Genomic DNA, 287043 nt, shown 5'->3' on the forward strand with positions numbered 1-287043 from the left:
TGATCTCCTGCATGCAGCTCCAAGTACCCCGGAGAAATGCACCAGCTCGAACTGATGGCTTGCTTGAGTCGGAACCCTTGTACAGAGAGTATTGCTTGGTGTGCTAGGTAATAGTACTTTTGGAGAGAGAAAAGAAAGAGAGAGAGAGGTCGAGAGAGAGAATAAGGACAAGAATTATTGTATTTATAGTTTACATTTACATGAAGTTGGTTTTGGTTTGCTTATATGCATTTAACTCGTCAAATGTTCAAAGTGAAGCTAGCGAATAATGTTTCCACCACCCACAGTTTCGGCGAGAATAGACAATGTCATGGTATCGCCACATATAGATAATATGAAAATAATAAGCACCCCAACCAACCAAAATCAAATTTGAGATGTGACTCGATTGGAATAATTTAATTTGACATCAACATTATTATTTTGAAAAAAGTTACCCTAAAGCTCGAAAGAGACACTGTAGCAAATATTCTTACCAGAAAAAACAAGAAGATAATCACCCTGGTATCTAATTAAATACCCTGACCTACCTCTAAGGTGATGTATGGTCTTCAAAACTAAATTCTCATTTGAAGGTTCCTGTAGAGTTTATGATACAAGAGGACCACAATGTGCTGGGGCTCCACCAAGCACTGTTCCCAGCATGTCCATATCCAGGATTTGAATGATTCTGGCCCACATATTTTATTCTGATCCAGCTAATTTGAGATTGACATGTCTCATACCAACCCGACCTGATTATCTATAGAGAAAACAATGCACAGTGCATTTACCAATTGGTAGGGTCCATTTGGTTTATGGATAATTGCATTCTTGTCCCAAAGATGGGGGTCCAATTCTCATCTTAGTGAACCACTTTGGATCCAACCACACTGCATAAACTTTTATTCTCTAAATTGAAAGGGATGGCAGTGGGCAATGACAAGAGGCATTATAGATCAGTTGGACCAAAACGGCCCCATCTCGATTTTCAGTGTCTAGTGTTTAGGCCAGTAGGGGGCATTGTCCCTTTGGACAATGGAACAGTTTGTGAGTGTTCAATGAATCTACCCTAAAAATTGGAGAGTATTCAATGAATCTACCCTAAACATTGAAGCACATTTATGAAACAATAGAACCCAGTATTACATGAATCTGTTCCAATTTTTTGGATAAATTCATTATATACTCATAAACTGTTCTTTTGTCCAACCACCCCCTTAGGAGTCCTTTAGCAAGAATGATAGTATGTAAGTGTTTCATATATCTAACCCAAATATTAGGATAAATGCATTACACTATTCTATAAATCTACATAATATTTAGGGCAGATACAAGGAACAATACCATATTGTTACCGTTGCCAAACAACCTCTTAACATCTTTTTTTTCTTTAAATTAGAGTTAGTTGGTAGGGCTCTGTTATAGCAACTGGGCCGTTGCAATTACGGGTTGAATGTCTAATTGTTCAGACACAAAAAGCAGTATATATCTAATTTAATTGAAGATAACTAGATGATGGCAAAGGAGGTTAGAACCTTGATCAAGAAAACCAATCTCAATCACTGCCCTCATCCTTGACCTTGAAAATAGATTGGGGGAATTAATTCAAAGGCTATTTTATTCCTTTTAGCCATTAGAGAAGGAACATTAGTAAGGAGAACCACAAACTCTACCCTCACAACCACAGACCATGCAAATAATTGCGGACCCGTAGCCCATTTTGAACTTCCAGCTTTCAGAATCATTGGTCCCACCAACTTTACACCATCCAATCTCAGAGGATCCTTTCTACTACAATATTCCCACATAATCCTTCCAATAAGGAGCTATGTAGTGGGTAAATGTAGGCAGGAATATTCCCAGATTGACATAAAGTAGTGCCACTCAACAATATAAAATGAATGTTGGTGATAGAAATACCATCCAAGAACCACTTACGCTTAATAGCAGCGTTGTAAAAATTTAAAAAAAAAAAATGAAATCAGATCGAATTTCTTGAGCTATTGATTCACCAAATCGGCCAACTCGACCATTTAGCTGAATCAGTTACGAATCGAATGTCGAACAGGGAATGAAAGCATTGGAGTGCAGCGTGATAAATGAATGTCAAATGTTCATTCAATTTGACAAAATCACTTATAAAGAGGCAACAGATATACCAACTTCGTTCTTTGGTAACAACTCACTTTGTTTTTCATACTTTTGCTAGGGAAGATTGCCTCTGTAGACTGATGCAATCAAGAGTGGAAATTGCTCCAAAAAAAAAAAAAAAAAAAACAATTACGATGATTTTTCTGAATAATGATACCAAAAAACTGATTTTGAATCGATTTAACCAAGCTGTTGTAAATTCAATGTATGTGTCCATAATGGCTCGATGATTAGAAATCGGATTACTGTCATGCAATTCTTCTTCTGCCTCCTCCCCTCAAAAAGAACTTCGTATTGCTATGACCCTACAATCATTTTGTGCTGCGCTTTTATTTAATTCCACATGCTCTCCCTTGTTCTCCAAAGCCTGTCTATATTCAGACCTGAGTTCTTGATCTTCCCAGGTCACAGACGTCTGAAGACAAAGCAAATTGGTTCAAATGGAGTCTTCCCAACTCCGATAACATACCATCGATTCTGTACATTTTCTTGATTCTACCACCCTATTGGTTACTCCAATTTTCTGAGATCAAATCTGAACTATTCGAGCTTACTCAAAATTTTAATTATTGAATGATCAACAACGCTCTTATTTTTAGTGATTTAACCCACCCTCTTGTTCCATACTGAAAGAGGCTTGAAAGCACAGCTTCCAATGTTAAATGATGGGATATCGTGATTCAACAGAAATTGAGTAATTTTATGATCTTGCAACCAAAGATGCACATGAGATCTCCCTTAGAGCTCATTGCTTGCAGGAAAACTTTAGGTCAACCAGAACAGACCAAACACCTAGCTGATTTGCCCAGAGAACTTTGTAGAAGGTTCTTAGATTAGTCAAGAGACAGAAATCGTCTTTGATCTCCACCAATTGCAGCTCGAAATGAAACCCCTAAAGAACGTATGAACAACCAGTCTCTTCTTCTTAAAGGAACTCATCGCTTTACTTTTGAGTGACCTTTGCTGCTTTCATCGTCAACATCTTTGCATTCGATTCGTTTGAAAATGTGAACATAATCATGTATGGAGGCAATTGGTGTTTCCTTCTACAATAGCATTAATGCCGGGAGGCACCAACAGGGGACCCACTTTACTTGACAAAAACCCCCCACAAAAGAAAAGGAAATCATGGTCAATGAGGACTTCTGCCCACCCAAAGATGGTTCTCCCCCAATCAGCCGCATAGAGAAGACAATTTGTTCTTTGTAATTCCCTGCAACCCAAATACTTGGCAGCTAATAAAAATCAGTTATTTATCATCAAAATCCTTGAGTTGTCTTCAATCCAAAATGCTTCCACTTGTAAGATTTTCAGAACTTCCTTGGATTGGCTCAAGTTCAGCCAATTTTAACATGAGACTGGTTTTTTTGTGGGCACCTTTTTTTCCCTCTGTTTCTCACCAAAGTTTTCTTCCACTTTTTACCTTTCTTCTCATAGTTTTCTTTTCGCAACTATCGTTTCCAACTAAATGGATCTTAGAGAAGGAAAAGAAATGCACACACACACACACACACACACAAAAGCTCAAAATCTGGAAAAACATAAACTTGAAGAAAAGCTAAAAATATGAAGTGTAAATAAAATTTTATGCACTTGTAATTTTAAGACCATTAAATAAACTAATTTTTATAGATTTCAATTTATAAACCAAATTTTTTTTTATGTTTTTCTATTCTATATTACTGGGGAAATTTCAAGTACATTCATATGATTCGATTTAGTAAAGACGACTTTGGATAGGTAGGAAAGTTGGACTATATACAACCTAGACGGCATGTTATGTGTGTTTATTTTTGTATGATAAGCATATATATATATATATATATATATATATATATATATAGCTGAGCTGCATCTACCGTTGGTCAATGGACATGCCAACAAATACTGATATAGATGCCAAAAAAATAATCTTTCTGGGAAAAAAGTCATAAATTGACTTATCCACATCTACCAATTGATTAAGTTTATGGCTGCAATCAATTTGACGTTATTTTTAATCACAATATATAACCAGCAAAAGTTCATATGTATCTCGAGGTTACAATGGTGGCACAATAGTTACGTAAGGGAAGCAAGTGCAACAATGAGATAATGCAATTGAAGGAGGTTCTATTTAAATCTCAAACACGAAAAGAGTTTCAAACTTCATGGAAAGGAGCAAGTTTTTGGTTAAGTTTGAGGAAGGGTGTGCTCTTTTTCATGAGGGTGAGCATCAACTATGCTTGAGGAGAAAATACACCAAGAGAAAACTCTCCTAGCAGAATGACAATTTCTAAACCTAATCTAAGTTTTCAACACCTTTGTTTCTTACTTGAGGAAACCCAACATGATTTGGGAAACTTTGTCACTTGCCTAACTACATAAAACCATGACGACATTATCTCTGCTTTCAATAGTCATAGCACATCTCTGCTTTCAATAGTCATAGCACACATTAGTAAGAACAAGAGTTGGTGTTTCTGAGGAGAGTTGGTGAATTGATGGGCAAGGCTAATAAGGCCACTTTCTGTTTCAAAGCCTTAGACTCCCCGTGTGGAAAACAAGACATATAGTTTAGGAGAGGAGAAAAAGGATTGGCTAAGTACTTTGGTTTCAGCCAGCCTGCTCATTATGCTGATGGTTGAAAGTGTAACAACCCGACCACTTTTATGCTCAAGCCCTTGGTTTGACGGATCTCAACTTGCCCCCTGAAAGTTTCGGCTCCACCTCCAAAAAGGCTAGGAACCAGAATAATCATTTATTTAATAACCTCCTTTATAAACTCTTAGATCTCTCACAATCTTCAACGTGAGACTAAATTTTTGAGGTGTTAAAAAAAGTATGTTTTCCTCTAAAGCCAAATAACACTCTTGACATTGGTGAAGAGTGCATTGGGTTCAAATAAGGCTTTGTATAGGTTATGCCTTAGATGTTCTGTTGGTTTTGAAAAGACTAAATTAAACGTAGTAACACTGTAACAGGGAAAATTAAAGCTTCACTATTACTTTCACGTAACGTTTAAGGTTAGGACAACTATTGAGCTCCTACGAGCTGCGCGTTCTTCAAATATGGTGATTTTAAAAAGCGATTATTGACTGAAATTGCATGAACTTACTTGTTTGAGTCTATCCGATCAATGTTAAATTGCACCCAGAAGTGCCAAATATCATTTGTTCTTAAAGTATTTTATAAATTTTTTATGGATTTCATTTATTTTTTTCTCAAAATGATATTTTAATAATTTTTTGCATGTTCACAACCGATTACTCCAAATGATTGAGCCAATGATTTGATTGAGTTGCTCCAGCATTTCCGAGCCATGTGGCTCTAGGAGAACGGTTGACACCGATTGCGGGGCCGTAAAAGGGTTTTATAAAGGGGTTGGAATGTGGTGATCTCCTCCCCAGTTGGTCGGAAATGGCTGGCTGACACTGTCAAGAAGTTACCGGAAAACTGAGACTACACCTTGAAGCTGATGGAAACAGAGCTGACTCTAGGCTTGCCTGGTGGCAACAGAACCGCTGGTGATGCAGGGAAAGCCGGCACGAAACGTGCATACCGGGAAACCATCAATCTTAGCACAGGCGCGGGATCTTCCAGTGAGCCGGCCATTGTCGCCAAAGAGGAGCTCAACCATGCCGGAAAAATGCTAGAAGCCAAGTAAGTTTTACACATCCATCCGTCTTTAATTTTTTCGTTTAATTTTGAGGATCCTTGGGATAATATATGGTTTAATTTTGAGAATCCTTGAGAGAAGATATGGGTCGATGGAGTCCGCGGCTTACCATGGGCACGTAGTCCACATAATCGAGGGATTTTCAACGCCTATTAGAGGAAATGGTTTAAAATCACATATATCCTTAGGAAGACTATTAAAATATCATTAGTAAATATATAACCTTCCATCATAAAAATCTTTGATGCATTTGAAACATAGACTTTGTTCATTACACAAACAAGGTTTAAATCATAATCATGCATATGTGTAGAAGAAAATTAAGTTAAGAGCAAATCGAATCGACCACTTGATGATGCATATTTGAGAACTTCAGGGCATGATTTCTAACAAATAAATTACTCCAAATCTATCTGGACATGAAATTGAAATACTTGCGTACTAGTACTCTGTGGCACAACTAGTCACACCACTCTCTCTCTCGACAATATATATGTTTAGGATGCATAAAATTGCAGCTTAAACCTCACACTAGATCTTAACTATATATATCTATGAGGATCCTTTTGTTTAATCTAAGCGGTCAGCTGCTTTAGAAGCAACTGATTTTTACAGCTTTTAAAAGCCACATTGACATTCAGAACATCTAACATGAAATATACTCAGGGCTCAGTTGGTAGGATGGCCTCCAGTGAGATCCTTCAGGATGAATGCATTGAAGAGCTGTAGGTACGTGAAGGTGGCACTGGATGGTGCACCCTATCTGCGCAAGGTGGGCTTGGAAACACACGGCGGCTACCATCAATTGTTGGATGCTCTTGACAATATGTTTGGTTGCTCCAAGTTGCGTAAGTGTTCAGTTAATTTCATGTACATGTCTGTCATAGATAGTTACTTGGCTTCCGTTTCCTAGTTTCATCTCTGGCCTTACATATGGTTGTGGAGACAAGCAAATAGGTTTAGATGATACTGCCTGGAAAAAGGGTTTCTGGGTGGGCAAGATCGAGCGAGAGCCAAAGTCTCCCCCTCTTCCCCCACTTGTTCCTTAGATCTAGATTTGTCTCGGTATCAAGCGGTGAGATCCTTATGTGTGTTAGAGTTGTGCTGATATCAAGCAGTGAGATCGTTATTTGCTTCAACTTGTACGTAGAGGCTCACTCCCCTTTTACAGTACTCCTCCTCCTTCCCCAACTGTCTGCTCTGTACAGATCCATTTCCCTTTTACAATACAGAAGCATGGCCTTTCATAGGTTACATGACATTTTTACCAAGTCATTCTTACCCGTCACTTTTACCTTGTTCTTAAGAGAGAATAAGTTTACATCATACTGTTTGAAAAAAAATAGTTTTGTGACATTTGTACTAAGTCGTTCGTATCTTTCCCTTTTGCCACGTTCTTAGAAGAGACAATTATTGATTCATTTGACATCTTGAACTATTTCTAAATAAAAGTTTAAGAAGCAAGCATGGTCATCATATATGTTCCGGAAAGAAGTTGTTCTTGTAAATCACAACCTTTTTTTCCAATTAACGGCCATAAGAGAATGTAAATTTTACTTTCCTAAGAAAACGAAGACATATATATATATATATATCCTTTTTTTCATTTACACTCTTCAACCATTCATCACAAAAAGGGAAGATCGTTTGATTGCTTTCTTGCTTATGGATAGGTATGAGAAGGAGAACAATGGAAAAAAAAAAAAAAAAAAAGGTGTGGGACAGGTGTGCATCATTATAAGGACAATAATACACTGCAATAATTGGTAGAAGTAAAGTATCGGGCCTACCTTTGATTTACAGAGGCAAGATCTGGACCGTTGGATCGATCTGAAGAAAGCAATGGCTTAGGGGGCCGCGGGGTCACACGGGCCGAGATCGTGTGGACAAGAAAGTTTTTGTCACGTTATGTGGTTTAAGTGGGCGTACCCGTAAAACATCTCAATCAATGCCCATATCTTATGTCCCTTGTTTGTGAGACCACGAGAACCACAGTCCATTAAGATGGGTAACCATGTCCTAACTGTCTTTCTTTTAATTTTCTCCAGCCTTCATGCATGCCACCATATTTCCAGCTTCTAGATTCGACGTTCCCAATTAAAGCTTGGGCCTTGGAGCTTACGTTCTACCAACATCAGGTTAAGCCAACACAAAAGTATGGTTAAAACTGTTGGTGCAATCAGGGGAGGGGAGGAGCCAGAAATTTTCCATGAGAAAGACCAAATTAAAGTTTCCAAATTTTGACGAGGGTCAAAATATCATTTTTCAAAATTTTTATATAGAACAAGTAAATATTAAAAAAAAAGAATTTGAAGTGGGGTCAGGGCGCACACAGGCCCTACCTTGGCTCCGTCCCCTGAGTGCGATTATATGAATGTAAAATTTTGGAAATCACAGTCATATTAACATCTCTCCGGAATACATTTTTTAAAACTGATTTTGAAATTAACCATCTTTTTTACGGAGTCTTGTCCACGTGAACTAGTGTATGCTTGTGTAAGGTGGGAGTACAGAGTGCAGGTTTGTGTACAATCTCATGAATGTAATTATATATCATGGTATATGTATATTAAATAATGATCAGAGCTAGGCGAACTAAAGTATATCTTGTCTGACCTACTCATTGATGGTTTACTGGTTTATTATAGTACTTATAATTAGTTCACATGGGTTTCATATTTACTTATTCCACACATTCTCTTTCTCTCTCTCTCTCTCTCTCTCTGTGAAACTATTTTCAATCTTATGGCTTGTTCATATATTATTGTGCACCGAACATGTAGAAGCCGGCCAAGCTTTGATTGGGATATCTAATTCCCATATATCACAAATGAACAAATCTTAAAGTGATCGTATTGGTTGGGACTGGTTTCAGGCAAGTACCCTGATGAGAGCAAGCCGGTGGAGCAGGCAAGTGACAGTGAGTATGTTGCTGCCTACGAGGACAGAGATGGCGACTGGATGCTGGTTGGCGATGTTCCATGGGAGTGAGTTATCTCATCTCTTCCACGCGCAGATCATTAGCTGCAACGATTTAATCAGTTTGGAAAAGCACTTTAGTCTGTAATTGGGATGTTGCCATGCAATTTCCTTTGCCATGCAATACTGAGCTATGGATGCACGTTTGCACAAGATTTCACTGAAAACAAATTGAATAAAACTTGGGGAAGCATTCAGCGGTTTAAGTACTTTGCTAAGTGTTTGATCTGATCATGACTGGAGCTGCACCTACTCATTAATACTTATGGGATGACCGTCTTTGCAAATATCAAGTAAATAAATGATGACATGAACAATAATAATGGCCAATGCTGCAAATTAAAGATGCAACACTTTGATTTGGTATCAGACTTATGCAAATAGTTATGTCATGTTATTTAATGTATAACTTCGTTCTTTTGTTAGGATGTTTGTGGAATCCTGCAAGCGTATGCGCCTGATGAAGAATTCAGATGCTATTGGCTTGGGTAAGAAATGAACTACACCATTCATTTTTGTTGTCTATGCTTGTAGGCTGCCCATGATTAAAGCTTTCACAGACATACGTATAAAAGAAAGAGAGAGAGAGAAAGAGAGAAAGAAAGAGCGAGTGATGATAAAATGGAAAATTCATTGACAAAATTGGTGACAAGATGTCACCACCATACAAACAACAAGGGCAAACCATACAAAACGAAAAAACAAACAGAAAGAAAAATAAATAAAATTAACAATAGAAAAGGGGAGAAAGAGAAAGAGAAAGGAGAGAGAGCTAGTCAATGGCGAGCTTGAGTTGCGTGTGCCGGTCGGTGCAAAAAATTTCTTTTTCTATCAAGCAGGGGCATTTTTATCATTAATTGTGTTGACATGAAAATTTTTGTGCACCAATATGGGGTATATAACTAAGTTCGATCAACAGCTGGGCCCTTCCTCCACCCAATACACAAAGTGAGATGAACATCCGCTTTGGCCACGTAATCTATAGAATCAACGGTAGCAGTTATGTCTATCAACACCTTGTTGTTGCACTCATCCCAAATCAGCCATCAGCAGTTGCTGATAAACCAAGTCTGCCCAATACACAAAGTGAGATGAACATACAAAATCAACGGTAGCAGCTATGTCTATCAACACCCTGTTATTATAGCAGCTGTGTCCATCAACACCCTGTTGTTGCGTTCATCCCAAACCGGTCACCAGCAGCCGCTGCTAAACCAAGTCCACCAAGTGAGAAAGAGAGAGAGCATGTCATCATAAATATTGGAAAACAGATTAATTTCTAGGAGATAAACTATAGGATGTTCATGAGACTCGATTGAGTGTGATGGATGTTCTAGACAGGGAAGAACACAAAGCCCGCACACTTGTACAAGGGCTTGGGAAACAGATATCTGAACCTGGGTTTTCCTTGAACTGCACCAAGATAATTAATTAAGTAGCTGCATTACGCCATCTATATAGATGTTTGTTGCTAAAGAATGGGATTGTTTGACGCAGCGCCAAGGACTCCAGACAAACGCACCAATTGATCATGAAGACGATGATGAGGAGGCGTTGGATCAGGGTGGTTCATGTACAGTGGTCGTCGTGTTTCCTTACAGAAACATGCAGCTTGTGTTTATCCTACTTTTTTCTCTTCTTTTCCATCTCATAAAGGTCGATGTTACGAATCATCAGTGAAGTTGGTTCTGGTGTAATCAAGTGAAATTTGCTTACTGCATTTTAATTGTTCCAATCAGATGATTTTCTTTGTGCACAACAAATGGTTGCATGATAACTAAGTAAGGTTCAAGTAGTAATCATCGCCTTTGTTGGATTGCTGTTGTGGATCATATCGGACTGACCTTGCTAAAAAAATATAGTTGCTGACAAAAATTTTGAAGTTTTGCTCTTTTTTTTTTTAGTTATTTTAACTTGATAAATATTTGAATTTTGTTTAATAGCAGATAATAGGAAATTAATAGCCGATACAGACCGATGCATATCTGCTGAGCTGGGCCGTTTCGCCTGATATTGACAGCATTTACCACATTAGTGGGAGGGAAATACAACCAAAACAAAGAACAGAAAGAAAAGATATTTACATTATCTGAACTTGTTCTGTTCGGTTGAGATTAGTGATGGGTCATATGGGTTTTATGTTTCCCAATTGTCAAAAATTATGCTTGAGCCTACTTCTATTAAGAATTCCACTCTTTTTAGGCTAAAAAGGTTGTACTCTGTTCCACCACGGAAAAACATCATTCTCTGGTTTTTATCAGCAAGGTTTTATTTCCAGGTATTTTTCAGCAAAGTTGTTTTTTTCAAAAAAAAATCTCGGGAAAATCTTGAAGATTCTTAGAAAAAAATTAAAAAAATCAAAATATTAGGTTGAAATACAATAATAAAGAAAACTTTTGCAATAATAAGAAACTAATAAGAAGACATAAAAAAAACATCTACTTAAAATGATAAAAATGAAACAATGAGAACAATGAAAACAATGAAATAAAACAAGAAGAAATAAAACAATGAAACAAAAGTTGAAAATTGAACAAGAAAATGAAATTAAAAATGAATGAAAAATCGCTAAAAAATAGCAACAAGTTTATTATTTTAACTTTTCTTTAAAAACTCATTATTTTTTTCTTTTTTTCAATATTGCGGTATTTTTTAAAATATTGCAATATTTGTGGCTATACTTTTAACAGGATCTCAATCCATATTTTCCTTTCAAATTCATTTGCAGAAACTTATACATATCCATCAAGAGATCTAGAAAAATGACTTTGAGTAAGCAAAAAGTTGGCTTTTTATTGAAACTTTCAATTTTGTCAACTGCGTTAAGTGTTCAACCGCCGCTGATCAATCAGAAAGATTGAAGTGTCCCTTTAGGGGAAGGTAACTGAATGTGATCCGAGCCATAGCCCCATAAAAGGGGAGACAACATGGAAGGTGAAGATATTATTGATGCCTACCAAGATGCCAAACATTGAACTTTGCTACGACTTTGAATAAGTAAGAAGCCAAAACTCTTAAAGAAGGAGCAATCAATTTGTTGGTTCTCTGTTTGAAGACCAATTTTTCATTCACATGGGGCCATTGAATTTGGTAACTTGTATGTGCTACCCTTTGCAGCCGTATTTTGCATCTTAAAGTGTAGTAAGATATAAAGTGTAAGTAGAAATTAATATATAAAGTGATGATTTCTCTTCTTTTTTTGGCTACCCTCTGCTCCGCGCACTATTCGGTGAAACAATTATTACTGACGTCCAGGAAGGAAAAACTCGTTGATGAATGAACTTGTACAACACATAAACCAAATGTCGATAATGTATAGCCGGAAAATACTTACACCGACGACATGCTTAGCAAGTGTCCGTGAAAATTTATTTTTGTGGACGTACTTTTCCGGATGTTGGTAATGTGTCGCTTACTTACATCGACGCAAGGCTTTTGTAGGTGAAAAGTATATTTTTACTGACGTCCAACTTCCGGCTGTAGGTAAAAATTGGAATTTCAACGACATGTATGCTGCACGGGTTGGCAAAGGTCGATGTTCATTGACGTCTGGAGGTGGACATCGGTGAAAGTCAATCTTCAGCGACACCACCTCCTGGACGTCAGTAAAAATGGAGTTGCACTGACAGCTACTTTTCCACGCGTTCATGAATCTTTTTTTTTTAGTGGATCAAAAGCGTATACGTGATTCATCTTTGAAATTTTTGCTCCCATTACCCTGTAATTTTTCAATTTGATATATTTTCCTAATTAAACTTCCGGTTTATGTTGGTGATAGGCGGTCCTTTCCTTTAGTTCAATTCATGATACACATCCAACTCAATAAGTTGTGGTAAAGATCTTCATGAGAAACGAATAAAACTATAATATTTGCATGAAACCAATTGTCAAAAGGCAACTTTATCTCGTTTAAATCTCCAATCATGCTTTGATATATAGTGCATATTGGTGTCAAATTTTTTTTCCTACTTATATTGAACAGTTGGTATCTGAGGATCTGGCTGGCTAAGATAAACTTTAGACTGCCCTTTGAATAAATCTTTCATTTCAAACCAAAAAAGAGAGAAAATCCTAATATCTAATGTTGATATGTAGCTATAATTTTGTGTTCTTAGATGTCTTCATTTGCTCTTCGAACTGAGAAATTGCTTGTTGACTCATGGGGTCAGGATCACTTTTTATGTACCCAAATCATTTATATACCCTCTTTAGTTTTTAGATGTTTAATCAATAATCGAAAGAAATTAAACATCCCTATATATGTATGTTAGCTGATGGGCGAGAGCATGCAGTACTGGTAAGTGCATGTATAAATGGTATCTCACTCTCTGAAATATACACCAAGTCATTTCCTCAAGATCAATATATTAAGAAGAAAGAAAACAGAAAAGTTTTCTTGGCCTGGTCAGAAAAAATAAAATACAAACCAGTCAAGTTAATTACAACTCTGCAATATTACTTTGTCTTGCATTTCTCCTATGATAAATCAAACTCCTGTATACATAATTGAACACGGTATATATGTTTCGGAGCAGTTCTGCTCTTGCTCCACCTGTTATTCGACACTGTGTGTGTATCTATATGTAATATAGGGAGAGGGAGAGATCAGTTTGAGGACAATTTTCTCTTCTTTCTGGGCTCCTCAAAGCCTGTGCTCATATTGATCGCCTCGGTTCTTCTCATAATCCTGAGCCTTTTGCATGACTCCACAAACATCCTGCAAAGATTAATATTTTATCATTAGAATTGATCATTTAATCAACTGATAAACTATACGTGGGAAAGTTATTATTATACAGGAATGAAACTATTTCTAACATGTGATGTAACTCTGTTCTAGACGATCAGACGGTCCCTGGTATTTGGATCTTAAGGCCTTCCTACAATGAATAGATCTGGATATGTGCAGCCAATAGATCTGGTACTGCAAGTACCCAGATCAAAGTGGATATCCCCAGAAACAATCTCCCCGTCCAGATCTATAGTTTTATATGCAAAACATACCAAATTTTCCAAATCCAGATCCATTTTTCTGATCCCTGGTTCTATCAAAGCACATATACTAGAGAAAGGACCCCAGTTTTCTTTATTTGTTTGAATAATTTTGAAAAATTGAGGAACAAAAGTGGGGTATATTTCGATACTTACTCAAAGGGAACGTCTCCAACCAGCATCCAATCTCCGTCTTTATCTTCATATGCGGTGATGTACTCTGAGTTACTGCAACCTTCCCCTGCAATTATCCATGGAGCAAACCCATATGTCAGTGCCCAGTTGCTATTTAAGACCATCAAAGATTGCAGAGAAGAAGACCGGAAGTTTCGCCGTGCCGGCGACCGGCCGGGGCCGCTTACCGAGAGCAAGGTTGGAAAACATGGTGGCAAACACGCGGGAGAGGTCGGAGTATCCCTTGTAGGCCTTGAGGTGCATCTTCCTTAGGAACGGAACACCGTCCATGCTCACCTTGACGTACACCTCCGACCTCTCCTCCTCGCTCCTGCCCTTGAAGCTGACCATCCTGTAAGAGCAGACGGGCGGCCACCCTACCACCTTCTGATCGTCACCGCCCTTGATCTCCTCCGTCCTCGCGCTGACTTCCTCTTCCTCCCCTTCTCCGGCGGCCGTGAAACCGACTCTCTTCCTCTTAGGGGACGACTGTGGCGTGGGATCGGAACCCGGCAGGCCCAGCCTCAGCTCGGTGATCATCTCCAACTCTGCGCCTTGGCCTTCCATCTCAATCTCTTCTGACGGAAACTCTTTCAACTTCTTGGCTCTGAATTTTCTGTGCTATTGTCTTGGGAACAGATGAAACTTGAGTTGGGGCCTTCCTTTCCAACGCCTGGTTTTAATACCCCCTGTGTGGAAGGTGAGGACCCACGAGGAGGGAACAAAGCGGTAGGCCGAACCAGGGAGACGGTCGGTCACATGAGGGACAACCGGGTAGGCGTGTGGGTCCGCGGGGTTTAAGTAATAGCAGACATCTGTGGTACCGGAGTTTTTAGGGTTTTTCCATCCCAAGCCACTGGCCATGGCAGGAGACACAGCCCATGTGCCTTGATTCTGATTTTTCTTTCCTTTTTATTTTCCTTTTTCTCTCTTTTTCATTAACTTTTTTTTTTATTGCATGGCCGGCCATGGGGAACCATGCACGTATCATGTCATGCATTACATGCACCATCTTCACATGTATATGTATTTTTGTCTGTGCCTGGCTAAGTAAATTCTACATAATCGAATGCCAAGTGTGTCTTATGTTGCGAGAACACAACTATCGCACTACCACCCAGATGAAAGCCGAAGCTTTTCTCTTTTTTAATCTACCAAAAGAATGTCAAAATAACTTCATTTCAATACAAGATTCTACCACCACCATAATAGTGCCCGTGGACGGTGGCAGAGCTAAAAATTTCAAATTAGATGAGAGGCACTAGTAATGCATCAAAAACTTTTAAAAAACATCTCATATGTAAATAATGAAATACTATGAGGTACCAATGTAAAAACAAGCAAATTCATGTGGGCTAGTGCCCACATCAACCCATACATGTCTCCCCCAGAATCGAACTAGCGAACCTGCCTTTACTTGCCACCAGCTATACAATGCTCCTTCCTTTTTGAGGCAATGTCATTCAGTTGGTAGTTGACGAGAGAGATTCACACGTTATATAGGCACTCCAACTGCTCCTTTTAATACATAAAGCCTCACTTAAACATGTTAACGTGACGAAATACGACAGTGACCAAACATGGTTTAGGTTGAATATTAAAATTTAATCTTGTGGCACGCCAAATTTTTCAAGCAACATACGTGCACGGGTCCTAGTCTTACTTTTACTTAGTTTGTATACATACTGTTTGCATTCATTAAATCGTGATTGCATAGAGAAGTTGCAGGCTCTAATTAAAAGGTGAATCCGTCTAGTGATCTAAGGTTTAAAATGTTGATGATTTGCCTAACTAATGTTTAATGTTCTGGTTCTAGAAATATTTGATAAAAATCTATATGATTATAAAGTGCTTAATATATAAGCTTTTGGCAGTCAAAATCACACGTTAAAATGCCAAATAAATGCTTCCCGAGATCTTGTCGATAAACAGTGGGGTTCGTATTGATGATGTGATGGAGAAAGTGGTACAGATGCTTGTAGCCGAGTGGCCCCGTGTGCTGTGGAGTCAAAAACATCTTTTTTTCGCCTAGTTTGACCCAGAGCTGCCCTTCATGGACCATAAATTTAGACCCTTCATCGAAGTCATCATTCTAGAATCGCAACATCATGATATTAAGAAAAATCCTTGTTCCTTTTGAAACTCTTTAGGGTTCCCTTAGACTTCAACCTAGTTTTAGCTTATAACTCCAAGTAAAGTTTTCTTCTCGACGCTAAGTAAAGTTATTTTTTTAATTAACTTTAATTTAACTATTAAATTTGTTTATCTGTTGGTCGTTTGATAGCAGAGACACTGTGAGAGTGTTTAATATATTAGTGGGATACCCTCGTAATGTCTTTGATGTTAAACTACCTCATAGTGTTCTATATAACATATATATACGAGTAATTCTTTGACATGTTTGCCTGCTAGTGTACCCACAATTCAAGTAATGATCTACGTCGCTATGGTACAACATTAGGTGCTCTTTCAACATTAATGATGATATTAATTTGTATGCCATGGATTACTACTCCGTGTCATAAAATACATGCACCGATTAACATGCAAAACCAATTAAATTTTAGGTCGACGGCGAGGTGACCGTCAATGTGTGAAACATGCATAAGATGTAGGCGGTTGTTATGTAGTCATGCTTATGTTTCATCTTAAGAGGTCGTTTGGAAAGAGTGACATCTTGTTATTGTTTCATAGATCTATCCCCCCAAAATTGGTTAGATTCATTTCACACTTTGGAAAGTGTTTCATGAATCTGCCTTACTTTTTAACACAAATGCATGGAACCGTAACACACTGTTACGATTCTCAAACAACTCCTAATGACCTATTTGACAACCAGAACAAGCTATTATTGTTTCATAAATCTGTCTCAAATGTTAGGATGGATTTATAAAACACTATGTTATCTTGATCCGTAAATCTATCTAAATTTTTTAGGGTAGATTTATGCAATAGTAATAACTTGTTACTGTTATGAAACATGCTCTAAAGGGTGGTTTGGCAGCAGTAGGAACACTTTATGTATATTTCATGAACTTGATCTAAAATGGAGACATATTCATATAACACATATTCTATTGTGTTCTAATCTTTGAAACACATTCATGAAATATTTACATAATGTTTGTTCTTACTGTCAAACGACTTCTAAGGAGCGGGCAACCAATCTTTGTATCTCATCTTCATTTCTGATGCATGCAACACCGCTTTCAATCCCAACTGGATAGTCTTTTGGGCCTCCTTTTCTCAATTAATATCGGTCCAACGTCCGGCTAATGGTGTTGGGTTATTTGTGGCAAGTAACCTACACACGAGCTGGCCGCCATTAATGAATTGCCGAGAGTTTCACATGCGTGGTCTGGTATACATCCATGCATGCATCATGTTCGTCATGTCCTCATCTGGCATGTTCGTGGAAGGGATGATAAAGTTCATATCAAGCAATTCTCTATGGGTACAAGCTTTTATATCATGCATAAGCTTGATCTCCGTTTTTATGGTAAACATCCATCACTCCATGTGCGTCAAAGCTGAACTGTAATTTTGATACAGTTAGACATAATTAAGAGAGGTTAACATATTATAAAATTTATTAAAAGATCTTGAAAATTTGATGTACATAGGTTAGATTTTATGAGCCGAGAAATCTAAAACCTTACAAAAAATTTAAACTTCATACATTTAATTTGCATCTTTTTCTCCCCTAATGAATCTATGATTGCCGGTTCAACCGTTCTTAGTCGCTTCTCCACCAAAAAAGAAAACAAATCTTGTTTCATAATTGTTTCATCAAGATAGCTCAGGTTGCGGTGACAGAGACCGTCGATCAATTAAACAAAAAAGAAAGCCCACCAGCGCAAGAGACATATGCACGAGACAGATTCCTTCAGCAAGACTCCGCCGTCGGATGCTTCTCTCTCAGATCCCTTCCTCTCTCCCATGGTTCCCCAAACAGGAAACAATTGTAAGGATGAAGTCTCCACTTGTTCATGGGCATGTTATAACCAGTCTCCAATTGTTCGAATTTATATAAAAACTTCAAAAATATATATGTGTGTGTTGGGTAGAGTTCTTTGTTTAGGTTTAAATACATATGCTCAATACAATATAGTTGTGATTAGACGAAGCTCTAAATAAATCTTATAAGTCACATGCCAGACATTATTGGATGACAATAATAAAAAACTTGTCGTTAAAGAATAAGTCGGTACAAGAGCTTAATGACGATTTATAGTGGAATGCCTTTAACAATGGTTTGTGATACTTCTTGTAATGGATTTGTAGTTTTTAGTTATCCATCAACATCGAGAATCTAAGATACATGATTCTTTTATATACAAGATTATTGAATCATGTCGGATGTTAGATGCTGTTAGATGGCTAACATTTAAACTTTTTTAACCAAAACTGACATTATATTAGTATTACGTAGTAACGGATGCCACGACGATTTCTGGTGGCTTTAGTAATAATTATTTTTAGTTATGCATTTTTAGAGTTTAATAAGGATGTCAATATATCTAATTTGGATCAGATATCCGGAGTTGTTTTGAAAATATCGGATATGCAAAAGAATAATATTCAGTTAAGAAATTGGATTGGATTTGAATTTAAGAAACGATATCTGATCGGATTTGAATGTGTATAAATATCCACTCAGATTCGGATCGAATTTATATTTACATAAATATCTTAATTTAATCCTTCTACATTTTGAAAATCAGCCAAATTCGGTTCAAAATTCGGATTTGAATTTAAAAATATAAATATCAGATTTTTGAACTGGGATATAACTTTTCTTTTTTCATAATCCAATTTGAACATATGAATATCTGGAAAAACAGATACAATTAAGCTATACTCGATTTAAATACAGTCTATTAACATCTCTAGATTTTAACTATCTAACACTAACAGCAATCTGCCAGCATAGTTCTCTCTCTCTCTCTCTCTCTCTCTCTCTATATATATATATATATATATATATATATATATATATATATATATATATATATATATATATATATATATATATATATATATATATATATATATATATATATACTGATCAGGCACGCTCCTGCGCCAGCAGCAATGGATTTGATGTGTTCCACCTCGATTTCCTCCCACTACAACTCCAATACAGCCCACCACGCGGTGGGCACTGCATTGGCTGTCATCAACCGCGTAACAGCAAGCAATTAAGCACTTTTAAAACTGGGAAGGACCAGTAAAGAATAACTCCATGGTAGTCCGGACCGCCATTGTTGATTTCGAGAGGTTGAAAGGATGTTGGTGGATCCGATGCGGCCACGAAGCGAATGCCCCACAAGCAAGCAATGCATTCGAATTCGAGTCCTTGCTTGGACAGGGTACTGTGCCTCGGGTCGTCTGTCCCCCCACCATGCCTTCCTGTCCCTGAAACTTGAGTCATCAGCAAAGATTTTGTGCTGTCAAAGGGGCTTTCATGGTGGGGGAGGCGACAGCTCTTGAAGATCATGATCATAATACGCGTGCTGTCCATTTGCAAGGAACTTTCTTCTTTTATCATCTTTTATTTTTCACTTTGTTTTTGCTTTAAGGATCCGTTTTTCTCTTTTTTGCTTTTATTTTGTTTTGAATGTCATCTTTCAAGTTTTTCAACTCCAATGTCATCTTTCAAGTTGAATCTCGTCTTTCAAGTTGGTCACCATCTTCCAAATGGAGTGGACAGGGAGCTTTCCCTTTTAACAAGTTGCATCCATCGCATCTGCTTTTAAAATTCATTTTTAAGTGATTTAAATGATAAAACAAAAGCATATAAAAAAGGAAAAGTTTTTGCTATATATATATATTAATGCTCAAATAGTGGAAACCATAGTTGGCGTAAAACCTTTTATGCCCTATTTTTATGTTTTTAAAGTTTTGACTGTACAACAAATCAATGCACTCAAGCTGGATTCAAACTCACTTTCAAAACTAGTGTTGAATTAGATTCGTTTATAAAGGAGTCGAGCTTGAGCTCAAATGTATGCTCAAAATGTTAAACGAGTTCAGTTCCAATTGTAAGACTCGATTCATTTAAACTCGACTCGACTACATATGAATACTAAAATATAATGAGAGAATAGTTAAACAAATAGCAACTAAGCGAGTTAAAGGAAACAAGATATGCTTAATATAAACGAGTTAAACTAGTCAAACTCAATACTATATTGTCGATTGGAGCTCGGGCATGTTCTATAGAACTTGAATCGAGCTTGACCCGAGTTCAGGCCAGAGTTTTTCTAGTTGAGTCAAGTTCGAGCTGGCCCATCTCCACTCGCTTGTGTGCAGCCTTATTCGGGAGCATGGGTGAACCTACATATGATACATCTTTCCATGCAAATGTTATCCTTACCACCATGCCCAAATGAGTAACACACCAAAGTGATAGCAACTACAAGATTCAAACCTTGAGTGTGAGCTGCCTTGTTGCTTAATTACACTACACCAAAAATTTTTCTTTTATTAACCCTAGTTTCATGTAGTTTAAGAGTTTTGTCGAACACTTTTCAAATTTTTTCTTGTAAAGCAAGAAACTATCAATATTGCTTGGTATATCGATCAACTTATCAATGCTTTACGGACTTACTAATATTTAATAAATTTGCACAACTTAGACAAGTATATATCCGGAAAAGAACCGCCATCATTGACTATAATATGCAGCCTTGAGTCAATTATAGATTAAAATTTTCAGCCTACGAGACAGATCTCTTCTGTTATTTTCTCCTTCCATAAGCAAAGTCACCTTCGTCTCTTCTCTTTTGTTCTTGGAATATATGCTCTCACTGCGAAGGCATTACTCATTCATTGCAAACACCTAAAAAATAAAACCCACCATCCTTAGCTAGCTATATATAATACATAAATAATGTATAATTGACGGTATACAATAACAACTTTGGCTTAACAAAACGTTACTCCATTATCAGCATTAAACAAAGCCTCACCGTCTCTTTGCTTATGTGATTAGGAGATATATTGACCTTTTTTTTTTTTAATTTGATTCGTTAGATCGCGGCCCATCCATGAACATCATTAAAGAAGAGCCCATCTATTTGAGATAGACGATTTTAATAATTAAATATGCACTTGGTCAATTAAGCATTGTTTGCGGCACTTAATCGAGCCTAACAACAAATTAGAACTGACTACTATAAGATTTCAATATTTAATGAGCACCTATATGTAAATGAAGAAAAAGTTTCAATATGAAAATAGACACTTTCTATGGGTTTGTGTGGGCAGTTGCCCACACCTACCTCCACCCCTAATGCTATGATACAAATATTTCAGTGATTCAGTAAATCATATATGGATCTGATCTAATTCCTAATTGATGGATTGTTGTAATATGGTAAGAGTATTTAGGGTTTTGTTTAAACAACACCGAATCAAGTTTTAAATTTAAAATTTAGTAACTGGGATGTGATTATAGATTTCAAAACAACGAATTGAAAATCCTCATTAGGTTATGAGTCTCAAGTTAAAGCAAGGGGATGGGCACCTTGAGGATCAGGGGGTTCCTACTCTATGTTTATGAATTTTAAACTGCAAATATTACACATTTGTTATGTAATGGATTGGCCTTTCAAATCAAAAGGTTTCATATCTTTATTAGAAGCTAAAATCTACTTTAAAATCTTAAATTATAATACCTTGAATCGTCGGATCTTAAGAAACGAGATAATCAAGCATACCCTAATCTATAGGCTACACATACTGTTTCAACTAAATTGAACTCCCAAGCGATGAATCATATATAGTTTTGGTTCTTTCAACCAACCACTGATTATATGGTGAAAAAGATAAAAGATACATTCAAACCACTACATCGGCCCATTTTTCGTGTTTGTTTAGAGGCCTTTTGTCCTTCAACGAAAAGTTTTTTTTTTCTTTATTCCCAATTGGTATAATCAAGGAAAGGGAGCTGGTACAGTATTTATTTCGAATTTTCATAGCATCAACTTGTTATGTTTATTTCGAATTTTCATAGCATCAACTTGTTATGTTTATTTCGAATTTTTGTAGCATCAACTTGTTATGCTGCAAATGCAGTGAAGGAACCCCATATGAGCTGCCAAATTCTTTAAAATTTCTTCATTTTTACATTAACAATTTTAATATTTATGTTTATACATATATAGTTGCCCCTTCAAATATGAGTATGTATAAAATGAGTGCTCTTCCATCTAATTTTTTTAGCTCTATTATTGTACTAATGATGAGCTACTGACAAGTTAAAACATCACAAAAATGAGACTCTCAAAAGAAAATGAGGTAAGAGTTTGGGTGGGAAATTGAGCTCTGTTATTAACATAAATGAAATACTCCTCAAAGGAGTCTGTTCAATTGAACACTTAAAAATTTAACATCCGGTTGAGTTAATCAACTCCTTCCTCCGTGGACGTCAAAACCTAAAATCGTAAAAATAAGTAAAACTTGACCGCCCGATCGACCTTCAGCCCTGCGCCCTTGCCAGTTACCACTCCATGGCTGCTTCCTCTTGAACTAAGAACTGCACAGGTGGCCAGAGCAACAAAGTTTGTCAAAGCAACACTACGGGAGCGAGGTTAGTCGGAGCGTCAAAGGCCTCCCTACCTCTCTCTCTTTCTCATTTTCTTTATGAGAACGGGGCGGTGTTAATCTCTCTCATTCTCCCTCTGCCGGCAAAGAACTGGTTTGTTGTTTCTAGCTCATTCTGTGTCTACTGTCTAGCAATGAACTAACGATTGATGCTTAATTGTGTTTGTGGCTTTTCAAGGAATAAATTTGATGGGTTTACTCGTCTCTGCGATTGTGTTTCTAGCTCTTTGTGTTTCTAGCTGTGAACTCGTTCTTGTAGTTTAGTTGTGCTTGTGGGATTTCCGAGGAAAATTGATGGGTTTCTTCTTGTCCCCAAATTGTTATTCGAAGAAAAGGGTTCACTTGGTTTGGTTTTCTTAGAAGTCAATTCGACCTCAAGCTCTCTCTTAATCTTTGGCGTCGTGTTTGTGCTTCCTTGAGAGCCTGATAGGGAAAAGGTTGCTCAGTTGGCTCATTTACATGGCTGGTGATATTTCATGAGGTTCTTAATTGAGTTTCTGTTACCCTCACGATCCTGGTCTTCTTCCATCCTTTTGTATGTCTATGACTCTATGTGATTGTTTATATGACAATAAAGCGCAACAATCTAAATTTTCAACTGTTTTTACTTTTTTCTTTTCAAAGTTCATGATCTTCTTTTCTGCTGTTCCTGAGTAGTGAGGGGTTAGGTCCTTTTTTCTTACAGAGCCCCTTTAGAGAAGTTCACCTGTATTTGACTGCATTAAGCGCATCACTATAATTTTTTTCCCGTGGTAGACAGAAGTTTTCAAGTTTTTGCCTTCAAGAACAGTGCAAGAGGTCGAATGGCATTGAGAGGGGTTTGGCAGCTGAAAAAGCTTGTTGTGAGCTACTGTGACTGGGGTGGAAGCAGTCGAGGAATAAGGTGATCCATTTTGATGCAATGCTGTTTTTTTAATTTGTAGCCTGCATAAGTCACTCTATTTTTTATCACTTGCTTTCTGATTGGAATCTGGACCTTAGGTTTTTGGTCATAGAGTTTAGCTACATGATCTTGAATCAACCAATCTAAGGTGAAGAATATCAAAGAAACAAACAATAGTTAATGGCACTCTCACCTATCTCATACACTGGTATGTTCTTGCTCATGAAGTGTCCTGCAGTGTCGGTTTCATATCATGCCAACGGGAAACTAGTGAGCCTGAGGAAAGTGGCTGTGAAACAAGTTTTCTTGCTTCTTTCTTCCCATGGACCTGGCGAAATAATTGTTCTTACTACTCAGTTATATTTAAGTCAAAGGGCTTCTATTGGTAGATTGACTGGCCTAAATTTGTATCTTATCAGTGAAGTATGATTTTAAAATATGGAAACTCAGAGAATATGCATCATTGTTGTATAATTTGAGTGTATGAGTTATTCATTCTCAAAATATTTTATGAGGCAACATTTTTTCGTTCGTTGATGTCCGTTTAATTAAGGTTATAAGGAACAATTTATCCATTAAATTGTTAATCATCATTACAGCCGTCCCAGTGAGATGGCAATATTTGCCGTATTATGGGAGTAGTTAGAGGAACTTATCCTCAGTGGAGGATATAATACATGACGTTTTCTCTTGTATGGCTCTGCTATTTTGGATTAATACAATAAAATTTCTAAAATTATCCTTTAGTTGTTTTGCATGTGCATTTCAAACTTGGTGAATTTACATTGTATATCACAAGTTATATGTCATATATCATAAGCTTCATACTACTTGAAGGTTTGAAATGACTATATGGTAGCGTTTGGATAACACCCTTAAAAAACATCTTTTTGTGAAAACTAGGTTTTGTTGAAACTTGGTTTTTTAATCAGTATTTGATGTCCGGTTTCTGTGTTTGGATGACACATCTAAAAGGACCCTTTTCTGAAAAAGCTGTTTTTCAGAAATTCAGTTTTGACTGTCGCCCTCATAACTACAACCAGGTCACCAAAGAAGAATGTGAAACTGATCTTCCACAATCTCATGGTTGTCATGGCAATTATAAAACCAATTGAACAGGTGGAGATTTCAGGAGAAAAATTTAGATAACTTGCAGGATGGAACTTTTGGCAGGGCTTATTTTCTTCAATACCTGGGTGGTTTATACAGATTTGGCTTGACCAACATCAATTACGTTTGTCCTGAATGGGAGGCAAAAACGTATTTGACAAATACAATTTTCTTATGTACGTCAGTTCTAGATAAGCCACTGTCTGCAAGCCAGCTTAATCAATCATTCCTGCTGTATCCCATGAATCTTGGGTTTCCTTATATGGGATCTCTTAGCCTTTTTCCCAAAATATCAACTTGGTTATCATTTTACTTGTTATAGTATTAGAAATTGGCTATTTTCCTTTGTGGTGAAGTGGTTGAGTTTTCTGTAATTCGTTAGACAATGTTAAGCAACCCTTGTGAAAGTATGGGTGCAATGAGGTTGCAGGGCATGCATGGAATCCCATTTGCCAGCATTCAAAGAAAGTAACCCTCAGCTAGAAGTAGTTACTGAGCTGATTCGTGGTCAGCATCCACACCTGAAGGGCTTCTTCAGTAAGACTTTTGAACCTCCCCTTATTTGAGTGCAAGTTGTATTTCCTTAGGTTTTTTTCTTTTCCAAGAAACAAAGCAGAATTGGTGCAGTTGCTACTTTTTGTTTGAATTTACGTGAATGCAAAGCATTTGGCAACTGCATTTTAATGAACAATATGTTTTAACGTATGACATTTGAATTTTAATTTCTTGCAGAAAACAAAAACGAACGAGTTATATGTGTTAAGAATATGACTCCTGAAGATATACTGCAGCATGCAACCAGTCTAAGAAATGCATTAGGAAGGAAAGTGGTCAAGTTGAAGACCAGGCATCTCACAAAACATCCTACTGTGCAGGGCACATGGACTACCGATCTAAAATTTTGAAACATTATTTTTATGTTGGCACTGCTTGTCAAATGTGATAAATACCTCAAACATGTTTGCTGGATCCTTTCTGCGTATAGTAAGGGGTATTTCCTTGATTGTGGATATACCACCATCATACCATGTTTTATGTACGTGATGAAGCTGACACAAGCGGTGAATTGACAATGTCTTGTTTCTGGTTTCCCAGTTTTCAAAAGTTGTGACGTGATTGGGTTTTATTTACTGTTTATGATGTTTTGAAAAAAACTTGGGAGCTCATACTTCACGGCTGATTAGTGCGGATGTTTCTGATTTGGTGATTAGTGAGCCAGAATATAACCCCAATAACACTTGGCATATTTGCTTTGTTATTGGCACCCTAGCATCTTCGAACTATCAGACTCTTCTGGTTTTCATAAAGTTTGACATAATACAGAAAGGAACATTATTTAGTATACCATCTGCCTGTTTGTTGCACAAACCCTTCGAAAACTGACGGACTACCAGCCACCATTGCATTTTGAAGACTGACCACTGCCACCTGTGAGCGAAGAGGAGACGTCAAATCCCTTTGAAAATGTGATCAGCATATGAAAATATCTACCCTCGACGACTTGTGTAGACATTACAGCATACCCCTACGGAAAAAGGTGGCATCCTGGACTTTGCACATATTTGACAGAAATCATTTGCTAATACCTGTCAAATTTCCACCAAAAAATCTTGAATAGAAAAAAGAACCCCTTTCCGTATTTGGGTTCCTTCGGGGAGATTTTGAGGATCAACGTAGACTTCATCCGATAGAATGAGGAAAATTATGTGATCCGGTTGTGGAAGGAGGCATTGACCTGAAAATCTGTCAGTCTTAAATATGGCCAATGTGATCTTCAATGCTTTAAAAAACATGAAATCAGATTCTAATATTCTATGCGCTAGGTTATTGAGGAAAAAATATATGAACTTTGATAGCTTGTGGACCTACAAAAGGAAGGGATCTGATTCATGGGGCTGGAAGAACATTTTATGGGGTTGGGATGAGTGGGACATCTTCTGTGCTGGGAATTGAAGAATGGACAGCACATCCGACCATGGGTGGACAACTGGGGTTGGGGAATAGTGGCATATCTAGTGGACAGAAGACACTTTCGGCATGTCAAGCCCTTCTTCAACACTTGCGCCTACCTTTTAGACGCTAACCTTCCATTGCGATTGAGGGATAAATTGAAAAATTCCTTGGATTAATCACGTGTTTGAGAACATGAGATAAAATGATGTGGGGATCTGTGGATGCACATAAGTTGTCTAGAAATGAGATTTATAACCAAGTGTGAGTAAAGAAGCCTGAGGATCTACGATGTATTCGAGTATGGAAGAATCAAGAACCACTGAGAGCCAAATGGGTTCTTTATTTGGCTCTTGACAGTCGATTATGCACTCAGGATCGACTTAAAAGAGCTGGCATCTCTCTGGCCAACAAATGTTTTCTGCGCAAGAAGAGTTCAGAATTTAATTTCCATATTATGTGGGAGTGTCAGGAAGTGGCAAAAGCATCAAAAGCTTTAATGCACAGATTTAGTGTGCCAATAGCTCATATCAGTTTAACTAAAAAACTGATCTTATGGTGGTGACAATGGAAATTTAAAGAAAAATGAGCCAAAGAAGCGTGGAGTTCACTGCTTCCATTGATAGTCTGGAATATTTGGAAAACTAGATATATTTGTGCTTATGTTGAAGAAAGCATTCAGAAGGAAAGATTCTTGCAGAGGTTTGGAATGATCTGAAAAGCAGTAGATGTGCTCAACAGGGACCGTCAAATGATGTAAAAATGCTGAGTTTGTGGTTTAAAACTTACATTCGGCCTGACCTCATTACGCACCAAACAAAGACCAACGTGATAAGAATTATTATTTCATTTTCCTTGTGTTCTTTGTCACCACCTAGAGATCACTGATTTGAGAATCAATGTATAAGGGTACATAAATTGGACCTACCCACACCCACAGTCGGTAACCATAGTGGAAATGATCGGCAGTGGATTAATATCTGCTCTACTTGTAGCCGCTTTGCATTTGCTGGCATGTAACCAAGCTAGTCACATTGTCAAACAACGGATATTCATTTGCATGTCCTCCAAAGGCCTATTTACCCACTTCACATATAAACATGCTCTCTCAAAATTCACAGAAACTAGCTGTTTATTTTATATTTTCACAAAACCAACTGTGACCATGTCAGGATATTTCCACGAACGAAAGACTAGTCGCTAACTACTTAATTCAAGTTTTTTCCATTAAAGATCTGAGATGTAAATTTTAGATAATTGACGTTTAAATACTTAAGCCTATCCACACATCAAAGAACTTTATTTGATGATGAAATATACATGAACATGACTTAGAGCACCCTAAATTAATCAGAAAAGTTGCAATAGCATTAGTGGGAGCATAATCAAATAAAAGTTAACCATGACTAAGGCAGAGAGTATACAATTCAAATAACAGTCACCAATTAGGATGTGCTGAGAATAGAAAAAACCTTTGAATGACTTTTCATGCAACAGCAATACACTGAACAAAAACAGCAGATCAACCTTTCTATGTACTAGTCTGATCCTAAATGCTGCAGTCCACCAAGAAGGGATCCAAACAGTTGCAAAACACTTCTGCCTATACAACTCATGGCAAATCAAGCCAATGCCATTAAATTCTTCACACCCACATGCTGCAATGCACTTCAATAAAAGGACAGATCACATAGTAAAAGAGGTCCAACATACAACCTCTTCCTGGGTCCTGTTGTACCTTTCTTTACTCCTATGCTCATAGTTGGCTTCCTTCACCTTGTTTTTCTGTGATACACTACTCTTTCTTCTTTTCTTCTTCCAACCTTTTGAATTTATTGTCCATAAAAAAAAAAAATGGAAGAAGACCACGCAGGTCAAGCTCAAAATCATGCATGATCGGTTGAATTTAGTCCAAGACTCCAAGATCAAAGGTCTCATCAGGATTAAGTATACCATGCTCTTCAAAGCAAACCTATAGCAAATCCAGAACAATGACAAAACAAACCAAAAGCACATTATTATGCAAGTTTACAAATCAAACGCAGAACAGTAATTGCACCATCATGAACCATAAATCCTTCCACGCACAACAAAAATCCTAGCAATATCTTACCTGCATAGCGCATCTTACCAATTACTATCCACAAAAATTCTCTCCCCAGATTGGAGGAGAAAAGTTACAAGTTACAACACATAGAGGGAACACTAAGTACTCCCAACCACAAACCTATTGTTTGTCTCAACACCAGCAACTAGGATAACCCACCAATGATATTGTTCTAGTTCAGTAGGGATCGCCAGAATAGTGATAAGAAACCATCCAAAAATATCTTTGACCTACTACTTGCAGACTACAATCACGACAGCATGTTTGGGTATACACTGAAATGCATGAACATTTAAAGCACAACGCTCACAACCAAACAAAAAATTAAACATATTTTAGGATGTAAAATAAGTGACTCGCTTTCCCATGAGGAATTAATATTGGAATATCTGGAACCAAGAAATAACAAATCTAGTGAAATTTGCATCCATTAACAATTAGTAGAAATTTATTGAAGGCAGCCAAGAAACTTTGTTTCAAAATATAAGCATCAGCAAGCCAACATGTTCATATAAAGACCGTAATTCATAAAATTGATGCACTTAGACATTTTCCAATAATCTGTCAATAGGATAATGATCAAGACTTGCAAATTCTACAAATGCACAGAAGGAAATGTTGCTTTAGGAGTGTCGATTACATCAGAACAAAGAAAACTGGACCACCGGGAGCTGGCTGAGAGTTGATTAACAAAAAAAAAAAACATTTTCCTCGTAGACAATGAAAGATGAATTTTTATTAGAACACTTCAAGGAGGAGGAGCCGCAGTCAAACTGAAAGGCAAGTGAGCAACTGTCCAAGGAAAGCACCAGACGAGACTGAATTTTCATTCCTACAGAAGCGACGAAGTAGTCACGAATGAGAGCAGTCGAAACCCAAAATCAATGCCTAAATAAAACACCCATAAAAAGCCTAAATCCGCAATCTAAACCGTTAAATGAAAATGCCGAAATAAAAAACCCCCATAGGGAAGGGGCAAATCGAAATCCCCAAATCGAGAGAGAGAGGGAGAGAGAGAGAGAGACTCACGCAGGGAGCAGCGATGGGGAGTGGACGCCCGAGGGAAACAGTTGGTCGGGCGATGCCGCGAAGGGCGACGGAGGCGAACAGACAACAGAGTCGGCACGTCACCAGAGCCGGAAGACGGCAGAGGTGAAATTTTTCGTCGGATCAGTGAACGCTGCTAGATTGCGGGTCTGCGGAGCAGTGACCCGGGTCCAGTGGCGCAGGTACTCTTTCGCTTCTTGTTCTTTATGTTTCGCGCGATCTCACGCACCAGCCGCCTCTACGCCTGTCATCGCTGCAGCTGTTGAGGACCTGAGGTCCACCACCACATTCCGTCCGTGAAAAGAACCACCACCGAATCTCCAGGAACCACCATCGCAAGGTAGTCTCTCTGCTTTCTCTCTCTCTCTCTCTCTCTCTCTCTCTCTCTCTCTCTCTCTCTCTCTCTCTCTCTGGTTTTTGGGGAAACCGAACAGTCGCCGCCCCTTCTCTTTCCCAACGGCGGGCGCTCCCATTTCCTTCCCCATCCCTTCCTTCCTCTTCCTCCCACCGGTTTTAGGTTTCAACTTCATCGTGCGGCGATGGCATCTTTGCTCCCTTGTTTTAGCGTGAGGAAGGAGGAGTTCAGTGTAGGATTAACACACGCAAGTAAACGCACGACAGCAGCCTGAAAGGGTTGGAGCCAAATATCTCCACATTGGTTCTTGTTTTTCTAGCTTGTTTCATGTTGGGAGCTATCCAAGAGCGCAAACAAGTTCAGGGGTGTCAATCCACAATGGGTACTCATCTGCTTTGTCCATCAAGAATTCACTGTTGAACTTTTATGCAAAATGTGGCAGTATCGGAGATGCAATTAATTGGGCATTATTGGAGATGCAATTAATTTGTTCGATCAAATGCTTGAGAGAGATGTCATCACTTGGAGCACGATAATTATCAGTTGCATAGTGAATGGGAAAACTCAATTCGGATTGCAGATGTTCAAGGAAATGTGGGATTGAATATGATATTAATCCAACTGGTCTCACAATGGTCGGTGCAATTTGAGTTTGTTCAAGCTTAGGTGATGTAAGTGAACTAAACATGGTGCACAGCTGCGTTGTCAACTTGGATTTTGAATATGACGTGTTTGTGGTAATTCTCTAGTAGATGTTTACTCAACTTAAGGTGGCATTGATGAAGCACGTTAGGTATTTTTCAATATGAAATGTAGAAACAAGGTTTTGTGGAATTCCATAATTTCTGGCTTATTTTATACTGAGCGCTATATTTGAGCATTTCAACAGGAAATCGTTTTTATTCTTTTTCTTTGTGTTTATACTGTATTGCAAGTCAAATGCAGTGAGATTCCCTTGTTGTGAATTTGTGTCTCTGCAAGAAATAGCATCTATATTGTAAGGAATGAAGCTAGGAATTTCAACGGTCAAATTTCTTGTCTGCACAATTTTTGTCCATGCTGCATTTAAATAGAGTGAGACATTGCCATGGACAAATATCTGTGCAATTCACACACAGATGATTTTTACTTGTCCATGGATACAAGCATGCATGGATGGAAATCCATGGATCTTTGTAAGTGAACTAAAAATGGTGCACAGCTGCGTTGTCTGGGGACAAGCATGCATGGATGGAAATCCATGGATCTTTGTAAGTGAACTAAAAATGGTGCACAGCTGCGTTGTCAACTTGGATTTTGAATCTGACGTGTTTGTGGTAATTCTCTAGTAGATGTTTACTCAACTTAAGGTGGCATTGATGAAGCACGTTAGGTATTTTTCAATATGAAATATAGGAACAAGGTTTTGTGGAATTCCATAATTTCTGGCTTATTTTATACTGAGCGCTATATTTGAGCATTTCAACAGGAAATCGTTTTTATTCTTTTTCTTTGTGTTTATACTGTATTGCAAGTCAAATGCAGTGAGATTCCCTTGTTGTGAATTTGTGTCTCTGCAAGAAACAGCATCTATATTGTAAGGAATGAAGCTAGGAATTGCAACGGTCAAATTTCTTGTCTGCACAATTTTTGTCCATGCTGCATTCAAATAGAGTGAGACATTGCCATGGACAAATATCTGTATGATTTTTACTTGTCCATGGGGACAAGCATGCATGGATGGAAATCTATGGATCTTTGTCTGCACCAAACACCCCGTTAGTGCAGATAGCACGGTAGATGACGGACTCATCTCCACGCCGTACAGAAATAGTCTTCGCGCAATCACACACGGAACATGAATCCACGCTATTCAAAGCGATATCGTGGACATGAGTCCACAAAATTTCGCCCGACCTAAACAAGTCGGACCAACATCAATAGACCGAAAATCTGCCCGTTAGGGCTTCATTTCAATCCTCGCAGCATTCTGCCACTTCACTGCTTGCAAGACTCTCCCTCTTCACGCCTTTGTTGTGTCGTCGTCTCCCTCGCAACATCTGCTGTTCCTTCATCTCGGGCCCCAGTCTCTCTCTGCCAGCACCATGTAGGTAACTTTCTCTCTAGATTGAAGGGCGGTGATTGGCAACAGCCAGCCAGCAGCCCTCGCCCCCTCTCTCTGTCTCTCTCTTTCTGTCTATATCCCCTCCATCGAAGGACTGCCGGCTCTCTCCCTCGCTTTCTATGGTTGAGGGGCAGCGGTGGCCCTCCGTCAATCCTTCTCACACTCAAATCTATCTGAAAGGGTGCTGCTGATCAGGGCCATTTCACTTGGATTTTGGTGTCCGCTTTTTGCAAGTGACATGGTAATATCTTTTGGTTGATATTGTTGTCTCTTTAGTTGTTCTAGTTTTGTTTGTTCATTTCTGAATGCTGGTACTGATGCAACAGCAGAAGACTTGGTTTGTCTTATACTCATTATGCGTTGAACTGTGTTAAGACAATATATTATTCTGCGTGTAGAAAGAATTTGGTTGTTCATGTTGATATTACTGTTTAAAAGGTTTTGTCAGGGTCAGTCAATTTGGGGAGGATCCCAAATTTGTTTGGGTTGTTTTTTATGAGTTCATAATTGGGCTCATCTTCTGTATCTTGAGCAGGACTCCATACGTGAAGAGGACTTCTTGAGGTTGAGTAGTTATAATCGGTGAGAGCTAAACCCATTTGATGTACATAGTTAATTAGGTATCATGACTGAAACAATATTGTGTATTATGTTCAATTTTTGGTAGTTGTAGTGTAATAGCTTACATGCAAATGTGGATTTATGTTTTTGACATCATGTTGTATTTTGTTATACTAGAAAGTTTCCTTCGATCTAGTTCAAATATGGGAGATTCAGGGTCATGCAGAGGCGACGCTTTGTCGTGAACCGATACACAGATGGACTACTTAGTCCAAGTTTTAGTTGAGCAGTCTAGATTATCTAGTATGGAATCATGTGGTGGCCTAAAGTCGAAGGTCTACATTGCCATAGAGAGAAAAATGATTGAGAAATTCAGGCCAGAGTTCACAAAAGATCAGACAAAAAAATAAATTAAAGTATACGAAGCTAACAATGAATGATTGTAAAGAAATTCTAAAGACTATTGGGTTTGGATGGGGTCCTATCAACAAGACTATTGATGTGGATCTTATCGTTTGGGCAGATTATATCAAGGGTAGTAGAGCAATGATCCTATTTATAGGGTATGAATCTTTTCAACACAAAAATTACAGTTATTGTTAAGCGATTGACGGAAATGGCTGAACCTAAGCATTTTAATGCATAGTAGCATCAGTTTTCTGGGCACATGACAGATCCTAGCTCTCTCTGTTCTGGTTTCTCCTCCTTTATTCTCTACTGCTGTGACAGATCATTCTACTATGTATTGGTTGGGAGGACTTTATTCATCTTTTGATTAGGGCTTTCGATCGTTGCTTAAGCGGCACTTTGAGAGTCCATTAAGTTTATGAATATGTTATTCTGTTTGTGATTTTTTGATATATATATATATATATATATATATATATATATATATGTGTGTGTGTGTGTGTGTGTGTGTGTGTGTGTGTGTGTATGGCCGTACCCCCGCACCCAAGTTTTTTAAAAATGATCCATACCCGTACCTACACCAGCACCCGTACCCGTACCTATGTGACATAGTAATTACAATTCATTTGCTTTTCTAATGCTGCTCGTTTTTATCTAGACACAGCAGTTGCAGGCTATGATACAATCATATAAGGTACTTTTCTTGCAATATATGTTACTGTCCTTGGATGAGAAAAATAATGTCACAGACTTTAAAACCATATGAAAGACCATAGTCTCCCCAGTTTCTCCAGGCACAGTTTTCCAGATGAGCACAATGAATACTTGAAGTATATTTTTTGCCTCTTTTTATTAAACTGCACAGTTTGAGGTGATATGTCTATTTATATGATGCATAAACAAATGAAATGTTTGTCCATGATGAATAAATTGAACTCAACAATCTTGGGATCAATTTTTCAGTTTTATTTCTTTTACTTGAAGCATGGATGCTTTATCAACAACTATCTAAGTCACACGGGTGCGGGTGCGATACGGGTGCGGATACGGGGATACGGGTACGGACATAGCAATTTTCACAATTCTCAGATACGTGGATACGGCAAATATAATATTATCAAAAATTATAAATTGAAAAAAAAACATTAAATTAATCGTTCACTATTAAAGTCACAAACAAAACATTGTTTATCACAAAACATTGTTTATCAATATCATCATTCTAGTCATTTATCAGAAAAACAGGAAAAAGAAAAACCCAAAGAGAAAGGGGGAAGAGCTCAACTTAACTTAAAATCTGTTTTTTTTTTTTCGGATCGGGTCTAATGCAGACCCGATCCAAAACGTATCCATGCTGTATCCGCACCCATATCCCCGTATTGACATGGATACGTGGGCCAAATAGGCATATCCGTGTGACTTAGACAACTATGCTTGTTGGATGAGATTCTGCAATGTTGTTGTATGGCAACCTTATGGCAATTGATGTTGCTTTTTTTCTCTCAAGAGTATGTAAACCTTGCATTGGAGAAAATTAGCGAATATGAAAAAGTTCGCTTGAAGGTATCTTCCAAGCTGGTAATTGCTACATCATTGTGTATAAGTATGAATGGTTTTTTGTACATAGCACATTTAACTGATACCAAAATTTGTGGTTTAGCCGTTTAGGTTCTAATTATATTGTCTGCTATTCTTGGCTAGCAATACATGAGTATCATAGACATTAGGTAGTTTTTTCTACAAATTATTTCAGCACTAGAATCAAGCATCACTTGTGGAAGGACTTATCTTTGTTGCTATCCCCTTTCCGGGCCCGTTTGATGGGCAGGAAATTTAGTAGCAGAGGGAATTTATTTCAAATTTTTAAAAATTTTTCCAATCCATCAAACATGGAAAAAAATTTTGGACCGTTGGAGGTGATTATGGAACTATATTTCCGGAAAAAATTTTCCAGCTAGAGGGGTGGAAAAATGTTTCCAGAAATATTTTTTTGACCGTTGGAGGAAGGAGGAGGAATGGATGGGTTGGAGGAAGGAGGATGAATGGACGGGGAGGAAGAAGAAGGGAAGGAGGGAGGAAGAAGAAGGGAAGAAGGGAGGAAGAAGAAGGGAAGAAGGGAAGGAGGGAGGAGGAAGAAGGGAAGGAAGGAGGAGGAGGGAGGAAAGAAGAAGGGAAGGAGGGAGGAGGAAGAAGGGAATGAAGGAGGAGGAGGGAGGAAAGAAGAAGGGAAGGAGGGAGGGCATCATCCGTCGCCCAGCACCTCACGCCCAGCACAGTCGTCATCTTCCTCTCCTCACGCCCAGCACCGTCATCGTCTTCCTCTCCTCACGCACAACACCTCACGCCCAGCACAGCATCTAGCAGTGGAAGAAGGGAAGAAGGGGAGAAGAGGAAGAAAGGGGAAAGAGGAAGAGGGGAAGAAAGGGGAAAGAGGAAGAACGAAGGGAAAGCGGAAAGAGGAAGAAGGGAAGAAGAAAGGGGAAAGAGGAAGAAGGAAAGAAGAAAGGGGAAAGAAGAAGGGAAGAAGGAAAGAAGAAAGGGGAAAGAGGAAGAAGGGAAGAAAGGGGAAAGAGGAAGATTCCACCGATTCCATTTTTTTTTTCATCTCCATTCCAATTTCACGCACAGCACCTCTTTTCCCTTCCTTCTTCCTCTTTTCCCTTTGTTTCCATCGATTCCAATTTTTTTTCATCAAACAAAGAAATTTTTTTCCAGAAAAATAATTCTTCTATAACAAACACAAGGTGGTTTTGGAAATATGGAATTTTATTTCCTATTCATCAATTCCAGAAATTTTTTTCTGGAAATTTTTTTCCATTTCCATGTTTCCAGCCATCAAACGGCCCCTGAATTATTAGAACAAGAACAAGTATACATGTTAATAGAATTAGGTGGGAACAAGATCGCAATTAGATATAAATGGATTAATTGCTCATCTAAGAGATATTTAACACAAAAAACATAGAACCTTGGGGGAAATTGAAGGTGAAAGGATGAGAAAAATAGAAAAGATGAAAAGGACAACTCTTAAACGTTGAGCTTCCCATTACCAATAAAAGAAGCCTCTCATTAGTCACTAATGAGAAATTGGTTCCCTTAAATTGCTTTCTCTCGGAAGAAGGTCGGAGTCTCCAGAGCACTTTGCATGTAAAATACAGACATGCATGCATGCACACACATTTGGAAAATAGATGTCCTTTACTTCACAGGTTAGATAATTGACCTTTTTGGGCATATGTCATGATGACAATTCTAGATAGAGATCTGTCACATGGATGCTCCTAAATGGCTGCCGCTTCTGTGTCGCACCCGTGTTGGTGCTAGTGCTTCTTCTGCACACCATGTCTGGTTCGGTCAGCCAAACCGAGACAAAATTGATTATTTTAAATGCACACATGACTAAGTTAGCTCTAATGCGAAAAGTTTATATGTAAATATACATAAATATGACTACTAAACAGTTGATTAATTATGTAACAAATGATATATATTTACACACACACACATAAACATCCTCGCCCTACGTGCATTTAAATGTTTTTGAAAAATTACTGCATTGACACTCACATCAGTACCTGCACCCCGTACCCATGTGATATAGATAGAGATAATTCCTACTTGAAGAAGCCATCAGTCAAACCTGTTGCTCCTAGATTCGGGTTTGAGCCTGTCATGCTATAACAAGATCTAGACAAAGGCCCAAATGCACCTTGATTCAACTGACTACCTGCTGGACCCCTGGTCCTCCATGGACGAGTATAACTTGGTACATTGATTTGAAGATTTGTTGCACCAAATATGGATGAGCTCATCTAAGATTGTCCATCTGAAATTTTAGTTTTCTAATTTTAGGTTATTTTCAAAGTGAATATAGATTTTCCCAGTTATAGTGTGTTGCAAGCTTTTGGGTTTAGGTCTGGCTAGCATTAATTTTCTATTTTTTTTTCTTTTTGCTTCTTGTGAGTTTTCTTGGAGTTATTGAATTCCATGGGTTCAGTCAGTCGGGCCTGTGACTGGCTCAACCTATGGCCAAATATCTTTTTGGTTAACCTAAAGTTGAAAATTTTGTTTGTTGGATTATATCTGGATTTATAAGGAATCATGTAAAGTGCCAGGCCTTGTGTTTTGATCCTCTTATGGTTCTTTTCATATGTATTTTTTGTGTTACAGCATGGCTGAAAAGGGTGGTACAGATAGGGAACTGACAAATGAGCAGGCCATTGCTAATGCATATGGTGTCATGAGGTCAGAGATTAACCAACTGTACTCAAAGATCACAGAGCTGGAGATGGAAGTTAGTGAGCACTCGCTTGTGATTAATGCGATTCAGCCACTTGACCCATCAAGAAAGTGCTACCGGATGATTGGTGGTGTGCTGGTTGAAAGAACAATCAAGGAGGTCTTGCCTGCCGTTCAGCGCAACATGGAGGGATTAAAAGAGGTAATTTCTCAGCTTAACGAAGCCTTGGAGAAAAAGAAGCAGAAATTACTTGAGTTTGAAACCAAATACAAGATCAGGATAAAGAAAGGTGACAACGAATCACAAGATGAAGGTGCACGCAAGGAAGGCTCTGCACAGGGTGTGTTGGTCGGCCCTGCCAGCACTGAAAAAGAGTGACATCTTGGAAGTCTCTGCACAAGGTGTATTTGTGGACCCCTGCTGACAATGAAATGGAAGTACGATAAATATTCTCTGAAGGAAAATATTCTACCTCCTTCCCATCGAATTAGTTGCGTGAAATATGCAGGTTTTGGTTGTTATTTTTGTTTCTTGACAGTCAAATTTTGCAACGGATTGTTCGGCACGTCAGTGATGTCAAAAGAAGCTTATCTTCTGGTTTCCTACTAATTGTAAAATTGAACTTCCAGGGTTTGGTTCACCTAAGGTTTGCCATAGGCAAAAATTTGGCTCCAAGAAAAATGTTGTCACGTATGATTGCTGTAGAGGTTTACCTCTAACAAAGAAAAGGATCCTAGCAGCAACGACGAAGGTAGCATTAGAATGGAGACAAAACTTTTTAGTGACAATTTTGTGATAATTGCTGTCTTCATTCAACATCAACAATGGGGCTGTCACTGTTACCGCCAAATCAATCCTGTTGTTACTGTTAGAAGGACAATTACATATTAGAGGGTGATTAGCTTTCCGTTAATAAATTGTACTCCGGTGTTCATATATTTTTAAGTAGCTTCCAGTTGATGCCATGTGGTTGACGCGTATAACTACCCAAATGCTCTTATACAGTATCACAAGCCATAAGAAGTTCACCATCTAATTTTTTGTAAAGCTACAAAAGCATTACTAGTGAGATAATGAAGCGCCCCTAATCAAGCTTTTATCAGCGTTAGTCAAAATTATGAATGAAAGTTTTTTCCTTATTCCATTTTCACACAAAGAAATCACACTTACGACGTCAGACTTAGTCGCACTCCAAACAACATAAAATTTCGTGGATGTAAGTCCACTTCCATATCCTATACTGCTTAAGCTTGCACAAAAGGTTCCTCAGATCTTATACCTGCTTAGGCTTGTGCAGAAGGTGATGCAATGAGATTTAGATATGTTTTAGATAAAGACTGAGAATGGGACTTAATAATCATCTCAGATATTGACCTTGCCCTTGTATTTTTCATGAAAGCATGAAGAATTTGCAGCGTGGGGTGATTTGATCATCGTCCTTCCCTAAACAAACCATGCCAATACCGTCTGTGACAATGATCAATGAGATGTAAATGGATCAGATTCATATCGAATATCAAATTGCTTTAAAAAGTTGGATATAGAAATAAATTTAAAATCAAATTAAGTAATAGGATTGGATTCAGATTTAAGAAATGGCATCCTATCATATTCAGATTTGGGTTCAGTTTTAAATAAATATCTCATCGAATTCGTATTGGATTCAGTTTTAAATAAGTGTCATATATCTAATATCTAATGCGTTTTGACAATATGTTCTTAACATGTCATAATGCAGTTCAGATTGGGTTTTTTGTATTTCTGATCCAATTCTGCCAGGAGATGGCTCTCATCCTTTTATTACCAGTCCAAACAAAGAATTACAGATCCACTTGCGTATTTAATAGTTAGATTCGGATCCAGATGTGAATCTACAATCAGATTTGGATCGGACTTCAAATTATGGATTTAAAAATCAGATTAGGTTATGGTATAAAACTTTTCTTCATTCAAATTTGAATCAGATTTTAATCCGAACATGTAAACATCAGATAAATCGGATTTGATCAAGGGAATTTCATATTCCAATCGATTGACATCCCTACTGATCAGTCCATTTCAATTGAAGCAACATCCAACTTGTTTAAGGGATTCATATTTATAAGAAATTAGACAAGAGAGAGAGAGAGAGAGAGATTTTCTTGCGAACCATCCTTTTAGGCATCAATAGCTATTTTTCAGTTGAGATAATTTGGATACGGATTTAAGGTCTACTTCGTCACCAATACATGGAATTTTGTGCCCAGAAAAAGGGAATCTCTTATTACCAAACTTGAACGCAATCTCCGGCTAGATTTTTGACAACTTGGAAAGGATATTAAAATTCAAAATACTTAGGCTATTGCGTTTCAACAAATAATCAATGATCTATAACCTTAATTTACGTCCTTTACAATAGTTTAGTAAGGGGCCTAATGTCATGCATCCTAAGAGAGTGTTTGGTAATAGGAATACTGATACCATATTGCATGAATATGTCTCATCCTAAGAGAGTACTTTGTGTACCTAATGTCATGCATCCTAAGAGAGTGTTTTCCACCTCCGTTTTCATCAGATGCCTAGAGTTCTACATGCTTAAGCGAAAAAACAGGCGTCACCCAGAAGTGAAGAATGTCCCTTCTATCAAGCACATGCAACAAGACAAAGACTTATTAGAAGTCGCCCAATGGGCTTCCACTTGGATGTTCAGAGTCCTAATCTGAACGTCTCTATTAATATTTATTGACCTTATCTATCGACCATAGGTACATTCTATGGGCGATGCACCGATAACATGCACGTCAACTAGACAAATGAGGATTCTTTTACTTTACTGAATATGTTTAAATATTAGTTAATTTTTTAGTTCAATTGCGTATCAAAGATATATTATCCTTAAGGTTCTGTTGCGAGATGTTCACAACATGAACAACGCATATATCTTAAATTCATAGCAATATATATATATTTATATATATGAATGCTAGGTGAGCCACCAGACGGTACACAAAGCACAAAGTAGTTTTGACTAATTTCCATCGGCGACTGTATAGTCACATGCCTTTCATAGTCGCCTATTCATAGACAAATGTAGCAAAAAAGCAAGTCAAACATTTGTTGTCCAAACTTAGCAAACAGGTTTGGTTAGATACCTGCCCAAGCCAATCCCCGTCTTCTCTGCAAATCCCACTTGTGTTTTAAATTTTACAAGGAATGTTTAAAAATACCATGAACTTAAGTAATCTTTTCCATGACATTTGTGCTAAAATCAGCGTGATTATCAAAATCACCACTTGCCCATCACTCCCAAAAGAAAAAGAGGTTCCTCGAAAGCCTACAGGTATTGTTCTCCTGTACTCCACTCTGCAGATCAGGAACCAACAGCAGCAACACAGTTGTCACCCATCGTAGATCTTCTCGCCGCAAATTGTTAGAACTCTCCTTACGCACGCCAACAGGAAGCTGACCAGTAACATGAACTCAGAGGATTTCAATCAGCTGGTCTGTTTCACTTTCATCATACATGAAAAGGACCCTCCCACTTGTCCGCCATTGCCATCAGAAAACGTACATAAGCCAATCTGGTTTTCTGATTGGTTGCCCAAGCACCAAATCTACGTCGCTTCCTTCAACTTGAAGATCTTAAGCTGCCACACCAAACAGGTGGACCGTAATAACCAAAGAATTATCAACATCCAATTTGATGTGCAAATAGGCTTTGCCATTTCCATGAGACACCTGATAATAGTTATCATTAGTATCGACATCTGTCTCAATTGGTAGTTACCATGGTACATCTGAAAAAGTAGCTTTTTTTTTTTTGAGCCTGAATTGTAAGTATTGTAAGTAGCAAAGCGACTACTGCATCTTGAAACACCGGACAATCCATGTCCTCTGTTCGATGTTTGCAGTCACTGCAAAATAAGAGCGCATAGAACATACAGAGCTGAAGAAAGATCATGTATTTGCCGTGACGTGAGAATCGATGGAGGTTTTACGTACATATAACGCATATGGTTACGGCGCAGGGCTTGAAATACATAAAGCATGTTAAGAGACAGCACCCGACCTTTGATCACGTCCAAAGGAATCCATGAATCTTCAAACACTGTTGATAGCTAAGGAATCTATAAGCTTCTCTCTAAATTCAGCAAGAAATAATACTAATATAAAATGCAGTAACTGCAAAATACACAGATTTCCAAAATTAAAAAAAAAAACATAGGAAAATATATATATTATATAACAAGGTCAAATATTCTACAGAGCAATGGAAATTACAGTAACACGTGCCAAGGTGCAAGTCCTGGCAAGCAAAACCTGTATCATGCCAACAAATAGAACAACTTCAGGCTTCAATGCGGGCCTTTGTGCTTAGGCCTCCATTGAGTTCGTCCTCGTACAAGCTCAGCCCCATCTTCCAGCCGAAGCAAGTGGGTGCACTCCAAACCAGAACTGGGTGTTTCCTTATCAGATAAGCTTGTCAGCGACTGCACAATGCTATTACGTACACATTCCCGCCTATACTCGAGGGTCATACTCGCCAACTCATAGCTTTCAAGAATGGATATTGGTGCACTCTACAAAGGCCAAACAGAAGATGTATTATTATACATACAAGCAACAGACACACGGAGAGAAAGAGAGAGAGAGAGACCATAAAGCTTCAAAGAACAAGTCCAAACATTTTCAAGTTTCAACCTCTAAAATCCTATTTACACAACAGAGAAGGATTTCTGCATAGACGTGGAAGCTTCATCCGCATGACTAGTATTATGAGTTTTTACTCGAGGATTCCAAACTGTTAACATATACACCAACATGCAACAATCCTAAGTACAGTTAAGGTCCATAAGCAGCAATAACTGCATGAATGGGACCTTCATGATTAAAAAACCAAAATCAACTCAAACATCAATCTAATTTCACGCACAAAGCTGATTTCATGAAGACTTAAAGTAAAGGATCTGGTTTTCCTACCGACAAAATCTGATCCGTGCAACCAAAAAAAACAAGATTTTTTAATCATGAAACATAAAGTTCGCATGCTTATGGTTGGTTTAATTAAAATAAATTTGTGCTTGTAAATTACAGCTACTGCTCGTCACCCTCAGATGTACAGAATCAGTTTGACCAACAGTCCACATCGGATACCAAACTACACAAAAGCAGGGTTGAGGTCTTGGTGGACATGCAGGCCAGAATTAACCTTTCGGAGACCACAAATTTCATGTGATTTGATAGTGCAGATGCACACCACACACACATACATCCCAACAAGGAAAAGTCCAAAGAAGTGATGTCCAATTGAAAAGCATTATGAAGTCCAAAATGCAATTAGAACTAGAAAAGGAAGAACACAAGTTTGGAATTAAGACAGATAAAGCCAGAAACTACGTCAAGAATCCAGTGCCTGCACCTACAACTGAGAGAGTTACCTCAAGTATCCAGTTTATGTATTTGACATTGTTAACATGTTGGTTGACATCCAGATCGTACCAACGAGGCTGCAATTAGAGATGACAAAGTTATATCATAACTAAATTTAGGCACACCAATAGGTTACATGGGTACCTCAAGGAGGAAGTACAAAATTGGAGGGAAAACATGGTCGCCGCCAATCCAAGCTTACCATTAGGCCAGTTCGAACGCCATCTGCAGTTGTGTCATCAAGTTTAGGCAATTTCCCACCATCCTCATCAATGATAGGTGCAGCCTCAAAGAAATAAGGCCCTATTTCTCCTCTCACTTCATCTGGCATTTTTGACAATTTCCTTGTTCCTTTATTCATCATCACCCAGACACTGAACCAAAAAAAGATCAGAAGATGATAAGCTTGTCTCAATATGAGAAAACCTATGTATGGTCTGTGAGTTAAAAACATGCTTCACAATTCAGTTCTGTATTATCCATATCATCCTTGACAGCTTTCAGCCAACATTAGAATAGCATTGCTGATGCATTACAGTCAATGAAGCAACATAATATAGTTGTCAGCAAGAATGCCTGAGAAATCAAACAAGCAGGATAGTCTTCAAAGTTTCTTAGTCACAACTCCAACATCTAGCCATTGACTATTCTAAGGTGGTAGTAGAAATGACGGAAGCACATGAAGGCTGCTGCATCTTGAAGGAAATGGAGATTATTATGACAACAAGAAGGCAAACAGGCTGATGAATTTTCAGTTATCCAAAGAACAGAGTCCAAAGTACCAAGCTTCTAATATTTAAGTGGTGAGGACTCTGCAGGATGGTTTAGAATGGAATGATAGCAGATGTGTTGTACCCTTCTATACTGGTAGGAATCTGCCCAGCCCCAGCTTGACCATTAATAGGAAGGACCAACACATCCATCCATTGAGTAACAAAATACAAGGGCGAAAGATATTAGACCTGGTAGCTCTTGCCACAGTTTCTCTTGTGTTACAATCACGTACACACCAATCACGACGCATGCCATTCTTTCCTGATGAGCCAACCCATGTATCCACCTCAACAATATCACCCCTGAAAGATATCAAGAGCACTCAAATACCCTCTTTAAAAGAGAATTGATTCATTAAAAATTTAAAGTACAGAACCAACTTAACTTCAGCCAAAGAAAGGGAAAAAGAACATACATGTTTTGCAGATGAGATGATCGCTTCACTTTGTCTACTATGTGCTTCATTTAATATAATGCAATAATTTTATTCATGCTTTCATATTCTAAGCAGCAACCAACAGATTCAGATCTATTGGACTTTTTCATTAGTCATTTCAGTATAGATCAGCAGACAGCAGATGCAACTAGGCAATCATTGAGAAAGCTAATTATACAAGTCTAACTGTATCTAACTGTAACCTAACCAAATTACACTTTTTCAATTAAAAAAAATTTCACCTCCACAATGCCAATCAGAGCCACAAATATTGTGATATTTCCAAAAATATAGCAATATTAACGAAAAATTAAAAAAAAAACATGAGAAAAATATGCGATATTTTAAATAACATTAAAAATGAATTTATTTGTGATTTTATCGCGAATTTATCGTGATTTTTTCAAGATTTTTTCATTTTTTGTTTTTGTATTTGTCAACTTTTGTTTCATTGTTTTATTTATTACTTTATCATTTTAGCAAGATATTTTATGTCTTCTTATTAGTTTCTCGTTTATTTTATTTTCACCTAATACTTTGAATTTTTTATTTAAAAAAAAAATCTAATATTTGCTCATAAAAGATAGCTTTGTCGAAGAATACGTTAGAAAAACCTTGCTCATAAAAACCTGAGAACGATATTTGTAATAATGATGTATACAATTAAAAGAACAAAGAGTTCATATGTAATAGCAATGAAAAAGGAAAGGCACGCATGCATATGTCCAACTTCGAACTTTATCAAATTCTATGTCATCCAAGGGATTTGTGGCCAACCTAGAAAAATAGGATGGTATATCTAAGTACAAATATAAGAACAAAAATAAGAAGGCATTAAATGGTTTGACTAAAAGCTCAATTCTGAGCAGGGAAAGAAACATAACTAAAGTTGTAACAACGATCAATATCACAATCATGTTCACGAATCAACCCATATTAAATGATAACCATATATATAATTATATATGTGTTAATTTTTAAGGAATATAAATAATATTCCTGTAAACAAACATAACTCCACCACTCCCAGCTTTCCCCAAATCATGCAAATTCATACGCGGACAATGGAAGACATTAGCAATCAAATGGCCTGAAGACTATCACAGGTGAACAACACAGTTAGACATTAAACCAACTACTTTCTAACTAACTATACTGATCGATTATATAGGACCCATTAAACTCTAAGCATCAGAGTTCCTCACTCACAACATCAAAGTGCAATTGAAACAGAGGTTACATCAGCGGAGCAACTTTAACTTGTTGAGAAAAGGAGGAACACAGTTGCATTAATATAACTCGCCAAACATTAGAATTATTCAACGAATTCCACAACATGGGAATTGAACTGCTTCAGTGATTGTACCCAACCACCATAGTATGCATGCATAAGTTCATAGCATGTTATTGCAATTTCGGTCAAGATCAAGAATGAGAGGCGGACAAATATAAAATTTTGATTAATGTTCTCAACATGGAAAAGACCCTATGCTTATTGGCCATCATGCAGAAGGGAGGCAAGCATCTACAGCACAACATGTCTAGTTTTATTTGTCTGGAAATAGAGTCGCCAAATTCAGAAGATAGATAACAAAAGAAACATACCATGATGGGTATCGGTCAACAACAATCTGCATGCGAGTGACAACCCATATTAAACCTCTCTTAGACATCTCAGGTGTTGAACCAAAACCATCTCCCAAGAGTCCGGCGCGCTTGACATGGTTGAGAGATGTTTCCTAGTTCGTCAAGATAATAATTCAATAGGCAGTACAGAGGTGAGAAATATCATTCCAAATTCAAGCCTATGACGGAGCCGTTACCACTTACTTGTAGATGATTCATCAATGTCTCTATGGAAGCCGTCCTGTCTGCTCCAATTTCATAAGACCTAATAGGAAAATTCTGCCTAAACACAAATCCGTCATGAACTATTCTCCCAAACCCGAATGTTTCCATCAGCATGTCCGGCCTCTTCGGCTTCCAGTCAAAATTAATTAATTGCTTCTCCGCAGCTAAAACCATCGCTGTTATCGCAGCAAGCAACACACTCCAATCTGGCAATTGATTGATAATCGTTTTCCCTTGCTGTGAAGAAGATGAATAAGAAGGAAACTCATCCTCATCCATCAGACCTGCAGCCTTGCCATTGTCAGTTGTCGTGAACACCACCTTGCTACCGTTGATTTTTGGAGCTGCATGGGCATTTGTCTTAACCTGAATCCCACCAGCATTTGGTTTTAGTTTGATCCCGTTTGCACTCAAGTTGTTAGGGCCAGATGCAAGCGCCGCCTTGGGCTTAAACCGGTAGACATCTGGTGAAATCAAGGCCGTGGCAGCTGCAAAAATGGCAGCAGCAGCAGCTACAACCATGGTTTTGGTTTTCAATTTACTATCAGAGAGAACAAATGGAATCACGGCAGAAGGAAACCGGATAAACCTTGATGAATGTGGACAAGAAGGCCACTATCTGCAGAAGAACACAGCAAAAAAGCTAGAGATCATACCGGAGAAAGAGGAGAGAAAAAAACATGGACGACCACGAAGAAGTAAACGATATAGGATAATAATGGAAATATCTTCCCAGACATGAAACAACTACACGAAAATGAACTATTTTGCTGGACAAAACGCCGCTTTTTGTTCAACGAGAAAGGAGGAGACTTCGGAATGTGGAGAACACAAAACAATAGCATCATTTTCACAAAAATGCTGACTGAAAAACTCGTGCATCTCTTGAGAAAGAAGGAAAAACTGGAAAAACCTTCTCGACAATTTTTCCATTAGCACTTAAAAGAAAATAATTAAACAACCGATTCTTTCGTACTAAAAAAAGGGTTACCTTTTAGACCTAAGAAACAGAAAGGTTCAACCAAATGATGATTTTCTCCTCTTTCTGGATCTTTGCAACGGAAGCTCCTCTCGAAGGAGAAAGAAAGAACGTGGCTTAAGAAAGAATTTTACATAGAGAAATATATCCTTTCTCCCACATTTTTTGGTTACATCCTCTAAAACACGAACGTATAAAAGCTCGGGAGCTAAGATACACCCGAACCACGATGAGAAGAAATCTAGAAATTTATGGAAATTAAAACAGAGGAAGATCAAAAAAGAAAAAAAATAGCCAAAAAAAAGAAATATAAAACGCACTATATTTTCAAATCTGATAAGGAAAAGCAAGATCTTCAATATTTTTGAAAATTCAAAAAGATAAGCAGAAAAAAAATGGAGGAAACAAATCAAGACAGCCTAAAGATCAAAAACCCAACAGAAAAAGCAAAACATTATGGATTTTTTTTTGCTTTTGCCTTTGAAAGACGCATTGGGGAAGGGAAACATAAAGAAAATCGTCCGAGTAGATCAAAAAAAACAAACGAAGATTTTGACACAGAGGAAAAAGGCAAACCAAAGTGACAGAGAAGCGGCTACCTAATTCTTCCTGCTAAGGATCCTCCTTTTCCTAAAAAACCGAGAGAAACAATGGGAAGAAATATCTAGCTCTTCTTCTTCTTCTCCTTCTTCTTCTTCTTCTTCTTTCTTTTCCACTTCAAATTTCCTTCTGCCTCAAGCCCTCGATGAAATGTGAAAAGGAGAGAGAGAGGGAGAGAGAAAGCGGGATCCGAAAAGGAAGAAAGAAAGCAGGAAGAGGAGGGAAGCACTACCTAATGCCTCCCTCTTGTCCCGCCTTTAGTCCCTCCCCTATAAATGAGGAGACTACAGACAGACACCAAATCACAGAAGAGAAGACAAGAGAAGAGGAGGAGGAGATGCAGAGAGAGAAAGAGAGAGTAGCAACACCACCCAACCACCTTCCGTTCTCCTTCCTCCCAGTCACTCTCTCTCTCTCTCAATATGGCAACTCACCGCTCCTCTACTCTCGTGTGTTGGGTGGCAGTTGTTCGCTCAGCCTCCGCCTCCTCCGCCCCCTATTTATACCCCCTCCCACCCTTCCCCTCTCTCCTTTAAAATTTTGAATTTTGTCGTCTTGAGACCCATTTACAAACCAAACCTTACATTGACCTTTTAAAATTATTCCTTTCAGTTGCATTTACCACTGAAATTATTTTTCTTTCAATTAAACGGCATTAATATCTTAAAAAAATAAACTAGCCAAAAAAAATAAGAAGCGAGCAGTTTGTAAGTGTGATAAAATGAAAGTTCATTAAAACAAAATGTAGTCACAAGGCATTACCAATCTTAATAGAAAAAATAAAAGTGACATAAGAGAAAAATTAACAAAGAAAGCATAAGCAGATAAAATGGAGAATAGAAACTGGGCAACGGGGAGAGAGAAGGAGAGTTAAGAAGTCATTCCAACAACATTCACTATTGTTTTGACAATGCATCTTATTAAAAAGGCAGTGGCAGTGGCAAATAAATGACAAAAGAAAAGGCAATCACAAAAATGTAGTGCTTTGACTATGCAACAGAAAGGCAAAGGGGACACTCGTTAGATAGGTGAATCTTAGAACCTTAGAAATGATCCAAGGTATTAATGTAGCCAACAAAAATGAGTTGAGTGAAAATCGTAGCATAGAGTGAATGGTCAGAAAACCAAAAGGCACAATGGGATAGCCATGAATCGATGAGGCTCAAAAATAGCATGGTAACAAAAGGCAAAGGTAACTGATATATTCCCCATTATTTTTATCCAAATAATGTGTTTATTATGCTGCCAAAGTATTTCTAAATATTTTCGGTTTCACGACCTGTATATACCTCTTTTGTTTGATTTTAAAAGTTTTTTTTATTAACATTGATTTTTCAAATCAATCTTAGGTAATGTTTGATAGCATCATACCAGATCTCGAATTCAAGGCTGTATTAAAAAGTGTGCGTGTAAAAAATTTGAGAATCTCAATAGCTTGAATCTTAAATTTGTTACATGTGCAAGACTATAAATTTAAAGTCGAATTTGAAAAGAGGGAGTTCAGACCTCAAATCCACTAGTTTAATTTACTTTGTACCTCGGGGTGAGTAGAAGGAAAAACCTGTTGCTTAGCACAAAAAACGTGAGGCTATGTGCATCCGCATCAATTAATGCATTGTTTTCCATGCAGGTGCTCATACCACTTAAACCAGAGACCAGCGGCCTACCAATTACTAACTTGAAGGTGCCACCACCCATCGTCGTACCTCGATTAGTTGAGTTTATTATTTTTTTTATATGATGTCGATCAATTTGAAAAGTTGTTCTTAAAACTTGAAAATCAAACTCATATGAAGCATCTCTCATAGTGTAGGACGATTATTTTTTAGTAAGCTTTAACATTGAAATTATATCTCATTTTCAATGTTTAAAGTAGTGTTTGGATGGCACTTCAAAACAGTTTTTTTTTTATAACATCAAAGTCAAGTTTTCTGGAACAATCATTTTTGAGAGATCCTAGCTTTTCAAAAGGATTGAATAACCTGATCACTGGAAAATAAGTTTTAGAATCCAAACAAACTCTAAATATTTGTTTAACCCTTTTCTCTGTTTTTCCAAACTTTTACAGACAGTGACGTTTCAGAGCCTTCTGGAAGCCATTGGTTCCTGAACAGGAGCTTTTTCCCTTTTTTTTTGAATACTACGTAACCAAAACAGTAAAAATTTGTTTAAAAAAGGAGCAGGACTTGGAATATAAATCCAAGATAAAGTATTGGACTTGATTATGTGTAAAACTTGGATCCAACCTTGATTCTTGTTTATAAATTTAAGTTCCAACTTGAATTATAATTTAATATTGAACCCGATTAACAGTTTTCCATTTTCATTATGTGGACGTTCAATGACGAGAAAAAGGCAACTGAGAGGTTATAACACTAAAAAAAAATTTAGTTTTTTATTAAATATTGTGATGAATCTTCAAGGGCTTATAAAGAGAGTGATTAAACATATGATTGTTCTAGTTTTTAGTTTTTTTGAAATTGAAGCCGAAACTGTTAAGGAACGGGGTGGGATTTCCCGAATAAGAGTCCAAGTGTAGAAGTGGGTCGAATTGTTACAGTAGTATCAAAAACGGTTCAACACTCTGATTTAAGGTCCTACACACATGGATGTGTGTGCTTCAAGAAGATAGGTGGATTGTATAACACAAAAAAAAAACTTTTTTGAAATTAGAAACAAAATTGCTAGAAAATAGGTTGAGATCCGTCAAACGATCATTGAAATAACACCCATAGAACTCAAACATGCAATGTGCGTATTAAAATCTGATAGAAACTTGACATTTAACTTACCTCATTGATATGGGTGCAATATAAGTTTGCCCACCAATAATGATATCAAGGGGCTGAAGGTATGGGGGAGTCCACAGGGCCATGCCCCTTCCTCCGCACCCCCTCAACTTTTTAAAATTTAAATTTACCGATTCCATTTTGTGAAAATTTTAGTTTGGCCCTTGTAAAATTTATGAAAAAACTAACCACTATTAAAAAATTTCATAAATTTTATTTAATGGTGGCAGTTCAACCCCCTTGCTACAACACTGTGCATCTACTCATATCTTTCCACTTTTTCAATTTTAAAATAAATGAAAATATCTAAGCTTGGATTAGAAAACCTGTAATGGCCTTGTATAAATGAGCTCTATAATTAAATACTCAAGGCAAGGCATGTGGGGATCCATATTCACATGCTCAGCGGGAAAAATCATTTCATAATGTGATCAGATACTCTGTACTGCCAGTCAGGTGATGGGTTCGGTTCCCCATAAACACGGCATGTATCAACTTCTCAAACATCCGACGGAACGGTCTAATGAGCGTGACTGTTATTGGCCTGGTGCAGCTCTATCTTTTAGATTATGTGTTGGACATTTCTTGATTGAATATATATATATATAATTTATATATAAATATATATATTTAGATTATGTTAAAGATTAACTATTTCCTTGTTTCATTTAAACGATGGCTAAAGATTAATTTAAACTAATTAAAAAACGAAATTGATGAAACAACCCAGCAAATCCAATAGTGAAGAATCGTTAATTTCCCTGCTTATGACATATATTGGTTCAACCACATGGAGTGGGTTACTTTCCTTCTTCATTTAAATACATGACCGTCTATACTGTATGCACACACACTTATTTATATTGGCATTCATCACTCTTTGAAATGAAGTACATGCGAATTCAGTAGAATTAAACTTCATCTACGACATCAAAATTTTAAATCTCGAACCTTTTTCTAACTACCAACATAGACTTTAATGTGCATTCATTTTGCAACTAAAAATTATATCAAAAGTGAGCAAGAGATAGAGATAGAGCGGAAACGAAACCATCAATCAAGTTTCGTTGAATATCGTAGGCAGCTACGTAAGCGGCCTCCCTCGAGGATGGAGCCTCAAACCAAACCTTGTTCTCTTGCTATTCATGAATGTGGTTGTGGGTCAAGCCGTTTGTTGTTGAGGATCTCTTTCACTTGAATATTGCAAAGAAATCTCCTTGACATGACTGTCACGTGTGATACATGAACGTCCATATTTAATGGTGATTTTATTTTTTTGAAGAGTCTCGTAGTCATCTAATTTACATTGTTAAAACAAAAATAAAGAAAAAAAGTGATGAATAATTTTGTCATCTAATACTAGTTTACACTTTTTCGCCTTTCTTAATCATTCTTTACTTTAGATGGATGACCTTGGTTAAATGGTTGACTAACTTTATTTAACTAGAATATATATATATATATATGTCCGATTTGAATTGAATATATGACTGAATCATTCCAAAAAAAATCGAATATGAAAAAAAGTCTAGTCTCCAATTAAGAAATTAGATCAAATTCAATTTTAAGAAATATATTTGATTTGAATTGAATATCTGACTGAATCATTTCCAAAAAATTAGACATGAAAAAAAGTCTAATACCTAATTAAAAATTAGGTCAAATTCAAATTTAAGAAATGACATCCAATCATATTCAAATCAAATTATTTTTAAATAAATATCTTATATTCAACACTTTCAAAATTTGGATTGAGATATAAATGTATGATCAGATTTCAAATTCAGATTCTTATTTATGACTTTTCATTATTTGTGTTCGAATCTGAATATGTGAATATCAGAAGGGAGAAGGGAGAGAGAGAGAGAGGGAGGAAAGGTGCTTTGGGGCTGGCTAGGGTTTTGCAGAGGGCCCTGCCCCCCTCCCCCGTCTGAGCGGAGGGTGGAGGAGCTGGATGATAAATGCATCAACAATGTGAGGATGGAGGCAGCACGTGACGTGCGTGATATTGGTATGCCGGTCAAGGCACTCTCTCAGGTTGCAGATAGGCATTGCCGTGCTTTTCCTTTTTTGGCAAAAGCATCACAAATGTTGAAGAGTACAGGGCAGACCAGCAATGTAACGAGCAGAGGAACCCCCATCACTAGAACGGGGCCAGTCATGAGGCTAAAGTGAAAGAAACTTTTATCCAAGCAGACCAAGCTGCGACAGGAACATGGACATCAGCCGTCAATGGAGAATCCCATAAAGAGGTATGTGATATTCCTTCCCTAAAAATCAAAGACATAGATGGTAGAAAGATGTTGTTTATTTCAAATGCAGCCTATAAGGCTATGGCTCGCCCTTTTGATTTCGCTGCCATTGCCACTCTGACTGGAGGGCTAGGAAGGGGTCAGCTTGATTACCCTTTCATATTTGAGACTCTCAAGCGTCAATGGATGCATCTTCCTTCTGTGAAGTTCACCATAGTCAGTAAAGGGAACTTCCTCATCAAAACAGGCTTAGAACCAGAACTTTTGAAAATCTTGAAGCCTGGCACCTGAAAGGTTGGAGGTCGCTTCCTCATGGCAAAAAGATGATTTCCAGGAATGGAGGTGCGAGTAGCAACATCATCCAAGGTACGCATATGGATTAAGTTGTCGAACCTACCTCTGTGCATGTAGAACGAGAGAACCCTTGCTGACATTGCTATGGTGATGGATGCGTGATTTGTAGGGATGAATCAGTGCACTAAAAGTATCGATAAACACAGTTTCGTGAGAATCTTAGTGGAAGTTCTACTAGGGTTTGTTCCTACGCCAGAAATCCCCCTTGCTTTTAAAGATGGAAAGAAAGTAATGCAAATTGTGGAATATGAGAAGAGGGTGAAATTTTGTTCTATGTGTAGCTCAACCACCCACAATACAATAGCATGTATATTGAAGAAGGAATGACACTACTAACATGAGTGTCAAAAAGAAGGTTGGTCCACAGTTAAAGTGATCAAAAGGCATGTCAAAAGACACCAAACGATCACACCCACCCACAAAGAAAATGAAAACAAATTCAATATCCTTGAATTAGAGGTTATTGAAGTTCCTTTTGATGTGTCTCTTTTGGGACAAATAACTTCACCTCTAGCAACTTCTGAGACAACACATGCACATCACCAGGCCCTAGCTAAAACTCATTGCAGCTCTCCCCTTGCACCAGTAGCAGAGCGAAAGGAGGAAAATGTTAACCTTGAGACCCATGCTGACAGTCCTAAGAACCAGATAGAACCTAACACTAAGGACACGATTGTCACCCTGCCCAAGTTTGGAATCAAGGCCCAAGCAGACTTAGAGGTGACTCAAAAAGCAGTATTTGCCTTTGTTGCACATACCAAAAAGTCTAGGAAAAGGCGGTCTAGTACTCACAAAGCTATTCTAACCAATACGGATAACAATGTTTCTAAAAGGAGAGCTCAAGAAGAAGAACATGATGAAGGTAGCTTGGCCATAGATGAGCATATGCCCAAGGTTGTCAACGCCACCCTACAAGGGGCAATGCCTAAGTTTGTAGATATTGGCACAAACTAAGCCATGGCGATAGACCCTAGAGGAGGTGCACCCAAGCAAGATGGGCAGACAAACTGTTATGGAATTCAACATGGTGAAGGGGTGGACAAGGAAATTTTGCCTACGGGGGTGGTTGAACCCAACAAACATGAAAGTGTGTAGCTGAAACATAAGGGGACTGGCAGGTAGGATTCAAATCGGAAATTTCGATTCACCTTCGCCAAGTATGACCCTAAAATTTCATTCATTATTGATCCTAAACTATTTCTTGAAGGTGTTAGAAAGCTGCAGCTTGTGCTTCCCAAGTATAATATTGTTTTCAATTTATCCTATGATGATAGATGGGCTCAGATTTTAGTTATTTGGAACCAAGATGTCGTTGACTTGATTCATGTTTCTTTGTCTTCTACATAGGTATCATGCAAATTCAAAGACAGGAACAATAGTCTACACTTCTGTGCGATCGGTGTGTACCTAGACACTGATTTCAGATGTAGAAAGTGGCAACTTCTAGACCTACAACAAATTATCATATCCTCAGAGGAGCCTCTGGTCTGCCTTGGAGACTTCAATGGTGTAAGTGGTGCTGTCGAGAAATCTGGTAATCCTCTTGCCCAATTGGCATGTATGGTCTTCGCGAATTTGGTCAATAGTTGCAACTTAACTGAAATTTCTAATCCATACATCAAGTATACATGGACTAACAATCGTATGGGGCCTATGAATGTGATGAGTAAGATCGATCATTGTTTTGTTACACCTTCTTGGTGGATATCATGTTTAACTGCAACGAACTCATGATTCTCCCTCGCACTTGCTCTGATCACAACCCCATCATTCTCAATGCTTACAATCGCAGATTTGGGGCATGTGGTAGACCCTGTTTTAGATTTTATGCTTTTTGGATGGAGGAAACTCAATGTCAGAACATCATCAAAGATTGCTGGCAGGAGATAGACCATGGCCGTCCACTGATTATGATCCTAAAAAAACTTGAGTTAGTCCAAACCAGTGTGTCCTCTTGGGTGAAGAGGTTTGGGAGAGGCTTTGAGAATGAGATTAGTGAGCACAAAAATGCTATGTTGCATGTGCAAAATGAGGCTGAGAATGACGATATGAATGCTATACAAAAGAAAACTGAATATAGAGAGAAATTGAACTGTCTTCTTCTAATGGAAGAGTTCTATTGGAGACAAAAGAGCAGAATTAAATGACTCAAGGATGGAGATGCCAATACCAAGTTTTTTCATGAGTCAGTCAAAAGCAAAAGGTGCATGAATAAAATCAGTGCTATCACAGTGGATGGACAAAAACTTGAAGAGGAAGAAGACATCTGCAAGGCCTATCATGAGAACTTTAGCAACCTGTTGAGTAGAGGCAATGAAACAGGGCAGTTGTCAAACAAGATGCGTGAAGGGAAGACAGTCACAACAGCGGAGAATGTTAGCTTACTTGCCCCCATCTCTGAAGAGGAAATCACTTGGGCGATCAAGGGTGCGGACCCTAACTCTGCCCCTGGCCTCGATGGATTCCCTAACAAGTGTTACATTCAGAATTGGGACATTTTCCAAGAGGACATTCAATCTTATATAAAGAATTATTTTGTCTGTGGTAAGTTGGTTCGCAAGGCCAACAAAACTCATATTGCTGTCATTCCTAAGATTGCAAGTGATCATTATGTTGAAAATTTTAGGCTCATATCGCTTTGCAATAACATCACCAAATTCTTAAGTCCTATCATGATTAGAAGGATGAGACCTATACTGTGTCGTATTATTGGCGCTAACCAAAACGCCTTCTTAGTAAGGAGATGCATCCAAGACAGCATTTTGCTAGGGCAAGAACTTATCCACTCTAAGGAGGCTAGGAAGAGCAAATCTCTTTGTATGAAAATTGACTTCAACAAAGCCTATGACAGAGTGTCATAGGAGTTCTTGGAGAATGTCATGCATGAGTTGGGATTTAATCCTAGTTGGATACAAAAAGTGATGACTTTGGTTACAATTGTAAGTATGACAGTCGTGCTCAATGGCAAGGAGGGAAACTGGTTTCACCCTCAAAGAGGATTAAGACAGGGTGGCCCTTTGTCTTCGTACCTTTTCTTCATTGTTGTTGATATGTTCATGAGAAGCTTGAAGCATGTCACTCGAAATAAGCAAGTCAAGCTCCCCACAATAGGTAAAGACAGGTCTAGCATCAGATCACTGTTTTATGTTGATGATTTGATTATGTTCTCAACATACCACATGAAGTCCTTAAAGACAATCAAGGGAATCCTTCAAGAATTGGAAAATTGCTCTGGTCTCAAAGTTAACAAGGACAAAAGCACTATTATCAAGATCAATACCGGCTTCAATGAGCTTAGCAAGACTGCTTGAATTATGGACCGGCAAGCTGGGCAACTCCCCTTTAAATATCTTGGGGCACCTCTCCAAAACAAACGGTTGGCAGATAATCAATGCTCTGGGATGTTGCTTAAAATTGAATAGAAATTGGGGAGCTGGAAGCAAAAACTGTTGTCGTATGCAGGTAGACTATGTTTAATAAAGTATGTGTTGTCCACCATCTCATCTTATACAGGAATGGTTTATCAATTGCCCCGTAAATTTATTCAAAAAGTAGAAAGCCTTTGTGCTAACTTTCTTTGGGGTAGTTGTGATAATAAAAACAAAGCTCACTTGATTAAATGAGATCAGCTTTGCTTACCTAAGAGCGAAGGAAAAGTCGACATGAGAAGGATCAAAGACACTAATATAGCCAATCTCGCCTATCTAGCATGTAGAGCACTAAGCACTGATAACATTTGGGCTGGTTACGTCAGAAAGAAATATCTCAAAGGACATGGTTTGTGGCATTCCATCTCTTTTACTAAAAGTTTTGTCATTTGGAGAGATATAGTTAAATCTTGGAAGCAAATCAGAGATCAAGTCTATTGGCATATTAAATTAAGGATGGCAATAGGGCCAAATTTTGGATAGATAATTGGGCAAGTAGGCCCCTAGCAGATGTAAATGACCCTATTCTTGAGGTAGTCAATCATGGAGTCAATGTTAGAGAGGTTATCCTTGGTCCTAATAAGGAGTTGCGTGCTAAAGTGAACCGATGGAAGCCTGATACTGCGATGTTGTCCTTGGTGGATAACGTGCACTCGTCTGGGCCAAACATCACAATCACCCCATCTCTTGGAAAAGGATTTGGGAGACTAAGGAAACTGAAAAGTGGCGTCAATACATTTGGATAAAAAATGGTTTTCGTAGGGCGATGTGGACGATTTACATTGGGTGTCAAGGTAGAACCACGATTGATATCAGACTCAAAAAATTAGGAGCGCAGTTAGCATCAAGGTGTGTTTTGTGCCACAATCACGAGGACGATGATAGCCACCTATTTTTTGGCTGCCCAGTGTCGAAATTGCTATGGCAATTCATTGCAACTAAATTCAATCAGAAGATTCCTAGAGATAACACCAATGTCTCATTTGGTGGTTTAAAAGGAAATTTAAAAGGAAACTATGGGCGAGCATATGGAAAACAACTTTCCACATGGCTATCTGGTACCTGTGGCAGTTGAAGAACAAGGTAAAACATGATAATGAACAAATTGTAGGTGCCTATTATCCTAGATTTTGGGAATCTTGCATAGAACAATATAAAAAAGTGAACCAGGATAGAGTGGAAATCTGACTATGTCAAGGTATCCCATCGGTAGGCTGGAACTTCAACATTCATATTGCATCTTGGCATGAGAAGGCTTGCACCGTACTGCAGGACTGCTTAGAAGCTACAATGAAAGATACAGTTTTAATATATGCTCTTGGTCGAAAGAAGGGTGCGTGTTATCTGATAATTGGGTTCTGAACAAAAGTTTAGGCAAGATTAATACTAATGAGCAGACGATAATCATACAAGCCAACAACGACGCTTGGAAAGATGATATGGACAAAGTCATAAAAGGAACTACATAAAGGGCTAGGCTTCTTGTGCACATACAAAGACATTTTAATAGATTACAACTGTCATATCAACAACCATCAATTGAAGTTTGTTTGGTAATGTAATCATCATGACAAGGATTTTAATTTTTGTTGTAAATACCCCATTTTTGTCTAATAAAATGGTAGAGGGCCTATCCCTCGGCAGGCTTTCACCTGAATATGTGAATATCCAAAAAGTGAATACGGTTTATGAGGATTATCCAATTTGAATAAAATCCATTGACATACCTAGTCTAAAGTTTGATGCATGCAATATTTTCATGATCATGGTGTAAAAGGAATTGTACATTCCATATCAGATCATTGAAGAGAGTTCATGCATGTTTTCCATTATCTTAAGATGCTCAGGGATGATGTACAATTCTTAAAATTCATTGTCTCCCATTTTCAGAACATTCGTGTATCGATTGGCACAATGGACATAGAGTATATGTTCATATTTAACACATTTTCTTAGTATAGGTTTTTCCATTCTTCCATGTGAAGGCTCCAAACTGTAACTAACATACAATCTCTTGACAAGATGAACATACACCACCCAAAAAAAAAAAAACTAAGATTCACCGGCATGCGGAAAGGAAGTTATCCATGAAATTGTATTAGTTATCGATGATATTGTATTTTCACCGACCTCTAGGATGTGTTGCAAGTGAAGATCGAGTTTCATCGACTTCCAGAGGTAAACGCCCATGAAAATCAGCCTTCACCGATGTGTGCAGGGAAAAATTCGTTGAAATTCAGTTTTTACCGACGGCAGCCAGGTGAACATTGGTAAAAGTTACCTTTTCACCAACATGTACTAACGCTCACGTCAGTGCAAATGTTTTCCGACCAAGCATTGTCGACGTCCGGTCTGTGCGTCAGTATAAGGTCTCTTTCAACAATGCGTTGTCCGTGAATGTCGGTAATAATACTTTTACTAACATCCTTCTTGCATCAGTGAAAGTTATCATAATACTTTCGCTGACGCACGCAGCTACGTGTGCCACTGGACTGTTGGTGATAGGTTTCATTGACAACCAGTGTGCACCTTCCTCTTTTACCGATGTTTTTTGACCGTCGATGAATCCTCGTTTTTCTGTATTTATATCAGTAGAAACTTAGTGAGCGATCAGAGATACAAACTGGCCCAACATGTGAAAAAATATAGATGGCAACGCTGGTCATTGAAGTAGTTGAATCAGCATAATTTTGTATTGGATTTCCCTGACCACGACTTTGAGTTCCCCGGAATGAGAAAGAAAGAAAACCAAGTGTTTTGATTTTGCAAGCATGATGCAAAAGCAGAATGAACACGCCAATGTAGGTGGCTGATCAGAAATTCCAACCAGCAACTACCTGATGGGAAGGTGCCATTTATTAAGGAGTTCCTTCCAGTCTTACGCCCACGGCCGACTAATTAATGGCGACTGAATTAAATCTCTACTTCTCATTTTCTTCATCAGCCACCTTGACCAATTAATGCAGCAGATTCATGCACGTTGGTCATCGATATTAGATCACATAGATATAACTTTGAGCTTGTTTAAAATATATAACTAAGACGTTGATATCTGTGGAACTGATTTAGATAGTGTTTCAAGTAAGCTCCTATGTTGGCAAGCTAGAAGAGACCATAACAAAAGGAAGGGAAGGGCCGAAAGAATTGAAACTAGGCAGCTCCATGCTTAGAAGCATTAGCAATGGTTTATGACGTAGCGAGGACTTATGGTGTTTTTAATGATTTTATATATATATATATATATATATATATATATATATATATATATATATATATATGTAGTTACGTCTCTATCTGGTGGTGCAGCTAAATGTTAGTTTCTGACGGAGGAGCACTAATTGAAGAAATCTTAAATACAAGCCATAGTCACAAAAAGTGCATTTTTTTCGAAAAAAATGCAATAAATTAAACTTATTTTTTACTCTTTTCATATTTTTCATTTTTTTAATGTCAAACAGTTTTTTTCATTTTTTATTTTTTATTTCTTGCAAATCTAATTCTTTTGATGTTTGTGTTATTAGTTTCTCAATTATTTTATTTTTTTTCTATTTATTTTTTTCAAATTTTTAAAAATATACTTTACTTTTGCCTTTTTTTCAATATTATATCCAAGAAAAAATCTCGCCGTTTGAAACTTCGAAACGTTATTTATGGCTATGATACAAACCCACATAGTTAAAGCTGACCATAGAGTAGGTTGGTATTTTACACTTAAAATGCTAAAATCAGTTTTGGGTTAGATTACGGAAAACTTTTTTTTTTTTGTTAACTACTATTTTCCCTTTCTTAAGGTGGATTTCAGGAATGAAATCTGACTCTGAGTAGCTTAAAGTGGATCTGAAATCCAAATCCAACACTATATTTGGGATCATTCAAACGATGATGCCTTAATTCATTACAATAGTGAAAGCTAACGATTTACTTATCTCATTCAATTATTAAGCGTCATTACAATGGTGCCCCTCCTTGTATAAGTCTGCATGCATGGTTCCTCATCATCTGTGATAAGGTTCAGATCCAATGTAACCTTGAAATGGGGTTTGCACCTTGCTAGTCATTGTGTTGCGCTTGTAAGGAAGTATAGCGGCTTCGCCCCTGAAAAAAATCCTCGCTCTGCCCCTTGCCCCTGTAGTAGTTTCTCCTCCTTCATTCACTCACGATCTTCTATTTGGTTCGTGTTCATTGCGACCAGGGGCGGAGCCAGGATTTTCTTCAAGGACGGGGTCCAATCTCTAGATATGGGTAGGACCAAATTGAATTCAAATCCAAAAAATACATGTGCAATTAAAAAATTATATTTTTTTTCAATGTAATTTTTTTTTTCATTGACCAGGATGGGGCCATGGCCTAGGCACCCCCCCTGCTTGCGACGCTCCCAGGCTTGGCGTTTCCTTCAGTGCACTTGGTTATGTTGCTTTTGGTGGTAGATTTGGAGTACCAGTAATGACATCACGTTCTGTGGGATGAATTTTGATTTTTCTCTTTTCTCACATGCTCTTCGATCAGACATTTTAGCTGTGGACAATGCTTTTGGCCACCGCTTTAATTTGCTGTGGCACTATTTCCTCTTCTTTTGCTACTATGTAGCTTTTAGCATCCATTTTTATTGGATGTTGTCTCGTTTAATATAGTACCAGAAAGACTGAGTCTGCCATCATCTCAGCCATGTCCACTAATTTCTTTGGCATCATCAGGTTAGGGTGAGCGAGAGGCTAATCTCATCGCTCGAGTAGGCTGAAGTCTCTCCTTCCCCTCATTCCCCTCCGCTATGCACTATGTTCATATTGGCACCCCTTTTTTGCAGTACAGAAGGTTGACACCATGTAGGCATGGGCATCGGGCTGGCCCAGCCCAATAAACAATCAGGCTTGAGTTGGGCCATAGCCGGTGACTGCGGCCCGAGTTTGGTCTGATTAAATTAAAAAAATATATTTTTAATATAGAGTAATATCTATATATATAATTAATCATAATATATATATATATAATAAAACTAATATTAAAAACAACTTATCGAACTAAATCGGGCCTAGTCGAGCCAAGTACCTATTACTGGTCGGGTACTTTGCCCAATGTCCGACCTTAACGAGAGTTTGAAACGATTAGCCGCCTATCAGCCTCCGCCTGGCAGGTGCACCAACCCCCACGATTTCTTTGGCATTTTGCATTTGTTGGTATTCATCAATGTTTTTCTTCTTCTCTTTTCCTTTCTTGCAATTCCATATCAAATGCATGGGCACATGGCTATCACTAATAAAAATCTGAATTGCTGTATTATTGTTATAATTATAGTATATATTTAGAATATATATATATATATATATATATATATATATATATATATATGTATGTATATATATATGTATATATATATATATATATATATATTGCTTATGTGACGTGATTTGCGTGGCCAATATTTTAAGATTTGATGCATACAAAACTTTCTCCTATCTAAAAATAACGAATGTAATTAAGCAAGATATTATATTACTTTAGAGAAATGAGGAATTCCCGCAACTTTAATGGCAACAACGTGTGACATATTATTGTGGTGAAGTTGGTGAGATGTCCAGTTCATGACATCCCTTTCTTCAACGGCGGAAGCTGGCCGATGTAAACAGAGTTTTTATATTTCTCTTGGGCTAAAACAAATGAACTTTTCGCAAGCAAAAACACCATGGTGGATGATCATGGATATTCTAGAAATTCTGGTTAAGGTGCAATAGGTATAAAATTTTTAATTTTAAAGGGCATCAGAAAAATTGCTTAAAAATATCAATATAAAAATATTTTTTTTTTTGGGGATCCATGTGTGCAATCGCCTACGGCGTAGCTGTCTCCTGTTAACCAGACTTAACATATTAGTAAACCATGTAAATCATGCTCATTGCACCCACAATAATATCTAGATATATTATGAACGAAGAGAAAGTCATATAAATGTTGAGATGAGATCTATATATTCAATTAATAAGTGGGTCGAGTTAAGGCCTGGAGATATTCATAAGGAGAGACCCAGCTTTATCCTAGTGTGATCTTGTCTTTACCAGACTTAATGTATTTTTTTTTTCAATTAAAGCAATGGTGAAGCCACAAATTTTTAGCTGAGAGATATAACACAAGTTCTCGATTTTAGGTCCTTCAAAAAAATTTAAATTTGAAGGGCACCAATATGTAACAAACTAAATTATATAGGGGAAATAATATGTATATGAACTAAATATGTGTGTCTATGTGAATAACTGCCGACATGAGCCCACTCCTAAGGTTTTTTCGTTCGTGGAAAGAGAGAGAAAAAGAAAAAAAGTTGGGGGAAGATAGAGGGACAAGAACCGGCCTCTTTAGCCTCTCTATAATTAGATCCACAATCTCATACTCAACATTCCTCAATACCATCAAGATAACACTATTTAAGATTTAAACGGAGAGCGTGACGCCAGCCGATGCAACTGGTTGCGTTAGAGAAAAAGAGGGTCCCACTTCTAATACACAAAAAGAAGAAAGGGCATTTGCTCAAGTTTACAAACAAATCTTCCATCCAATTTAGTAAAATCGAGATATTATTTCAAGCCAGAAGCTCCACACACCCCAACCTTTTTTTTTTTGCCCTCAAGTAATTTTTCTTCGTCAAAACATATGAGGTCTAGGTGCAACGACGGAACGATTCGAAAGGAGCTATGCATATCAAAAGACAATGAAACAAACCTTTCATTACGTAGTAAACTTCAGTTCATATAAAATCACTTCATATTCCTCAATGATACATAGAACAAAAATGTTTCAAAGCAACAACATTGATGTCTAACAAAACAAAACATCAATGAGACTCAAAATATGACGTGTCGGCACTACAAGAAACCAAAAATCTCCCAACTAAAATATGAGTTGAGCCTTTTATTGTTTACTTTTTTAGGTTTTGATAGACTAGCAGCAGCAATAACTAAGAAAACATTACTAGGAATTTTTCCCCCTGTTTGAAGCATATAATTAAGCAGGTCCTTGCGTTGAAATTTCACATAGAATGTGTTTTCCTTGCATTAATATTAAGTTTTCATATAGAAAGCTATGCGGGTGCCGGAATGGCACATCCCAAAAAATTTAAGGCGAGAGTATTTTATTATTATTATTTTTAATTTATTATATATATAACAGAATAATCATATTATTACAATTTAGTTATTAATGTAAATAACATACTTGAATAATAGAATAATTGTATTGTATAGAAAAATATCAAAACAACATATAATATATAAGTAATTTAGTAATATGACATTTTAATTGAGCTCGGGTGTGAGTCGGAGCCTCACCCATGTTCGGTGCACACCCGACTCGATGCGGACTCCGGTGCATCCGGTGACTTAGATAAAAAGTGCTTTGCCCACCTGACTACCTGTTGTAAATCTAGAACCTTCAAGTTGAAAGAGGATATAAGACTAAGTTTCAATATTAATGAAAGTTTTCCCTATTAAAAAAGTAAAAAGTCAATGAATGTCGTCAGGTATTTCATGCATACATGAGCGTGTACCCCAATTTGAATACATATGCATTTGGATGAAAAGGAAATATACTTTTTGAAGTACGAAATTAGCGGCGGGTTTAACGAATTGTGTAACTTTAGTCGCCTCCTCAACAATAATGTAAGAATTTAAGGGTGTGTTTGTTAACTGCGGACCTGTCCCAAACCCATTATTTGTTTAAACACTGGGTTTTTATATAGAGTGAACTCAAAACCAGTTTAATGACAACCAACTTGTGATATATATATATATATAAGAAAACAGATGCTTAGGTCAGGGATGAAACCAAACCTATTGATTTTTTTGTTTAAAACCCATTTTAAATACAATATAAACATTTAAAGACTGATTCAAGTTGTTTGAATGAAAAATGTTGATTTTTTTTTTATTATCATGCCATGGGGGCAGTTCATTTTTTATTATAAAACTACCATTAAAGTCTAACAGAAATCAACTTAGTATATGTTTTGCTTCAACCCATTTTTAAGATCACATCAATAAGGTTAGATTGCAAAAAAAAAAAAATTTAAAAATCAAAATCAAAATCAAAGGGTGTGGATATATATATATAGAAAGAGAGAGAAAGAGAGTAATTGGTAGTTACCAGCTACTATGTTAGGATAAAAACCCGATCACTCAAAAATTGATTGTTAAAACACGTTTTTGCATAATCCAAATGTATAGACGTGATCGATGAAAACATATGGGCACGTCCCACTTAACCTCGGCGACTGATTACACTCAAATAGTGTATTTTCGGGTGAGTGGGTTTGCCCATTGCCCTGATGGCCGAAACCTCTATCCAACCCCTTATTCGCGTAAGATACAGTCAAATAGTATATCAATCTACGGTTTTTTAGGAAAACATTTGTATGACACCTTTTAAAAAGTGAGTTTTGTAAAAACTTGACAAAACCCAATTTTGATGTCATCCAAGTGCGACCAAATGGTGTTTTGCAATCAAAACCAGCTTTTGCCAGTAAAACATAATCTTAAGGCTGTCACGTAAACGTCTTTTTAAGAGTCATTTGACAACAGAAACATATTGTTATCGAGCGGTGGCACATGTGGGTTGGTGTGGGCAGTTGCCCACACCAGCTCCTTAAAATTTCCTTATTTTTAATATTTACTTTGATACATATATAAGTGCCCCTAGATATGAGTATTTATAAACAAGTGCCCCTTCAACCAATTTTTCTCGCTCCACCACTGCATAGGAATAAGCATTACCATATTAACAACATAACATTAAAAAAAGGAAAAACATTCTTAAATGCCTATTTTCATCGATGAATTAATCGGACTCCATTGACGAGAGTTTGCTCGTAAAAAGAAAAGAAACAGACATGCCTCGTCTGTTCTTGGTTTGAAAAACATACAAGCAACTCCAATGTAGGTAGGAAACATGGGCGGGGCGGGGCCGCTGACCACACGGTCCATCAGTGAAAAACAATTTTCTCATCATATCGGCTGATCGCCAGTTTGATTTTCATAAGTACTACTCCGTTGGGTATTCTGCTTCCCATTCAGTCTCAAAACATACCTAAACTCGAACAGCATGAAGAAAGAGAGAGTGTGTGACTTCGGCCTCTTCATATCATCCTCGCTAAGGCTTGGTGGTCTTTCTCTCAAATTAATTTATCTGACATCGAAGCAAATGCTGCAAAGAAAAACAATTAAAAAACTACTTTGCAATTTATGTCAATGAAATTGCATAACATCTCTTTCATTAACAACTGTCGACCACGGACCACCCCTTGACTCAGTTAAAAACTTCGTTGGGTTGAACGGAATTATTGTAAAACAGTAACCTTCTTGTTGTAAAAGTGAAGAAATACAATTTTATATTGGTAAAATATCTCACCGCTAGCAAACAAGCAAAAGCCAGGTCAACCAAAAAATACTAATTAAAATGTTTTTTTATACAATCTAAATCTTAAGAGTGATTTGATGAATACCATGTATTAAGTTTGTCATTTTTTTTTACTTTAATCATGTTTTTAGAAAAAGTAAAATCCTTTTTAAAAAAATAACTTGAAACGAAGTATAAAGTTTTCCTTTGTTTACTTCGAATCCGGACATCTTATAAACGAATATGGTAAGGAGCATGAACAATTCGAATCCGATCAGTTATCCAGAATTTGTAATTTCTGTATTAAAAAAAAAAAAAAAGCAAGCCCCGGTTCCAAGCTGTTTAATTGACTCCTGGCTCAAAAAATGAATTTCAAAATACATAAAATTTATTTTTCCTTTTATTTATACCATTCAACTCCAATAGTGGTTTGTTAGCTCATAGCACGAAATATCATCTCAATCTAAAAAGAAAACCGTTCCGGAAGAAAAAAAAAAAAAAAAAAAATCTGCCGTTTCCGTCTGGCCCCAAACCTTGTAAATGTCTATACCCACTCCAATATCTTTGAATAAAAATAACATTTTTTTATTATGTGGATTTGTTTAATCACGTAAAGTTGCTTGGACTACAGTTTTCTAATATAATTCATGGCCAACACGAACTGGACAGCTTGGGTGGGGTTTGGTATAGGAAGGAGAAAACATGAGCCATTGAAACATGACCAAGTCTCCAACAATTTTATAAAAATTTTATTGGTCAAATTCCAAACAATGTTGTTGGGTAGCTCAAAATAAAAAATTAATTTTGAAAAGTAATATATATATATATATATATATATATATATATATATATATATATATATATATATATATATATATATATATATATATAAAAGAAAATTGAATGATAACTTCATCTTTTCATGTCATCCATCTGATAGACTATTAAAAGAAAACCAATGAGAGAAAGGTAATGGACACCTTCAGTTCACAACATTTTTTATTGTTTTTTTTATCATTCATTCACTATATATATATATATATATATATCTACTGATTTGGAATTTGACCGATAATTTTTATGAAATTGTGGGGAATGAGTATACAAAATCAAAATTGATGGTGAAAAGCACTATGCGTGTATATAGAAATTAATATATATAGGTATTAAAAAATTGTGAAGAAATAATCTTGAATGACGTGCGTTTGAAGTATGGGCACTTTTTTAAATTGTTGGTTGCATCATAATAGAATGGGGCACAGCGAAATACAACAAAATTTCGATCCTGATCTGACCCATCTGCATTTGGATCCGAATTAAATAAAAGCACTTCATTTGGTCAAATTCGGATGCAGTAGAGGCAGGGATGTCGTTGTCCGGGATTTGAACATGACAACTACGGAGCAACTAATAAATGTCTTCAGAAGAATAACAATCTGTTGGATTTTATTTGATTATTCATCTTGATGACCAGTGGGATTTATCTGATTATTCGGACGAATATCTGATTCTGGCGAACGATATTCTGTTAATAAAATATGGTGGTTTTTTTTTTTCCTTTCTACGTAAATTCAGATATGAATCTGGATCAAATGCATTACGTAAGTAATGATCAAAATGTTCTGGATTTAAAGCCAAATTTAAGCCCCCATTTGTGAATTTTCAGAAAAAATAAGCTTCTGTTTCTTTTTTCTCGAAAAATCTGCAGCAAATATTCTGGTTAACACCAATTTTTTGATTTTTTAAAGAAAATCTAATTTGGGTTCCTTGAAGTTGAACTGGTTTATGTTTTTGGTGACATTTGATTCATCTGTCCATGGATCTTTTGTGACAAAAGAAAAGTTTCTTATTAATGAATGCGAAAAACAGCGGCTTAAGAAAATAAGGGAAGTTTCCATCCAACCCTTTATTTTTAAAAAATAAAATTGAAAACTCATTTTTAAAAATTAAAAAAATATATTTATTTTCAAATTAAATTTCCAGTCAACCTTATCTTCATTAAGTTTGCCTGTACAGATGTGATATGATCATCGACCTGTAAAATGAAGACGATGTCAAAGATTTAAGAGAAGATTTGGTAGAGGAACCAATTTGGAAATGCATAAACTTATGATAGAAACGGATAGGGATGGGCAACCAAGCTCGTGAATCAGTTCGAACCGAGTTATTCACTTAACGAAACGAGCTCGAGTTCATGAATTGACTTGTTTAAATAATCGTGTTGAGTTCAAGCTCAACACGTAGCTACCAAGTCGAATTCGAGCTTTAATCAAGTCGATATATTCAAACAAATTTACGAGTTTATCCAACCTTAATCGAGTCGAACTCGAGCTCAACACGTAACGATGAATATCAATTCTATTCAAACGAGTTTGTCGAGCATTAATCGAGTTGAGTTCAACGTGAACACGTAACTGTCGAGTCAAGATCGTGTTGCTTCCATCAAGCTATTCTCAAGCTTGAGCCGAGTTTGATTGAACTCGAGCTGGACTCGGCTGGTGTTCACCCTTAGAAACGGGTCCGGATCAAAACATGAAAAAGAATGGATTTGATTAATCCGTATCAGATCCAAGATCCAAATGGAGTCGGACCAACTACGACCAGACAAGAATGAGGACAGAAACAGAAAAAAGGAAGGCAATGGCTAATTTGAGAGGGACAGAAAAACTGGAGAGAGAAAGAGGGACCAATTCACCAAAAGAGTCCTTTCAGGCGTTCCGCCCGTTAATTGGAAAAAAGGAGTGAAAACAGAGAATCTCTCTCTCTCTCCTCTCTGTCTCTTTCTCTCTCTCTCTTATTCTGAGGGGAAGCTAGAGAGGAAGAGAGCCAGAAGGAGAGGAAGGACACCCATTTGCTGAAGGGTTGAGGAAGAAGGAGATGAACAAGTAGTGGATTTCTTAGACGAGGAAAGAAAAAAAGAAGAAGAAGAACGGAGCAGGATCTAAATCATTTTTCTTTTCAGTATTTATCTGTATCTAGTTTCATCGGGTGGAGAGTGCTTCAGATCCTTCAGGTATCTCGCTGTCCTTTTGTTTCTTTCTTTTCCTTTTGTTTTGGGGGTTTGGAGAACTGAGTTACTAAATGGTTTTCATTTTTTTCTAATCAAGTTCTTTGACGGTTGATTGTGAAAAATGGCTGCCCATCGCTGGCCATCGTTTCTACTCTTCTTTGTCAATTTTTTTTTTATTGGGATTGTACTTCTGTTTTAGGCAGTTCTTGGATTGCAGGGGGGTGAGTTCTTCCCCCCACCCCTTCTCTCTCTCTTTTTTGGATACGTAATTTCAATGATGGCAACCTGATTAAGGTTCTGTCTTTTCAAGTGGGGTTCTTTATTTTGGTGGAAGTGATGTAAAAGCCTTTTGGGTTGGTTTTCAATATTATCTTTTTGCTTTTTTTTTTTTTTCTTCTTCTCTTTGGCGTTTTTTCTCCCTTTTTTGAATTTGGGGATCCTGAGGTTTCAGCTGCACCTTGTACGTTTGGCATTTATTAGGGTATTTTTATTAATTTTTGTTGGATTATTTGCTCCATCTGAACAAATTAAAGTGGTATTGGTTGGGATTCTTTTTCTTTCTCGGGTTCTTCATTAGATTTTTTTTGTTCGTCTTCGAGGAAGGTTCATTTATTTCTTATCCTCAAGCGTTGGCGCGGTTACTTTGCTTAAAATTTGTTTTAGTATCGAGTTTGAGCCTCTCTCTCTCTCTATCTTTCTCTCTCTCGGGGAATTATCTTGCCATTGTGGTTCTCGGGATTATGAAGACTGTGTTGGGTTTTGATTTCAAATTGACGATTTGGTAAAGTTGATACATGGTTGAATATGAAGGCCTTAATAGAAATGCATGGACTTATCCGGATAAAATGGGATAAGTTCTTTATTTTTCCCATTATTATGGAGAAACGAAGCAGATTTGTTTATATTCTTGGACGTCCTTGGTAAGGACATGTACTCAAATACCCGGGGGCTGAAAGCCTGATTAATGTGAAGATCTTGAACATAACTTGATTTTATGTGGAATTTGGCGAGAATTTTTTGCGAGCCATATGAATATCCTAACTGTCATGTGACTCCCATAACCAAAATTTATGTCGAGTCAATGTCTTGGAAGCCTCAGATTCTCCCATTCTTTTGTGAAGTTTATGCCTGTTATGTTTTTCATGCTCATTCGGGTAGCACAGGATATCATACAAGTGTGACAGAGCTGTTTATTGTATTCTGAGTCCCGATTGAACATTTTTGCTGCTTTTTTTCTTTTTGCTTCCTCTTGTAGCATGTAGTACTTACTTACTTACAAGTTACAATATATTTTTCTTCTTTTTAACTTCAGAATAGTGTATTTGCACCGGACAGCTTATCTTGAAGTGATGAGTTGATTTTTAGTCTTCTCACACCGTGGATGTTGGCAGCGATCGTATATCAGAAGTTGACCGTATATACACAGGAGTGATTTAATTTTCATCCTATAAGAAGCAGTCAGGGCTTGGGAGATTGATGAAATGTCGTCTCTATGTGTTACTCTTTGATACCGTGTTGGCATGTCCATGGATGTTTCCCCTTATGAAATAGGTTCTGAAGAGCAGAGTGAGAGACATCCTTTGTTAATGGAAAGGACAGTAGGTTCATCAGATCATGAGCATGTTATAAATGTAATGCAGGGTACCGCAACTCCATCAAGCTCTCATGACGATCTAAACAGCTTAGACTCATCACATGAGGATAGGTCGCCTACTGACAGTACACAGGTCCAACACCCTCCATCTTCATCTACCTTGTCTTCTTCAAGAAACAGTTCATTCCTGAGAAGAGGTGATAATTATGGCCGCCGACACAGAAGTCCTCTCAACTCAGGGTTGTGGATTTCAGTTGAACTTGTAATTGCAGTTAGCCAGATAATTGCGTCGGTAATTGTTTTGTCACTGTCAAGACATGAGAAACCAAAGGCTCCACTGTTTGTCTGGGTTGTGGGTTATGCTTCTGGCTGTCTTGCTACCCTTCCACTTCTTTATTGGAGGTACATCACACGTAATCGTTTCGCGGAACAGGACTCAGCTCAGATGCATGTGGATTCTAATCGGGATAACCCTTCTCTGGAATCAGCTTCTTATGCTGTGATGTCAACTCCTCAAGCTCCTGAAGCTGAAGTGCATCATAGAACCACTTCAAACTCATGGATTGATCAACATGCAAACCCTAGAAGCACAAGGTAATATTGGAAATATGCTTGTGAACCGCAGGCATGATCCTGACTTCAATTACTTTTGATTTGTGAAACTGGACATGCTATGGTTGCAACTAAGTATAGTCTAGCAATGATTGTCATTCATTCTGTCAGGTGAATGCAGGTACGAGTGTGGGTACGGCAAACATACACACACACACACACATGAAAGAAGCTTACATGTTGATATATCAAAAACTATATGTATTATGTAATGTTAAGTATGGATTATTATACCTGCAAATATAAATATCTGCATTGAGAGTTGTGCTGGCATAGGCATGGTACCTGCACTCCAGTTGACTTTCGTGTGGTGGTCTATATGTGGGATCTATATGATGTGACGTTTATTCAACCTTAGAGAGTGAAAGTTTTCTACACTTTAAACTATAGCTAATCGCAATTTATCAGCCACTATATATGAAGAGAAGAGGTCTGAGAGTGTTGAAATAACAATTATTTGTGATGCAGATTGCGTTAGTAACTTAGTATGAATTCAGGAAATAATGTGGACCATATTTTGATGAAAGTAGAGCAGATTGATAATGGCATTTGCTATTATTATCTCTTTCAAAATTAGGTGAACTCAAACACTGTGGAGTGTCAGTTTATGGTGTTCATAGATGAGGGGAGGGATTTGATATCTTTGGGACTTTGAAGTATGAAACCAGTTGTCATGAAGTTGTGACAGAATAGAAAAACTCCCTGATTTGGGATATTATTGTATACTGATAAGATTAGAGGTTTGTATAAACTTAAGCTTGGCGTTCATGTCTTTATATATTCATGCTGGCTGTCATAAAGTAACAGTTTGTTGAGAATGTAGAATAGAAATGTGATATCTGAGGAAGGGAATTTACTGTGGGAAGCTGTAGAAATATCACATACTGTAGGCACTACTGACTTCTTCTGTACTTAGAAGGCCTACTGCCTTAGGAGCTTTATGAAAGATGCGCAGGCTGAGTTTTTCAACTAATTTCGGTGATGTTTGGAAAAATTCAAATGGTATGTCACATGGGTGCAGCGTGCTGCAAACTGATGGGTGTGAGTGCAGCAAGGGGGTATACACACACACACACACACACACACACACACACACACATACATACATATATATATATATATATATAATACAAAGTCACATTCTAGATTCCAAACTCTGTAGCATTCTATTTCTTCTATGTAATATATATACCCTGGAGTTTGTTTTTAGATTTTAAGATCTTACTCATAACAGAAGTAGGTATATTAAACAAGTAGTTTTTATATATCTAGTATTATATATTTATAACTGTATGAATATGTAGATCTTATAAGCAGCATATATATATCACAGAACTGATTAACGAAACTTATGCAATTAATACATATAGGAAAACATGTTCTCATATTAAAAAAACCTATAAACAGCAATAAGCTAATAGCATATATGACCATATGGCATATGCAATACATAAAGTTACAATGAGCATATAATATCTAGTATTAAACTGCAATGCAGTAAAATACTAAAAACAGTATGACAGATGCAGCAAAACTAAAAAAGCTGAAAAACAGAAGCATCATTTCTTAAAAACAATAAAAAAGGACAAAACTGACACCCGTGCGGTTCATGTCCACAGCACCTGGCACTGTGTCGGAGGTGCACCCGCACTTGCACCTGAGTTGCGTCGAGTCGGGTGCTTTTGCTGTTTTGGTGAGTCCGTGTGACATTGTCAAATGGAAGGCAATGACTCTTCATTTTAGATGTCCTGATCATCGTGTTAATGCATCTCAAGTTTCTGTGAGTATGGGGTGGGAAAAGCAAGATACAAGAAATTGACTAAAATGTAGACTGAGTGTCAAACTTGCAGTCCAATGTTTGTTTACACTATTGTAACATTGGGATGTAAGTGTCCCGATAGTATATTTGGACACTCTGTCAAAGCCAAACAAATTAGAGGGAAGTACATCTCTGAACATTTTTCTTATGTTCCTTTTTTGGAAGCAAAAAGGTGGTTTACAAATCCTTCTTCCAATTCAAACCTGTTTTTAGTTACTAACAGTTGATACTTTTGTGTGAATTAGATTTTCACAACCACTGGTCTCCTCAGTTTCTCTTTTTTGCTCTTCTGCTTATAGTAGCTCATCCAATAGGTGCTGTTTTAATGTTGTAAAGCATTCCCTATGCAGGAGTTTAAACCAAGAGGGACACTGGCTTCCTACAAAATGGAATAGCGTTAGCATGTGTTTTTAAGTATAATACATTAATAGCTGTTCATTTGAAAAAAAATGTAAATTTTTATTGATAAAGGGGAGACACTCATAATACTCTCTTTTGAGAGAGAGATTTTTTTTCCTATTTTGGGTTGGTCTTTCTTTTTTTTTTTTTGGGGGGGGGGGGGGGGTCGGGAGGGGAAGAGGCAATGGGTATTGAGCCATTTTTTTTTTTGTTTATGGTTCTGAATTGAGCCATAAACAAGAAAGAAAAGGGGATACTCCTCTGTGTGTGTGTGAGAGAGAGAGAGAATCCACCATGGTACTTTTTTAAAATCAAAAGGGGCTTAAGGAAGCTCCCAAAAAAGAAAAAATAAATGAACATTTTTGCCTTATAAGAAAAGAAGGTAAATCAATGGTTGTGCCTAATTAGGGTGGTTACTGTCCATCCTGACCTCATTAAAATATTTTGGTTGGGAGCACTAATGTGGCTCCAGCATTAGGTATCTCCAAGGAGATATCTCATCCCTTTTTTAAAGATGTGCTGGTGATTAGCTGCCTACTTTTATTCTCATCCAACATGCTTAACTAATGTAACACAGGCATAATGTGGTGAACTTGTAAGCTTTATAGCAATCCCTAAACTTTTCTTTTTTGTGGAAAAGTAGGAAGATAATGATTGAGAAATTCAAGGAGTTACATATCTTCTAACATGAAAAAACTTGATGAAAAAATTAATGAGCCTACCCTGACACCTTTGGAAATGAATGAATCATGGATGAGTAACAATTTCCTTTCGGGCATTGAAGAGCAAAGCAATTTCAATTCCTTACTTTTCTCTCACTTTATTTTCATGCATTTAGCCTCAATATTTCCTTCCATGTGCATTTCCTTAGACAAGGGGCTTTATATTTCGTGTACTCCATGGTTCTTCTTCAAGTACTTACAGTGAATCTCATGATGCATTGACAGAATCGGTGTTCTAGTAGACCACTTTAAAATGGCACTTGATTGCTTTTTTGCTGTTTGGTTTGTTGTTGGCAATGTCTGGATCTTTGGTGGGCATTCCTCTTCTTCCGAAGCCCCAAACTTGTACAGGTACTCATGCAGTTTCTCTCTCTGTCTTACCAACTGGTTTGTAGCATAGCTGTTAGGACCTGTGGCATGTGGACACTGCAGCTTAGGTTCAATTCCCATGCGTATTAGCCTCTGATCGGCATTGAGAGTATGAGGGCTGGGGGTGTAGTCCTGCGGCCTTTCTGGAAGGCTGGGGTTGTAGTTGTGCCCCTCCCCCGACCCTCTCTCTCTCTCTCTCTCTCTCTCTCACTTATCGTGTTGTGTCATCCTCCAGGTTATGTATAGTATTTCTGACCTTCAGTTGCATTGGGTATGCTATGCCATTTATTCTCTGTGCAACAATCTGTTGCTGCTTGCCTTGCATCATCTCTATTCTTGGTTTCCGGGAGGATCAATCTTACAACAGAGGAGCTACAGAAGAAGCTATTAATGCTCTTCCAAGTTACAAATTCAAGGCAAAAGGTGGACAACGAAGAACCGAGGATGAGAATGAAATTGATTCTGATGGTCTAGGCGATGGTGGTACTATAGCAGTTGGTACAGAAAGGGAGAGATTGGTTTCAGCAGAGGATGCGGTAAGCATCACTGGTTTATAACTGACTTTAGCCAACTTGCTTGACCTCACCTTACAAATTTTTAGTCAAACGAGAATCCTTATAGTTGTCACCCTGGCTGTAGCAGAAAAGCCAAAAGCTTGTGTCATGGTTCTTCTTAGTGAATTTTGGATATCTAGGGGTGTGAGCTTGTTATGGTTCTCCATCGTGTCACCAAGTTCATAAATGATTTCTGACAGAGAAGTCATTTACTTTGTTAGTGAGGACTTGGGACCAGACCCATAGTGTCTTTATAGCACAGGCGAACCTACTCCCTAGCTTTTCAATAAAAGAGTAAACTCATGAACTCAAGTTGGCTAGACGAGTTGGTAAAAATTGAATTTTAGTGAGTGATTTCACTATCTTTCATTGCATGAATGAGAGAGCTTATAGTAAATGGAGAACTAATGTTTCCACACTATATTTTTCTTATTCTTCACGCCATATCCATCTGTATATCAGGTGTAGCAGTCCTCTAGAATAAAATTCCATATTTAGCTAACCATGGTCTTTGTTTGTTTCACACAAGTTCCATCACCTAAATATAAAGCAGAGGTTCTGTGGATTGTTCAAGCTTGACCTGAAGAGTGTGTCCTGTGCAGGTCTGCTGTATTTGCTTGGCAAAGTACGTCAACAACGATGAATTGCGAGAGCTACCATGTGCACATTTTTTCCATGTGGAATGTGTTGACAAGTGGCTGAAGATCAATGCACTATGTCCACTCTGTAAGCATGAGGTTGGTATCAGCACTAGCTCTACAGATGATCTAAACTTTGATGCGAACCATGGGGAGCAGAGAGTAGGAACTGTGATCACTGGTGCTTATGCAATGGTCTAGGACGCCTTGTCTCTGTCTCATCAAACCCCAGAAACCCACATTATCGTGGGCCATATCAGTAGCAAGATGGATCATCTGAACTTTTGCGGAGAAACTTGCATTAGATACCCACATTCCAGAGGTTGTCCATTAATCAGCTTCAGCTGTTGGAGTGTCGTCATCAGAGTTGATCTGTTGGGCATGTGGATGGGGTAGATTCTGTACTATTGGATCCAACCTTGGGCAGCAGACAGTGGCGGAGGGTGGGGTATGTTTTGTGTGTGCCTGGTGGCCCCTGACCTTCTTCCCATTGTCCTGCTGCTTGTTGCGTACCTCATAGCTTGCCATCGAAGTGTGGGTGAAGAAATCTGTGAGTACGTCTCCAACATTTTGTATGTCCCAAGTCATAAAGCTACAAACGGAAGATGGGTTGCCTGCCTTCTATCCTTTTGTATATTATATGATATATCTTGATTATCAAGTTTTTACCCTCTCTTTCTCTCCAATTTCCATCTGCTGTCTCTTCGAGAATTACGAAACAACATTATCGTAAATCTAGTACGAAACGTATGTAGCAGGTTTTGTTAGAATATCATGTTTTTATCATGACCAAGTTGTCGTTTACTTTGAAAATCATAAAATTTCTTGACCAAGTTGTCTTCTTAAAAGTAGGGCTGCACAAGAGTTTAGCCAACTCGGGCTTGAAAAAACTTTTGACTCGTTTATAAACGAGCCGAGCTTACAAAGGTATTTGAAACGATAAACAAGTCAAGTTCAAGTTTTAGGAATTCAACTTGTTTATGCTTGACTCGCAAACTGATATTATATATAATATTATTAAAATTGGTTTTACAAGTTACACGAGTTAAATGAGTTAAACGAGTCGAGTTTGGGTTCGATTTTGTGTAGTTGAGTTGAGCTCGAACTTGTTATAAGGAAGGAGCTCGGCTTGAGTTCGAGCCGAACTCGAGTCGGCTCGTGTGCAACCCTACTTAAGAGAGAAAGACACTTCGTTAATATGAGGAAACAATTCAGTTTGCTTGATTTTGAGAGTATTTCCGTCTCTTCAAATATAATTTTTTTTTTCAATTTAATTTTATCTCTTTAAAAAAATCCACAATTCATTTAATTTCCATATATATATATATATATATATATATATATATATATATATATATAAAGAGAGAAAGAGAGAGAGAGTAATTGTTGAATACTAGACCGGTAGACCGGACCACTTGGGTAAAGGTTAAAAACTAGGCCGTTTAAATTTTCATTAAAAAATATTTTAAATAAAAACTGAAGATCACAATGTGCTTATAAACACCAATTCAATATGAATCATTCTTTATCTAAGTCATTTTTGTAAAGAATGTGTTTTTTTTTCCTACCATCAAAATATTGACGTCATAAGAGACCGTTCATTTTTAAATTATTAGAAAAGCATTACTAAAGTAAAAAAAGTGACTTAATATATGTGTTTCATCAAATCACTCTTAAGATGATATCTGTGAGGTCAGATTATATAAAAAAAAACTTTGATAATTAATATTAATATGTCTGGTTTTGGACGGAGAAGTCCTGCTTTTTACAACACAAGGCCTGATTCATTGCATTGGGCAGATTTAATCACATCTGCCTAATCCATTACATCAAAATGGTTGTAATTGGATGAAGCTCAAGATAGCTATACTCGGTTGGAGAGCAGTTTGTAGTGGAGCAACACTCGGTTGGAGAGCCTGCATGAGCAAAAACTCTCTCTCTCTCTCTCTCTCTCTCTAATATATATATATATATATATATATATATACATGTTGGGAATATAATGGTATTTTTACCAGTTGATTTTCAGCAATTAGTCCTACTTGGGTGGTTCGTTCACGGATTTTGAAGCATTTCACGTATGCGGTTTGATTTCTTGACTGTGAATTGGGTTTGCCCCCTTGAATTGATGGCCCTTTTCTAGTCAAATTAACTTGCATTCAGATGTTCAAAATTACAGAGTCTACAAGAAAATTTAATACAAAGTTGGATGACTGCTGGATTCTACAAGAAAATCTAATACAAAGTCGATTACTAAACGCGACGTTTTAATTGCTGCCCACCAATCGAATTTTTGTATTTTGCCTTTCTCAAAACTGAATTTGTAAATTGAGCATCCAATGTCATTAAAATCCATAGATCTCGTTTAAACAGCGATGATCTAATTACAGCACCAGTTTACGTTCATTTTTGCTGCATTACATATCTAAAATGAAGAACGCTACCTCTCATTTGGCTGTCACTGTTTAAGAAATTTCATAATATATGCTTCTCCTGAATATCCAACAAAGATAAAGAAAGCATGCAGAAGCTTCAACATGACAAGATTCAAGGCGATACACTTTACCAGATAAACACATCGTCTCGATAGTCCACAACACGAAAAAAGTTTATGTACAAGAAGAGCACATAATATTTGACAGTATCTAATGGATCTTCAGAAGCTTAAACTCGCTTCAGAACTAATTTAACAAATTGGAACTTGCAATTTACTCAACTTTTTTTTTTCTCCATGTCTAAAATTTTCCCAAACCACATTCATTCACCTGAACGTGTTCGGACTACCACCCTTTGGTCCATCTCACATTAGATGCATGAAATAATTGGCTTGGATTGCTTGAGGAGGACTGGAAAAGTAGACACGAGGACAAACTTGAGGATGAGCTAATCTCCAAACCGGGAAGAATGGCACGAAGCCTGAATGAGTGCAAATATTTCTCTTTAAGATTTCTATATTCTATACTTGAATATATTAAGTTAGTTTATAGGATCATATTCGTTTGGGAACCTTTGTAATTTTTTGGTGGTTAACTAGATTAAGTAATGACATGCCCAGCCTGCCCAGCCATTAATCTTTCATGCAATTATCATCATTTTCTCCTTTTATCAGTTTTCTTAATGTTCTCTGCTGAGAAATCTCATATGAAAAAGGATGAGACATAAGAAACGAAGGTGGGCATAGTGGGAAGGGCCTCAGGCATGAAGGGCAAGGTCCTCTCAGACTCTTGAGATCAAGAAGAAGAAAAGGCAGACGAACAAATATCAGAGCCTGGAGGGAGGGGATAGAATACTACCTAATGGCTTTTTTTGGCATGGATGACTGTTGAATGAGATTGACATCAGCCTGTATCCCTCCATTCACCTGAATTGAGATTGTCTTTAACAGATTTCTCTTCATCCAGTTATCTGGATAATTTCAGATATTGGTAAGTAATGGTCATAGCTATCTTATTTGCGCAGTGATTGGATTTCCTCGTGAATCCATCGTCGAATTTGAATCAAGAAACGGTACTGGTGCTTATAAAATGAAGAAAGAAAATTTCCATTGTTATTATTGGATCCCCATTATGTTTAGATCATACAGTTATTCGGTAAACCGATACAGGATGTTTAATTTGTTCATGCAAGGATCCATGCTGCAACGGCCATCGAGCTCAACACAGTTCCGAGACTGAAGATGTGCGCAACGACTCCTCCGCTCATGGAAAATGCAGCTTCTGGAGGTAGGGCAAATGGAAATGAGGAGGAGGAGAAGGTTGGTTTTGTGTCCAGCGAAGGCGAAGAAGCTGGAGAAGCTGATTTAATGAAAGCTGCCGGCTTTTGCGTCTTGAATACAAGGGCGTCGGGAGAATCCGCCGGCAGACCCAAAATGGCTGCAAATTAACCAAAAGCAGGGACCCTTTAATGTTAGCATTCTTGATCAACACAAGGATGACATGAATTAGATTTTACCATTCCAATATTGATTTAAATTTGAAGGCATGTTTGGATGACATGCATAAATGTTGTTTCAGATGCAAAACGTCGTCCTCGTTCTTGTCTCGATTGGTTTGCGAAAAACCCAGTTTTGATAAAACGCTGCTTCAAACACATAAACCAAGTTTCAAACTAAAACTATATAAAAAAAACTAGTTTTCTCACCCAACATCATTTTCAATAGGTATCATCCAAATGGAATATGAATTAATAACACAAGGATTTTAACTCAAACGTTATAAAAATTGGTTTCTGAACCAAATCAGCATTTAGGATAGAAATATTGACATAATTACTTTTGAAATATGAATGATGAAATATATAAAAATCAGTAAAAGTATGAAAACATTCAAAAATTAGTTAAAATTTAACACATGAAACCAATTATAAATCGGCCAACTCGGACCGATCTTGAGAGAGAGGAACGATTACCTGGGCAGTCTGAGATACCATTGGGGACGCCACAAACCTCCGGTGCCTGCAGCATGTTGGCGTAGTTTGGGGTGTACCAGCCATTGGTAGTGTTGGCGGAGTCTCGGAGGAACCTGCAGAAGCAGAAATCAAACTTGTCCTTCATCTCCTTGAGACCTTCACAGCAGGTGGCGTCCGGGGCGGCGCCTTCCGTGTTGACATACTGGCAGGCCACGGCGGAGGTGAACGTAATGGTTATGCAATCGTCCAAGTTCTGCTCCTCTGCTGATGAGACCACCAAGCCGGCGGCCACAACTAGCAGCACCATCCCGCTCACCATCCAGGAAGAAGCCATGATTCAAGCCTGCAGCTTTTTCTGATCTTCTCCTTCCTTCCTTCGCTGCAAGAAACTGCAGGCCGGGGTTGGAGACTGTCCTCCTTCTTCCCCGGTCGCAAGCTTCTTTAGCAGGTGCCTTTCTCCTTCGCCCTGAGGAATGGGGAGGAGGGGATGCATTTTTATAGCAGGAGCTGGCGCCGGTCTCGCGAGCCTGCAGTTCATAACAGCCAGTTGTTTTGCCAACTTGTTGTTCCTTTCTTTAGCAGAGGAACGCCCTGTTCTTTTGGATGTCACCGATGACCAAGGAAACAGAATTAGTTTGAGGAGGAGAACTCGCTTATAGGAGCTGTGGTTTGTTAACCTGATCAATTCTGATTGAAAACTGATCCAAAACTGCTTAATTATTGATTTAATTTTTTCAACTCAATTTTCATTCTGTTTTTAGAGTTGTCGTAATGTTTGTTTTTTTATTCATTTAAATGCTTATATATATATATATATATATATATATATATATATATATATATATATATATATATATATATATATATACACACACCTACATTTTCTAAAGTTATGGTATTCATACCCATATACCTATGCTTATACCTGAATCATACTAAATTTTCTAAAGTTATATCGGAATCATATTACATTTTTAAAAGTTATATCACATCCATACGCTTATATGGATATACCTATACCCCAACCGTACCCATACCCGTGCGAGCTGGGAGCCGATATTGGCCGTTTGTTCAGGTCCAGTGTGTACAGAGGAAAACTGAGTGAATGTCCTCTTTTAGGCAATGTTGTTAAAATTGGTTTATAATTGAGTTATTGAGCAAAAGGATTCACACAGCCAGCTGAATCAAATTAAAACTGAAACGGTCTGCAAACCTGATCATGTTAAAACTTTAGGGGGGTGTTTGGATGACACACTCAAAAAACTTAGTTTTGTGAAAACCTACTTAAAAGCTCAGTTTTGTGAACTTGATTTGGATGTTTGGATGACAGGTAAAAAACTTGGTCCATAAACAAAAATTAAGTCTTACCTGAAAAACCTGGGGGGGAAACAAGTTTTTTTCAGGCCCTTCATGAAAACCAGGTTCTGGCAAAAACCAATTTTAATGTCATCCAAGAATGGTGTTTTGTGACAAAACCAAGTTTTGTCTCTCAAAGCCTGGTTTTAAGTTGTCATCCAAACACCCCCTTATAATTTTAAGTAATCAAAGTAAGAAACTAAAATGTGTAAAAGAACCAACAAGGAATCTGCAAATGCGTCCCCATTGAATCGGACCATGCATTGAATCGAATAGGTTTGCATTTGATTGGAATTAGCCGTTTGAGGCCAACCGATTTTGACAACAGTACTGCTTTCAGCAGCTTCAGATGCAAGCACGTAAGACACCAGAATACACAAACAATTTCAATCTTATGATCATTCTTCTGTCTCCATCGACTGATGATCACAAGCAAGTACAAGTTTTAAATGAAGCTTCTCAACGCAATAATGGCACAGGCTAAAAACTTTCAGATCCATTTTACACGCCCTTAACTCTGTCCAATGGAGACCAAATTCCTACGTAACATTTACAAACATCTACAGTCCTCCCGCCAATTTGCTAAATAAAATGCAGTTTCGGGAACCATGGTAGTCAAAATTTGTACTCAAAACATCCGCACACACTGCTCCCAATCCGGCAAAACGAGAAATGAAGACAAGTAGAAGAAGGATACAACAAGACAGTTCTACTGCTTATAGGAGTCTCAACCATGGATATGCTTCCACTGTTTGAGTAGCCAATTCTTGTGCTTTCCTTTGCCCTTTTTTGTTGCTGATGATGATGGTTCTTCAATACCCGAGTCTTCAGAAATTTGCTCTGTTCCTCCAGTCACCTGTAAATCATGATGACAGTGTCGAACATCAATGGATGCTAAGGGTTGTTGGTCGAGGTCAAATGTTACTGTTACTTTTTTCTTATATGTATTTAGATGTTTCTGTAATTAATTAGTTGCAGACATTTTAAGAATGGTCTTGATTCCATGACTGGTGAGAAAACAGAATGCGATTAAAGAGACTATATTAGATCAGGTGGCTGGCATAAGTTTTTTATGTGTGAAGTTGGCACTCTGTAGGTTTATGAATATGAAGGTATGGAGTTGGCTATAATAATTAATTGTCTGAGAAAATTTTGGAGTCATGAATGTCACTTCCCGTGCTATCAAAATTCCATAATTAACATGAAAGCGTTTAAGAAGGAGATCAAACGCCATGATACTGAAGTTGGAACCATGCAGAAAGCGCCCCGTACAGTTTTATGGTTACAGCGTTTTATGCTTTCTACACCAACAAGTTTATTTAAGAAATGTTTTTTCTCTCTGGTTTTCTCTCTTGATTAAGGCATTGTCTTTCTTGATTAAGGGTTAGGATTTTCTCCTGACACACACACGCACGCAAAAACACGTACACATGGGTGCATGCAGCTAGATCCCAATATAATGCCTAAAACTATTTTACTACAAAGGAACTAAATTTCATCTGGATTTTTCACAGAGATGTGTGTGAAGCAGAAGCTCATGATGTAAGAAACTAATGGCTAAATATGAGCAAATTGTTTCCGAAGCACACACTTTCGTTGACATAAAAATTATTCAAGCCAAAAGCTTAAAACTACTCTTTAAGACAGATTTAAGAATTGGCGCTTACATGTTGCAGCTCACTGTCGATGCCCCTTATCTGTTCTTCAGACTCGGAAGTTTGACCTGGTGTGAGTTTTTCTTCTTCCAACTCCTTGTGCACCAGAACAATGTGTTCTTCCTGTAGAGAAATGAAATTGCTGGTGTTTGTAAGTTGTGAGAACATGCAAAGTATGACGGTGGAAAAGGTAGATAGAAGAATTGCCATCAATTATAGCATTAAAGTAGGTGAGATAGAACACGTTTTCCTACTTATCTAAAGAGAGACCAAGAACCATGGCGAAGGGCAACAACCTACTTGCTGATTTCTAAGGAACACCCAGTTTGTCGCTTCATAAAAAGAACAAAACATTTAGAGAGATGGTCGCCTTGATAATTAAGGAAATCGCCTGTACAGAGTGGCTGGGTTGGGGATGAATTTATGGCATCAATCAGCCTTTGCTAGACAAGCTGCATCAAGTAAAACCTTCAGGTACTCGTCCCACCACCAAAAAGTGTGTTATAAGGTTCATCCTCGTAGAAGAAAAACAAACCACAACTATCAAATCGTTCACCAACATCCTTAAGCTTGAACGTCATTAATTTTGTCCCTCTAGCCAGTACTATAATCATTGACAGGCTTTGCATTTAGATGCCTTGATATGTTCTGGTAACAAAGATCACTAGGAATTTTCTGATAATCAACACGACACTCATATTGGTCTCAGAAATGCCACCCTATATCTTCTTTTATTTATCACCACTATTTAAGTGACTCCTGCTTCATTCATTGGATGATCATGTATTTTCTAACAGCAGAACTTATTATCAGATAAGGTCTCATAACCATTTATTAGGGGTGCCATATGAGAAGTTGACAAAGCAAAAGAAAAGTACCCGTTCCTTGGTCTGATCTTCTGGTGGTTCCAACTCTAGCTGTAGACTGTGTGAAGATATCTGCAACATAAGCCACTGAATTTCAGATTTGAGCAACAGGAAAGTGCAAGTATTCAGGCTACTACCTTAGCGAATAGTACACGCATGCACCATCCCTCCATAACACACAGGGATATCTATCTAAATAATAAAAGGATGCATAAATTTTTTATTTAGGAAGATCTGACTAGCAAATAATGTGAACAGTACCATGCATTCCTTGGGAGCAGTAACGTAGAAATGACTGTGAAACTGTTCAATGACCTATACAAGTCTGAAAGGATAATTTGTTCGTTGAGTGAGCTGATATATATGTCTCCTACGACGGAGAAGCAATTTTGACATAATCTGCATTTGTAGCGCAGAGCGGATATAAAGCATGGACCGAAAGCATAATACAAACCTGAGATTCGTGCTGCCGTCTGTCAACTTCATGTCCTTCTGAGGAATCATCGGTATTCTTGAAAGCATGAATACGGTGAACCGTTTTGTTGGTTACTGTTTCAGGTGAGCTCTGTATCTGTAACTCGGACACTTGGGTTTGACCTGAAGTTATCTCAGTAGTGAGTTTCAGGTCTGTTTCAGCTAGATCTTCATTCTTTGTTTTAGTTTTGCTACAGATGCTTTGGTTCAAGTCAGTAAGAACCTCATGCTCTATGCATGTCTCTGTGACAACCTTGAGTTCCTGTTCTATCTCCAGTTTCAAAGAGGATTTGTCTAGATTAGCTTTCAATAACTCATCTTCACTTTTTCCCTGTGCTGCTGTAACCAGATCATATTTCAATTGCATGACTTTCTTTTTGAAATTTTCTTGCTCTGTCATAATGAAGGCCAGATGTTCCTTCAAATCGGCCTCCTTTGTGTCTGCATCAAACTGTGAAAGCTCCAATCTCGGAACTTTTACCAGAGAAGCTTCAAGGTCTTGTGAAAGTTCGGAAACTTTAAAAGCATATTCATCATGTTCTCTTTTGGCATTCATAAACTTTCTCTCTATTAATGTTATATGCTCTTCAACCTCGTGGTTCCTATCTCTTGAATTTCTCAGCAATATTTCTAATTCAGCCACCTTTTTCTCTGCACTTTCTGCTTTGGAGCGTGCTATATGCATAAGTTCCTCAAGCTGAAGGCATCGCTCTTGAGTAATGTTAGCACGACCCTCCTGTTCCACACGTTTCTCCATTGCAACTACCAGATCAACCTCTAACTCCTTAATTTTCAATCTTGACCGATCTAAACATGATTCAAGTTGGCTAATCTCATCCGAAAACCTTTTTCTTTCTTCGAGGAGCTGTTTTACACTTTCCATCAATTCCATCTCCTTTTCTTGTGCATTTTGTAAAGCAACTTCCAGATTAAAGATTTTTGCTAAAGATGCCTCTAGTTCCACAGAAACTTCAGATAACCTGCTGGAACATTGTTCTAGTTCAATTTTTACCTCACTGTACTTTGTTTTTATGGAATTGCACTGCTCTTCAAGTTCATTTTGTTTCTGCTCTGATGTCCTTAATAGTAGTTCAATATCTGTCACCTTTCTTTCTTCTTGCTCTGTCTTGGAGTTCAGTTTTTGGATTTGGAGTTCAAGCTCAATGCACATCTCGTGGTTCACGTTGATTAGTCCCTCCTGTTCAGTGCATTTTTTCCTAACAACTTGTAATTCTTGTTCTAGCTCCAACCTACTTGAACATGAATGATCCAGGTCAAACTCTAACTGCTTCATTCTATCTTTAAATTTCTCCTTCTCTGTCATGACGAGGACCAACTGTTCCTTTAACATAGTTCCCTCTGTGTTTGCATCATGTAACGCAAGCTCTAGCGTTGATACTTTTGTCAGAGAAACTTTCAGGTCCTCAGAAAGTTGGGAAACTTTGAAAGCATATCTTTCATGGTTTGCTTTTTCTTCCTCCACTTTGGAGTTTGCCATTTCGATGAGGTCTTCGAGCTCGTGGCATCTCTGGCCATATGTTTTGGCATCACTCTCGTACTTATTACAGTTTTCTGTAACGTCTTTCAACTCTTGTTCTAGCACCAAGTTCCTCGAAGTTGACTTATTCAGGTAAGCTTCCAATTCCTTTATCTTATTTTGGAATTTTTCCTGCTCTTCCATAAGTAAACCAAAATGTTCCTTAAACTTGATTTCTTTTGTGTCTGAGTCATGCCATGCATGCTCCAGACTCGACAGTTTAACCAAAGAAACATCCAGTTCTTGAGAAATTTTTGCAACTTTGGCTTCATATCTTTCACGTTCTTCTTTTTCATTCAACAACTCGATTTCTGTTGACTTTAAGTGTTTCTCCAGCATGTGCTCCTTGTTCTTTGAGTTCTTCAGAAGTGATTCTAGTTCAGCTAAGTTTCTTTCTGCATTCTCTGCTTTGGCATTTGAGATCTGGATTAAGCTTTCAAGCTCAAGGCACCTCTGCTGAGTTACATTGATGCGGCTCTCATATTCCACAGATTTCTCCATGGCAACTGTCAAGTCTTTCTCAAGCTCCTTTATTTTCAGGCGTGAATTTTCTAATGCCAATTCAAGATGGCCCATCGTATCTAAAACCTTACTTCTTTCCTCCACAAGCTCCCTTCTATTTTCCATTAACTCCATCTCCTTTTCTTTTGCATTTTTCAAAGAAACCTCCAAGTTGAGTATTTTTGCTAAAGAAACATCCAGTTCTGCAGAAACTTCAGACGTCTTGCTGGAATATTGTCGGCACTCTTCTTCCACCTCAACATACTTTGTTTTCATTGATCTGCAATGTTCTTCAAGATCATTGCTCTTTTGCTCTAAAGTTTTTACTATCTGCTCAAGCCCCTCCACCTTTTTTCCTTCCTCTTTGGCTTTGGAATCAGATACTTGGATTTGGTATTCGAGCTCCAGGCACCTCTGTTCGTTCTTGACTGCAAGCTCCTCTTGTTCACTAATTTTCTTCCTAACAACTTTCACTTCTCGTTCTAGCTCCAAGGTCCGTGAATGTGACTGATCTAGTTCAGACTCCAATTGCACAGTTTTGTCTTCAATTTTCTGCTTTTCTTCCAAAACCAGAGCCAAATGTTCTCTCAAAGTGGTCTCTCTTGTGTTTGCTTCGTGCAATGCAAACCCCAAACTTGACACCTTTTCTAAAGAAATCTCTAGCTCTTTTGATAATTTGTCGACTTTGGAAGTAGATCTTTCATACTTTGCTTCTGCTTCCTCTGCTTTGCAGTTTGACATTTTCATGAGGCCTTCCAGCTCCAGGGACCTCTGGTGAGTTGTGTTTGCAGAATTCTCGTAATCAGTAATTTTTTCTGTAGTCGTTTGAAGCTCCTGTTCTAGCTCCAAGTTCCTTGAACGTGAAATGTTTAATTCGGATTCCAAATGCATCATTTTCTTTTCAAAATTTTCCTTCTCTCTTGTAATCTGAGCCAAATGTTCCTTCAACTCAGTCTCTGCTTTGTTGGTCTCAGATTGAGCAACCTCAAAGCTTGACACTTTTGCTAGAGAAACTTCCAGGGTTTGTGAAAGCTCCAAAACTTTGGAGGCATATGTTTCACATTCTTGTCTTGAGTTCAGCAACTTTTCTTCCACGGATCCTATATGCTTTTGAAGCTCATGCTCCTTTGCTTTTGATTCTTTCATCAGCATTTCTAGTTCAGCCACCCTTCTTTCTGCATTCTCGGCTTTGGAGTTTGAGATATGGATTAGGTCTTCAAGCTCAAGGCAACGCTGATGAGTAATATCTGCACGGCCCTGAAATTCCACAGATTTCTCCATGGAAACAGTCAGGTCACTTTCCAGCTCTTTGATTTTCAGCATCGACTGATCTAAAGCTAATTCAAGGTTGCCAATCTCTCTTGAAAGCTTATTCCTTTCTTCCAAGAGGTCTCTTATAGTTTCCATTGATTCCATCTCTTTTTCTCTTCCAGTTCGTACAGAAATCTCCAAATTAGATATTTTTACAATAGATACCTCCAGTTCGCTAGAAAGTTCAGATAATCTTCTCGAGTACTGATTGGATTCAATTTCCATTTCCAAATATTTTCTTTCTGCAGTTGTACACTGCTCTTTAAGATCATGTTCTTTCTGTTCAGAATTCTCTAGTAGTAGCTCAAGCTCCCTCGCCTTTCTTCCTGCATCCTCAGCTTTGGAATGTGATATCTGAATTGAGGATTCAAGGTCAAGGTTTATCTGGTTAATGGTGGCGACTTGGCTCTCCAGTTCCAGACATCTTTCACTTGCAACTTTCAGCTCTGCCTCCAGTTGCAAGTTCCTTTGAGAAGATTGACTTATAGCAGATTCCAAGCACATAAGCTTATCTTTGTATTCTGATATTTGGGTTTTTAGAATCTTGTTTTCTTCTTCGACCTTTCCTAGCATTTCAGACAGCTCGAAAGTTCTCTCTTGGAATTCTTTCGCAACTTTATCTGTCTCAGAACTTCTTGCTTGAGCCCAATCTAGCTGTTCTTCAAGCTCTAGTTTCTTTTGCCTCACATGGATCAATTCCGATTCAGTTACCTTAAAATTTAATTCTACTGTTTCTCTTGCTGCATTAGACGCTTGAAGCATGCTTTGATACTCAAGATTCAATTTTATAGCATCTGTAGCTTTAAGTTCGTATTCAATGTGGAGGTCTTCAAGAGTCTTCAGCTTTAGCTCCAATTCAGCACAACGGGACATAGCCTGTTCCAGGCAGGAGTTTGATTCAGCATTCTTGTGAATGGATGTTCTCAGCTTATTTTCAAGATCAAGGATTAATTTCTGCATCTGATGCATCTCCTGATTAACTGAAGATACGGTAGTTTCTGCATCTATTTTCATTCTAGTCATAATGGATAGTTCCTCTTCAATGTTTAAGACCCGTTCTTCTTGGCTCTTTAAGTTGCCTTCCAGCAGCATTATCTTCTTCCTCTCCTCAATGAACGTTAAATCTAACTCGCTCAACTCAGTTATTTTTGACTGAAGGTCTTCTTTGCATGCAGTAAATGATTTGTGCAAAGCTGCAATTTCTTGTTTCAGTCTGTCTTCCGAGGCTCTGGTCAAATTTAATTGCTCTTCCACCTCCCTAATAATTCTTTCCCCGGAGCCTATCTGTTCCTCCAGATCTAATTCACGTGCTTTTGAAAGACTAAGCTCATTTTCGACTTCAGAAAGCTTTATTAACGTATTTCTGAGAGTAACCTCCGCTTGTTCACTATCAGACATTCGTCCATGTAGCTCCCTCAGTTCCTCTTGAAGAGAGGCAACTTGAACTTCCATCTCTTTGGCATTAGTATTTGCTAGTTCCAACAAATTCTGCAACTCCAGAGCCTTCTGCGCTTCTCCCATCAAAGATCTCATCTCTTGTTCCACTGTTTGTGTTCTGTGCCTCGAAAGTTGTAGATCTGCACTTAACTTGTTGACTGCCTCTTTCGCCACAACCAACTCGCTTTGGAATGCATCTTGAGACTTAAGTGCAGATTGCAGAACCTCACTCTGTGAATAGTACATTTGCTCATACTCTTTGGCACGTTCTTCAGCAGATTCAAGTTTGTGCTTAAGATATTTTTGCATCTGTTCTAGGTCCATTGAGTGCCTGGTCTTCTCCTTCAATTTTTCCTTCATAAAGGCAAATTCTTCTTTCAGTTTAGATTTCTCAAGTTCTGAGAATTCAATGTCTGTGTTTATCTTTTCCAGATATAGTTCGAGAGAATTCATTTTTTCCTCCATTTCCTCAACAGAGCAACTTTCTTCTTCCTCATGATGCACATGAACATTTTTCTTTACGAAAATTAATTCCTTTTCTACCTTTATAAGCCGTCCATCAATAGATATTTCTTCTTGTGCTTCATTGACTATATCAGCAACTTCTGTGGCGCTTGAAGGAGACCCATTATATGCTTCCACAACTTCCTGTAAATGAAGGTAAAAGCAATTGAGGAGAACAATAAAGCAACAATAATAACATAAAATGAATCATGCAGCGAACGGTTGATATGGTTAATAAAGAGAGAAGCATAATAAAAGAAACGGATCCTACAGAGCTTTTCAAATACTTGCTAACCATTAATTTAATGTATGGAAGACTCTAAAACCATATTAAGATTCTGGTTTTAACGTTAGAAGAAGACTGCATCTCATAGACATGCAAAAGGTGTAAGCGACAGTAAAGTTCTTCAGCTTTGGTTGTTCACAGGTAAGGTTGAATACTATGAGCAATGAAATTATTTCAGACAAATGCAGAAAAGACATTCGTCTTACATAAGAAGGTGGTAATCAATTATTTGAATTGTGAGAGCTCAAGCTTTTGACTCAAAAATCTGGACTTGGTCTGAAGAATGCTATGCCAAACCGATGACAGCATTTGCTTTGCAGAAAATTATTGCAGCATAAGTGAGGGTTGATGCCGTTTCTATGTTTCTTTAAATTCGATTTTGGCGGGCAATTTCATAAAATGATTCCTCCGCTTTAACGGCTTCTATTCAGGAGCAGTTTCTTGAGATTTTATTGAAAATGTTAAGCAGCTATATCTAAATGTTAAAGTTGAACGTTACTTTAAAATTTTGGTTTGGGCGCCGTGCTTAATTTTAAAAATTTGTCTTCCTAAATTTTAGACAAGCATCATTATATGTGTTCACATTTTTGAAAAAAGGAAAAACTATTTAAACACACCAAACTGATCAGACAGTGGCGACAATCTAAATTTCCTACATAAAGAAAATGATCAGAAATTACCTTTTTATCAATCATTTCTTTCATGTGGACTTCCATGGTACTTTCTTTTGTTTCCATTTCCATCTTCTGCTCCTGCTAGTTAACAGCACAGATATCATTAAAATATTAATACAAAAAGCCATTCTTTCAAAATTCTCACAAGCTGAATGTCATTTCTTGTTGTCATCACCCATACTTCCTGTTTGTTCAATTTTAACAGTGAGAATTGACTATATATATATATATATATATATATTTATTTATTTATATATGCGTGTGTTCAAATCTGTATCCATCCATCCATCCTGCCCCTCACAGCAGGGCATACAGCATGATGCATTGGATGGTTAGAAGAATCCAACAAACATATATATACATGTGTGTGTGTGTTTTAAGTTGTTGTTAGGAAAAGTGATGATTATATGAGCTGTTCAATTTTACTTATTATAAAAATGTAATAAAATTCAAAAATGGTTAGCTTAACATGTGTTTCTCATCGTTGAGATCATTTCTGGAAGGTTAGATTACAGAAAAACACCTTAATTATTACATTTAAGCAGTTTGGTTTATATATATATATATATATATATATATATATATATATATGGGCCTTGTACGCTTGAGCATATTATTTTGAGTTACAAGTGGGAGTTATGTTTGTGTAGAGTCTAAAAGTGTTCCAAAATTTTTGTCAATAATCGAAAATTCATATTTTGGTCTTGCATTGAAATTTCATGTGGAAATACCATGTTGGTTTTCTTTGTTTATATTTGATTATTTCCGAGCAATCTGTTGCTCTAGACTATATGCATCTTAGCATGATTATTTCATCTGGTTCAAGTTTTCTGTTTTCATCTAAAAATTCGTCTTGAACATTAGTGTCTGATTGACATATTATATATGGATCTGAATAATCGATTTCTATGCATACCGACTCGTTCCGTTGAATCTTGTGAATTATGTAACTGAATTTGGATTTGAGATTATCCAAGTCAGCCATCCCATTGGGGAAAAAAATCCAAAAACTACAGAAAAAAACAGCAAACGTTTTGAGATTCCATACAAACTTAAAACGTTTCATCTACGTACACTGATGCTACCTTTGCGCAAAAGTAACCGTTGGATCATGGATCGAACAGTTTTGGATCCAAATATTGGATCATGTAGGATCCAACAGCTTCGAGAACCACTATATAGTGATCCTGAATTATTAGCCTTTCGATACTCCAAATTAGTTCCGAAATCCAAATGGAATTCTCTATTCACAGCCTGGCGTGCAACGGGCTTCCCTAAATTGAAGTTCTTATGGGTAAGGCCAGACTGACGTGGCATGGCACATGTGGGTTGTCTTCATTCTTGAATCCGGATCCAAATATGAGAGGTTAGCAACCCATCCAGATCCAGATCCCGTGAGATTCATCAAAATGTGAATAAACCAAAGACCAGACCTGATCCAACCAATAAACAACCTAAATTTACTTATTTATTTAAACGTTTATGTTCAAAATAAGTTTTCCACATTTTAATTAGGACCAGTGGGTTGCATCTGCTCTGTCATTAAAATTTGATCAACCGTATCTGAGAAAGTGGACCTGCATTTATACGCACACACACACATATATATATATATATATATATATATATATGTATGTGTTATATATATATATATATATATATAGCCATCTAATTAGAACGGTACATATAAAACAGATGGACGGTTGAAAGAAAAACAAGAGAAAAATGTGTGAATTAATAATAGTTGATGAAAATGTCTTTCATATTTTCCTCATTCTTTTCTTTTTAGCCAGGATGGATCAGATCACCTTGCTTAGATGGTTGGAAGACTCTAGTCAATTTTCATGTAAAGAGAGAAGTTGGTATATCCTAAACCAAACCATTAGGTTAGAAATAAAAACTTTATTTTTTTGCTCAAAAGATGCTTTAAGAAAACTAGAAACATCCTCATATAGAAACTAATTTGACATGAAACACGGTTTAGTTTCAGTTGTTTTTATGAAAATGTAGATTTCTCCATCACCAAAATCTTGATGTTATATGAGCAGTTCAATTTTGAGTATTATAAAAAATACAATTAAATTAAAAAATGATTAACTTAATATATGTTTCCTATCAACTTAGTCTTAAGATCATATCTATAATATTAAATTCAGAGGCAAAGACAGATTTTTTTTTTTTATGGGGCACTAATCATACAGTTAACAAATTCAATTGACAATGGGGTAGCGACCGGGATCTCATGGGGCAATCCTATATAACTGGACCCATATATACCCAGAATCATGCACTAATTCAAGCTTTCATGAAAATGGGGTCTGTGGGGGCGTATGCCCCACGAAACCCCCACCTATCTACGCCCCTTATTAGGTATATATATATATATACACACGACCAACTCGAAAAGAGAACACTGGAGAATAAGAAAGACTGGGATCTGGATCTGAGCTAGATTCAATCCATGTAATCGAATTTGAAATTCAAATGAGAATCTGAACATTCGAAAACAGAAGCAGCAAACAGACAAAAGCTACTCGTTCAAAAACTTATAACTTTATGTATTAATTGAACACCACTCTGCGAAAAGGAACCATCTGCATAGGAATCCATGTATAAAAAGCCAATTGTACTGAAACCTAACACCTTTTATAGCGGTATTTAAGTTTTATAAAATTTGATATTAAGATCAACTCTTCAGACAGTGGATCTAGTTTTGCATCTTATGTCTAGAAGAATACATGATATAATTGGATTTCAATATGAATTTCCAAATCCAACAAGGTTGCCCAGGACAATTAATTTGCTTCCAATTTTACGGCCATTAACAACTGTGTCAAAGGACATTCATATCTTTAATTAGTATTAAGAAGCATGTGGTTAATTTATATATCCAAATATTATAGCATAATTTACTAATTGACATTTTTCAAGTTTAATCAACTTCAATTTATCATATGATACAAAAATGTCAGTAATTGGTAACTTGGTATTCTCCAGACAGATCTATCTCTGTCGTCTCTTTACATAAAAGTAGCATAAAAATGTCACTTTGACGTCAAAATTGAATCGTTTGATTGCACAAGTAGCATTGCAAACTAAAATTTCCATACTGTTGATTCTTGAACTTGAAAAACTTTATATATTGTTCGGCTTAACATCACGAAGGACGAGAAAGAAACCAACTTCTCTACATGGCTATTGAATGAAATTAAATTGTTTATCTGACCGATATATGAGGATTCAAGGGCCTATTCTTAGCAAGTACACAGATCGACTTGCAAAGAATATTCAGAAAATCCATCGGTTAACTCAGAAGCCAGTAGAGCTTGCAGAGACTGTTCATGCCGGGGGCAGTACTTTCAAGCAAAACAGAACGCTGATATGCTTTTCCTTTTGTCGAATACGCAGATATATTGATTAGTTCAGGATTTGTATAACATATAATTTTATCAAAAGATTAAAAGATCAGCCTCAACTTGGTAGAAAAGTGAATTTCTCGATGGTTTCCTAACTTGAACACTGTCCTAGATTTAACCTGTTCCTTCCACTGCATCTATCTTTCTATCCCGGCCCATCTCTCTCTCTCTACAGACTCCCCAAGTTCTTTCTTCCTCCCCCAACTTTTCTTCTTCTTCTTTTCCAACCCTTTGGTAGACCCTCCTTTCAAGTTGAAGAACAGTTAAAACAAAGATAAAGGAAATTTGCATGGAAAGTCGAAAACATAAGACGGATACAAGTTTACTGCTACTGTGAGAGAGACAGAGAAAGAGAGAGTGTGTTACCTCAAGCGACAGGAACGATTGGAGGGGACGGAGGTAAACTATGCTCACATAAACACGCTTCTTGTGTCTTCTCTGTCGATTTATACCATCGGTTGCGAGAGAGAGAGGGGGAGAGATCAGAACGGTGACGATGATACTCATAAAACAATGGATTCCGAAACTTTGAATAAGAGGGAGACGAAAATGATGATGAGGTAGCAGACAAAATTTTGAACGGAAGAGAAAGCGATCGGAAGATCACCAAGGTTGAGCAGATGAAACCGAATGTCAAATCACATACCATCGAAGGGATCTAATTAAATTCTCCACCGTCGCAATTTTTTACGATCACTGACGTCACTATGCGCATCAATGATGAATGTTGGTAGGCCCCCATCACATGCTCTCAATGTAAAACTTTCTGAGTGAGTGGAAAGTAAATTTTTTTTACGGCCTCGGATCTCATATGTGAAAGATCAACAGAAGCACATATAGTTGGTTCAGCTTATCAAGATTTGTGAAGAACATGTTAAAAACATGTTGGCGATGAGGCCAATAATTAAGATGCACCACAGCTGCATGTCCATGATTGAATGATTCTTGTGAAATGCAGACTTCCATGCATGTTAGGTGCAGGTTTATCCCAGCAACAAAACTTCCTTTTAGACATTAAATTAAACTAGTCGCTATTTCGTACAAAACTTCCTTTTAGACATTAAATTAAACTAGTCGCTATTTCGTTGAGGGCACTCCCCATATATTTGAGGAGCATTTTATATAAATTATAGACACAAATAATGTTTGAGAGTTTTAAACTATGAGGTTTTTCTTGATTATAATACGGCAAATTTGAAAAAAAGAAAAAAATACGATAAACTTTTTAAATTCTTTAAAAATTAAAAATAAAAAAAATAAAAAAAAAGTGAGAAATTAATAATACAAACATCATAAGATAAGTAGATTTACAATAAATAAAGAATAAAAAAAAACTGTTTGACGTTAAAAAAACTGAAAAAGGTGAAAAAACATGAAAAAGTGTTAAAAATGGGTTAAAACGTTTTTTTTTTTGTTTTTAATGTTTTTTTTTCAAAAACGTATTTTTAATTAAATTTTGCCGGCACATACGCACATGTATCTTCGCTCCTCAATTAAATTGTTTCAATCAGTAGCCAAGCGAGGAAATTTTGGAAGAGTGGTGCTAAAAATAAGAAAAAAAACTTAAAACCCTTCAAATACACAATCGAATTATTGAAGGGCAATTGCCCACACAAACCCACAACCAGTGGCTAAATGAGAAAATATTGGTTGAAGGGTGCTAATTCAAAAAAAAAAAAAAAAAAAACACCTTAAACCCTTCAAATACACAATTGAATTATTGAGGGGCAGCCTGGTGACCAATTGCCCACACAAGCCCACATGGCTTTGCCACCGGTCGTAACAATCAAACTTTGACATGGTTTGGAGCCGCATAAATCACATTTTGTACGGCAACTAGAGAATTTTAAAAAAGAAAACCTGAGACTCATTTGCTCTCAATGGGGGAATTGATCAAGAAATGAAAGAATATTGCATGTGCAATCAAAATTCTGTTCTATAATACCGCCAGAAGTGAGTGGATTCTGCCAGCTCCTGACGAACTAGCTAAGCCGTAAAATATCAAAGATATAAAATGCACACAACTTGGAGACAAGCGCGTCAGTTCAACAGGAAGGCGACGACAACTTTGAACGTTGGCAATATGTATGTATTCCACCACAAGTGGATCCCAGCTAGTTGCTGCTTTTTAAAAGGTGGCCGGCCGATCACCGTGACCGGCCATCGGCCATCAATAGCAGGCGACAAGGACAAGACATCGGGAGATTAGCAAGAGAGGGGGAGAGAAAAGACGTAATCTATCATAGGTGGAGTAGTTAGAATTAAGAAGAAGACAGGCGGTCAGCCGCCGTGTGCCTGGTATCTTAGCACACCGGAAAGATTAGAATCGTTGAATTTCTTCTAAGTTCTGATATCGTGCACGCAAGAAAAAGATGGCAGGAACTCAAATTGTATTTGAACAATAGCTAGCGCTTGGATTTAAACTAATATCTGGTCTAGGGGCGGAGCTGCTTATATATATATATATATATATATAGCGGATAAGGGGCCTCTGAAAAACTTATATCTGAATACATATAAAAACTGTTTCCTTAGCTTCCCTTCAATTAAAGAATTATATACAAGTGTAAGTGTCGCTTCACACTTAAATTTCTGGGTCCCTACTGAGTTGATCTGTCTCATGTTCTTTAAGTCGTTCTGGACAAGAGAAGTTACCCACAGGACATGGCAGGATCCACAAGCACATTCTTCCGTTACCATAAATTTGAAGGGAAAGGCACTCCTAGAGTGGGGTTGAACTGTCCCTTTTTTTTTTTTACCCAAAAAAAAAAACTCTTTGACATTAAGGAAAGGCAAAGTAAAATGATTTTGTATACCATGTTCATACCGAATAAGTTAGATGTTAGGCTTCTGACACGACATTATGTGTTATAAGTTGGGAATGACAAAAACACCCTTGATGGCATGTGATTAGGGATGAACAAGAGCTGAGTCGAGTCCAAGTTCAGTTAGCTCGAGCTCGGCTTGACTAATGAAACTTCAAGCTTGACTTGGCTCGAGCTCGAAAATAGCTCGACGGAAGTAGCTCGAGCTCAAGCTCGACAGTTACGTGTTGAGCTCGAGTTCGACTCGATTAAGGCTCGACAAACTCGTTTGAATAGAATTGATATTCATCGTTACGTGTTGAGCTCGAATTCGACTCGATTAAGACTCAACAAGCTCTTTTGAATACAATTGATATTCATTGTTACTTGTTGAACTCGAGATTCACTCGATTAAGGCTCGACAAACTCGTTTGATAGAATTGATAATCATCGTTACGTGTTGAGCTCGACCTCGACTCGATTAAGGCTCGACAAACTCGTAAACTCGTTTGAATATATCGACTTCATTAAGGCTCGACAAACTCGATTAACCCTCGAGATCGACTCGGCACTTACGTGTTGAGCTCGAACTCAACTCGATTATTTGAACGAGTCGATTCATGAACTCAAGCTTGACTCGTTAAGCAAATGACTCGGCTCGAACTTGTTCATGAACCGAACTTTAACCAGTCGAGTATCTGGACTCGTTGTTCATCCCTGCAAATAAAACACGATTCTCTTGGTTGTGCTGCTGATAATTTAACGGTAGTTAAATGCGCTCACAGTAGACACTTTCTCACCTGCACCAAAAAAGAAAAAAAATTGAAGGCAATATAGCAATTAGCAAGAAACTTTGTTCAACCAAATTGTTTGAGAAAGTCTCACTCTTCAACGACTTGGGATAGAGACCAGAGAGGTTTGACAATTGTCTAAGAGCATCTTATTTTCTAAAGATGCGTTTATGATTCGAAAGCAATTGACAGATTCATTTTCATTTAAATTTGATTGACAAGTCCACAAAGACATTTTTCTAGTAATTCCCTCCTCAAGCTTTACTTTAACTATTATTAGCAGCATACCTAACGTCATGACTTCATGTCATAATTGGTAAGAGCTGACCTATCATTCTTAACTCATTTGCTTAATATGCTAAAAGGCACCTACAAACGCAGTGATCAAAGAAAACATCTTTATTTGAGATATCATAATGAAATAATATCTAAGCTTCTAATTAATATCAACTTAACCTAATTATAAAGTGAAATAACTAAAAGACCCTCCAACTAAGATTTCTTCTTTGTATTATTGGCCTTTCTTGTTTTTTTCTATCTGTTCGACTTCTAATGTCTTGTAGTAAGTCAGCAACTTTTCTGCTTCAATTGATAATATCTCTTTTCTCGTGTGACAGCCTTTAACTATTTTTGTAATTTTAGTAATTTTACGCACGCAAAAGTACTTTCACCAAACTAAGACCATTCAAAAAATTATTACTTAGATCAGTGTGTGGTTTACATGTTCGGCGGGTAACACGAGGCCCCTTATTTGATTGTGTTAGGAGATGGGTGTTTTGGTCATTTTGAAAAAAAAAAAACTCTTTTGGATGCTCTTGGCCAGGTTTTTGAAGCAGCAAGTTTTCCTGGGCTTTTTGGTAATTTTACAGTTAAACAATCTAAGGTGGCATATTTTTGTTATTAGCAGGGGCAGAGCTACAAATTTTTGATGAAAAGTGCGGAATTAAAATTTTTAAATTTTAACATAACTCGAAATATCAATTTTCAAATTTTTATATGGAATGTAAAATTTTTATATAACATTGGGCTATGTATGTGATAGGCCGGAGCATCCGGATCAAGGGGTGGAGGCAGTGTAGATTGTGAGCGGGCAATTGCCCACACAAACCCTACAAAACGTCTTATTATAAATATAGATATTTTTGAGCCATTTTTGTCATTTATATAAAAGAATTCAGGTGTGTTTTTAAAATTCCCCAAGAAAAAAGGGAAAGGTTTTTGTTAATAATGAAGAATTTACAAAGAAAGATGTATAGGTGAATTATTTCTACGTGCATCAATAATTGATAGGGAGAGGTGAACATGGAAACGGTGGCCGGCAGAGTCAGCTCCATGTGAAGGCGATAAAATCATCGTACCAGCAGCATCCAACACAGGAGGTCTCGCCATGTGACGTGCGCGATTCAGTGACGTTGATGCTTATTTTTGGCGTTTCCAATCAAACAGGGGGGCTCAAGTACTGGACGTCGGAGTTCCACGCTGTTAATTCGGATGGAAATGCCCAGAAAAAGTTGTCTCGGGTTAAAATGGTTCATGTAAGAGCTTCAGACCTGAAGAAGTTATTTATTGTGTACTTCCGGTCCAGTAATTTTTCATAAATGGCCTTTGCTTTTTCTTTTTTTCTTTCTTTCTTTTTTTATACCTTGAGAATGATGAGTTTCTAAGGACCTTGAGAATGATGAGTTTCTAAGGATGAAGTAGTTAAATTATAAGGAGAAAGCGCAAGAGAGGGAGAGAACATAGAAATAAAGAGAGGTTTATATGAATAAAAGGAGGATCAAAAGCGGGAGGAATTAGGGATGTTAACCGATTGGATTTGAATCGAATATACCTTTAATTGTATATGTTTTTTTGGATAGTAATATAGTTAGATTTGAATTCGGATTCAAATGCAAACAAAGAAAAGTCATATCCGAATATGAATATGAAATCCAATTATTAATCCGGCTTATTTTTATTTTAAAAAATTGGTCAATTTTCAAAACGTAAGGACATTAGGTGTAGGATATTTCTTTAAAAATAAATCTGATCTGAATCCACTTCCAAATCTGATAAGATGTTATTTGTTAAACCTGAGTCTCATCTGATTTCTTAATCAAATATTAACTTTTCTTTCATATATTTTTTTTTTCGAAACGGTTTGGTAGATATCCAATCCATATTGGATATATTGACATTCCTATAAATGAAAATAGAAGAAGCTTGGGTTTCATGTTATGTTGTCAAATATTGGGGCAATAGTTATATCAACGCCAAGAATCCTTATGTTTCCACGGCTTTTCTAGACTGAGCTTTTAATTTACTGCACAATTTTTTTTTGTATTTTTCATCAATTTATTAATTAGTTTTGTAATGACAATCCGAATCATATTAATTTCTATTTATCCATTATTTACGTCATATGGGATGCTTTATTTTTTATAATGTTCCTGTTTATTCATTATCTACATCATACGAGACGTTTATTTTCCATAATTTGTTTCGAGGTTCCAGTCTACATGTGTAAATTCCGGTCCATAAAAAATATTCTTCATTTTGCTGCATATAAGTATTGATATTTGCCTAGCATTTGTTCTTTCGCATCAGTTTTCAAAGAAATAAAACCGGAACTATAATTATTTTCATAGATCATTGTCCAGTAGACACTAATGTCACAGGCATCGTTTTACTTGCATAGGGTAAGCACGACATGGCGATATTTGGAATCTCATGTTCGAGCATCTGGTTATTTGCCAACAAATAAAAGAATAATATCCTATGTTGATCGTTTCAATTAGGAATTATCTACATTACGTATTCATATTATTCGAATTCAGAATCCAATAAGATTAAAAAAAAAAGTTTATACCATATCTGAATCTCAATTTACAACCCAAATCTGATGCAAATTTGATGTTTAATTCACATCTAATTCGGAATTGAATAAGATTAAAGAAAAGTTTATATCATATCCGAATCTCAATTTACAATCCAAATCTCGGGTTAGACGGAGCAGGGTATTGGGGGCTCGACCTGGCTTGATATATGTGTTGAAAAGTCACATCTTCACAATATATATATATATATATATAAACTTTATGACTCTTTGGAAAGCATTTGATATATCGATGTGTGTTTTTAGAGATATTAGAAAAAATGAAATGTTAAGAGTTTGAAATAAGAGTAGACATCAAATCTAGCGTGATGCCAAGGGGAATGTTAAAAGAAAATAATTAGTATAGGATGCCGTTAGTTCCTCTTCATATCAGCGGCCACGAGAGGTACGAAAAGGGCATGCGAAATGAGCGGTTCCATCCCAAATATAATTCTGGATATCTGCATTATGCATTATTTAAGATGAGGGACCAACCTGCGGGGGGGATGGAGATCGGATTCCTCTTAATTTCCTGTAAATTTTACATCAAGGGAGCATATTTAAGATGCCATTTAACCATCAACCAATGCGATGGATAATGACATGGGAGGATAGATGAGCAAGGAATTGAAGCATTTCTCTGGCTTGTTCGAATGTCTTTGATCGGTAGAGCGCCGGATAAAATGCCGGAAATGTGCTATATTAGGAGCCATGCAGCAGCTGCGATGAAGCTTGCAACAGTTCCAAGCCTGTAACTCGCCGAACCGACTCCCCCGTTGAATTGAGGAGAGACGGGCGAGCCAGCAGGGGCGTCGGACAGCAGCGGCACGTTCAAATGCATCCGGAACATGCTCGCTTCATCAGAATTCGGCGACAGCCCCAAGATCTCTGCAAAAACAGGCGACAAGGTTAGGACCCCCTCCTGGAAAAATGGCAGAAGAAAAGGCAGCGGCGGTCGAGGAGGAAGAATCATGCCTGGACAATCCGAGAAGCCATGAGAGATCCTGCAGACAATGGTAGACGCCATCACCTCGAGAAAATACGGCGTGTAGACCGGCGACGTCTCGTTGCCGGACAGCTGCAGGTACCTGCAGAGGCAGCGGGGCCAGTAGTCTTTCAGAAAGTTGAGCGAGCCGCAGCAATCCGAGGTGGGCTTGGATCCGGCCAGCATCACGTATTTGCAGGACCTCAAGAGGTCCATCGGCATGTTGCAGCGGAATAGCTCTTCCGGCTCCGGACTCTGGGCGGTTGCCGGCGCAACAGCAAGAAGCAGCAGCAGCACCGCCACCGGGAAGGAGGTGCCCGTGGCTGCCATCTTCCTTGCTCTGCTCCCTGGTGTTGTGATTTGATTTCCTCTGTAGATCTCTTGCTCCCCGAGGCTCTCCGATCCGATGCATCTCGGTGGTCTGGCTTTTTTGTAGAGGGGAGAAGAGGAGACGGTGTTTCGATGGACAGGCGGTGGCTGCTCCCCTTCTTTAGCAAATCTTAGCTCGGAAAATTGCCCCTACTTTTCAGATGGAAAATTGAGTTGGGATTTGCTGGTTCGATCTTCGGGGAACCGTTGGACCTTGACCAATGACCGGACCTCTTCTGTAGATATCTATGCTTTGGATCAGGGCCTGACGCCTATCGTTGAATTTACATGCTGTTTTTAGGTTCAAGGGTTTGATCCTGGCTACCCAAATCCAGTTCAACCAATTCCACGCAAGTTTTTCAAGCGTTACAAGATCTTAGTTAGAAATGGATCATGTCCAGAAATTCTAGTGCATGATTTGGGCATCTAATTCGTTTTCTTCTCATCATATAAGTTTGAGTGTTGTTTCGGCTTTCTTGTTGGGTCGCAGGATGAAATACACCTCTGATTTGCTTAACATAAATTCGAGTTGAGTGTTTCGGCTTTCTTGTTGGGTGGCAGGATGAAATACACCTCTGCTTTACTTAATATAAATTCGAGTGCTTAATCTGTATTTGTTTGTGCAATTATTTGTATGAAAAGTAAAGCATGCATGCACAGAGTGTTGGAACGTTTAGAAATACTCATATCTGCTGGGGCATTTGTATAGATCTAAGGATAAATTTTTAAAAAATCACCTTAAAAAATAAAGAAATTTTAAGAGACACTAGTTACCACGTAACTCCGCCACTGATTAAAGAAGTCACAGAAACTGAATGTACATATCACTCTTTCGAAATGGTTTTAAAAAAATAACATGATTGCAATAACTTTTTTGGCCTGTAAAATCAAATCTAAGCAATGAGTTTTTTATGATTTTTTTTCATTCTAGGCATAACCTCACAACCGGCTAATGTTCATGGATAGCTAAATATTTAAAAGTGCTATTAAAAAGTAACGTAAACCATCTTAAAACACCATAAACCGTTGCCAACGCTCCTATGGCAGAACACTTTTAGCCGTAAGTATTTTGTCATCTCGTACCATTTGACAGCCGGTTGATTTCAATTCCCCAATATATAAAGAATTGAAATCAGCTGCCGCTGGTTTTCTGATCACTAAAAAAACATTAAGCATTGTAACCACTGAATTTTCAATCTGGCTTAAAGTTCGTGCTTTGAAGGATAGACCGTAGATAAGTACGTATGATGAGTGGAGCCAACTCAGGTCCAACTTGAACTCGAACTCGTTCGTCTAAGCTTGACTTGTTTGATAAATGAGTCCAGCTAGAGCTTGAGCTAAACCTCATCAAATAAACGAGTCGAGTTCAAGTTACACGAGCTTGTCATGACTCAGTCCGAGCTAATGTTCTAATGTAACTTTGCGTTTGATTAAAAAAGGTATGTGTTTTTTCTTTTTTAGTTTTTTTCTTCAAAAAGGGTATTTTTTATCATTTTATTCAATTGACTTTACTTTTTTCGTTGTTAATGCGTTTTTAAAAAAAAAACACACATTTTTTTTAACTTAATCATTTCTAAAAATATGCCTTTTTAGACCAATTCAAGTCTTAGATATGCCTTTAGATAATCTGTCAAGCTGTCTCCTTATCATTCTTCTTTTTTAGCTTAATTATTTTCTATTATCTTCTTGCTTTATAAGTCATACTTCAAATTTTCTTTCTATATACAACAACTCTAGTCACTGATTTTACATCACATAATACTAGTCTGCATATCATTCCCTGCTTGTTTGCTTGTTATTTCCCAATTTACTTGTTTCATATATGTCTGTTTTTGAGTTTCTCTATATTAATCCTTGCTTAATGGGGCATTGACAGATTCATCCATGATCTATAGGTATTGCAATAAAACCATGCTTAGGTTTTTCTTAAGCATTCCAAGTTAGTCTCCCAAACAAAATGGTTTTTCTTCTATTGAAATGACACAAGCGATCTGAAAAAGGAACAGGGAGAGGGTGGAAGAGTGAGTTAGAGAGTGGGATAGGTGTGCTTTCTAAATTACAAAAGTTCATCCCGTTATATCTTAAACTTGCAAATATCCGGAATGGATCTGAAAAGGGTTTTAGTATCATGATTTGGGATGAAATGACGAAGAAGCTGGTTATATGCACCATACTATACTCGTGTATGTATACGATTTTTTTGCACCAACAGTAAAATTTTTTGTAAAAACAAATTTCTGTATCTGATCTATAATTGGTGTCAGATTTAATATATATGCTGCTTTACGACCATACACCAAATATTTTGTTTCTGAGTTTGGATATCTGACTCATCCGCTAAAGATCCAAACCCATTTACATACTAGTTAGATGGATCTGAATTCAGCTTTTCACCAAATCCAGTTAAGTCGGATTCAAACGCTGGATTCGACATGACTCAAGTAGTTATACACCTTATCCCCTCGTCTAATTTCCATGAGAAGCGAGTCTCTTCTAGGGTGAGTTTCGGGTGAGCATGAAGAATATTTCATCTTACCGCTTGGTTGAGAGCCTCCTTTAAAGTGAACTAGTAAGAACATCCCGTATGTGCTGAATTCAAATTCGATTGTTAACCAGACTGGAACTTAACTTCTTTTCAAGTTTGGCGGATCAGATTTAGCTGATAATTTGGATATTGGACAACATCTGAACCAATGACGCCTCCTAAAGGGTTATCTTGTTGAAATTAAGACGAAAACCAATTACAATGTAAGAAAAAGGAAAGATAGAATGGAAAGAGAGGCACCACTGAGAAAATGGGATCTGAAAAAGAGGATTGGAACAAGTCCTTTGTATTTTTCATTTTCAAACCATTGAGATTGACAGCAATGAGGACACACATAAAAGAGATGGAGGAACTGAAGATCGCCATGGATGTCTTGGCTCAGCTAGTTCATGCCTGGTCTTAGGCTAGCGCCCATGCAACAGCTCCCATCAAGCTTACCATGGATCCAAGCCCATAGGTCTTCAGGCTGCTCTCTCCACGACTCTCTTTAAGCGAAGAGCTCAATCCCGCTGGTGCATCCGCCGACACATTCAGATGCGTATTTTCCAACTTAAACATTTGTGCATCATCCGAATCCGGTGGCAGCCCCAATACCGCTGGAAAACATACCATAAGCACATTAGAATCTTTAATATATATATATATCTTTTGGGCAGTTCCTGATTCAAGTGTAAATTTCGAGGTTTTCGATCTGGGCGATATCTGCATGATTAAAACTCTTTGGCAACAATTAAAAAAAAAAAAAGTTCAAAAGATTGGTGCAATTGTCATTGCTCCGGATCTCTATGCTGTAAATTAATGGCATTTTGACAGCAGAGGATACTATATGAAAGGTGCAAAGTATGAGGATCAAGAAGACGTGCCTGGACAGTCTGTGACGGCGTGCGGGACGCCGCAAATCTGGGCTGCCTGGTAGAGGTCGGCATGGTGATCGGAGTAGTAGTCGGAAGATTTAATGGCGGCTTCCCTGAGGAACGTGCACAGGCAAAGGGGCCAGTAGCGTTTCAGAATCTTGTAGGAGCCGCAGCAGTCCGTCGACGGCATCCCGCCTCTCGCATTGACTGCTTCGCACGGCGACAGGATCTCTAGAGAGTTTATGCAGTCTTCTAGCTCACCTTGAGCATCTAAGGCAGATGCAGAGGAGACAAGAAGCAGCAGCAGCGCCAACAGCACCATGCTTCTGTCCATGCTTACAGCTGCCTGTCTCCTCCTCCTTCCTCCTTCCTCCCCTTTTTCTTAGACCGGCAACCGATCTTCTTTCCTTGTTTTTCTTGTGGTGTTGGATTCATGGGGAGGCGTCTGCGTTTTATAGAGGGCTGTGGTCAATGAGAGGCTACCATGGTTTGGGTGTCGTTCAAGCGACGGCCTTTCTTTAGAAAATCTAGTTGGAAGCTGTGGAAAATCACTTTCCTAATCCTATGTTGAGATGAATCACAGAAAAGAAAATTTTGGAGTGGAAAATCCCAAAACCCACCTGTGATATTGTTGAGCGCACCAGTTAGACTGCAAATCACATCCCATTTTTAGAATTGGCTAAGATTTTCACCAGATAGTTGCTGGAATGGCTAAAATCGGACAAGTTTATGAATAATGTGACCTTTAATGGAGTCGCAAGGCAGTTTTCCAACTTGAATTTGCCTAAAAAAAGGAACCTCTTATCCCTCTCTCCATCTTCATTGAATGGCTCATCATTTCTTGCCCAACCACTCTCTATAAAATGCATGGCCAGCCCTCAGCAATTGCAGGACCAAAGAAAAAGAGGAAAAAGAAGGAGGAGGAGGAAGCAACCGGGGAAGAGGCAAGAGCAGGGTGCCAACCATCAGCACAGGCTGCAGACATGGCTGCAACTGCAACCTTGGCCTTGCTCCTACTGCTTCTTGTTTCCTCAGCATCCGCCTACTCCGACTTGCGTGAAATGCTGATAAATTGCCAAGTTCCTATGAACCTCTTGGGACCCTGCAAATTCGTCGCCGACGACGGCCAGAAGCCGGACGAAGATTGCTGCGGATCGTTCAGGGCCGTGAAACCATACTGGCCGCAATGCCTGTGCTCCTTCCTCCTGCAAACCAGCATTAAATCTTCGTCCCTTTACTCGCCCCACCACATGCAGCTGCTGCAAGCGCCGAAGCTCTGTGGCGTCCCTCATGGCATCTCCGACTGTCCAGGTTCGTCTTCCTCCTCCTCGACCGATTGGTCGTCAAAAATTTCGGTTTTCTTGTTCCATGATCAAGAACCAGAAGCTGCGTGAAATGAAATCTAAGGTGCCTACCACGTGATTTGTAGATGTTCTGGGACTGCCATCAAATTCCACCGCTTCGAAGTTGTTCGACGTGGAACACGCATCGTCAGGTGTAGCGGATGATTTGCAACCGGATTCGGCGCTTGGAATTACCAGCTCGAGCAAAGGAGCCGCTGTGGAGATCTACCGGACCCTGGGGTTGATGGCGATCCTGATGGCCGCAGCCGCACTGATCCTTGCCTAGAGCAGTGCTCTGAATTTGAAGATTACTTATCCGTTGATGACTACTTGAATTTGAAGATTGCATCTCTGTTGGTGATCCTCAATCGTTTGGAGTCTCTCTCCGACATCCAGATGACCGGAGAAATCCATGAAGCTGCTTATTTAGTTGTGTGTAAGTGTTCATATCTATTATCCGTCCTTCGACCGGACGGCTGGATATATTTTGTGCGTTGTGGAAAATATTCTGATGAAGGCACGAATTTAACTTCTATTAGCCAGAGAAACAGAAAATGCAAAATTACATTTTTTGCAATATTGTCATTCGCTAAATTATACTGTTCGTCTATTTCTAATGTCACCAAAACGGATAAGAATAAAATATATATTAGAAGTAAAAACTATTATATATATATATAATGAAGCCATTCTTAGGGTTTACATCATAAGTGTGACTCTTGTTAGAAACTGAAAAATGCTTCTTAAATTATATGCCAAAAAAAAAAAGTCCAAAATTGGACGTTGGCTTAAATAATGCAGCTGTATAGTACTTTTATATTCACATGAAAACTTAAAAAAGTGAAGCTTATAATGATTTAAACACTTAAGTGACCACATTAAATAAACTACATTAAAATCTACCAGTGTGGCTGCATTCAATTCATAGGGAATCGACAAAGCTACTAATTCACTGGATCGGCCAACTCACCAATTGAAATGAATCATATAGTCCTCAAACATCGAATTAAAGTAATAAAAAATGCTTACAATAATATAATATATCAAATCCTTTAGAAATAAAATTGAAGTAAATGATTTTAAATGAAAATTTACTGGTCACACTGTTGAATAGGGTAACGAATCGAATCAAATTGAAGCGCAAACTCTGCTCACATTCCCACGGTATTCGGGAAGAGGAGACATCGTACATGTCAAACACGTGACATGCACAGGAGACCACTGCATAAGCACAAGATAGTAAAATATTTGCCATACGTTCAGCCTTTTCGTTTCCCCTTTCAGACTTTCCATTTTAAAGTGAGACATATGATAAGGAATTTTTCGTCGCACTTGAAAGGGGGACACCGTGCGGCAATTATTGCAAGGCCAGAGTCTTTCGAATATATATATATATATTGAAAAAAATGGTAAGTATTCTCATCATTATGTTATATTATTAATTCATGATTTTTTTTTTGTGTTTTTATTTTAAAAATTTATCTGCTTGAAATGGATGGCTCTAATTAAATGAAATGGACTCCAACCAAATGACTGAAACGCCCTTAACTAAGTTTTGTAGAAGATACATAACTTGGTAACCTCTATTTTCGTGAAATTAGTTAACAAAAATTCGTTATCTATTAAAAAAAAATCTTTGAGAGAAAAAACAAAAAAAAAGGAAATCCAACTTTGTGGTCTGTAGAAAATTACTTGGGCTGTAGTCCCAAAATTATGGATCAACAAACAAGATCCAGACCCATAGTCAGACTCGAAGGACATCAGTGTCATTCTGGGCATTCCGAAGGCTATGAGCAGGAACGAACAGAAAAACCTCTCTGATCCGGTACTTTCCGATTCCTCCTCCACGTGTCTGGGCCCCACGTCCCCTGGCCACCCTCGTACGGACGAGGAGTTAAGACCGTCGATCTAGGCCACAAACATCAAGGGGAATCTCAATCTTCAACCGTCCACGTGTCCAGATTTTAAGTAGCTCCATGCAGAAGAAACTGAAGAAAAAACTTTTATATATTTGACAATTGACGACGAAAAAGAGAAAAAGGGAGAAGTTAACCAGAGTTAACTAACCATGGTTAGGCGACATGGCAGGCAAACGACGAGCACGCTCCAATGATGTTCCCGACGGTCCGTTAACGTCCGTTAACTGTCATTATGTTGCCAGAAGAAGAGCGGGACCCAGGGCCACTTCACGGTTAACCATGGTTAGGACCACGAGTTAGAACTCGTTTCAACTCATACGACTGAGCTTCGCCTAATTAAATATAACATTTATCATTTTAATTAGATATAGTTTAAGACTTTAATTAATTTGATGAAATGACATGTTTCATGTGACAGCCCGTTCGCCGGACCTTGACTCAACACGACTCCGCTCGACTCGATTCATCGGGCTTCGCTTGTTAAGAGATCTAGCTTGGTCCGAGCCATCGGGCTAAGTCGCGAACCCACTGAGCTCGGTCGTCCTGGCCTTTGGGTTAATATCCCGTTACCAGCCAAGGGAACTGGCAGAAGCATGGCAGGGCCGTCCGCCATTTGCCGTCTTTCTTGAAACGGCGATTAATTGGCGAGGAATTGAAGGCTGTCTGAACACACGGGACAGTCATCATAATTCAATCGCAGCATCATTCATCGAGTTTTGTCGTTTTCTGCGAGTACGAATACGGTGAAACATGCTCGTATATTATACGGTTGGTTTTGGATACACTTCAACGTACGCTTGAGTCCCTGTATCGGATCGGGTGGCGCTCATACGCGTTCAAAGATTTTTTTTTTTTTTTGCAGTTTTAATCATTTAAACTTGTTTCTAATTGGTTCTAAGTAATTAGTCAGCAGACCAATAAACTCGGGAGTCAATACTAATGATGATACTACCATTGGGGTCTAGGACTGTTTCGTGGTAAAGATGGTGGGTGGAGATAGAAATTTTTTATTAGAAATGGCAAATTAAAGTTTTTAAATTTTAATATGAAATCAAATATTATTTTTTTAAATTTTTGTATAAAACAAGTAAATTTTTTAAAAATTTATATATAATTTAAAAAAAATTGAAGTGGAGCCAAAGCCCATGCGAACCCCTCTTAGCTTTGCCCCTATGGTAGCGGTGTATCTCTACTTGAATACCACAACCTGCCATTTAAAAAATAGTCACAACGATCAGGAAAATTAACTAAAGACTTGTCTTTTTGCTTGCAATCCGATCGACCAACTAGGTTATGTTGTTTAATGTTTAGCTATTTAATTTTAAAGCTTTTATTTTTTTTTTATTTGAACGTGGCCCCCCTCCACAAAGAGGTGGTCCATGAAAATTTTTGAATATTTCAAGAGAAATATCAAAAACTCTTTCATGCCTGAATGTTTTAGATTAATTAGACGCTTGAATTAAGATATATAACACAATAAGTAGGCAGTTAAATGATAAAATATTGAAACAAGAGTTTGTTTTCTGCTAATTCACGAAGCTTAGGCGTATTTTTGTATATAGATATCTGGCTCTGCCATATTATCCAACTTGAATTGGACCAAGGTTCATAAATTGTAGCGGATTCCACGTACTGACCGAACTTAAAGGGGTCCGGACAGAATATTAAATTAGTCTTCTTGTTCTTGTCATCAAATAAAGGCACCAGTGGGTTTGGTATGAGTCATGTTGGGGTCTAAATGGAAAATATCCAAAACGTTGGGTACCATTATTTAATGCAGAAAAGGAGAGGATTAATTGATTTCTTATTGTGATATTTTGGTGAAAATGATTTTGAGGGGATAACATTTTCCTTTTTTTCCTTGTTTTTTATTATGCAAAAGGTGCCTTGGTAATACCTAGTGCGGTGAATACATTTTATGGTCGCATATGCAATGCCTTAACAAATAACATGTGGTCAATGGCGGAGTTAGAATTTTTTGACTATGGAACACTTTTATAAAAAAAATTATTTTTGAAGGGACACAATATATATAAATAAGTAAATAATTATAAGAAATCTATGTAAAAATATGCAAAAATAAATAAAAATTTTTGTTGCTGGCGTGGGCAACTGTTCACACCCTTTAGTTTTAGAAGACACCCAAAATTAGGTCTATCCCAAACTTAATTTACATACATGGAAGATATTTCTGAATTCAAGTTTTGCTTGAGTTAGCTCGAGCTTAGTTGAGCTAAGCTCAATATCTGCTAGGCTCAAACTAGAGTTTCATTGAAGACAGCTTGCTGGATGCACTATTTACTTGCATATCTAAAAAGTTTCATCACTAAACTTTTCGCCTTTTGATCCTCTTTGATTAATGAATTCTTTGCATAATTTCAACCTCAAGTCCTTAGACAAACCTAGCATGACATCAGTGGTGAAGCAAAAACTTTTTAGTTGAGAAAGACCCTTCACATACTTAGTAAAATGATTGAGCGCCACTAGATATAAATAAGCAGTTCCGATGGGCATAACATAGCTGGTCAGGCCGTGGGTTAGTAAAAGTTTGGTGATCAGTTTGATTCCTAAGAGTGTTATTATTACGGATTATAAACGGCAACAAGCACTATTCTCAGGTTCAAATGAGCAAATGTAAGTCCACCCAAGTCTCGAAGCTGCCCTAAAACTCAGAGCCGGACGAAGGGAAGTTGGCTTCTTCAAGGTATCTTTGGAGCCAACTAATATGTAAGTATATGAATTTTGTGCGACTGCATGTGGTTCAAACCCTTGCATCACACACATCTAAGGGCATTTATGGACTGAACTTGGACCAATGGACTGAACCCGGGCCGACCCATCCGATCTGGGTTTGATTTTGCAGGGCAAAAGAAGAAAGCTACCATATAAGACAACCAGTTTGTAACCCTAATTGGGTAAACACATTCTAACTTCTTTTAGGAGATTTAAGGCATTCAAACGCTTCAAAGAGAAAATGATATGAAAATTGCATTCCCTATACGTAATGTTAGTTGGTGAGTCATAATCATCTGCTGTAGCTATTGCTTCCAACCTCTAGATCAAGAGTCTATGACAAGATGATTGCCATTATTATGGAGTTATACAATCACTAGGGCCCTATCCAAAAGTGTGAAAAATAAGAAACTTTTATACCAAATGAAAGGGACAAGCGTTCATGAACTTTATAGGTTAAAGTGAAAAACAGCCTTCTATAGGGAATTTGTATTTTTTTTTATAGAAAATGTCAAAAATGAAGCTTCAATGCAGCCAAATTTGAACCGCTAGAATAATGAATGACATGCTATAAGCTAGGAAATCATGACAGACAAATGATTCGATGAAAAAAAGAAAGAGAATCTAAAATAGACATGGGCTTCCCTTTGAAGTCTAAGGTAGCAATTGGACAACAGATTGAAATGATTTTTTTTTTTTCAAGAAACTTTGTTTTTGTAAAAATCATTTTCTTAATGAGTTTTGGAAAACATAGGTTATGAAATTAGTGCTTTCGTGCCACTTGAGCCGGCCAAAAAAGGAGTTTCGGAGTGCTTTGCGTGTAAAACGCCTTTCTAGGCATGCCTTTAAAGGTGCGTTTGGATGGCACCTTCAAAAAACTTGGTTTTGTGAAAACCTAGTTTTGAAAAACCTGACTAAAAACCTAGTTTTGTAGAACTTGGTTTCGAAGTTTGGATGACAAGCGAAAAACTTGGTTTAGAAGTAGTTCCTCATGCCTTCCATGAAAACCAGGTTTCGACAAAACCCAGTTTTAATGTCATCCAAACCCTCTACGAAACCCAGTTTTAAGGCAAAACCATGTGTTGTCTCCCGGTTTCTGATTGTCATCCAAACACCTCCTAAAGTCATTCTTTCCGGGATTGAGACCGGAGGAAGCCAGACATTCCTTACATTTGAATGCATGATCTTGAAATATATCTCATCTTTCAAGAATATTGCAATTTTTTCTAGAAAACCGTATGATCACATCTAGCGTTTGAATATAACATTCAAGAATATGATCAATTATTATATTATATCACATGAAACAGAAGCAACATGATTTTTTTTTTTTTTTTGAAACGTACGTTCTGAGAACATGCATTTCGAGAACACAATGTCCAGCTCGGAGTAAAAAAAAACTCCAGAGAAACACGAGCCTCAAACACGAAAGTTAGGATTAACAAGATTGCATGGTGAAAGTACCACGTATATCATAACGAGGGAATCTCGAGATTTAATATTCGACAGATTTTTTTCTCCTGCCTCGCACACGTCGGGGTAAATGTTAGAAAAGTGAATAATGGATGCTCGTACCAACTGTCCATCCCACTTGTTGTTTGCATCACTATGGTTAAAAACTGAGGTGTACCCGCAGTCCTGCCTTCCTCTCAATTATTAGAATCCCGCAGCAAGCTAAGAGGTAAAAGAAAGAACAAAACAAAAGCAACAAAAAGTAAAGGGACTTTAGAATCAAAAGCGTCTGTTACCGTCGGTAAAAAAGGAAAAATGACAAAGAAACTTTTGTGTTTGCAGCATACAAAAGGTTTAATGAGTTAAGCACACTTGAGAGTAAGACTTCAATAAAGTTGGCCATATTCTTGTGTACTGAGTACTGAAAGGTGTTGAGATGAAGACTGAAGACCCTATGTAGAGTCTCAAAGCGGATTGGCATAATGGGTACCGCAGAGACTTATAGGCGATCAGTATCTGTTTTGAATGTTCGAGATGTTAACTTTTTATGCTATGCTTCTAAAAGAAGCGTCATTGACGTGCAAGTTGAAACATGACATAAATGGTACCCCAAGACATGAAAGTATGCTTTTTATCTTACGAAAGAACTAGGGGTTGGACAGAAGCTTCGGCATTCAGTCGGGTGGTGAGTTTTTCCCGCTCACCTAAAAGACCTTTCATAGAGTTTCATCTTTTCAGTCGGGTGGTGAGTTTTCCCCATTCACCTAAAAGACGTTTCATAAAGTTTCATCTTAAAGTGGAAACCTAATATGAAAAATATAAAATATCTACTAAAGGATTTATGTACCCCAATCATGCATGTGCATGTTCATGTCTGCACATGTGTCCCTTTCATTATACTAATTAATCTCACTAATCCTCCCAAGTAAGCTGGTTGAAAGGAAATCAACTTCTCCAACCAAATTGAGATGAACTTGGTATGAAGAACAGTAGCAGAGGCATGTGTGTGCTTGCGCGGGCAATTGCCTGAAATAATCTGTTTATATGTTAATTAACTTATAACTATTATCTTATTTATACATTGGTGCCTTTTAAATGTCTAAAATTTAAAGTATTAATGTCATAAACCATATTCAATGATAAGCTGTTGTTGAACCAAGGCGCAAATTTTGAATTTCGGCCCTATAAGGTGCCTGGAAATCATAATCTAAAATATAGTCCTAAAATCTCAAGGTTTGAATACGAATCGTAGTCACAAATATTGTTTATGAGTTTCAAAAAGTTAGGTTCATCTGGAATACAATATGGCAGAGTTGTTTTTCTCAAGAAAGCTTAAAAAAATTAAAAAAAAAAAGATCTTAAAAGTAAAACATGGTAAATAAAAAAATGTAAAAAACATAAAAAAAACACAAAAATATGAAAAAACAAAAGATATAACAAATAAAAAAGTACGTGAAAACCCCCAAATGGGAAATTGCAAAACAAAACATTTTTTTCGTGTTTTTTTGGGTTTTGGTGTTCTTTACAATAAAAACAAACTTTTTTGCCATTTTCTTCTGCTTACTCATTATTAATATTTTAATGTTTTTTATATAGAAAAACACGGTATTTGTGACTATGCGGTTGAACTAACGCAACGGATTAGAACCCAAAGTCCATGGTTCATATGGGATTCTGTCCTCCGAAAATACTGAAAACATGTCTGATTTCCTGTGGATCGAAGTATCGGTTTCATGTCAGAACCCGCTCCAAGTCTAAATGAAAAATGGTATAGTAGGTGCGAGCTCCAAATGTAATATATGGATCTCAAACTAACATAACATACTTTGGGCATGATCTCAAAGTCGCCATTGCCATATAGTTAGGGAAGCCAATGGGTTTGGCAGGATCCATTATCTGATCCAAATCCAAGTCTTATCAATTTGGGTTGGCAAACTAAACCGGATCCGTTTACTAATCCAATTGTGGACTCATTTCATTGGTTCCACTCGAGTCCAAGAGATCCGAATTATTCAAGTGCTATGTCAATAGGTAGGTAAAAAGGCAATGTTTAGCAGTACCACCTTCAACTTCTCGACCAGATTTTAGCCCATCAAGTTGGATCTGACAAATCCCTGCATTTGATGTAAATCGGATCCATTTACATGCTTTAGAAATGCATGAGTTTGTGGGAAAAAAAAAATCAAATTCAACTATTACCTGAATTTTTAAGCATATAGATATTAGTATGCTGTACATTTATACGTATTGCGCAGGTCCATGCAGAGCATGACTTGGGTTCCAAGACTCGTCTCGCTGATTTTGATGCACAACACTGGAGAAAAAGGAAAATGGGAAAAGAAAAAACCAGAAGGAAAAAGAAGAGAAGGAAGAAAAAGTAGTCCACAAGATTCAATCCTTTCTTATATATATGTCATCCTATTTGTTTTCCCACATTTGGGACTCTGATCTCTCCCACTGACCTGAAAAAACCAGGTTGAGCTATTATCCCAGACACCCACATTCTCCCAGATTGCAGAAATCTTCCTCTATGGGCATTGATCATCAGATTGTTCCTTCTTGGTGTTCTAAAATTTCTACCATCTCTGCCTCCTTTTGATGGTGTCTTGCTTGTTTCTTTTGTTTTATTCATGGAGGATGCTTTCTGCAGCTTTTTTTGGTCCTTCACACGGTTTTGCGTTCCCTTTCCGTTTTGAAGCCATGTTGGTTTTTTCTTTCTTGGCTTTATTTTTCTTTAGTTGGTGATCCTCCATTCATTTCCGTTGCTACCTTTATTTTCTGGATTTTGGTGCTTTGGTATTGCATTTGCATGGTTGTTTGGTTCCTTTGTGTTTGCTTTTAGTAGTTTGGGTGTGGTTTTTCACTTTTCCTCTCGATCATTTCTGCAGGTCATTTCATTTCCTTCTGCTTTTCTTAATGTCTGTTCTCTCTCCACACTGTGAGATGGTTTTCAGTTTTCTTCTTCCATCTACTGTGGCAATATGAAGATGGTTCAGCTGCCCTTTTCTTCTTACCTTCCTAAAGCAGCATGAGTCTTGTCCATGTGAAGCTTCCTGACCTTTCTTTCCATTAACTTCTATCTGATTCAATCAATTTCATTCATATATTCTTGTCTGCCTTTTATTAAGGGGAAAATCTCGTTTTCTTTTGGTGTTTGTGTTGAAAAAAGAAGGATCTTCCCTTTTCCTTTCCACTATCTAAGCTTTATTACTTGTCTCTTGCTGGTGGTGGCTTTCTTCTAATCTTATTTTAGTCTCTGTGCTGTCCGCTTTTTGAGTTTTTTTTTTTCCCTTCTGGTTGATTTATGCAAGATAGCAAAAAGCTTTTATTTGCAATTTGTAGTGACAGAAAAACAACTCCTTCTTTTCCTATCATGTTTATTATGTTGCTGAATGTGGGTCCTTTTTCTCCTTCAGTTTGTGACCATCATGCAAGATATTTATGCTGTAATGTTCTCTTTCAATCGAAAACTAGTATCCGTAATATAGCGCCATCGGCGCCATCATCTTGGTTTTATACTTTTATCCGTCGTTTTTATGTTGGTCCTAGCATCGACTCTTTTTCTGTTGATTAATCATTTGGGTTGTTGAAGCTAAGTTCTAATTCTTCCTGTTGGCCTGTGCAGGTTTGAAATCTCAGATTTTGTTTGGGTTTTAAGATAATGCTGAGGAAGGTCAAGAGGGATCAGAGTAAGGGAGAGCTCATGCTTGATCATTGTTCAAATTTCACACAGAAGCATAAAAGCACTTCCTTTTTCAGGATCCCCAGCTTATTTGTGGGGTTTACTCCCAAGAGTGTTTCAGACTGTGATTCCGTTAGGAGTCCAACTTCCCCTTTAGACGCTATAATTTTTTCTAGTTTTGGATGCTCATTGTGGTCACAAAAGTCAGAACCTGATAGTTTCCAAAGCCCGAGGAAGAGCTGGTGTTCTGAAGGCATAGGTCTTGGTATTGTTGGCTCACTCACTGATGTGGAAACCCGTCAGGCTGAAAATTGTGCAGGGAAATCCGATACCAAGAACATACTCTTCGGTTCACAGTTGAGGATCAATGTCCCTAAGGGCAGAAGGAGTCAAAACCATTATTTGGATAAGATAGTTCCTCCTATAACAAGTCCCAAATCTTTACCAAACTACGTCTTCTCTGCACAAAGCAGGATTAAGTCTGGCCTTTCGAACTTGGGATGTTCTCAGGTTCCATCAGAGTCAAATGCTTTCCCATTGGAGGCCGGAAAGTCCATTGATCGTCGACCATGTTCATCTGGTTCTATCCCAAACAGTGCTAGCTTCTTGTCGAGGCATGCTCAAACGGACTTGCTCTGTTCTGAATCAAATGTGAATTTGAACAATTCTGCGTCGGACCTGCCTCAGTTAGACGTGGGGCTTCATGGGTTCCCAACCAGTTCAAACTGCAATCTCAGATGTGCTCTATCTGCAAGTGAAATTGAGCTTTCTGAAGATTACACATGTGTGATAACTCATGGCCCAAATCCTAAGACAAAACATATTTATGGAGATTATATCTTAGAGGAGAACTGTATGTTTGAGATTCCTGCTGGCAGCAAGCCAGACAAGATGAACTCAGATGTGACATCACCTGATTGCCAATCTTTCCTGCTGGATGATTTCTTGAGCATTTGTTTTGCTTGCAAAAAGAACTTGGTGCAAGGGGAAGACATCTACATGTACAGGTTTCTCTTTAAAAATCCATGTAGTTAGTTGCATGCTTTTGCTGTTCTATATTTGAACAAAAGTAAGAATTGCATGATCTGAATGGTATGCCTTTTTTGCATTCACTCCTTCGAATATTTACTATTTTTTTGGTGATAAGTTTTTTGAGTGGCATTTCTCCAGTTGTTGCTTAACTTCTTGCAGTTCTGCTTTCAACTGTTTTCTTGATATCGATTCTCTCATACAATGATATTGTACTTGATATTTTTTCTATTCTTAACCCCGAAATTGTATAGGTTTGTTAAATTGGATACTGATACTGATTTTAAATGATTTAACACGAATTTGCACTGATTCTGCTAGTAACTTGTTTTTGCAGAAACTGATGTTCGGTTCGAGCATGACTTACGTTCTATTTTATTGCTGTAGCTTATCCCTCCTGCTTGTTCTTTGCCTGATTATTTTTCACACCGTTATTTTGAGCTTTTGACAGACCATGTTAACTTTTTTTTGCTTTAGGATTACACACTGGACAAAATGCAAATTTCGATGCTTTTTTTTTGAGGTGGAGTGACCTATGTATAGGAATTAGACTAATTCATGTTTTTCCTTCTATTTCTTGTTTCAGATACTTTATCCAAAATATTAAGTACTTGATGAGTTTGAGCCCACGTTTTCATAGTTGATCCTTTTTAAGGCCTGGAATTAGTTCTCATGCTTATGCTGCATATGTAGGCCAGTGATTCATCATAACCCAGATCAAATTCAAAATTCATGGCCAGTTTGTGGATAGCATGGCCTTAAAATTTCGGCTTATTATTTGATGAAGATTAATCCGTTTGAATCTATAATAGATTCCTTTATTTACATTTATATGGGTCCTAACTCTGTCGTTATTTGTTTGAAAATGCTTGCACTTCCGGTTTCACTTTGCCCAGCAGTTGTAGCCAGTATCCGCAGTCTGTCCTTTCTCTCCCTCTCTTATAAAAACAAGCGCACACGGACATTCTTCAGTTTGTATTTTTAAATATCAACCATAGACTAATGATTTTCTGAATTTGTTCTTTGTCACTGCCACAGAGGTGATAAAGCATTTTGCAGTTCTGAGTGCCGGGCACGAGAGATGATTATGGATGAGGGAATGGAGGATACTCTGGAGACTTCACCGCCTCCATCCAAAGCTGCTTCTTCCGATGAAGTTCTCTTCCCTAGCTAGGCCATGAGAACAAGCAGCCATAGTCATAATATGAGGAACTTAGAGGCAAACAGCACGATCAACCGTTCACAAAGAGCTGTATACAATTGTTCTACGCAGCCACGGATGATCAGTATGGAAATTTTTCTTGTCTACTATTTTGTTTAACAATGGGGATAATCATCCTTGATGCCTTGAGGATGGTTCTAGAGCAGAGGATCACTAGCAGGAAATAAACCGTAGAGTGCCTCAACAAATTTTTCCTTTAAAGTTTTGCAGGTTCCTCTTGTACGTTCTAAGTTGGAGACTGGAGAGCATGTATCAGAACTCTGGTTATTATTGCAAGCATGCTATTCTAACACATCTTTTCCTCATATTTTGTCCCACTGCTAGCAGCAATGATTTGTCTGAAAAGAATCAGGCTTCACTATTTTTGGCAATCTCTCTCTCTCTCTCTCTCTATATATATATATATATAATATATCCCAGCGGCGCTGCTTGTTTATCATTTATAGCTTATTTAACGTTCATCCATCTCCACGATTTCAAAGTTCTGTTGGTATCCATCCCGAAAAATATCAAGGTTGCATTTTCTTCAAGTGTTTCTCCAGCCTGAGTCGTTAGTACTCATGCAAGAATTATATACATATGAAGTGCATTGTAACAGACTGACCAGTATATGCGAACAGTGCAAAAGATGGAGACTAATTTGTAAAATGCACATCCGTGGGATTAGGAATCGCAAAATTTAATGCAAAGAACTAGAAGCTCCCCTAATATTTCATCCCAAGCAAGGACAAAAGCTTCTGGAAGGAATACTGTAAATTACGACTTCTTTCTGAACCACTGCAAAAAAAACGGAACAGAGGAGACTTTTACAGTTTCACTCATGCCCACACATGTTATGAAAGAACGGTAAACATCGTGTTCTGACAATTACAGCATGAACGGGAGCCATTTTCTTGGTAATATGTCATAATGCAATTGGGGTTGCAAGCAGGTCAAATGCAGAACAGTTCAAGAACGGAGAAAAAAGTTGAGAGAAGTTAGTGTTGAAAAAATCATTAGTATATTTGTGGTAAATTATCACTTCCAAAATGAAGGCTTTTTTTTTTAAAAAAAATTTCCCTCTTTCTGTTAATTCATTTAGTATTAATTAAAGGACAATTATTCAAAAAGATTCTTGATTTCATTTTTTTCATATGATTGAATCAAAAGTGGATTTTGTCATCATCAACAAAGTAGGATTCCAATGAGTGCTTCCAAAACAAAGCATAACTTATGAAATGCAGTTCATTCTTTTATGACCAGAAGTTACATATACGAACTACTCATATGGGTATGAATGATTTTTGTAGCTGAATGATATAGAAGTGTCAAAAACTACATTTTAAATATTAAACTCTTTCATGTTTCTGATTAGAAGGTCCTAACTCAGCCTCCTAATGGGAGAGCCGAACCTTTTTATTTATTTATTTTTTCTTTTCTCTTTTGCCAATGGAAAAAAGGAGTTAAAAAGGACAAAAATTAAGATACTTTGTGGGTAGATGTGGTTATGAATTATTGGGCGGTGAACTTGGAAAAGGGTCAAAGGCCAAAACTGTCACTTTCGAAAATCCAGCTCCTCAGCAAAGCCTCATCGGCACAAAGTGGATAAAACACACGTGGTTGCAGAGTTGTCAACCTCTTATTGGCTCTGGACGTGAGAAAAAGGTGCCGGGTTGGACTCGTCTCAGATTTCTCGTGGCTTTGAGGAAGATAACATTCTTCGCCCTGAGGATGGTGAGTGGGGGATTTCGAGTCCGAGACAAACGAGACTAGACCGATAATCCAAGGAACCATCTTTAATAAACTATTTTATTATGTACAGCATTTATTGAATATTATGAACAGACTATGTTAGATATAACCAAGCATGAAACTTTGAACAAAGTATGAACGATATGAAACACAACTCATAAGAAAATGTTCTTATCATGTAAAAATAAGAAAAATTTCACGCTGGATGTTTTATATTGCATCATTGGCATTATATACATCTTAGAAAAATTCCTCAAAGTCGCCAATATTTTGATTATGCTTATGCTGAGTCCATGCAAACCTCATCGAGTCATCCGCAACTAGTTTGCAGCCCACGTTAAGAATCATTGGACCACATGGAGATGGCCCCCGTGTAAATACTGGCCTAAGGTTGGGTTTTTGAACGAACACATTAACTCAAGTGGGTTTTCACTTGGATCATATCCCCATCTCCCATTGTTCTTATTATGCGTTCCTGATTGCTTTTTGTTCTTGGTTCCTGCTTCCTTGTTTTCTACTTTGGATGCTTGGGGAGTGAGATGGGGTTCCTCACTGGAAGTTCCTTGCAACTCTCCCCGTTGTCCAACTTCTCCTTTGCTGCTCCCAGAACCCAATCAAGAAGACCAGCTGTGGTGAAGGATTCTGCGAAGCCCACAGGAAACAATCATCATGGTGACAAAGATAAAGTTGGGACAAGCGTTTCCCTGGATAGGAGGATTCTTCTACTTGTGGGTCTATCAGCTACCCCCTTTTTTCAGTCAAGAGTTGACGCCGTTGAAGGTCCCTATGTCAATGGTTACTGATTTTAGTGTTTTTTTTTTTTTTTGTGGTTCTCCCTGTTTTATGGACTCTTAAGGTTATTTTACGTGCGTAAAATTGTGGGGTTTTTGGGTGTTCGATGGTTTTCTTTTTAGCAGTTTATTGTTAAGAAAGGAATTTTTGAGAAAAGATGCAAGGGTAGTTTGTTCTTGAGTCGTCGGGATTCTGGGGCATTCTTTTTTCTTGAGAAATGTGGATATGGTCCTTTGTTTTCAATCGTCGGCTTCTTTTCTAGAGAAACATGGTTTTTCTTTCCCGTTTTTGAAAATTTTCTTGTGTTCTTTTAATAATTGGAAATTAGCTGTTGAATTTTTTTGTCTTTGTCTTGCTTTGGCATGTTGATATGTCGTATATTTTTGTGATTATTTTTGTTCCTTTGTTTTTCCCTTTAAGTGCCATGTACTTTTTTGCATTTCGCGGTGAGGCTAGTTCATGCTAAGTAAAAGATCATGACCTTGCTGAGTGTGATTGTTGGTTCTACTAGTCCATGAGATAGTTTGGTCTCCTATCATATGGCATTTGAAAGTTTACCATGTAGCCATTTGAGCGTATTGCTATTGTCAATTCGCTTGCGTCTTTTTTGTTCCGCACGTAAATGATAATCTCTTGTCGTTCTCAGAAGCTGGAAAATTAGAACAAGGATGTTTTCAGTAGAAATAATTGTTCATTATTTAGAAAATATATAGAACTAACAGTACTGGAAGGAATTTCAAACTGGAATCAGTTCACAGCATATTCAGTTTTAGTGTATACATTTTAAAGAAATTTCAAGATACAAATAACGATTACAAAACTTTATGTTAGAGTACTTCTTCTTAAAGCATTGGAAAATAATTTTTTTCTCTTAACCAAGCGTACTTGACATTTTCCAAGATATTAGTAAGGATGTTACTGTTTTAAGATCTTTTAGTTCATAGTTCATACTGTACTTGAATTATTTGGTAGCACATTAAGCGTGACATTTTCTTCGTGAAAATAATATATAGCGCTTTTCAATTTTCAAAGTTCAAAACTCTTTTTTTTTTTTTCAGGACAGCCATATTACCTATATAATTTTACCTGATGTATGCTGCAATAGTTCAACTCCTGGGTTATTGGACAACATTTAACTGGATATTGGACATGATTTAAGGTCATGATGTTAGCAGCAAAGAATATGTGATGAAGTTCTGAGGATTTTATGATTATCTGAAATTAGGATTTTGATTTTTTCAGTCGTGTATAATGCAAACGGAAGGACAGTAACCAGGATAGTTGGTCGTGGTTCACGAAGTGCAGAATCAAGAGCAGGGGGACGTCAAGTGCCTGAAGACCGTGGTGTGCTAGGTTAGGATCTCTCTCTCTCCCTCTCTCTCTCTCTCACACACACACACACAGAGTTTCACAGTGTTTAGTGCTAAGTGTTTTATCACAACTTTCTATTCCAAATGAATCCCTTTTAGTCCCATTGCTTTTATATTGTAATATATGGACATTGACATTGTTGATCGAATGCAATGTGTTTTTTGTCTACGTGATTCCTAACCGAAGGTATACTGTGGAATACAGAGAAAGAAGAAAATAGCCCACTCCTTGTGTCAACTCCGGAAAATCCAGGTGCAGATAGAATATTTTCAGTATTAAAGTCATGGTTTTACTGATGTGCACAAAGTTTATTGGCTGTCTGACATTTATGTTCTGAACTACAGACAGACAAGAAGATGTGCTTCAGATTTCCGTTCCTCAAAGCCCAGGTGAAGAGGGCACATATCAGATTCAGGTTTTATTGCAGCCTTCAATTTTTTTGTTTGCTAACTCTAGATGTCTCGTGGTTTCCAGAAACACAAGATAATAGAGTAGCTCAAGCTTCGATACCGAACCCAAATATAGAGAATAAATTTTCTGAAGCTGTTGTGGAAGAGGTATGGACTTCCCATGGATTGCTTTCCTGAAATAACGTAAAAAAATGCAAGTCATCATCAACTGTTCTCCTACTGGCTACTGATATCCTCTTTGCATGCCAGAGAGTGGATCAACAAGGAAAGCAAACAAGCACTTTCATTTCTGTCCTTAACGGACTGGGAATCGTTGGCTCTGGTGTCCTTGGAGCATTATACACACTAGCACAGAAGGATAAGATGGTCACAAAATCAACAATTGAAACTGTAATCTACTTTTTTAAATTCTATAAGTTGGTTAGTTTTAATACATCTTAGAATTGGATGTAATGTGAAATTTCTGTTCTTTTCCTAATGCAGTTGAAAACAGATCTGAATAAAAAAGAGGCAGCCACGAATTCATTGAAGGAGTCTCTTGAAAAGAAGGTGTTGGCTGAACAGGAAGAAAAATTCAAGCAATTGAAACAAGCTAAGGAAGAAGAACTGTTACTTTCAAAACAGTTGGCCTCAGCAGGTGAAACTGTATTAAGCTTACAGCAGGAACTGCAACGTGAGAAGAATTCTGTGGAAGAGCTGAAATTGCAGATGGAGAGCCTTCATATTAGCCTTGAACAAGCTCGGAAGGATAACATGGAGCTTGACTCAAAATTAAAGGGGAAACAGGACTTAATACATGGACTGAATCAAAAAATAAGTTTGTTAACTTTAGAAGTAAACGAGAAGTCAACCAATATTGACAACATCAAGCTGTCTCTTGCAGAAAAAGAGCAGGAATATGAACAGTTAATGTCAGTTCATGAGCAAGCTAAAAATGCACTTGAGGAAGCCAAGACTGAAATGCAAAGTTTGGGACAGGAACTCACAAAATCACAAGAAGAATTGGTTATGACTACATCAGAGTTGCATGATTTGAAGGATAGAACTGAAGTAGTTATTACTGAAAGAAACAAGTTGGGAGAAAAATTGTCTGTTCTAGAAGGGGAATATAATAGCTTGAAATCTTCTTCAGAGGAAAAGGCTGCTCGTGATTCTCAGCTCTTATCTGAGAAGGAGAAACAGCTACAAGAGATGAAAGAGACACTAGAGCGCCAGTTCTCTGAAGCAAGGGCAAGCGATGCTTTGCTCAAAGACTCAACACAACAAAGGGACAGTTTAAGAGCTGTGTTGCAGGAAAAAGAAGCATTATATAAGAATTTGCAGCTTGAATTTCAGGCCAGCCAAGAAAGCTTGAAATCTGTCATTCTCCAAAGAGAGACTTTATTGAAAGAACTTGAAAATTCTAAGCAAGCCCGCAAAGACCTTGCCTCTGAAGTTTCAAGGATTCAATCTGAATTTTCAGTAGTGCAAGGAGAACTTGAGAGAAAGTTGGGAGAGGAGCAGTCAACTTCAAAATCTCTATCTATTGAACTTAAATCTGCTAAAGAAGATGTGGAGAAGAGCAAAGAAGAACTCAAACGTCTATGTGATGAGCTGAAGTTCACCAGGGGGGCACGTGAGGACTTGGAGAAGGAATTGCTGGAAATATATAAAAAGGCAGAAGTTAGCGCTCAAGATTTGAAAGAAGAAAGGAAGTTGGTTGCCTCATTGAACCGAGATCTTGAGGTGCTTAAAAAGCAAATTTCTGAAGATAAGGAAGCAAGGAAAAACATGGAAAAGGATTTGGAAGGGGCTGCAAAGTCCCTTGATGAGATGAACCGGAATGCCTTGCTGCTCTCCAAGGAGCTAGAGATGTTCAGATCACAAGCTGAGAGTCTCGAAGCAGAAAAGGACCTGTTATATGAGACTCTACGTGAACAGAAGCTTTTGGCAAAGGAGGCTCAGGAGAATGCAGAAAACACCCACAATATTCTTGTAAGATTTGGGAAGGAGAAAGATCAGTTAGCGAAGAGAGCTAAGAGGCTGGAAGAAGAGCTTGCATCCATGAAGGGTGAGGTGTTGCGCTTAAGGCGGCAACTAAATTCATCAAGTTCTGAAGGTGAGGAAGATCTAGAGAATGCTGCGAACATGAAGAAGCAATCTAGGAGGAGAAAGGTGGGAGCCACTGTTGAAGTTCCTCAAACAGTTAACGAACGAGAGACAAGCATTTGATACAATCATATGGCTTACTTTGCATGTGTGTATCTTTTTTTACCTTGATCTCATGATTAGGCATCGCACCCTTTTTCTTCTTTCCTGGCCATATAAAGTAAGATGCCAGAGTTACAGAATAGAAATTATTTTGGATTGCGTGAATGCATTACCGACTTGATGGCAAATAGTCGAAGAACAGCTCCTGGTTATGTGCTCAAAATGATGCACAATTGGGCGCCGGCCATTTCATGAGCCATCTGTTTTATGGTAACAAATGCTGAAGGAGAGTTTGAAGGAAAAGCTCAAGCTTGAACCCTCTTTCGAGCAATCATAGAGAACCTGAATCCTCTTGGGAGCAGTAGTGAAACCAATCACCTCTTCAATATCGTAAAGTACAGCGACAGTTTGGGCTTGCGCAGGGAATGACACCCATGAGGACGAAATCTATGGGATGCCTGTGTTACAGTTCACATCACCAACCGGTTTGGTTCTAATAAATGCGAAGGTTTATCGGCCGCCACCGGTTGATATATAGCTTGTTGCCAATTCTGAGATTCTGTCTTCTTTATCTTTCTGTTCTTTCTTTTTTTTTTTCCCTTTCCAATGGGGAGCCTTTGTGTTTGCGATCAAGGGTTTTGTCTTGGGCTCCCATATTCTACGGCCTACGTAAATTGGTCACTGCCCCAAACCTAATCCTGCAAAAGCAACGAGCATACCTTGCCACAGTAGTTGATGCTAGATGATGGTGAAAAGGGCCCAAATTGTGGAACCTGTCAATGCAGAACTTGAGAATTTGTACAAAGATCACTTAAAGATTATACCAGAGATGCTTGTAAAACACCTTAAAGAGTAGGAATCCTAGGTGGTTTGGTGACTTATGAGCAGAATTGAATCGATCATGATTCAACCTCCTTGGGTTTCTGGTAAGCATGAACAGCAGATGTCAGAGGGCAAGTTTAGTTAGATCCAGCAACACACATAATTACCTGCAGAATAATTGGGTCCATTTTTTTAAATTTTGGTTTGGATTCAGATTTTATCAGGATTCCAATTAATAGCAAGACTGACGTGATTAAAGTAGTTCAATCTACAACCTGTTATGATCTCCTTCAAACTAAACGAGTTTTCAAGCGGTTATGTAATGCAAACCTGTACCTTGTATACGCAAAATGAGTGGAATAGCAATTAAAGAGAACTTTTTTCTCCTGATGTTGCTATTCCAACGTCTTGAGACCTGTTGACATAAGCAGCTTCGCCAATCTCATTATAGCCAATTCAGATATGTGAAAATTGAAACCCATCAACAGATCTTCTTTTATTTGGTGCTTGAACATGCTCCTTTTTCTCCCCCGCATGTAAAGTATATGCCTAGACTTTGGTTTTCTGCTAATGTCCTTATGCATGTGCAGCCTTCTTTAGGAGACAAGATCTAATTATTGGCAGGTAGTGGGTTCAAATTCTCTATCGTTTTCCTATTATAACATATTATATGATAGTGGAGGATATTTTGGAAAAAGAAGCCATGATTTCTTTCTTAAAACGCAGAAGATGAGATCCTTCAGAAGAATGATCTCTTATCACTTTGGCAGATTACATGTGGAATTCCACAGAAACAGAAAACACGTTCACTTTTTCTTTTACTTAGAGACTTAGATTGTCATCAACCATTAACAAGTACCCTTCAAATCGACTAAATATTGACCGATATCACATTAGAGAGAAACTGAGAGTACGTATATCAACAAGATCGCACATTGATCTGATTAAATCAATATTAAACCATAACCTTTTTAGAGTCATGGGAAACTTCTCAAATCAACCGCAGGCAGAAGCCTGCTTCAATCCATACAATGGCTAAATTAACAAGATGCTCCATTGTCGTGCAAATCTTAGTGGCATTTGAAGTCTCATGCATATCACCATTCAAGAATGTATTACGTTTGAACATCCATATGATGAGTCCAATTTCATATTAAGGCAACAAGTAAACACTGCAAGGACAGTAACTTCGCTACCAAATCAAAGTCTCATGATAATCTACTCTCTGGGGAGACAACTGAGCAAACAAATGTAACGTTCAATAGCATCATGAAACTTGAGTTTGATTTTATACATCAAACAACAGCCAATTGGTTTGACAGCAGGAGACACTGAAACTGTTGTTCCTGCTCTGTTCTTTTCCAGACATTGGATTTCTGCAGGCTTGAAGTCTGGCCAAGAAGCCTTTTTGATAGATGAAAAGTAGCGCTAGTTGATTAGTCAAGATTTACTATGGTGAAAACTTTCTTTCAGAGCTAAACGTAAGGGTAATTAATGCACAAGAATTTTATGATTAAGACGTTCCTCTTTTCCATCAAAATGCTTTGCCAATTAAAATGTGATAGAGGATAAAGGCTAGCTTGTCGTGAAATTGCTTATATAGTAATTAATGTCGTTTTTCTTTTGAAGAAAGAAACTCTAAACTCTAGGTGAGCCTCAACTGCCATTGCCTTCGTAACACCTAACTATGAACAACTCTGAAGGAGTAATTCTGAAACACAAAGGTATATTAAATAATAAAAAATGCATTCGGCGAAGTGAATATCGGCCATATGCCAGCTCTCATGCGTAAACTTCCTTAGATTTATGTATAGTGTTGAAATCAGGAAACTTTCACTTACACTCCTTTTTTTTTTCATTATATTTGGAGGCATGCCTCTCTTTTTTCTAAATAACTTTATACACCAGAGTTTCTCTTGGCTGAGGTATTAGCTAGCTAAGGGAATCGATATTTATTATCAACCCCTTTTTTTAATTAAAAAAAAAAGTTCCAATCGAAACCTCAACCACCAAGTTTAAAAATATTTTTCAATAATTAAAGTATCTTAGACTCTTTTACCGTCTTTCCTCTCGAATGGCAAAACTCTCCCAGAACTTGTAAGAGGAAGGTATTTCAATCTTCACTTTATGTTTGCAACCCCCTTAAAAAAATTAAGCATGTCAAATGAAGTAATTTTTTTTTTGCCTGCTACTATTTTTCACACTTTTTATATAAAAAAGTTAAAGAAGTGTATTGATAGAAATTTGAACGTTGATCTTATTCGCATTAAATTTTATTGATGGTATCCAAACTTAAATGTTCTATTTTGCTTTACTAACATTTATCTACTAAGTTGGGTCCTCCCTTTTAAGTTCCACACTTAAAATTAGTGAAATTTTGTTCTTCCGGTGGAATTTTATCTAAAATGAGGCCCACAGTTATGTGACATAAGTTGCATACTCTGGTAAATCGAATCTCCTGCGGCGTAGGATTATCCCGTCGTCAAATCTCCACCGTCCGATCCCCCGAACGGCACCTCCTCTTCATTTCCCGGCATATTCCCTCTCTGCTTTCACCCGCAACCTGAAATCCCCCTGCCCTCCCATGTTCGTGAAATCTGGGGTTTCCGTTCTGTCTCCGGGATCCCGTTTCGCTTTCTGATTCTTCTCTTGTCGACCAGCAGAATTCGCGTGCGAGTTATTGGGTCGATAGTCTGTTCGTCTTGCTGTGGTTTTGTGTCCACAATTCTCTTTTATTGTGAGTCATTTCGGGATCCCAATAACAGTGAGGATGGAGAGCTTTTATGGTTCTGGATTTGGAGTAATATTGTACGGCTCTAGGAATTGAATTGTTGTGGCTTCTTCGTCTTTGGTTTGGGCTGAGGATCGAGAGGCACTTGCGATTCTTTTCGGTGCACTTCTGGATCCACTTGGGCATTCGAGAGAGCTCGGACTTTGGTGGGACTTTTTAGGTTTTAGGTCATTTGGATGAGCTTCAAGGTATTCGTATTCCAATTGGGGATTCGATGGCGTGGATTCTGCTGATCGACGCGTGGAGGGGCTTTGCTATTCGGCATTCGAATGTGTCGATCTGTGAGTTTTGATCACTGAGGCACCGGAAGTTCCGTCTTTCTTTTCTTGTTTTTCGCCGAGGAATTGGCCTTTTTTCTCAATTGTGGGTGCGGGTGATTTCTGTTTTTCTATGATCTTGGTGTGCTTTTTTGGTGAATCGACGAGCTGAAGCTTGGGTCGCTTGGAGGTTTGATTTCGAGATTTAAGGTATTCAAGTTTGATTTCTAGAAGGAAGCCTGTCCGGATTACGTTTTCTGGTTTGTGGAGTTGCACTCTGCGCGCTTGGAGTCATGTTCTACGGGTCTGTTGTATGGGATCCTTTGCTAATTGTATCTCAGATTGTGTGCCTTCAATGCCTCTACTACCTCACCCTCGGGCTGTTCATGTGGATCCTAGTTGGAACCCGTGTTTCTCGGTTGACGCTCGTATATTTTTTCGACTACTCGACCCTCACCGCCTCGACAATCACGGGTTGGTGCACAATGTCGTCGTTTCTACTCACTGCGCTTGCTGGGTAAGATCTTGTCTCTGGAAACTGAAGTTCAAAGTTTGTTCTGTTTCTATGAAATTTTTTCCGAATGGAGGCTACCATTGTTTGCATCAAGGTGTAGGATTGCAATTGAGGAATGGTTTTTCACCTTTGTATTTAAAACTTGAGCATAATATATTTGTCTATGATAACAGGATTTGTAAGATACTCATCTTTAATCTTTTGCATGTCGTAATTCACATTTGCCGTTCGTTTAAATGTATGATGGACCCCATGCTAAGGACTGGATGGCAAGGGGAAGGGGTTCGGTAGCATATTCTCTTTCTAGGTGGTAAGCTCGCACACGATGATTTTTTTTTTCTGTCATCTAGGTAGTCAGTAGTGAAATGGCGACGTAAACGCCTACCCGAGGCACCTAAGCGCTTCAATTAGAAAAAGAAACAAGGTGAGGAGATTTCAAGTCCCAGCTTTTCTGCTTGGTTCCAATTTTTTTGCTTTTCTTCTGTGTCTTTCCCACACCTTCTGTCAAATTGGACTGACTAGCCCTGCCTAGGTGTTTGCCTAGACTTTTTTTGGGGTCTGCCATCTAGTCTCACCTACCGCTTTTAACTACATAGGATGGTCGTTAAGGGAAAAGCAAAGAAAAGTAATTATGGTTAAATGTCAAAATGATTTACATATATTTCTTCGTAAGGAACATAATATACAGGTTATATGATTATGTGAGGACTGACTCAACAAATTTAAGAATTGGTTGAACAACTTAGCACATAGTGGACGGTAGAAAAATATTGGTGCTGTCTTGTCAAACAAGAAGAGAAGAAGTTGGAGAGGAAGGTGGCAAGAGACAAAGGGACACAAAAAGATAAGGGAGTTTCAAACTTTTGAATCCTCAAGCATAGGTACGAATGTGGTAAAGTGTGCTTACATGCATTAGGTGAGGGCCTACCCCATTAGTTTCTCTAGCGACCAATAACCAATAAGCCTAGATGACCAAGATGGCAAGATAGACTAGAGAGTCTCGGGAACCTTGACAGAAGTCTAAGCAAGGTTTGACTACATAGGCTGCCAGTAGTTTGTTAAGGACCTTAAGGTGCAACCAATCTAGTTAATGCAGTTTTAGTCTAATAACACTCTGAAGTTTGGGCATAGTTGTGCGAAAGAGTACAAAGTTTTTTTTAATACTATAATGTGTTACACTGAAGGATATAAAAGAAACACAGAAAGGAATTTTTTTATAGGAGCGGAGGATCCCATGAAGCTATCTCTGTGTAGGTCATCTGAATATTGTAGTGAATTGAGACGCTTGTCGAGGTGACCTGATTCTTATCTCAAAGAAGTGCACTTGGGTTAGAATGAGTTCCTCAAGCTGAATTCTTTGCACATTGTTACTTCCCTTTAATAGCCAACTGCTTAACTGAATCTGGAAAGTGGAAAAGTTAGAGATCTATTTGACAACCTGACATCATATGCATGTTAGGTTCTTAGCAAATAGCAATAAAGAAATCCTCTACAACCTCATATGTGGCCTTATATTCATTACTGTCCAAATAGTGCTGGCTATGTTAGTGACCTAGATGCATAAAGTTGGTGGTTTAGGGATATTTTGCTGTAAAGATGGGTTAAACTTTAAAGCCAAAACCAGAAGTGGAAGGCCATTATGATGTATGTAAGCTGATGTAAGCTGAGCCTTATAGAAATTCCTGTTGGAGACACATAAAAAATTTATGGGGAAGGTTGTTGAGCTTGATCATCATACACAGTGCTGCGGGGTATTTTGTGCAAATATCCTGTCATGTATAATTGAAAAATGACTGGGAAGCTGAATTGGATACGCAGGTTCGTTATAGGGAGGCTTAGTTTGTTTATGCAAATAGTAAGTATTCAAGCTACTTGAATAAGAAAGAGTGCAAATATCATTTTAAAAGACAATGATTTGCATAAAAATGCCCTTATCTCATTTCATGACATTTTTGGACCATTGGCAATAAGTTGATCCATATTTTGGACCATAAGCAAGAAGTGGTAAATCATTTTTCGTTATGTTCAATGGACCTGAGTTTGATAATATTAGCATAATATTTCTTCTAATTTCTAAATGGTGATTAGGATCCAGTTGATTGTGTCTACTGCAAACAGCTTATACTCATAAATGTTGAGCTTCTGCAAATTGATAAACCAGGGTTTTGGTCATCAGTGAATGGCAATGGAAGCGTAGCATGTATACTATTCTATTATAGAAAATCAAAGAAAATAATTTCCATCATTTTGCTTGTCCTTGTGCAGAGCTGGTTACATGTTTCTTTTAATTGAGAGGGCAAAGAAATGCTTGGATTTTTCAGCAACCCTCTACATCATTCATCTTTTCATGTGCCTTGTATATGGAGGTTGGCCATCTTCATTCACATGGTGGATTGTGAACGGCACTGGTTTTGCAATAATGGCATTGCTTGGTGAATGGTTGTGTATAAGACGTGAATTACGGGAAATTCCTATTACTCGTTTGCGTAAGTCATACTCTTTTTTCTCTTCAAATACAGCATGCAATGTGAACTTCCTGAGTCAAATTTCTTCAATATTTGATGATTTAACACTGATTTGTTTTTTTAACCTCTTCATCATAAGTTTGCTGTTTTACAGGAACCAATACCATGATTGCTTTTTGTTGAAAGTTTTCTCACTTGTATGGTATTTGTCATATGTTAGAGAGTCAGTTGGAATAATATTTATTTCTGTGCATAGTTGTTTGTGATTAATCTAAGTACATATCCAACCTTCATTGTCCATATTGACAGACTATCTCGCATGGATGCAACTGCAGGGATAAAACCTTTCTATGAAGCTCATAATATAGGTTTTCTATAAAAGAATGTCAACTGAAAGTAACATGGTGTTTGTGACACTTGACTCTTTGCACCCTCACAGACTTGAGAGCAAGGGACCCTTTTTGCCCTTAGACATTGATAATCCTTAACCAATTCCTACCAAGTTGCTCCTTGCTCCTTCTGATCCTTTATGTTACCTCTCATACAACCTACGAAGTACATCAGCTTCCTTCCAGCCTGTGCTACAAAACTATTGATATGACCAATTGTGAGACTGAGGCTTGATATGAATTTTTTTTGGAAATTTTTAATTGAAAAGCAGTTTTATTTTAAGATGCATGAATGCATTATCTTTTTTAATATAATGAAAAAAATTACTCTAATATATATGCCTGTTGCTTTGCTCTTTGGTCTTCTAATGGATCAAATTTATACCATAAGGACATTCCTCCTATTCACTGCATCAAAGCAACAAGACAAGTGCTGTGATCTGAAAAAGGGAGTTGGGGAGCCCAAACGTACCCTCATGATAGATCATTTTACCTTCTTTTGTTTTTTTAATTAAAGTGGGAAAAAAAGAAAGAGTGGAGGTGGGTGTGGAAAGAAAGAGAGAGAGAGACTTTCTTCTTTTGGAGATGTAGGGGACAAGATTTTACATCTATATAGATATATATTTATATATAGGAAAATATGTTGTCCACTTGAATCTAGTACACTTTAGTTAAATAACTCTATAGTAAATGCATTGAGAAAATTAACCTCAGGGACATAATTTCCTTGTTTGGAATGATAAGATTAAAAAAAATCATAGTCTTTTGATGCTTGAATGAATTTTCTAAGAATTTGAAAAGTCAACAATTTGAGCTCTCTCAACGTATAAAATCCTATCCGTGCATTGGAAAACCATAAATATTTGTTTCATTCCATGGTTTTGAAATCTGGAGATCATCTGTATTGTTAGTTTTTTTAGAAAAAATTACTCATGGTGAAGTATTTAAGTATCGCATTCAAGTGTTCTCTCTCTCTCTCTCTCCCCCCTCCCTCTCTCCCTCTCTGACACATGCATGCATGCACGCACAAGACTATGTGCACTGATTATACATCAATCCAATTAACTTGATTGATGGTTCATAAAGTGTCATGTATGTTATTTTTTCAAAAAAGTGGACGATAACTAGTACTTTGATTTTGAACAATAATACACACACACACACACATATATATATATATATATATATATATCAGCCATAGAAAACGTGTTTTTTCAAAAAAAAAAAAACGCAAAAAAATGCGATAAATTAACTGGCTGTTTAAAACTTTAAAAAAATGCATTTTTTTTTTTTAAAACGTTAAAAACGAAAGATTTTTTTCAGTTTTTTTAATGTCAATCAGTTTTTTTTTTTTCATTTTCTATTTTTATCTTTTCATGTTTGTGTTATTAGTTTCTCACTTATTTTATCCCCCCCCCATTTTTAGTTTTTTAAAAAAATTAAAAATTTACCATATTTTTCCTTTTTTTTTTCAACCTCGCCATATTATACCTGAGAAAAACATCGCCGTTTGAAACTTCGAGACGTTATTTGTGACTATGGTATATATATGTATATATAGATATGTACTGGGACTGGACTTTCCAGTTCTCTCTCTCCCTCTTTTTTTCTTCTCTCCTTCTCCCATTGCACAAACAATTTATTGGTGAAGGTCAAACATGGCCTTTTCCAAGTATATCAAGATTAGGAACTTATTTTGACTTAGCTTTGTCCACAGATTTGTGGGCATATTTGGGTTACATTTTGGCTCTTAAATCTTAATTGTCTGAGTTGCTGAATTACATGAATGCCTTTATAGTCGTTCATCCATGAGCAAGTCTACTAAATTCTAACTTATCTGTCAGCCTGTAATTCTAAATTTTGGTCCCCTAACTATTGTAAAGTAAGGGAACATAGTAATTACTTAAGATATTGGTATAAAAATGTACTAGAGAAGTTTGTGTGAGATCCAACAAAGAAATTCCCTGATTCTAGAAAGTCATGCATGTCTGATGCTTCACCTATTTTCTTCACGGGTTTGGGTAGTCAATTCCATCTATTCATGGCATATCAACTAAAATTTTCTATTATTTCATATCATAGCAAAAGATTTTATGACAATAAAGCTTAACAAATGGTAGGTTTATTTTTGTGAAACATTTGTTCTCCTATAAAGTCAAAAAAACAGATGTATAAATTTATGGGGTCCTCCTTGCAGGTGTTTGATAGGCAACAGTTTTTCACGGGGATGTTGATCATCTGGTGACACTGTGACAGCTGCTATTTTAAATTCTTTATGTATCTTGGAGAACCATGCTGTAGCTTTGCTTGCCAGCTTAGATTCTGCTTCCACTGGTTTAAGGGAAGAGTGCAGCTACAAAGCAAAGTAAGAACTGGAGGTTATCCAGCATTTTTGTGACAGGTATTTGGCCTTATTAATTTGCAGATGGACATAGATTTTACCATCCAATTGTGCTCATTCAAGCTCTCCTCCCCTTTGTTGTGTCCAGTTTCAAAGGTTTCCTCAATGATCTGACATGAACAGATGATATGAATAGAAATTCCATTCTTTGATGTTCCTTTTTTATTTTTAATTTTATTGGAGGCAAGGATTTTTCATATGAAAGAAAGGAAAAAAAGAAAAGGAATCTGGACAGTTACCAAAAAGAGTAAGAAACTGAATGGTAGAAACTTCTGGAAAAAAAATAGACTTGTGTGATGGGCCATTAGATGTCATGAAGTGAACCTTGGCACCAGATGTATCCTTTAAATGTACACTGGATGTATCCTTTAAATGTCAAAGGGTTTTGCTAGATAGAGTTTAAAATTAAATTTAGTAAAAATCCTTTTTTATTGCCAAAACTTGGTGTAGCTTGTGTAGGTTACATGCTTGGAAGGCCAAAAGTTGCAACACCTTTTCTGTGTTGTGGTAAGGTATCTCACATTTCTGACAAGTCAGTCTTATTAGAAAAGGTTGATACGTTTAGTCATTTGTTCGATACAAGAACTCGGAATGTGTGTGATGTGCATCTTGACATGGAGAGAAGTCAGAATCGTAGTCCATCTGCTGTAGTCTAAGGTCAATCTACTGATCTTGTGGCATTTATCCTGTTTATCATGGTCTTGCCTAATATTATCTTCTATGAGTAATAATTTCACGTATGTGGTTTGGCATTCATCTTCTAGTTGTTAGTCAGTTGTGTTTTGTTTGTCAACGATTGATGATGCTAAAATTATGTGTTCAGTTTTTAATATTTGAATCCAGGTTTGTTCTATCCTGTTATGTAATCTTATGAAGGTGTAATTTTGTGTTTTATTTTTTATTTTGCTGACTTTTTCGTGAATGAAGAGTTAACAAATGGTAATTGTCTGAGAGAATCATTCTGCAAATTTCACTTATAAATTTTCACTATGCAAAGAACATGACCAGCTTCAAAATTTCAAACTCTTTTCTGATTCTGCTCTAAGTTATGCAAGAGCACAAACCCGTGTGTGTGTGTATCGTCCTGGAGTCTGAAAGTAGGCCTAGTTTCTTCTTACCCAAGGACCGGTTGAGAAGTGTTGTGGTGAACTAAATGTGGATGAGTATCACAATTTGGGGTTTGGGTTGATGCATTTTCTCCATATTGATTGGACTTATATCCAAAGGTGTTGGCAGACAATGAACATCTGAAAATATTGTGATGGAGGTCATGATGCTTCATCATTTCAATCAAAACATGATATCTTTAGCATGGTTTATTTTCTGAGAATTGGACCTTGATTATTTTACATAATGTGAAAAACATGTTTTTTCTTAATCATGAGTTTTGATGAGCTATGTACTCTTTGACTTCAAACGTTTTTTGAAATGCATGCTTGTCTTTCACATGTATATGGTCCACAATCAATATGATGCCTACTCTACAAAAATTCGTGATCAAAACATGGAAATCATTGGTGTTTTTTTGCTGGGCATTTTTATGCCTTCGTTAGTTATAAGTTATAACTTGAATGGCACAAAGATCCCAGGGGCCAACTAGATATCTATTATCTAAATACATGGCAGTATCTTTCAAGTGAAGTGGAGTTTCGTGCTTCTAAAATAATTTCAAGAAGTTGTAGCATGTATAGAATAGCTATACGTAATTTCTGTTTCTTAAGTAACTGATCAATTCCAAGTCGTTGATTCCTTTCTGCTTCACAGTCAGATTATTCTCTTTATGCTACTTTTTTCTGTGGTAGATGGTGCATTGAGCATATTTGAGTGGTGGAATAGGTTGTATATTGTTGGAAGAAGTGACTGGTATGGATATGATAGAGACATCGTCTGGCAGATGGATCCATTGATTCTGATTGTGGACGATTTCATGTAAACAATAATAAAAGTGAAATAGCAAATAAAAGTGGTCACTGTCAAGCTGGATTCATGGTACCCAATTTCAGGCACATAAATGATTTGCTTAGATCATACTGTTGGTTAGTTCCACTGTAACACTTGTTCCTACAGAATAATGCATGGTTGGGATCTAGGGCTAATGGGTTCTGGAAACGCAGTTGACGTAGTAGGTTGTTTATTTATCTTTTTACTTAGAAATTCACAAAATTAGTCCTGTAACATCGACTGGGTCAGATGTTTGACAGAAATGTCAATTGGATACAATCCATGGGATTCCTTATGGCAAATTGTAGGCATATATGTAAATAGAGCTTGGAGTTTTGTATTGGTGTAATCAGGGGATATACTCAATCTAAGCTGATGTCCTGAATTGAAAATTTGTCACACAGCCAGAACTCGATGGACGCATGGTTGCTGTTGGGTCTAATTTCTCAATGCAGTTGAAAGGTGGAAGTACATATAGAATATGGCTTATTTGTACTCAAAACTTACCTTCTATCTCCAACCTGTTTTAAAACTGCAGTTACCCAAGCCTGAACCTATTTAACTCTACTTGAACCTGGGTCTATTGAAAACTCATCTTGATTTGGACACTAATACCGTATGAGTATAGTTTTCTAGATATATGTAGTTGTTAGTTTTGAAGATTATCATTGTAGCATGCGTTAGACTGGTGAATTTGATGAAATTTTCATTTTATAAATGTACATGGTTATGTTTGTAATGGTTATTGTTAAACCACAAGCCGACTTGAACAAAATTTATTGTATCTGATTTACAGTTGATTATTGATCCATGGTTGCTACTACTTATGGTTTCTCCCATTGGGCCTGAAGCCTTCACACGCAAATATGTCCTTTCAAAAGTGCAGATCCCACATATTTGACTCTGCATAGGCAAAAACTCTAGGAAGAGCACAAAAAGTGGCTTGTACATGAATCCGATTGCAAAATTCTTGTTACCTAGAATAAGCAGAGCTGGAGTTCTCAGTGAAACCTAACACTCGGCTTTCCATGCTAAATCTAGGCTTTATGGCTGGTAATACTTGATTAATCATGGCTGTAGCTGTACTTTCAGCGCAATGGACAAAATTGCCTCATCTACAGTTAGGTACAGGCAGTCTGACCCAATTGCTGCCAATGAATCTGAATCCTGCAGTTTCTCCATCACTTCTCCAATGGGATTCACTAGCAGTAGCTGTAGCACATAAAATAATTCTTGTCAATGTTTGCCCATGTATAGAGTAAACAAGTTTTTTAACTACTTACAGTTATTGATTGGTTCTCTAGTGTCCTTTTCAGTTCTGTTAGCATGCCAAGGCCGCTAGTGTCAATAGCTGTTACGGCTGCAATATAACAAGAAATTCCATTTAATACAAGATTTCCAAAAAAAACTGTACCTTTTGAGCCCATAATAACTAAAACGCCCATTTAGACCTAACCTTGTATCCGTAGTTAGTGAATAAGTGATTATGAACAGTACTTTTAATGGGTGATCTGGATTTACTCTAAAATGTACGTCTAAGTTTAATTACTTTTGGATGGGAGGAGGGGAGAGGGAGAGCAAGCCCTATCAGATGATTAACCTTATTGAATTCACCACTTTCAAAGCTTGTTGGTTTCTATCTTTGCTGACTGAAACGATATTGCGTAACAGCAGGATGGTTGTACTGATTCGGTGGTGTTCACAATTGGTCAAATTTGGGACTGGACGACCTGGATTGTGCATTTACTGCAGTGCAACGCTGAATTAAGATTGCTTCTGCGCACACAATCCTCAAATGGGATATTAGGGAGGCGTTGCTACAGAATGGAATTACAAAATTCAATGTTGGCAATTGATACGCCCTAGGAGAAATCGATTTCAATTTCGAAAGCAACATGATTCTATACAGGCTTCTAACTCAACGGTAGCTTTACGTTGAACATACCTGTCATCTCCAGGATCAAGTACTTGAGAATGTTCTCCCTCCTTGCTTTAATTCGCTCTTGTTCTTCGCGCACCCACCTCAAAACCCTGCAAATTCATCCATAAACACATTAGCACGGCAGAGCAAAGACAAGCTTATTTGATGAATGACCAAAGAGTTAAAAACTTAAGTCACGACGGAACACCAGTTTGATTCGCGGTTTGGTTACTTTTTTCAGTGGTTACTATTAATCGGACAGCTAGAGTCATCTGACAGGCATCTACCAACTTGAGCGGATCATGTAATGATCCAGGGTTTTTTCATTTTAACTTATACAGAACTTTAAAATTTTTTATGCTCACCTCTCGTGCAAGTAATTGGCATTAGCAAAATAAATCGGTGATTCGATTCCGACGATGAGGCATGACGGAATTCTCTTAGCTTCAGGGTATTGCATGAAGTTACGGTAGATCTTTGTGCCTGGCACGTTCCCTAGAGTGGCTGTGTTGGGTCTCGTTACATGCAACAGGATCTTGAACACTGATATTCCGACCTGCAAATTCATGCATGAGCAACAGGAGGACGTGACAGAAATAGTCGATTGAACTTTTTAGATGCCAAGTTGATCATCACTTACTGCTAGGCTGAGACCGCCCTGAACTGAGAAGAAGAGCACACCAAGAAATGCAGTCATGCAAGCCAAGAAATCAAGCTTGTCGACCTTCCATAGGCGGCCCATTGTCCTGAAGTCGATCAGTCCAATCACTGCTGTGATTATGATTCCTGCCAAGATCAAGTTTGGTGTGTAGTAAAAGAGTGGCATGAGGAACAGCAGAGTGACCAAGACTGTTGATGCCATAACTATATTTGAAACTGCTGTTTTAGATCCGGAATTGTAGTTCACAGCTGAACGAGAAAAGGATCCTGTAAATTAGAAACGCAGCATGGAGTTCAGACCTTTAAACACATAATTTCTTTGGATTATGATATTTTGTGCAGCGAGATTATAAAATATTTACTGGAAATTCCAAACGAGTGGAGATATCAAAATGCCAACATCAAGAATCAGCTCGAGTATCACCTGTAGTAACGTAGCATGAACAGCAAGAACCAGCCATGTTCATCAGCCCTATAGCCATCATCTCTTTGTTTCCATCAATGTGATATTTCTTCAAGGAAGCAAAAGTTCTTCCAACAGCAATTCCTTCCTGCAGTATCAGTGAACGCGCACATGACCAACAGCATACATAATAAAAGGAATAATCTTTGGTTTATAATTTAGGTGCTGAATTTGATGCTGTTGTATAATGCTGAACATAGTTATTTTTCCCTCCAAGTACGTGGACTGTTCTAGTAGAGAAATTTGGCATCCTTCGGCACTGTTAAAAATTGCTATCTGAAAGATGGCAATAGATTTTTGGGTTGCAAAAATATTGCTTGGAAGCTGTTTCAGACTCTGGTTGTGTCTACTATTAATAAATAAAAAAGAATCTTATTATTAGCTGCTTCGTTGGCAGCAACAAAGATGAGATGCTTTATTATGCTTACAGTGAGAGACAGTATGCCGGTAACAATGCCTGTTTTTATTGCAAGACCAAGTAGCGGACCCCGGAAGTAAAGCAAATTCGCTGAAGGTGGATTTAACCCCTCATCCAAATGTCCAATCTGTTCACCGGGAGAGCAAGGATTAAATACTAACATTAGCAGCAACAAAAGCAATAATAACTAGCAAGACAGAGTAACTATACTTACTATCTGTATTCCATGATTCTGAGCTTTGAAAATGAAAACCAACAAGGTTGATGAGACCACAGAGGCTAAAGGGGCTGCTGCTGACACCCAGAACAGCTTTGGCTTTCTCAAGCTCTGAGAGAGAAAGAGAGAGAGATAAGATGATGCCAATAGGTCACTTAGAGGACCAGGGTCCAAGAAGTACACTTACAATATGCCTTGCAGTTAGCAAGAGGAGCAGAAAGCAGGCACCCATAAGGATAGTTTGCCACTCCCACTGCATTGAATTAAAAACAAAAGGAAAAAAAGGAACACTTAAACGTTAAAAGTGAGTTGCACAGTTCCACCAACAAAAAACTCTCTAAGACAGCTAATAAAGAACATGCATTGCATTAGAATATATTCTTCCCCTAAAATTTGAAGGAAACAACCTGAAACGCTCCCTTTAGTATTTTTGGAAAGCGTAATCAGCCCCCTATAAAATTTATGATTCTGTCCCTAAGCTCCATATGTTCATGAAGGAAAAAAGAAAAAAGTAATGTTGGAAGAAAAAGAGCACAGTCTAAAACATGGGACATAAAATGCAACCGATCGAACCCATTAATGGTAAAAATTGAACGGCTCTTAGACCATCAAAATTTTGATAGTATAAAGATCAATTATTTTTACAAAAATGATTTGAACTAATGCATGTTTTATATCAAATTAGTGTTTAGAAACACATTAAAATGTTCACATTTGGTTTAAAACATTTTTTAACATGAATTTAAGAGCACACACACACACACACACACACATATATATATATATATATATATATATAATATATTGTTAGGATTAGACTATCTTACCTCATCTCTCCGCTTGACGACGGATTGGACGACCGGGACAATGTTCATCTGCGGGGCGAAATGAACAATTCCAAGCAGACCCTTGAGCTGTTGAAGGGAAACGATGATGGCTGCCCCTGCCATGAACCCCACTAGTGTTGGCCTCGACAAGAAATCCACTATGAACCCCAGCCTGCACCCATTACACCAAAAACCTCTTTCAATTCTCTCTCTAAGTTTCTTTTTTTTTTCCTTCAAAATTAAATGTTTCGATGAGGAAAACGAAGCCAAGACTCCCAACCCAGGCTGTTTCTACTTGTTTCCACGGGAATCAAAATAGAGACTGGCCTTCTACTCAGTCACTGATCCATAGAATTCACATTAATTCTACACGGTTACTTTAATAACTGAGTGAAAAGTGCAAAACATTAATGTAATGCAGAACAAATGCAAGTCCAAATTTTTGAAATCTGGATTTAGATCCGTATGAACAAATCTATTTCTGAGTTTCCATTGTTTAGAGAGATCCTCAAACTTTACTTTTCCAAAATTGTCGGCACTTTCAGCATGATAAAAAAAAGAAGAAAAACCGGTGGAAATTTTGAGCTCTTAATAATCCTAATGCACAGATTCACAATCAAACTCGATTTACTACGCATCCGGGAGGCCCAACACAGGAGTAGCACAACTTGACCTTTTTTAGATTATTTAATGTGCATAACATCCTTAATTTTTACATTTTCAGAGAAGAAATAAGAGCTCTTAAGACGTATTTGTTATATATTGCATAACTCTTTGCTGCAATTCTCCCCAGGCCATAGGGGCGGCACTTGAAATTACTTTTTGAAAATAATAGATTAAAAAGGTCAACTTCGGTAAACACCTTTTTGATCGGAAAACTGTGATCCGCTCATATATATATATATACATACATATATATATATATATATATATATATATATATATATAAAATTAGAAACCCTTTGGAAAAGAAAGACAGCAAGTGAGACCCAACACTAACATGCACAAGAACACCATGGAAAAGTTCTGACAGTAGAACAGACAGCAAGGCAAGATTGAGATTTGATTTAGAATCGTCAACTTTGACACTGTATATACATTCTACTCTTGCTACTTACTCTATACTTTTTGAAATATATAATATATATGGACCCACCTCGGCTGAGTGCAGTAGGTCCACAATGGCACCTCGAAGGCACAAGGCAGGCTCCTGCAAGTGGGGATTTGATCCCTCACTTTTTTACGTTGAGAGCGACACGGAGCACTTTGTTTGAATTTAATTTCATCGGGAACGAATCTATTTTATTTAAGTTATCGAACCTATATATATATATATATATATATATATATATATATATATATATCAAATGCTGCATGTGTGCTTGCCATAAGGCATAATATGCACATATGTGAAGCACATCTGTCTTCGCATGGTAACTTGCCCTACGCTGGTCTTGGAATAAAGTAGTCCTCTGATGTCATGCATGATAATGATAGCCAGATCATGCATCATGAACATGATCATGGGAAAAGTACAGAAAATAGAAGCTGCCACTGTTAGTCCAAGAAGGAGGAGGAGGAGAATATGGAGTATCATGACCTGAGAAAGCCCAAGGATGCCTGGAAGATGCCGGCAAAGAAGGTGGCGGTGAAGGCCAACTGGAGGAAGAGCAGCGGCTGGTGGGTTGGGGAAACCGCCTCCCTGAGCATGGACCCCATCACCAGTGACGCGATCGACACCGGCCCCACTGCCAGATCCCTGGAGCTTCCCAGCACTGCGTAAATCAATGGTGGCACGAAGCTCGAATCTGCACGCACCCATAAAAACAACCGTGCCTCATTACTCCAAAGCTGCAATTCCTCTTTCCACACATACACGCAGAGGCAGGCACACACACAGATTATCTTGGTATAACAGGAACCCGATTTTCATTTCAGCTTGTGGATGTACAAATTATGCTACATCCACTATGCAATATTTACTATGTGAACACGCCTATTTGACGAACATATTAGAAGGAAAGGATGAGCTTGCATGAACTTGATGTGGTTAATGGTTGGGACTTGGTACTAAGATGTTCCTGTCAATTGTCATGACCTTCACGGATGGAGGTCATGTGCTCTGGCCGAGTATGGGCATGTAGTATGATGCTCCTCTCAGTGTGTACCTGTCTACTACTCGGCAAGGTAATAACCTGATTCTATGATTTCGATCCAAGATTTTAATCTTGCTGCTGCCAAATGCTACCTGAGTGAAGAATATGGGAACTCATCCCCTTCAGCCCCATGCTTCTTGCTTAAAAAACAAGACTTTAAGGTTTTCGCCTTAGGATCTTCCAAACTTTGATTTGGGTGTTCAAGAGGAAGAGTGAATCCTGAGATTTTCCTTTTCCTTTTTATTTTAAGAAATAGCAGAGGAATCTGTGAGTTTGGAAGTTTAAATGTATTGGTTCTGTTCTTTTTTTTTTCCTTTTTGGCTTTTGTGAAGGCAACAAAAAAAAAAAAAAAGAATTTGTAGGGGTTGCAAGGAGCAGTGTGTATATGCATGCATGCATGCATGCATGCACAGAAGATCTGTGATCTACTTACAGAGTCCAATTATAGGAGGCAAATTTGCAAGCTTCGCATAGCTGATCCCCTGCATAATAAAAGGAACAAAGTGATAAATAAACTCAAACGGGCACTGAAAACAACTCTAGAATGGGAAAAGAAAGAACGAATGATCGCAGTGAAGTGGGTCGGTTTCAGTATTTGACCTGAGGAATTGCCAAGCTAGCAATAGTGAGGCCTGAGACGATATCAGACTTGAAAAGGGAGAGGCTGTAGGTGGGTGCCCATTGAAGGATTGGGAAGAAGTACTGGAGAGCCAGAACCGCCTTCCTCAGCCTGCTCTGGTTCTTGAACTGATGGAAGGGATCATCGGGGAAGAATGTCTCCGAGAAGCCATGCCTCAGCCTCTGGAAGGCCGTCTGGGAAAGGGGGAGGCACACTTTGTGGGGATCTGTGGAGGGCGAGGAGGCAGGCATCGGTACAGGAAAGGTTGCTGCTGCTGCTGCTACTGCTTCGTCAAACACAGGAATGGAGGTGAAATCCTCCACTCTATTGGAGTTACCCACCATTCTCTCTCTCTCCCCCCTTCTCTTTCTGCCTGAATATTCGAGGCAGAGGCTGAGAAATAGAGAGGGTGAGTGAGAGATGAGAGGCAGGGGTGGAGAAGAAGAGGGTGGCGACGAAGAATTTATAGAGAAGGGGTTAACAAGGCAGGGACCGGTCAAGCCAAGAGCGTTGCGGTGGTTGATTTTAGTGGGAGGGGCGTGGTGGCTATAGTTTGAGAACATTTTTTCCCCCTAATATTTGTATGCTGAGTCGCTTATTTACTTTCTTACATCACAATAATAACAATAATAATAATAATAACAACAACAACATATTATAAAATGAACCAATTAATAGTTGAATATAATATTCATGTCTTAAGTGAATATAATGTGCCATCTTTCCTTTGTTTAGAGATGCTTCCATGCCTGGCACAAAGAGGTACGTCTCCATGTCAATTGTCATGCATTTCCATGTACTTAACAAATAAGCTTTCATTATAAACAATTAAGGCCTTCATATAACTGACTGTCGACCCCTTAAAATCCATAGACTTCTGGGCATGGAAGTATTTCCCTTTATTGAATTTATTTAATTCTAACATGATTAAATGATGTAATTAGTAGCAAGGTGGTGTTTACGAGATTTGTTCTCCGATTCTAATTAAGAGGAGTATTTTATTTTCCTGCATAATTGAGAGCCAAAACATCAGCCTTTTCCTCTCAACTTCTTGAAATATTTAGCCTGCTTTCGTGCTTCGAGGTAATGTTCTTGCCATGCTTCACTCTCTTTCAACCATAAAAAAAAAACTCAAAATGACATATAAAAACTCCAAACGAACATTGACTGCTTCCTAGTCCTGGACCTAACCTTCTTGTAATCAGATTTGAAGTTTGTTGACTTATGATCAGATTTCAAACAAAGTAATAAGCAATGGAAGAATAAGTTAATGGTAACAATCATAAATTATGAGTAGAGGATATATTCTTTGTTATACCTAATAATAGAGAGATAGAATGGCTACATAACACTTGGTAGGTCCCACCAGCCATTCGAGAGAAAGCAAGGCCCCACCCACAGCAAGGACGCAACGTGGGGTCCACATGGATTTCGTTCGAAGCCTCCCAAGCGGACGGTGTGGAAGCAAAGAAGTGAGGCTTCTCCTCACCATTAATTCCCATGATTATCGACAAAACTTTCCCCCCACTACTTTGTTACCAACAAAGATCCAAATTAAATAACCTTACATAACCATGTCTCTTATATATATATATATATATATATATATATATATATATATATATATATATATATATATATATATATATATATATGAAAAGTTGGTAAAATAAGATCACTTTGATAAGAAATAAAAACCCTTATTGAAATTAATTATTAAAATATTTTCATTGAAATCTAACCGATCTTAAGAGTTATTTGGTGGAGAAACATATAGTAAATTAGTCGCTTTTTTACTTAAATAATGTTTTTTTAATAGTACAAAATTGAATGGCTCTTATAATATCATAATTTTGGTAGTATAAGGATCATTTTTTTTTACAAAAGAAATTTGAACTAAATATTATTCATATTAAATTAGTGTTTATAAGCTCACTAAAAAGTTCATACTTTATTTAAAATATTTTTTACATGAATTTAAGTGGTTTGGAACCTAGCATATATATATATATATATATATACAAACAAATGATTTCAAGTTAGTATCAAATACTTAATGCCATTAATACGACCTGGATCGCGACTTAATTTATTCGTTAGGGATGATCCAGTTTAGAGAGATGAAAGGAAGAATTTGGATATTTTCAAAAAAGTGATACCATTATCACCTGTTCTGTACATGTGAAGAGGGTCGATAATCGAAAGGGGGTGATGATGGAAACAATCGCAAACTGAAGATTTAGCAAACTGAAGATTTAAGTAAATTCATCAAACACTATGTGAATCTGTCGTAAAGTTTGGAACAAATATACGGAACGGACGTTATTATAACCATTTCCAAATGACCCCTTAACAAACAAACGGAGTCCCGTTTGGCGGCACCTTATGATATATATTAGTATATTTTCAATTTAGAGGGACAAATAAATTGGATAGTTTTACATCAAGTGCATTTGTATATGTGAGAAAAGAGAGAGAATGAGAGGAAAGCTGCTTTCTTAGCAAGCATATATGTATATAAATATTTTTTATATCGAATCAGAATAAAAGCGACCGCAAATATTCCAATCATCAAAAAGCTAAAGGGAGAAGAACTTGTACGTCCATCAACTCTCCCGTTTTCACGTACATGAACGCTGGCGTTTTTTTTGTTTTTGTTTTGTTTTTTTTTCCTTTTCCCATTTTATCTGTATAAGTGGCATTTTTTCACTTGTTGCCACTTTTTCTATCATGGTCTTTTGGGGCAGCACCGGAACACTTTCTCTGGTTTGGGGTCATTTTAGTCATTCTAAGAAGCTGAGCACTTTCATTCTGCTCAGGCCTCAGCTCACCATTATATGTTCATAGGGCTCCACACAACCTTGGAGCTGACCAGCTTGAGCTCGGCTCGACTTGAAAAACTCAAGCTTGAGCTCGGCCCGACAATATAGCATCGAGCTCAAGCACAACTCATTTAACTCATTTCTATTACGCATGTCATGTTCTTTTAACTCATTAACTAGTTTAGTTGCTACTTGTTTAACTATTTTTTTGTTACATTTCAGGATTCATTATGTATTCGAGCTGAGTCGAGTTCTCACAAATCGAGCTCGACTCGTTCAACATTTTGAGCATAAATTTGAACTCCGAGCTCAACTCAGTTATAAGTTGAGTTTTGACAAGCGAGTGCAAGTAGAGCTTGAGCTTCTCTAGTTTTTCATATATTTAGAGCAAAATGAACTTAGCATATGGTTTCATTTCTGCCTTCGTTCCCTACTCATTTCTCCATGTAGCTAGCAATAATCCACACACACACGGAGTTCACTTAATTTAAAACCAAGACCTCAGTAAAGATCAAAAGGGGAAGTTAGGGTTCAAGTATTGATTCTTATTTGAAAAGGCTGCAAAGTAAAAGTAAAATTTTCCCCTTTCAGTTGACAAAAGTATTATCCAACGGATCTTCTACCACATTTTACGGCTGCCGATTGGGAAGTACTTAGTTCAGTTGCATGCAGTGCAGACTTTAGTACCAGCAACGAATGGCTTCAATTGATTGTTTCTTTCTTTTAATATTGGGCACTTCTTATAACTCTGATTTCCCTTTCATGGTGGGTATTGGAACCTAATTTCACTGTGGGCAAGATCACCATAAAGGAGCTCCTTATTGCTCCACATCCATCTCTTCCATCAATATTTGGAGAGTATATCTTCGAAAATATTTCACATCACGTCATCACCTCTTGATTTGTTCCATAGTCGCACATATTGTCAACGGCTTTTAGACAGTGAGGTTCTTGTCAGGTATTTTTTTTGGGTAAAGTTGAAAATCTCGAGAAAAATTTGAAAAAAAATCAGCATTTTTTTAAATAAAAAATAGCAAAAACTAAAATAAATGAAACAAAAAAATATAACAATAACTCGATAATACCATAAAAATGATGTTTTAATGAAGATAGAAATGAAAATTTAACTTAAGCTTTAAACTTAGCCAAAATGACATAAAAACAGTGGCATAGCCACATTGTGAATGGTGTGGTCAGTTGTATGCACCAGTCTCTTAAAAGTTCTTTATTTTTAAATGAAAATTTATTTTTTATATATATAAGTGTCCCACTAGATTTGAGTATTTTTAAACAAGTGTTCTTCCAGCGAATTTTTCTGACTCAGTTATTACCTAAAAACAATGTGATTAAAAAGCAAAAAAAAACAAGAAAAATTCATTATGGAGTTTTTTTAAATGAAGCTAAAGAATACGTGTTTTTTTTTTTCATTTTTATGGGGTCTTATTCGAAAACACGGATTTGAACTTTGATCATATGAGTCACATACTTGCACAAGAATGATTACTTACCTGAAGTTTTTTCCGCATCCACTGCTCGAATCTCGAGGCGGATGCCGGCCACTTCGACATTGTTGGGTGGAAGCGAGAGTTCCATCCACCTGGCCGGGAGGTTGAACTTAAAAAGGCGACTTACGACATCTTTAAGTTGAAAATCCAGACTTCACCTCATAGACTGATGCTAACCCTATCTTTACTATCAAAAGGAATTGGGGAGGGCCCTACTTAATTTGTTTCTACTTTTTGCTTCGAAGGAACTTTAAACTCAAGATCACAGAAAGAAGGCAGCAAAAACGAATTTCATCTTAGCTGTTCCAGAAAAGTTATTGCCTTCTTGTGGCTTAAAAGAAAAGTAGGAAAGATATCAGAAAAGACAATGGAGTGCAACCCCATTGCACAATTTTTTTGTGCAATTAAAACTTTATAATATAAATCAGCAATTTCTTTAGATGTTTTGTTTTCAAGAGTCTAACCATAATGATATGATGTATGGAAATTTACAATCTAATTGGTATTCTAGAAGTTGTAATGCATGTCTATGCCAAGAATGGATCAGTTTCAAGTACTATAGGGACCTCATTTGACCCAAGGGGTTTGGCGTAGCTGGTTCGACCGGAAACTGATAGAACTCAGTCTCTGGCCAGATTATGTGTGCGTTGTCTCCATGCGCAAATTACTAAAACAGTCCTACACCCTCACTGGAGCTATAGAGATTTATTCATATGATTGTCCTTCAAAGGCTCCCAAAAAAAAAAATAACACTTCAAAGTTTGAACTCACATGTGATTACACTAGTACCGCACCAAACCCATGCAATTCCAGACAACCAAGGGTTCAATTCAATAAGTCACTGGCATTAGTATGTACTTACAACCAAAGACGCAAGGAATTAACTAAGAAGCAGGGAAATTAGCTTATTGAAGGATAAGGAGATTCTTTTGGGCTTTCACTCATAATTTTCGGAAAAAAGACCACTTTTACTATATTTTAGCCAAACCCACACTTTTTATAAAAAAATTATCAAATAATGGCCAGCTGAAGTGAACCATCTTTAACCTGAGAAACGGGAAAAAAAAAGGGTTAACAAAAAATCGCATCCAACGTTCCTATGTCTTTCAAGTTAAGAGAACTTCAAAGTAGTAGCAGTTCTAGCGGAGCTAGATGTAAGCAGATGTGGGCAGTTGCCACACAAGCCCTAGAAAAACTCTTTACTTTCATATTGATATTTTTAACAAATTGCTCATTTGCACATAACACTGCCCTTTAAGGTATGAGGGTTTTCCAATTAGTGCCTCTCAGTCCAAAATTCCCGGCTCCGCTATTACTCCACATTGTGGTGTTTTTTGATGATTTTCATACAAAGCATGGTCTCTTATTAAAAAAATCACTTTTTTTTTTGGATTGAAAATAAAGTAGGCAAAAAAATAATATTTCTTTTCAAGAGTCGCTATCATGCTTTTGGTGCTTTATTCTTCTAGGCTGCCAAATAGTAGCAAACGAGACACTTGAGTTGAACAATGTATTATAGGTCCACCTAAGCTCTGGTTTAACCTACGGAATTTTTTGCCAAAGAAGTTTTTACTAAATAAGCAATAAGCATACATGAAAATGGGAAGGTTTTGCCATTAACACGTTTTTGGGCATTAAATACCCTAGCCAGTCTAGACTACTAGTTAGGACATATAATCACAGCTTTCGTATATGATTCTCTTCAGTTACCGCCGATATGCGACCTTCAAACCTGTTTTGAAACTCAGAAAAATCAGGAAAAAGCATCGCATGCCTATCTTTGATGAAAGCAAAAGTTGAACATTTGATTTTCTATTTCTTGGTGGGCTCGTGAAAGTCTCGTCGTCAGTTCGACTCCTGTAGATGTTACTCCCTTAAACTGCAAAAGGTAGATGCACTACACTTCAATTGACTGGTGTCCCGCCGCTTCCCACCCACGTCCCGAACCATATGTAAACCTTGAGGGTGAGAAAAAGGGGAACCTCTCATCGAATTACTAAAGTTATATTGATTTGACACCGAATGATCTTTTCACATCCTCGTTCTGTTGGGACTTCTCTTATTATGCCTTTGCCCATCCCTCATGCATGGTACTGGAGAAAAACTTAAGTTTTAGACCAAAAAATATTTTGGCAAGAAAAAATGAGATCAATACCGCATAGACTTGGAAGAAGAGCCTCCAGTAGTGTAATTGCTTTTTTGGCTTGTGGCCGACCTGATAAAGTGTGAAGACTGGTTAAAAGTATAACCAACAAGAGAAGCAATTAGACAACAAAATAGTACTTTAGATTAATCGTGGCAAGTTCCATCTTTTTGAATATTTTTGGTGTCACGCTGCCAAGTTAGATTGAACGTAGATGTTTTGAAATTCAAAGCTGGTTGGCGACCTTGACAAGCATGAAACTTGCGATACCAATAGCTTATATAACATTACTAAATAAATGGGGCCTGGAATATTTGCACTTGGCCTCACTCAAAACTCTTGGCCCACTTGCACCCAAAGTTATTTTTTGTCTGTTGACCATAAAGATCCAGATATGAGATCTCAATACAGATTCACTCGTGAAAATTGGAGAAAAACTAGAGAAATATATTCTTGGCCTCCACGGATTGCGAAGATGTTGGTTAAATGAAAGATTCACATTTGTTTGATTATGGAGCCATATTGGTGCATGACTAATTAAACAAATCCTATTTGTTGTTTATAACACGAGGAAAGCAAACCTTGGATCACATGAGACTTAGTATTTAAGCCCATGCCTACTTTGGCTTGTGGAGATGCTACTATTTCTCTACTTATTTCTGTCTATCTTCTACAATCTCGATCTCTCATTGATTAGAGATATGCATGGCCCCCAGTTTTGCCTGTTCAAAACGAAGCTGCGGTATTAGCTATCAAATAGATACGCATTCGCGACCAAGTCTAACCATTTATTTCATGTGAGGTAGATGTTAACAACCCACTACCTGAAAAAGAGGCCCGATGGCCTCCTCATTCCCCCTGCCTCGGGAATCCTGTGCTGCATCGGCTTTAGTCCAACCATTTGTCAGTTATTGACTATATAACTTGATTTCATCTCTAGTTCCCACTGGGTTATCTTTTGACTCTTCATGAATTGGCGTTTTCATATATAACTGTATGCTTGTGACATTTTCAAGCTTTGATATTGTGGGTTTGTTTTGAAGGTCAACTATCCAGATTTTTGTGGTTGACCACCGAAACCCGAAAGATTTTCCCGCCAATAATTGTTGACTATGCTTGACCCAGATCATGGTGGGCCAAGTTAGATGAGGTTGACAATCTTTGACTAAGATCCTGGTGGACATACTCATCAACCATATATGTGTCCCTATTGATATTTCAGTGGGCCTTCCTATTGGCTTGTGGTCTTCTTATCTATCATGAACTTGGATAGCCCAGGTAGAAAACAAAGAGATCTTAGAATATGGGCATTTATATGCAGTCTACTAATTTTAGTGTCAATTTGGGAAATTAAATATATATGGATGTTAGCATGATGTATTTAATGTTTGCTTCAACATATCACGAAATAAAGATTTTGAGGGATCATGAGTAACTCGAATCCAACTTACTATAATCTTATAAACTTTAATCAACGTAGTAAAGTTCTGAAGTTGTTAAAGAAAAAAGAATGTGAAGGGCGCCAATTTGTTGAAGACACAAGATCAACTCCCAAACTTTCCATATATCTTGTTGCTGAGCTTTTCCATGGTATTGTCCTCTTGATCTAACTGGTGTACTGGTCCAGGCTTGCTCTTATCATTTAAAAAAAAAAGTTTTTGTATTTTAATTTTGTAAAATAAAGGTCAAAGTTTGGAAATAAGCACAACTTTATGATGTCATATGCAATTGTGAAGTAAAATGCACAAACATACATGCTAAAACAATTTGGTACTTGTTAAAAGCCAGACATTCAAGGACTCTGTAATAAACAACCTTCAACATTCTAATGATAGATATACCATCATGTGTCTCGTACAAGAACGTTCACATTAATGTATGGAACAAGATTTTGCTAGAGATTTCTTAGACATAAGGCTGCACAAGGGCAAATCCAGTTCAAGCTCGACTCGGCTCAAAAAACTCGAGCTCGTGCTCGGTCGAATTTGAGTCAAGCTCCATAGAACAGGCTCGAGCTCGACTTGACTATACAGCATTGAGCTTGACTCGCTTAACTCATTTAACTCATTTCCATTAACCGGTCTTGTTTCTTTTAGTTTTTTTAACTCGTCGACTCATTTAACTAATTCAACTATGATGAACCTGTTTTAAGCAGTAGAGTTGAGCTGAATTTAAACGAGTTGAGTTCTTACAACTTAAACTCCACTCATTTAACATTTCAAGTATAAATTTAAACTCGAGCTTGACTCATTGAGTTCAAGTCGAGTTTTCACAAATGAGTTTGAGTCTAGCCCGAGTTGGGTGCACTCATTGTGAAAGTAGGGATCCTGGTAGAAACATAATGTGTGAAAACAAGTTAACTTTCAATTTACTATAGAACTAGTGAATACTTACAGTTAGTTACTTCCATTTATAGTTCTCTGCAACAGGCTCAAGCTAGCGTTTCTACATGTAGGCTTAGGGTGTAATGATCAACACCAACGCAACAGCCAGATCAAAATCTTTTCTTCTGGTTCAAGCATATTCCATGATGCTTAGCTTGTGTTACACATCGAACCCTAAACAGAAAGCAGAATTCTGCCGTAGCAGCATTTTAACCCACAGACTCAATTTTTTAGTACAATCTTTTCCTCATTTCAAGGATAACTAATAATAACAAGAGCCTTCATAATCGGAGAAAAGCCTATAGTTTTCTAGGGAAGCCAAACAGCAGGCTAAACAAGAAAGGTTCCTAGGGCATCCACAAATCTTTTCAGGCCTCCTCCCCTTTTGTTTCTTTGCAGGAACGTGAGCTCTTTTGAGAAAGATTGAAGATCACGAAAAATAGAGGTGGGTGGTTAGCGCTAGACAACAAACCCTAGCATATGAGGTATATACCAAGGATATTACTCCTAAAATAGACCAACTTTACTTATTGCTTATTCGAAATTTCTAGGAACCACTGGAATTGCTCCCAGTTGGGGAGTTTTAGTTGGTGGACTACCATGCAGCGTATGGCTGATAGGCACCTCGGGTCAATGTGTGTAGGGTCTGTTTTTAGATTGAATCATGGCTTTTGTGGGCATTGATCTTTTGCTTTCTCATGGAGGAGAGAGAAAAAAGCTTGGGGGAGAGAGAGAGAGTGCACCACTCTTAAACCCTAAAATGCTCTCAAAAAGTTTGTGGGTAGGACCCAGTTCGGGTCGGTACGAAAGTGGGATGGGTCCCATCATGGGGTGTGAGCCCTACGATTGAGTGGATCCAGGTCCCATGCTGGTGGGCTAGGGTTTGAGTGGTGAAACCACTAAAGCCAAAAGATGTGAATATATTTTTCTCTCCCTTGGTTGGGGTTGGGGAGCACGCTACAATGCTGTAAGCTGCAGGACCATGGACATGGCGACCAACTTTTGGATGGGCTTCAGGTCAAGGCCGCCGCAGTAGTGTTTGACTGCTGCCGGCCTGAGGATCGAGGTTGGATCCTTGTTTGAGGCCCAATATATTGATGTTTTGGTCTCATGTAAAGAAATTTTGGATCTCAATTTGGAAACTAAAGGAGGTGTTTGACGGCCTTGGATTTGAGATCTTAAGATTTGAAAACCGCGGATTTAATATCAAACATTTCCCCCTCTAATCTTAAAGTCGATATTTTCTCAATGCAAACAGATGAAATAAGAATATTAAGTGCAGGTATTGAGTCTGACATAGGATCCTTAGTTTGATGAACCATCGATTCTACCATGGATCTTTTTCTACATAGCGAAAGTATGCAACATCAGATCTGTGGATTTCAAATTTGGAGTAATCAAACACCCCCTAAATGAGCTTCAAATCAAAGACCCATATGGATTGAAGGATCCAGGGCCTTCAAATGCCATGCAAGCATGTTTTGACTGGGAATGTGGACCGCTGTCTAGGGTTAGGTCTGCTGAAAAAAACCAGTTCATGTAAAGCCTTGAATGACAGGTCCGTCCTCTATTGTTTGCTGTAAATTGACTAAGTATTTTCTAGCTAGTTAGATGGTCTTCCCTCTTCCTCCTTCCTCTTTTAAGTGGTAGATTCCTTCGAGATATTTAAAGTAGCCACGGACTTGACCTCACAAGATGTTCAAGAAGGCCACGAATTCAATGTTATGCAATGTACTTATCTTAACAGCATGCATCCAATAAGCATTTCACACTCACATACACATAAAGGGAAGAGAGAGAGAGAGAGAGAGAGAGAGTTTCTCAAGTTGGACAGTTTGCCTCTTTGTGATTTAATATTATAATGTGAAGATTTAGCTTGTCTCCTCCATCCTTTAATTTGAGAAAGATGTTCCAAGTACAAGTTCCGCGAATATAAAAATACCACCCTGCAACTATATGTATCGGACATCCATCATGCTACTGTTTACATTTAATCTGCATGGTTGTTTAGAAGAAAAAGAGGTTTCAGAACATTGTTTGTAAGAACAAGAAAGGATTTTTGTGTCTCCAAAATCTTTTCCATCCATTCTTTTCCTCTTTTTTGTTTTGAAAGAATAATGCCTTCTGTTTGTAACCTCTTTCGGAGACGGCAAAAGTCTGGAAAAAAAAAAACTCTCAGCTTCTCATCAAGACACCTTTGGCATATATATATATATATATCAAAGATGGTTCAATCCTGCCAAATCGCTGAGATTTCTGAAGGGCCAAAATTTAGGAAATTTTCCTCTAGAATGGTCATTATAGTGACATTAGTAACGGCTTATGAAGTTGGGATATTTTATGATATGGCTTCAAGGATGAATGTTCATAGGTTTTTCACCAATGACTTTTTAAATTTTAATCATCTGGCAACTATTCTATATCGGACAACATTGATCTTCGCACATATGTATGGCGAGAAATGATGAGGATTGAAAACGAATTCAATCCAACCAAACACATCTAAGAGCAACGGACGTAAAGCATACAACAGATCAGAAGCAGAAATGGTGTGTCAAAGTAGAGATAAGATAAGGGTGACAAGAAGCCTTAACGATGGATGTAACATCCGTCAAGAGATTGAAAAGGAAAACTTGAAAATTATGCCCCTGTCTTTTAAAGAAAACATTATTTTTCATCATCCAAATATACCATCAGAAACGAATGAAATTCATTCTCAATTCTAATGAATTGAAACTTATTCGTTTTCATTAATCTGAAAAAACAATTCATTGTCTAAATATACCATACCATAACTCCATATAACTACTATAATGACTATAACTTATTGGTAATGAAATTTCTTTAGATAAAAGAATTTTTTCTCTAACATTGCTAAACCCTCCAAAGGAAATGCCATTGAACCTCCCATGGACCAAAGACGAGGTCAAGCACACCAAGGGTGAAAGATGCTTCCATGATGCATGAAAAGGTTATTGTTCTTCAGCACACTCCTAAAATAAGTGAAAAGAGTTTTCTTCAGCCTTGTCGCACAAAATACATGGGGGCTTACCAAAGAAAAAGACGAACAAGTTGACTTGGGTTTAAACCTTGAGTGAGACTGTGAGAGTCTCCTGGGCATATTATGCCGAGTAGGCAGTTAGGCCGAGGCATCGGGCTGGGCCACAGCTCGTAACAGTAGCTCAAACCTGGTCTTAACAGTAACTCAAACCCGGTCCGGCCACAGCCTGGTTAAAATAAATAAATAAATATATATATATATAATATAAAATAATATATAAATATAATTAATCGTAATAAAATATATACATTATTAAAATAAAAAATAATATTAAAAAAACATATCAAGCCAAATCGAGCCCCATCGGGCTGGCTCAATAAGTTATTGGGCCGAACCGGTATGCTTTTTTGAGGCGCGAACACGGGCCCGATCAATCCAGGTACCGGGTACTGGTTCTGATGTTGAGAATTCGAGTTCTTGGTTCACAAAGGATTGGAGGGGAAATTCAGAGTAACAGAGAAAGAAAAACAAACAAACATAAGGAAAGAGATATTATTGATCTTGGTTATTACAACGGATATGCCTTGTGGCTAAATGGATCCTTCAATTCTACACTTTCCATATGGATCTACAAATAAGCTGATTCAGGGTTGAGGGTCGGTATGTTGCAGTGCATATATGCATGCAATGCACAGAGTAGTTGTGACTTTGAGGTGGAGCTACATATGGGCTGGTGTGGGCAATTGCCCACACTAGCTCTTCATTGTTTCTTTATTTGTATATTAATATTTTCAAATACTTTTTGTGTTATATACATAGTGCCCCTCTCAATATAGCAATCTATGAATGAGTATTCTTTCAGAAATTTTTTCTGACTCCACCACTGCTGTGATCTACTTACAAAGTCCAATTGTAGGAGACAAATTTGCAAGCTTCTCATAGCTAATCCCCTGCAAAATAAAAGGAAAATGATAAATAACGGCTAGAATGGAAAAGAAGAATGAATGACCACAGGTGGACGGCCCTGCAAAATAAAAGGGAAATGATAAATAACGGGCATTATATTCCCATGCATGCATATATGCGCTGCAACATACCTTTCAAACCCCTACAAATTCTTTTTTTTTTTTTGTTTCTTTCAGAAAAGACTAAAAAGAGAAAAGAACAGAATCAACCTTTTAAACTTCCAAAAAAGTTCCTCCTATTCTGAATGAAGAGCTTATGAAGCCATGATGGAAAATTAGTGTGTTGAGCCGATATTCAAGGTTATCAAAAGTTGTCTTTAAGGAGCATAGTATAGCTGGTTGTATAGCGACATATATGTGATATACCAACGGTTCAATTCCCATTGATGCTACTTCCCTATTCAATGAAGGGTGTAATGTGCCCCACCTCCAACACAGTTTAGGACTCCGGAAGCAAAGGAAACGGGAGGAAGCCTTTGGGCTTTTTTTCGGCGTATGGATTGTTAACCGTTGTTGATTTATGAAGACAATGGATCATGAAAAACACCAACCACCAATTACCACTTTGATTGTTTTCTTATATAATGGAAGAAGAAAAGAGAAAATTTTACACAAAACCTGATTTGAACAGCCAAGTTTTTTCTCATAATGCAAGCTATATTCATTTTTGCATTCTTAAAGGGCACATCTGAACATGAAAGTAGCCAGTACTTAGCATTTTATAATTTCCATTCAATTGAGCAATAAGTCATATCTAGACTGTTACAGATCTATCATAAAACATTCCAAACTATAAACAAGAGGCGGTAGAGAGTATCTAAAACTAATTGTCTAGATATGCCGCTTTTGCTAACCTATATATGTGTGTGTGCGTGTGGTGTGTGTGTGTACATGTTTTGGGGAGAAAGAGACAGAGATGCTAGGGTACTGGTTCTACAGTGCTTCCATCCATGTAGTGAAATCATAGCTGGAGGTTTTACTATTATAACGAGACTATATATATATATATATATATATATATATATATATATATGTTCAAGTTGATTTATTTGGTAGAAAGAATGTTTTAGATAATGTACATTTAAATATAAAACGTCCATTTTCAAGGCTTAGAAATTGGTACACTATGGGAATGAAAATAAAATGGGTTTTAAGTGACCCCATGAAAGCCATTTTGATCTGGCCTCTCACAGTGAATCTAGTAATTCCATATACATGTTTATGTATATGTGTATATATTTAATTGCTGAAATCCTCCGGCCATCTGTTGCATCGGGCTTCATGTGACCAGAAGTCCCATCATTCCCCCTACCTCCGGGCGTCGATCTCAAATCGAGAGCAGCTCCTTGGGTCATCAGATGCCTCCGACTTGGAGGAATCGGTCAACTGGGGGGCTACCCTTAACTTTACTCACCTCTCTCTCTCTCTCTCTCTCTTTAAGACCCTTCCTGACCCTTTCCTAAAGGGGAGCAGAAGCTTCACGACTAGAATGACTAGAATGAATCAGGAAGTCCTGGACATATTCATCCTGACAGCATCAATGATGACAATGTTGCACCGTTCAACTTAAATGTTGCACTCCGGTATCTTAAGAAGCAGAAGCATAGCATCCATAGAAATCAAATTAAAGATCTACCTTCTTACATGCCGCTAACCTGACCAGCTACATTATACTCCTAAAAACAATCTTTGAGGCTATTTCATACAATACTAATAAACCGTTCTCGTAATAAACTGTTCTGGTTAGCAACCAGCTCCAACTTACCCAGAAAAGAAAAGAGACAATCTGCTAAATAATTAAAGATGGTAGCCTAGAAAAGAAGAAAGCCCTAGTTTGCCTGAAATGAAATACATATATATGATGACGAAACGGTTTCCTAAGAAACTATTTGCAAAGTATAAATTCATGTTAGTTCATTTTAATCTTAACTAAGAATATCTTATACGTGTTTCCCCTCATTTTAGTGTAAATAAGGATTAAAATTGGCGGATGAAACCGCAAATCTCATTATTCCTCGTAAATGAACTAATTTTTCATGACCATATATAGCTTATCGTGACCTGCACTCACTTGAACTTTCATATATTTAAGAGCAAAATAAACTTGGCTTATGGTTCATTTCTGCATTTGTTCTCTGGTTCTTTCCCTTTCTAGCTAGTAATGTGGATGAGTCACACATAGGGAGGTGCACGTGCCCACATATACAACTCATTAAATTAAACTAAGACCTCAGTAAAGAACAAAAAGGGGAGTAAGGGTTTAGGTATTGATTCTAATTTCAAAAGGCTGCAAAGTACAAATCAAAAATTTCCCCCTTTAGTTGACAAATTATTCAACAGATCTGCTACCACATTTTACGGCCATAGATTGGGAAGTACTTCGTTGAGTTGGATGCATCATCATGTGCCTGACTTTAGTATCGGCAATCAATGGCTTCAATTGATTGTTTCTTTCTTTTTAATATTTGGGTACTTCCTGAATCAACTCTGATTTCACGCTCATGCTGCCTACTGGAACCTAATTTTACTGTGCACAAGATTACCTTCAATCCTGTAAAGGTGCTCCTTTATAGCTCCCCATTAGTCTCTTCCATCAATATTTTGGGAGTTTATCTTCAAAATTATTCCATATTGTTCACTGGTTTTGATTACATGGGTACTCAGCATGGAAATGCACGTGTCAATAAAGGCTTGTTCTTTTGAAGTGGGTCCAGAATGCATGGAAATCAGGGCCGAGCCAGAAAAGTTTGGTTGAAGGACACTAACCGGCCTTTAGCTTACTAAAATTGGTGCTTGCCAGATATTGACTTAGATATGGTGTGAGCACCATATGTGGTTGGACCAGGTCTAACTTATTCACAATAAAAGTTTTCAATGGTTGGCATGGGCATGCACTGGGCATGCAGAAGCCAGCACCAGTCACACGGTAGCTCCACTACTAACAGAAATGATTACTTATCTGGAGTTTTCCCTTTTCTGCGTCCGCTGGTCGAATATGAGAGAGTACTTGCTGGTGACTTGGACATCGTCAACAACCCACTTGGCAACAAGAGTTCCATCCGCCTGGCGAGGAGGTTGAACTTAAGAAGCGACTTAAAGACCTTGAAGTTGAAGAAGAAGATCAAGAGTTCATGACCTGATAGGCTAATGCCTAACCCTATCTTGACTTTCAAAAGGAACTGCGGGGGACCTACTTAATTTGTTTGTATTTCTTTGCTCGGGAAGCAATTTGAAACTGAAGATCACAGAAAGGAGGCAACAAAAACGAATTTCATCCCTTAAAGTTGTTGGCTTCTCGTGGCTTGGAAGAAAAGAAGGTAGGAAAGATATCAGAAAAGATTGCATTAGCTTTCTGGTTGAGGACCAACGGAGTGCAACCCAATTGCACTTGAACTTTAGAAATCAGTAGTTTCTTTAGATATTCTTTTCAAGAATCTAACCATATGTTTGTGATGTGATGTATGGACACTTTGCAATCTAACTAATGTTCTCAAATTGGTAGAACTTGTAATGTTTGTCTCTCTGCCTTTCTGGGTGGGAGTTACAACCGTAGTCTTTTCATTCACATCAAGGGGGTTGGGTTCAGTAGCTGGTTGGATTAAAGAGTGGAAGAAGGCCAGTCCCCAGTTCGATTCCTGTGAGTGTCAACCCCTTACGGAAGAAGCTGATTCAAACCATACGTACATACACACACACACATACTCTTGGAGGCTTATCTTGTAACTTATATGCGACGTCTTATTGAACGTGCTCATAGCAACTGCCTTCACCGATCCTATTGTTTTGTTCAACCTGCGTAATTAATTTGGAGGTTCATTTGTTCTAATTTTTGCAATGTATTGCATGCACTTCAGGCGATCTTATTCAGCAGTTTCAAGAAATGTGAATTAGCAACCGTTGAAAGAAATTAAGTTGGTGCTTCAAATGTTGGAGATCAGCTTCAAATGTTGGGGATGCCTTTTCTGCAATCCATGAGAGCATGTATCACCATCGTCGGATACTTCTGTGAATTTTGAGCTAGCAGTTGAAGATGAATCAATTGGCAATTAGTAAATGCCTGGTGTTTGCGGAACCGTTAATTGCTCTGGAGTAGCCTTTGCCTGGTAGAAGATAATTAATTTGATCAATTAACTAGTTGCAAATTTCATTCATGGTCACAAGCATTTGAAACGGCAAGGTTTTTCTGGCAGAGTTGTTTCTTTGAGCAAATTTTAGAATAATTTTAAGAAATCCTAAAATCAAAAAAGTGAAAACGTGAAGATAAAAATCCGATAACTAAAAAATATTTAAAAAATACAAAAATACAAAAAGTGTGTTTTTTTTATTTGCTTGTTTCTAAAACGTGTTTTATGTGACATATAGAACAAACTTGTTTTTTCTTTTTTCCTTTCTGCATTACTCCTTTTCCTTTCTAGAAAGGTGCTGCGGGGAAACTTTTAGTTTAGTTAGATAGATCATGTGAAAAGCAAAGATGAAGGGTAGGCTGTCAACAAAGTTCGGATTCTACCAAACTCTCAATCTTCTGATGCAGACATATGCGAGCAGCGTTATCCATAGTTCGCAGTCTGCACACACTGTCAAAGAATCATCTTTCCTATTTCTCTCTTTCTTTATCTTTCTTGTTATAGTTAGGGGACTTCTTGTTCTTAAATTTTGTTATATATTTTTATTTTATCGGTTCTCTCTCCCTCCTTCTCTGGTTTGTGATATCTGAAGAACAGTTGTTCGGTCCAGGTCGGTATTGAGTGATTTAAATGGATGGAGAATATTGACCTCAAATATTGTGTTGATTTTGATTCATTGTATGGGCACATTTCCGGTGAGCAAGGGAGGCCCGCCAGAAGACCGAAGCTACCATTCAATTCCTTGGTATCACGCTTCAACTTACGTGTCAATCAATGACTATTTTTTTAGCACAAAGAATTTGATGCTCTATCAATCCCATCAGTGTCAATTAGACGAGCACTTGTTGTCTCATCTTAAATATCATTTTGATTTTTCTTGAGCGGGATTTTGTGGTTCTTTCTCAATTTGACTTATGAATGAATGATGGTACAGGACGATCATACATATCCATTGATACATATCCATTATGCATTTTTGCATTGACATAAGCGACAAGAATGAAAGGAATCGGAATTGTGAATTTTAAACAATATGATCAAAATATCATTACCCTTTTGTTTTAAAATTTTGATTTAGCCCTTAAATACATATAATCTCTATAGCCCAAAGCCTCAATATTAAGAAACTTATCTACAATACATTAAAATGAATTAGATATTTATTCATAAGATTTTAACGGACAAGAATCCATTTTGCCAAGGATCAGAACAAGAGGGTAATGATAAAAAGAGTTAAATAAAAAAACATGTGTCATAAAACCATTGGACGCCGTAAATTTTTTATAAAAGAAGTGAAGAAGTCTCGCCCCTTCCCAGCTTTCTTCAGTTGGATGAGAGTTTTTTAAGGATATAGAAGTGAATATTTCAGAGCTTATTAAACCATATTTTGATAGATATGTCATTCTAGTGGGTAATACTGGTGGGTAAAAAGAGCATTTCATCTTACTACTTACCTAAAAGCACCTTCCTCTATTCCCTCAAGATATCAGGCATGTTTTCGATGTCTTAACGTGACGCCCCCTTGCTTTCAGTGATTTAATGTGGTACTACTCTCAGCAAGGGCGGAGGGAAGGAGGCCAGCAAGGGTCTTGTCCCCCACCTCTTACACATCAAATTTTAAAAAGTTTAAAAAATTATGTGGTAAATCTAAAAAAAAATAGTTTAATGTATATAAAATTTTCTATTAGAATTTTGAAACTATATTTTGGCCCCTACAACAAAAAATTCCTAACTCCACCCTTGAGTTTCACTATGCTTCAAGTTACATATCAATGTCCACCCACAACTGCAAGGAATATAAGTAAATGTAGAATGCTTGGGGTGCGCGGATCCTTGTTAATGTGGTACTCTTACTACGCTTCAACTTACGTATCATTGCACATTTACAACTGGACGGAATATGAGTAAATGCAGAATATTTGGAGTACGTGGATCCTTGCAAGGAGATGAGAGAGCAAGAGTGATGGTATGATAGACACAAAAAACTTTCTTGGGTTTTAAGGGATGAAGTTTTTCTCGGGTATAATACCACTAGTTTTTAAAAACGAGAAAAATATGAAAAAAAATATGGTAAATTTTTAAGATTTAAAAAAACTAAAAATGAAGAACAAATAAAATAAGTGAGAAATTAATAACACAAATATCAAAAAATAAGTAGATTTCAACAAATAAAAAAAAAACTGTTTGGCTTTAAAAAAATATGAAAAAATGAAATTAAATGAAAACAAGGGAGAATGAAAAAAAACGTGTTTTTTTCACTATTTTTTCATTTTAACGTTTTTTTACAAAAAAAAACAGTGTTTTTTAATTTTTAAATGGCAAATTTATTTATAAGTAAGTGGACTCAATATTATTGCCTCAAAGGTTGGTCCAAATTTAGTTTTCTCAATCATATGTTTCATGTCAGCTAACATATTAAAGCAAATGGGCTGGAATCAGCCTAAATTGCCCGATTGGAATCGAATACTGATGGCAAACCAATTCGCTGGCAGACGTGTGGACAATGAGAACTGCATGAACATGAAGTGTATGACATTTATCATTTAAAATCTACGAAAAGAGAGAGAGAGAGAGACGAAGACTTGCGTCTAAATACAAGAGACTCTCTCTTGTCAACTAAGGAGGAGTAGAATTACATTAAACTTGAGATTCAAATCCAGTGACCACTGTCATGATTTGGTGTGCTATTACTTTCAACTATAAACGTATGGCACGACATTCAAGTTGAAGGATATATTCAGCCTAATGGGCCGGTGGAAACTTTCTGGTCCTAGGCTAGCTTGATCTGACCTGGGTGGATGTAATAGGCTCAACAGGGGCTTGTTGGGGCCTGACAAGGTGGCAAGAAGCTCTCTAATTTTTTGTTTTAAAATTTAAGTTCCGGTTGAATTGAAGTACCTCAACTCTGCCTCTTTTTGTAGGGGGTTTCCTAGGCACCTCTTCTAATCTACAAAAGATACAGAACTAAAAAGAACCCATTTTTGAAGCAAGAGCCCTCTCATTAAAGGAACTTAAAAGAAATAGCCTTCTCACTAAAGAATGTTAAAAAAATGTAATCCTGTGTAGTTTCTTTTGTATAAAAGGTTTTGTATAAAAGGGATGTACCCTTAAGCGTTCCTTATTTCTCTTTTAAATAGGTTTAAGACAATTTTTTTTAAGGCTGGGCTAGGTACACGCAGTGGACTGGGCTTCCCAGAGAGTGGCACCCAATAAACCTCGGTCCTATCCTGCCATTCTCCAATACTAGGTATATCATAGGTCCACTTAAGCTTCAAAGCAAACCAAAACCTTGATTACAGAAGAGTATGATCTTAAGGGATTTATGAAGATATTATTAGAGATCACATAATCTAAGAACACAAAGTTCTTGGTTCAAATATGATTCCATCCAATGTGTGGTAATTGAATCTAGAAATAACATCCATAATTACATCATGTTTCTTGGAATAAGATCATGCATAGTGTTCCTTCAGTTGTGTTTTAACCATAACCACAAATAACGTCTCAGAGTTTTAAACGGCGAGGATTTATTCGAGTATAATACAGTGAGCTTGAAAAAATTGAAAAAAATATGGTAAATTTTTAAAAATTTTAAAAAACTAAAAATAAGGGAAAAATAAAATAAGTGAGACACTAATTACACAAACATCAAAAGATGAGTAGATTTGCAACAAATAAAAAAAAATGTTTGGCATTAAGAAAAACTGGAAAAATGAAAAAAAGTGAAAAAGAGTGAAAAAATACATTTAATGTTTTTTTTAAAAAATGGTTCTTTTAGTTTTAAATGACCAATTAATTTATCGCGTTTCTTTCATGTTTTTTGCAAAAAAAACTAATGCATTTTTTGTAACTATGAACTTTTAACCCTCTAAGAGGCTTTACACAGATACTAATAGTTATCGCAAATCAAGATAAACATACACCTCCTGGGTGAGGCGGTCCTGTGCAACCAAGAAAAAAAACATTTGTTTTCATAATTAAGAAACAAAAAGTCCAGCATGCTAGCGTCGTCAGGCAAGCGCTAAAACTTGAGCAACGTCTTCACAATTGGCTAGACGTTCATCGAAAATTTTGAAAATGAAAACTCATGATTTGCATGGGGCAGATGTAATTTCTTTTACTTTTCCTGACTGAGGGTGATTGAAGAAACAACTAGCAATTGTTTCCATCCTGGTGCATATATAGTTCAATTCCAGCAAAGTGGAAGGAGAGAAAATGAAAAACTTGACGAACTCTTCTTTCTTCTGTCTTTAAAATTTTAAAAACCAAAACAAAAGAAACGAGTATTAATAACCTGGATAAAGTTGGATCAGAATTTTGGGGTACTTGGTTGCAGCTCATGTAAATTGCGCTTGGATAATTTATCTCTGTTTTGAAGCCAAAATTAATAATCCCCTTTCTTATGGGATTAAGAATTTGAGGCATAGGACGAGAAGTTTACCCATGCACATCAACGGGGATAATCAGTCATGAGAAAATGGGGAATATTTGTATTCCACTATAAGTTCTTCAGATCGAACACGCTAAGGTCCATCCAGTTCCTAGCATGTCCAAGGTTGGGTTGGGCTGTTGACAAGGGATGCCATTCAGATCGAATGAGGGTCAAATAGCTACTACCATCTCTGAAATCTTTAGGTTGCGTTTGATTCTGACGGATGGATCTCCATGACAGCCGAAATCCACAGTTTTAACAACCTGTAGATTTCAGAACAACCCCCGACATGGAGATCACCACAGATCTGAGATCCACTGTAATCAAACACAACCAATAAAAATGTCACACATATACCTCCAAAGCGAGGCTTAGTCGTGTTCCCTGTGGCACAAAATCACAACGGCCAGGTTCCTGATCACCTCAAGGACCTATGCTGGGCATCAGCTTGATCATTCTGCTGTGTGGTTGAACTGGCATATCAATCTCATGGCAGGCAATTAAACAAGTCGAAGTTTTCCTTTCTCCCTCTATGCCAATACTAATCTTCTCTGTTTTGAAACAGATGCAAATTGATTGGCTCGAGAAGACAGATAATCTTCAAGTTCCTCCTGTCCATTAAAGGAGTACAATCAGTTTCAGCCTTTCACAAATGGACGCCACCAACTCCTTGGGCTTTGAACTAGTGGCATTACATGAAGTGAGCAGGAAGTGTTGTTCTATCAACACCAACACAAAGGAGCTACATGTTTCAGTTTTACAGGTGGAAACTGCAACCCAGCTCGAAAGACATTGCTGCTTGTTTAGGGTTAAAGAAGCTTCGAATAGGAAACCTGGCACATTATGTTGATCCACTCTGTTCTTTTGGCCTTTCCCCTCCCCTAGTTACTAGTTGGTGTTTTTCATGTGGGCAGTCTATCAGAATCCCAGGATCATACGCTGGGTGACTACAGTTTAGTGAGGAAGGTGTCGCAGACGGTGGCCAGCCTCTTTGGAAGGGTAGCATGCTTGGAAGGGAAATTTGTGCAGGCAGTGACATGATGGAGCACAACAAAAAGAAGTATCTGGATACTGGTGGCAGTTTTTTGTTTCAAGTGATGTTAAAAACTCCGACAAGCTGATTATCTAATCTAAGGGGAGGGATTCAGTTGCTCTGCTTAATGGTGCCTCAGAAGGTAGAAACTGTCACTTGTTTGCAGAATGTGAATATCAAATCTGAGATGAGCAGATTGCAGAGGAGTCTTCTACTGACAAAATTCACAGCCTCCAGGCTTGCTTCTTTAGCAGCTGACAATGGAGATTTGAAGTGGAAGGACAAACCTTCTACATTGATGGCTACCCAATGGATTGTACACTCTGTGAACCGCTATGGATTGTGAAAGATTTCATTCACCTCTTCTAGCTTACGATCAAAGACAGAACCAAGTCTTACTTGATGTGCAGCAATCCAATGCATATTCTTTCTTGAGAAGAAGCAGCAATCTGTTTCTTCATTTTCAATGGGTGCAGCAGCCAGTCTAGCGAATAAAACAGTTCATTTTGGTGATATAGCAGTGCAGCTTTTGTGACGGGTTCCCGTGAAAAACCAAGGAAAACCTTTTACCAATGTACAATAACTTTGCAGGGAGGAAAAAAACAGGAGAAAAGAGAGTGCAAAAATTTGTCAGTAGTGTTTCTCCCTATCAGATACTGGGCATGTATTTGTGCCCTTGTACCAATTTAATGAGACAATGTGAAGAAATGCTTTGAAAAATGTTATAATGGCAGAAGCCATCACATTACAAGCAATATGACACTGGGAATAAATTGTTGGAAAGGGAAGAGTTTACTACTTGGCTACTAGCTACTGTTGGTGTACTTCACGTAATAGAAATAAGAGCAACTAAAAGCAGCAGCAACAGTGGAAGAAGAGTCTGTGTCTCTGTGTTTGGGTGCCGCACAACACGTGCTATATATGTCAGTAACAAAACATATAAAAGAGCAACCAAAAAAAAAAAAAAGAAGGCCAGAAAAGCAAAGTACGCAAAGCATTAAATATCACCCAGTTTGTGCATGTATTTTGGGGGAATCATGTTCTCATTTGAGCAGCTAAATATCGGCCAGATATTTAGTTCTGCCGAAGTTGTCACTATGAGTTATCAGTGTGTTCCATGTGAGAGTGTAGATGAAAGGCTCTCATGAGGTGGTGCCCTGATCTCTAGTTGGAAAATATGTTGTAGAAAGTTATGACAGAAAAATCTAAAAGCAGAGGAAGCACAGAGCAAGTGCATGCGTGCATCCGCCTGTGCGTGTGTGTGGAAAAATGGTGCGTATAGGCTTGTTATTGCTTTCAAGAGAATGAACTACACCATCGTCACCATTGCCTAATGATGCAAATAGAAAGGACACAGGTCAGATAAGTACAACGGGAGTCTGATACAACTGGGATATGAAACATCTAAAAAAAACAGTAAAACCACTATACTGTAAAAAGCCTATCTGCAAACCTGTATCTCCTACACATATACTGAAACCGCACGCTCAAAACATTGCAGGATCTAACCGTGCCAATGCTTTTCTTTCCTTGAAACCCATAACCTTTTCTTATCACAAAATCAGAACACTCAGCATCAGAACTGTACCATAAAAAAATAAGCAACCCGTTCGTATTCACATCTTTTCTGTAATCAGTCCGGCAATTTCCTTGCGAAGACATCCCCAAACAGTAAAGTAATTAAGAGAAATGATTAAGAAACCAAAAGAAAAAAGCAAAAAGGCATTCTAGAACCCTTTAGGCCCATCAACACCTTCACCAGAATCATTCTCCTTCTTAGCAATATCAGCCATGTACAGGCAGTAGTCAGCAATCTCTCTGAACTTGGGCACGCTCCTTAGGTCCACCTTGGTGCCGTCCTTGAGGGTGATGACGACGTCCCCCCACTCCCCAATGAAACGGGGCACCACCTGCACGTCCCTTATGGCCTTATAAGGGAAGTCGCTCCGGTCACCACCGGTGAGCCCTGAGATGACCGTCACCCTCAGATTAGTGAACCTGTATCTCAAGAAGAAAGCCCTGAACACGGCAGCAATCGTCAGGGGCATCCACAGCAAGGTGAAGCCCAACAGGATATTGGCCAGCAGATCGCCATAGTGAGCACCACCGTCGAAGAAAACCGTCTCTTTGCCGCCGGACGGTGGTGGTGGTGACGGTGTCTTGTCGACGGTCCTGGTGGTGGGCTTGTTGGTTGGGGATGAGGAGACTTGAAGTGGGGAAATGGGTCTTCTGCTGCTGCTGGTACTGGTGATTGAGGGGAAGGAGACTGAGAAGGGGTTAGATGGGAACTTGGGTGTAGCAGATTTAGGGGAGAGTGGAGGATGGGAAGAGAAGGAGAAAGGTGATGGAGATGCTGATGCCATTGTCTGCTATCCCAGTTATCTTCTATGTTTTATTGGGGTTGATTTTGCACAGATATATACAGACATGGATGAGTGTATGGTCCAAAATGGATGTGGCTCTGTTGTCTCTGGTTCTTCCACCCCTCCATTTTCTGGTGTTTGAGATGGACTTTTCACTTGTTGTGCAGAAACATCCTTCAACCTTCAACATTCTTTTAATGTTTTTGTAAAAAAAACAAATGAGTTCTTTAAAATTTTTCATTTTATGGAATATTTAATGCTGCTATATGGGTCGTTATATTATAAGTTGCAAAGTAATATAATATATTATTTTTCAAAGTTGATGCAGGTCAATCCACACGAGGTATCATAAGAGAATCCAATCTTTACAACATTGTTTTGGACAGAAGAACTCGTGTCTGTTAATTTTTTTCTACAATCTTCACTTTGGTGACAACTGCTAGACAAATGTTTAGCCCTCAATTTCGTCGGTCGTCATATGTGAAATTTTAAATTCTTGCATATTGTTTTTTCCATGTAAGAAAATGTTCTTCACTTTCCAAAAGAACAGAAAAAAAATATCATCACTAACTTCATTCATTTGACAAAAATGTTAACATAAATTATGAGAATGTGGTAAAGGTAGGCCTTAACGAAAGTGAGCCACGTTTTCGGCACGTAGCAAAAACCAAAGTCCTCTTATCACCCTCAAGCTTTTTACTCGTGTGGTAAATTACTTATGAAATTGCCGGATTCCTACTTTTCCCTATTTCGCAAATCACAGGAAATTAGAATATGTGAAACTGCACGAAAGCCTGCTGATTATAAGGGTGTAAAAAAACAATGGTTATTCTGCAATTATAGAAAGCATTCGGGTTCGAAAGGAAATTTGGCTGAAATGGCCGGCTATAGATGCTTTCACATTTTCAGATCTCTTTGGCTTTTATAGTTTTATGTTGACCGGTGGCGACTAACCATGAGTATTGAGCCTCATACTTGTCGGGTACTCAGTAGTTTATATATAATATCATTATAATATCATTTTATAATTTTTTACATATAACTATATATATCATTATAATTAAATATATTTATATTATTTTATATTTAAATATTATTTTTTAACGTTAATCAGTGTCGGCCCAAGCAGAGCTTGGGTTCTGGCTAGCCTGGCTGATTCTGGGCCACTGTCATGAGCTGCAGCCTGACCCGAGCTCAACTTTTCATCGGGCAGGCCCCATGCCCAATCTTAATGGTGACTTAGACACAAGTGGTTAAATAAGTGTCTTTTCATCAATGCGAGCAAGAGAAATATTTAATCTTATAATTTTTTCTTATTTGAGTGCTCTCAATCTCAAGATACCAAGTTTACTTTCAATGCATCGAGATAACGCTTCCACTATATTTCATCAACTTATATTTAAGTATCCTCCCTTTGCAATATAAAAAGTTGACTAGAGCTTAAAATGGTGAGTACTCTTCACATCCTTTGTGATTGTCTTTTGAGAATTATGGAAGCTTTCTTTTATCCCTTATGAGAGATTAGAACTTAGAAAATTTGCCCTTTCAGTTTATTCTTTTTATTTGTTTGCTGTTTCTGAGCTTCGCTTCTCCTCAATTTCTTAACTTTTTAGTGTTTCTCTCTCACCATATTTAACCTGGTTTGGGTCTCATAATTCAAGTTGTTTTAACTTATTTAATGATATAAAGTTGGAGGGACACTTATTTAAAAATACTCAAATTTGGTGGGGCACTTTTATATATATATATATATATATATATATATATATAAAGATAAATATTTAAGATTCTTATTTAAAAATAAGAAACTTTTAAGAGGTTGTAGGTAACTACTACACAAGTCACTATGTAGCTACACCACTGCTAAACATTGTGCACTGATAGCCATGTAAGGCAATCAGCATGATCAGGTTATATGTCGTTAACCTAAGTCGGAGTAAAACAACCAATGCATGACAGAGCGAGGACTTTTTCGTTGCAAGGGTCGAACTATAGTTTCAAATTTTTAATTGTGGCGAAAAAAGAATTTTTCAAATTTTTTATACATGTTAAAACTAAATTTTTTGAACTTTACATTTACAATTTTTAATTTTTAAAAATTTGAAGAGGGCCAAGGCCCTTGCGGCTCCCTCCCCCCTTCCCGAGCCAACGTGCCTTCAAGATAAGCTACTCATACTTCATCATTTCTCATGGTTTTGTGCACTTAAGTCACATGGATATTTAGGTAATATCTCCATGGGTGTGCCATAGCTAGTCCTTACTTAAAGTGGATACTTAATTGGATACATTTGGATACTTATTAGATCAAAGTTGATTCAAACTATTTAATCTTATTTAACTTAATTTTTTAACTCAATTTGTATTTTGTTTTTTAGAGTTATTGTTTATTAACGTGTAATATTTTTATTTGTATCACTTGTTTATTTTAATGTTGTTTTCATTTGATCTTTTATGATATTTTACACATACACAATATATATATATATATATTAACTTACCATACCATGTACCTCCATTTTCCCACATTTTCTAAAGTTACCATGCTTATATTTGTATCTTCATGCCGGTATCGATGTGACTTAATTCCGCACATTTAGTCATATTTTAGAACAATTTTGCTTGTCCTAGCCAAGCTTTTAGATGGATTGAGTGGACATGGATAATGGATCGCCAAATATTGGTCCAACCACGGTTGGTATTGGTCAATTGGATCACTTAACTGAAATGATCGACTCGGTTTGTATAAACCAGTTGCAAGATCATTTTAAGAAGCGTAGTTTTTTCGGATTTTTTTTTTCAGAATGCACCTAACTTTTTTTTTCAGCAAACCAATAAATGAAAACATACGTTTTAATGATGTTAAAAGATACACCTTACAATTGTGATATAAACCCTAGTCACAAATAACATTTTGAAGTTTCAAATGGCAATGTTTTTTTTTTATATAATATGGTGATCTTGAAAAAACGAAAAAAATATGGTTAATTTTTAAAAAATTTAAAAAATTAAAAATTAAAAAAATAAAAAAAAATAAGTGAAAAACTAATAAACAAACATCATATATTTAAAACAAATAAAAAATAGAAAATAAAAAAAAACTATTTGACATTAAAAAACTGAAATGGAAAAAGTGAAAAAAAACACGTTAAATAAAAACGCGTTTTTTTTAATGTTTTTTTTAAACGATCATTTAATTTATCAAGTTTTTATAATAAAAAAAACATGTTTTATATATACATTGTTTGCCATGAAAAAACAAAACAATTGAGGTTCTTGTGAGAGAAGATGCATGAGAGGTAAGAACTATGCTTAATTTAAAGTACCATGGATAAATAGATGATGTGGTGCCCCGAGGCGCATATTTTCAAATGGACGCGTCATGCAAATACATTGGCACTGAATCTCATCATGCAGATATATTGCGCTTCACTCAGCTTTTGTCGCCTCTTGATTCAAACTTACTGAAGTTGGTAGTCGAAAGATTAATCATTTCTTCATTCTTTCAAGTTGTTCTGTCGAATATATGTGACAAGGTTGATTCAAACTTGGTAATAAGCCTAGTTGAGATTCACAATGTTACACAGTTCCATCTTATGGATTAACCAGAAAAGTAAAAGAAAAGATAGTTACTGGCAAAAAGTCTATAGAAACAGGCATCTGATACAGGTGTTTCTGTTAACTCGAGTTCAAGATTTGATGAACATTCCTTTGGTTGCTTCTGTCGGTTGTTTCTGTAAAAAGCTTGCGACCTACCATCCTTTGCAGACTAGCTGCCAATTTAGCTCTTGGAGAAAGAGAGCAACACCAACCACGGACTACTTACTTATACAGAGAGATCGATTGCCCGGTAATCATAAGATAGTGGAACGCCACCTACCAACGCTTGATGAATTGATTTCATCCAGAGATTCTCACAACGTGGCCTGCTTGGTGGCTGTTCTTTTCAGACTATGGCACTCCAGACTTCTTGTCGTGTGATGAAGGACCCATTAAGAGGTAAGCTCCTCGTCATCAGAAAGAACAGAAAGAAATGCTTTCATCTGTTCTTAAATAGTCGTTTTCTGATCGTTGGTGGCTCAATTATGTGAAAAATCGTGCATATCCAAGTCGATGGCACCTCTCACTCTCTCTCATTGTTCTGATAAAGCAGAGAATGCAATAACCTTTACTGGTTCTTCTCTGGTAGGCGCATCCAGTAAAGCCTCAGTAGCTCGGTGATGCAGAAGCCACTAGTGGGGTGCAGGTTGTATCTTAGGAAGTGAAGCAGAGGGAGGTGTATCTGATGCCGGACAATAATAGAAACCTCCATTGTCGCAACTTTAATCATGGTATGGAGAAGTTTTTGCTCCAAATTGGAAAGAAGTTCAACCCCAGGAGGTTTTATCTGGCTCCTTTCACAGGTGATGCATAAACATGTTGCATTACTTGAAGACAATTGAGCCTTTAAGTGGATGCTCCACAAACTCTGCTTCTTTTTTGGAACTTTCCTTTCTTTTGCCATATCCTCGCGCTTGTTAGCGTCATTGATTTGCTCATCAGCCACCATTTGTTTGGAAATGGGGAGAAAGGTCATGCGTTGGATGAAAGAAGTCACTGTTATTCTACTGCAGACAATCCATCGTTCTCACCTTTCAAATCTTTCGAAAGGAGAAAGTGATCATGGATGGTCGAAGAAAGAACACCGAAGCTACTGAGGTCAGAGAGAGATACGGATTTTAGCAATTCTCTCGCGGTGTTTGTTTGGGATTGATGGAAGAGTTTCAGCGTAAGATTGATACTCCTAAAGTACTCGATAAGAAAAATTTGGTGTTTTCCGAGTGCATGTTGATCAAAAATATATTGTTCAAAACATAATGTTAGTATGAAAAGTACAATGTTTTTCTTTCAAGGAATGTAATTAAAATTTGTCTGTTAGATATAAAAGCAACATTCTTATATCATATTCACTTGGACAAGAACCTATGGTATTATCAGATTATGCGTTTGAAGAATGTATCTGGCAAACAAACATCATGTTCTTATTATCAGATACGTTATTATGGATGAGTGAAAGGATTACAACCCACTTCATCAAAATTGAAATGGAGAGATGTTGCCTTCTGCGGTGCTTTTGCTCCGGCCAGTTGCACTATGCCCCTCGAGACAATCAAATATCAAGTCCATCTTCTCAAATTATTACATCTTGCAATGTTCTTGATTGTGTAACATGGCTCACCTTTGTTTGAGTGTGGAAAACACCTTGTCCAAACCATGCACATAAACCCACATTTTCTGACTTTCTATTGTTATAAACTTTCGGTGGACAAACAAAACAAAATATTTACAAGAGGGAAAAGATCGGCATTGCTGACCTTTAACCATGAATCACAAAGGATTGACTCAACCCTTGCAGAGCCAAAAAGATCTGAAGAAAGATGTTAAGAGTTAAGCTTTACAAACAAAGTCGTGGTTAGCTATAGTATTCGATCCTTAACAAATCTACCAAGTTCACACCACCGGCTCCCTCTCATTTTGATGTTAATGTTTAACCATTCTTCATTAAGCTTTCTTCTCGTAGTTACAAATTACTTGGTTCTTAGAAAATAGAAGGGTGAAGCACCTGATTCGAGTCACGAGACGACGCTGATGGGCTGCCCGATACGCTCACAAAACGATGATTCGTCTCGGATCTCAATATTTAACGTTCAGTTTATTTGTCATTTGTAATTTCAAACTAAAAAGATGTGTTTTCTTCACCCTTTTTCCTCCAACTAGTCTTACTAATTGCCGTCATGCCGTCTGCTAGCATCAAAATATGTATAATATATAAACGGGGGCCTGATTTTTTTTTTTTTTTTTCTTTGTGAAAATCATACACCGTAGAGAATGGCTGCATACGTCACCCACTTTGCGCTTTAGACAAACACCAATTCGAGAAAACAGTATTCCATTATTTTGAAATCCACTGTTTCTCTCAAACAGTAGGGCTTGAAACTTCAGATCAGCCTCGAATCTTAGATTCGTAGTTATCATGGATAACTATTATTTTAGTTTTCTATGGGAAAATATCTGCTCCCATTGTAATCCTCATTAGCCAATACATATAAAATTATATATTGTTTTTGAATCTAAGATTTGTGTACTTCTCCATCTAAATTTGGATGAAAAAAAAAATTGGCCTTTCACAGCACATCGGGGTGTTTAATCATACCAGCATATAAAATGCATCGAACAGCCGTAATTAGATGAAAAGACCCCAAAGATTTCAGCTCCTCCCCTCCTGAATCTGACTGACATCAAATTATCTAGAAATAACGTATAGCACATGCATGAGTACCGGTGGTGGCTCTGTTGATTATAATAAAGGTGAAATCAGTTTTGCAACTTTTTATCAAAGCAGCGTAAATATTTGCATGTATATATATATTCGCGTTTCTAGCGAGATTTTTAGCATGGCTTAGCCTTGATTTGATCTGTTCATGTCGGTTTGCTCGGTGATACGTGTGTTATTACGTATCGGCCCATAGAGTTTCGCCGTTTTAGTTTTGTGAATTAAAAATAATTTAGCATTTAAAAATTAAATTTAAAATAGAAAGTAAAAACTTCCGTCAGCCTTCTGGCTTATCGGCTACGTATTAATACGTATGCACTGACAACACTCATTTTTATATATACGGCATGTATAAAGAATTTAAAAAAAAATATTGGATAAGATGAGGGTGTTTAGGTAATTGGAACAAGTAGAAACTAACTTCCTCTCTCCGGCTCTCGCCAATCGATGTATAGCGTAACTGGTTGAACTAAAAGCATGTTAATGGTAGAGTTAGGTTCGATTTGAATGTAGGCATTTGTGGTTGATGTTTCAAATAAGGGTTGTGTGACCGTAGCATGGTGAACCGCACAAGTTTAGCTAGAATTATATCATGTAAAAAAAATTAATGATCACAGTTTTAAGCATTTACCTTGACGGCGAATGTAACATTGCATATACATAAATTTTTGTCATTTTTAAAATATACAAAAATATAAATGTCATTTTTAAAATGAATAATTTTACTAATTTCTAAAATACTTCATCAAAATTAACAAATCCGTCTAACTCTTCTAAGTTTTTTGTCGCATATGTTTTCAATTGAAAAAAAAACAAAAAACTGTTAAATCTTTGACTTGAAAACGGACTCCACTCTGGCTCGATCGACTAGAACAAGCCAAAATCATTTCTGAAGGTAGATCGGAACAGAAACCCAATTCAGGCGACTCTGGTTGGGAAGACAACTCAATGGATATGGACCCCCGCTCCGGTTTTAGGAGTATCATCAGAACCGTCCGTACAGTCGGGGATTAGAGATCCAACGGCTGGGATGCTCCCAAGCCACCAAAAAACCGCTCCGGCCTTCGCTGACGGAGGGTCCGGAAAGTGGTCCCGGATGGACAGGTCACCATCTTACGTGGCATTTCAGTTCCCTCTGACGTCTATTATCATATCATGGTTGACCTTTCTTTTCTCATCCATCCAATGGTCTCCTCCCACGTCAGCGTGTGGGGGCTACATCCATCCTCGCTGCCACGCATAAATATCCCGTCTTCCCTTGCGGTTTTCACGAACCCAAACTAACTCTCTCCTTCTCTCCTCCTCCTCCTCCTCTTCTCTCTCTTTCTCTTTCTCTTATCTAGCCGACCTTCTGGCCTTATTGTTTGTTTTGGGAAACATTGCTCTTGCTGAACAGTTTTTTTCCTGTCTTTCTCATTCTCTCTCTCCCACTCTTGCTCTCTCTCTCGAAGACTCGCTCTACAGGTCGGATAAGGAGAGAAGCCATGACCAAGAGAGGGGAGAGGGAGAAATGGGCGCCGGCGCCGCCGAGGGGGTTCGGCGAGGCGATGCGGTCGTCGTTGAAGGAGACATTCTTCCCCGACGACCCTTTCCGGCAACTGGAGGGCCGGTCATTCTGCCGGAAAATGGCATTCGTGATGAAGTACTATTTCCCGATACTGGAGTGGGGGCGCAGGTACAGCATGGGGATGCTGAAGAGCGACCTCATCTCCGGCATCACAATAACCAGCCTCGCCATCCCCAGGGCATCAGCTACGCCAAGTTGGCCAACATTCCCCCCGTCGTCGGCCTCTGTGAGTAACTAGCTTTCGTAATATGCTCTCTCGCTCTTGGGACGTTTGTGAAAAGAAGGCGCACTTACTCAATCAAAATTTCTCATTCCTTCCTCTAATAACTAATAAATTTCATATTGCTCAAATAACGGAAAAGGTAAGCGTTTTGGTTCATTTTTATAATAATATTGAATTGTTTTATTTATCTGTGCTCCAGAACAAATTTATAGAAAAATTGTCAAGTGTCTTATGAATTTGCTCCTACATTTGAAGCCAATACATGTTGCCATACTGAGTTCTTGCAACGAAGAGACACACAACGCTTTCACTGTGGTTTTAATGGAAGCCAACGGAGTTTTCTCAAACATGTACGGCGGAAAATTAAATATTCTAAAATCTGAGGGGGACCATATGCAATTTTTTCACGTGACAATTTCAACCAGCAATTGACGCCCCTTCGTCATTGCCGGCGTTCATCCGTCCACGGAAACCGTCATGCTATTGCGAAAAGACTCTTCTACCCTTTTCAAAAAGAAAAAGGTTTTAAGTAGAGAACAGAAAAAAGATCACGTGGATTTTTTAAAAAAATATATATTTATTCTTTTTTAGTAAGTGTGTGGTGGCATGCACGTGCCTGTGCAGGCAAATGCCGTTAATAGTTAAATAACGTTAAATTCTAGTTAACAAATTAAAGTTGTGCAGATTCGAGTTTTGTGCCTCCGCTCGTCTATGCAATGCTGGGAAGCTCCAAGAACCTGGCCGTTGGGACCGTGGCTGCGGCTTCTCTGCTCATGTCCTCCACACTGAGTCAGGTGGCTTCGCCCACGGAGGAGCCATCCCTCTATCTCAGCCTCGTCTTCACCTCCACCTTCATCTCAGGCGTCCTCCAGGCTGCTCTCGGCATCTTCAGGTACGATCTGATCAGGTTTCAAATGAATCCGAACTGGGTTGGCTGCGAGCTTTATAAGTTCATGCCACTTTCACCCATACTTACAAATATCTTTTTAGAGTTTTAAACGACGAGGTTTTTATCGGGTATAATAAGATCAGCTTGAAAAAAATATGGTAAATTTTAAAAAATTTTAAAAAACTAAAAAGAAAGGAAATAACATAAATAAGAAACTAATAACAAACATCAAAGGATAAGTAGATTTGCAACAAATAAAAAAAAACTGTTTGACATTAAAAAACTAAAAAAACGTGAAAAATGCATTTTTTCCATTTTAAATGTTTTTTCAGAAAAGCTCACTTTTTAAGTTTTGAATGAATTTATCGTACTTTTTTGTGTTTTTTTCAAAAAAAAAAAAGACGTGTGTTTTGAGACTATGCTTTCACCCAATAAAAGGGCTGAATCCTCCATCTTTTTTTTAACCCTTCAAGACAACCAAACCTGATTTTGGTGCTTGCTTCTGCTATGCTTCAACTTAATTAACACTAGTTACATGAATTTGGATTCAAATTTAGAATTGAACCTAATAAGAGATTTGGATCCTTATAGAATCTTAAATGGGTTTTGGTTTTAGTATTAGTTGTGCACCCTCTGGCTAGCTAGAATTGTTCATTGAGCAAACTAAACAAAAAACATTTAAGAATATTGGGAAAACGGGGTTTATGTATTTCTATGATCTGCTTCTTAAAGATTGATCATATCAGGATTGTTGGAGCTCAAAGTTTAATCATGCCAATTGTTTTCCTTATTTCGCTGTGTTGGTAGGCTTGGGATATTGGTAGACTTCTTCTCGCATGCAACCGTCGTCGGATTCATGGGAGGGACGGCCATAATCATCATTCTTCAACAGCTCAAGGGCTTGCTTGGATTGGAACACTTCACTCATAAAACCAATGTTGTTTCCGTGATGCAGTCCGTCTCCTCTCAAACTCATGAGGTAGGTACATATTTCTTTCTATCTCTTCTCCTTGCTCGAGGGGCATAGCTTAGCTGGTCGGTTAAGAGGTGCCAAATGGGTCATGTCGCTTGGTCGGTTCCATTGACCTTTTCGTGACAAATATACAAAGATAATGATTTTCTTGATAACCTTAAGCGTGAATTTAAGTGCTTGAAGAATTGAAATTGTTTATTGATTTATCTCTAATTTCATCTTTATAATGCGCTACATTTTCATGTTATCCGTTTCATTTGAGAAACTGGAAGAAAATCAAGTTTCCAACCGCTTCATCTAAGTTCCTAATCTCAATTTGAAACATTATTATCTCGAAGTTTGTGACCTTGACTAAGCTTCTTCTTCCTAAATGATTTTATGTTTATTCTGTCTAGCTCAATGGTTATTTTGTGTAGATATGTACTAATTTGTTTGCTCTGTTGGCTTGCAGTGGAGATGGGAGACTGCTGTTATAGGAATCACGTTCCTTCTCTTCCTCTTAACAACACGCTACATAGTAATGATCAAGCAGAATCCATTTCTTTTTTTGGTTCAGTTTCGATAAAGTACATGTTATATCACATGGGTAGGCGGAAGCAATGCTCGTGTCCTATCTTTTGGTCCGAATCTTGAAATATTATTTTGTAAGAATTGGAAGCAAAGTGCAGACAAACTTTCATTGTTAATCACTAAAAATGAAGTAATAATCTTAGTATCAATGAGAGATTTGAAAACATGGACCATATTGAAATCCACTCCGATGATCAAAATCACTTTGTAATAGCAGTAACAACCTATTTGAATACCTTTTCCAATTTAGAACTTGAAACGGATGCATCACAGTTGTGGAGCCACATGTGGGCAGTTGCCCACACCAGCTCTTTAAAATTTTATTATTTTTACATTGAAAATTTTAATATTCACTTTTATATCTATATAGGTGCCCCTGCAGATATGAGTATTTATAAATGAATGCCCCTCGAGCCAATTTTTCTAGCTAAACCACTGATGCACCAAATGCATAGAGTGACATTCTTTACGATCATGTAGTCCGGGAAAGTTGGTGCATTCATCATCAACACCATTCTTTCCATTAGGAAATGTTTGATTTAGGTATCTAACTTTTGATTGCAATTCAAAAACAGACCTAATCACATTTCTGATTTTCTTGACAGAGATTTCACTTTTGCAGACATCTTCAAGTTGGAAAAGATTATGTGATCAATGATTTATGAAATAAATTGTTAATTAAGTTGGCAAGCTATCTGTTATGCCACATGGATACCGGGAGTACCCAAGTCGTTCGGATTTTCTGGCCATATGGATTTAATGGTTCAAACGATTTCATTTTCAAAAAAAGTTTATATAAAGTTGGCAAGCTATCTGTTATGCCCACATGGATACCGGGAGTAGCCAAGTCGTTCGGATTTTATGGCCATATGGATTTAATGGTTCAAACGATCTCATTTTCACTCGTAAGGATTGTATGATAAATCATGATAGACAATTGAAAGAAAAACAATGATAAAAATATGGACATTTTTGTCATATATATATATATATATATATATATATATATATATATATATGTATATATATATATATTACTAAAAAGCTAAAACTTCATATATGGTGGCAGTGAGAAACAAGTTGATGGCTGAGAGCACACATTTAGAAATCAAACCATGATAGTTTTCTTTTTAGTAGTTAAGAGAAAGGATGCGTATTAATAATGGTTTGGTATTGATATCTTGGAAAATGAATTGCAGAGTATAAGGAGGAAGCGATTATTTTGGATTTCAGCCATTTCTCCTTTGGCATGTGTGATACTGGGAACCACTTTCGTGTACTTCACTCATGCAGAGAAGCACGGGGTTCCAATCGTAAGTGCGCTTTTCTTAATCTTTTTCCTCCTTCCATCCAAAACACGGCATCATGAACAAATGTCCTTATGGTCACAATTTCTTCTTATATTCGTGAGTGAGCTTGTTCGAGCCAGTTCGAGTCGGGCCCGAGTTGGTTGACTTGTTGTGCTGCCTTATGCTTAAAGGGAGTGAGTTTCACCATTATTTTTCTCTAGTACAACACTTTATGTCACATGGGTATGGGGTGCAGATGCTGCTAGAAGTGCCAATGAAGGTGTAGTAATTTAAAGAGAAATAATTAACCATGGGTGTATATATATATATATAATAGTCTTATTTATTTATGTATATTTACATTTCATTTATTACAAACATTTGTTCTAGAGATATTTTAGTAGGATGTACATTTAAAGCATAACCACAAATAACGTTTCAACTATTAAACAGTGAAGTTTTTCTCGGGCATGATACGGCGACCTTGAAAAAAATGAAGAAATATGATCAATTTTTAAAAATAAAATAAAAACTAAAAATAGAGAGAAAATAAAATAAATAAGAAACTAATAACAAAAACATCAAAAGATAAGTAGATTTGCAACAAATAAAAAATAAAAATAAAAAGAATGTTTGGCATTAAAAAATGAAAAAAGTGAAAAAATGCATTAAAAATGTGTTTTTTTAATTTTTAACATTTTTTTCAAAAAAACACATTTTTTAGTTTTAAACGGTAATTTAATTTATCACATTTTTTGCGTTTTTTAAAAAAAAATCAAGTTTTTTGTGATAAGGATTTAAAGTTGTCAATTTTGATTTAATTTTGGCTCTTGTTGATGTCAGGACATGCTCCCCTTTATACAGAGTCCATTAATCAGCCAGGTTTTGCTTTTTGCAGGTTGGACAGTTGAAGAAAGGACTGAATCCCTTGTCCATATCAGAACTGAAATTCGAGTCCAAATACTTGGGTGCCACATTAACATCTGGGTTGGTAACAGGCTTTCTCGCCTTAGCGGTAAGAAAGTTTGCCTCTTATTTAACTGAATTCTGCACTTGGGTGATCCGGTGTGAGGTTGAATGGGAGATTTTTCCACTTTAATGGTCTCAATGATTTGGATCCATCTCTATGTTTGGATCTGAATTTTGATCCGGATTGCTTCTATCGGTACCTTATGTTTGAACTTTTTTCATCAACTAAAACTGAATAACAAGTAATATAAGCATTTATATACATTTAGTAAACTTTGTGTGTTATTTTACACTTCAAAAAATAACAAACTTTAGTATTCAGCACCAATATATGACCAAAAAGACATGTAATTAGTTGACGATATATATACATATATATATATATATCAAACCGAGATGGCACCGACACTAACTAACATTGGCAGCACTGAAAGGCCGGCATTATCCGGTAGGGAGGAATTCAGAGAAACTGCTGCTCAGAATGAATCATTTGCAGACTTGCCCATTCGATTAAGTACTGAATCAAGTGGCCATAAAAATTGGGTTCTCCCACACCAGGATATTATGAGTGTCGGAATCTTAGCAATTCCGATTTCGGCCGGGGTTTTAGCTATAAATCGTTCCGGTTATTTGTAGTCTGTTCTAATTGCTACTGATAATACAGGAAGGCATTGCTGTCGGAAGAAGCCTTGCCATCTTCAAGCACGAACAAATTGATGGTAATAAAGAGATGATTGCTTTTGGGATGATGAACATTGTCGGCTCCTGCGCATCTTGCTACTTGACAACAGGTTCCTCTCTCTCTCTCTCTCTCTCAGTGGCTTACAGGAATCACTAGGCAAGGACTTGCATAATGTATTTCAGGCTGAAGCCATCTCAGTAAATTGCATGTTGATGCATGTCTTTTTCAGCTGTACATATCTGCTTGATTGCACTGTTTCTTATACTAGGCCCTCTGCAACTTTTCAGGGCCATTTTCGAAATCGGCTGTGAACTACAATGCCGGTTGCAGAACGGCAGCTTCTAATGTTGTCATGGCCATCGGCATGATGCTCACGCTGCTATTTCTGACACCGCTCTTCTATTACACTCCATTGGTGGTGCTATCAGCAATCATAATTTCCGCCATGCTCGGCCTGATCAAGATAAAGGAAGCTTATCACCTCTTCCGCGTCGACAAATTCGACTTCTGCATCTGCATGTCCGCTTTCTTTGGAGTCGTCTTTGCTAGCATGGATGTAGGCCTCATGCTCTCCGTAAGTCTGCCAACCGATCTTCGCTATCGTAAATCAGTGGATCCTTAATTCTTGATCTAGACAGATTCAGTTTGTCATGTGAATGTGATGTTACACAGCAGACTGGAAATTGACAAGTTGATAATCTTCTTTTTTAAATTCTCTTTTTCCTTTACAGATTCATGAAATCAGTAAATTTAGGTTGGGCAGTTTTCATTCGCTTGCCGTAGAACACTAAAAATCTGCAGCTGAGTATGTTTAAGGGCTCACATAAATCTCATTCTTGTGAGAAATTCTCACATTGTCACAAATTCTTTTTCGAGTATAAAACGGAACTGAAAGGTTTTTCTCAGGTACAGGTATCGTTTGGCCAAGTTGATAATCTCGGGAAAATCTTGGTAAGTTTTTAAAAATTTAAAAAACTAAAAGTGAAGCGTGAAGAATGTGAAATTAAACTTCTGTCAATTAAAAAATTGAAAAAACGTGAAAATGCAAAAAATGAAAAAAGAGAGAAAAATACGCGTTTTTTTTTAAAAAAACACACACACATTTTTCCCTTTCTCGACTGACTTGTTTTTAACTTTTTTTTTTTGGTGTTTTTTTTTAATAAGACGTGTTTTCTATGACAATGCTTTAGAATAATATAAGCATGAAGTAGTGTGAGCCTTTAGAAGAACATAAAGTAAAATATTTTGTCAAAGTTTGGCCTTTGGGATGCTATAGCTGTTGTAACAGGTTGTTTTGGTGCAGAATTTTAAGACCGTGGCATTAAATTGTGTTGATAACTTTAATAGTTTTCTCTTCGTCTAGCAGGTTGGGCTCTCCATTGTAAAAGCTCTGCTCTACGTGGCTAGGCCAGGCACAGCCTTGCTGGGGCGTGTCCCGAACACAACGAGTTATGTCGATATTGAACAATACCCTTCTGCAACTATGATTCCCGGCGTCCTCATTCTGCAGCTGGGCTCGCCGGTTTACTTTGCAAACGCTGGATATCTGAGAGAAAGGCAAGTAATTGGTGGACAAAAACATGGGCACAATAACTTTGCTATTAAAATGGTAACTGGACATATTGCTTCATTAATATCATGATGTTTCACAAATGATTTTGAATCCTTGACAAACTTTAGCAGTTAATCACTTGCTTTACATTTTTTCAAAGTTAAAACTTGTTTTAGATTCTTAGAATTCTTGTCCTTGGTGTATCTAACCTTTTGTGGGTCTAAAAGTTTGTTCATTGTCCTTTATTCCTTCTTAATTTTTTAGTTTTTGTCGGTGTAGGATTTGGAGGTGGATAACTGAAGAAGAAGAACGTATATCAATCCATGGCAGAAGCGAACTAAGTTACTTAATACTTGACATTAGTGGTAAATGACAAGAACTTTAATTTATGTGCATCTGTATCTGCAGACATCAAGCTTGTAATGCATGCTATGGTGAGAATTGCAGCTGTGAAGAATGAAAATTTTGAGCAGGGTTTCATAATGCCCAGCAAAAATTCTATATCATCTGAAGGACATGTTCCTAGCAAATTAGCTTGATTATTCTGTTTTCAGTCTCAATTCCTAAAGTCAGTATGTGGCATTTGGATGTGGCTTGCATGAATATATTCATCAACTCCATCTTATATGTACCAAGGAGAGTTGGATTTCATGAATTGTATACATTAGTGCTGCTGCAATTGATACCACATGCATTCGTGCTTTTTTCTGTTTCATTCACATTTATGAACGGCAAAATTAGCTGCAGAAGAATAAGCAAACAGGTTTTGTCCTGCAGGATTAACCAGCATTGATACCAGTGGAATTGGTATGCTGATAGACTTGAAGAAAGCACTAGACATGAGGGGAATCAAGGTAAAGAACCAACCTGCAAAAGCACATCCCAACATCATTAGAACACAATATTTCCTAGCCTCTCACTTTGACATCTAGCATCTACAAACTTTCAACTTGCAACTTGTTATAACTATTTCTGCTAGCCAGCAGCATAAGAACAGATGCAAAGACCCATGTATAGTCTCGCCATTGGTAAACAGTGGCAGAGCCACATATGGGATGGTGTGGGCAGTTGCCCACCCTAGCCCCTCAGTGTTTCTTTATTTTTACATTGACATTTTCAAATATTTGTTCTGTTATATATATAGGAATGCCCCCTTGAATATGTAAATATGCGAAAGACTGTCCCTCCATAAGAATTTTCTGGCTCCACCACTGTCCATGACCAACTGCACACAAATCCTGCTACTCTTCTTATCGTTTTGCATCATAGTTCGCCACAAAAATATTAACTAAATTTCATGGTTTCCTTTGCAGCTGGTTCTTACAAGCGCGGGAAGGGAGGTCACCGAGAAGCTGTCATTGTCAAAATTTTTTGAATCTGTAGGGATTGAGTGGGTTTTCCTAACGCTTGCTGAAGCAGTAACGGAGTGCCAGTTCTTGCTAGAGCACCAAGAGAAAGGAAAACAAACAGAGGACCATGAGTATGTTGCAGTAGAGCTGATGGGACACAGAAACAGCACTTTAGCCCAAGAGTAGGCACTGATGATGCTCTTGCTTGTAGCAGAGAACGCGTGCAGTCTATCACCTGTTGATCGAATCCTTAAAGTGTTGTATTCTAAGAAACGATAACTGGTGCATGGTGAGACCATGCTTCTTGTACATAATTGTATTCAACATGAGAAAATTAAAATGGAGTTCATTTTGTTAAGACTACATAGATCAAAGTGTTACCACGTAAAGAGCCAATCCAAGTTATGTCTAATTCACTACATCATGGATCTAAATGGACATTCCAATATTCTTGATTTGGTTTAGTCCGACCCATGATGATGTTTTTTGGCTGTAAATTTCAATAGTAGTGACTCAAATACGCTGCCTCCTTCACCCCAGTAATGGCCTTAATTAATTTTATGTATCCAACAGAGGTAGATTACCCTTTTGAAATGCAGGATGATCGATCAACTCATAAGAAGAAATAAGTGAATTCATGTCTCCAACCATCTTAACCTACGTTAATTTAATCCAAATAACAACAAAATGGTGTCTAAATCATCACAAACAATATAGAACCACATAGAACGCCACTATATCGTAAGAAAGTGGGTTGTTTGTTATGTCTTTTTACCTGCGACGCCCATGATATGCGGCGCGCATAACACCCAATGTGCCGTCATGTCATAAAAGGTTTTACTAATAATCACTCAAATCCATGGTTTTATGTTTACAAATAGTGATTGACATTTGAAAAGTTAAAAATAACTGAATGACTTTATAAAATAATTAAAAAACACTTGCTTCATGAATAGAAAAACACTTTGTGAATTACTTTTTAAAGACAACCAATTATTTGTAAATTTTCAAATGCTAATAATTTGCTTATGAATACATTAAAAGTGGAGTGGTTTCTTGTGAGTTTTTCAATTTGTAATTAGTTGCACGAAGGTTCAAAGCTATTTTAAGGATTGTTGGTTAAAGTAGTATCAAAGTAGCACTCATATGAATCAAACTGATAACCAAACTTTCATCAATTTGACCAACTACATCATACTTTTTAAAGGTGCAGGTAGTTTGAAACTCTTTAACTCTAATTTAAACTCAAATTCAATTAATTGGACTCCTGTTTAAATCCAAACTTGCCTTTCAATCGCTTCAAATTTTAACAAATTTTAAAGGAAGTATAATTTTTTCTCCAAAGTAATGAATCTTGTACTTGCATTTGAAAATCTAATGCTACATTGTACATCCGAATCCGAAACTGAAAATTAGCCATTACTTGATTATTTGAGTGTTGAACTAACAAAATTGATCCGAACCCGATCCGTTTACATCTTGAGCAACGTGTCGGTGAGTCTAGCTCAGAGTCCTCTTCATGGACGGTCCACCCGCCACCCCTAGCTAGCTGGACATTCCATGCCCCTAACTCGACTCCGACCAGCTGTTGGTATTCATGTAATTTTTGTATAATTTGGAGGTATTTTACAAAACTCTAGACCTCTCGGTCGCTTACAAAACAAACAAAATCATGCCTTCACACGAAAACCATTCAAAAAACAAATCCTTCTCAGGAAAGTGTGCACGTGTCCATTTTTACAGATGGCTTAGTAAAACATTTGGGCTTGATCTTAAAATGTTACCCGCGGGTCCATTTGAACGACAGAGAACTGAACAGAAGAATTTGGAGAAGCCACATACAAAGGCCCGCTACTCTCCCCCTCTCTCCGCGCGTTTTTTTTTCTTCTTCTCTTCCTTCTTCGCCCATTTTTTCCTGCCGAATTTTTCCTCACTTTCTTGGATCTCGCTCTTGCTTCTTCACTTGCTTCTTCGCTTGAATTCGTTTTCTCCTTCTCCGAAAGGAGCAACAATGGTAGGATTTCTTCTAACTTCTTCTGATGCATCTCTTCACCTCCTTCTCTTTGTTTCCTGCGCAAGTTTCTTCGTTCTGTAAGGTCCTGCTACGCGCAGCCCTAGATCTGGTGCAAATCCGACCGCCTTCTCAAGGGGCGGTATGGAAGGCGAAATATTTTTTGAATTCGAGCTCCAGATCTTGGAAACGGGCTCACGTGGCGGGATTTTCGTTCGTGTGTGGAGGAATTTCCCCTGGTTTTTTTAACTTAATTGGAGATTCCGGTCGATCTGATCTGAAATTCTGGATTTTTATGGACGGACTTAATGTCGTTCGCAGTCTTCTTCTTTCGGTCGATCTGTTTTGGTTTATTCATTTGTGGATGGTTGAGTTCTGGATCGCACGAGGTACTAATCATTGAGTATGTTTTTCTCTTTTTGCATTTCGCTCTTCTGCACTTGGCAATGATCTGCATAGCCTCTGAGACTCGAAATTAAGGTACTCTCTCTCTCTCTCTCGCTCGCTCGCTCTCTGTGTGTGCGCGTGTGTGTGTGTGTCTGCGTGCGTGCGTGCGTGCGTGCAAATGTGTGCTCTGCATGCTTGCTTTTGCGCACATGCCAATGGTTGCAATTTTTTTTCTCGTGCTTACCAGTGTTAGTTTTTCTATTTAGCTAATGCTACTGACATGGCCTTAGTCATGAACTTTTGCAATTGCTATTGTCTTGCTTGTACTTGGGGTCTAATGAGTGGTTTCCTTTCATTTTAACAGAGAAAACTTGCTCAAAGATCTGAGCGAGTAAAATCAGTGGATCTACATCCAACAGAGCCATGGTAATTCCTGTTCTCTTTTCACGGAAGATCTCATGCATCTATCTTCCTGTTGCTATTATTGGTTTTTCTTGACTTTCTAGGATCAGTGCATGAACTCACAAAAGTAGGAGTTGTACTTGTCTGATCTAGCTTGACCTATGGGAGTTTAGACTAGATGTGTTGTGTGTTTATCCTATATTTAAAAGTGAAAGTGTTAATTCACCACAAAAAAAGTTACTAAATTCTTTAAATGCACTTGAGGTTTGAAGTAACTTACTCAGATTCACATGTACAAGACTGAGCCATAAGCTAGCTCAATGAATACTCCAGCTGCAATAATTAAGTATCATTTTGCAAACTAAAACATCTCCAAGGAGATGCAGTATCTCTGTGATTGTATTGCAAGCACTGCTTGAACTGGATTCAGAGTCTCAGACAATTAACTTGATTCCGATAATCAAGGTTTTTTCTACCATAAGGTTGGCTGCAAGGTTGAAGGAATGTTTTATCGTTACTTCTTGGTATATCTGTAAGGGTATATACTATATACAATATACTTCTATGATTTCAAATGTTTTTTCTAGTTTTACCTCTTCATGGGCCTTTCTCTGTTCGATAGGATGTGCTTATTGAAGGAAGGAAAATGTCTTGCCTAAAAGGAGCTTCATAGAAGCTTTTATTGTGAATTATCTTCAGTCTATTTTTCTAAGAAAGAAGAAAATAGTAGTGACACTTCAAGTGTGACATATTTCTTTTCACATAAAATGTTTGTATACTTCCTATCTACCTTCTGATCATCTTTTCATGTTTGGCCGAAAATATGTGTTATTTGGTTCATAGTTCATGCAAACTTTTGTTCTTGCAGGATTTTGACAAGTCTATATTCAGGAAGTGTCTGTATTTGGAACTACCAATCACAGGCAAGTTAATATGCACTGTTATATTCTGCTTTATTTTGTGTTGGCTTTTTAATATTTGCATTCTTCCTTGTAGTTATGGTGGAATGAGACAAGGCTGCTCTATGTGTTCTGTTTTTCCTTAGACCGATTATCAAACAGAAAAGGAAAAGGGCAATCGTTGTTGTCTAACTTCAGACAAAATAGAAATAGTGCGAGTACCAAATATAGTTTTTCAGAAACACTACTGTCAGATCTTTTCCATTTCACTGTATTGTATGTTGTCCTCAGCAGCTTCCAGTTCTGACTTCTTAAATGTCTTATTGTTCCTTTCTTTCTAAAGAACCACCAAACAAGCAGAAGTTAATGCCTTCATGTGAAAAACTGCAGTATCTTCTTTACCTTCTTTGTTAGAGGCGCAGCCATGCAAGAGGAGAATTTTTACATGTTAGGCTTTGACGATGTTAATCTACAAACTAAGCCTTTTGCCGTAGAATGAGGAAGTCAGGAACTTTCATTACCAAATGTATGTCGATTATTTGTCATGCTTTGGCATGGAACAAACAGCAGTACATAGATAACGGAACACTGTCTTTCTTAACCCTTTTTGCTTTGGTTTTGGAGGGAGGGAGAAATACCAAGTCCTCATAAACTGTTGCTTCAGGAGGGTTAGACTGCCTGTGACGAGTGATGTGTTGGGGTTTGTAAATGGTTAACAAAAAGATGCCACTTGGAAGGAGCTTTCTTTTGACTCCATGAGGTTTTATCAGGTTTTTGTTTGGGTCATTTGATATGGTTTAAGGGCTTGTAATCTCTATCTGATGTTCAAGGTTTTTTGATGTTTTGCCTGAAAAAAATCATACAGCCTTAACCAAACATCTAAGGAATTTGGCCAGGTCAAACAGTTAGGAGATCTTGTACCAATCTTTGCTACTTTACCACTTAGCTCGAAGAGTTTTAAGTCAGTCCTGCAGCTTTTGGTGGCTCAGCTTGATCTTCTAGATCTCCACATGCAAATATTCAGTCAGCCAAGAGATCCAACCTTTCCATGGAGTCATCATTGTCAACTCCACCATATCATCCTCATCTATGTTGAAAGAACCAATTTCTTCCACAATATGTCTTTTATATCTCTTCCCTTCTTTGAAGATTTCCTAACTTTTGTGAATTTTCTTTCTTACCGAATCTTCTACTTTGTCACATGGCTCTGCATCTCCTTTCATACCAGCAAGATGGTATTTAAGTCTATTGATACTACCACTCATTGGTTTGCTGCAAGAAATATATTGAACTCTTTTTTTTTTGCTTATCAAGTGTAAGAGCATACTCCGTGCAGGATTCCTTTCCACCTACAAATGTTAGTGTCGCTGAAGGTCCTTCTTGTGATGTTCTTGAATCTTGATTGATATTTGATAGATACTCTATATTTGAAACAAAAGAACGACCAAGTAAAAATAAATTTGTCCCTTCTGGCTTTTAGACCAATCCATGGTTAAGTGGTCACTTTCCAAATGACCACACCCATTGCCTGTCCTATATATTGGAAATATTTATTCTCATGCCTATTTTCACCAACAAGGGGGATTTCTATTGTTTGTCTCCTTATAATCTTGGCCTAAATAGTTTCTTATGTTAAATGATTTCATTAATTGAATTGCTGAATTTGCTATCTGGACTCAGAAATCCACGATCTTTGCTACCCCCCTGCAACAGGATATTTGATTTTCACTTGATCCTGCTGGCATTTTCTATGAACAGCTTGTACTACGTATGTAATAAATCTCATGGAATTTATGTTGGTTGTGGAATTGTTTGATAGTTAGGCTTATGCTATTTGTATAGCCTGGTTTAACATTTTAGGATTTTGCTAGTGTTCTAGCAAATTTAGTTTGCTAGTCTTAACTTGGCATAATTTACACTTGTGCTAGTTGTTGTAGCCTAATTCTGACACAATCTACAACCATATTGTTATTCATGGTGGTTTTGCTTACAATTCATTCACTGGTAAGCATTCCCTTTCCATTGCAAAATGAAGACCTCTTACTTTTTAAGTGAAGTTCCTCTTATTTCTCCAAAACGAGTGAATAAGGTGGAAAGACTTTATGGCGTTACCTTCCTGCATCTCTTCTGCAGTAAATTTTATTGCTTTTATATCTGTGTTTTCAGGGTGTGCATGCCTATAAATATTTTGCAACACTCATAATTTGCTCAAGAGAGTATTCTGGGTACCTTTTTTAGATGACAATTGGTCTCACCTGCCTCATGCTGAAGATCAGTATCTGCTTTTGATTATTTTGTACATGGGTGCTGCTAACATTAATAGCTTTTCAAGATACTATTTCAAAATTTTCCATTTATTTGTGGAAGCAGCTTTTCCTGATCTATTATTACTTCTACTATCAGTGCATGATGTAGGCCAGAGTTTTAGTATATAACTGATTTTGACAATGTTAATGCAGACTATGGTGAAGTCATTTGAGGTTACAGAACTTCCTGGTACTTTGTCGAATTCATTTTTGTTTCTTTCTCCTATTAATGCCTGATTCTTAAGGATGGCTACCAAGGACATCATGTTCACTTTTCTTGCAGTGCGATCTTCCAAGTTCATAGCCCGGAAGCAATGGATTGTGGCTGGTGCAGATGATATGATTATTCGTGTTTATAACTATAATACCATGGACAAAGTGAAAGTATTCGAAGCACATACTGATTACATAAGGTGTGTTGCTGTGCATCCAACATTGCCATATGTCTTGTCATCATCTGATGACATGCTTATCAAGCTTTGGGATTGGGAAAAAGGTTGGATATGTACTCAAATTTTTGAAGGCCATTCACACTATGTCATGCAAGTAACATTTAATCCAAAGGACACAAACACTTTTGCAAGTGCCTCTCTCGATCGAACAATCAAGGTTTTTACATATTTTTTGTATGCATTGGGATTCCAAATATCTGTCTGTTTGACTGCTAGAGTTTCTTGTTTATTTCTCAGACATAACCAGAATTCAATTGCAGATATGGAACCTTGGTTCTCCAGATCCAAATTTTACATTGGATGCTCACATGAAGGGCGTAAACTGTGTTGACTACTTCACCGGAGGTGACAGACCTTATTTAATTACAGGATCTGATGATCATACAGCTAAGGCATGCTTCCCAAGACACTCATTCTTGAGTATTTTCCTTTCTATACTTGTATTTATTTCAGGTGTTATTTTCTTCTAATTTTTGTGGAACAGGTGTGGGATTATCAGACTAAAAGCTGTGTACAAACCCTAGAAGGTCATACTCACAATGTTTCAGCTGTTTGTTTTCATCCGGAGCTACCCATAATCCTCACCGGATCTGAGGATGGAACTGTCCGCATATGGCATGCAACCACTTACAGGTTGATTAAAGACTTGTTTGTATCGTTATCTTGATTCTTGATGCCTAGTAGAATGGTATATCTATGTGCTAGATGGGTTATTCTTTACTGCAATTGGAGGATCAGCTATTAGATTTCTTTGTGCCTACAGAACTGCATCCAATATCCTTTTTTTTTGTTTTAGAACAGGCATCACATGTTAATTCGTCGTTTTTTTAGTTACAGTTGTAAATCACACTTCAACACTCTAAAATCAAATAATCAACTTGAATATTGTAAACTGCCAAACTCACCCTAACTGATCATAGATCATTTAGAATATAGATGGATTTTCAGCAGTTCAGTAGTTATGGGCAGTTCTTCCTTCCCCACTGCCAATAAACTTTTTAACTTCTGCTTCTTTAGTTTGACCTACTAGGCTACTATACTCGTTGCACCTAGGTAAGCTTCATCATGATTGAACTAGTAGTGCAGTCCCTGTCTAGTTGCTTTTACTTGTGTCATTTTAGCTTGATCTATCACACTCTTTGTCATTTTAGCTTGATCTATCATACTCTTTGTGTCTAGGTAGGCTGTAGGCTTCATTCTCATCAAATTAGTTTTACAGTCCCCAAGCTCCATGCTCCAACAGATGGCCAGAAATTCCATTTTAATATTGTTACTCTTTGCACTGGGATTCAGATATGACAGTGTTTAACATGTTCATGTAGTGTAGCCGTGCAGGCAAATGGGTACCGTATACACAAGCACACATACAGTCATACAGAGACACCATCCCCGCCCCTATCCAACATCATCATCTGGTTGCTTTCTCTTTGCTTTTTATATCAACTTGAATAATCTTGAGTCCAGTGGAAAAGTTAAAACTTAAAACTTTCCACTTGATAGTTCATTGTATGAAATTGATTATAAGTTTTTTTGATAATTTCAGCTTTTCCCTTCATTTCATGCATTGTATATATGCTTAAGTTTAGTTCCAGTAGACAGCTTTTTTTTTTTTTTTGAAGAAAAACGTTGTTTCTCTGTGTAACCATTCATGTTAGTTGTTGGTTTGATGCTTCATAATCTTGTAATCTGTCCTTACCTACCTGAGTTACTTGTCTACATGCTTCATTGCTCTTTGAAGTTTTGAACCTTTATTGTCCCTATGGGCCACTGGGAATTAAAATATCAAAAACGTTTAAGAGTTTATGGCAGAAGGTGAAGGAAGAGGTCTTGCAGTAAAGATCATGTGGTTTATGTTTTGAGTTGTTTTTGGCAGTTCCTAATAACTTTAAGATTGCCAGGACACTTGAAATTGGTAGCTGGTACATCGATGATCTGACATTCGTGTTTGGTTTTCAGGCTAGAGAACACTTTAAATTATGGCCTTGAGCGAGTCTGGGCTGTTGGGTATATGAAGGGATCTAATCGGTGAGTGTTTTCTTCTTACAGTTATTAAGGCCCAGCAAGTAGCATGTACATCCTCTTTCAAGAATGACCCATTGTTGTTATTAGGTTGCACATACATAAACTTACCATGGTTTTTAATTCCTTTACATTTTTTAGAAAATTTTTTGCTGCCTGCAACAGACCAGTTTGAACCTTCATCTGTGTGTGGGACTGTTTTGCACTTCATTTGTGACAGGGTTGTAATTGGATACGATGAAGGCACAATTATGATAAAAATTGGCCGTGAAGAGCCAGTTGCTAGCATGGACAGCAGTGGAAAAATTATCTGGGCTAAGCATAATGAAATTCAGACCGTGAACATTAGATCTGTTGGAGCAGATTATGAGGTTAAACTTCTTCCAGAATTTGCATTTGCTCGTTGAATGACATGGCAAGTTTCAAAAGCAGATTTTTAATTTATTATTGGCTTGCTAATCGGGTGGCATTTTCTTATCAGGTCACAGATGGGGAACGGTTGCCTTTGGCTGTTAAAGAGTTGGGAAGTTGCGATCTATATCCTCAGGTAAATATTTGCTTTGGCAAGGTGGGATTGATCTTGATGTACAATTTTTGTCTTCGATTGATGGTGGATTTTAATTTGTTTTCTCTTTTTTATAGAGCAGGGACTGGGTACTTACAATTTCATGTAGCTGTCTGAACTCGTCGTTGTTTTATTTTTCTTTTTTTCCTTTTGCTTCTAGTCAGAAAGTATTTGTTTTGATGTCTTTGGGAGTGAACACGTTTGCTGTATTAAATGCTACCGTTGGCATCACCTGTCTACCCCGAACCGTTGCAGAAGTCACTCTGAAACTAATCAATTCTCTATTCATGCTTTGTGAGCATCATCTGATATTCACATTGATTGTTTTGTCAATTCATTTCCTGGGGTTTTTTTTTGTTAAGTTTCTCGGTTTTATTGCATATTACTTCAAATTTAAGAGTATATTTTTTTTGGTTTTGTTGTATTCTTAGTTTGTCCAAGTTTTAGCTTCTTGCACATTTGTTGGATACCTGGATTTGAGTTGGATTATGACTAATCTGTTGTTACCATGTGTTTTTCCTTCAGAGTCTAAAACACAATCCTAATGGGAGGTTTGTTGTGGTCTGTGGAGATGGGGAGTACATAATCTACACAGCTCTTGCATGGAGAAACAGATCCTTTGGCTCAGCTCTGGAATTTGTTTGGTCATCTGAAGGGGAATATGCTGTTAGAGAGAGCACATCTAGAATAAAGATATTTAACAAAAATTTTCAGGTTTGTGCCGTCTGTTGATTATCCTTGTTTGTTTTACTGAAAGTGTAAGGTTGCCTAGATCATCTGTTGTACATTCTATCTCCTTTATGGAATGTCATCTGCAAGTGTCGAGTTGATTTAAACTGTTATTCATATTTCTTGTTCAGCTGCCTTCAGTCACTATCTTCGCTGATAATCATGATAAATGGAGAAAATAATATGATTGTTTTTGGCAAGCATATGCTGCTTATGTAGTGCAGCTAAGGAACTTCTGAATTGTCTTTTCTTGTTTTGAAAGAACCTTCTGGAATTGCACCAACTCACCAGCGGAAACAGGTATATCATTGGAGTATAGGTGAATATTTGAAAAAAATTTCCTGGCACCTTGGGTCAAATTTAAAAGACAGGTGGTTGCTCATTTGGAAGAGGCTACACTTGCTATGGTGATCACTTGAACAGAGATCTTGTAGGTCGCTGGTATAAGCTTGGACAGAACAGAGGGTGGAATCAAAATCTGATAAGTTGGCTTATGGTTCAGAGAAATATGGGCAGATCCCCATTAAATGGGTGTGACCAGTTTGGCCCGTAGTCACAAATATTGCTCTTGTAAAATTTTTGGGATGTTTTTCTCAGAAGTTTTTATCTTTTTTCTTGGGAAAACTTCAGGAAATAAAAGAAAAATAAAAAATACATAAACAGAAAAATTATGATTTATAAACCAATAACTTTCTCTAAGTTTCTGACAAAATATTAGCAAGCACTTATAATAGTCCTTGAGGTGTAAAAAAAAAGGAAAATATGCACTTAAGTACATATAGATAAATTATCTTTTTTGAGGGACAAATTATCTTGTGAACTTGTGGTACTCATCACTTGGTGATATGTTGAATTTATTCTGACATTTTCCTCATAGTATTGTTTTCCCTCTTGCTGATAAAATAATAAAATCACAATATTTTCAAAGTATCTTTGCTGTTTGGGTATAGTTTGGACTATTTCTGTCCGTCTGGTGCATGACACAGTAAATAGGATCTGTTAGATTCTAAATCCCACCAGTCTGATACTAATAGAAAGATAGAGGAATTTCAGAAAATAGCAGGCTATAATTTAAATAATTGAAAGTAAAATGCAAAAGCAAAGTAATAGAAACTGAATTTTATGAAGCCAAAATTCAACAAACAACTCCTAGAAATGGCTCTAAGACTCTTTAAATAGAGGAATAAAGTGGATCAATCTGTCTGGGTCTAGTTGTATGAACTTGGATCTACCTGAATCCAGATGTTCATATCTGGATACCTGTGCATGGATCTTTAGGTTCTGAATTAGATCTAGGGTCCAAAATGAAACAAAATAACAATAGATAATCTCTAATCGACAGTCTGAAACTCAAGAATCTTCTGCGTAGTCACTTCTGGTCCAATTCAAGTCTTGTCTGAGTCCTCTCCTGCGTTAGTGTGTCTAATTTTGCGTTAGAAAATGGCCTGGTCAGCTTTGAGCTAAAGTGATTGAGGCCAAGACTAGGCATACTGAGAAGCACAGCTGTAGAGGAAGAGGAATGAAGAGAAGTTGAACTGTTGAAAAAGAAGAGAAAAGGAGGATGAAGAAGAAAGAAAGGCAGGAAGGAAGAACACCAAAATAGCCATACTCAAACGGTTTTTTTTCTTGGGTGGTGCTTTTTTTTTTGGGCTTTTTTTTTTTTTCGGGGGGGTGTTGGCTAGCATAGTTGGGAGAATTTGGCCATGGACTGTTCATATTGATTCACACCTGAATGTCCGTTTACCTAATTTGGGCCACACCTGCACATGTTAATGTTGGTTCTTCTTTCTTGAGGAGCACTCGTATTATGTAGCTGTTCAAGAATTCAAGTCTAGTTTTCCTGTATCTTATATTTGTGTTGTTCTAGTTTGTTATGTTTATTTCTATAATGGTATTTACATCTGCAGAGTGACACTATTAGGCATCTCTTTTTCTTTAACATGCTTGTAAGTTGTAAATGATAGTTTTCTGAGTTTTGTGTATGTCCCTTCTCATCTGTGCATTTATGTTGGCTATAGTGATGTTGATCATTTTATACTATGGCCTAAATTGTTAATAATATGCATTTCAGGTTTCTTCTATTCATCTTATTGTTAAACATTTATAACTGAACTTCCAGAATTGGAAATAATTCATTTTTCAGGAGAAGAAAAGTATTAGACCAACATTTTCCGCAGAGCGCATATTTGGTGGAACTTTACTGGCGATTTGCTCAAATGACTTCATTTGTTTCTATGATTGGCAAGAATGCAGACTCATTCGCCGAATAGATGTTGTTGTCAAAGTATGCAAATTCTTTTTCTTGATCAATCTATGGATTATGGGCTATCTCTGAAATAGAAGGAAGAAGAGTTTGATTGATAGTAGCTTTCTGATTTTTCATTTGTATCGTGTAACAGAACTTGTATTGGGCAGATAGTGGCGACCTACTTTCAATTGCAAGTGATACATCATTTTATATTCTGAAATATAATGTAAGTTACTGGAACCTGTGCTATCCTATTTATACTCTACTGCTGCTTTCCTTTACATGCCACTTTTTCTGCTTACTTTTTCACTCCAAAAGGCTTGTTAGGTAGCTTCACGTTGGAATGAAACCTGTGCTATGCTATTTATACTATGAATTCAACTGTCGGTTGAGATCTACTTTCTTCTAAATTGGCAGAGAGATATAGTATCATTGCATCTAGATAGCGGGAAATCAACAGATGAGCAGGGTGTTGAAGAAGCATTTGAGGTTCTCCATGAGATGAATGAGCGTGTACGCACAGGAATCTGGGTTGGTGATTGTTTCATCTACAACAACTCTTCTTGGCGGTTGAACTATTGTGTTGGTGGTGAGGTATGTGATTTCTTTTAATTTTCATGTTATGAAACCTTGAAGCATAGACACCTTTCAGCAATAATGATGGCATCGACTTCTTTAACTACTTTAGGTGACCACCATGTTTCATTTGGATCGGCCAATGTACCTGCTTGGTTATCTTGCAAGTCAGAGCCGTGTTTATCTCATAGACAAAGAGTTCAAGTAAGGTCGCTTAACAGTTCATTCTTGATCATAGTAATGCTTGGATATTCAAACTATGGACTCCTCCCTTTGCAGCGTTATGGGATATACTCTGCTTCTCAGTTTGATTGAGTATAAAACTCTTGTAATGCGTGGAGACCTGGAACGTGCAAATGAAGTCTTACCGTCAATTCCAAAGGAGCATCTCAATAGGTACTTCTATAGTGTATAACTCAAGTTTATATGGTTATGCATGTGCATATTTTGATTGCTCTTCATGTTTGGCTTAGTTATATGGATTCTTTTTCCAATTTGAGATATTTTAAGGTGAAAGTGAACCTGGTCATCTTCAGTTAACAGAAAAGTAGGGATGTGGGGGAGCATGTTAGAAGAATAAATGTTATGCACTCGAATTCACATTCTTGTGAAATTACCTATGTGATGTTCTTTTAGAGTACTGAGAATTTCTAGTTCAAGTATCAGAGTACGACAGATATTATTGTGTATGAATTCAAACTTGCCATAAGTTGGAATTAGTGCCTTGAGAAGTTATCTCTCCTGTTATAGTGAGAGCATTGGAAATTGCTAACACGACAAAACTATAATCTGTATTATGTCTGTGGTACTTTGTTGACAGCGCGTTGGTTATTTTTTGTTTTGATGGGTTATTCTTGTCATAATAAGTGTGGCCCACTTTTTGGAGTCTCGGGGAATGCTAGAGGACGCATTGGAAGTGGCAACAGACCCTAATTACAAATTTGATTTAGCTGTACAGCTTGGAAGGCTGGAGGTGGCAAAGGTATGCTGATTGCATCTCTATGGCAAACTTTTTTTGGCTTGAAGTGCTGCACACTATATTCTCTGTTCACGTTACAAGAAAGGTCATCATCAAGGGTGTAAGCATAACATGTCTTTCGTTCAGGCTATTGCGGTTGAAGTACAAAGTGAATCAAAATGGAAGCAGTTAGGAGAATTGGCAATGTCTACTGGAAAGGTACACATTTTTTCCCCCTTAATTGGGTTTGCTATTAGAGAACTTGTATTTGTGAGTCAATTAATATTATCTTTAGGAGGGACTCAACGAAATTACATGTTGTAGTAGTTTTCTTTATTTAGCTGACATATACAACTAGGAACTCGGTACATAGGTACTCTTTGGCATGTTAAGTATTACTTAATTCACATCAATGACATAGCGGTTGTTCTCTTTAAAACTGTCTTCTTGAAAATTGCCTTGGTTGATGTCCTTGTTAATATTATATTTAAGAATTATGGGTTACAAACTCTGCTGAGAGTATCTGGAAGGGTATTTTCTACCAATAATGTGATTAAAGTGGACTAGGAAGCCACAAAACCAAGAAAAAGTCACTCACAGTGTCTTCTTTCTTGCTGCTTTATTTTGTTACTACTCTGCTTCACTTCCTCTTTCTGGCTTCTGGTGACTATCTTCTACCCAGGAGGCATGATGGCATAGGTATGTGTAAGCTTTCAGCTTCGTGCAAGAAGCTTATTTACCAAGTGCTATTAAGCTGCCTTCTACTAATCATGCCTCCTTCATTGAAGAGCCAAGTCAGCATAGGAAGCAAAGTTAGGAAAGACTTATGGAAGGGAAACTTCTGCTCTCCTTAGGCCAGTAAAGGCTCTGCAACTTCCCTTCTATAGCTCCTTCGATTTCCCAAGGATGGGGTTATCTAATGCCCTCCTTCTTGTTGCATGAAAGAGAGGGATATGGATAGAAAATATTTGTGTTCCTTCAGCCTTTGTCAAAATCAAACTCCTTGATATATATAAAATATGTCATACCAGACATGATTTTAAGCTTTTAATGAAAATAAACTTCAAAATAAGCCTCATAAAACAGATTCACTTTTACATTTTTTAATCAAAATAATCTTTTTAAAGTCACGTAGACAACGAATTTGTGGATATTGGATAGGTAGATAGGTTCTATTCAACACAAATTCACATAAATGAACTCATTTCTAATCAAAATTAAACTGTAAAATCAACTGCATAATCCTCAAATAAGCCGCATAAAAAGTCGTAGGCCACATGAAAACATAAATAGTCACAAATCAGTGATCAATGTATAGAGATTCTGTAATAACTAAAAAAGCATATTTTGGAGGGAGAGAACCGTTGGCTATCAGAGAGCACAGACCCGGCCATGAATAGGTCTACTGCATGAAATGACATTACAGACTTAGCCACACTAGGGGGTGGGGGAAAGGGAGAGAGAGAGAGAGAGAGTCTTGCTGGAGCATGCAGGTTGTTACCTGTTGGAGAGAGGGAGAGCAGGGACATTTTTCCTTCTTTTTTTTTTTTTTTTTTGAGGAGGGGTTTAGGGAGGCGAGCATTGTGCTCCTTTTCATTTTCTTTTTATTTGTTAGAACAGAAAAGGACATCTATGAACTCACATGTCTTTTGGACATAAATAGCGAAGCTGCACATCTCACCTGTCTTTACCACATACTTTAAGCCATTAGCTCGAGTTGGATGTGTATCTATTTTGTACACTGGAGCCGCTCCCTATACATGTGAACTCTGGAGTCTGGTCTGGCTACCCTTTAGGCAAGTCCACTTGACTTAGTGTCCCCTTTTTCCTTCTTCCACTAGCCAGGAGATGTCTGTTTTATAACTTATATAGGTTCCTTAACTCATCTCCCCAAGGTTTTGATTACCTCTGGAGGGAGTGTAAAGCTTTGGTGGTCATGGGGTAGGCAAGGTGAAGTGACTGTAGATAGCCAGGTAGTTAGTTTCAAGCTTCCTTCTTAAAGGATTGTAGGACCGGATCAAGATATGTCTGTTGATTGATTGACTCCATTTTCAAGATCAAGTGAGTGTGATATCTATTATTTCCCTTTTCCTGCTTTGTAGTTATCTAAGAAAAAGTGATTTCTCTGTCTCCTTGTAAAAAAAAAAAAAAGGAAAAAGCTGTTCCAAGGAAAGGCTTCCGAGTCTTTAGAAGAACCTCTGTTAGATATCTAACATTGGCATCCTCATTCTAGCTGTAGAAGTGTCCCAACTTTATCTGACCTATTCAGAACGCTGTTGTGAAGATATTCTTTGCATTGAGCTTCAAAGCAGTATTAAGCATTCAGTTGGATTTGATAAGGACTCATGGAAATTGACTGAGAAAACGTTTGATCAACATTAAGAAGTCATGTTCCTCTGTTTCTCAGCTAATCTAGGAGTGTTGGTTGAAAGTTTTTCAATCTCCATATGCATGTCCAGAAGTTTGACTGACAAATTTTGTGTATTGCAGCTAGAAATGGCTGAGGAATGTATGGTCCAGGCTATGGACTTAAGCGGTTTGTTGCTTCTCTATTCATCTCTTGGAGATGCTGAAGGAATCTCAAAACTTGCAGCACTTGCTAAGGATCAAGGGAAGAACAATGTTACCTTTCTTTGTCTTTTCATCCTTGGTAGACTGGAGGAGTGTCTTCAATTGTTGGTGGAAAGGTCACTATTTTGTTTTATTCTGCAGTCCAGATATTTGATCCAGACCTTCATGCAACTTCTGTATTTTACTCAATTTCAAAACTATTGTTTTCTGGGGATGATTTATGCGCTATTTTCTTCTGCAGTAATAGGATACCAGAGGCTGCTTTGATGGCAAGGTCCTACCTCCCGAGTAAAGTTTCTGAAATAGTCTCTCTTTGGAGGAATGACCTAAATAAGGTCCTACTTTTTCCCTTGATTTATCCATTCTGAAACTATGTGTTACTAAGCTAGTATGATGCATTTATACGTAGTTTATGTTTGATGATCTGTTACCCTGGACATTATGCTAACATGGTTTGATTAATTTGTGTGAAGGTGAATAAGAAAGCTTCAGAATCATTAGCAGATCCAAATGAGTATTCTAATTTATTTGATGATTGGCAAATCGCTCTTTCTGTTGAAGCTGGTCTTGCTCGGCAAAGGTATACTACTGCTAACATCATTTCAGTCCAGTGTCTTCTTATTCAGACATGTACACAAATCTGAAGGCCATGACATCATTGACTTCAATTTGTCTTATTCAAACCACGTATGACAAAACTCACTTCCACATATATAGTAGTGCTGAAAAATGAGACCAAGGAACTGTAGGAGCTCATGAAGACCATTATGGGAGCCTGATTAGAAACACTCACTGCCTAACTCGTTAAAAGTAACATTCTGGAAAAGGCAACTGGTAACTAATAGTGTGACTTTAATTTGCTTTTGTCATTGCAGATTGCACAGTGTATTCATTTCACGTGACTTTATCACAATTGCTCTATAAAAAATGCAAAAAATATCGGAATGATTATGTGCTTACAATAGAAGGTGAGCCAACAACAAAACCTAGATCAAAACCTGCACCTATATTTTGCAGGTACTGAAAACATCCTTCTTCAAGGGGCAACAATGTAATGCCACCCATGTTATATGTTTCCCTTTAAAGTGCATATTTTGCGGCACTTTTTCTCTTTTTTCAAGGCCTTTCTATAGGTCACTAAGAAGTCCATCTTCTCGCTATCGATTGATACAGGCTCGTTTATTTTGAGAACAAAAGCATTACATTATTTTTTTTTTCACCTATTTCTTAACTTAATGTTAGAAATTGCTTAATAATAACTTTGCAATACACTAATACCGCACAAGAGCGACCTGAAAATGTAAAAACGAAGTGAATTATATTATGGAATTTTATTTATTCCAGAATTTTTTTAATATTTTTTGTTTTTTCTAATCATAAATTTGTTGAGATTCTCCCAAATGTTTCTGAAGAAAATAAAATATTTGAGTTAATTATGAAATTTTTACATGCTAAAAAATTCCCAAGAACGACCATTGCCATTATGGGTACATGATGTGTATTCATTTACTACATTTGATCTTTGCCCGAAGGCTGAGAAAAGTACTCATGATGCTTACTCGTTTATACTTGCAGAAACAAACGAAACTAAGGGGGCATTTAGATAAAACGTAAAAGGCAACTGTTTCTATTTGGATATCTTTCTCATTTTCCTTTCTATCTCAAAAGCTGTCTTTTTTTTGCTTTTCAATGAAGGTCTGTGGACAGAAATTATGTCCTATTGTCTCTTGAGTATTTCTAAACTGCAAATGAAAACTATTCTCCTCTATTGCTACAAGGATGTAACATTTCTTCGAACATGGTAATACATATAGGTATTACGTTTGTATGTTTCAGATGCCTTCAGGTTGTGTCTAAGGAAAACATCTAAATCATCTATTGCAAAGATGCTCCAGGTAAGCTTGAAGTCTGGGCAAATCTGAGACACAGGTCTAAGCCTCCTTAGTACGTGTTAAAAAATAGTAAAGAAACAATGGTAAATAAAATCCTTTAGTTAAGAAGTAATAGGTAACAGTACTCAAATAAGTGCTGCATCATGATGGTAGCATGAATGCAATAACTCGGCCTATTATAAAGCATGAAAATTTGAACAAATTTTTGAAAGAAAATACTAAAAACTAGCCAAGTGCTCCAAATTAACATAACGGAAAAGATTCTTTTGATAACATACTGCAGACATTATCCCCTCCCTCCTCCCTACCCTCCCTTCCCCCACTACAACCTCTTCCCTTCTGTCCTGTTGACCTTGTCAGTTATTAGTTACCTTCGTATTGTTTTATTTGTTATGCAATCAAATAAAATAAACCAAGGTGGGAAATAACTGTCAAGGTCAATAGGACAGAGAGTAAGCAACAAACACATGGAGTCGCAACTTCCATCTCCTAAAGTTTACGAGTACATCCTTAGTATCCCAGCCCAATATAAGTTTCAAGTTGAAAAAGAAGATGTCAGCATCTCCCTCTTCGTCTTTGTCTTCGTGTTCACTTGTTTCTTCATATTTGGGTAGCATATCTATGTCTCTGCATTCACATTGGCTTCTGAGGTATCAACCTTGTCTTCTCCCTGACTTGTGGTGTTTGTGCATTTTCTTGTAGAGTGATGAGAGGCAGTGAACATACATCTTACTATGCAGAGACTTCATGATCTGGCATTTTATGTCAAAGGCTAGTCTATAACATTTTATTCTATTTAATCCACCTAGAGTCTGATGTGAGCAAAAGCTAGAAAATTAACTTTTTCTGAACATTGTTATGCTGGGTCACTATGATGATTCCTTTTCCTTGTATTTCCTACTCATTTTCAATATTGCTCTATTTAGTGTGCCACCATAAAGATCAATCCATGTTGCAACCATTAATAATTTAATCTTCATGACATGGAAATAACAAATCCATATAAAGAATCATATCTTCATGAAGTGTGAACAGCAGGTCCTAACAAAAACTAATATCTTTGTAGTTGTTAGAGTTACTGTTTTGTCATTTTAGTACTACAATCAGGAACGTCACCACCATTAGCATGCCCATTGATCTGTCTCCTGGACATTGTAAGGCTTCTAAGTTCTAATTTGATTAAATGTTGACTTACTCATCTAACTGATGGATTTGGAGTCGTCGTTGTAATCTAACTTTTACCCTTATTTGCAACTAGTGTTCGCATTATATGGAATTCATGCAATGTGATGTAAATACCATGAAACAGGGGCCTTTATCCACCTGCCGAGGAGTACTTGAGTTATTGGGATAGACGCCAAACCAATCTTGTGGAAGCATTTAAAAGCATGCAAATTGGCGATGAAACAGCTATGCCTATGGAAAATGGTGATTTCATCCATGAGGTAAGTGGTGCTTAGTTGTTTTAATGTGAAGTGGTACTTTAGTGCCTGTAAAGAGAGGGATTTGGTCATGGTATTACTAATGTTTAATCTTCATCAACTTGAAGATGCAGTTTGTTTATTTTGACTTGGAGAATAAATTTATTCTTTGGGTGTCCTACATTTGGTTTCCTACGTGGAGTGGGTTTTCCTCATTCCTTTATTCCTACATCGAGAAGCTTGCATTTCTTTTAATTTTCAGTTGATTTTTTCCGCTTATCTGATTTTCTTATCCTTCGCTTTGTTTTTTAAAATGAGTGAGCACTTGTTTCCTGGTTCCTTATTTTGGTCTGTCACACAGGCTTGCCTAGTAGGCGCTACCAGCTGTGTTGACAGGGATATATATATATATATATATATATATATATATATATATATATATATATGCTGCCCTGTGCTGTTGCTGGAACCTATCACTAGAAAAACTGTGGCCACATGAGTATTAGCAATAGTTTATGATGCAGCAATGTTTCATGGCGCCTTTAGGGATGAATTTTCAATTTTTAACCATATGGCAACATCCGACACACAACAATGGGTGTATGTGCATGTAACTGATCTATGACTCTTTTCTGCAATTATTTAATTGATCAAAGCACGTCAAATACTTGGGCTTAAGCTTTAGATTTGAGGAAGTCTTTGTCAAATGATGGGCCTGACTTGGTGGACATGGGTGCGTTTTCACTATCGCACTTTTTGGTTTCAAATTGGATATTTATTTATGTATTTATTTTATTCATTTATATAGGAAGCGGAGGAAGATGTGGAGGAAGAGGAAGCGGTGGAGGAAGAGGGTCAGGACGAGGTGGTTGATGTGGAGGCTGAGGATTCAACGGACAGTGCTGTCCTCGTCAATGGTAACGAGTCTGATGAACAGTGGGGTATGAATAACAAAGGAACTCCATCAGCATAACACCCCTCCCCACTGCTAGTCACTGCTTCGCAGTGTAAAATCCAAATTTTGTCCCTGGTGATTAATTAAGTTTCCTCTAAAATCCCCATAATTACTCCCTCCTTTCAGTTTATCATTATTAGTATTATTATCATCATCATAACCTCTGTAGACATAGCGACCATAGGTTAGAGCTCAAAAAGAATTGAGACGGCATGACCATGATGGCATTCATAGAAAGGAGTGTTGCTATGGTTAAGGTTGTCTGCCTTTTTTGCTAGCAAGGTGCTGTAATTCGCTTTCAGCATTTAACTGTTGGACATGTTCCAAATCTAAGAGAGCAGTAGCAAGTGTCATCTCATTTACAGTAACCAGAATAGCAGGCGCGTGTACTGGATACACCTTTGATTTGGATACACCAGCTTTCGGATCTGAATCATTCACATCTCGTGGTCCACGCAGCATTGGCTCATCCAAGCTGGATTTGGCCTCTCATGTTCATGAATTCTTCTTGCTAGGCTGATGTCCTGCATTTAGAAAACGGTCGATAATCATGATCTGGCATTCAAGCAATAAGGAAAATGGAATGCCATTGGTCCTCTTATCTCTCCTTCTGTACCCATCACCACCCAACTGTTCCTCAAGCACTGGATTGATTCAGAACCTGTATGATTCTGCCACGTCTGGGCATCCTCAAGGTGCTATTCTAAATGCCTGAAAGACTTTTCCTTTGTGGATCCTAAGGAAAAAGTTGTTTGGGAACTAATGTTTGGCCAAAAGCTCATATGCGGTTTAGAGGTCTGGAAGCTTCTTGCCTTCGCATGCATCCATCAATCGTTTTCTAAAAGTCAGAATCTTATAGCTGTGAAGCATTCAACTGTCTTAAACCCCGTATTTTTAATTCGTTTGACTTGTAGGTGCGGATTGTTTGTTTCTTATTCATTTGGCGTAGGAACATTAATAAAGCTTGGATGGCGAGAGCGCCGAATTCCCGCATTATTCATGTCCTCATGAACACTAAATTTATATTTGATGTCTGCCATCCTTATCGTTATTAAAGTCTCAGTTGTTGCTCAGAGGATAAGGGAATGCGACTCTTTTTTTAACGTCTTCTGAAAAATCTTTCCATGGTTTAGCTTATTATTGTTTTTATGATTTATCATTATTTTTAGTGCTTGTGAAATTGATTGTCGCTGAAAATGTTAGTAGATAGGGACTCGTGTGCTCTACAGCTGTGATTGACTACCTATTCCTTTGCTGAGCTTGCAGTGTTGGCGCCACGTCAGTAGTTTCTCGGAAGCAGGTATCAGATTTTGAATGAGTTCGCAGGATATTTTTTTCCTGCCTCCCATTTGATCCACGGAACGGGTGGAGTAAGCTGAGGTGCCCTTGTTTTGATCCTTAGAGAAATGCTCATGAATGTCAATATTTTTTTTATTTTTTTAGAGTTATGTATGTATATTTTTAACTTTAGATTCACATGTTCCTGTATTTCCCAGAGAAAAAGCAGATCTTTTGAAAATGTCAGCGAGGTTCTCCCTCACAAAGAAAAGAAGAACCTGAAAAAAAATTGAGTTTTTTTGTTACTATGGGCCGCCATGGTGCTCGAGTTGGGCAGAGCCCGAGTTTGATCTCCCATGCTGGTTTGGATTTCGTCTGATTCTTTGCAGCGTGTTGGATTCTGTGAGTTTCACGTCCATTCCGGTCTGCTTTGTATGGTCGGGTCTCAAATTAAGACATCTAAATCTGATGTGGCAGGATTACAATGGGATCATCGATTGTTAGCTTGATTTTTGTTCTCTTGCACATTACGAAAGATGACAAAATTCAGATCTAAATATATAATATTTACTCCTGGGTTTTTCTGACTCGTGAATTGGGTTCGGATCCCAATTCGCGGTATTCCTGCTGTGTCTCCTCTGTTTCACGAGAAGTTAGTAAGGAGGTAAACAGTCTGATATTTGGATATCGTTCCGAGATTTTAGTTTTTTTGCGGTTATCGGTGACATCTAAATTCCCCTTCATATTTTTTACTCGATACAAATCCAAATTATTTGTCCTATAAACTAGATCCTTCCTATGTGCTTTGCTAGGGGTCTGAGTGCTTGAGTCGGTCGAGTCTCCTTGTCCGCGTTCAACAAGTACCGTGTTGGGGTCTGCTGGTCTCGTTCATCTAGGTGCATCTGGGATTTGCAAAACATTGGTTCTTGGTCCTGTAAAGCGTGTAAATCTCATTTCTATTGCGTCCAAATTCGAACAGAAGTGAGGCGAAAGTTTTTCGTCAACGCTTTTCAATGGAAAAAAAGTATATATCTTTAATTGGGCCGGCCTTCTCTTTTCGTCAATGGGAGTAGCAAATGAACAAACTTTAATTATTGTGCTCCTTTTCCCACACCCCCCCAACACACGGCATCTCTCTTGTCTACGCGTAGATGGCTTTGGCTTTGTGGCCATGGCCATAAGCTCTTCTTCTAATTATATACATGAGGATTCTTGGCGTTGGCTGTCCATATACATGGGCCATCCAACACTATGGCTGTGCCTTGGCTGTATTTCAAAAAGTTGACTGCATAGAAATCGTTGAGAGAAATTTCTGATTGCTAGGCATCAATAGTTTAATTTTTAAAATTTGAAGGGACAGTCATATATAAATTATGAAAAGATAACAAAGCATCAATATGAAAATAAGAAATTTTATATGGCCAGGTTCGGGCAATTGCCCACATGAACCCAAACGTCCTTCCTCCATTGCTGCATAGATCCCGTTGGAATATTCAGAACCAATGGCTCAAATAATCCCGTTGATGCCTTTTGCACTTTCAGAATATAAAACAAACAAAATCGAGATTATATGACGGAACATCGTTCTTTATTTTTGCGAATTTAGATGATCGGACCATATCTGTGTGGTCGGATCAATGAAACTCAGCCAGCATCTGGCCGAACTGTCCGGACAGACAAAAAAATGTGGCTGGCGGAATATATACCTGTCATTAACGAGGCTTTTGCCCCAACGAGCGCCAGAAAATGCTTCTAATGTTTTGTGTCGTTGTCAGTGCCGCGTTGTGCAGCATGGCTTTGCAAGTCTTTATTGAAAGGTCCATATTGCATTCGAACTGGACAAATTCGAGTTTCCCCCAAACTTCCATGCATGTTCCACTCTTTCAGTCTCCTTCAAATTGTCTTTTACTTGAGATACGCAAATTGCAAGCACTAGCCTCTTAGTGGCAAATTGTCTTTTTATTTTTTCAATAGCAATTAGAACTTTTAGTTGCATTATTTTGCTAAGTTCTTTTCTTGCCGCCACCTGCGAAACCATCTGCCAAGAGAAAAACTTGTCCTGCTCTTCTCCTACCACTACTGCTAAAGTTACGCATTCACTAACAAGTAAGCATGTAGCTTGAAGCATGACTTACTTGCAAACTAATCAGTACCTCTAAGGTTTGTCCATGTGGGGTGTAAGCTTGACGGTTACGAGAGGTTACAAAATTTAAAAGAAATTATGTTAGGGGAAGATTTTGTTTGCAAAATCTTAAAATTTAAAAAAAAAATTAAAAAGTTGGGGGATGTCCGTTTAGGTTTTCATGGTAAACCTTTAGATCTTCAGAGTTTCAGGTGAAAGTGGTGAAGAGGTCAGCATCAAAGGCCTGCCTGCTAAATTTCAAACCGGGGGTCCATTCTTCCGAGTTGAAATTCATCTCCAATGGTGGCATCTGAGGTGCCTTTGTTAAATCTGAGTCGTGTGATACTAGTTAAGGGCCTATACAAGTGGCCATAGAAGAGTTCCGAAGCGTAAACTACATGATATTTACCAACGGCAGATGATGATGATGAGCCAGAAAATTTATCCGTGGAAGTTTTATAAAAAAGTTTATAGGAGTCGAAAGAATATCTTTCGAAAAAATATATATATATAAAAGAATTGAACCTCTAATAATTCAACGACCCCCCAACTCCGATTATATTTTATTCAAAGGTGATACCGTGGCGATTTCAAAATTTTAGTAAGTTTACCAATGTTCTGCCTTTTCGATTTTGCTACTGCTTTTTATGCCCATCTTCTAAGGTCTTGCTGAGAAAGAAAAACAAGTTCCAGTCTATCGTGAAATTGATTTCCTGATACTGATGTCTTGAAATGGCGAAGGAGACGAAGCTAGAGTCCCATTTGGATCTAGCTGGAACGTTATCTTGGATTTTTGAAATGGGCATGAACCAAAAGAATGTCTAAGCACAAGGGTCGATCTGGGTTGCATATACATCAGGTTACAGGAGCTCGAAATATTCTTTTTATCAGGTGGCAGCTCCATGATTAAAAGTGGACCCCGATATGTTTGAACACATACGTCCGGCCCATTAATCTGCTGCTGGACACTCTTAATGTTTTCTCTGTCACAGACTAGGACTGAGGGATGAAGACAGTTTCGCGCCATGTTTACTTGCTCTATACGTTTTTTTCTTTTTCTCTCCTCTTATTTAAGCATTAAAGAAGGGCTTCATCTTGTAATGATAGATGTCCAGGAATCTGCTGAGCTGACATTATTCCCATAGGTACAACTTCAATATATTCAGTGCTTCAAAACGAAGCATCCCCATTTAAAATTTCTGTAGAAGTTGGACAAGTGTATTATGCGTAAGTCTAGAGTTAAGTCTGCACATCTCTCTCTCTAACCTCTCTCTGGTTTTTGAAATGAATGCACATTCATTGTGAGGTTTGAGCGTATATACCAACATGGTTCATTGCAACTGCGGAAAAGGTAGGTTCGCAAATTCGTCTTACCAAGGTTTATCAGAAGCAATTTATCGGGTATAGTAAGAAACTTTCTGTCAAATTTAGTAACTTGTTCTTAGAAGTGGGGCAGACAGACCATGAACAGCTGAAGAATAGTAAAAAAAAAAAGTAATAATAGGAAAACATATTTTAAATTCAAAAGGTAAAATGATTCGTCAACAACTTTTTTATATATAGTATCTGCACTTCCATCTCCATAGTATCTTGAATTCTTTTATTATGATTAAGTTGAGAAACATTTTAAAATGTTCACGTATACAGAGCGAGCAGGAGTCCAAGAAACAGCTGGAAGGTTAGGTAGTATTATGATAACTAAAGAGTCTCTCTCTCTCATATATATATATATATATATATATTGCTTTGCTGATTGATACCTTGGCCACTATGCATCAGCCCATGTTGGACCATTTCGCATTTCTATCTAAAGTTCATTAACAAACAATTTTTAAAATATTTAACAAAATAAAGAAACATAAATTTTTAATTCCCATATCCGCCAACAACATCTGAGTTTGTGGCTGATATGATGTGCATCAACTGATACAGCCGAGCCAAATCCGATATTGGGCATGTCTGATGCATTAAAAGTGAACAATTTTTTTCTCCGGCAATTCAATGAAAGATCACCAGCAATGGTAAGCTCCGCAAAGACAAGACAAGCAACATAATATTTTGGAAGCGTCTGCAACGCCCTTTCTTTTCCTGCAAAACCAGTTTATGAACATGTTCACTATAATCCAAATCTCAGAAATGTATATAAATTTGCACCACTGCTTTTGATGAAGGGATGTCTACCTTGTATATCTCTTGAACAATTTTGAAACTTTGATTTGGAACTTTGCTAGCTTCAGAAACCCTACAAATTTCATGAGCTTACCGCTTCATGATCCAATGATCTAATGGCTGCTTCTTCCAAACACCACCGCCTCTTATGTAGCTAGGCACATTCATATGGTCAGGAGCCAAGAAAAAATGATAAAATATCAAAGAAAGAGGTCTGCACTCTATGTCTGCGAGTTGAATTTTGTCCATTCAAAAAAAAAAGTGAAAACCTTTTGTTTCTGCAGCAAAACTTCTCTCTCTCTTTCTCTCTTCCTTTTATCTATCGAAAAATTAGTAAATACCAGAATACTTAAGTAAAAGACAAAAACAAGACCTAATAAATCATTATTAAGATATTTTTAATGCAGTCTAATCTTATGGATGTGATTTTAAAAGTGGTTTGATGATGAACATGCATTAAGTTATTCATTTTTTAACTTTCATTATGTTTGTTTAATAATAAAAAATTAATGGCTCTTATAGCATCCAAATTTAGAATAGTAAAAAAATCAAAAAAAATTAGATAAATAACTTGAATTAGAACATAATTTACATTGAATTATTGTTTATGAACACATTAAGACGTTCACATTTTTTATAATATTTTTAATTCAAAATTAAGTGGCTTACTTTAGTGGTTTGATATTTACCAATTTCTCTCTCTCTCTCTCTCTCTCTCTATATATATATATATATATAGATATATATATATATATATATAGATATATATATATATATATCTTCAAATTACACATTAGCTATCAATTATTTTGTTGACTATCAAAAAGACAGAAGAATGAAGCCAATTATGAGGGATATAATGCACTACAGATGCTGCGTGATTATTACTTTTCAATTGGACGTATTCTACTTCTTTTCAAAAGGAACTTAATTTTTTAAAAAAGAAAAAGAAGAAAGAAGCTCGAGAATCTGAGACTAAAATTGCAGGAAGCTTCCCCCAACACACAGACACACACGCACACGTATGTAGAAGCCAAAGGCCATACTGTAAAATGCCATTTTATAATAAATATGGTCAAATAACAGCAGCATTCAGTAAAAATCGATGGCAGCAATGCCAAGTGGAAGGTGTCTACACGAGAAGAAAAGTCAGGCCTTACCTTCCGGCCAACTTTTTCTTCTTCTTCTTCTTTTTTCTTTAAAAGTATGAAAATTTTTTAAAAGATTCTGAAAAATAAACTACCTCTATTTTCAATTTGGTAGCTCAAGAAAATAATGAAAAGTAGTTTTTTTTCTTTTCGTTTGAGGCATCTAAGGAGGGTACTTTCGTCATTTAAGATAGTCGCACACAGCTCAAGAACAGCTAAGGTGATCAACAAGAAGTCAGCATCCCATGAAGACCCGTCGGCTCCTTCATCCGTAAATGACAGAAACGCCCTCAGCATTCGTGTTATTGCCCATGTGGGTCCGGGTAGTAAGTGATCCACAGCTCAGATCCAATGAGCTGGACATTTACATCTCCCATTTCCTTGCCAAACCCATGCAGACGGACAGATAGCACCAACGCCCACGTACGCCTACGCATCGTGGACCCGAATTCCTTAAATCCAGTGGGCCCGAACCCGAAACTCATCCCCCACGAGCCCTTGATCCAAATCTCTCCGGGTCTTCCAACATTCAGATATCCACTGAAACACCGGTTCTCCCGTCTGTATCTGGATCATCAGATCCAGATCAGTTACGTAATCAGAGCATGCCATCTGTATGCATGATATGCCATCCACATGCATTGTATGTCCATATAACCATCATTGGTGGTGCACACATGAGGATGCCGTGGGTCCCACATTCAGATGGTTCTGGATCCTCGACTTAGGCCGGGGGCGAATGGAAGTCGACAAGGAAAAAAAAAAAGGGATGGCTCTCCAAATCGGCTCGGCTCGGCGCAAGTTAAACTCGTAGATCCATTTTGCCTGCAACTGGACAAGATTTGGTCCAAACTTGGAGCTTTTAGTCCGATCCACCTGCCCAATTTGAGTTTGATTCAGATCCAGATTTAACCCGATTTGCTCGACTCCGTGTCCTGTCAGTCGCCACAATGAAGACCTTCCTCAAGCATCCAACCAAAGAATAACTTGTTGAATTCGAATCACATGCTCCATCAGATCAAATCATACATCCAAGTGGTGGATATGGGATTGCCAACTCTTGGTTTTCTCATCGGATCAGGGAAATTTTAGTTCTTGGTCCCGCCGTTTCAACACACGCAATTGGATGTGATCTGGATGAGATCCGGATCCATTTCCATTGAGGGGACCTCTTTTTTCACCTTTTCTGGATCAAAATGCTAGAAGTTGGGACCATTATGAGTGAGATTTGTTATTCCTTGCTTCGTTAGCTTACTGGACCACAATATCGGTTTGGGTCCACTTTCCAACAACCCTAGTAGGTTCGCCATAAGCACCATTATCCGCTGCTTAGTGAATCGGACCCATGACGTGCATCCGGGTCCACGATAGGACACAGGATCCATGACTCAAATTGCTCTGCATATTTTTGCAGTATATTAATTACAATACAATTTCCTTTTATTTGGCAAATTTTTTGCAAAGAAAAACGCTTCATGCTTCGAAATTTTGGATGGGAGTCCAAGTTTGTTTGGTAACTATGTTATTATTATATACACCATGTAAAGTTCGGTACTTCTTTTAACATTTTATTTCTGAGAAATTTTCAAAGACGCACTTAAACCTTTGAATTGTTAAAACACATCCAAATTTTGCATCCTTCATAATATCAATCTTCCATCCAATTAAACTCTGGATTGCCACTGTCTTAAGCATGGATCATATGACAAAATGACTAAAAGACCCTCGATAACCATGAAAGATATGAGGCGTACGCTCAACAATATAAACAATTCAGAGTCTTTCCAGTTATAGTAAAATATTTATGTGCATTTTTTAATTTTTTTCTTCATTTTTTATAATTATTGGTTTTTAAAGAAAACATGCATATATATATATATATATATATATAGGGTGTCGGTGGCATCGCTGGAGCTTGCATAGATGTCTCTAGAAAGGATCATCGAGGTGAAAAAGAAGGACAGTGAAAATTGTACCAACCACTGGCGGGACGAAATGTAGAGGAAAATATTTGAACAGTCACACACCCCACAATTCTTCTTCATTTACTCCAAAAGATGGCCTTTTTCTTCCTTTACTTAAAGCAACCTCGAGTTTGCTGATCTCCTATTGTAACTTGGAAAATTTTATTAAGTAAAAAGAAATATAACCCGATTCCGGCCATAAAAAGTCATTGCGGATAAAGTCTCTCGGAAAATTTTTTCCTTGGTTTGGGATTTAAAGAACATGGAAAAGATTTGAAGAATTCTCCACTAGAGGAAGTAATTCTCAGGAAGAAAATGTCTACGAAGAGATTCCCTTGGCGGACTTACACCCCAAGTTTTGGACCTAACTTTGGGAGGGAATTTCTCCCGTGGTCACGGTCAGATCAGGAGGATCTATTCCATCCTTGACTTGATTGTCACCAAATGGAAGGATACTTTGTCTCTTCTTGTGTATGTATTCTTTTGTTCCTCGAAGATGTTTTTTTTTTTTTTTAATTCTTTTTGGAGTCCAAAATTTGTAGGTCGAATCCGGATATGGATTGTGAATGATCGGATCTAGATCCAATTGGTAGCGGGTTTTGGATCGTAGGCCCATGAGAATCGGATTATAGGAAACCGATTGGGTCGGTTATGGGTTACAACTTTTGGAATTCAAGTCCTTTTTAGCTTGCTGAGAACAGGCAATGAAACAAACCGATGGGTCCCCATGTTTTGGATCCTTATCTAGATCCACATCCGAGTCCTTATCATGACGTTACCAGCCGCCATATGGGTCCAAAGTTTAATCTTATCGTCTCAATAACAAGCTGACACAGATAAATGGGTCCCCGCCTTGGACCTCCCACCAGGATCCAGATTTGGATTCTTGAAATAGGACACTTTGCAATCGGTCTTTAACCAGATCTTGTTTTCCCAACCTATTGTTCAACTTTTGTATCGGTTCTTGAACTTTTATTTTGGATATGAGAATGGTATCACGAGTTAGTTGTTGACAACCGGTTCCTGATTCCAAGAATTAGTTGGATCTAGGCTTGAACACGAGCTAATTCGAGTTATCAATCCCAATTCAATCAGCTGTTAGTTCGTAAATCTAAATTGGATTTTATTTCTTCATTAGATTTTTTTTTTCATATCGGACTTTCTTAAGAAATTTGGTCAGTTAACTGACCCAAATATGATTCATTGACATCCCTAACCGATTTAGAGTTTCTGGACAATGAGGTCCAATCTGATCCAGAATCCAGTAAACTGGGTTCGAATTCTGTCATTGATTGGATCTGGATAATCCGATCCGGGCCTCAGAGACTGCAAAGTACATGAACGTGGACACGAACATGCACGCTTCCTAATTTTGATATGTTCAGTAATTTTATAAATAGATTTTTCCGGAATTGAAAAAATTACCGGGTCAGGTTGTCCGTACAACTGCCCCTGCAGATCCAGTAGGACGGGGGGCATATCTGTCAGTAAAGAAAGTCAAACCCCATTCGACCGTCCAGCTCTCTCCCGAGCCGCTAAGCCGCGGCTTCCGTCAATCCAGCGAAGCCGTGGGGCCCAACATTTATTCATTCCAAGGACGGTCTCTACCCTCCCGCCTTTCCCGGTTCCGACCAAATTTTTAATTTTCCTCATTGCCTTTTTTTTTTTTAGTTTTATCAGAAATAGGTTTTCATAAAAGGCCCCTTCCCCCTTTTCTCCGTGAACTGCCGCCAAAAGTCGATTTTTTCATTCCTTATATTTTTTAATTTAAGAAACATATTTACAATGGGTTCTGTATTACAAAATTCGTGGCCATTGCCATGATTTAATATGTTATTTTTTTGAACTACAAATTATTTGAACACAAATTGTGTGAACTTTAGACGCAAAAGACACAAGAGAAGGATTATAAAGTTTCTTAACACTTAACAGTAAACATAAAAATCAATTTTTAAGAATTTGCAATATTTTTTATTGAGGCCGAAAATGAATGGAACTAGAAACGAGAAAATGCAACGAAATCGAATCTAATCTTTTAAAAATTAACAACAATTCGTACTAACTTTAACTCCAATTTTCATCCAAATTTAATAAGTCCGTATGAATTTCACACCTTTCAATAGCCGCTTTGCTTCTTTACCCCTAGCGGCTAGCACTCCTCAACTCTTTGTACTTTTTTTTAAAAAAAAATCATTAATGATCATCAAGTTGCGAATCCATTCAAAACAAACTTTTATTTTATTTTATTTATTTTTTTACAATCTAGGGCGACAAATAAAGAACAAGTTAAATAATCAAAAGAAGAAAAAGCGAAAAGCTTTACTTGTTCTCCGTCACGCCGACGAGTAAGAAGGGGGGCAGTTTGCAAATCAAAAAGATTTGGCGCATACATTTATGAAGAAAAAAGATCGGGTGGTGATTTGAGTATTCAGCAACAGAAAAGTCCACCACCATTAAAATATAATAATTTTTTGGACGACGACCGAGCACATGGGGTCTTCCTACTTCCCGACGTACCGCCACGTGTGCGTGCGTGCACCGGCGTAGCCGGTTTTAGCGCGTTACTCTCTGCCGTGTGGGACGCGGCTGCCGCCAGGTGGGGCCGTTCCGTCGGTCAGACACCGATACCGATACGTCGCTGCGAAACAAAAAACGGTACACAATGGAACCGTTTTTTCTGACGAGTTCGACCGGGACCCTCCTCGGTCTTTTACTTGAGTTCCCCATCGAACGCGTTTGAGAGTCGTTACGACTCGCCGAGTTCCTGGGGGGAACGGACAACGTGGGCGGTACGCCGGTGGGGAAGCGGCCGGAGCACGGGCGCCGACAGTCCAGGCGGCAGGCAACGGACGTAGGAGGTGGGCCCCGTTCACGTGCAGGGGCTCCAGAACTGGGACCCACAAACTTACATGAAAATCTCTTGCCATTCATTTTCTCTCTCTAAAAATGGCGAGGAAGGGGCGGCCACCACCACGGCCATGAATGCCATGAATGCATGCATCAGGAGAGAGCGGCATCGGCATCGGCATCGGCATCCCCTGGTTAGGTTAAACTTAACTATGGTTAAGCCCCTTTGTGTTGGGGCTTATGCCTATGGGGACCTTCACCTAACCCTTATGTATATATGAGTATTAACTATTAAATTAATAAAAAATGGCTGCCAAGATTAAAATTCTTCATTGTTTTATTTTTCTTTTTTCTTTTTAATCATAGAAAATAAAAATGTAGACACCAGGCCGCTTAAATGAATTGCAACTGTCTTCCACTCAAAACTATCACAAGACAAATTTCTTTCAAGTTGAATTTTGAAGGGAGAGTTTTCAACGCTGCCATGAAATATTGAACTCTTAACGTTCTTTAGCGTAATGGGCGGAGGAGCTTTAACAAATTTTTATTTTTATTTGAAGAGTCTAAATTAAGGCCCAGCACCGGGCTACTGTCGGGTACCCGGAACTCAGCTCGACTCGACTATCGGCTCGACTACCGGATATTAAGAATCCATAATCACCATAACCATCCAAGAAACTTAGCTCCTTGGATTTGAAATCTACTCAAACATAGATTTAAAAGAAAATAAGCCCAATCTAAAAGCAGGACAAGAGGTTTGATTGAAACTTCCGCCTACAACTGGATGGTGGGTCTCTCGAGCTCAAATTCAAGTGGAACCACTTCTCAAATGTCTTTCGTGAACAAATAAAAAGTCATGAATGGTGTGAAAATGGATTTGAAGCCAAAATTTGGACCATGGAAACCAGCTTGGTTGGTGCATTCAACCATGTTTCCAAGAAAAAAAGAAAAACCCTAAAAATGGGGTGTGGACAAAGAAGAAGCAGAAGCAGCCAAAAGGGGAGAGCATCCTTTATCAACACCGCCATCAAGAACATGGATGGGGAAGAAGAGGAAAGAATGAGAGTTAAATTGAGCTAACTAGGGTTTGACACAGTAAACAAAACCGGCAGCGGTTTCGCAAAAGGTTGTTTTCCATTGGTGGGTCCCACACCTTCTTCCACCTCCAAACGCGGTTTTCGAAATCCCTCCTCCCCAACTTCGCTTCTGCGCCTCGTGTGGGGGGCAAATGCCCACCCATTCCCCTCCTCCGGCCATCGCCGGCCCTACCGGCCCTTCCCCTTCTTGCAAAAGCAGGAAGAGAATAAATTTCAAATACGAAACCTAATTTCTGCCCATATAATAATCACGCCAGCAAATTACGTCTAGGGAGAGAAAAGAAAGAGATCGGATAGCATCTGCTCGTTATAAAGACGACACAACTCACAGCTGCAAGAGACATGAGAGAGAGAGAGAGTCGACATAGAGAGAGAAACTAGAGAGAGAGAGTGGCATTTTTTTTTTCCCTTCTTTTTTTTTGAGCTGGGTTTTGGCTGGCTGTGATGTTACTCGTCGCCACCACTCTCCTCTGTCTCTAAAAACACCAAAAAGCCAGAGAACCAGACATCTCCCTCTCTCCCTTCTTCTCTCTCTCTCTCTCTCTCTCCTTCTGTCTGTGTCTCCCCCTCCCCATCCCCAAATGGTTCCATGTCTCTCTCTGCAAGCCATGCCTCCATCATGAGAAGATCAAAAATGCACCACCATCTCCCATTTTTCCTCTTCTTCTTCGTCTTCCTCCTCATTTCCCCTGGCTTTTCCACCGCCACTCTTCCTGCTGATGGGGAAAATGAGGTAGATTCACAGGAGGGGGAAGGCAGGTGTGAGGCCATATGGGTCGACCCTTCCTTCCATTTCGAGAACCCGAGGCTCAGGAGCGCTTACATTGCCCTCCAAGCATGGAAGAAGGCCATCTTCTCCGACCCACTCAACCTCACAGGTAACTGGGTCGGCCCCCATGTGTGCAACTACACCAGCGTCTTCTGCTCCCCATCTCTCCACGACCCAAACCTCACGGTGGTGGCCGGCGTCGACCTCAACCATGGCGACATTGCCGGATATCTCCCTTCGGAACTCGGCCTGCTCGCGGATCTGGCCCTTTTACACATCAACTCCAACCGCTTCTGCGGCATCCTGCCGAAGACCTTCCGTAAGATGAAGGTCCTCTTCGAGCTGGACATCAGCAACAACAGGTTCTCCGGCAAGTTCCCCAAGGTGGTGCTGGATCTGCCGTCGTTGAAGTTCTTGGACATCAGGTTCAATGAGTTTGAAGGTTCGGTGCCCAGCAGGCTCTTTGACAGGCCTCTGGACGCCATTTTCATCAATAACAACAGGTTCAAATTCACGATCCCGTCCAATCTCGGCAACTCGCCTGTTTCCGTCATTGTTCTGGCGAACAATGGCTTCCATGGCTGTGTTCCCCGAAGCATTGTCAATATGGCGAACACGTTGAACGAGATCATCTTGATGAACAATGGGCTGAGCGCATGCTTGCCGTCGGAGTTCGGACTGCTGCATAGCCTGACGGTGCTGGATGTGAGCTATAACAAGCTGGTGGGGCCGCTGCCGGATACCCTGGCGGGGCTTCGCAACCTGGAGCAGCTGAACGTAGCGCACAACTTATTGTCTGGGAAGGTGCCGGAGAGCATCTGCGAGCTGCCGCATCTGAAGAACTTCACCTTCTCTTACAACTTCTTCACCGGCGAGGCTCCGAGCTGCCTGTACCTTCCGGCGTTCGACGATCGTCGAAATTGCCTGCCCGACAGGCCGAAGCAGAGGCCTGTCAAGCAATGTAAGTCGTTCTTGTCACATCCTGTTGATTGCAACTCCTTCAAGTGCAGCCCTGCCCCACCTGTTCTTCCTCCACCACCACCACCGCCTCCTCCTCCTCCTCCTCCACCACCACCACCACCACCACCACCACCACCACCTCCTCCTCCTCCTCCTCCTCCACCACCTCCTCCTCCTCCCCCACCACCATCTTATCCACAACCAACTCCATCCCCTACTCCTTCATATGGTAATCCTCCTCCGCCACCACCGCCACCGCCTCCACCTCCACCTCCCCCACCGTCAACACCTCCTTCACAGCCACATCCACCTTCCCCACCGCCACCACCTCCTTCACAGCCACATCCACCTCCCCCACCGCCACCACCTCCTTCACAGCCACATCCACCATATTGCGTCAGATCTCCACCACCACCTCCACCACCTCCCGTCTACTGCGTCAGACCTCCATCACCACCACCACCTCCCGTCTACTGCGTCAGATCTCCACCACCACCCCCGCCTACGCAGTCTCCGCCTCCGCCAGTATATTCTTCCCCACCACCCCGCCCACGGAATCTCCGCCACCGCCTCCGCCAGTATATTCTTCCCCACCACCCCCGCCCACGCAATCTCCGCCACCGCCTCCGCCAGTATATTCTTCCCCACCACCCCCGCCTTCGCAATCTCCTCCACCGCCTCCACCTGTACATTCTCCACCTCCGCCACCACCAGTCTACAGTTCCCCACCTCCACCACCATCGCAGTCACCGCCTCCGCCCTCAAGCCCACCTCCTCCACCGCCATTTTGCATTGAACCTCCACCACCGCCTCCACCGCCCTGCATAGAGCCTCCACCTCCTCCTCCTCCGCCTTGCATAGAGCCTCCACCATATCCATCTCCGGCACCAGCACCCTACTCCATTCCACCATCTCTGTCCCCGCCATCACTAACACCACCGTCGCTACCACCATCTCTTCCTCCATCATTACCACCATCTCTGCCCCCGCCTTCATTACCGCCATCTCTGCCCCCGCCATCATTACCACCATCTCTGCCCCCGCCATCGTTACCACCGCCGTCGTTACCTCCATCTATTCCATCACCTGCACCTGCATCCGTCCCACCGCCGGAATATGTCACCCCTCCGCATCCCACGCCAGTGCTCCCCCCTCCATCAGCATCACCACCAAGCGAATACAGCCCACCGGCTCCTCCAAGTGAGTATGCACCGCCACCAAAGCCTGGTTGCGAGACGCCAACACCACCTGCTCCGTATTCCATATCACCGGTGGCGCCACCTTCGTACAGCGTTCCGCTCCCGCCGGTGAAGGGCTTCAATTATAGTTCGCCACCACCGCCTCCGTTCTATTGATTCTTTTGAGCATTCTTCAAGAGCAGCACATTTAATCGTTGCCGTCAAGCTGGATCCATGGCTGGTTTTTACAATTGTGATTCATTGATCCATGGTGTGAAGAGGAAAACAAAGATACTCTGTGGGCAACCTTGTTGCCTAATTGTCATTGATCCATTTAAGTAAGATTCAGTTTGTGTATCTTGAATCGCAGTTTCAGTTCTTTGTGTAAGAATTGTGTAACATGTGAGGCAGTGAAACAGGAGATAAGAAAGGTAGAAACAGTAGAGGGTCATTTATTTGAAAGATTGTGAATAAAGATTGGAGAGAGGGAGAGGGAGAGAGTGGGAGGGAAAGAGGGAGAGAGAGAGAGAGAGAGATCTTAGTTGCAGCCAAGGGATGTATAGTGGATCAAATTCATGGGGAGTGCTTCTGGTGTCTCTATCATACTTTGTTCCTATCGTTATAATATGATGATTACATATTTATTTGCATAAATTGAATGGTGGTTCTCTTTCTGTTGGTTTTCTTAATTGGTCTGATGTTGATATCTTACCTTCTTATTCTCAAGTGTATGTGGATTATTGAAATGGTGATAAGACGGTAGCTACTTTGTTTTATTTATGAATGCTGAAATTTCCTCTTATGAATGCTTGATAATACGATAGAGACTCGCGAATTTGATTTCTTTTACACAGATCTGAGCACTGCTCCTGCATCTCCTGCGCTGTAAGTTCGGGCAGGATTATAATGTTGGTGATGGTTTCAGGCAAAACCTAGATGTTGCTGGCAGTGTCTCTGATCCTCTTTTTCTTTTTGGGCTTGTTGATGTTGGGAGATCTTGGTAAAGGTTATTTCTAAGTTCTAGGTCGTGTGGAATCCATGGGCATACAAGCTAAGCTATCCCTTGTCTTTTATATTAGTTTTTCAGCTGAAGTCATTGAATGTGTTCATGACTGAACCGATTGGCATCGATATACAATCTCATAGGTTCTTTGGTTGCCTGTGATGCGGGCGATTCTTGCAGAGTGAAGAAGCATCGGAGTGTGTGAAGAAAGGAAGACGGCAACATTAGACTTTGTGTGTAGCATCTCTTTCTTTTCCAAGTCTTATTTTTTTAGGACCGACTTTTACTGTTCTTGAAGACCTCATGTAGATCTTCAGGATTGACATTTGAACTTGGAAACCCTAGTCTGGAGGCAATTTTAAATGCAGAAACCTCCTTGATTGCATGTGGGTGGTTGCTTGCTCAATGATTTCAATGCCCATTTGCTTGCACCTAAGGCCTAACTGTCTTGGGGATCTCTTCCTATTTTAGTTTCTTATAGTCCTATCCCATTACATTAAAAATATAAAGATCAGTGGCTTCTCAGAGCCGTTGATGCCGATGATTGGCAAGAGATGGACGGCTACCAAGATAAGGGTAGTTGGGTGCATGGACCCCTTCTCTACACCGGTGGGCTCACGCAGCTTGTTCTCTGTCAGATCCATTATAGTTTTCTGTGTGGCACTGTTCTTATTTAAATTCAAAATCATTAACTTTTTTCCAAGCTTTGAATGAGCCTTTATCTAACATCGTCTTCTACCTACAGTTAATCCTGGAATTTACTATAGTTCAGGCCATACTTTACAGGCGATCTGGGTCCCGCCACTCATGAAAATGTAAGATGGGTCTTCCAGTTTTGCAGTTAAAAAACTGGCAGGAGAGGTCTCCCTGGTGTTTACTGCAGCAGTAAAAAGAAAAAAGACAAGTTTGAATGAACTTTTTTTATCTGATATGGTTCTCCACCCACAGTTAAACCGGGAATTTCCTGGCTTACGCGCTTTTCAGGCAACCTGGTTCTCACTATAGGTGAAAGTGGTGGGTGGGCATTTCAGTTTTTTCAGCAGATCTATGTGCAGGTAAACTTGTTGGAGGAGGTCTCATGGTTTTTACTTTAACAGTAAAAGGTGACAAGCTTAAGCAGAGAAGCCAGTAAGAATGGCAGCCAAGGGAAGAAAAAGATGAGGCCTTTCATTGTTGTGCATCTGAACACAGTGTATTTTTTCTGTCTGACAGGTGGGTATAGAGGAAAAGAAACAGGAAAAAAGAAAAAAAAAAGAAGAAGAAAAGAAAGGGTCCACAGCTCACTGTAGCCATGTGTGATGATCTTCAGTTATTGCCATGGATTTCTTCTTCATAGCTTCTGGTAGGACAAAAGCAGAAAACCCTAATGTTTGCATTTGACAGCACAACAAAATAGCTTGTTTTTTTCTCCCTGAGTGCATCCCATTTGGTTGCGATTAGATGATGACCCCTTTGGCCTACTGGCATGGGGCTGAGTTACCTGTTATGAGGGACCTTAAATGGTTAGATATGGTTTTGGAATTTTCATTTTTTAACTTTATCGAATCTGATCTGATTTTCATCGTATTTCGATTATCAATTCGGATTGCTGTTTGCGATTGGGTGACCGAGCCGTGCCGAGCCAAGCCTGAAATGTGAGTCAATGTGTGCCCGACCAAGGCCGGATCGAGCCATTTTTCGAGCTCTTTTTTCCGTTGATGGGAAGGTAGGTAAAGGGAAAACTTCCACCATTCTCGGCTGCATGTTAGCTAAAAGTCCATTGTCACAAAAATGTTACGGTAAAGTTGTATATCTCGAAAATAAAATGAGAAAATCTTGACAATTTTTTCAAAAATTTAAAACATTTAATAAACCTTAAAAATTATAAAAAATCATAAAAAATATGAAAAAATAGGGTATAATACACGTTTTTTCATGTTTTTTATTTTTTGACATTTTTTTAAAAAAGACGCATTTTGTACGAGTATTATATGGCTGATTATGTTTTGTTGTATTATACAAGTCTTTTTCCCAATTGAATGAGTGAACAAGTTTCCTCACCAAATGAAAACGAAGCCAAAATGATTGTTGGCCAGCTTGGCTAATCTACCAAAGACCTTTAACAAAAGGAGAAAATTTTCATATGCAGAGAAACGAGACCTGTCCAAAGGTAGGTTGCAAAATGGATTCCGGCAGTTAAATACGTCGGAAATGGAGTTAGATTCAGATTCAGTACAACAGAAAATGGGAAAACCCTAAAACCAGATACAGGTCAGTGGCAACCCTAGCCAAAGATTTTTATGAGCTTATTTTCGTGGCTTGAGGCCAGATCTTTATAGCTAATCAGGTCATTAGGTATATCGCTTTTGATAAATTTTAAATGGAGTTGTTAAATAATTGATCAATTAAAACCGAAGCTATTAAAGGGTGGGCTGAGATGTGTCAAACCGAATTGTTACCTAACCATATAGGTCCCCTGAGCCTTGCTTTTTGAATGATCACTAAGAAGTAAGAAAAGTGAAAAGGGGCTGAATTCCAGTGAACTCTTGTGAATTCGTTTGAGAAAGTGACAGCGGCGTGTCTTGGTGGGTCATTCTTGAGTCTTGACCCCCCAAGTGAACGGTGGAGAAATTGTATTCCATGTGAAATGGAACTCAAGTCGTTGTCAATATTAATTTTTAGTGGGTATCCACTATAAGTTTAGCTCAAAAGATTAATCAGTGCCCTTTAAATCTCAACATGTTCTAACTTTGGAAATATGTTCAAATCGACAGTAAAAAAAAAAAAGTAAGAAACTTTGGTGATTTAGAACTTAGAAACCCATATTTTCACATCTCAAGTACACGATTTCAAATTCATTTTTTACATATAATTGGAATTTGGTACAAACAAATCTGAAAATGTCAAGGTCCCTATATATATATATATATAAGAAAAATAGAACTTGCCACAAAAAGAGCACCACCATTTTTCACGTTTAATTTTGAATCGAACCTAGTGTCGCTTGCCGCAGAAGAGTCAACTCCCGGTTCCTTCAAAGATGGGTCCGCCGTTGACCGGAAATCGTGCTCAGTAACTGAGCATTAAGGTCAGTCTTTTATTGCCGAAAACGGAGATTAATGGCTCCCCACAACTCACTCTCTCATCCCAAAGTGGTCCTCCTCAATAGAGGCACTCCCTTTTGTACTCGCCACTAAAAGCATTTAACGGCAGTAAATGCTAAAGGAGGAGAGAACACGCAAAAGAAAGAGTGATAAATGGTAAAGGTTGTAAAAGGAATAAAGAGAAAGGCAAAAAAATAAAAAGGAAGCAAAAAAAATGTGGTGGGCACGCCTTAGCCATTTGCCCTAGTCTATAGAATTTAATATTTAATTAAAAAGCGTATACTTTTAAAATTAAATTAAAAAAAGCAAAAGTGCATCAATTATGTGAATATTAGACTTTATAAAACCAGGCTAAGAAAGCCATAAATTTTTAATACGGAAACGATGAGACGTGCCGCGAAACGAGAGACCCAAATTTAAGGCATCTTTGGCATTTGCTCTGTTTGCACGATCCAACGGGGGATGGATGATGTACGTGTGGAAATGTATATCAATGTAGATCATCATCATCATCATCATCAATGGTGCCATAATATCATCATCATCATCATCAGTGGTGCCAGATGCAATGACACCATTTAGCAAGCCGAAATTGATTTCTCCGGCAAGTTGCCGGAAAAACCTTTCGTTTGCCGCCGGCATTGAATGCCAATTCCAACTTCATTACACAAAATCTTTTGGGTTTGTGTGGGATCTGCTGTTGGAAGTTTTGGGATTTATATAATTCTAGGAAAAAAAACGATTTATCAAGTTTTATGTGAACTATGTAACTAGTTGAAACAATGTCTTAGAAGTTCTTTGGAAAAAATCATTTTTATGTTTGTCACTTTTAATAGGGATGTCAATGCTTCGGACAAAATGAATAGCGGACCGAACCGAACCTTTTTCCGGTGAAAACCTGCGGAGGGGTAGGCCGTCAACCTTTTGCCAAAAAATCAGACATTAAAAAAAAAGGCCATCATACAAATTAAATAATTTCCAATACAATGAGAACACAAAAAAGAAGCATGTCACAAACTTCAATGGCATACGACTTCAAATTTAACATCCAATTAAGAAATCAGATCGGACCAGTCTTGACTGGACACAGCCACAAGAGAAAAAAGAAAGGAAAAACCCAATCTAATCTCTGTATGTCTTCAGAACAGTCAGCCTGAACCAATCGAGTTCAAAATCCAATTCTGAATCTTAAAATGAACTTTTCGGTTCGAAACCTCAAAGTAAGATCTGCTTTAATTGGATTAATCTCATAATTTGACTACATTTGTGAATGCGGATCTGAGATCCATGCTGCTGAAATCCGCCGTTTGCTTAAACTGTGAATCTCAGATCACTTCCGCTCGAATAAAAGGAAAACAAACATGCCCTAAATAATCTGTGCTTATTATAATGGAGATTATCAGGTTGGTCATCTCTCAAAATATGTCCTCCTGGAGTTATTCTTCAATCAAAATGAGGAAACCCTTTTTATATAGTTGGTCAAGCTTCATGTGATGCTATATAACTCCAAATAAAATGGGTCAAACACCATAAGTTTGAATTTAATGGGCATAGGGCAGCTGGTTGGGTTAGAGGCTTGTGAAAGTGCACGCCTCTAATTCGATTCTTTCGAGTGTCATGCCTTTACATCTTAAAGTATGATTAAATTGAAGAGTGCACTATTGCCATCACCGACACTGATGCTGCTCAGGACCCTCTGAAGTAGAGGGAACCTCTCACTCACTTGAAAGGTTACCTTGTGTCATTGAATTACATCCTTGATTTTCAAGTTGACCAAAGTTTAATTTGAGATTATTTAATATTTTTTGTTAAATTTGTGACTTTTATTTGGAAAATTATTTAATATTATTACTATTATTATTTGCAAATCCAGCGCTACAAGGCATGATATTTATGTCAGCGCATGAATTTTTTACACTGTTTTCCAACTCTCTTTTTTTTTTTCGCCATTGATTTGTCTCCATTAAAGGAACGACTGGGATATAGAAAATTCATGCAATATGAGATCTGGAACATGCAAAAGCCAAATTTGGTGCGAGTAAAAAATGAAAAATGAACGCGAAAAATATGTGCACGTAGCCAAGCAACAACTCCCAATTAATGCAGGGCGGTCGATCCTCCAATGTTATGTGGACACGTGTCAGATAAGGAATGACAGATGTGTCCTCACCGACGGTGGTGATTGACTGGCATAGAGGACTTCTCTTTTACTCAAGGCCACGTTTGTGTCAAGGATTGTGATACACCAGTTGATCCGAATCCAAAGCGATGGACCCGATCCTATCGGCTATGATGAATACCTAAATCGGACTACCTGTAAAAATTTGAATGTAAATTTATATTTTCTTTCATTGGAGTTTTGGGTTGGAGTCCAAGTTTGACATTTAGTAATACTTATATCTGATCCCAATCCAAATCCGATGCGGGGGCGATATATATATATATATATATATATATATATATATATATAGATATATATATATATATATATATATAATGTCATTTTATTTAAGGACTGGAAATCTGACATCCCCTCTCAAAAAAAAAAAAAAAAGCTTAAATATGAGGTTCTAGCCACACACTGGAGATCTCGAATCTCAATGTTTACATGGTAATGTGAAATCTCACGGTCATACCTTAGGAGTGTCACATAAAAGGGATTTTAAATCAGCCTTATATCCGAGATCTAAGGCTACCAAACGCACCTTTAATTTCTAACACCAGAAATTGTATTTGAAATGTAAGATTTACTTACATCTTTGGTAGCATAAGACTATGTGGCTAGGTATTAAGAGCGTACATCTACGTAAAATTGTGTCGATGAGATTTTATATATATAAAATGTTGATAAGAGTTAGATTTTAAAACCATGCTTTGTTGTCATAATTTCCAAAGTTAAAATCTGTCATGTCATGAAATTTGGTGCATTGTGAGCTGGTGGTCTGTTCCAAGCCATCTTCTTTATTCAAAGAAACTGGAATGTGAATCATTTGATAAAAAAAAAAAATTGTTCGCCAGTACGTCCAATTAATCCTCACGAGAGAGAGAGAGAGAGAGAGTTGCACTTGATTGGATCAATCATCCAAAGTATATAATATATTGTGAGAGAGAGCGTGCACATTTTATATATAAATATATAGTGAGTGAATGGTGACTCTATCTAACCAATCACTAAAGGCCATCCAATCTATAGTGGTAGATGGTTAAAAGAAAATTGAGAGAAAAACATGTGAACTAATAATATATGATGTAATACCAAATACATTTTTTCCTTGTTTTTTCTCACTCGTCCGTTACAATAGATTGGACGGCCCTTGTGGCTTTAGATAGCCAGAATCACTAATTAATTTTTCTACTTTTATATATATATATATATATATGTATGTTGTCGGTAGAGCATGCTTTTAATAGGATAGGATAGGAAAGGAGCGACCGTTTTGTGTTTGGACCACTTTTTCCTGCCCCGAGTATCAAAACCAACAATCTCATACAAAAAACCGAAGCAAGAAATATGAAAGCTTTATAGAGAGAGAAATAGAGAGAGAGATTCATGAAACAAATAAATAACTGTGTTTCTTCTTAGGTTTTCAATTCATGAGAAAACCTAAAAGAATATTAATTAAAAAAAGTAACTGTGTTTTCAGTTGGTTTTTTGTGTCACTAAGGAAGCGTGAGAGAGAATTCTTGAAGCAAAATGCATAACTTGTTTTCACGTTAAAATCTCGCATTTTCAGACTGTGATTTTCCTAAACTTGAGTGCTCACATTTTTTGCACAAAGGTCAGACTAAGTTCCAAACGATGAAAAGCCAAATTTATGTTCCCTAACAGCTAGCCGGGCGCTTTCTTTGAGCCAACCCAGATCATATTTCATCGAGAAAATAACCTATGGTTTATCAACCTCGAGAAAATATTTTTATTTTTCCTAGGTCTTAAATCTAGGAAATTTTGATACTTGGAAACATCGAGATGAGAACGTTTGTATTATATATTAAATCATTTTGGTTCATTTGAAAGTTTCCATAGAATGAGGTGTTGCTTATTCCTTGTAGCAGATCTCTAAGTATCAGGTATGCATTTTTGTCCACATTTACCAACTCATAGATTACCTAGCCATAGATATTTATACCTTCCAAACTTTTATATATATATGTGTGTGTGTATGAGATAGAGAGAGAAAGAGAGAGAGAGAAAAGTATTTCATCCTACAACCTAGATAAAAACTAGAGGCCTTTTGATCCTTCTCTTCCCCTTCCTCTTGCCCCCATGATCCAGTCTGCATCGCCTGGTATAAGCTCAATGGATCTTAGCTGGTATAATTCTCTAACCTCATTGGCGCAGAGGCATGGTGCCCATGAGAAACAGACTAATGATGCAGTTTTTATTGGCAGCAGCTCGACCAGATATGCTATGTCCCTTATAGTGACAATTTCAGAGAAAAGTAAGGAGAATGAACATTAACTAAAGCAATATGGTTCTGGGGTTCAGCATCTGAAATGTTAAGCAAGAGTAGGTGAAAGTAGAAGAAGGAAAGCAATCTTTTAGAAGGACAAATGAATTTCTTGGTAACTATGATCCTAATTACCCGAGCTTTCTTGGGATCACGCTCCACATCAATGATATTCACTGCTCTCTCTCTCTCTCTACTTTCCACATATTCTACATAAGAAAGGGCAACAATTAATGGATGGGTACCTCAAAATAATATGCTTTTATCACTCACCATTTAATGGTAGCTCGTGCACTGGCCATATCAGCCGGTATAGATCGGCTCATCTTAAATTGTTTCACAATTTAAAAGATGTAAGTAAGAATACTTCTTGTTCACTCACAGCCATAGTGTTCTCTCTCTCTCTCTCATCATCTCTGTGATTCACAGAATCACAGAGATGATGAGAGAGAGAGAGAGAGAGAGAGACAACACTGTGGGTTTGAAATGTTGGTTTGAAAGACTCTAATTTAATAACTCTCATGCCATTGGCAGCATCAATATATAAAAATAATCAAATATTTAGAGAATGATATGAAAACAAAGATATTTTGTGGGGCTCTTCCATGTGCCATTGCCCTTAGAGCAAGTATATTGACGGCAGCTCTTCACCCACTTCATCACCTATTTGGTGTCCTTGTATGGCGCCTTCCTTCAAGTAGGATTCCCATTGTCTCATAATCGTATTAATTCACCAACTGGAACATAAATGTCTTGGAGGGTGTTTGGATGACACTTCAAAATTAAGTTTTGGGGTGTTTAAGTGCCAAGAAAACTTGGTTTGAGCATTTTTTACCAAACCTAGTTTTGTAAAAGGGAATGAAAAACCTGACCCTCCTCGGTTAACTCAAATGCACCTCATAAATAACACAAGTTGAAAGGATATGGTGAAATTTGTTCTCAAGGAGTCGGCACAATGGATGAGATAGGGGCTGATAGGCGACTAATATCTGCCAATTATCTGTGTTGTAAGAGGAGAACCATCGGTATGTAAGTTGAAGCACGATGAGGGCGGCACTATGAGACACCGAAAGTAAACACTATACCCTAGGGGGATGTAGGGTTGGGTGAAGAATGTGGCTTTCAGCTGAGCAGTGGGTCTCGCCCGCTCACCCGAAAAAAGACATGGTGAAAGTTGATAGCGACAGACATATTTTACCCCTGCAAGGTGCCCTCCAGTTGCAATCGGGACTCGATGGTCATTTTACACTTGCGAGCGCGTCGGCAAGTGCGGCAGTTTCTCACAGTTGTCCGAAATAAAATATGTAGTCACAAATTGTTGTACAAAATTTTGTTCCAATTATTTGGAAGATCTACTCTGGGACTTTCCTGTAAACAGTCTTGCCAGCCATGTCAGAATTATCAGTAAATCTACATGCAGAGTTGTGCTAGAATATTTAATACTGTAACATTGGAAAGAAAAAAAATTAAAGCTCTAATGTAGATTGAATTTTGTAGGCCAACAAACCTAGGTTTCAAATCATGTAAGATACACATAAGGATTCAAATCTGCTTGATGGATAAAAATTTTAAAACATGTGGCTGAAAGCAAACTGTCATCATGCTCTTGTGATTTTTTTTAGCGACAGATTTTTAATTTTTAACTATTCGACATTCGACAGATAGATCAAACAGACAATATAAAAGCAACATCATAATTTACTTGAACTGTTGCTCTGAAACTACATATAACATATGATTTAGGCAATTGCTAGGGTTACTAATTGCAGACTTAAACTGCTTGAATCCGGGGAAATCCAAGAACAATATTTGAAAACCATATAAATGGTGATGCAAACAGATTGGACCCAGGACGGCGGAATATGTTAGAACCGTATAAACAGTATAAATTTAGAGACAAAATGACAAAAGGATCATATGATCGGATTCGATCCATGGTCCAGAATCCACTAAAAGTGTCGGCAGACAAAAAAAATTTGTTACTAGAACTTTTGGGCAAATTACCAAAAACAAAAAACAGACAAAACAGAAGAGAAGATTTATTCTGATCAAGATTTAATGCAGTACTGAAGTTGTTTCTACTCCCTGCATATGGTCTGTCTCTAATTTCTCATGTACTCCTGCATATGGTCTGCCCATTTTCAACAAGTTGTACTTTCACCAAAAACCTCAAACCGACGACTGTTTGGTTTGGATCTGAAATTTGGTGTCTACGTCTGATCTTTAATTGCTTTTAACACACACATAACTTCTCGATCTCTCTTTCTTCTTATTAAATCTTCACTAATGAAGATTCAAGAGATAATAAGAATGGTAGAAGTTATATATATATATATATATGAGTGAGTGAATGATGCTGACTGTCCGAGTCAGCCAACCAATTGATTAGTGTCGTTCATCTGAAGCAGATAGATGGTTGAGAGAAAAACAATGAAAAAAAAAAAGAACTAATACTACATAACGAAAATGTCTATTACATTTTTCTCTTGGCTATCTATCATGTTGATTAGATAACTGGGTAACTCTGAAAAGCTAGAGTCACAATTTAATTTTTTTTGTTTCTCTTTATATATATATATATATATATATATATATATATATATATATATATATATATATATATATATATATGCAATTACAGATTTACAAAGGAAGGACAAAGGTTAAAATGGAGGAGATGAAACCATGTGAAGATTTTAAATTTGTACAATGAAATAAGATTTTAGATTTGTACAATGAAATTTATACCGTACTTCAAATCTTTGACAATCAAAACTTACTATTGAGTGATGAAAGGCAATACCCAAAAGACAAAAATGTACAATGAGAAGAATCTCTCCGTGCTTGCATTATATGGAGACATGGCATTTATTATAAGCTGTATGCCAACGATCGGTAGGTGAAATCATACATACCTAGCTACCAATTACAGTAAACAATAAAAAAACAAAGACGCCATTTTATATCAGATTTTAGATAATGCAATCAAGGAGCCAAGCTGTTCTTCTTGAATAAGATGTCACATCGAGAAAATGTGGTGATCGTTTCATGAACATGAAGAAGTGTTCAATCTTTGGGTTTCACTTGGGAAAAATGGGAGGGTGAAGTGGATGAATGAGAGCAGAGGAGTCGTACTGCGTGGTCATTCAGGGGATAGGCCTTGATTATGAGGTACCAGTATGCGCTGTCTTGCCTTGAAGTTGAAGCTCTCTAGAGAATGAGGAGCATCTCAACCTATGCCTTCTTACTATTTTGTCGGTGATGTGTATGTGTGTGCGCGCATGAGTTTGTGTGTGTGAGCGCATGTGTTTGTGTGTGTATGTGTTAGAAAGAGAGAGAGCTCGTACCCATTCCTCTACTAAGGCTCAACCCCGGAAAGTAGTGTCCGACTAGTTACGCTGCACTCTTTAGGGCCCCGGGGGAAGAGAGAGAGAGAGAATTAACGATACTACTACGCTAAAATGCATAATTGATTAGAATTATATGAGTAAACAAGGAATAATAAGATCTAGAATAAAATGAGGAACTAATTTAATTTGGTTCGAATTTGGACTGAACATAGCAACGTTGTCTAATTTGTGTGCAGTTGAGAGGCGTAAGTTGGTGCAGTTAGCAAGATAACAAACCATATATAATCAAGATCCGTTCAACTACTGCGAAGAGGTACTTCATTTGCTACCATCTCCTTCACAGTTTGTGATCTGAAAAGCAAGATTAAGATGCTGATCTTTCATAACGAGCAGATAGTTAGATCTTTCATTACCATAATGTACATGCAATAATCATCGAAGACTATTTGTTTACTGTTGCTAACGATGTTAATATATCCGATTTGAGACAAAGTGTAGGCTATCTTACTGTTTGGGGTTTACATAAATACATAGTTATTATAATTAATTGCAATTGAATTGGATTGATACTGATTCTTCATGTATGAATTTGATTGATTTTCTTCTTATTACATTAAGGTAAAGCAGTTGGAGATCCAAAGAATAATCCCATTAAGAAATCATATTAGATTCATATTTAACAAATGCTATCTGATCAAATTCAGATATATATATATATATATATATTCAATGCTTTTATATTGGCCAGATTGGGTTCAAAATTTGAATTCGAATGTAAATATAAAAATCGGATTTCGATTGTAAAATCATATCTCAGATTCAGATATGATTTTTTTTTTTTACATATGTATTTGAATCTACATATGTGAATCTCTAAAGGGTGAACACGATAAAAATATACCCGATTTGAATTTGATCTATAGACATCCCTAAATGTTGAAAAGACTGGATAAATATTTTGCATGCATAATTGGGTGAGGAATTTATTCACTGCCGTGTTGATAATTGCAGTGTGTCGAGTCGGAGCAATAAATGGCAATCTGTGTAGGTTGCACGATGGCAGTTGCCATACCTAACAGTGTATACATATTAAATCCCAGCAAGCCAATAATTCATCTGCCCGTCTTGCCAGTGATGTTTCTTTTCAGGAATGTCTTGCCACACAAATTAGTTGGTACCCGAAAAAAAAAACTACTTCTCTTCATGGGCAATTCCTGCTTACCAGAAATCGGTTCTTGGGATGATGACCATTCACTATTTCTTTAATATCCTCTTTTACTTTCAACTTTTCAATCTCTTCATTCAAATCTTTGAGAAGATTATATTTGAATTTCTTTGTAAATTTTTTGGGATAATACTCATTTTCATTGTTGTAAAATTTGTTGTTTCTCAGATGAATTTAAAATATCTGAAGTTAACTTTTTTTTTTTTAATTCATAAAGTATCTAATGATAAGTGATACTTGCTCATATGTTGAATTTATGAACAAATCGTCATGGCTCTCATACCAGTTTTTACAATATTGGATGTATGATTGAGTAACATATCTGATTTATTGGATGTACGCATTTGGATTTGAATTCGTATTTGAATCTGGACGAAGAAAGTCTATATATACAACATGCAAATCCAACTTCTAAATTTACAATATAAATCCAACTTTTATTTTCACATTGAAATCCAAATCCAATCTGAGATTTAAATGCCCAACAGAACCAAACTACACCATAATATGTTAAGCACCAATTGCTAAAATATACAAATATTGGATCTAAGATATTTATTTGAAAGTAAATCTAAAACAAAATTTGAATCCAGTTGGATATTTGATTAAAGCTGAATTTGAGTCTTTGTCATTCCTTAAATCTGAATTCGATTAGATTTCTTAGCGAATATTTATCTTTTTTTTTCTATATCGGTCCTTCTTAAAGCATTTCGGTGAGATATCCAATCCATTAACATCCCTGTTGTTGAAGCATCAGATTTTGACCTGGACTGCTATAAGACTGACGCGGAGTAGGAGATGGCTACCAGATTTTTTTACAGTAAAGGACAACCAGAGCAGCACACAGCAAGCCTGTCATTAACTTCAGAGTATCAAGCAAGTAATAATGCGTACAAAAGTTCGGTGCTTTTCATTTGTCCATCAAAATGAAAGGAGAAACTTTCGATCATTTGAATCATTTCAGCAATTTGAATTCGAACAACTTCCATTGCTCTACATGTTAAATGGACAATGAAAACCCTACTGCTAAACGCCAAACCTTCTTCACATGTAAGGCTTCGAAAAGGCTCTCATCTTTTCGTGGCTGTCTTGTTTGTCTCATGCCATAGATGAATTTGGTTCTGAAATGGCAAATGGCATCTCCCATCTTAATAAAGAAAAAGATGTCTCAACTATTCGAAAAGAAAGATGATCCAAAATCTTGTCATCAAGTGTCTCCACATGCATCAATAGACACAGCATTATGTTGTCAGTATCTGAGAACCGATGCGATGATTGGTGTTAGTTGAACTACTGCAAACTTGCTTAGTATGGTTCTTAATGAATTGAGCTTTGAAACTGATTAATCCAACAACTTCAATGGTGCAATACTATTTGTTGTCAAATAAAAGTTCTCTTGCCATAGAAAGAATGCAATTTTCCGTTGGGATGGCCAAAGGCACACGTAGGTTTTTATAGGTTAGTGTCAGTAGCGGAGCTACCTTGCAGCTGGCGTGGGCAACTGCCCACCCTAGCTTGAGTAAACCCTTGCAAAAGTTTTACTATGATAATGCAGGACACAAGCCTCGCCATATATGGTGTCCACACTAGATTTAGGCCACTGTTTTGTAGCCCAGCATGCACCCAACTCATTGCAATAATAAGATAGTTCAGTAACCTTAGCTAAAAATTCCTGGCTTCGCCATGTTACGGAATCTGAGATTATTAATATGGCTTTAACTTGGTTTATAACTTTATATATATGAGTCTGTACATTAGTGTTTGTTTTTAACATAATCAAAATCCAGACTAAACTCATAATATCAATGGATGAAGAACATAATTCTCATGGTGGGCATATATAGACATACTAGAAAGCCATCTGATCCCACAACACTGTCTTTATCTAAGCTTATAACTGCATTGGACATCTCTTCTTTTATGACAGGTAGAAGAAGGTGATTATTCTCTTCATCTATAACCATATCACCATCATCTATACCTTCAAAAACATCATTGTACACATTATCTTCCTTCAATAGCCCACTAATATCTACTTGTTCAAAGTCTATAGTCATAAATAACATTTCAGAGTTTTAAACGACTAGGTTTTTCTCGAGTATAATACAGAGAGTTTGAAAAAAATGAAAAAAATACGATAAATTTTTAAAAAAATTTAAAAACAAAAATAAAAAAAATAAAATAATTGAGAAACTAATAATACAAATATCAAAAGTTAAGTAGACATGCAAAAGATAAAAAATAGAAAGTGAAAAAAAAAATGTTTGGTATTAAGAAAAACAAAAAAAGTGATGAAAAAACAAGAAAAACGTGTTTTTTTCGTTTTTAACTTGTTTTAAAGTTTTAAAGGGCCATTTAATTTATCACATTTTTAAAAAAAAATGTATTTTCTGTGACTATGGTTCAAACCAATTTATGTAGTAATTTGACTATTTTTTCATTAAGATTGCCCAAAAAAAATTTCATTCCATTGCAGGAGAGTATCTTTGACGAAGCCTAATTTTTTAAGGAACTTTAGCATCAAGCATCTGGTAATCTATCTTCGCCATGCACTTCTTAACAAGCTCCTTGTGGTCCAATGTCTATTATCTACCAGATTTGAAGCGTATGAAGGTTCTCTGTGAGGAAAAGATCCACCAGCTAGCTACTTAGAAGTGTCTCCTCCAAATTCATTGCCCTAGTGGATCGGACATTTGAACGATGAATCTGCTTTTTTTCTTAAGGCATGAAAGCAACACAAAATTTGTATTGACTTGTTCGGGTCACCAAGGAGTACACTAGACAAGAGTACCACACACTAGACAAGAGTACCACATCGGCCCCAACCACCTAAGCCTGGGCATCAGGCCAGCCCGGTCTGATAATGAGTCGGGCCCGGGCCCGGGCTCGAACCGACTTGGAAATCCCGAGCCCGGTTCGATTATATTTTTAAATAAAAAAATATATAAATATACTTAATCATAATAAAATATTATAAATATATATATAAATTAATAATCTTTTTAAAAAAACTCATTATCGGACCCGGGCTTATCGGGCCAGCCCGGGTTCCTTTTTTCATAGCCCGGGATCAGGCCCGATTCACGCCGAGTACCGGGTACCCAGCGGCGGCTCGGCCGGGTGCCCAGGCTTACCACCACCCCATGACACGTGCAATTGGCGCTTAACTAGGAAGATGACTTGTAAACACCACCAAGTTGATGGCAAGAATTCAAAACCAGTGGGTTTGTTCTTGCTGCAAGGCTAAAAATGCAAAAGAATGCAGAATTAGTGGCTATAGATATATATTCACAGTGTTAAAATTTCAGCTGGCATTCAAGTTAGAATATTAACATCCAGACAATTAACAATGCCAATAAGTTTCAATATTGTAGAGTTATAACAAGTGAGAATAGAAGAAAAAACGTATATTTGGAGTAGAAATTAGTGCCATTGATTGGTTCAAGGACTGCCATTTTCTCGAAAAGGATTGAGTGAAAGCAGATTTTACAAAAGCCATCTTGGCAATTTGAAAAACCCTCTAAATTACCATGAAATTCTAAAGGAAAGAAGGAAGGCTTATTAATGAAGACATCTTCTGAAACCAGCATATTTAGCTAAGGGAAGAGAAGGAAAAAGAAAAAAAAAATTAGAAAAATCACTCAATTGTTAGTGCATTTACACAAAACTGCCTAAAAATTTGAAAATTGCAAGTAATGGCTTAATTTTATAAAAAACAACAAAGACATGCTTTCTAAATGCAAAAAAAAATTATATTTTAGAAGATCGCAACAATCCACTTATGAGATAAATATATTTAAGATTGAGGTAAATTGCATGCAGCCGATTATCAGATCTCGTTTATAGAAAAAAAAAATTATATATATAGACTGATGTGGTTACATTGTATCTCCACAGCCATATGATCAGTGTTTTTACAGAATTTAAGTTGTAATTTGATTATTTTTTCATTAAGATTGCCCAAAAAATTTTCATTCCATTGCAGGAGAGCATCTTTGACCAAGCCTAATTTTTTAAGGAACTTCAGCATCAGGCATCTCGTAACCTATCTTTGCCATGCATTTCTTAGCATGCTCCTTGTGGTCAATGTGTATTATCTACCAGATTTGAAGCGTATGAAGGTGCTTTGTGAGACAGCACAGTCTGTGCCTCATTATTATTGCTGAAACAAAGCTTCAGCAGGTTTATCATGTTCACTGCTTTCTTCGTCAGTTTTCTTCAGTTTAGTCCCTTCTACAGGGCTTGTTGGGAATTCTTCTTAACTGGTCTCCTCCTTTGGAAGGGCATGTTGGTGGGTTTTTTACATTTTTACTCAGCTTTGCAGTTTTAGTATGCAGGGTCATGCCCTCATTAAAGTTATCTATGGTATGTGCTTTGGTGCCCTTAGAGGTTGTTTGATGGTCATAGGACACGCAGAACGGAACAACTTGTCCTATTTAATTGATTTTTTTATCAAACGTCATCCGCAGTACAAGACGGATAGGATAGATAATTGAACAGAGGGAATAAATTACCCCCTGTTCCACCTTGTTCCGAGCTAACCCTATGAACATAAGACCATCTCCCGCCCCCCGAGCTGCCCTCATGCGTCGAGCTTCTCTCCCCCTTCTCTCTTCCGAGTCTCCCCCGAGCTACCCTCGTGTGTGGAGCTTCTCTCCTTCTCCTCCGTCTCTCCCCTTTCTCTCTTCTGAGTCTTCCTTGAGCTGCCATTGCGTGTCGAGCTTCTCTCCTTCTCCTCGGTCTCTCCCCCTTCTCTCTTCTGAGTCTCCCACGAGCTGCCCTCGCGCGTCGAGCTTGTCTCTCTCTTTGTAGTAATTAATTTGTTTCTCTCTCTCTCTCATCTTTTTGCTATCCCAAAAGAATTTGTTTTGTTCCTAAAATCATCAAACGATGAACAAGATGAATAAAATAGACAGAACAGACATGTGCAAAGCAAACATCAGACAAGAGGAGGAATGTAGTGTTTTGTTTTTAAAATTATCAACGGTAGACAAAGAATATCATTGTCCATAAGGACAGATTAGTAGTGTGATAGACGTCATGTCTGTCATGTCCCAATGGACATCAATCAAATGACCTCTTAAGCTTCAATTCTTACGTGAACTTGATGAGGTCCCACTTTCCATGATCCTTGGTTGATTGCTGGTAACTTAAATTGTCTCTTCAATCCGATGGATTCTTCTGACCAGGTCTCCATTATACAAGAAAGTAATGGTAGCTTGGAACTCTGCACTTTCGTTCTCCACTCATGAGGCGGAGAACCAACTGTCATTGCTGAACAACCATCATGGTTTTGATGGCAGCCATCGAAACAGGAGCAATGGGATCACGAAGTCTGAAAGGGACATTGAATTTGAGCCCATCAATAGTGTGATAAGCTTCTTCTTCTTCCAATTTGGTGTTGAATCAAAGAAACTCTGGTATTTTGCTGGGCCTGCTATCTTCACATCACTGTGCCGGTATTCACTGGGAGCAATCACTCAGGTCTTCGTTGGACATGTTGGAACTCCCTCCAGCTAGCCGCCGTTTCCATTGCAGAGTTTTAGATGCTGCTCTCAACAGCTTACAAGGACTAGAGAAGGAATTGGTGGTCACTGACTTGATGTTGCAGATAGACTCAAAGTTGTTCTTGAAATGAAGAAAAACTATCACAAAAAACGTGTCTGAGTATTATACTTATAAGGTGAGTGAGGAATTTCTTAGATATAATACAGTAAAGTTGTATATCTTGAAAAAATCTCGGTGAATTTTAAAAAAATTTAAAACATTTAATAAATCCTAAAAATAAAAAAAATAAAAATTAATAAAGAATACAAAAAATGGGAAAACATGTATAATACATGTATTATACACATATTATATTTATATCTCATATAATACTCATATTATACACGTATTGTACCTGTTCTTTTTTGTGTTTTATTTTTTTGGCATTTTTGAAGACAATGCGTTTTTTGATGTTTTATACGGCTGACTTGTTTTCCATGATCTGTTATGAGACAAAGAAATCGTCATCAAGTTATTAAGGTATTTGGAAATGGAAAGAAAGGAACTTGGTCAATGCAAACTAAGGAGGATTTTAAATGTCAAAAGCCATATCTTGAATCTGGATATTTGCTCATATTTGCGTGGTGGATCCTTTGATCTGGAGCTCCACAATATAGCAGAACATTAGAAACATAGTTTCAAATGGATTTGTACAAAGGCATCTTTGGTGTATGGATTGTGAAAATGAACCAGCCGTATTCTCAAGCTACAAATAAGTTCAACATTTTTTAAAGCTGCCATATTAATATGACTTCGAATCACCAAAAGGGGGAAACGAGTTCCAATTTCATGCTGATATTGATTTGATAATGATGCCAAAGATAACTGTGAGACAATTACTTCTGGGTTTAACAAATCTCACCGCCAATCATAGATACATGTACCAATTTGGCACAAGAAACCAAAGCTCCCACCTCTTCGTCTTACCTCCAGTAGGTATGTCAATATATTTGATTTGAATCGGATATCTGACCGATTTGATCCGAAAAAATCAGATATGGAAAGAAATTTAATATCGGATTAAGAAATTGAATCGAATTCGGATTTTAATACATGGCATCCGATCGAATTCAGATTCGGATATACATAAATATCTGATTAGATTTGGATATGAATTCGGATCGGGTTCATTTTTAGACAAATATCTTGTATCTAATGCTATTAAATTTTAAAAATTGGCAAAATCAAGTTCAAAATTTGGATTCGGATATAAATATAAAAATCAGATTCGGATCGGATTCGGATTGTAAAATCAGATTTCTGATTTGGATTCGGATATAACTTTTCTTTATTCAAATTCCAATCCAAATATGTGAATATTCGGATATGATTAATGATATATCCGATCCATTGACATCCCTACCTCCAGGATCCTGAGGTTATAAATGGGGCTTGGATGCACCTTTACATCGGTGCTACAAAAAGCCTAAAAAAATAACGTCCATAGAAATCGAACTAGCAATCAGATTTTCACTTGCCTATGAACCCGACCAGCAACGCCACCTACGAAACAATTACATGGAATTTTGAACAAAGAAAAAAGGGATACAAATGCCTTGTTGGTACAAATAAATTTTTATCAACTTTAAGAAAACATTAACAAGTTGAATTAATGATCTCCATGTTACCACAGGGCGCTTGCACTATGAGATTTTTTATCAATAATTCAAAGAGCCAAATTGGTATAACCATAACTGATATATGAATGTGCTATGATATTTTAGAATTGAAGGAGAGAAAGAGTCCTTGAAGCACAAAAATATTATATCATAAGGATATGAATATTAATTTTAACCATTATTTTCTTCTTCGCCTACCCTTACTATGGACAGGTGAAGAACACATGGTCTTTTCTGGGATATTTGGATTTACTGGTTTACCTTGCTTTTGTTTTTCTATTGATTTTTATATATTTTTAATTTTTCCCAGTTCACAAACGATACAGTTGAATCGCACTACAGCGCTGTTCGATACATTGTCGTGTTCTATTGTTGATACGCAAGACTTATTTTTCCGAATTATTTGTCATTTACCACCACGTGATCCTATAAGCCTCGTTTTCAAGTATACATACCGTCATTCAAACACTTGCCATTAATGTTCTGAAACATAAATAATAGGGTCAGAAACATTATCAAAATTGAATTTGTTGCCGAAAGGGCATGGTGATTAAAAAATAATTTATAGTATAATTCAAAAAAATTGAATTTTAAGTTTTCTTTCTTCATTGAGAAACAAAGAGTTGTGGCTCCTGATCATCACCGAAGAAATCATGGTTAACTTATCCCTGTCTATCAAACGCAAGGCGTTCTCGCCAAAGAAGTCACGGTTACGTTTGTGACTTTCCTTTTTTTGGACAGCTGCGTTACTTTTCCAATTTTCTAACAAGCTCAAACGGCTACCTGCTTTTCATTCAAATAAAACGTTATTCCCGCTTGCCGCGGAAAGCAAGAAAGTCGCGGGTAAATCAAGAAAGCATCTCTCACCTCTCACCCTTTTCCTCCGAGAGAGAGAGAGAGAGTGAAGCAAGCAAAGGGTCTCGCACTCCGCACCTCCGATCGCCGCCGATGGCAGTAGTAGATATTCATCGCCGCCGATGGCAACAAGGCTACTCTCTCCATTGGCAATGTCCACCACTCCGATCCATTCCCAAGAGAGCCGTATATGCAACATCGAGCACCATGTCGGCGACTATACTGTTTTCGCTCGAACCTCCAAGGACTACGCTATCGTCATCTCCTATAACCCCGACACTGGAACCGCCAGGTATATTTTATTTGTCGATTGAAATTCCTACGTCTTTTTGTTCGGTTTGTAGTATTGCTATTCCCTTTCTTTTTTGGTGATATTGGTTGCATACTGGTTGTTTTTCCTCACCTAATTAGCATGGTGGAAGGAATAAATTTATCCATCATTGATGCTTGTGATGGATCTGATCTAGGTTATTGAATGTGTGCTTCTGAGCGCAATGGAAATTTGGTGTAAATTAATGGAATCAGTTGGAGTGGGCGTGTTGGTGCATGGGAATTTTGACCTCGTTCATATTGGGTCTGTGGTTCGGGCGAGGGGCAGGCGTTGTATTTGTTAGGGTTTTGTAGTAATGTTTTGGTGAGTTCGGTTTTTCCAGCGATTTGAGGAGTTTTTATGTTTGGACCTGAAGCAGATTCAGGGTGTTTCTCGGGGTTGTGTTTAGTTACGACGGAATTCTGCGTTTCTTGCTTATTTATTTGAGACTTGTTAGGATGTTAGGGAGTGATAGAATATCCTGCTTTTGTTTGTTTGTTGTTAAGATCAACTATCACCGTTTTGCAGCTCGTTAGCGTTGATATTGGTTTCGCGTACTTTAATGAAATAATTTTTAAGTTTGCAAAATTTTGTGTCGATCAACTAATGGTGATTTCATGCTCGTCTTCAATGGCTTCTTTTTTGCAGTCTTAGTTGAAGAAATTAAAGTTTACAAATTTAAGATAGACAATGTCCCAGTTGCTTGAGTTGTAAGGTTTTTATGCTTGTTACATATGCGGCGTAAGCCCCTGACTGAGTTTTATCAACAGCTTTTGGTAATTGTAAATGATACTTGTTTTAAATAAGGCAACTGGGACATGATGGCAAATCTGCCTTTTGGTTTGCGAAAAAGATTTTTGTAGCTAATTACCAAAATATTACTTTGTAGCTAATTTGATTGCAAAACAGATTTTTGTAGAGCGACATGATGGCAAATCTGCCTTTTGGTTTCCCTTTCTGGGCAGAGGAAGTGATGATGGTTCATGTTAGAATTATTGCATGCATTGGTTTTTAAACATAGAAAGCTCCAAAGTTCTAGGGTCATTCATATATGTTGTAATCTGGTGGTAGGGTACACATGGAGGCATTGACTGTGGTGTGTTTAGGCTGAAGCAGTAGCGAGCTGAGTGACCCTTAAAAATTGAAATTTAAAGTAACAGTGCCCCTTAGCCAAAAACTTCTTGCTCTGCTATGTTAGATTTTGAAATATGGGTTACATTTTTTTCAGCATCTGCATGGTTGTGGTTACTCTCTTTCTTATTGTCTGATTTGCTGCTACTTCTGGAGCTAGATGTGGCCTTTTTGTTCATATCTGGCTCTGGATGGAAATAGTTGGGTATAGTGTTCATTTTCATGTGTACTGACAAACTATTCTGAGAAAAAAACCAAGAGGAGTGGTCCATAAATTGATCCTAATCATTGTCTCCATGTTATTGCAATTTTGCATCCATCATGGCCGCTGTTGCCAATAAAAATATCTTCATTAAATTTAATGAAGTCGGACTGTATGTTCAAAGCAGTATAGTTCCCATCATGGTTTTAGGCAACATGTTTTCACTTTTCCGCATAATTGAAGTATGGCAACATGTAGAACATGTTCTCCAATTAACTGTTCAATTGCTTCCAAAGTTTTTACAGGGGTGTAGGTCTTGATATGTCTGGGGCATTGAACATTTTCATCAAGGAAGCAAAGACAAATGTACACACTCATGACTCATGTACCATTTCATGGTTATACACACTCCTTGTTTGATCTATTTAGGAGTCTCTGTGTAGAATTGAGCTTTTCTGGAGAGTAACTTCTTAGATAATTCTCTCTCTCGAGTAAGAGTTCACATGTCATGAAACATCTAGAACTCATCTGCTCTCACATCTGAACAATATTAGGAAAAATGTTCTTTGTCAAATTCAGTATATGTTAGTTGCTCAGTTTGATTTAGTTCACACAAAAATAGTCGTTTAACCTTTTCCTACCGTGTGCAGGATGATTCATATCTTAAAAATTACATCAGTTGATTGGTACCATGGTATAAGATTGTAGGATGGCAAATTATGTGCTTGATTGAGAGAACATGCTTTTAAAACATTTCATGTAGCTAGTAGTCAATGACTTGGCTTCTTTGCTTTTAAGGGCATTTTTAGATCATGCTTATTAGAAATTGAGTTCATCTTTTAGGTAACTTTTCAAATATATACTGATGTCTTGTCCTCTTGTTGATATTATGCAGTGGGATACTGTTGGGCAGGAAAACTTCAAGGCCATTTCCAGCAGCTACTACCATGGCACTCATGGTGTTATTGTAAGTTGGCTGCTTCCAGTTTATTAGTTCTTCTTAGTGCTATTTGCTAGGCTATGGTTAGGTTTAAGAAATGCCACTTTGTTTGAGCTATGTTTCTCTTGTTTCAGCTGCTAGAATTGAAAAAATGTTGCCTTTCTCTTCTTTGGAAGGTAGTCTATGATGCTACTGACTAGGAGGGCATTAACATTGCCAAACAACAGTTGGATAAACAAGGTTCAGCTATTCAAAGACCCAGCAATTTAACCGTTGTATAGTTGAAGCTTGTCTAGATAGTGTGCGGTACTTGTGTGCACATTTGGGGCAAGTAATATGAATATATTCTCAAATGGTATGTGCCCATATGTGTTATATTTTGTGATGTATTTATTATGATCAGCTGAAACTTATTGAAATTATTTTAAAACTAATTCCATTTTGTTTGTGCTTTTCTTGTGGTCTTAGTGAGCATCTCATTTCTTTCCGAAGGGCAACTGGATAGATGCCACAGCAGACCATATTCTATCGGTATTTGTGAATCGACTATTTGTGTTTGATTTTTGAATTTGATTGTTTAATTGAGTGTTAATTTCTGATTTGACATGCTAGTAGCATTTGTTTTTGTTAGAGAACTCAGAATTTTTTATTTTTATGATCAGTTTTGAAGTGGTCGTGGAATTATAGCAGCTGCTATATGTTTCTAACAAAATTTTCACCAAATTAAAAAATTTTTAAATTATGAAACCACATCCAGAAATTCTTTTTTTTTTTTTTTTTTTCTTATCTGGAACTTCTTTGAAATCTGTAAAATGGAGACCAGTTTTCAGTTGGGCCTCTTAGGTTGGATTGTATGTTTGGAATTTACAATTTTCTGAATGCGCAAAGCAGTTTTGTTTTTCATTGACCTCGCATGGCAGTGGTGGAAGGGTTTATTGAGTTTAAAGTGCAAGGAGTGATTAGACTTATGGGGATAGGGTAGAATAGACTATATGTGTTTGATTATTGAATTTGATTGCTTAATTGGCTGTTTCTGTCATGCTAATATCATTTTTGTTGGAGAACCTAGAGTTTTATTTTTAGGATAATTTTTGAAGTAGTCTAGAAATTGTAGCTGTTGTTCTCTATTTCTAACAGAATTTTTACCAGATTTAAAATCATTTTAAAATATAAAACTGCCTTTGAAACTTCTGTTTTTCTATCTGTAACTACTTTGATATCTGTGAAATATTTGGTTGGGCCTCAAGTTGGAGTTGCAACATTATTTACTATGTCATCATTTTCTTGTTAGAAGTTAGAATCTTTCACATTTACTATGTCATCATTTTCTTGTTAGAAGTTAGAACCTTTCGCATTAACATCGCAGGGCACTCATGGAAAGGTATGTGTTGGTTTTAAATTGCTTTTCTTTTTGTTTGAATTCTTGAAGTTATTGAGCTTAAAGCGCAATGAAGGAGCCATTAGACAGGTGGGAATAGAGTATCATAGATATTTGTGTTTCATGTTTGAAATTGATTGCTTCTTTGTGTTTTTGTTGTGCTAATAGCTTTATTTGGATAATTTAGATTTTTTTCTAATTTTTAGGATCATTTTTTAAGTATCCTAGGAATTGTATCCGTTGTTCATTTTCAACACATTAAAAATTGTTTAAAATATAAAACTTTGTACCCTCAAAATTTCAAAATTTTTGACTTGTAGATTGGAAATTATAGAATTCTTATTAGAGTTTGTTCTGCTACTCGGTTGCACAAACTTAAAATTTCTAAAATTTACCTGATGGTGCCCAAATTTTACATTTATGTGTAGAACAACTTTTTTCTTTTTTTGAAAGCTTGTTTTGTCTAATTTCTATCATTAGTTTTTGTTTGATGCATGCTTTCTGTAGCAATTCTACGAAAACATTGGAATTGTTGTAGACCTGTTTGCATCATTGTCTACAAAGCAGTCTCCCTTATGTCTTTGCTTGAATTTTGTGTGAATCATGTGCTCTTAGCCTAGAATTTAGCTAGTTGTAGGCAGGTGGCATCATGTGTGTGTATCATTATCTAGCGTCTTTATAAAGTGCATGAAAGGGAGGAGATGACTGTGTGGAGAAACTAGAGAACTGTTGAGGATCTTGAAGCATTCTCTCGGAAGCATTGTGGAACAAAACCAATGGTTAACAAAGGTTTTGAGAGGCAATGACGATGCCCATGTTGGACTTCTTAGGTGGTATTTTGTGTTTATCTCTTGTATTAGGTAAACCATGTAGGAGCTGCTCAACATGAAAGCAAGTCATCTGTTATACAACTACAACCATCCTTTTTTTGTGGAGATAGTAAAGAAGGCCCTTATTGTCAGTTTAATGAATTTCTTGAAATGCCAACTACCAGCGGGAAGTGCAATAATTTGTGGATCATATAAGACCATTGATCCGGGCCCACTACCAGTTTCAAATCCAACAATTTTTGGATCAGACAAGACCACTGATCAAGACCCCTACCTGATTCCATTCCAACGAATTTCTAGATCAAATAAGACCACTGATCGAGGTGCAATCCAAGATCCAAGTCCAACAATTTTCGAATCAGTTAAGACCATTGATCTAGTGTTGCTTATGTTTTTGCTTATATTATGGGGAATTGGCCTGAGATTTCTTTAGTTTTAGGTTGTTTTTAGGATTTTGAAGTAGGTAGGTTTCATCATGCGTTTGCATCATTATCTGCTTTTTTGTGAACTGCATGAAAGGGAGGAGATGACCGAAGGAGGAATTAGAAAACTGTTGGAGGATCCTAAATCCTCATCTTAGAAGTGGTGTGGAACAAAACCATTGGTTAACGAAGGAAATGATCATGTGATAAGCAATCACGATGCCTATGTTAGATATCTTAGGTGGTATTTTGTGCTTACATGACTCCTGCATTAGGAAACCCGTGTAAGAGCCGCTTAACATGAAATCAAGTCATCAGTTGTACAACTACAACGATTCTTTTTTTGTTGACATAGTCCAGAAGTCATTTACTGTCATTTTGATGAATTTCTTGAAATAACCAAATGCAAATCCAACAATTTTAGGATCAGGTAAGACCGCTAATCTAAGCCCACTATCTGCGGCAAATGCAACAATTTCCGGATCATATAAGGCCATTGATCCGGGTGACTACTCTTTTCAAATCCGACAATTTTCGGATCAGATAAGACCTCTGATCTAGAACCCATACCCGATCCTATTCCAACAATTTCTAGATCAGATAAGATCACTGATCGAGGCCCATACCAAGATCCAAGTCCAACAATTGTCGGATCAGATAAGACCATTGATCTACACCCGTTTTGACATCCAAGTCCAAAAATTTTCTTGATTGTTGTGCAAAGCTTACCTTTTTGTGCAAGAGCAACTTTTTTCATAGGTTTGTCGCGTTGGAAGCCTGTTTGGTCTACTTTCTCTTTAATCAATGCTTTCTGTAGCAATTCTATGAAAACATTTGAACGCTTGTGGGCCTGTTTGCGTCATTTTCTACAATGCAGTCTCACTTGTGTTTTTGCTTAAATTTTGTGTGAATCATGTGTTGTTAGCCTGAGTTTTAGCTAGTTTTAGGTTGTTTAAGTAGGTAGGTGGCATCGTGCGGGTGCATCATTATCTGGTGTCTTTGTGAAGTGCATGAAAGGGAGGAGATGACTGCACAGAGAAACGAGAGAATGGTCGGAGGATCTTAAAGCCTTCTCTTAGAAGCGTTGTGGAACACAACCAATGGTTAACAAAGGTTTTGAGAGGCAATGACGATGTCCATGTTGGACTTTTTAGGTGGTATTTTGTGCTTATGTGACTCTTGCATTAGGTAGGCCATGTAGGAGCTGCTCAACATCAAAACAAGTCATCAGTTATACAAATACAACCGTCCTTTTTTCGTCAAGAAGGCCCTTAATGTCATTTTGATGAATTTCTTGAAATAACCAAATACAAATCGAAGAGTTTCAGGAACATATAAGACCACTGATCCAAGCCCACTACCAGCGGCAAGTGCCATAATTTGCGGATCATATAAGACCATTGATCCCGGCCCACTACTAGTTTCAAATACAACAATTTTCGGATCAGATAAGACCACTGATCTAGACCCCCTACCCGATCTCATTCGAACAAATTCTAGATCAGATAAGACCACTGATCGAGGCGCATACCAAGATCCAAGTCCAACAATTTTCAGATCAGTTAAGACCATTGATCTAGTGTCGCTTATGTTTATGCTTATATTCTGGGGAATTGGCATGAGATTTATCTAGTTTCACGTTGTTTTTAGGTTTTTGAAGTAGGTAGGTCTCATCGTGCGTTTGCATCATTATCTGACTTTTTTGTGAATTGCATGAAAGGGAGGAGATGACCGGAAGGTGGAATTATAAAACTGTTGGAGGATCTTGAATCCTCATCTTAGAAGCAGTGTGAAACAAAACCATTGGTTAACGAAGGAAATGATCATGTGATAAGCAATCACGATGCCCATGTTAGATATCTTAGGTGGTATTTTGTGCTTCCGTGACTCCTGCATTAGGAAACCTGTGTAGGAGCTGCTCAACATGCAATCAAGTAATCAGTTATACTACTACAACAATTCCTTTCTTGTTGACATAGTCTAGAAGTCATTTACCATCATTTTGATGAATTTCTTGAAATAACCAAGGATCAGGTAAGACCACTGATCTAAGCCCACTACCAGCGGCAAATGCAACATTTTCTGAACCATATAAGACCGTTCATCTAGGACTACTACTCTTTTGAAATCCAACAATTTTTGGATCAGATAAAACCATTGATCCAAGCCCACTACCAGCGGCAAGTGCCATATTTTGTGGATCATATAAGACCATTGGTTCGAGCCCACTACTAGTTTCAAATCCAACAATTTTCGGATCAGATAAGACCGCTGATCTAGACCCACCACCCGATCTAATTTCAACAAATTCTAGATAAGATAAGACCACTGATCGAGGCGTATACCAAGATCCAAGTCCATCAATTTTCGGATCCGTTGATCTAGTGTCACTTATGTTTTTGCTTATATTTTGGGGATTTGGCCTGACATTTATCTAGTTCTAGGTTATTTTTAGGTTTTTGAAGTAGGCAGGTCTCATCGTGCGTTTGCATCATTATTTGGTTTTTTGTGAACTGCATGAAAGGGAGGAGATGACTGAAAGGAAGAATTATAAAACTGTTGGAGGATCTTGAATCATCATCTTAGATGCGGTGTGGAACAAAACTATTTGTTAACGAAGGAAATGATCTTGTTATAAGCAATCACGATGCCCATGTTAGACATCTTAGGTGGTATTTTGTGTTTACATGACTCCTGCATGAGGAAACCCGTGTAGGAGCCGCTCAACTTGAAATCAAGTCATCAGTTATACAACAACAACGATTCTTTTTTTTTTTTTTTGACATAGTTCTGAAGTCATTTATTGTCCTTTTGATGAATTTCTTGAAATAACCAAACGCAAGTCCAACAATTTTAGAATCAGGTAAGACCACTGATCTAAGCCCACAACGAGCGGCAAATGCATCAATTTCCCGATCATATAAGACCGTTGATCCGGGCCCACTACTCTTTTCAAATCCAAAAATTTTCGGATCAGATAAGACCACTGATCCAAGCCTACTACCTGCGGCAAATGCAATAATTTGCGGATCGTATAAGACCATTGATCCGGGCCCATTACTAGTTTGAAATCCAACAATTTTTGGATCAGATAAGACCACTGATTTACACCCCCTACCCGATCTCATTCCAACAAATTCTAGATAAGATAAGACCACTGATCGAGGCGCATACCAAGATCCAAGTCCAACAATTTTCGGATCAATTAAGACCGTTGATCTAGTGTCGCTTATGTTTTTGCTTATATTTTGGGGAATTGGCCTAAGATTTATCTAGTTTTAGGTTGTTTTTAGGTTTTTGAAGTAGGTAGGTCTCATGGTGCATTTGCATCATTATCTGGCTTTTTTGTTAACTGCATGAAAGGGAGGAGATGATCGGAAGGTGGAATTATAAAACTGTTGGAGGATCCTGAATCATCATCTTAGAAGCGTTGTGGAACAAAACCGTTGGTTAACGAAGGAAATGATCATGTGACAGGCAATCACAATTCCCATGTTAGATATCTTAGGTGGTATTTTGTGCTTACATGACTCTTGCATTAGGAAACCCGTGTATGAGCCGCTCAGCATGAACGATCCCTTTTTTTGTTGACAATGTCCAGAAGTCATTACTGTCATTTCTATGAATTTCTTGAAATAACTAAATGCAAATTAACAATTTTAGGTTCAGGTAAGACCACTGATCTAAGCGTACTACCAGTGGCAAATGCAACAATTTCTGGATCATATATGACCGTTGATCCGGGCCCACTACTCTTTTCAAATCCAACAATTTTCGGATCAGATAAGACCACTGATCGAAGCTCACTTCCAGCGACAAGTGCGATAATTTGCAGTTCATATAAGACCATTGATCCGGGCCCACTTCTAGTATCAAATACAACAATTTTTGGATCAGAAAAGACCATTGATCTACACCCCCTACCCGATCTCATTCCAACAAATTCTAGATCAGGTAAGACCACTGATCGAGGCACAAACCAAGATCCAAGTCCAACAATTTTTGGATCAGTTAAGACCATTGATCTAGTGTCGTTTATGTTTTTGCTTATATTCTGGGGAATTGGCCTGAGATTTATCTAATTTTAGGTTGCTTCGAGGTTTTTTAAGTAGGTAGGTCTCATCGTGTGTTTGCATCATTATTTGGTTTTTTGTGAATTGAATGAAAGGGAGGAGATGACCTGAAGGAAGAATTATAAAACTGTTGGAGGATCTTGAATCATCAACTTAGAAGCGGTGTGGAACAAAACTATTTGTTAACGAAGGAAATGATCATGTGATAAGCAATGGTCTTTTGTGCTTACGTGACTCATGCATTAGGAAACCTGTGTAGGAGCCACTCAACATGAAATCAAGTCATCAGTTTTACAACTTCAACGATTCTTTTTTTTGTTGACAATGTCCAGAAGTCATTACTGTCATTTCTATGAATTTCTTGAAATAACTAAATGCAAATTAACAATTTTAGGTTCAGGTAAGACCACTGATCTAAGCGCACTACCAGTGGCAAATGCAACAATTTTTGGATCATATATGACCGTTGATCCGGGCCCACTACTCTTTTCAAATCCAACAATTTTCGGATCATATAAGACCACTGATCCAAGCTCAGTACTAGCGGCAAGTGCGATAATTTGCGGATCATATAAGACCATTGATGTGGGCCCACTTCTAGTTTCAAATCCAACAATTTTTTGATCAGATAAGACCACTGATCTACACTCCCAACCCGATCTCATTCCAACAAATTCTTTATTAGATAAGACCACTGATCGAGGCGCAAACCAAGATCCAAGTCCAACAATTTTTGGATCAGTTAAGATCGTTGATCTAGTGTCGCTTATGTTTCTGCTTATATTATGGGGAGTTGGCCTGACATTTATCTAGTTTAGGTTGTTTTTAGGTTTTTGTAGTAGGTAGGTCTCATCGTGCGTTTGCATCATTATTTGGTTTTTTGTGAACTGCATGAAAGGGAGGAGATGACCGAAAGGAGGAATTATAAAACTGTTGGAGGATCCTGAATCATCATCTTAGAAGCAGTGTGGAAGAGAACTATTTGTTGACGAAGGAAATGATCTTGTGATAAGCAATGGTCTTTTGTGCTTACATGACTCCTGCATTAGGAAACCCGTGTAGGAGCCGCTCAACATGAAATCAAGTCATCAGTTATACAACTACCACGATTATTTTTTTTGTTGACATAGTCCAGAAGTCATTTACTTAAATTTTGAGGAATTTCTTGAAATAAACAAATGCAAATCCAACAATTTTAGGATCAGGTAAGACCACTGATCTAAGCCCACTACCAGTGGCAAATGCAACAATTTTCGGATTATATAAGACCGTTGATCCGGGACCACTACTCTGTTCAAATCCAACAATTTTCAGATCAGATAAGACCATTGATCCATGCCCACTACCAGCGTCAAGTGCCATAATTTGCGGATCATATAAGACCATTGATCCTGGCCCACTACTAGTTCCAAATCCAACAATTTTTCGGATCAGATAAGACCACTGATCCATTTTCACTATCAGCGTCAAGTGCCATAATTTGCGGATCATATAAGACCATTGATCTTGGCCCACTACTAGTTTCAAATCCAACAATTTTTTGGATCAGATAAGACCACTTACCAAGACCGCCTTCCCGATCTCATTCCAACAAATTCTAGATCAGATAAGACCACTGATCTAGGCGCATACCAAGATCCAAGTGCAACAATTTTCGGATCAGTTAAGACCGTTTATCTACTGTCGCTTATATTTTTGCTTATATTCTTGGGAATTGGCATGAGATTTATCTTGTTTTAGGTTGTTTTTAGGTTTTTGAAGTCGGTAGGTCTCATCGTGCGTTTGCATCATTATCTGGCTTTTTTGTGAACGACATGAAAGGGAGGAGATGATCGAAAGGAGGAATTATAAAACTGTTGGAGGATCCTGAATCCTCATCTTAGAATCGGTGCGAAACAAAACCATTGACTAACAAAGGAAATGATCATGTGATAAGCAATCACGATGCCCGTGTTAGATATCTTAGGTGGTATTTTGTGCTTACATGACTCCTGCATTAGGAAACCCATGTAGGAGTTGCTCAACATGAAATCAAGTCTTTAGTTATACAACTTCAACGATTCTTTTTTTTGTTGACATAGTCCAGAAGTCATTTACTGTCATTTTGATGAATTTCTTGAAATAACCAAACGCAAGTCCAATAATTTTAGGATAAGGTAAGACCACTGATCTAAGCCCACTACGAGCGGCAAATGCATCAATTTCCCGATCATATAAGACCGTTGATCAGGGCCCACTACTCTTTTCAAATCCAACAATTTTCGGATCAGATAAGACCACTGATCCAAGCCCAATACCAGCGGCAAGTGCCATAATGCGCGGATCATAAAAGACCATTGATCTAGGACTACTACTAGTTTCAAATCCAACAATTTTTGGATCAGATAAGACCGCTGATCTAGAAGCCCCACCCGATCTTATTCCAACAAATTCTAGATCAGATAAGACCACTGATCGAGGCGTATACCAAGATCCAAGTCTATCAATTTTCGGATCAGCAAAGACCGTTGATCTAGTGTTGCTTATGTTTTTGCTTATATTCTGGGGAATTGGCTTAAGATTTATGTAGTTTTAGGTTGTTTTTAGGTTTTTGAAGTGGGTAGGTCTCATCGTGCGTTTGCATCATTATCTGGCTTTTTGTGAACTGCATGAAAGGGAGGAGATGACCGGAAGGAGGAATTATAAAACTGTTGGAGGATCTTGAATCATCATCTTAGAAGCGGTGTGGAACAAAACCATTGGTTAACGAAGGAAATAATCATGTGATAAGCTATGTCACACGGACACAGCTTAATGGGCCACGTACCGGTGTCGACACTTCGACACCTGGATACCGACACTTGGACACGACAGGATACGTTTTGGACATGGCAGGATACGTTTTGGATCACTGATAAGCAATGAAGATGCCCATGTTAGATATCTTAGGTGGTCTTTTGTGCTTACATGACTCCTGCATTAGGAAACCCGTGTAGGAGCCGCTCAGCATGAAATCAAGTCATCAGTTATACAACTTCAATGATTCTTTTTTTTGTTGACATAGTTCAGAAGTCATTTACTGTCATTTTGATGAATTTCTTGAAATAACGAAATGCAAGTCCAACAATTTTAAGATCAGGTAAGACCACTAATCTAAGCCCACTACCAGCAGCAAATGCAACATTTTCCGGATCATATAAGACCATTGATCCGGGACCACTACTCTTTTCAAATCCAACAATTTTCAGCTCAGATAAGACCACTGGTCCAAGCCCACTACCAGCGGCAAGTGCCATAATTTGCGGATCATATAAGACCATTCATCTGAGCCCACTACTAGTTTCAAATCCAACAATTTTCGGATTAGATAAGACCGCTGATCTAGACCCCCCACCCGACCTCGTTTCAACAAATTCTAGATCAGATAAGACCACTGATCGAGACGCATACTAAGATCCAAGTCCAATAATTTTTGGATCAATTAAGACCGTTGATCTAGTGTCGCCTATGTTTTTGCTTATATTATCGGGAATTGGCCTGAGATCTATCTAGTTTTAGGTTGTTTTCAGGTTTTCGAAGTAGGTAGGTCTCATCGTGCGTTTGCATCACTATCTAGCTTTTTTGTGAACTGCATGAAAGGGAGGAGATGATCGGAAGGAGGAATTATAAAACTATTGGAGGATCCTGAATCATCATCTTAGAAGTGGTGTGGAACAAAACCGTTCGTTAAGGAAGGAAATGATCATGTGATAAGCAATCACAATGCCCATGTTAGATATCTTTGGTGGTCTTTTGGGCTTACCTGACTCTGCATTAGGAAACCCGTGTAGGAGCCGCTCAGCATGAAATCAAGTCATCAGTTATACAACTTCAACGATTCTTTTTTTTGTTGTCATAGTTCAGAAGTCATTTACTATCATTTTGATGAATTTCTTGAAATAACGAAATGCAAGTCCAACAATTTTAGGATCAGGTAAGACCACTAATCTAAGCCCACTACCAGCGACAAATGCAACATTTTCTGGATCATATAGGACCGTTGATCCGGGAACACTACTATTTTCAAATCCAACAATTTTCAGCTTAGATAAGACCACTGATCCAAGCCCACTACTAGCGGCAAGTGCCATAATTTGCGGATCATATAAGACGATTGATCTGGGCCCACTACTAGTTTCATATCCAACAATTTTCGGATCAGATAAGACCGCTGACCTAGACCCCCCACCCGACCTCATTTCAACAAATTCTAAATCATATAAGACCACTAATCGAGGCCCATACTAAGATCTAAGTCCAATAATTTTTGGATCAGTTAAGACCGTTGATCTAGTGTCGCCTATGTTTTTGCTTATATTATCGGGAATTGGCATGAGATTTATCTAGTTTTAGGTTGTTTTTAGGTTTTTGAAGTAGGTAGGTCACATCATGCGTTTGCATCCTTATCTAGCTTTTTTGTGAACTGCATGAAACGGAGGAGATGACCGGAAGGAGGAATTATAAAACTATTGGAGGATCCTGAATCATCATCTTAGAAGCGGTGTGGAACAAAACTGTTGGTTAACGAAGGAAATGATCATGTGATAAGCAATCACGATGCCCATGTTAGATACCTTTGGTGGTCTTTTGTGCTTACATGACTCCTGCATTAGGAAACCCGTGTAGGAGCCACTCTGCATGAAATGAAGTCATTAGTTCTACAACTACAATGATTCTTTTTTTTTGTTGACATAGTCGAGAAGTCATTTACCGTCATTTTGATGAATTTCTTGAAATAACGAAATGCAAGCCCAACTATTTTAGGATAAGGTAAGACCACTGATCTAAGCCCACTACCAGCGGCAAATGCAACATTTTCCGAACCATATAAGACCGTTCATCCAGGACCACTACTCTTTTCAAATCCAACAATTTTCTGCTCTGATAAGACCACTGATCCAAGCCCACTACCAGCGGCAAGTGTCATAATTTGTAGATCATATAAGACCATTGGTCCGGACCCACTACTAGTTTCAAATCCAACAACTTTCGGATTAGATATGACCATTGATCAAGATTGCCACCCGATCTATTTTCAACAAATTCTAGATCAGATGAGACCACTGATCAAGGCGCATACCTAGATCCAAGTCCAACAAATTTCGGATCAGTTAAGACCGTTGATCTATTGTCGCTTATGTTTTTGCTTATATTATGGGGAATTGGCCTAAGATTTATCGAGTTCTAGGTTGTTTTTAGGTTTTTGAAGTAGGCATGTCTCATCGTGCGTTTGCATCATTATTTGGTTTTTTGTGAACTGCATGAAGGGAGGAGATGATCGGAAGGAAGAATTATAAGACTGTTCGAGGATCTTGAATCATCATATTAGAAGCGGTGTGGAACAAAACTATTTGTTAACGAAGGAAATGATCATGTGATAAGCATTCACGATGCCCATGTTAGATATCTTAGGTGGTATTTTGTGTTTACATGACTCATGCATTAGGAAACCTGTGTACCCGTGTAGGAGCCACTCAACATGAAATCAAGTCATCAGTTATACAACTACAACGATTCTTTTTTTTTTGACGTAATTCAGAAGTCATTTAATGTCCTTTTGATGAATTTCTTGAAATAACCAAATGCAAGTCCAACAATTTTATGATCAGGTAAGAAAACTGATCTAAGCCCACTACCAGCGGCAAATGCAACAATTTGCTGATCAGATAAGACTGTTGATTCGGGCCCACTACTCTTTTCAAATCCAACAATTTTCAGATCAGATAACACCATTGATCCAAGCTCACTACCTGTGGCAAGTGCGATAAATTGCCGATCGTATAAGACCATTGATCCGGACCCACTACTAGTTTGAAATCCAACAATTTTTGGATCAGATAAGACCACTGATCTACACCCCCTACCCGATCTCAATCCAGCAAATTTTAGATCAGATAAGACCACTGATCGAGGCGCATACCAAGATGCAAGTCCAACAAATTTCGGATCAGTTCAGACCGTTGATCTAGTGTCGCTTATGTTTTTGCTCATATTCTGGGGAATTGGCATGAGATTTATCTTGTTTTAGGTTGTTTTTAGGTTTTTGAAGTAGGTAGGTCTCATCGTGCGTTTGCATCATTATCTGGCTTTTTGGGGAACGACATGAAAGGGAGGTGATGATCGAAAGGAGGAATTATAAAACATTTGGAGGTTTCTGAGTCCTCATCTTAGAAGCGGTGTGGAACAAGACCATTGGTTAACGAAGGAAATGATCATGTGATAAGCAATCACGATGCCCTTGTTAGATATCTTAGGTGGTCTTTTGTGCTTACATGACTCCTGCATTAGGAAACCCGTGTTGGAGACGCTCAGCATGAAATCGAGTCATCAGATATACAACTTCAACGATTTTTTTTTTGTTGACATAGTCCAGAAGTCATTTACTGTCGTTTTGATGAATTTCTTGAAATAACCAAATGCAAATCCAACAATTTTAGGATCAGGTAAGACCATTGATCTAATAAGCCCACTACCAGTGGCAAATGCAACAATTTTCGGATGATATATGACCTTTGATTCAAGCCTACTACTCTTTTCAAATCCAACAATTTTTGGATTAGATAAGATCATTGATCCAAGGCCACTTGAAGAGCCAGTTCATGCATGCTCCCACGGATGCCCACTTGAAGGCTGTTGACAGGATCTTGTGCTACTTGAAGAGGAATCCTGGCAAAGGTCTCTTATATGTCAAGCAAGACACTCTTGGGATTGAAGGTTATTCAGATGCAGACTGGGCAGGCTGTATTGACACTAGGAGGTCCACCTCTGGCTATTGTATTTATTTGGGAGGGAATCTCATAGTGTGGAGAAGTAAAAGGCAAGATGTTTGTTCGCGTTCCAGTGCTGAAGCAGAATACAGAGCTGTTGCTATGGGAGTTTCTGAGCTTTTATGGCTGAAAGTATTGTTGACTGATATTGGTATAAAGGTTGAAGAACCAATGAAGATGTATTGCGATAACAAGTCCGCAATTAACTTGGCCAACAACCATGTGCTTCATGACAGAACAAAGCATGTTGAGATTGACCGGCATTTCATTCGAGAGAATTGATGCTAAAGAACTTGTACTTCCTTACATGAGATCTGAAGACCAAATGGCTGATGTTCTGACGAAGGCTTTATCTTCAACCTCATTTGAGAGAAATGTATCCAAGTTGGGCATGTTTGATATGTATGCCCAACTTGAGGGGGAGTGTTGAAGTATGTTAGATGGGTCTCGGGACCGGGTCCGGATCCGTATCCGGTCCAACTTGTAGCCCTTGTTGGGCATTATTTAAGTCGTGTAACCCTAATCCTTATGGTGTGAATGAAAGACTAAGGAGAGAGAGAGTCTGGCGGCTAGTGGGCACCAACTCCTCCTCATTCGTGGTTTTTTCCCTCTTGTTGAGGGTTTTCCACGTTACATCGTGATCGGTGTTTCTCTTCCTCTTCTTGTTCGTGTTTCTACAGCGACAATTTCCGGATCATATATGACCGTTGATCTGGGCCCACTACTCTTTTCAAATCCAACAATGTTTGAATCAGAAAAGACCATTGATCCAAGCCCACTACCAGCAGCAAGTGCCATAATTTGCGGATCATATAAGACCATTGATCCGGGCCCATTACTTGTTTCAAATCCAACAATTTTCGGATCAGATTAGACCACTGATCTTGACCCCCTACCCGATCTCACTGCAATAATTCTAGATCAGATAAGACCATTGATCGAGGCACATACCAAGATCCAAGTCCAACAATTTTCGGATCAATTAAGACTGTTGATCTAGTGTCGCTTATGTTTTTGTTTATATTCTGGGGAATTGGCTTAAGATTTATGTAGTTTTAGGTTGTTTTTAGGTTTTTGAAGTGGGTAGGTCTCATCGTGCATTTGCATCATTATCTGGCTTTTTGTGAACTGCATGAAGGGGAGGAGATGACCGGAAGGAGGAATTATAAAACTGTTGGAGGATCCTGAATCATCATCTTAGAAGCGGTGTGGAACAAAACCATTAGTTAATGAAGGAAATGATCACGTGAAAAGCAATCACGATGCCCATGTTAGATATCTTTGGTGGTCTTTTGTGCTTACATGACTCCTCCATTAGGAAACCTGTGTAGGAGCCGCTCAACATGAAATCAAGTCATCAGTTATACAACCAGAACAGTTTTTTTTTTTTTTGACTTAGTCCAGAAGTCATTTGCTGTCATTTTGATGAATTTCTTGAAACAACCAAATGCAAATACTAGAATTTTAGGATCAGTTAAGACCATTGATCTAAGCCCACTACCAGTGGCAAATGCAACAATTTTTGGATCATATATGGCCGTTGATCCGGGCCCACTATTCTTTTCAAATTCAACAATTTTTGGATCAGATATGGCCATTGATCCAAGTCCACTACCAGCGACAAGTGCCATAATTTTCGGATCATATAAGACTGTTGATCCGGGCCCACTATTAGTTTCAAACCTAACAATTTTTGGATCAGATAACACCATTGATCTAGACCCGCTACCCGATCTCATTCCAACAAATTCTTGATCATGTAAGACCACTAATCGAGGCACATATCAAGATCCAAGTCCAACTATTTTCGGATCAGTTAAAACCGTTGATCTAGTGTCGCTTATGTTTTTGCCTATATTCTCGCGAATTGGCCTGATATTTGTCTAGTTTTAGGTTGTTTTTATGTTTTTGAAATAGGTAGGTCTCATCTTGCGTTTGCATCATTATCTGGCTTTTTTGTGAACTGCATGAAAGGGAGGAGATGACCGGAAGGAGGAATTAGAGAACTGTTGGAGGATCCTTTATCTTCATCTTAGTAGCGTTGTGGAACAAAACTGTTGGTTAACAAAGGAAATGATTATTTGTTAAGCAATCACGATGCCATGTTAGATATCTTAGGTGATATTTTGTGCACTCCTGCATTATGAAACCCATGTAGGAGCAGCTCAACATGAAGTCAAGTGATTAGTTAAGCAACTACAACGATTCTTTTTTTGTTGACATAGTCCAGAAGTCATTTACTGTCATTTTAATGAATTTCTTGAAATAACCAAAAAATGCAAATCCAATAATTTTAGGATCAGGTAAGACCACTGATCTAAGCCCACTACCTGCGGCAAATGAAACAATTTTCGGATTATATAAGACCGTTGATCTGGGCCCACTATTCTTTTCAAATCTAACAATTTTTGGATCAGATAAGACCACTGATCCAAGCCCACTACCAACGGCAGGTGCGATAATTTGCGGATCGTATAAGACCATTGATCTGGTTCCACTGCTAGTTTCAAATCGAATAATTTTCAGATCAGATAACACCACTGATCTAGACCCCCTACCCGATCTCATTCCAACAAATTCTAGATCAGAAAATACCACTGATCGAGGCGCAAACCAAGATCCAAGTCCTACAATTTTCGGATCAGTTAAGACCATTGAACTTGTGTCGCTTATGTTTTTGCTTATATTCTGGGGAATTGGCCTGAGATTTATCTAGTTTTTGGTTGTTCTTAGGTTTTTGAAATAGGTAGGTCTCATCGTGCGTTCGCATCCTTATCTTGCTCTTTTGTGAACTGCATGAAAGGGAGGAGATGACCGGAAGGAGGAATTAGAAATCTGTTGGAGGATCCTGAATCCTCATCTTAGAAGCGGTGTGGAACAAAACCATTGGTTTACGAAGGAAATGATCATGTGATAAGCAATCACAATTCCCATGTTAGATATCTTAGGTGGTATTTTGTGCTTACATGACTCCTGCATTAAGAAACCCGTGTAGGAGCTTACGACTACAACGATTCTTTTTTTTTTTTTTTTGACATAGTCCATAAGTCATTACCGTCATTTTGATGAATTTCTTGAAATAACCAAATGCAAATCCAATAATTTTAGGATCAGATAAGACCACTGATCTAAGCTCACTGCCAACGGCAAATGAAACAATTTTCGGATCTTATAAGACCATTGATCTGAGCCCACTACTCTTTTCAAATCCAACAATTTTCGGATCAGATAAGACCACTGATCCAAGCCCACTACCAGTGGCAAGTGCGATAATTTGCGGATCATATAAGACCATTGATCTGGGCTCACTACTAGTTTCAAATCCAACAATTTTTAGATCAGATAAGGCCACTAATCTAGACCCCCTACCCGATCCCATTCCAACAAATTTAGGATCAGATAAGACCACTGATCGAGGCGCATACCAAGATTCAAGTCCCATAATTTTTGGATCAGTTAAGACCGTTGATCTTGTGTCGCATATGTTTTTTCGTAGGTAAGACCATTGATGTAAGACCACTACCAGCGGCAAATGCAACAATTTTCGGATCATATAAGACCGTTGATTTGGGCCCACTACTCTTTTCAAATCCAACAATTTTCGGATCAGATAAGACCACTGATCGAGGCCCATACCAAAATCCAAGCCCAACAATTGTCGAGACCGTTGGTCTATACCCATTTCAACATCCAAGTCCAAAAATTTTCTTGATTGTTATGCAAAGTTTACCTTTTTGTGCAAGAGCAACTTTTTTCGTAGGTTTGTGGCATTGGAAGCCTGTTTTGTCTAGTTTTTGTTTGATCAATTCTTTCTGTCGCAATTCTATGAAAACATTGAAACGGTTGTAGACCTGTTTGCGTCATTGTCTACAATGCAGTCTCACTTGTGTTTTTGCTTAAATTTTGTGTGGATCATGTGTTCTTAGCCTGTGATATAGCTAGTTTTAGGTTGTTTAAGTAGGTCGGTGGCATCGTGCGAGTGCGTCATCATGTGGTGTCTTTGTGAAGTGCATGAAAGGGAGGAGATGACTGCACTGAGAAACTAGAGAATTGTTGGAGGATCTTGAAGCCTTCTCTTTCCATGTTATGGTTCAAACTGTTGCTCAATTGGCTTGGGCTAAATCCATGCTATCTAGCCTAAGTGTGTCAATTCCTCTTTCCATGAGGATGTGTTGTAACAATCTATGTCACATGTGTGTGGATATAGGGGAGGACCAAATCCAAAAATCATAGGTACGCTGGTGCGGCTGATCATATTTATATATGTATAATAGTACTAACAATGATATTAAAAAAATACATTCATGAAAATTTTAAACAAACTATAATTGTATCATTCACCACTACAATCCGGATTCATCAATTCAAGTCAAGTTTGTTAGAAGAAGCTATAGCACCTGCTGCTGGGACGGTGCACAACACAGTAAGGTTCCACCATTGGGAACAAAGTTCTGCAGGTGGTAAGGAAGGCGACGCCATAGAGGACACGGGCGGAAAGAAGTGCGAGAAAAGGCGGTGAGAGAGAGAATGACGTTGGGGGGAAAGGCAGAGGGAAAAGGGAAAACACGGGCAGAAAGAGGGACACAAAAGGCGGAGGGAGAGAGAATGGTGTCGGGAGGCAAGGCAGAGGGAAAGGGAAAATTTTGAGCGGGGAAAGAAACCTAGCACCGCTTCCAACGGGCCCAACACACTCCAGAATTCAGATGCAGCAAACTGACGTGTCTGTGTCGTGTCAATAATGTGTCCGCACCCGAACCCGTGTCAGACCAGGTCGACACAGACACGTTAGTTCACCAAGCACACCTATGTTTCATAGGTGACAATAGGGCAGCCACATACATTGCAAACAATCTAGTTTTCCGTGAGAGAACTAAACATATTGAAGTGGACTGTCATTACATTTGGGACCTTGTTCAAGGAGGAGCCATAGCCACCATTCATGTGTTATTCGAATATCAAACTGCAGATGTCTTCACCAAAGCTCTTCTTAGTGGTGATTTATCTAGATGTTGTGACAAGCTAAGCATGATTAATATGTATGCTCCAGCTTGACGGGGAGTGTTTTTGAAGACCTTAAGTTAGGTGGTCCTTTGCAATATTTAATAGTTAAGAGTTCTCTTTAAACATTTCTCTACTTCTGGTTGATGTTATTTGTAAGTCTGTACCGCTGTCCTAATATCTTTATTAGTGAGATTAGGGGTAGTTAATAATACAAGTTTCTCTCTTTAAGACTGTCGGCTACAACAGCTTTCTCATATGCAAGTAGTGTTCTCAATTTCTCTAAGCTAGGAGGCACATAGCCAGCTAGATTGCAATTAGCCACCGATGTTACTACATTTTTCCAATGAAGACTTCTAGCTAAATTAAACTGAAGTGAACTTGCGTAAAAGAATGTAGCTATTCTTTTATCTATTTCTGTTCTATTCATATTTCTGAATGACCTTTCACTTATTTTATTACATTCCAAACTCATTTTTCTTTTCCTCCATATGTCATCACTTTGTCCAATAGTCAAAGGAGAAAAAAGTTATTTGCTTAAATATTTCTTCAATTTAGCTGCTTCCTGTTTTTTTTTTCAATTCTTTCAATGTGTTTTTGTCAACCTTTTGGCATGCTCTGATTTCTTGGCCACAAGTTTGTAATAAATGTGCTTTAACACGTGTATATGAGCTAGTGATCCACGATAGAAATTACATTTGAATAGCATTTTGCCTCCACACCAGGAGCTTTTTGTCCTTTTGATACATGTCTGCAAAGTGGTTGACACTGGTCTGTGCCTTCAGTTGAACCAATATTGACACTACTGCTAGAACTTGCCAGCATAGAACCACTTGAAATTGTCTTTCCCTTATCAGTCACTATATCTGAAAAGTAAGAAGTGAGAAAAAAAGAACATAAAAAGAGGAAGAGTGAAGTGAAGTACACGCTAGTATGTATCCACTATATCAGCCACTATCTTGTATATTAAACACATAATGAACATATAGTTACAGAAAGTACAAATATAATATTTCATTACAGGATGTATATGCACTATGGACATTGTAGTAGAAGACACACGCGTAACAGAGGACACGGCAGTTGTAGCGTGCATCATAATGTCATATATTCTTTGGAAGGCTTATAAATTGTTGGGCTAACGAAGTTGGAAAAAAAAGCGATGGAAGAAAGCGTACAGGCTAACAGGAACAAACCAAAGTGTGAAGGAGAGTTAAAATATGAAGTGCAGGCGTAAGATCAGAAGAAGTGCAAACATTAACCTGAGCAGGTAATGGGCAAAAGGGAGAAACAAGTAGGAACAGTAGCTTACCTGTTGCCAGAAGAAGGTAGGGTGCTGGCACCGGTGCCAGAAATGCGTAAATGGGTGGACGGCTGGATGCTAAAGAGTCACCTCATGGGAATGGAACATTGGAGCAAAGAGCGGAAGGATATCTGAAGGCAGAAGAGGGTAAAGTCTGGTAAAAAATCTTGAAGAATGAAAGGATAAGGATGTTGATAAAGGCAAGGATGTTGATAAGGCTGAACAAAGTTAGGCCATGGATGTAGGTCATATTTCATACTGAACATTGTAAACCTGCATGTAATCTGAGAGAGTGGCGAGCTGAAATTTTTTCATTCTTCTTCAAATTGTGTTATGGTATCATAGCATTGCAGAGGTTGTAACAATTGCTGCCTATATTCTGCGACTTTTCCTCATCCTTTGTGTGTTGCAGCATGTAGGCATTGTCTGAAGTTCATCTGTGCTATCATGGATTTTCTCATGGCTGAATCAATACCAAGTGGCTTGAAGCTTCCTGAATCAGGTGTGGTCTGTTCTGGTCTCATTTAATCCCTTAATACATTACATTATTTTCTTTTACAAAATCACGACTGAAAATTATTTGTGGTGGGAATTGCAATTTATTCACATTCAGTTTGTATGGTTTAACGGCCCTTGTTGATGAGTCTAAGCCATTTCCAGAAAAAATGATAAACGGTCTATAGATAATATCAATCCAGAGTTCATCTCATGGGCTCGACAAGATCAAGTCCTCTTTAAGTTGGATTCTGTCTTCTTTAACAGAATCAATCATAGCCAACGACAATCAATCCATAGCCAAGTCGTTGGACTTAGGACTTCACGTGAAGTTTGGAAAGCATCTAAAAGATGCTTATGCCACCCAATCTGGGGGCCAAAATTCTGCTACTTAAAATGCATCTGCAGGATCTTAGGAAAGGGACAGAAGCATTGACGAATACTTCAAGCGTGCTAAACTTAATGCAGATCAATTGATGATTGTGGCTAAACTGATGGATGAGGATGACCTGGTCATGCATATCCTTCAGAGATAATCTAATATGACATTTAAGACATTTGTGGGCATGGGTGTAGAACCTGTCTCTCTAAATGAGCTCTATGGGTTGTTATTAATACATGAATTTCTACTTCAGGCATCTAGTGATCAGCCGACTGAGTCTCTCTTACTGTCAGCCAACTTTGCTCAAAATCAGGCAAATAACAGTTCTGATCAGCAAAATGGCAACTACAGAGACAGGAATTAGTGGAATAAACAAAAAAAAGTTGGCAAAACAACACTAGCAAAATTCAAAATCAAGATGGCAGTAAGGTGGTCTGTTAAGTGTCAAATGTGACAAACCAAGCCACAGAGCTAAACAATACAAGCAGATTTCTCATTTATTGAATTCAAATGGGTCGAAGTCTTGATGAACTTGACCGAATTTTAATCCATTTAAAGCTAGGATTTCTTATTCTGCATAGAGATCACTTGAGACCAAGTGTTGTATGTAGTTCCCTTTGGGTTTCCTCATGGGATACAAATTAAACATGGGAGTCACGGTTCTCTCTCTCTCTCTCTCTCTCTCTCTCTCTATATATATATATATATATATATATATATATATATTGAATGGTGACTCTTAGAGTTCAGAGTCATTTTGCCATTTAACCATGACCATTTAGTTGAACATGATAGACAAAAACAAGGAGAAAAAGATTATGGGTATTTTATCATCTAGTATTAATTCATAGGTTATCTTTTTGTTTTTCTTTCAACCATCTATTTCCTTCAAATGAACAGACATGGTTAGTTGGTTGGGTGACTCTGTATAACTAAGGGTGGGTGTCGGGCGGGGCCAGGATTTTTCGGGCCCGATAGGTTGGCCCAGTTTGGCCCGTTTAAGTTTAAAAAAATATATATTTTAAATTTTTTGTTGTAATAATATATATTTATTATTAATAAATATATTTTATATTTAAAAAATATTTTATTATTAAAAAAATTATTTTTTATTTTTAAATGGCAGGGCCGGGCGGATATATATATATATATATATATGTGTGTGTGTGTGTGGATCTTTATTTATTTTCCATCTCTCAAAAAGTGCGTTAGCCATGGTTTTTGTTTGGCAACATTTAGGTGCTTTTAGCGGCTGAAAATTTTAAAAAATAATCGTTTGGCAATAGAAGTTGTTGGCAAATACAAGAAAATTGAATGATGACTGCAAATGTCTGTCGACAACTGGAGACATCAAGTTTGGACCGTCTGATTTTAGATCGAATGGCTTAAATCTTCCCTCTCTCTCTCTCTCTCTCTCACACACACACACACACACACACATCTTCTCAAAGAGAAGCCCCAGTCGCTCCTCCCCTACCATCGCCTGTGGGGCCGACGTTGCCTGGCAGCAGGAGAGAGCTGCCGAGCTCCCATTGCAAGAAGAGGAGAGAAAGTAGGAGAGGGATTCACAAGGAAAGAAATAGTGAGAGGGAGGGAGCTGATAACATGGGAATCTAAGAGAGAGGGAGGGAGAGAAGGGAGATCTGGGCCGTCTCATCTTAAATTGAACTTAAATTTGATGTCCTGTGGCCAGCCAATGGTTTTTTTTTATTTATTTATTTAAAAGGTGCACAAGCAAGCATTGCTAGGTGTGAAATTTGAAGAAGAAATTTATGTCCTTAGACAAGAATTTAACCGGCCAAATGATCGGAAGGTAGAAGCTATAAGGAGAACAGCTCAAAGCCTCTCAAAGAATGCATTCATTAATAGAATACTTCCGAAAATTAAAGATCATGCGTGGTCGTGTGACACATCCATTCTCCGCACACTCTGGCCATTCTAAATTTTGAGTAAAGCTCATTTTCCTCCATGTTTGCCTCATTTTTCCTCTTCATCATCATAGGCTTTTCCAAACTGTTATTAGGGAATTTGGGTTGGGATGACGATCGGAGTTGCCTTGCAATCGCTGATACTTTGTGTCATTGGAACGAAGGGGTAAAATTGATGCCAATCATAATTTATTTTTCTTTTTTTTTTCTTTTGCTATCTAAATTTGTTTCCAGTTGTTTCTGCTTGCAGAAGACCTAATTGCATGTGATGTCTACTTAATTAATGGGCTGATTCGTCCTTTATATAGTCTTTCAATGGTGGCTCCAATTTTTTTTTTTTGGTACATTTAGAAACATCAGATCTGGGTCGTTTGATCTTAAATGAAAAGGCCCAGATTAGTCAACTCTCTCTTACTCCCTCTATCAACTAATCCCTCTCTTCTCTCTCTCTCTCTTTCTCTCTACTCTTGTTGCAAAAAGGGTTCTCCTACGGCCCCTCCAGCCTGACATTGCCGGTGGGGGCAGGCCTAGGCTATGGCTTCACTCCAGCGAATTGAAAAAAAAAATATACGATTGAAACTTTTTAGTTGTGCAATGTATTGTTTGGACTCAGGTTTAGTTTGGTTCCACCCGAATCCAGAGGTTTGCCCATTGTGGGTACAGGTTTGCTCTATAAGAGCAAATTGCTGATGTGACCTGATAACGATTTCAAGGGAGGAGCTGTCGGGCTTTTCTTGAAAGTTGAGAGGGGAAGAAAGGAGAGATTTGGACCATCCAAAAGTTTGGATGGCCCAGGTTTGATGTTGCTAGGTATTTACATCAAGTGAATGTCACCATTCAGTTTTTTTTTTATATGTATATATTGCTGCCGATATTGTCGGTATAAAATGATCAACAAAAAAATAATCACTACATTCGCATTAGCCATTATTTATGGCGCGTGGTTTATGGTGACTTTAGTGATGACTTCTAATTCATTTAAAGAGGAATAATTAAATTTTAGCGGTCTAACAATCATCTACTCATAGAAGCATAACTTTGCCTATATATGTATAAAGTGAATAACCATTACATTTTGATTTTAAACAACAAATTTTACACGTGACATCTTGTGAACCTTCATAAGGCTGATGACAAAGAAAAATTATGAATCTGAAACCTGGTAATTAAATATAAAATATAATAGGTTCCTTTTTGTTGGGTTTAAATTTGCAGACTTCTGCTGCTTCCTAGAGGATCAGAGTCTGGGGAGGACTAAGAACTTCATATAATGGTTATGAAAAATAAGCGATACCTGGTTTTGCTTTCATCAACCTTCACAATAATTGTTATAAACACGACTAACGTGCTTCCTGTGGTGTTGGTATTCCCATTTCATTGTTGAGGTGAAAGAAGGCCCTACTAATTATGAACGTACTGCTCTTTTGGCCAATTTTTTGCCTTTTATTTTTTTATACTTGTTCCATAACATTTTTGCATCCACCTCAAGAATTGAACTGACGACCTGACTTTTTGCATCCACCTCAAGAATTGATCCTTCCTGGTAACAATATGAATCTTGGTTAATATCCTGTCCTTTTTCTCCTTTCATGAAACAATGAAAAAATTGGCATATTAGTGCACTTAGACAATATAAAATGTAATTATCCTGTTTAATCTCCCCCTATGTTGGTGTGATCCGAATGATGTAAAAGCAAGCCTTCGGACTCTCCAAGTCGTATGATCAAATGCAGGGGCACCATTAGGGCATGTTCAATTGCCTTGATATACATATTATCATCATTGTGTTGAAGGCAATGATCGAACCAATTCTCTGTCGCCTTCATGAAACTTTTTGGCAGTATCCACTATCCAGGGAGCATTGCTTGAGCGATAGAATGTGCCTTTAGTTTGTGTTTATTTCGCCTCGTATCTTAGATCTGCGTTGATTTAAGATCCTAGGATCTCATATCCATGGATTTAATATCAGACCACCCCACCCTCTCCATCCGACCTTTCTGCGCTGCTTCGGATCTCAAATGCAACCTTAAAGTTCCATGTTTTCTCAAAATTTTTTAATCAAATTTTCCCGTGTTCATATTATATGGGATCATGTTAAGTAATTGCTAAAACAAGACAAATTTCCAAGCATTTCAAATCATACGACTTGGATGATTTTAGATTCGCTTAGGTTGGGTTTGATAGCCTTCAACCTTGGCTTCAAGGCTGCATAAAAAGGAATGTTTTGGGGGATCCTCGGTTCAGTAGCATGGATTCACATATTAAAAACCATAGATTTAAGTTTGGATGGGGATAGTCGGATCTTAAAATCATGAATCTCGTGGATTTTAGATCCACAGTGAAACAGGCACAATTTTAATGAAAGTTTTTCTCTCTCTCTCTCTCTCTATCTCTTAAAAGAAAGAGGAGCCAACAAAAAATATTTAACATGGGCATCCAATCCATGAAATATTGCTACACTCGAAAAAATAAATGAATAACAGTTGTGTATTTTCATTGTTGGGTGCACAATATACAAAGGGTGATTGTGCATGACAACAATATTGAATAGGAGCAAGTAATAGTAGGACTAATCACCCGATCAGTAGAGATACGTAGCGAGCGGACATGATCTGAGGCCAGACTGCCATGGCACCAAGCTTTGAGTTCACGTTGTTTCAACACTAGCATTGAGCCTTCTCATCCCTGCCACACATATTTGAACTGCAAGATAATGCTTAGGCACGATCACGAACACTATATTAATGCAAGAGTTATAATGTCATGCCACTGCTGCATAGAGTACCGGCTCAGTCCTACTAATGGTGACTCCAACCTAATCAAATGCCTTAGGCACATTTTAATTTGAACATAAACTTCAACGAGATTAACTTTGGAACATAGATGTCAAATGAGTCTTAGGCAAATCAAACCAACGAAAGGCTCACTTGAACAACTCTTTGGTTGTAAAGAGGGACCACCGATGCACAAGTTAAGTAAGATGGCAGCTTTCGGACTTGCCCACTTATCCGGAGCGTCATTCACACTTACAGTGAGGAATATTGTTTCCAAATCAAACACAACTGCTAAAATATTTCCTACTTTTTAGGAGCCAACATCACACTAAGGCCGTCAACTTCCCATGGTTGCAACGAGATGCGCCAGATTTTACGTGATTAAAAAGCCTCCTACACCTTATAAATGCCAGGAAATCAGTTTATTTTCTCATAGAGTTGTACTTCTTGGTACGAAATTGTAGACAAAAGGTAGGCACGAAAACTAATTTCCAACAAATTAAAATTATTAGTTCAATATAAATGCAAACTTTACTTTTAGCAACAAGAAAATATACTTAATTTGGATTTAATATGGTTGCAGTTTGGGTATGTAAACTAAAAAATCAGATTCGGATAAGATTCAAATTGGGAATACGGATTTGAATATAATATGGACTTTTCTTTGTTGATATTCAAATCGAATTCAAGTCTGAATATGTGAATATTGGAAAGAAAAAAAAAAGCAAAGTAAATCCAATTCGAACACCCTCTTGATATAAAAAGAAACAGATTAAAAGAGGAATATATGATTGATTAGTTACACGTTGAGCATCGCAAACCAAGATGTCTCCGGCCATGGTACTGGTGAGTCCAAGCAGAGCGGGCCTATATTGATTTGTTTTTCACTTTACGCGTCGTGTGCATATATAGACGTACGGAATATAAACTAATTTTTGGGACATATATATGGCATAGGAATAAACTGTTCTCATTACCAAATGACCCCTTAATGGCACAGGTGATTTATACCCCTTGTTCAGTTGTCCATCATGTCCGTCGTGTATTGCGGACGGCATTTGATAGGAAGATTGATTAAACAGGACACGCGTGTTCTGTTTTCCGTGTCCTATGACCATCAAACGACCTCTTAATGGCACAGGTGATTCTTCGGCACAATCTACTCGGTCTTGGACTCCAACTTTGGAGATGACTAACATAAAAATGGACATTTCCATGTAATAACTAGGCTATCAGATTTTTATCGGTTCTTTGCTGCACATTGGCTTCAGATCCAGTTATGAAACTGCATACCAGTCCGGATCAAACTAGTGATTGGATCCAGATTTCTTTACCATATCGGACTAACTGAATTCGAAATTGGGTTGGTAATCGCATGTACACAAAGTTGCTTCCAAAGAATCTTGCACTAAGTGGTAAAATATTGATTCTTGCACTTGATGGTGAAATGGAATTTGAACTTCTGATACCGCTGATTGGATAGCCAACTGAGGTCTCAACAATAACACTTCAAAATATGATAAGTGGGAACTTATACCTGTGCCCGCATAAATCTTTTAGCCAAGGATTGATCATAAGAAGGAAAAAAATTTTCTTCAGTAATGACAAGGGAAATCACCAAGTTCAATTGCCAAGCTAGGTACATAATTCTTTTTCAGATGACATATTTATTGGGAGAAGATGCCAAACAACATCAATTCATTTGTGTCAAAAGTTTCCTAGCAAAGCTACTGCTACCAAAATAGTACACCAATTCAAATACATACAAGTAGAGTTTTTCTACTGTAAAAATTTACTGGTAGAACTATTATGGGGCCATCTGATAATTACCTTATATCTAATATGATTTGGTATCATTTTGGATCCTCATCTTTGAGGTCAGATCCTTCTCCATCTGCTCTAAAACCCAGAGCTTTCAAGCCAGCATGAACTTGACTAAAGCCAGAATTTTTCATATCCTCAGACTTGATAAAGCTCAGATACCGATGTGGACCTCCCGCACATGGAACACTCAGATTCAGATCCAAGGCTAATAACTCACTGGTCCACACTAGTGACCGGGCCCTGCAGGGCTCGGCCCATCGTCGCTAGTCACGTTCGTTCTTCTCTTCTTCCAACAAGCTGAGGAGACGTCCTTTCTAATGGCCTCTCCTTGCCAGAAGAAGAGAACACACACCAAAATGAACAGCAAGAGAGCACACAAGCTTCGAGCCCTCATTATCGCCAACTCCGCAGAAAGGGTTGTGATTCGAACCAGTGATCTCTGTGTTAATAATGTACAGCAAGCTCAACATCCAGCTAACCTCATTTGGTGCACGAGAATTCCAAAGCTTCAACACCAACTCTGGTTTTGGCTTTATAAGAGCAACTGTAAGAGGCCAGTGGACTCTTTGCTTGGCAAGGTCGTTCGGTCTATGCTTTTTCTTCTTTCCACCAACGAGCTCCGTGCGCGCAGGATTTTCCCAAACAAATGTGTTCCAGTGAATTTAAGCCAAGTGTTTCAAGTTTTCTTCTATTATTGAGATCTTTTTCTTGGACACAATCTAGTGTTTATTTTTTTCGGAAGTGAATTTAAGCCAAGTGTTCAAATTCTTGGCTTTGGAATTGCTTGCTTAATTTGTTATTGGGCGTGTTGAATTGGAAGGCTTGAGGCCTACAATTGCTCGCAGCCAAGTTGATATAAGTGCCCCTATTTTGGAGCTTGGAGTTAAGTTGGGGCTGAGAAAGGGTCTCCTACTGAGTCAATGAGGAACTAAAGTTCTCCTACTGAGTCAATGAGGAACTAAAGTTCTCCTACTGGTTTTAGTTGTAGATTATTGCTTCATTATCATGTGTTCGTGGTGCGTGCGTGCGTGCATGCAAGTACTTGTGTGGTATGATCTTGGTGGATATTAGATTCATGAATGTTTTTCGATGAAGCTAACTCCATAAAAGTGATTTTAATGCGTGTAAACTCATGCAGCAAGTTCAAACACATAAACTTTAACAGGTCAATCATATTATTAATGCTAATCTCAATCATTTCTCGATTATATGTAGAAAAATGTAGGAAAAGAATGAATGAACGTATAGCCCTTGAGAAACCATACATGCAGCAAGGGGGAGCTAGAAACTTTTTGTTATGGAGCCCAATTATATCTTTCAAGGTTTTTACCGGGGAAGAAATGTGTTTTGTAAAAGTTTTGAAGGCGCCAAATGAAAGTTTTTGTAAGTTATAACATTTTTTTTTCCGAAATCAAAGTGTCAAGTTATTAAGCGTTTACCTTCAGTCTTATTTTTTTAATTTCAGTTTCAAATCTTTCTTAAATGAAGGGTAACACTTTTTTTATTTAAAATAGACAGATTTTGCTCCTGAATTTGCCACTGTATTTAAGGCTTATTAATTTGAAAATTGGTTGGTGATATTAATTATATGTTTGATGATTCAGATCTTGTTATGATCCAACTTTAGTTGTATCTAAAAGCTGGATGTGGACTTGTTTTATCGATCCAAATACATCTATATTTTTTTTTTATGATGGAGTATTTATCTATTTATTTTTGTTCATCATCAATGATTGCGTACTTATTATCTATTTATTTTTGTTCATTTTGTTCATATTCTATGTATCCAATTTAAATTGCATCCAATTCGGTTTACTATTAGTTATTAAGCACATTCCTTCACAATAAAGGGTGGAGTTTATTTACATAAACATGCAAGATCAAACATGGTTTGGTTATCACTTTTATTACTCGCCATGGAGTTGAAATTGAGCATGAGTGATAGATTCGACAGCCTTTCAAACTAACCTGTGTTCTATCATTGTTTCTCTATGATAAGGTTTGGAATGAGATTTCATTTGTGTCTTGATGATAGCATATATATGGCATCATGGCTTGGTTCGGTAGACTCCAACCAACCCGTCTTCTAACAGCTTTAGTTTCAGCCTCAAAGAAACTAAGAACCCAAACAACCAATCACTTAAAATAACCCACTCACAAGTCTTTAAAGATTTCTCACAATATTCAATATGAAACTGAACTTTTCAAAATATAGCATTAAACACTTAACTCATGTTCATTAAGATTGACTTAGGGAAGATATTAAATTGAATATGTTCTTTAGTATAAATCAAGATATCTAAAGTTCCTGCAAATTGTAAGGCTTATGAATTTTATATTTGCGATTCATTGTCCATCAAAATGATTCTTTAGGTATATAATGAAATGAATTTTTTCATTGTACAGTCTATGGATCGGATATTCTAAAAGTTGCTATACATTTTATTTGGTCACTGTGGAATATTATTGATTTCAAGGAATAATGGCGGAAAGTTTTTTGGAATTTAAGAACTATACAACATAAGTAGATGTAGATTTCACACACACACACACGTTATTTGACTGTTTATTACTAACATTCACATTCTTAACTTATATATGTTGTTGGCATAATGCCTACGCATGTGCACGTTTATGTAGGGATGTTCAAATCTGCCATATGATTAAAAATTAAAAAATCCGTTATTAAAATGAAGTCGCTATAAAAACGTTAGGCTGTAGTTTATGGTTTTTTCAGTAATGACTTATGGTGCTTTCAATAATAGATTTGTTAATTTTTGCTATTTAGCAATATTTAAGATTTGGTTGATTTGAATTTGAATATATATATATATATATATATATATATATATTGAGAAAATAAAATAAACCTCCTAGCGGATGTTGGTGATACAATATTTAAAATGCTTGATAGAAAAGCATTAGCAATGTATGGCGTTTTTAACGACAGTTTTTTTAGTGACAGGAAGTCTTATCGATTCGGTATTGGAGGCATGCTCTGTTCCGGTTTTGCCTCCCTCCACAATAATAAGAGCGGCCAGAGATGAGAGCCCCTCCCCACCAGCTCATTTCCGGCGGCCTAGTTGTTCCACCGTTCCCCTTTCGCCGTCACCTCCTCTCACTCGTCTCCGCCGACCCCCATTATGCTCTATGCACCTTCAACAACCGAACAACGAACCATGGATGCTCCCTTGCCCTCGCCTTCCTCTGCCCTGTCGTCATCGAGACCTTACATCGCTCTCTGTCTTCCTCCCCTTCTTTGCGGGGCCACGCCGCAGACCTCCTCTGCTCCCGCCAAAGGAAGGACGTGCCTTCCTCCAAGATGGCGGTTGAGCTAGTCGTCGAGACGTTGATTAATGGTGATAAAGCCGACGGCACGAGCTTGGTCGGCGCTGTGGTCGCGGCGGCGAGGCTGAGAAATCCTCGGCTGGGGAGGTGGGCTCATGGGATTGCAGTTAAGGGATGGATGCCCTGGGACCCACATTTGGGCTCTGCCCTGGTTGGAATGTACGGGAAGTGTGGCTGTTTGGATGACTCCCACCAAGCGTTCGTCGAAATGCCGGAGAGAAACTTGGTTTGCTGCAACGCCATGATGGATGCATTCGCGAGGTCGGGGGAGCTCGAATCTGCAAGAAGGATCTTCGATTATTTGGGTGCCAGGGATATTGTGTCCTGGAATACGATGATCGGTGGATATGCTAGGTGGGGTCTTGCAGGCGAGGCCTTGAGACTGTTTCGGCAACTGTTGTTGGAGGTTGACGGGTTGGAGCCCAACAAGGTCACTTTTTTTATTGTTTTTCTAGCATGCACATGTTTGAAAGATGTCGAATTGGGAAGGCAGGTTCATGGCTTGGTTGTTGTTAATCAGATGGGTTCGTCGATTGGGATCTGTAATGCACTTGTTGATATGTATTCCAAGTGTGGTAGACTGGATCTTTCATGGCAGGTGTTCGACAGAATGCCTGAAAGAGACATTGTCTCTTGGAACACGATGTTAGCAAGCTTTGTGAGGGGCAAGTGCTTTTTTAAGGCTCTCAAGCTCTTTGTTTCCATGCAAGCGGTTGGTTTCACCAGACCCGATGAATTCTCTATGGTCTCCGTGATAAATGCTTGTGCACTGTTGAAAGAATGGAGTCTAGGGAAATCTTCACATGCTTGTATAGAGAAGATGGGAATGGTAAAGGACGGTATCTTATGCAATTCACTCATTGGCATGTATGCAAATTGTGGGTTTCCTGAAGATGCACTTAAAGTCTTCCGGACGTTTCCTTGCAGGGATTTAGTATCCTGGAACACCATGTTAAATTGTTATGTTGACAAAGGCTTTCCTGTTCAGGCATTGTCTCTGTTCCATGATATGCAAATGTCGAATTTCAAACCTGATAAAATTACCTTGGTGAGTCTGACTTCGGCATGTTCACAGTTGGGTGATGGGGGGGTCAGCAGATGCCTGCATGGCTACATTATCAGAACGCCGGCTGAACTAGACACCGTCGTGTATAACTCTGTCATAACTATGTATGCCAGATGTTGCTGCCTGAATTATGCGTGCAGGATATTCCATATGATAGACGTCAATGATCGGAATGTGTCGACATGGAGTGCTATGATAGGGGCCTTGGCTACACATGGCAAGGGCATGGAAGCTCTGGAACTCTTTTCTGAAATGCGAAAGATTGGTCCTCAACCAGATGATATCACCTTCATGGAAGTTTTATCTGCATGCAGGCATTCGGGTTAGTTGACGAAGGTCGTCAGCTTTTTCATTGCATGACTCAGGGATATAATATCATGCCTACTTACGAGCACTATGGATGCATGGTTGATCTTCTTGGACGTGCTGGGCATCTTGAGGAAGCTGAGCAATTGGTCAGGAATATGCCAATGAAGCCTAGAACATCCATTCTTGGGGCTTTACTTGGTGCGTGTAGGATCCATGGCGATGTGGAGATTGCAGAGCGCGTTATGAAACAGCTAGAGTTGGAAGTTGACAGTGACGGCATCTATGTACTTATGTCCAACATCTATGCTGCCTCTAATAGGTGGGATAGAGTAAAAAAGGTGAGGCGTTCGATGAGGGAACAAGGGATCAAGAAGAAGGATGCTGGTTATAGTTTTGTTTCAAGCTAGAGTATGCCCCATTGTCTTCATTCTTGTCAATTTTTGCGTGTAACATGCAGTGATCTGTGTACAGACAGACGCCCATTCTTCTACTATTTTGCAAAATATGTCTCTTGTACAGGTCTATTGTATCCTTTTATTTATTCAATAACGCATTGAAATGTGTCCATCGACTATCTGTATTCTTAGTTGTATTTGAACCAATGATGAACAAGTGGGGGCTAGGAGACCGTTTTTCCTGAACTGAGTCGGGAAGGTAGCTCAATAGATCGGTAAATATGGTATTGATGGAAGTAGTATAGATGAAAATTTTGAGAAGAAACCATAAAAAGTTATTATATATAAAATTACATTTGCGGTAATCTTGTAAACATTTTCAAACTTTCACAATCAGTAATCATCTCATCCCGTGCATTAAGAAAATACAGATGATGGAGATGGAAGACGTCACATTTCCGTGGTTGAACTATGAGTCCTACATCCAGAGAGAAAAAAGTTTATGTTCTTGATTTCTTTTTCCATTTCATTAATGGATAGTTCGTAACCTTAATATTGGGAAGTCAACCTATGGCAAAAATTGATATTAACAACCCGGCTAAAGATCAAATCATAACTAAACGGAACTGCAACTGAAAAATTTTCACGATTTTTTTCTATTTCATTGCTGAATTAAATTTGAATACTTTATTATATTTTCAATTAAATCTTAAATCAGTTTCAAGTATAAAATGATCTATTTGTCAGCTTTATAAAACAATTCATTTCATATCGTCTATGGCCTTTTCTAAGTAAATGACAAAATGACGCACTTTTTCTAAATATACTAGAAGAAATCAGCTGAAGATCATAGGATCAAGATGTGTTTGAGCTTGTCCTACAATCAAGGATAGCAAAAAGGAATTTTTTTTGAAGGTTTTTTTTTTGCAAAGGAGACCTCGACTTATAGATCATATTACAACATGGCCCCCATGTTCTATCTTTTTTGTAAATAAGGTTTTACCTTTTGTCAACATTTTGAAATATCTTTTTCATCTTGCAACATAGAAGGTGAGCCACTGCAAATGTTGTTTTTGTCTTTATTTCTTAACTACTAACTGTTTATGTTGAACAGTTAAGAATATGTTGATTAACCAGGATAGTTAGATAAATTGAAACTCAGTCCCTCTCTCTTTCTGCCAAAACGATTACATTCTCCAAGCCAATAACGTTTTTATAGAGAGAACCACTTGCTAAAAAGGTGAACAAAATAGAACTTATTTTACCTGGATATTAAATTTACATTGCAAATATAGCTTTTATTTTCTTAATGGAGGTAAACACACACACATAGAGCGAGAGAGAGAGAGATGTGACGATGTTTAAAAAAATATAACCTTATTTTTCTAAGTAAGCAAAGATAAAATTTAACACTAAATAATAGTTTGTTTTTTAATAAAAAGTTGCAGCAATCTTCATTTTGTTTGGAAACTATTAGAAGCCAACTATGGTTTACCGTACTTCATTAGGTCTTAATGCAACCCAAACCTCAGAGGTAAGAAAAATTGAGTGCCTTCATGTCATCTTTGGGCAGCGGGTTGTTAACTACCCGAAAAAGTAACTGTGGTTAATATTTATTAGCCGGTCACTGCAAATTTGATAAGAACTAATCTATAAAATCATTCAAGGCGAAGAGCCGAAGACTACATCACAATATAATATTCCATAAAGCAAGCACCAATTTACAAAAGAATCTTGTCATAACTTTCATAGTTTGGATATCATAAAGTTTCCTTTTGTTTGACTACAAAATACATGGGTAGTCAAAACATTTACGTGCAGTGCAAATATTAAAACGAAAGAGAGAAGGAGACTCGTCTGAAAGAAAAGGGTTGAGTGGCAGCTAGAGAGAGACGGCGAGAGATGTGAGATAGAGAGGGAGAGAGAGAGAGAACTGTCCCTTTAAATCACCGTAAGTATGATTCTTCTTCTCCTTTCTTTGTTTTTCACTTAATTTTTTTTGTTTTTCTGAGAAATCCGATGCTTCGTTTGTTTCTATATTCTCATTTTCGCTTACTATGGGGATGATATATGGGTGGTTTTCTTTTGTGCATCTAGGGTTTTAACAACTTGCCTTCTTCTCTATGTGCGTGCTCCGTTCGTTTTTTCGTGATGTTCCTGCGATCGATGTTGCGGTTTATGATACCCAACATCTCTTTTCATTGTTGCGTTTGTGCTTGACCTTTGGATTCCATGAATTTTGTGAATGTCCTGAATTATTTTTCGAGTTTGAGTTCTCTTTCTGAAGCTTTATTCGTTTGAAGGCTTCAGTGGTTGGACAAGTTTTTCCCTCCCAGGTTATGCAGTTGGGATATACAGTCAATCTACTACAGATGGATCATGGCATGTATCTGCCTCTCGTTTTCAGAATTTAGCTGTTTGTCTGTCTGAAATGCTGCAAGTATCTGTTTGATGCCGGTGTATGAACAGGTTACTTCTATTAATAATTAAGCATGATGAAGTCGGTTCTGCTGGAAGTTGGCCATCTTGTAATCTTATCCTGACTAGAAGTTGTAGTGTGGAAGTTTTACATGATCACCCGACTATGGAAAATAATTTACAGTTTCAGCTGTTTATGCCCATTGTTAAATGCAGCAACAGCGGAAATGTTGGTTTCAGTCTTCATATAATGATATCTAAATGCTGTGTGCTTGAAAAAGAAATTACTTGAGGTGGGTCTACCGTGTGACCAGGTTCTTTATTTGTCGTCTCGTCTGGGAAATAACCTTTTCTGTCTTATTCCATTTTATTTGGTCATTCTACCTGAATTTCTGCATGACCTATGTTTTTCCTGCCATAAAATGTATTACGTTTAAGCATTACCATGAAAATCATTATCCTATTGAGTCAGTATTCTCAACTACCCAAAATTCATGTGGATTGTGACATAATTCCTCCCCATAATTTTAATCCTTTTTTTCCCGTTTTTATGAATCTTCCATGGTGATTTCCTTTGTTCTGCAAAAAAGTAAGTTAACAAACTACCTGATTCTACGTTAGTGTCTGGATTTGCCTTGACTAGGTGTTCAGTTGCAAATATATGAATTTACACTAGCAAAATATACAGAGTTCAATTATATGGCACTGTTAATCTTACCCTTCAAATCATTATGTCCCTTAGGTGTTTGAGCAAACCCTACTTGGAATAGACTGTTATATTTTTCACATTATTGGCAATGGGAGATGGATATTCCCTTTCTTCTAAAAAGAGAGTTGCTGGAAGGGAGATCTCCCGTGATGATCCTGGACTTGATGCCAATAATGATGTTCCAGAGGAGGAAATGGGAACATTCAAAAGAGCAACCGATGAGGTGTTAGCAACTAGAAGGATTGTTAAGGTTCGTCGCAACCAGCCTTCATCTGCTGTTTCCTCTAATCCATTTGCTGCAGTGCGTTTGGTTCTCCAGCCCACCGATGCTCCTGCTGAGGGCAATACTGATTCTGCTGCAAAAACGTCTGATGCACCGACCGTTGCAAATGCTCTGCATGATGAGGTTATTCCTAAAGAGAGTTGTGGTGGCACTTCTGGACCAGAGAAAACTGATGAAGATGAAGTGACGTCTGAACCCTCTGCGAACTTGGTTTTTGACAATGAAGGTATCGAAAGGCATAGTGAAGGAACTCTAGGAGATTCAGCAAAAGAGACAAATGGAACTAATGAGGCTGTCGACAAATCAAAGACTGAAACTGACGAACCAGCCAAAGGAGTAGGTGAAGTATTAAAGGATGATTCTGCTCAAGATTTGACTGAGCCTGGTGCGACCAATAAAACTGAGGCAGCAGTTTTAAATGAAAAAGCTATGAGTAGTGAAGGAGAAGCCAATAGTGGGGGAACCCGAACTGAATCAGCTCCTCTGAATTCATTTCAGCAGCTATCTGGCAGCCGGAATGCTTTTACTGGTCTTGCAGGTAGTGGGTTTTCTAACCCATCTTTCTCGTTTGGGACACTTCCTAAAACAGATTGTTCTTTCAGCTTCAGCACATCAGGATTTGGTTCTTGTTCAGGTTCTACCTTTAGCTTAAAGGGCAGCAGCACATCCTTGCCGTTGTTTGGTACTGGAAGCTCAAACAATGGAAGCTCATCTCCTCTGGGTCTTGGTTCTTCATCTACAGAGGTTAACAAATCCAGTGGAAATGCTCTGCTTGTGATGCAGGAGGTCCCAGTTGAAACTGGTGAAGAAAATGAGAAGGCATTCTTTGTGGCTGATGCCTCATTGTATGAATTCTTGGATGGCGGTTGGAAGGAAAGAGGCAAAGGCGAGTTGAAATTAAACATTGCCACAGATGGGATTGGGAAGCCGAGACTGATAATGAGGACTAAAGGGAACTATAGGCTGATCCTTAATGCAAGCCTTTATCCGGATATGAAACTGACTAATATGGAGAAGAAAGGCATTACCTTTTCGTGCTTTAACAGTTCTGTTGAAAGAAGGAACACCCTCTCTACATTTGCTTTGAAGTTCAAGGAAAGTGCTACCGTGGATGCATTTCAAACTGCTGTGATGGATCACACGGAAGAAACAGCAAGTCTAGAAACACCCGAGAGCTCTCCAAAAGCATCAGATGACTAAGCATTGTGAACTTGCAGTAGCAGGAAGATAGGCCTGGATGTACGCCTTTCGAGCGGGAAAGCTTTGAAACGAAATCATCAAATGCTTGTTGTATGAGCACTGAGCAGTTTTGATAAATTTAGAGCAATCTCTCTCTCTCTCTCTCTCTCGCCTGGTTTGACTCGACCATTGATTCCAACGGTTGACTGAATTAAATGGGCTCACTGGATATAGATCTGTTGGCCTTAATTCCATGTAAGGATGATTCATGTACTAGGTCGCATCCCGATGACCCAGAACATCAGATTTATGGACATTGTTATGCAGTCTTCTGTCAGGACCTGCTGAGCGTCAACAAGTTAACGAATAACGACTAGGATTGAGTCGGCCCTGTGAGTAATCATTAAAAGGTAATGGAAGTCCATTACTCTTAGGTTTGCATACAGCATATATCACAGGGTGCACGCAAGATTGTATCTTACAGCAGAATCGTAGAGAACTGAAAATTGTCAGAAACTTGAAAATTGAACACGAACTTGAACGGTAGGTTCATACTGCATACAACATCCTAGTATGTAAAGATATGCGCTTTTGTATGTGTGGGTGTGCGACTGTGTGGGTGTGTGAGAGAGAGAGAGAGAAACATGTTAACAGCACGCATCAAAAACTAGTACCTGCATTTCACGACAACAGGAAAACTTCATTTTCACAATGACCATCACAACACATTTTACAAAGAAATACGAATGGCCAACCGTGTTAAGGTCGCCAAAGGAAAATGAAACTGATACAAACACAATACAAGGAGGTAGGCAGGGAGCCCACCTCGTCAAAAACCGTCATCTTTGATAATACATGTACACTAAAGAGACAACACGAGGCTTTCAAATTCTCGACTGCCTAGATTCCATAGCCACACTACCGAATCCGCGTACTTCCCTCCCACCTTCAATTTACATGACCAACCAAAGCTTCTAGCTTGGATCAAGACCACCCAATAACCGGCGAGCAAACTGCCTCATATGATCCTCAAACAAATGGGAAGAATGGAAGCCAACAATTAAATCAGGAGCAAGATGATCTCATTAAGCACTTTGATGGTCTTATCCGAAAGGATTTCCTCCAAGAGAGGAAAAACTATTCGGCACAGACTGCTGCGGACCTCCAACTGCTGGCGGAGGTCCACCTCCAAGAGGACCGTTCACTAACCCACCACCACCAAAACTTCCAAGGCCAGGTTGTAGTCTGCAAGGTCATAAATTCATCAAAAGCTGCACACATGAGTCTGTGATGCACCAGCAATCAAGAATAATATATATGTTATGCTTGGACTGCACATAATTCGTACGGCCCCACCAATTCATGGGGAGAGAAAAGTAGGGATGTAAGATCCAAAGCAGTTCTATGCAACGCATCCTAGAGCCCTATGGAGTTGATACCAAATTAGACAAACTGAATCTTCACCTTTAGTTGGGGCATGAAGTTGCTTTGCTTTTGATGAGAAAAGATACTTTTCTCGTTCCAGATGCAGTATTCCCAAGTAATTTAGAAGTAATTTTCAAGCGAACCAAAAGTTAGAGAAGCATATATAGAGAACAATTATTTAACGATCAGCACAACAAAAAAATTTGCAACTTTTGCACAAAAATACATAGGGCCATAGGATTAAGATACAACCTTTCACAATTAAACATGTAATTCTGATACTCAAAACTTCTCAAACAAAAAGATAGACCAACTACAAGAAATCACCAGGCAGAAGTTTAGGAAAAATTAAATAGGGAGGCTACTGGTACACTCATAAATGAAAGATTTTACGACTAAAAAGGAGGAAGCAGAACTGTCATTACACACGCACACACCTATATGTTGCAGAATGTGGGTAACCATGACTTAATAGGTGAGAAGACCTACTAAAACATATAGAACTCTCAGTAAAAAAAAAAATAGATACGTGTATCAGAAAACGTCCAGACTTTTGTTGAATGTTGATAGAAAGAGAACTTGCGTTCAGGAGCCTACCCAAAATAAGCATCATATTTCTGAATTATGGACGATACGGCCCATGGCTTGCTAGACAACTGACTTCCAACTAAAGTCGCCCCCCTCCAAAAATGCAAAACTATATAACACCTCATATTGCCCTAAAATTAAAAAAATTCCTGGTTATTGTCATGAAAACAGCATGAATACCTTCATGCCGATCAAGCTAACTTAGTTTCTAACCCTCTTCAGGATATTGGTAGAGCTGGTATCAAATTTGGTAGCTTTAAGCAAAACTGACGCCTGTCAGAACATTCAAAGATGTAAGGCTTTCTAATGGACCCAAAGATAAAAGGCTAGGCCTTCAGCGGATGCATCTCTGACAAAAAGATCAAAAAATATCATTTAAGATTTCAGACGTATGAAAAGGAATACAACACCAGCAAGTAGGTTGACATAATACAGGTGGAAGGAACGAAGAGAACCCACTTGGAAACAAAACATAAGAGGTAACGTTAAGCTGAGAGCAACAACAGCTGCACTTTAGCTTGCAGTGAATGAAGCAGTAAGACACACAAAGCTGACCTCACATGGTCAGTATAGCCGTATGGGGTTTCATAAATGATGTTGGAAGAGATACAAATGACAAAAAATCGAACGAAATAAAAAAATAAATGAAATGAATAGTTCAATTAACATCAAACTGCATCAAGGGTTTGTGTTTCTGCCACTGCTAAGTGCTAAGAGCACCAACTTCTGTGAAAATGAGTCCGACAAGGAGAAAAGACTTACCCCACAGTCTGCAAGCTGTTAGGAATGTGCTGAGCCATGTAGGAACCTGCATGTATCAACATATTCAATAGCATTACATTCTGGTAGGTGATATCATAAGTATTATAAAACCGAAAAGGCCATTCTACCTGGAGCCATTGACATTGGAAATGCCGGTGTTTGGGATGGTTGCCATTGAGAAGCAGGTGCAACAAAACTAGTGTTATGCATGACAACAGGAGTGGGCACATTCGGAAGTGCTCCTTGTAGAGACGACATGGAAGGAAACTATACCACAAGACACAAAACAAGGAACAACAAAGATGTCCTGTTTAGAAACAAAGCAAAAGATGCCAAAAATATAATCCAGTACTCTGATCCATTCACTTTGTATTTTACTCCCAAGATGCCGAGAAATTTCAAAAACAAAATATTTCACTTCACGTCCCAAGTTTTTCCACTTTAATGAACTCAATCATGAGTTCAAGAAAAAGATTGAATTGAAAAATACACTCACCGGATTGACAGGACCTAGTACTGGTTCATTGCTCAGATCAAATGGATTTGTTGACTTTGAAGATTGTGGAAAAGTAGTCATGGTCTGTAAAAAATCATGGTTCATTACTGGGGTCTGAAATACTAATTGGAAAGTAACCATAATCACTCTTTAGCATTCACGCACCATTGCAGCAGGATACTGCCCAACAAAATTCATGCCAACCTGTGGACCAGGTTGCCAACGAGGAACTGGAGCAGGTGCCATTGAATAGAGAGAGAAAATATCCTGCATCACATGTTTTCATCTAAGAAATTTGCATATGAAGCTACAAGTCTATGTTTGAAAGATAATCTATCTTATTACCTCAGGTAGTGCCTTTCGAACATTTGGTTTGGCATCAACAGGATTAGGCTGTGATGCTGCCCCTAGAGCTTCTTGAGATGGCCTTGGAGCTGCTTGTGATAAATGGGTTGTTTGTACAGTTACCTGAGGTTGTGCATTAGGTGTAGGCATTGAATTCCAGGGCTGCAAAGGCAAAACACACAGGCAAGTACAAATCAACTGAGAAGAATTAACACATAGCTTGCCTCCAGAAAGTAAGTCAAACAACCTCCAGCTACCTGGCTATTTGGAACCGCATTAACTGGTTGAGCAAACTGCATATTTGCAGATTGACCATCAGTTCCAGGAAACAATGACGGCTGCTGTTGCTGAGTAACTTGCCACTGCCCTCCCATACCAGTGCTGAGAAGAGGATTAACACCACCAACAGGAATAGCAGTGGTTTGAACTGACAATTGTTCCAAAACAGATACCGGTTTTGTAGCATTTGACGATGTTGCAGCAGCTTTCTCCTGAGAGGAGTTGTCAAAAGAAGCCCAGTTATTGCTGCCAACTGATGGATTAGCTGATGGCTGAGAAACAGCGTGACTAGAAAAAGGGACAGGCTGTGCTGCAGTAACAGGAGCTGCAGGTTCTGCACTGAAGTCAATTAAACTCCCTGAGTTCACTCTCTTGAGTTGCGGCGTGCTTCCTTCAGTGGAAGCCATGCTACTCGAAGATGAAGTTCTCTGCATTGCAGAAAAAGCCAAATTGAAGACATCCTGAGTGATAAGATAGTATCTTAAGATTCCAGTAACACTTTGAAGATATCCAAATTGTACACTTTGAACAACTATTCTGAAGTTTACTTTTAATCCCTCCTAAGGTAGTTGAGAGGAACCATTCCTACTCCTCATGAGGGAGCGCTTTCAAGCCTGAAAATCAGGCAAAAAGGAGAAAATGGAAAGATGCTAAGAGCCCAACAAGAAAGTGTCCTTTAATATTTGTACAGCTGATTGCATAAAAATTCAGCTTTCTCAATAACCTATACAATTAGTTTCCCAAATTTAGACGGAAGCAATAGTGTGCCACCAGACAACTTTATGAGAATGGCCATGGTAGGCATAAAGATTCAGAAGCTTATTGAACGGAACAAACCATAACTCAAAAGAGAAAAGAAACTAGAATGTGTGAATTATGATGCAGAACCAGAGCACTCAAAGCCATGAGAAGATTATGTTTGGTTATAAGCTCACTTTGCAACTGCTATCTTATTATTGAGTGGGACCTCCCCTTATCAGATGCTTGATGTTCCATTTAGTTCATAACTCTTGCCATGGGTTATTATGATTCTACCTTGTAGCAAATATCACCGATTTTTTCAGTAAAAGTCTAATTTGTCTGATACATCATAACTCAAGGACTAACCAACACGAGCACCTATATGCTTTTTCACAGCCTTAGATAAGTTCACTGAGATAAGAAAGCAAATAAAACCAAGCTTCTTTACAAGGATATAGCAAATTTTCCAGTAGGTAGAATTCCATGCAAACTTGCTTAATTGAGGACAGTAAAAAATAACAGTCTCTGCTTCTTATGGCTAAATAATTTCATAGCATGAGAAATTTTGTATACAGACAGTTCCGTCACCGTTTTTAGTTGAAACCCTCTAAGATCATGGCCAAGGGATAGCCATATTTTATCACAATAACTTCAATACTAGACAGGTTAGTTCTTTCAGACATCAATACGATAATACACACATATAATATGTGTGTGTGTGTGTAGAGAGAGAGAGAGAGAGAGAGAGAGAGAGAGTTAAAAACATCAATTAAGAATCAAGTCCCCATTAAAGCAAAAAGGAGAGATGCATGTAACTTATAACTTACCAATCGGGACCCTTCATGTGAAGCAATATATGTCCATCTCAGAAGAAACACTTGTTTTCATGCAAAGAAATCCTATGCAGCAGCATTCACTAACATGCTCTCATGAAATTCCATAATCAACAGTCTATATAGCCATCTACCTCAGGAGATGCATAAAAAGGGACTCCTTAGTTCAAAAGATATGCTACTCACAATACTAGAAATAGGAAAAAACATATTTTGCATATTATTCAACTATTTTTTCTAGCATCTAAAAGAAAATGC

General features: G+C 37.9%; 22 protein-coding genes and 1 pseudogene across 43 annotated transcripts in view; 14 read left to right on the forward strand and 9 right to left on the reverse strand.

Moving 5' to 3' along the window:
- Positions 1–224, forward strand: part of LOC116256028 (auxin-responsive protein IAA17-like) — a 3875-nt gene extending 3651 nt beyond the window's left edge. Inside the window, exon 5 of the mRNA XM_031632162.2 lies at positions 18–224. Coding sequence (XP_031488022.1) covers positions 18–55 — 38 coding nt within the window. The 3' untranslated portion in view covers positions 56–224. The remainder of the gene's footprint in view (positions 1–17) is intronic.
- A 5265-nt stretch (positions 225–5489) lies between these two features.
- LOC116256035 (auxin-responsive protein IAA16-like) lies at positions 5490–10513 on the forward strand. The gene is made up of 5 exons (XM_031632174.2): positions 5490–5775; positions 6458–6639; positions 8667–8778; positions 9197–9258; positions 10268–10513. The coding sequence occupies exons 1-5, from the start codon at positions 5591–5593 to the stop codon at positions 10297–10299; spliced, it is 573 nt and encodes a 190-aa protein (XP_031488034.1). The 5' UTR covers positions 5490–5590; the 3' UTR covers positions 10300–10513.
- Positions 10514–13118: 2605 nt separating this feature from the next.
- LOC116262754 (auxin-induced protein 22A-like) lies at positions 13119–14597 on the reverse strand. The gene is made up of 3 exons (XM_031642249.2): positions 14125–14597; positions 13919–14003; positions 13119–13487 (listed from the first exon to the last, which is right to left on the reverse strand). The coding sequence occupies exons 1-3, from the start codon at positions 14501–14503 to the stop codon at positions 13376–13378; spliced, it is 576 nt and encodes a 191-aa protein (XP_031498109.1). The 5' UTR covers positions 14504–14597; the 3' UTR covers positions 13119–13375.
- Positions 14598–22386: 7789 nt separating this feature from the next.
- On the forward strand, positions 22387–25629 carry LOC116249073 (54S ribosomal protein L51, mitochondrial-like). 4 transcript variants are annotated; one of them, XM_031622209.2, is made up of 4 exons: positions 22387–22532; positions 23303–23429; positions 24970–25076; positions 25272–25629. In XM_031622209.2, exons 2-4 carry the CDS (start codon positions 23350–23352, stop codon positions 25442–25444), a joined length of 360 nt encoding a protein of 119 aa, XP_031478069.1. In that variant the 5' UTR covers positions 22387–22532; positions 23303–23349; the 3' UTR covers positions 25445–25629. The 4 variants fall into 4 exon arrangements, with proteins under 4 accessions (XP_031478069.1, XP_031478076.1, XP_031478053.1 ...); XM_031622216.2 differs by having other exon boundaries at positions 22388–22532; positions 23307–23429; XM_031622193.2 differs by having other exon boundaries at positions 22393–22640.
- Positions 25630–29569: 3940 nt separating this feature from the next.
- LOC116261840 (prefoldin subunit 2) lies at positions 29570–37951 on the forward strand. 3 transcript variants are annotated; one of them, XM_031640753.2, is made up of 4 exons: positions 29570–29825; positions 29903–29983; positions 32638–32684; positions 37242–37951. In XM_031640753.2, exon 4 carries the CDS (start codon positions 37243–37245, stop codon positions 37687–37689), a length of 447 nt encoding a protein of 148 aa, XP_031496613.1. In that variant the 5' UTR covers positions 29570–29825; positions 29903–29983; positions 32638–32684; position 37242; the 3' UTR covers positions 37690–37951. The 3 variants fall into 3 exon arrangements, with proteins under 3 accessions (XP_031496613.1, XP_031496597.1, XP_031496630.1); XM_031640737.2 differs by having other exon boundaries at positions 29570–29983; XM_031640770.2 differs by lacking the exon at positions 32638–32684.
- A 3561-nt stretch (positions 37952–41512) lies between these two features.
- On the reverse strand, positions 41513–47825 carry LOC116264416 (palmitoyl-acyl carrier protein thioesterase, chloroplastic-like). 3 transcript variants are annotated; one of them, XM_031644628.2, is made up of 7 exons: positions 47593–47825; positions 45761–46400; positions 45536–45669; positions 43683–43796; positions 42923–43094; positions 42729–42797; positions 41513–41870 (listed from the first exon to the last, which is right to left on the reverse strand). In XM_031644628.2, the coding sequence occupies exons 2-7, from the start codon at positions 46301–46303 to the stop codon at positions 41646–41648; spliced, it is 1257 nt and encodes a 418-aa protein (XP_031500488.1). In that variant the 5' UTR covers positions 46304–46400; positions 47593–47825; the 3' UTR covers positions 41513–41645. The 3 variants fall into 3 exon arrangements, with proteins under 3 accessions (XP_031500488.1, XP_049931386.1, XP_031500480.1); XM_050075429.1 differs by having other exon boundaries at positions 47360–47825; XM_031644620.2 differs by lacking the exon at positions 47593–47825 and adding an exon at positions 46773–47346.
- A 20397-nt stretch (positions 47826–68222) lies between these two features.
- On the forward strand, positions 68223–75961 carry LOC116260377 (E3 ubiquitin-protein ligase At1g63170-like). Of its 3 annotated transcripts, none has more exons than XM_031638684.2 (5): positions 68223–68571; positions 69881–70756; positions 73940–74065; positions 74319–74619; positions 75240–75961. In XM_031638684.2, the coding sequence occupies exons 2-5, from the start codon at positions 70089–70091 to the stop codon at positions 75474–75476; spliced, it is 1332 nt and encodes a 443-aa protein (XP_031494544.1). In that variant the 5' UTR covers positions 68223–68571; positions 69881–70088; the 3' UTR covers positions 75477–75961. The 3 variants fall into 3 exon arrangements, with proteins under 3 accessions (XP_031494544.1, XP_031494553.1, XP_031494560.1); XM_031638693.2 differs by having other exon boundaries at positions 69886–70756; XM_031638700.2 differs by having other exon boundaries at positions 69904–70756.
- A 2839-nt stretch (positions 75962–78800) lies between these two features.
- LOC116265574 (non-specific lipid transfer protein GPI-anchored 14-like) lies at positions 78801–80168 on the reverse strand. Its single transcript, XM_031646277.2, has 2 exons — positions 79683–80168; positions 78801–79147 (listed from the first exon to the last, which is right to left on the reverse strand). Exons 1-2 carry the CDS (start codon positions 80014–80016, stop codon positions 78894–78896), a joined length of 588 nt encoding a protein of 195 aa, XP_031502137.1. The 5' UTR covers positions 80017–80168; the 3' UTR covers positions 78801–78893.
- Positions 80169–81268: 1100 nt separating this feature from the next.
- Positions 81269–94325, reverse strand: LOC116265570 (uncharacterized). 2 transcript variants are annotated; one of them, XM_031646268.2, is made up of 6 exons: positions 94066–94325; positions 90290–90361; positions 84014–89467; positions 83572–83631; positions 82706–82816; positions 81269–81894 (listed from the first exon to the last, which is right to left on the reverse strand). In XM_031646268.2, the coding sequence occupies exons 1-6, from the start codon at positions 94204–94206 to the stop codon at positions 81766–81768; spliced, it is 5967 nt and encodes a 1988-aa protein (XP_031502128.1). In that variant the 5' UTR covers positions 94207–94325; the 3' UTR covers positions 81269–81765. The 2 variants fall into 2 exon arrangements, with proteins under 2 accessions (XP_031502128.1, XP_031502127.1); XM_031646267.2 differs by having other exon boundaries at positions 90290–90364.
- Positions 94326–100587: 6262 nt separating this feature from the next.
- LOC116265765 (non-specific lipid transfer protein GPI-anchored 13-like) lies at positions 100588–102004 on the reverse strand. The gene is made up of 2 exons (XM_031646650.2): positions 101124–102004; positions 100588–101036 (listed from the first exon to the last, which is right to left on the reverse strand). The coding sequence occupies exons 1-2, from the start codon at positions 101461–101463 to the stop codon at positions 100846–100848; spliced, it is 531 nt and encodes a 176-aa protein (XP_031502510.1). The 5' UTR covers positions 101464–102004; the 3' UTR covers positions 100588–100845.
- Positions 102005–104305: 2301 nt separating this feature from the next.
- Positions 104306–105235, reverse strand: LOC116250325 (non-specific lipid transfer protein GPI-anchored 13-like). Its single transcript, XM_031623958.2, has 2 exons — positions 104911–105235; positions 104306–104643 (listed from the first exon to the last, which is right to left on the reverse strand). The coding sequence occupies exons 1-2, from the start codon at positions 105233–105235 to the stop codon at positions 104447–104449; spliced, it is 522 nt and encodes a 173-aa protein (XP_031479818.1). The 3' UTR covers positions 104306–104446.
- Positions 105236–105764: 529 nt separating this feature from the next.
- On the forward strand, positions 105765–106530 carry LOC116250316 (non-specific lipid transfer protein GPI-anchored 10-like). The gene is made up of 2 exons (XM_031623953.2): positions 105765–106212; positions 106331–106530. The coding sequence occupies exons 1-2, from the start codon at positions 105765–105767 to the stop codon at positions 106528–106530; spliced, it is 648 nt and encodes a 215-aa protein (XP_031479813.1).
- An 8071-nt stretch (positions 106531–114601) lies between these two features.
- LOC116245843 (FCS-Like Zinc finger 8-like) lies at positions 114602–118642 on the forward strand. 6 transcript variants are annotated; one of them, XM_031617420.2, is made up of 3 exons: positions 114602–114725; positions 115974–117037; positions 118098–118642. In XM_031617420.2, exons 2-3 carry the CDS (start codon positions 116010–116012, stop codon positions 118231–118233), a joined length of 1164 nt encoding a protein of 387 aa, XP_031473280.1. In that variant the 5' UTR covers positions 114602–114725; positions 115974–116009; the 3' UTR covers positions 118234–118642. The 6 variants fall into 6 exon arrangements, with proteins under 6 accessions (XP_031473280.1, XP_031473277.1, XP_031473281.1 ...); XM_031617417.2 differs by having other exon boundaries at positions 114671–114823; XM_031617421.2 differs by having other exon boundaries at positions 114671–114823; positions 115974–117031.
- A 1817-nt stretch (positions 118643–120459) lies between these two features.
- On the forward strand, positions 120460–125324 carry LOC116262535 (MAR-binding filament-like protein 1-1). Of its 2 annotated transcripts, none has more exons than XM_031641990.2 (7): positions 120460–120807; positions 122047–122157; positions 122380–122427; positions 122520–122564; positions 122650–122732; positions 122835–122975; positions 123069–125324. In XM_031641990.2, the coding sequence occupies exons 1-7, from the start codon at positions 120552–120554 to the stop codon at positions 124794–124796; spliced, it is 2412 nt and encodes an 803-aa protein (XP_031497850.1). In that variant the 5' UTR covers positions 120460–120551; the 3' UTR covers positions 124797–125324. The 2 variants fall into 2 exon arrangements, with proteins under 2 accessions (XP_031497850.1, XP_031497858.1); XM_031641998.2 differs by having other exon boundaries at positions 120460–120792.
- Positions 125325–128114: 2790 nt separating this feature from the next.
- On the forward strand, positions 128115–136974 carry LOC116254167 (uncharacterized). 2 transcript variants are annotated; one of them, XR_004172639.2, is made up of 4 exons: positions 128115–129162; positions 131425–131645; positions 134211–134414; positions 136760–136974. XR_004172639.2 is itself a non-coding variant. In XM_031629347.2 (3 exons), the coding sequence occupies exons 1-3, from the start codon at positions 128939–128941 to the stop codon at positions 134216–134218; spliced, it is 453 nt and encodes a 150-aa protein (XP_031485207.1). In that variant the 5' UTR covers positions 128115–128938; the 3' UTR covers positions 134219–134658. The 2 variants fall into 2 exon arrangements, 1 of the variants encoding a protein (XP_031485207.1); XM_031629347.2 differs by lacking the exon at positions 136760–136974 and having other exon boundaries at positions 134211–134658.
- A 146-nt stretch (positions 136975–137120) lies between these two features.
- Positions 137121–144065, reverse strand: LOC116254155 (probable sulfate transporter 3.4). The gene is made up of 13 exons (XM_031629320.2): positions 143618–144065; positions 143451–143499; positions 142462–142669; positions 140862–141033; positions 140222–140287; positions 140032–140145; positions 139828–139944; positions 139361–139487; positions 138917–139203; positions 138642–138832; positions 138301–138386; positions 137639–137715; positions 137121–137567 (listed from the first exon to the last, which is right to left on the reverse strand). The coding sequence occupies exons 1-13, from the start codon at positions 143978–143980 to the stop codon at positions 137424–137426; spliced, it is 2001 nt and encodes a 666-aa protein (XP_031485180.1). The 5' UTR covers positions 143981–144065; the 3' UTR covers positions 137121–137423.
- A 23570-nt stretch (positions 144066–167635) lies between these two features.
- On the reverse strand, positions 167636–168535 carry LOC116254160 (pectinesterase inhibitor 10). Its single transcript, XM_031629333.2, has one exon. The coding sequence runs from the start codon at positions 168406–168408 to the stop codon at positions 167773–167775; it is 636 nt and encodes a 211-aa protein (XP_031485193.1). The 5' UTR covers positions 168409–168535; the 3' UTR covers positions 167636–167772.
- A 7480-nt stretch (positions 168536–176015) lies between these two features.
- On the forward strand, positions 176016–185100 carry LOC116246097 (sulfate transporter 3.1-like; annotated as a pseudogene).
- Positions 185101–186639: 1539 nt separating this feature from the next.
- On the forward strand, positions 186640–206755 carry LOC116254145 (coatomer subunit beta'-2-like). 3 transcript variants are annotated; one of them, XR_004172635.2, is made up of 25 exons: positions 186640–186795; positions 187252–187272; positions 187544–187605; positions 188450–188504; positions 190940–190976; positions 191070–191395; positions 191499–191630; positions 191723–191871; positions 193195–193263; positions 193478–193628; positions 193739–193804; positions 194348–194536; positions 196695–196835; positions 196951–197025; positions 197217–197393; positions 197488–197579; positions 197655–197771; positions 198243–198357; positions 198481–198552; positions 200824–201020; positions 201146–201239; positions 201378–201484; positions 204106–204241; positions 205026–205247; positions 206439–206755. XR_004172635.2 is itself a non-coding variant. In XM_031629297.2 (25 exons), exons 1-24 carry the CDS (start codon positions 186793–186795, stop codon positions 205188–205190), a joined length of 2748 nt encoding a protein of 915 aa, XP_031485157.1. In that variant the 5' UTR covers positions 186640–186792; the 3' UTR covers positions 205191–205224; positions 206439–206755. The 3 variants fall into 3 exon arrangements, 2 of the variants coding, with proteins under 2 accessions (XP_031485157.1, XP_031485167.1); XM_031629297.2 differs by having other exon boundaries at positions 205026–205224; XM_031629307.2 differs by having other exon boundaries at positions 205026–205158.
- Positions 206756–218126: 11371 nt separating this feature from the next.
- On the forward strand, positions 218127–221378 carry LOC116256546 (leucine-rich repeat extensin-like protein 4). Its single transcript, XM_031632944.2, is given in 2 exon segments — positions 218127–220051; positions 220054–221378. Coding segments are annotated over 2 exon segments (2493 nt in total). The 5' UTR covers positions 218127–218386; the 3' UTR covers positions 220882–221378.
- Positions 221379–274652: 53274 nt separating this feature from the next.
- Positions 274653–276350, forward strand: LOC116246106 (pentatricopeptide repeat-containing protein At1g11290, chloroplastic-like). Its single transcript, XM_031617813.1, has one exon. It carries the CDS (start codon positions 274653–274655, stop codon positions 276348–276350), a length of 1698 nt encoding a protein of 565 aa, XP_031473673.1.
- A 2200-nt stretch (positions 276351–278550) lies between these two features.
- LOC116248621 (nuclear pore complex protein NUP50A-like) lies at positions 278551–281475 on the forward strand. Of its 2 annotated transcripts, none has more exons than XM_031621533.2 (2): positions 278551–278682; positions 279888–281475. In XM_031621533.2, exon 2 carries the CDS (start codon positions 279943–279945, stop codon positions 281335–281337), a length of 1395 nt encoding a protein of 464 aa, XP_031477393.1. In that variant the 5' UTR covers positions 278551–278682; positions 279888–279942; the 3' UTR covers positions 281338–281475. The 2 variants fall into 2 exon arrangements, with proteins under 2 accessions (XP_031477393.1, XP_031477384.1); XM_031621524.2 differs by having other exon boundaries at positions 278551–278678.
- Positions 281476–281976: 501 nt separating this feature from the next.
- Positions 281977–287043, reverse strand: part of LOC116257117 (probable ADP-ribosylation factor GTPase-activating protein AGD14) — a 9547-nt gene continuing 4480 nt past the window's right edge. For both annotated transcript variants that reach the window (XM_031633738.2, XM_031633731.2), the window contains exons 8-14: positions 285190–285639; positions 284933–285094; positions 284753–284854; positions 284588–284671; positions 284220–284358; positions 284092–284137; positions 281977–282561 (exon numbers count right to left, since the gene is read on the reverse strand). In XM_031633738.2, the coding sequence (XP_031489598.1) occupies positions 282420–282561; positions 284092–284137; positions 284220–284358; positions 284588–284671; positions 284753–284854; positions 284933–285094; positions 285190–285639 (1125 nt within the window). In that variant the 3' untranslated portion in view covers positions 281977–282419. The remainder of the gene's footprint in view (positions 282562–284091; positions 284138–284219; positions 284359–284587; positions 284672–284752; positions 284855–284932; positions 285095–285189; positions 285640–287043) is intronic.

This window comes from Nymphaea colorata, chromosome 1 (genome assembly GCF_008831285.2).
Source record: "Nymphaea colorata isolate Beijing-Zhang1983 chromosome 1, ASM883128v2, whole genome shotgun sequence".
NCBI lineage: Eukaryota > Viridiplantae > Streptophyta > Magnoliopsida > Nymphaeales > Nymphaeaceae > Nymphaea > Nymphaea colorata.

Bases quoted from the DNA above. Each gene is read 5' to 3' on its own strand.
- LOC116256035 (XM_031632174.2), top strand. From the start codon at position 5,591: ATGGAAACAGAGCTGACTCTAGGCTTGCCTGGTGGCAACAGAACCGCT. The intron at 5,776-6,457 runs GTAAGTTTTACA...AAATATACTCAG, and splicing joins GGAAAAATGCTAGAAGCCAA to GGCTCAGTTGGTAGGATGGC. The intron at 8,779-9,196 runs GTGAGTTATCTC...TTCTTTTGTTAG, and splicing joins GTTGGCGATGTTCCATGGGA to GATGTTTGTGGAATCCTGCA.
- LOC116262754 (XM_031642249.2), bottom strand. From the start codon at position 14,503: ATGGAAGGCCAAGGCGCAGAGTTGGAGATGATCACCGAGCTGAGGCTG. The intron at 14,004-14,124 runs GTAAGCGGCCCC...GGATAATTGCAG, and splicing joins GTTTTCCAACCTTGCTCTCG to GGGAAGGTTGCAGTAACTCA. The intron at 13,488-13,918 runs GTAAGTATCGAA...TAATCTTTGCAG, and splicing joins GTTGGAGACGTTCCCTTTGA to GATGTTTGTGGAGTCATGCA.
- LOC116249073 (XM_031622209.2), top strand. From the start codon at position 23,350: ATGGCATTGAGAGGGGTTTGGCAGCTGAAAAAGCTTGTTGTGAGCTAC. The intron at 23,430-24,969 runs GTGATCCATTTT...ATGAGGTTGCAG, and splicing joins GGAAGCAGTCGAGGAATAAG to GGCATGCATGGAATCCCATT. The intron at 25,077-25,271 runs GTAAGACTTTTG...AATTTCTTGCAG, and splicing joins ACACCTGAAGGGCTTCTTCA to AAAACAAAAACGAACGAGTT.
- LOC116261840 (XM_031640737.2), top strand. From the start codon at position 37,243: ATGGCTGAAAAGGGTGGTACAGATAGGGAACTGACAAATGAGCAGGCC.
- LOC116264416 (XM_031644628.2), bottom strand. From the start codon at position 46,303: ATGGTTGTAGCTGCTGCTGCTGCCATTTTTGCAGCTGCCACGGCCTTG. The intron at 45,670-45,760 runs GTAAGTGGTAAC...TTGACGAACTAG, and splicing joins CATTGATGAATCATCTACAA to GAAACATCTCTCAACCATGT. The intron at 43,797-45,535 runs GTATGTTTCTTT...GATATCTTTCAG, and splicing joins GTTGACCGATACCCATCATG to GGGTGATATTGTTGAGGTGG.
- LOC116260377 (XM_031638684.2), top strand. From the start codon at position 70,089: ATGTCCATGGATGTTTCCCCTTATGAAATAGGTTCTGAAGAGCAGAGT. The intron at 70,757-73,939 runs GTAATATTGGAA...ATGCATTGACAG, and splicing joins GCAAACCCTAGAAGCACAAG to AATCGGTGTTCTAGTAGACC. The intron at 74,620-75,239 runs GTAAGCATCACT...TGTCCTGTGCAG, and splicing joins TGGTTTCAGCAGAGGATGCG to GTCTGCTGTATTTGCTTGGC.
- LOC116265574 (XM_031646277.2), bottom strand. From the start codon at position 80,016: ATGGCTTCTTCCTGGATGGTGAGCGGGATGGTGCTGCTAGTTGTGGCC. The intron at 79,148-79,682 runs GTAATCGTTCCT...GTTAATTTGCAG, and splicing joins TGGTATCTCAGACTGCCCAG to CCATTTTGGGTCTGCCGGCG.
- LOC116265570 (XM_031646267.2), bottom strand. From the start codon at position 94,206: ATGAGTATCATCGTCACCGTTCTGATCTCTCCCCCTCTCTCTCTCGCA. The intron at 83,632-84,013 runs GTTTGTATTATG...CTTATGTTGCAG, and splicing joins GACGGCAGCACGAATCTCAG to ATATCTTCACACAGTCTACA. The intron at 82,817-83,571 runs GTACTTTTCTTT...ATTTCTCTACAG, and splicing joins AAGATCAGACCAAGGAACGG to GAAGAACACATTGTTCTGGT.
- LOC116265765 (XM_031646650.2), bottom strand. From the start codon at position 101,463: ATGGCAGCCACGGGCACCTCCTTCCCGGTGGCGGTGCTGCTGCTGCTT. The intron at 101,037-101,123 runs GCATGATTCTTC...CTGTTTTTGCAG, and splicing joins TGGCTTCTCGGATTGTCCAG to AGATCTTGGGGCTGTCGCCG.
- LOC116250325 (XM_031623958.2), bottom strand. From the start codon at position 105,235: ATGGACAGAAGCATGGTGCTGTTGGCGCTGCTGCTGCTTCTTGTCTCC. The intron at 104,644-104,910 runs GCACGTCTTCTT...TATGTTTTCCAG, and splicing joins CGCCGTCACAGACTGTCCAG to CGGTATTGGGGCTGCCACCG.
- LOC116250316 (XM_031623953.2), top strand. From the start codon at position 105,765: ATGCATGGCCAGCCCTCAGCAATTGCAGGACCAAAGAAAAAGAGGAAA. The intron at 106,213-106,330 runs GTTCGTCTTCCT...CGTGATTTGTAG, and splicing joins TGGCATCTCCGACTGTCCAG to ATGTTCTGGGACTGCCATCA.
- LOC116245843 (XM_031617420.2), top strand. From the start codon at position 116,010: ATGCTGAGGAAGGTCAAGAGGGATCAGAGTAAGGGAGAGCTCATGCTT. The intron at 117,038-118,097 runs GTTTCTCTTTAA...TCACTGCCACAG, and splicing joins GAAGACATCTACATGTACAG to AGGTGATAAAGCATTTTGCA.
- LOC116262535 (XM_031641990.2), top strand. From the start codon at position 120,552: ATGGGGTTCCTCACTGGAAGTTCCTTGCAACTCTCCCCGTTGTCCAAC. The intron at 122,158-122,379 runs GTTAGGATCTCT...TGTGGAATACAG, and splicing joins TGAAGACCGTGGTGTGCTAG to AGAAAGAAGAAAATAGCCCA. The intron at 122,976-123,068 runs GTAATCTACTTT...TTCCTAATGCAG, and splicing joins CAAAATCAACAATTGAAACT to TTGAAAACAGATCTGAATAA.
- LOC116254167 (XM_031629347.2), top strand. From the start codon at position 128,939: ATGTTCTACGGGTCTGTTGTATGGGATCCTTTGCTAATTGTATCTCAG. The intron at 129,163-131,424 runs GTAAGATCTTGT...GTCCTTGTGCAG, and splicing joins CTACTCACTGCGCTTGCTGG to AGCTGGTTACATGTTTCTTT.
- LOC116254155 (XM_031629320.2), bottom strand. From the start codon at position 143,980: ATGGTGGGTAACTCCAATAGAGTGGAGGATTTCACCTCCATTCCTGTG. The intron at 142,670-143,450 runs GTAAGTAGATCA...GGGTGCGTGCAG, and splicing joins GCCTCCTATAATTGGACTCT to ATTCGAGCTTCGTGCCACCA. The intron at 138,833-138,916 runs GTAAGTGATGAT...ATGAATTTGCAG, and splicing joins AGGGCGGTCTCAGCCTAGCA to GTCGGAATATCAGTGTTCAA.
- LOC116254160 (XM_031629333.2), bottom strand. From the start codon at position 168,408: ATGGCATCAGCATCTCCATCACCTTTCTCCTTCTCTTCCCATCCTCCA.
- LOC116254145 (XM_031629297.2), top strand. The intron at 193,264-193,477 runs GTGAGTGTTTTC...CATTTGTGACAG, and splicing joins TATATGAAGGGATCTAATCG to GGTTGTAATTGGATACGATG. The intron at 201,485-204,105 runs GTATACTACTGC...ACCATGAAACAG, and splicing joins GCTGGTCTTGCTCGGCAAAG to GGGCCTTTATCCACCTGCCG.
- LOC116246106 (XM_031617813.1), top strand. From the start codon at position 274,653: ATGAGAGCCCCTCCCCACCAGCTCATTTCCGGCGGCCTAGTTGTTCCA.
- LOC116248621 (XM_031621533.2), top strand. From the start codon at position 279,943: ATGGGAGATGGATATTCCCTTTCTTCTAAAAAGAGAGTTGCTGGAAGG.